The 286,984-nt window shown below is 49.3% G+C and overlaps 2 protein-coding genes and 1 long non-coding RNA gene across 6 annotated transcripts; 2 read left to right on the top strand and 1 right to left on the bottom strand.

The window, feature by feature from the left end:
• Nucleotides 1–58,187: 58,187 nt before the first annotated feature.
• CHST8 (carbohydrate sulfotransferase 8) lies at nucleotides 58,188–200,328 on the top strand. 4 transcript variants are annotated; one of them, XM_003937324.4, is made up of 4 exons: nucleotides 58,188–58,522; nucleotides 124,030–124,245; nucleotides 196,380–196,414; nucleotides 196,928–200,328. In XM_003937324.4, exons 2-4 carry the CDS (start codon nucleotides 124,116–124,118, stop codon nucleotides 198,032–198,034), a joined length of 1,272 nt encoding a protein of 423 aa, XP_003937373.1. In that variant the 5' UTR covers nucleotides 58,188–58,522; nucleotides 124,030–124,115; the 3' UTR covers nucleotides 198,035–200,328. The 4 variants fall into 4 exon arrangements, with proteins under 4 accessions (XP_003937373.1, XP_074242682.1, XP_003937374.1 ...); XM_074386581.1 differs by lacking the exon at nucleotides 58,188–58,522 and adding an exon at nucleotides 110,124–112,807; XM_003937325.3 differs by lacking the exon at nucleotides 58,188–58,522 and adding an exon at nucleotides 118,922–119,985.
• A 39,837-nt stretch (nucleotides 200,329–240,165) lies between these two features.
• On the top strand, nucleotides 240,166–256,866 carry KCTD15 (potassium channel tetramerization domain containing 15). Its single transcript, XM_039466468.2, has 6 exons — nucleotides 240,166–240,255; nucleotides 241,936–242,028; nucleotides 242,655–242,830; nucleotides 248,450–248,594; nucleotides 252,380–252,685; nucleotides 253,889–256,866. Exons 2-6 carry the CDS (start codon nucleotides 241,963–241,965, stop codon nucleotides 254,045–254,047), a joined length of 852 nt encoding a protein of 283 aa, XP_039322402.1. The 5' UTR covers nucleotides 240,166–240,255; nucleotides 241,936–241,962; the 3' UTR covers nucleotides 254,048–256,866.
• Nucleotides 240,252–246,030, bottom strand: LOC141581290 (uncharacterized). Its single transcript, XR_012513877.1, has 3 exons — nucleotides 245,621–246,030; nucleotides 243,563–243,758; nucleotides 240,252–240,883 (listed from the first exon to the last, which is right to left on the bottom strand). It is a non-coding gene; the product is annotated as an uncharacterized LOC141581290 (long non-coding RNA).
• Nucleotides 256,867–286,984: the final 30,118 nt, after the last annotated feature.

The raw sequence follows: 286,984 nt of genomic DNA, 5'->3' as shown, positions 1-286,984 counted from the left end.
GCAGCCTTGAGCAGTTGGAGGGGAGCTGGGTCTGCAGGAACACAGAGTCCTGAGGTCTTGCCTTTGAACCCCTGATCTGGGCTCCTCAGGGGATCTGGGAGAAAGCCCCCTGTCCCATGCTGGTGCTGTGGTACAGATAACTCGGAAACCCCAACAGAAACAGGGAGGGAGCCGGGTGCGGTGGCTCATGTCTGTAATCCCAGCACTTTGGGATCCAAGTCGGGTGGATCACAAGGTCAAGAGATCGAGACCATCCTGGCCAACATGGTGAAACCCCATCTCTACTAAAAATATAAAAATTAGCTGGGCCTGGTGGCATGTGCCTGTAATCCCAGCTACTCGGGAGGCTGAAGCAGGAGAATTGCTTGAACCCGGGAGGCAGAGGTTACAGTGAGCCAAGATTGTGCCATTCCACTCCAGCCTGGGAGACAGAACAAGACTTGGTCTCCAAAAAAAAAAAAAAAAAAAAAAATGAAAAAGAAAAAGAAAAAAAAGGAAACAGGGAGGGAGGGAAGGTTGCTGAGAAGTTGTTGCGCAGACCGGGAGCCAGGGAGGAACGAGGAGAGTCAGGTGGGGGTTGCAGGAGGGACAGACAGACAACAGCAGACTGGGTCACCCCGGGATCCCCTTGTGGGCCCCCCAGGAAATGAATAGGTCCAGCCCAAAAGGGGCTCCGGGAAGACTGCTCCCAGCACCTCTGTGCTGCCAGTCCTTAGGCACCCACCCGACCCCCACACATGCCGAATCTCCATTCTTTGTTTGGAGGAGGAAACTGAGGCCCAGGGGACTGGAGATGTGTCTGCCCCAGGTCATGCTGTGGGCGATGCCGGTCCAGAACCTGTGGACTGCGCCAGACTCCCTTGCTCCAAATCACGGCTCCTCCTCAGCCCTCTAGCGTTCTCAACTGCAAAATGGGGCATGGGGACAGAAGGTCTTCAATGCTCCTTCTGGGTGGGATATCAGAGTTTGGAGACCTCTCTCTCCAGGTCTTCATGAGTACAGCAGGATCTCTGGCAGGTCCAGGGTCCCCTCCTTCCCTCTGCTCCCACTGCTAGCACCCAACCCTTTTTATAATTAGATCTGTGAGTTACAGAACTAATACCTGCTTGCTTGTTAACATGTTTCAAACAGCACAGACGGTTCAAGGTGGAAACTGAACGTAATCCCCAGCCTCCTCCACAATCCCAAGCCCACGTGGTCCCACGTGGCCTTTGGGAAATGTACAACTATTCTAGCAAACACTCCTCTTCCCCTCCTGGCCGTCCCCCATGCTACCATCTCTCTGTCATTTCTCCATGGACTGTCCCCTCTTCCCATAGAAGCCAGGAGGGAAATCTGGAATCAGTGAGCCAGGTGCAGTCCCAAGCTCAGACCCAGAGATCCCAACCCATGCCAACCCATGCCCATACCAGCCCCCTCCCTATGCCAGCCATTGCCCCCCTTCATCTATGCCAGCCCCCTACCACCAAGCCCATCGTTAGGGGCTCATTATTCCATCCTGTCTGCCTGGGATGGGGCAGAGTGACAGCTGTTCCATGTTTAATTACGGATGGGCTGAGGCTATACCAACCCATGAATAAAATTACAGTTGTTCTGCAATGCAAATAATGCAGGCCTCAGTCTGAGGGTGCATGCGGGGCTGATTTTCATTGGCTGGCTTTTTGAATGAAAAAAGTTTTATTACATTTTAAAGAACATTTGTAATGATGAAATTCGCACACCTCAAGATTTATACAGCACTGCAAACACGTGGCTGGAGAAAGGGAGTAATTCATACCTTCAAATAGGCTCCTGCCCTCTGACTGCATGGTTTTAGGGTGCAGAGCATTTTTAGCTGATAATTGCTTTAATGGTAAGTGCGGAAACTTAAAACCAAATATTGGGAGTGTCTAAACAAGGAGAAGCCTCAGTGAAGATCGGGGCAAGTTGACCTCATGGGTAGGGAGGGAGAAAAGGAAGCTTGCTCTCGCCAGTGCTCATGGGATAAGAACACACGGCAGACAATCAGCACAGTCAGAGGTTTGCCATCTGCGGGTGCCCACTGGGCACAGGTTCAGCTTATGGTAAATGAACTTGGAGACGTGACATCCTCCTGTCAGAGCTGCCATCGCAGGGCTATTTCTCCTCCCACGGTCGCGGTGGGATTTCCTTCTGTGTGGTGTATCCATGCTTTATGTGACTGGAAATCTCATCTGAGCACAGCTGGGTGGGTGATAATGCAAACTTGCGATTCCATCATCTAAATCCATACAGATATGAATAGAGAACATCTGACTTGATTTCCCCTTGTACTAAGAAAACGGAGCTTCCCAGGGAAGGCGGGCATTTCCTGATGAATGGGACTGGGGAAGGCATTTCCTTTGCTAAGTCTTCCCTGCAGATCCTTCCCTGTGTGGTTACAGCTGAGCTCAAGAACAGTATAGCTGAGAGAGGCTTCTCCAGCTGGCCCTGGTCCCCATCTCTAAACAGAACAGAACCTCCTTCAACTTAGCAACTTAGCACCGTCGACACATTGATTCATTCATTCATTTTGCCAACATGTGTGTATTGAAGGCTCACTACGAGTTAGGCTCCTGGCACATTCGGATGAGGAGGATATAGTCTTCGGCCTCCAAAAGCAACTGAACAGTCAAGACCTGTTCCCAGAGACAACTGAGCCTCACTAAACATCAGTGTGACAAGGACAGGAATGGAGGTATACATGCCCAGGGACAGGAACAGCAGAGGAGGGGGCCCAGCTGTGTCTGGGGGTGGAGAGTTCAGAGAAGGAGCCATCCAAGCCAGCCTTGAAGGATGCGGAGGAGTTTGGAATGGGCACATGCTTGGCAGGGCCGCAGGGTGACCATCAAAGGCACCCTCCAGCTTGAGGTCTGTGGGAGGAAGAGGAACTTTGAGTGTCTAGAGCATAGGTGGCATCTATGTTGGGTGACATCTATGGTGGAGTGTCAGGTGGAGGAAACTGACCTCCTTCCTGGGGCATCTCTGCTGCTCAGAGCTGGGGTTCAGGGGCTCTGGAGCCTGTGTGGAGCTCCAATAGATGGTGGGGACAGGGAGGGCGTCTGCGATAGGGACTGGGCCAGCTGGCAGGCATGTGAAACAGTTAGAAGGAGAAATCAGTGACTCCTGCTTCTCTTCTCTTCGAGGTCAGCCAAGCCTGGGTGTCTCCTGTTCATTCAACAAGAGACCGCTTCTCAGAACAAGCGAGCAAAAGGAGACAGGGCAGGATTCCAAACCAGCTGCAAGGCTCTCTCTCGGCGTCCTCCCCCACTTCGGCATGCCCGTGCGTGCATGCTAGCTTCTGTGCATATTTTCCAGGTGTGTGTCTCTGTATATGTTTGTGTGTGTACTTGATGTGTGCTTCATGTGTGTGGATGCTTGTGCATGCATGCTGGCTTCTGTGCATGGGTTTACATGCGTGTATGTCTCTGTATATGTTTGTGTGTGTACTTAGTGTGTGTTTTCATGTGTGTGCATGCCCGTACATGTATGTTTGTACTGAGTGTGCATGTGTCTGTGCATGTTTATTTGCAGATATGTGTGGTGTGCTCATGTCTGTGTGAGCGTGTGTATACATGTCCATGTATGTATATCAAGCACAAGGGTGTGTGCTTGTGTGAATGCGCCCTCATGTATGCACTTAAACATTTGTGGATGTTTGTGTTTGTGGATGTCTGTGTGTATGTGAGTGTGCGTGCTCATTAGAGGGTCTGTGCCTAGACTGGACACTGGGTTTTTTTTTGTTTTTTGTTTTGTTTTTAAGATAGTCTCACTATTGTCACCCAGGCTGGAGTTCAGTAGTGCAATCACGGCTCACTGCAGTCTCTAACGCCTGGGCTTAAGCAATCCTCCCACTTCAGCCTCCTGAGTAGTTGAGACTACAAGTGTGAACCACCATACCTGGCTAATTTTGAAACTTTTCATAGAGAAGGGGGTTTCACTAAGTTGCCCAGGCTGGCCTCAGGCAATCCTCCCACCTCGGCCTCCCAAAGTGCTGGAATTATAGGAGTGAGTCACTGCATCCGGCCCAGACACCAGGATTTTTAAAATTACAGTCTGACACTCTGGAACCCACACAGTCCAACACCACCACTGCAGATTCTAAAGTGAATCCTATACAGCCACGCACGCAGCCCATGCCCTTGGGTGGCTTGGGTCCCTGAGGTCTCCTGGGTGAGGGGAAAAAAATAGAAGCCTGAATAACAGTGGCTGCCTTGTGGAGCAGCCCAGGCCAGGGTGGGAGGTGGTGGGGGTAAGAGGATGTCTGAGGACAGCCAGGCTGGTCCTGATCCTGTGCTCACCCAGAGCCAGAAGGGAGGAAGCGCCAGCCAGGACCGGGGCAGCCTCAGGGGCTCTGAAGATGGGAAGGTTGTCCAGATGCCTGTGGTACCTGGGAGAGCACATGGGTGTGTGTACATATATGTGAGTGTGCAGGAGTGCATATCTGTGTCCGTGTGAATAAACACATCTGGGGGTGTATTTGTGTGCAGATAGGTATGTTGGTGCCTGTATATGTGTGCATGTGACCTGTGTTTTCTGACCCAGAAATAACTATCTCTTGACCAAAGTTACCCAAAGACATCCTATTTCTGTCCTTCCCCACATTGGCCCTCTGACCTGCCAGCATCAGAGCTAACAGGAAACAAGGCATCCTACTGGCTCGAGAGAGTGGCTAGCTGGCATCGGGTATATCCCAGGGCACTCTGTGGGACAGGAGTTCATTGTCGGCACCGGAGGCCTGTTTTAGTTTTGCTTTTCTTCTCTTTTTTTTTTTTCTTTTTTTTTTTTTTGAGACAGAGTTTCACTCTTGTTACCCAGGCTGGAGTGCAATGGCGCAATCTCGGCTCACCGCAACCTCTGCCTCCTGGGTTCAGGCAATTCTCCTGCCTCAGCCTCCTGAGTAGTTGGGATTACAGGCATGTGCCACCATGCCCAGGTAATTTTTTGTATTTTTAGTAGAGACAGGGTCTCACTATGTTGACCAGGATGGTCTCGATCTCTTGACCTCGTGATCCACCCGCCTCGGCCTCCCAAAGTGCTGGGATTACAGGCTTGAGCCACCGCGCCTGCCTTCTTCTCTTTTTTTGAAAGTGTCTTGTTATGCTGCCCAAGCTGGGGTGCTGTAGCACAATCATGGCTCACTGCAGTCTTGACCTCCCAGGGCGAAGCAATCTTCCCACCTTAGCCTCTCTGGTAGCTGGGACTATAGGTGCACGTGCCACCATGCCCAAATTTTATTTATTTATTTATTTATTTATTTATTTATTTATTTATTTATTTTAGAGATGGGGTTTTGCCACTGTGGTGGCTCACACCTGTAATCCTAGCACTTGGGGAGGCCAAGGCAGATGGATCACCTGAGGTGAGAAGTTTGAGACCAGCCTGGCCAACATGGTGAAACCCCATCTCTACCAAAAAAAAAAAAAGTGGCCAGGTGTGGTGGCACGTGTCTGCAATCCCAGCTACTTGGGAGGCTGAGGCAGGAGAATCACTTGTACGTGGGAGGTGGAGGTTGCAGTGAGCCCAGAGACAGATGGGGTTTTGCCATTTTGCCCAAGCCCGTCTTGAACTCCTGAGCTCAAGCAATCCAACTGCCTTGGTCTCCCAAAGTGCAGAGATTACAAGTGCAAGCTGCCAAGTCCAGCCCTGTCCCCTTCTTAGTGGCTTACTTGGGGTTCCAATGATGACAGGGTCATTATTGGGTTTCAGGGAACTTCCTTAAGCAGCTGAAAGAATCCGTTGAGTTCTGCTTCATCTTCTTTCTTTTAGGCTGAAGGAGCTGGAAGGGCCTGGGGTCTCCTTGGCGGAGAGCAGGGGGATTTGGTGATTAAGTGAATGGAATCTGCCCATTGTGGTAAAAATAGTGGAGCTGTGGTTGGTGGAGGCGCAGAAGCCTGACCAAATGGACCCAGGGGTGTTCGGGAGGGAGGAAGTCGAGATCTGATGATTTATTAATGTGTACACAGGAGCCTTCAGAACAAAGACCCAAAGATGCACGGAATGTTGTCCATTTTTCTGCTTAGGTTCAACAACATATGGACAGTGTTGGAAATAGATGTTGGAAATAGATGCTTGGTGCCACAAAGAAAAAATTAGCATTGAGACAAAGTATCTTTCAGTAACACAGTTTCTACTTCCTGGACTGTAGGAAGGGTACTCTCACTAGCCATCCTGCCATGGGAGTACAAAGAACAAAAGAATACACATAGATTTATTTCATATGCATTTGGGGTCGTCCTTACTGCTGTGTCTGATCTCCATTGGCTGGAGTCAGACCTCACAATCTAAACTAAAACCTGATTGGCTAACAACTTAAAACTTTTCTAAATAGGTAAAAGCAATGGAGAGCTGGGACATGCCTGTGAGCACGTCCAGCCCAGATACCTTGGTTAAAATACAAGGACATAGAGTGTACTATGTGCCTGTAAGCACAGCATGTCTAACGGCTACGTAAGGTAGGGCTTAACAAAGTTATTAGCACACTTACTCTCTAAAAAGAAAGGAATCTTTAAAAAGGAACTTTTCTACTTCCCACAGACAGCCATGTCAAAATAGGATTGGACAACAAGGGCTGATAGACTGAATAGGAAAACTCAGCCAGGCCTTTCGTCTTGTTCTAAGTAGTGTTCCTTTCTTCTGGGTAGGGGGCAAGGCCCTTTCTGGAATGGGGATCTCATGACCTACAGTCAAACAAGGTAGGTCAGAAAATTTCTTTTTATTTCATTTTACTTTAAATTCCAGGATACATGTGCAGAACGTGCAGGTTTGTTACATAGGTATACATGTGCCATGATGGTTTGCTGCACCTGTCAACCCATCATCTAGGTTTTAAGCCTCACATGCATTAGGTATTTGTCCTAAAGCTCTCCCTCTCCTTCCCCCACAACCCCTGGACAGGCCCCAGTGTGTGGTGTTCTCCTCCCTGCGTCCATGTGTCCTCATTGTTCAACTCCCACTTATGAGTGAGAACATGCAGTGTTTGGTTTTCTGTTCCTGTGTTAGTTTGCTGAGAATGATGGCTTCCAGCTTCATCCATGTCCCTGCAAAGGACATGAACTCATTCTTTTTTATGGCTGCATAGTATTCCATGGTGGATATGTGCCACATTTTCTTTATCCAGTCTACCATTGATGGGCATTTGGATTGGTTACAAGTCTTTGCTATTGTAAATAAGGCTGCAATAAACTTAAGTGTGCATACGTCTTTATAGTAGAAGTATTTATAATCCTTTGGGTATATATCCAGTAATGGGATGGCTGGGTCAAATGGTATTTCTGGTTCTAGATCCCTGAGGAATCGCCACACTGTCTTCCACAATGGTTGAACTACTTTACACTCCCACCAACAGTGTAAAAGCGTTCCTATTTCTCCACATCCTCTCCAGCATCTGTTGTTTCCTGACTTTTGTGTGGAATGGTATCTCATTGCGGTTTGGATTTGCATTTCTCTAATGATTGGGTAACAAACATACAGAAAAAAAGCTCATCATCACTGATCATTAGAGAATTTCTTTATGGCCAGTTTTTACACAGGCAGAGGGAAAGTTAGGGTTATAGTTTTAGGTTTTATAGCTGGCTTTGGGGAAAAGTGCTTGGGATCTAGGACCTGCCTTGGGGAAGAAGGATTCTAGTTTTTATGGTTGGCCTCAGGGGAGAATGGGACTGAGAGACAGGAGGGCAGGAGAAGGTCAGAGAAATACTTGTGGTTTAGAGGCTGTTTCTGAGGCCCTAATTTTGGACTGCAGCAACAGCTGGACCGGAGGGAGAGTGACGGGGCCTCACGGGGCAGGACTCCAGAACTGGCTCGTCCACCCGCAGAGCCCTTCTTCCCACAGACACCCCCTACCTAGGTGGGAGTTGTGAGTCAGTTCCACAGGCCAGGAAACCGAAGCTCACAGAGGCCTGGGCACAGAGGTTGCCCTGGTCACTCAGCAGGCAAAGACAGAGCTGTCACCTGCACCAAGCCACCTAAGCCCATGGGGACACCTCCCCCATGCAGCCCTCCTCTCCTGCCACTCAGCAGGGGACTCCGAGAGTCCAGAGATGGGGACCATCCCTGGGGCAGACACTGGGCAGCCCCGATGCTGGAAAATGCGCACGCTTTTCTATCATCACGGTCCAGGCCACAGTTCCCCGTTTGCCAATTGTGTTCTAAGAAAACAGCAACAGCAAAAAGGCACTAAAGAGGAGGCGGCTGGAGTTCTGGGCTGTGAGGCTGCGCTGGGAAGAAGGGCCTGCCTTGTGGGCTGAAGGCAAATCCTGACTCCTACTGCATGTGGTATAAAGGGTCACAAAATTAGATATAAATGCATCTCTCTAAAGCCACTCCTTTCTGTGTGTATATATTCGTATATTTGTATTTATTTATTATTCCTAAAAAATAATTGTATTTACTGTTGTCTTTATTATTGTATCGTATTTATTATTCCTGAAAGTTTGTGCTTATTATTTATTTATTGTATTTATTATGTATTACTGTATTATATTTATTATTTATTGTATTTATTATTCTTAAAAGAGTTTTTAGGAAACTCTGTATTTATTATTCCTAAGATAATATCTGTTGTATTTATTATTCCTAAATATTTATGTGTTTATATTTATATATTTATGTATTTGTAATATTTATATTATATATTTACATGTTTGTAATATTTATATTATATATTTACATGTTTGTAATATTCATATATTATATATACAATATTGTATATTATATATTTATATATTATATTTAGGCACAATACATTGCACTTATTATTCCTAAAAGTTTGGGGCAAGATTAATTTGATAGCATAAACCCAAGTACTACAATGCTGGGTTTCTTTTGCACCCCAGAACTCGTATGCTGATCCATCAATATTCCTTAGTCAAAGCTCTTAGGACCTTGACCCGGAGGTAAGAGGATAAGCCCAACCTTAACTCTCTTGTATTTTAGAGTTTGCTGGATGTATTGCTGTGAATACACAATGTGACTGAACCATAGCATAGCAATTTAACCAAGGAGGTCGAGTTGTAGCAGGAATAAGAGTCATAACTTTTGGTACAGTAAGTAATACGTAAGCCTCGCTTATCGATCTCCGCCATGGGCCAGGCACCCCGAGGCCCTTACTGGTTTTGGTTGTCTTAATTAATTTAAGCCGCAGAACTCGAGGTTGGCACTGTGATCTTCTCCATCTTTAGAGGAAGAAGCTGAGCTATCTCTCCAAATTCCCTAGAGACATGCCATCACCTTCACATTCATACAAAATATTTTTGTCCTTTATTAACATTTCACTAGGAAAAATGACTCACTACATCCTTAGCCATAGATGTGTATGTAAAATGCATTTGTGGGGTCAGTGGTAACTGACATAGCCTGTAACCAGGCATGAGATGTATAAATGAAGATGGCCATTGTCTGAAGTGAGAAGAATGGGGTTAAAAAAAAAAAAAGGAAACAAAAAATCGGAGAAGTCCTAATGAAACTCTGTGAAAGCGTCAGCTACGTTTCGCAAACTTCAAGGAGTTTCTGTCAGGTGGTAGGCTGCTGAGACCAGAGTGAATTTGTGGCTTGAAGCAGACATACAGCCCTGTCTCTAGGGGAGGCAGTGTAGTGTGGGAAAGAAAGTCAAAGAGATTGTGCCCACTGCACTCTAGCCTGAGCGACTGGATGAGAGTCTGTCTCAAAAAAACAACAGCAGAAAAAAACGTCAAGGAAATGCTGGTGGAAAGTCATGCCCTCCTCTCCAAGGTGGGCTTGCAGGGGTGGTGGCCATGGGGGAAGTGGGCCCAGTGCCTGCCTTGTCTTAAGGGCCTGCAGATCACCCCAGCTCCAGATATGCGGGCATAGCCTTGGCTGTTCCTAGAGGCCCTGGGGAGCTGGAAGGTTTCTCTGATGTGAGCATTTCCTGGGATGGAGGAACTCCTTCTTGACCCCCCTCATACTTGCTGAGGCAGGCTAGACATATGAGTAGGCTGCACGTGAGCACCTTTTGTGCCCGGGAACCAGCAGTCATGAGGATGCTTTGTTGACTGGTGAAAGCCCAGTGTTTCCAGCAGGCAGAATTCTGTGGCCTGGGCTCTTCTCCAATGGCCCCTTCACCACTGTAGTGAGCTCCGTCTGCCCTGAGGGGCTCCCTTCCTGCATAAGAGAGCTGCATGTCACTCACACAGTGGAATGGGGAAATGCCCTCAACTTGACAGGCAGAAGTCTGGGCACGAGAGTGAAATCAGCTATCCAGCCCCCTGAAGAAAAGACAGATGGAGCAGAAAACCATATTGTCATGATATCAAGGGAAGAGAAAAAAACAGAATTCTAAAAATATTTACTCCAGGAAACAGATGTAAGGGCTTTTTTCCAAAATGAAAACATTGAATCTGCAAACCCAGTGAGGAGAAAGGATGAGGACAAACTGTGGTCAAAAGGGAGCTGGCAGTCAGGTAAAGCATCTGGGGACACGAGCATCACAGCAGTGTCGCAGAAGGGTCAGCGACAGGGAGGATCTGCAGGAACCCTGCCGACAGCAGACTCGGTGACGTGGAGCATGGGTTGGAGAGGATTTTTCAGAGTGCACCCCCCCCCCCAAAAAAAAAGGACCAGAGAAGTTAGAAGCAATCATTGGCAGAGCAGCAGCTTTGAAGAAAAGAGACTGGAAATCCTATCAGGATGACAGGTGTTAATGAAGAAAGAACAGGACTAACAGGAAATAAAAAATATTCAAAACTGAAAGAGGAAAACTTGGCTGAACTGAAGACAGATCTAAATCTGTAGGTTGAAAGGGTTTGCTAGAGACCAGGCAAAACTAATAAACATCAAAAGATAGTAGTGACACACTCTAATCTCGTGGATTCATGCCTACAAAGACTTAAACGCCAGGCTGCCTTGTTTCTCTTCCTGCACCCCTTACTGCCTGCCCTCCTTGGAACAGGGCCTTACCCTGCCTTCTCGGCATCTATTTCTTTCTTCCTTTTTTCTTTTCTTTTCTTTTCTTTTCTTTTTAAGATGGAGTCTTGCTCTGTTGCTTAGGCTAGAGTGTAGTGGTGTGGTCTCGGCTCACTGCAACCTGCGCCTCCCGGGTTCAAGCTATGCTCCTGCCTCAGCCTCCTGAGTAGCTGGGAGCCACTGTGCCCAGCCTCTCAGCATCTATTTCTCTGCCTTCTTGATTACCGCTCCCTGCGCCTCAGTCCATCATGACAGAATCCCAGGTGAGATGCCCTTATACTCCCAGTGTTACAGGAAATGGATCCCCATCCAGAACCGTTGGATCTTACCCAAGAAAGAATGCAGGACAAGTCTATAAAGTGAAAGCAAGTTTATTAAGAAAGTAAAAGAAGCTGGGTGCAGTGGCTCACACCTGTAATCCCAGCACTTTGGGAGGCTGAGGCAGGCAGATCACAAAGTCAGGAGTTCAAGACCAGCCCAGCCAATATGATGAAACCTGGTTTCTACTAAAAATACAAAAATTAGCCAGGGGTGGTGGCACGCACCTGTAGTCCCAGCTACTCAGGAGGCTAAGGCAGGAGAATCACTTGAACCAGGGACGTGGAGGTTGCGGTGAGCCAAAATCACACCACTGCACTCCAGAGAGAGGATTCCATCTCAAACAAACAAACAAAAAAGAAAGTAAAGGAATTAAGAATGGCTACTCCATAGATGACAGAGCAGCCCTGAGGGAGGCTGCTTGCCCATTGTTATGATTATTTCTTGATGATATACTAAACAATGGGTGGATTATTCATGTCTTCCCTTTTAAGACTATATAAGGTAACTTCCTGGGGTTGCCATGGCATTTGTAAACTGTCATGGCGCTGGTGAGAGTGCGGCAATGAGGAGGACCAGAGATCACTCTCGTCACCGTCTTGATTTTGGTGGGATTTAGCCAGCTTCTTTACTGCAACCTGTTTTATCAGCAAGGTCTCTACGACCTGTATTTTGTGCCGACCTTCCATCTCATCCTGTGACTTAGAATGCTTTAACTGTTTGGCAATGCAGCCCCGTAGGTTTCAGCCTCATTTTACCCAGCTCCTATTCAACATGGTGTTGTTCTGGTTCACACGCCTCTGACACTAGTAGTCTCACCCCAGAGGTGCTGAGCTGCTTTTGGTACTGGGCGAATCTGCAGGGACCAGAAGCTGGCTGGCAATGCTCACTAGATGCGCCTTGGTTGCTTACACCTTCCCCCAAGAGAATCCCTGTGTGCAGATGAGGTTTGGATAGGCAGACCTCCTTCTGCAAATTCAGGGCAATGATGGGTCAAGCTCTGAACAGCCGAGGCCACATCACTGTTGGACCACATTGTAGACCCAGTGGATGATTCACGCTTCTGGGCCAGCAGGTCCACTGGGGCTCACCCAGGCTAAGCTAGATGCCCCCAGCAAGGTTGCCAACTCCCTGACCTATACCTCTAGCAACCCAGGGAGGGGAATGGCCTACCAGCCCACCCCTCCTGCAGCAACTTTAGTGGGAAGGATGAAAAACGTAATTAAAATCTCAGGCGTCTTTTCCCAAGGGTCATTCTAGCTGAAGAGCCTAAATATCATAAGGGTATGAATGTGCTGCATTTATTATTTTCACCATGGAGACGTCCAAGAAAACTGACCTTTTCAGCTTCAATAAAAACGGATTTTCCTGTATGTCCTTTGACAACAGCTGTGATCATGAGCTGGGCTGAAACTTAATATTAAACACTGAAGACCAGAAAAAAGAGATGCCTACCCAAGGCCTAGGAGAGTCACTGACACCCGTTTGCAATTAGACACTGGGATGTGTGTGGCAGCCTGAACCCTGCTCTGAGATGCTCACTCACTCCTCCTGGATCCAGATGGCTCAGGAACCCACTCAGCATGAAAGCCACCTATTATTTACACATTTGGTTTAAGGCATGTAGTAGCGGACTGCCCTGGAATTCAGCAGAACTGGGTTCCAGTCTGCTTGGATTCAGCATCCCCTCCTGTCATGTGATTAGGAGCCCCAGACATCACACTCTGGCTTGTCTTCCCCTAAACACAGCCCAGGGCTGACCCTCTTGCCATGACTTGGCCATACTAGTTGGCAAAAAGCTTGCCAATTTCCTGCCCTACCATTTCTACTGACCACGGTAGCCAATACTCAGAGGAACAGATGACAGTCAATGGCAGCAGCACTGCCTTACCCTGAAATCAGGTGTCGTACAGCAACAGAACCTGGAGTTCCTGCTGCACACCTGTGCTTGACTCCAGGCATTTTCTCCTCCCCATCCAACCCTGCTGAAACCGCCTTTGCTGAAATTATAACTGAAAAACTATTACAGTAAAAGAGATTCAACCTAACCAACTCCATCTTGCTCCTAACCTCCAAGCTGCCCTTCTTCATTCCTGGGCATGGGTCAAACTAACTTTGGGAGGAACTTGGCATGTAGTTTAACTTTGAAACAAAGATGATAATAGCCCTTTCCCAAAACAAACCCCCTTCTCGTCTGGGGACTAGACTGCCTTTGCAGGACTAACAAATTAGCCGCAAGATTAGAAATTATGGTTTAGAAGTCACTGTTACAAAACCTGAGACTGGTGTTTTTGCAGACCGTGTGTCCTAGTGTACCAGCGATGCCATCCAAATTGATAAACTGGCTCATCTGGTCTTGTGGTTGCCTACCCAGGAGCTAACTCAGTGCAAAAGATCAGCTTTACCTCCCTATGATTTCATCTTCAACCAATCAGCACTCACCACTTTCCGACTCTCTACCCATCAAGTTATCCTTGAAAACCCTGGTCCCGCCGGGTGCCTATAATCCCAGCACTTTGGGAGGCTAAGGCAGTCGAAACACCTGAAGTCAGAAGTTCAAGGCCAGGTTGGCCAACATGGTGAAATCCTGTCTGTACTAAAAATACAAAAAGTAGCCTGGTGTGGTGGTACGTGCCTGCAGTCCTCACTACTTGGGAGGCTAAGGCAGGAGAATCACTTGAACCCAGGAGACAAAAGTTGCAGTGAGCCAAGATTGTGCAAATGCTCTCCAGCCTGGGTGACAGAGTGAGACCTTGTCTCAAAAAAAAAAAAAAAGAAAAAAAAAAAAAGAAAAAGAAAAAACAAACAAAAACAACTCTGGTCCCCCAGTTTCTGGGGAGATTGATTTGAGTAACAACTCTGTCTCCTATATGGCGTGGCTGGCCTCATGTCGATTCAACTCTCTTTACTGCAATGCCGTGGTCTTTATTTGTGCAGTGGGCAGGAAGAATCCATCAGGTGGTTACACTGCCACTGTGAAAGCGAAGCAATGTAAAAAGGTATAAACAATAAGGACAAAGACAGATGACGAGATAGTAGCAAGGAGAGATTTCAATGAATTTTGGAAGGCAGAACTTGGAGGGAGGCAATCTTACTGAGCAGAGGAGAGAAAGTGACACCTAAGATACTTTAGAGGGGACTGGTGAGCATGAGCCTGTCAGAGGCATTTGAACCAGAGTGACTCCATCTTGAATAGGAGCTGATAAAATGGAGCTGAGACCTACTGGGCCATTCCCAGATGGTTATGGCAGTCTAAGTCACAGGATGAGATAGAAGGTTAGCACAAGATACAGGTCATAAAGACCTTGCTGATAAAACAGGTTGCAGTGGTCAGGCGCAGTGGCTCATGCCTGTAATCCCAGCACTTTGGGAGGCCCAGGCGAGCAGATCACCTGAGGTCAGGAGTTCGAGACAAGCCTGACCAACATGGAGAAGCCCCGTCTCTACTAAAAGTACAAAATTAGCTGCACGTGGTGGCGCATGCCTGTAATCCCAGCTACTTGGGAGGCTGAGGCAGGAGAATTGCTTGAACTCGGGAGGCAGAGGTTGCGGTGCACCAAGATGGTGCCATTGCACTTCAGCCTGGAAAACAAGAGTGAAACCCCGTCTCAAAACAAACAAACAAACAAACAACAGGTTGCAGTAAAGAAACCCACCAAAACCAAGATGAGAGGGATATCCGGTCATCCTCACTGCTCTGCTCCCACCAGTGCCATGACAGTTTACAAATGCCATGGCAATGTCAGGAAGTTACCCTATATGGTCTAGAAAGGGGAGGCATGAAAAACCCACTCCTTGTTGAGCATATCATCAAGAAATAACCATAAAAATGGACAACTAGCAGCCCTCGGGGCTGCTCTGTCTATGGAGTAGCCATTATTATTTATTTATTTTTGTTTTTACCTTTTTTAGATGGAGTTTTGTTCTTGTTACCCAGGCTGGAGCACAATCTCAACTCACCACAACCTCTGCCTCCTCAGTTCAAGCGATTCTCCTGCCTCAGCTTCCCGAGTAGCTGGGATTACAGGCATGCACCACCATACCTGGCTAATTTTGAGTAGGCAGAAGAAGGGATTGGCAAACATGAAAATAACAAAATTGAAAGTATCCAGTCTGAGGAACAGAAATAGAAATGAATGCAGGAAAATGAACAGAGCCTGAAGGATTTATGGGATATCATCAAGTATACCTATCCATTATAGGAATTACAGAAGAAAGAAAGAGAAAGAGGCAGAAAAACATATTTAAAGAAATTGTGGCTAAAAGCTTCCCAAATCTGATGAAAGATATTATATAGATATTCAAGAAGCTCTGGCTGGGCATGGTAGCTCATGCCTGTAATCCCAGTACTTTGGGAGGCCGAGGTGGGGGGATCACCTATGGTCAGGAGTTCAAGACCAGTTTGACCTACATGGAGAAACCCATCTCTACTAAAAATACAAAATTAGCCAAGTATGGTGGCCCATGCCTGTAATCCCAGCTACTTAGGAGGTCGAGGCAGGAGAATTGCTTGTACCGGGAAGTGGAGGTTGCAGTGAGCCAAGCTTGCACCATTGCACTCCAGCCTGGGCAACAAGAGCAAAACTCTGTCTCAAACAAACAAACAAACAAACAAACAAAAAAAAAAAAAAAAAAAAAAAACCTCAACAAACTCCAGACAGGATAAACTAAGAGATTCATACTGAGACATATTATACTGAAATTGCCAAAACCCAAAACAGAGAGGGAATTTTGAAAGCAGCAAGGGAGAAATAACTCATCATGTACAAGGTATCATCAAAAAATTAACACCTGATTTCTCATTAGAAATCATGAAGGCCAGAAGGCAATGGAATCATATATTAAAGTCCTGAAAGAAAAAAAAAAAACTCAATCAAAAATTCTATATCTGGCAAAACTATTTTTTAAGAATGAGAGAGAAATTAAGACATTTCCAGATAAACAAAAGCTGAGGGAGATCATTATAAATAGACCTGCCCTGGAAATGCTAACAGGCTGAAAAAAAACTCTAGACAGTAACCTGAAGGTGTTAGAAGAAATAACATTGGTAAAGGCAACTAGACAGATAAGTATAAAAGCCAATATTGTGTTTGCTTTGTTTGTAACTTTCTTTGGTTTGGATTTGTTCGGATTTATACTTTTGGTTTGGTTTGTAACTTCTCCATTTTTCCTAGCTGATTTAAGAAACTAATGCATACAACAATGATTGTAAGTCTATGTAAATGGGCACATAGGTATAAAATGTAAATTGTGACAATAATCATGTAAATAGGAGGGATGAAGATGTATGGGAACAGAATATTTATATTCTATTGAAACTAAGTTGCTATGATCCAGATTGGATTAGTATAAGTTTAAGATGTTATTTGTAATTCCAAGGTAACCACAAGAGAATAACTTAAAAATAGATAGAAAAGGAAAGAAAAATAAAATCAAATGATACGCTACAAAAAAAAATTAACTGAATTTTTTAAAAGGCAGCAATGGGGGAATTAAACAATAAAAGTCATATGAGATATACAGAAAACAGCTAAATGGCAGAAGTAAATCCTTCTTTATCCAGAATTTATAAAAACTCCTTTAAATTGGCAACACAACAACGAAAATCCCCAAACAACTCAATTTCAAAAATGGGCAGAAAGCTTGAATAGAGGTCTCTCCAAAAAAGATATACAAATGGCCAATACAAGATGAAAAGATGCTCAACAGCATTAGTCACTGGAGAAATGCAAATCAAAACCACCGTGAGGTATCACCTCACACCCATTCGAATAGCTGTAATTTACCAAAAACGTTTTTAAAAACCACCGGAAAATGACTAGTGTCAATGAGGACGTAGAGAAATTGAAAACCTTGTTCGTGGCTAGTGGGAATGTAAAATGGTGAAGCCCCAGTGGAAAACAATTCGGTGGCTCTTCAAAAAGTTGAACATAGAATTATCATGTGATCCAGCAATTCTGCTCCTATGTGTATACCCCAAATACTGAAAAACAGGGATGAAAACAGATACTTGTACATCAATGATCAGAGTGTCACTGGTGAAGGGTGTTCAGGTTCTTGGCATTTTGAACAAAGAATTGGACAAAATGCAGAAAAAAGAAAGAATGAAGCAATGAAAGCACAGATTTATTGAAACAAAAGCACACTCCACAGTGGGAGCAGGCTTGAACAAGCAGCTCAACAGTCCCCTTACAGAATTTTCTGGGGTTTAAATACCCTCTAGAGACTTTTTCATTGGTTCCTTGATTTATACTCTATGCAAATAAAGTAGTGGCCTGCAACCAGTCTAATTGGTTGCAGAAGGTAACCAATCAGAGGCTAAAGTGAAGTCACAAAGTTACATATGAAGACTTGGCCCGTGACCAGTCTGATTGCTTGTAAGAGGGGATCAATCAGAGGTACTTTTGTTTTTCATCTGCAATGCAGAAAAGGGATGAGGGGTGCAAAGGGAGTAGCCGCTGGCTGATCCTTTTGTTACTTGGAAGTGAGGTTTTCCTCTTAGTTCAGTTCTAGGAAATCAGCATGGATCAGCCTAAGGATCCCTGCCTCTAGACCCTATTCTCCTGCCTCAATAGCTGCATTTTTCATAACAGCCAAAAAGGAAGGCGTAAACAACCCAAGTGTCCAAGTGTTCATTAATGGATGAATACATAAAATGTGATATATATATATATCTATCTACAATGGAGTGTTATTCATCCACAAGATGTATTGAAATGCTGATTCATGTTATAACATGGAAAAACTTTGAAAACATTATGCTAAATAAAAGAAGCCAGACACAAAAAGGAAAACATTGTATAATTCCACTCGTATGAAGTATCTAGAATGGCCAAATACATACAGACAGAAAGTAGAATACAGGTTCCCAGGGGCTGGAGCAGGAAGGTACGGGGTGTTATTTCTTAATAGGTACAGAGTTTCTGTTTGGGATGCTGAAAAATTTCTGGATGTAGAGAGTGGTAATGGTTACAAAACATTGTGAATGTACATAATGCCACTGAATTGTACACTTAAAAAGGGTTAAAATTGGTACATTTTATGTTACATATATTTTACTAAAAATTTTCAAAACCAGAGGAATTGGTGAAAAAGCTGTAAATCGAGCTTCTGCAACCCCATAGTCTCTCTCCTGATTCTATAGGTGGGAGATGAGAGGCTGGAGTTTCATTTTATTGGGAAATTGAACCAAGGAGTTGAACTTCAGGGCATCAGACATAATAGAGGTCTGGGGAGCAGTGAGGATTGCTAGGCCTCCTTCACTTTCCAGAAGTGAGCATGTGGTGACCACAGAGCTCCTTCCTGGGGACTGGCATTTCCCATGCTGTGTGTGTGTGTGTGTGTGTGTGTGTGTGTGTGTGTGTGTGTGTGCGAGCGCATGCACATGCAATGTGGCCAGGCCACCATGCGTCTTAGCAGAATAGTAAGACGAGTGAATAATGCATTGATCCTTGAGACCCCAAAGAACTTACATGGTAGTCTCCTAGTAACAGGCTTGTGATCAAATGTTTTTGGGTGTCAGGAGTTGTGCCTCACCCACCCAGAATAGCTGAGAGAGGACTTTGGGTTCCTTTACAACCCTGAGGAGGGTCCCTTTCCCAGGAGGGCCAAGGACCCCAGTTTGAAGAAGCTTGCCTGGCTGGCAGCATTATCCTAAACCCTCAGAGAGCAGGTTCTGCCTCCTTCCCCATCTTCCCTACAGCATTTACCACTGCCTGGGGGCAGAGGGTATCCCAAGCCTACTCCCTCTTTATGGGGTGACACTGTTTACACAGATATTCCAGGGAGACACTACCTGATGGTGACCCTCTGACCCTCAAGCTGGTTAGTGTGAGGACGAAGCTGTGGGTCTCACTTCTTCTCTGGGGAGAGCTGGCCAGGCTCCCCTCGATGGGCAGGCTGCAGGGAAAGGGGCTTAGTGCACCTGGCCAGCCCCTTGCCTTTGAGCTGCATATTGAAGATTCGTATTTAAGGTGCATAAACGGCTTGTATTTAAGTAATTCTTTGACTTTGCCCTGGGAATGGGGCCGCAAAGAGAAGGTGGTGGAGAGTGCAAGGGAAATGTCCAGACCTACAGCAATGGCAATGAAGGGCACGTCCTGGATTGGACTACTGTTAAGAACTGTCTGCTCAGTCCATAAAGAGGCTTGGCCCTTCTGCCCCAGCTCTGGTCGGGGGCGTTTCAGGGAAACGGGCTTTCTAGAGATGCTTCGGTATGGTCGTGCCGTATCCTGGCAACCAGATCCCTGGGGGGCTACTCCCTATAACTGCTGGCCGGGCCCCATGGCCTCAGCACCCCAGCCCCAGTGTGAACATATGACTCTTCCTTTAGTACCCCAGAGGACAATACCCAGGATAACAAAAGGGGACAAAAGCCAGAGCATCCCAGATACCTACGACTCCTTCTCTGAGCCTGGTGGGCACGGGCTGCAGCTCCTGGCACCTCTGATGGCTTCATTATTTTGAATCCCATCCTCAGGAGGCCCCCTCTCAAGGCTCTGCCTTCTTCAAAACCTGCCTGACCCTCCTGCCCAGGCACGTGCAACCTTCTCCACCTGTCCCAGCTGCTGATGAGGCCCTGGAAGTCACTAGAAATATTCTTCACTTCCAGCAAGACTTCCCCACCATGCCCCAACTTACTAAGACCCCTTCTAGAAAACACACAGGCCCTGAGAAGGGGAGCCAGGAGTGACTGAGGATGGAAGGCCAAGCCTCACTGCATTGGAATCTCAGACACTCCTCCTGCAGCAAGTCAGCTGGCAGCTGTCATCAGGAACCCGGCCCAGCCAGGTGCAACGGCGCATGCCTGTAATCCCAGCACTTTGGGAGGCTGAGGCGGGAGGACTGCTTGAAGTCAGGAATCCAAGACTATCCTGGCCAACATAATGAAACCCCCATCTCTACAAATAATAATAATAATAGCAATAATAATTATCTATGTGTAATAGTGTGCCCCTGTAGTCCTAGCTACTTGACAGGCTGAGGTGGGAGGACTGCTTAAGCCCAGGAAGTCAAGCCTACGGTGGCGCTGCTGTACTCCAGCCTCAGTGACAGAGTGAGACACTATCTCTAAAAAAAAGTAATCCTAGGTAGGATGCAGTGGCTCACACCTGTAATTCCAGCACTTTGGGAGGCTGAGGCAGGCGGATCACTTGAGGTCAGGAGCTCAAGACCAGCCTGGCCAACATGGAGAGGCCCTGTCTCTCCTAAAAACACAAAAATTAGTCAGGCGTGGTGGTGAGTGCCTGTAATCCCAGCTACTCAGGAGGTTGAGGCAGGAGAATCACTTGAACCCAGGAGTTGGAGGCTGCAGTGAACCAAGATCATGCCATTGCACTCCAGCCTGGGCAACAGAGTGAGACTCTGTCTCAAAAAAAGAAAAAGTAATAATAATAAATTTTAAAATACAAAAGCAGCCAGGGGCATGTGGCTGGTGTCCAGTCTTTCCATGACCGGGCTCTGGGCATGCCCGGGCTAGTTCACTGATTGCTCTCCTGAGCTGCATGCAATGGGCTATCCTCGCCCCCTTCCCAGAAAACCCCCTCCCCTGACTCCCAAGTCCGTGCCCCGCTCTACCTCCTCCTGCTTTGGACCTGAGCTTGAACTCCAAATGCAGCAGCTATGACTGCTTACGCAGGTCCTTCCAAGGAGCAGGGCCACTGGGAGCACACACGCTGTACTGAGGACATGCTCTGCATCCATTGAAACTGTTAGTGCCTGCCAGTCAGGAATCTCTCACCTTCTGTAAGCCAGTCCGGCTCTCCGAGTCACTGCAACCCAGGATCAATACAATTGTAAGCAGAGCTTTGCTGTGAGTTGTTAGTTGTCCTTCCTGGTCTGGGGTGTAATCCATAATGTTGGCTCCTGGCGCCTGGCTTCCCAGGGGTGGGTAAGGGTGCTGGGGAGAGGGGTGTGTGGTCAGGTTGAGAGCACAGAGCCCTGGGGGGCAGTTCTGGGAGAACAGTGGGGGCCTCTCCAACAAGGAGCTGGGACACACACACACCCTTCTCCCTCTGCACAGGGGCCTGGACCCTCCCCAGATCTCCTGTGCACCTGAGTTGCTCACTCATCCCTGTCTGTCCAGCTTGTTGAGGACAATGTGTTAAGAACCATCTGCTCAGGCCAAAAAGAGGCTTGGCCCTTCTGCCCCAGCTCTGGTCGGGGGTGTTTCAGGGAAACAGGCTTTCCAGGGATGCTTTGGCATGGCCGTGCTGTATCCTGGCAACCAGACCCAAAGCCACATCCTCTTGAGAGGACTGGGCAGGGTGGGGAAGTGGCCGCTGCATGGGGCTGTTTCCACTGTCCACTCTGCCCCTGGCTGGCTCTACAACATACTCTGAGCTGTGCAGGAGTCCACGCCCCTCCCTGAGTGCCACACCTTGTCCCGAGATGGCCTGCAGGGCATTCAGTGGCGCTGTTTTCCACCACGGCCTCCCTGGGTTGCTGGGACACTCCTTGCCCATAGCCTCAGTTTTCTAATCTGCAAAGTGGGGTGGACTGGGAGCCACCACTCCCTACCTGCAATCTCAGTGCTTTGAGAAGTGGAGGTGGTTGGATGGCTAGGAGTTCGAGACCAGCCTGGGCAACATAGCCAGACCCTGTCTCAAAAAAAAAAAAAAAATCCCCAAAACAGAACAAAAAATGTAAATGGTGTGGGTGATACTGTCTTCCACAGACTCAGGGCTCTCCAGCTGCCCACATGCACCTCTGCCATTTCTCCCTTCTGGATAATTGATTTCAAAGCAACAACAGGTCAGGTGACTGGAGTGGGGTCTGTGCCATGCAGCTCTCCAGACACAAGCCTCCTACCTTTGAGGCACCTCCTTATCTCCAAGCTCAGACACGTCCAGTTGTTCCTGGGCTCCTCACTCTGTTCCCCTGATCCAGGAGCTGGAAAAACACTCGTGGTATACCCCCAGCCACCCACAGCCTGCTCAGTCCAGAGAGGGACAGATGATCCACCAACATCCACCTCTCCTCTTACAGCAAAACTGTGGGGAGACAGGCCCCATCCAGGCTGGAGTCCGGGGCCTCACCTTTAACCTTTAATGTTCCCCTTGCCAGGTTTCTGCAACATATCTGCAGTGATCTGAATGTGTCTCCCAAAAAGCAAAATGTTGGAAACTTGATCCTCAATGTTGATAGGTAAGGTCCAATGAGAGTTGGTAAGGCCATGATGGCAGAGTCAAAGGGTTAATGGTGTTATTGAGGGAGTGGGTTTGTTACACAGGGGGAGTCTGACCCTCTGTTTCTCTCCCTTTCTCTGCTCTTTAGCCATATTATAAAGACTCAAAAAGGCCCTTATGAGATGCTGACCCTGTTGATCTTGAACTTCCCAGCCTCCAGAACCATGAACCAATAAATTCCTGTTCATCATCAATCACCCAGTCTGCGGTGTTCTGTTATAGCAACACAAAATGGACTAAGACAGTCTTCTCTGCTGTCTGTCCCACAGGCAGTTCTGCCAGATCCCCCAAAGCCATCTCCTCACGCCAGGGCTCCAGAAGAGGTTGTTGTCCTCTTTGGAGGTGAACCCATCCTGATAGCCTTGGATCTGTGGCTCTCTGGGCCTCCCATCAGCCCCTCTTTTTTGGAGAGTCGCTACAGCCAGAAGCCCCAAGAAGGGACTTCTCAATTCCCCCATAGTGGGCTCTGTGGTGCTCCACCCAGATCCCCTCTCCAGGGCTGATGCCACTGTACTGGTCAGGGTTCTCCAAGGAGACAGAACCAATAGGATGGATGGATGGATGGATGGAGAGATAGATAGATACATGTATGAGAGAGAGAGAGCAGAGGTCAGGCAGTGGTTCATACCTGTAATCCCAGCACTTCAGGAGGCCAAAGTGGGAGGATCGCTTGAATCATGATCATGCCACTGTACTCCAGTCTGGATGACAGAGTAAGACCCTGTCTCAAAACAACAAAATTAAACATACATATAAAGCCTTCTATAGGCATGGACAGTTTCTGTAAGGTTTTGTAGAAACTGTTGATAACAGTTGCTTCCTGATAGAGGACCAGGGGTCTGAAGTGGAAAGGAGACCTACTCCTCACTGAGTATTCTTTGATCTATTTGAATTTTTTTGTCATAGTCATTAGCTTTTTAGTAAAATTTAAGTGAATTTTAAAAATATAAGACTCTGTGGGTTGCAAGCAACAAAATACAACCGAAGCTAACTTGAACATAAAGGGACATGTGTTTTAAAGGATGCTGTGATCACCTTGGGGCCCTAAACCAGGAGGGCAGCCAGTGTGGAGATGCCTGGAATGAAGGATGCTAATAGGCTACCCGCTCCTGCCTGTCCAGCTGTTCCCATCCTACATCAGAGGACTTCGCTCCCAGTAGAAAGTGCCTGAAACCCACCTGTTCATGCCCACTCTCACCAGGCAGGGGTTAGGTTTGTCTTCTTAGAGCATACTTCCTTTTTAGAGAAAGCAGGCCACTCCACTCCATCTGTGCCTGCCTTCCGTGGTAGGCTGAATGATAATGAAATCTTCCCCAAAACACCCACACACATTTTCAACATCTCTAATATATAAATGTGAAAGAAAAATACATCTCAGGCCCCCAAAATCACAAGCTAAAGGAAAAAGTCAAGCTGGGAACTTCTCAGGGCAAACCTGCCTCCCCTTCTATTCAATGATCTGAATGTGTCTCCCAAAAATCAAAATGTTGGAAACTTGGTTTCCAATGCAAGTGTTGAGAGGTGGGGCCCAAAGAGAGGTGATATGGTCATGATGACAGAGTCAATGGATTAATGCTGTTATTAATGTGAGCACCCTTCTGCGCACTGAGATTAATGCACATCTGATCGCCTCCTTCAGAGAGGCTAATGAGAAACTCGAAAGAATGCAGCCATTGGTCTCTTGTCTACCTATGACCTGGAAGCCCCTTCCCCATTTTGAGTTGTTCTGCCTTTGCTTCTAGTTGTCCCACCTTTCCAGACCAAACCAATGTTCATCTTACATATGTCGACTGATGTCTCATGTCTCCTTAAAATGTATAGAACTAAACTGTGCTCTGACCACCTTGGACACATGTCAGGACATCTTGAGGCTGTGTCACAGGCACACATCCTCAACCTCAGCAAAATAAACTTTCCAAATTAACTGACACCTGACTCAGATATTTGGGGTTCACATAACCCAGGGGGGATGTTTCTCAGGGTTGCATGGGAAACCTTCACTGTTGGCTTATTTCCTCACTCCCACCTTGTCTCAGTCAGTCTTTGAGGAAGAAACAGTTTACTTACAACCCCATTTCTGGTACCAAAGTTGATTTTTGTTAATATTCTTCTGATTACTTTGTTCAACTAGAATGGGCTTAGATGCAAACTTTTTTTGTTGTTTGTTTGTTTGTTTTTTAATATGCAGAATCTGCGAACAGGAATCCAGCCAGGTTTCAGGAAAATCCGTGACTCAGCCTGGACTCCCATTACCACATGATTGAGAATATGGCTGGCCCCTTTCCTGACTATTTAATTCACTGGTGTAGCCACAGGAAGGACTGAGTTTCCCAGATGTATTCCAAAATTCTGGTCAGGGGAATCTCTGTTGGCCCAGTTTGGGTTAATGACCACTCTTGGTTCAAACTTCATAAGCCAGGATGGAGATCAGGTTAGGGTTGGGGAGCAGGTAGAATGATACTGTACAGAATGGATACCAGTACAATTGTCAAAGTAAGGGGCTGGGATTAGAAACTTGTTTGAACAGAGAAGACACCTCCAAAAGGCAAACAAAAGCCTAAAGATATACAGGCATGCCTCATTTTATTGCATTTCACTTTATTGTGCTTCACATATATTGGATTTTTTACAAATTGAAAATTTGTGACAATCCTGTGTTGATCAAGTATATTGGTACATTTTTCCAGTCACATGTGCTGACTTTGTGTCTCTATGTCACAATTTGGTAATTCTTGCACTATTCCAAACTTTTTCATTATTATTGTATCTGTTATGGTGATCTGTGATTAGTGATTTTTGATGTTACTATGTACATGTACATAGTATGTGCATAGTAACTATGTACATGTTACTATGTAAGTGTATATACATGCCCATATAAGACAGCAAACCTAATTGGTAAATGTTGTGTATTTTCTAACTGTTCCACCAATTGACCATTCTCTCTTCTCTCTTCATCTCCTCAGGCCTCCCTGTTTCCTGAGACACAACAGTATTGAAACTAGGCCAGTTAATAACCCTACAGTGACTTCTAAGTGTCCAAGTAGAAAAAAGAGTTGAAAATCTCTCACTTCAAATCAAGTGCTAGACATGATTAACCTTAGTGAAGAAGGCATGTCAGAAGCCAAGATGAGCCAAAAGCTAGGCCTCTTGTGCCAACCAGATGGCCAAGCTGTGAATGCAAAGGAAAGGTTCTTGAAGAACATTAAAAGTGCTACTCCAGTGAACATATGAATGATTAGAAGGCTAAACAGCCTATTGGTGATACAGAGAAAGTTTGAGTGGTCTGGATAGAAGATCAAACCAGCCACAACATTTTCTTAAGCCAAAGCCTAATCCAGAGCAAGGGCATAACTCTCTTCAATTCTGCGAAGGCTGAGAGAAGTGAAGAAGCTGCAGAAGAAAAGTTGGAAGCTAGCATAGGGTGGTTAATGGGGCTTAAGGAAAGAAGCCATCTCCGTAACAAGGTGAAGCAGAAGGTGCTGATGCAGAAGCTGCAGCAAGCTATCCAGAAGATCTATCTAAGAACATTGATGAAGGTGGTTACACTCAACAACAGATTTTCAGTGTAGACAAAATAGCCATCTATTGGAAGAAGATGCCATCTAGGACTTTCAGAGCTTGGGAGGAGAAGTCCATGCCTGGCTTCAAAGCTTCAAAGGACAGGCTAACTCTCTTGTTAGGGGCTAATGCAGCTGGTGACCTTAAGTTGAAGCTAATACTCATTTTCCATTCTGAAAATCCTAGGGTCCATAGGAACTATTGTAAATCTACTGGGCCTGTGCTCTGTAAATGGAACAACAAAGCCTGGATGACATATGCTTACAGCATGGTTTACTGAATATTTTAAATCCACTGTTGAGACCTACTGCTCAGAAAAGAAGATTTCTTTCAAAATATTCCTTTCAAAATATTACTGCTCATTGACATAAAAACCTGGTCACCCAAGAACTCTGATGCAGATGTACAAGGGATTAATGTTGTTTTCATGCCTGTGTATGGGAGTCAGAGATCACCTTCAACATCTTATGTGGGCTTCAACTCTTATGTGGGCTTTTCAGCTGGATCTTGAAACCAGTGGACACAAGGCAAATTAACAAGAGAAAAGCATATAAATGTTATGAGTTTTACATGTACATGGGGATCTTCACAAGAGAGTGGAGTCTGAAGTGGCCAAAGCAAGATCTTTTCACACTTTTTAGATAAAGAACAATGAATTTGAGAAGAAATGACAGGCCAAAGAAAATTTGGCTGGGGCAGTAAGTTTTCTAGGAGGGCAGTAGATTTTCTAGGAGTAACTAGAAGATACAGGGAGGGAAACTAGTGGAAGACAAGAGTTACTTTGTTAAATCTATTTATTCAGGTCCATTGTAGCCACCAAATCGCAGTCTCTGTTGATCAGGGCTGTTTTCTTGCCCTGGTATAGGTGAGGGCACCAGTACAAGAGGACTCTTTATGGCTTGCTGAAAGCAGAAAGAGACAGATCAACTAGCCCTTTCTGAAACCATAATTTCTCTGATGTTTTCAAAATAATCAATATACCAATAAATGATTGATATAATAATCATTATACCAATCAATAATCAATTTTTCAAGATGGCATGTCCTTTGCTCCTTTATCTATCAACACAACATCCATTCTGCAGATCAAGGAGTAATTTTGTTTTTAAGTCTCATTATTTAAGAACCACATACTGTAAAGATACAGCTGTCATAGGCAGTGGTTCCCCTAATAGATCTGGGCAAAGTGAATTGTAAACCTCTTGGAAAGAATTCACCATTCTAGATGCCAGTAAGAACATTTTTGATTTATGAAAAGGAGGTCAAAATATCAACATTAACAGGAGTTTGAAAAAAGTTTATTCCAATCCTCAAGGATGAATTTGAGGGATTCACGACCTCAGTAGAAAAAATAACTGCTGTTGGGGTGAAAATAGAGAACAAGAATGAGAAGTGGAGCCTGAAGATGTAACTGAATTGCTGCAATCTCGTGATCAAACTTTAATGGATGAGGAGTTGCTGCTTATGTATGAAAGAAGAGAAAGTGTTCACTTAAATCTACTCCTGGCACAGATGCTGTAAACATTGTTGAAACGACATAAAGGATTTAGAATATTACATAAACATAGTTGATAAAAGCAGCGACAGGGTTTGAGAGGATTGACTCCAATTTTGAAAGAAGTTCTACTGTGGGAAAAATGCTATCACACAGTATCGCAGGCTGCAGGGCAATCTTTCATGAAAAGAAGAGTGAATCAATGCATCATATTTCATTGTCTTATTTTAAGAAATTGCCACAGCCACCCCAGTCTTCAGCAACCTTGACCCTGATCAGTCAGCAGCCATCAACATTGACTCAAGACCCTCCACCAGCAAAAAGATTACGGCTAGCTGAAGGCTCAGATGATCGTTAGCATTTTTAAGCAGTAAAGTAGTTTTGAGTTAAGGTATATGCATTTTTTTAGACATAATGCTATTGCACACTCAACAGACTGCAATATCACATAAATATAACTTTTATATGCGCTGGGAAGCAAAAAAAAATCATGTGACTTGCTTCATTGCAATATTTGCTTTATTGAGTTGGTCTGGAAGTGAACCTGCAATATTTCTGAGGTATGCTTGTATAAGGTGTATTTTCTATTCAAGAGAAATATCTGTAAATAACAGAAAAATCAGATTCAAGAAAACAGGAAACACCCTTGATACCACCTATTTAGACAATTACTATTAACACCTTAGATTTGGGGGTGGGTTTTTATTTGTTTTATTTTTTAGAGATGGGGTATCGCTATGTTGCACAGGCTGGACTTGAACCTGTTGCTCAACTCTCCCATTCCCTCCTCCATGTCATCCTTGGGTACGCATCCTAACAGTCGTTCCCCTCCACCCGTTTTTGTAATAAATTTTACATGTATGTGGCAGCCAAATATAAAAGCTTACCTTGCTTTATTAGAGGCTGAAAACGATTTGATCTTTCTTCTCTTTTTTGTTGTGTTAGAGAGACGGAATACAAATATCTTCTCTCTCCTCCTGGGAAGCTTTGCATAATTAAGCCCTTCCTGCCCTGGAGGGAGAAGGGTAACCAGGTTTTTGGTTCTTAAATGATAGGCTGAATGGCTTATCCAATCAGGCGTATTGTGAAAGAACAAGAGAAGATGAGGAGTTTGTTGGCATTTGAGGTCTGCAATAAACAATACTGTTCCTTCCCACCACGTTTGAACTGATTGAAAAATAAAATACAGTAATCAGACAGATGGAGATGAAATTGTCAGCATTGATGAGGCTAACAGGATCTGCAGCCCCTGTTGCCTGTTGGGCTTCCTAAGATACATATTATAAAATAAATATTAAAACATATTTTATTATATATAATAAATATTTACATATCACATATATTCGTTAATTATATATGTCAATTTCATATATATGATAAATATATCTTATACATCAATTATATGAAGTTTTTATATATATTTATATTATATATGAACTTTATTACATATACGTTTATCATATATACATATGAAGCTTATTATTATAGGTAATAAAAATATATATTTTATTATACAGACAAAGTCTTAATCTGTGTCCAAGCTTGAGTGCATGCTATGATCATAGCTCACTGTAGCCTTGATCTCCTGGGCTCAAGCCATCTTCCTATCTCAGGCTCATGAGTAGCTGGTGCTACAGGCATGCAGCACCACACCCAGCTAATTAGAAAAAAATTTTTGTAGACAAAAGATCTCACTATGTTGCCCAAGCTAGTCTCAAACACTTGGTTTCAAGTGATCTCCCTACGTCCCAAAGTGCTGGGATTACAGGCCTGAGCCACTGTACCTGGCCTGGACTTACTAATACTACACCCCACTACCAACTCCCTCCTCACCGGCTATGACAATGGTTAGTGACAACCCCCTGAATATATGTCTACAAAAATGGGTCATACCATATTCACTTTGCTCTGAAACCTGCTTTGCTTTTTTCTTTTTCTTTTTCTTTTTTTTTTTTTTTTTTTGAGACAGGGTTTCACTCTTGTTACCCAGGCTGGAGTGCAATGGCGCGATCTCAGCTCACCGCAACCTCTGCCTCCTGGGTTCAGGCAATTCTCCTGCCTCAGCCTCCTGAGTAGCTGGGATTGCAGGCACATGCCACCATGCCCAGCTGATTTTTTGTATTTTTAGTAGAGACGGGGTTTCACCATGTTGACCAGGATGGTCTCGATCTCTTGACCTCATGATCCACCCGCCTTGGCCTCCCAAAGTGCTGGGATTACAGGCGTGAGCCACCGTGCCCAGCCTGCTTTGTTTCTTATCAATAGCCTTTACTTTATGGATCTCCATTAACTGGCATCTTAGCTGTAATAACTTGGGACTATTATAGAAAGCACTGTAATGAGCATCTTTATTCATATATTATTTTTAATCTATTTGATGATTTACTTATGATAAATTCCAAGAAGTGGATCACATTGCAAGTGTATACATATATTGCCACACTGGTGTCAGGAAGGGTAATAATAATTTAGCTAGCAGCATTTGAAAGTTCTTGTTTTTCCACATGCTAGCATTGGCAATCCTCCTTTTTAACTCTTTGCAAATATGATAGACCAAAACATTGTTTTAACATACGTTTCTTTTGATCACTGAATTTGAATGTCTTTTCATGTTTATTGGCCATTGCATATCCTCTCTTTTGGAATTGATTGCATTTGTCTTTTCCTCTTTTTAAAAAATTGTTTATTAAGAACTCTTTATAAGTTGAGAATGAAACTACCTTTGCAAAAATTACGACACTGAGAAAAATCTGACATAGCTGACTCCATCTAGGTTTTAGCCTAGACAGTGTATCTGTTCAATCCTGGACATAGGCCAAGCTAACTATAGAAAGCACTTGGTTTATAGTTTAACTTTGAAACAAAGACAATAACAGCTCCTTCCTAAAACTAGCCCCTCCTTGCTTTGGGACCAAGATTGCCTTTGTAAAACTAACAGATTAGCCACAAGAAACTGAGTCAACAGAAGTCAACAATCATTCAACCCCATATGATTTCAATCCTGACCCTACCAATCAGCATTCCCCATTCCTCCGGCTCCTTCCCACAAAACTATCCATGAAAAACCCTAGCCTCTGAGTTTCCAGAGAGGCTTATTTGAGTAATAAATTCCCATTCTTCCACTAGGCTGGCCCTGCAATTATTAAACTCTTTTTCTACTGCAATACTGCTGTATCAGTGAATTGGCTTTATCTGTGTCACAGGCATGAATAACCCATCGGATAATTACAAGGATAATGATCTTGTGCTCATCACAATATGAGCAAATATATATGAACATAATATGAGCAAATACAAAAATGTGAGTGTTGCAAATGACTCTCCACATACACTCTTCTGGTAAAATTTTGTTTTCTGGTTTTATGGGTAATATACAGGAATCACCTGGAAACTTTTCAACATACACATGCTGGCTAAATTTACTAAATATTTAATATATTCCACACACTCCTCTAATTGTTTCATATACACTACTTTATCAAATCCTCTAATCCTCATAGCAACAGCTCTGACCTGGGCACTGAGAGGTTAAATAACTGCCCAAGGGCACAGAAACAGTAAATGGAATCTAAGTTCATTTACTGGCCACAGAATCCTTGTTCTATGTCCTAATGCCACATGTATTGACTTGAAACACTGGAGAGTCTGCAAAGTTTCCTTGGGATGAGGCTGTTGCGTGCATGTTAAAAAACTCTCCAGGCAGTTTCACATACCCCCCAGAATGAATACTGCTGACTAGTAGTGTTTTGTTTGTGTTTTGCCTAACAGAAGTTTTAAATTTGTAATTTAGTCAGATTTGTCCTATTTCTGTCATTTTATTCTTTAGTACTGCAATAAGAAAAGCGCCTTCCTCAGTCCAAATGCATCAGTTATCTATTGCTGCACAGAAATCTGCTCTCAAAACATAGTGGCTTAACACAATAACAGTATACTACTTGTTTCAACTGTCTAAATGGTATTTGGGTGGAGCTCAGCTGGATGGTTTTCCTGCTGTTCTTGCCTGGGATCACTTACACAGCTAAAGCTGATAGCTGGTTCTGCCTTTGGGTTGGGGCATAAAGGAGTTCCAGAAATGCCAACCCAAAATATGCCACTTTGGACTTCAAACTGAGGCATTTGGGGAACAGCAAATTCAGGAAGGAGATTCATTTGAGCTTCCCTTATCTGCTCAGACAGAGCCTTCTAAAGGAACTCAGTTGTCGTGAATTGCCTCCCCAGAAATCTCATTAGCCAAGGACATTTAACTCAGATCACAGGAGAGAAAGCTGGAGATCAACAGTATGTCAACACTTTGTCCCAGGCTGTCACCTGTTCTTCCGAAGGGTCATCCGTTATTCCCCCAAAATCACCTACTCCCCGCTAGGCTGCCTACATCCCGTCTCCTCTATAATGAGGGTATATACGATTCTAGATCCCACCGGATTGAAGAAAGTTCACTTTTCTTTCTTTCAATGCTCCCATGCATGTAATACATTGATACAACTTTTCTCCTGTTAATCTGCCCACTGTCAGTTTATTTCATAGACACAATTACTGAATCCTCAGGAAGTAGAGGGATGGTTTTCTCTCCCCTGTAGGCACCTTCGTTCTGTACCACATGGCCTCTTATCCTCTAAGAGGTTAGACTGGCCTCTTTGTGACATGGTGATCTCAGGCCTCTAAAAGGGCCAGGTGGAAGTTGCAACATCTCTTAAGGTAGAGGCTTCGGAGCTGATGTGGTATTGCTTCTCCTGCACTATATTGGTCAAAGCAGGTCATGAGGCCAGGCTACCTTTAAGGGATGACATCTTTGTTGAGTTCACTTCTTGATAGAAAGAACCACCAACAAAACCACATTGCAAAGGGCATGGGGATGGGGAGGTGTGACTCATTGGATGACATTCTTGTAACAATCTATCACATCAACATGTTAAATTCACTCTTCTGTGACATCGTCTTCTAGTACTTTTTTTTTTTTTTTTTTTTTTTGAGAAGGAGTTTTGCTCTTGATGCTCAGGCTGGAGTGCAATGGTGCAATCTTGGCTCACTACAACCTCTGCCTCCTGGGTTCAAGCGATTCTCCTGCCTCAGCCTCCCAAGCAGCTGGGATTACAGGCATGTGCCATCACGTCTAACTATTTTTTTGTATTTTTAGTAGAGACAGGGTTTCACCATGTTGGCCAGGCTGGTTTTGAACTCCTGACCTCAGGTGATCTGCCTGCCTTACAGGTGTGAGCCACCATACCTGGCCCTAGTACCTTTTTTTAAGGTAAAATTTACATCATGTAAAATTAAGCATTAACCACTTCAAAGGGTATAATTTAAAGAGATAATCCACATCATCTCTATCTAGTTTCAAGACAATTTTATCACCCAAAAAAGGAAAACCCATACCCATGAAGCAGTCTTGCTGCCTCAGCCCCTGCCAAACACCAGTCTGTTTTGTTTCTCTATAGATTTATCTATTCTAGAGTTTTCATGCAAATGGAATCATACAGCATGTGGCCTTTTGGGTCTGGCTTCTTTCCCTTGGCATCATGCTTCCAAGATTTACCCATGTTGAAGCAGGATTGGCGCTTTATTCCTTTTTATGGCTGAATACTATTCCACCACATGGGTATAACAGTTGGCTTGGCTATTCATCTGTTGGATATTTGAGTGTCTCCTACCTTTTGGCTATCATGAATAGCACCACTGTGAGCACCCAGTACTCTTTTGATTATTCTTAATGTTGAAATTGTTTCCACATCTGGAATTCAATTTTGTATGTGGTTTGAGGTAGGAAATTTCACTTCATTACTTTCACTTATCCCAATGTATTTTATACGCTATTCTTCTCATACTGACTTCATCTTCCTCCCTTGTTAAATAACAGTGTGTGTCCTTGAGCAGGTTTTTATTTTTTTATTGTTTAGTTTTTGAGATGGAGTCTCACTTTGTCACCCATGCTGGAGAGCAGTGGCACAATCTCAGCTCACTGCAACCTCTGCCTCCCAGGTTCAAGTGATTCTCCTGCCTCAGCTTCCCGAGTAGCTGGGATTACAGGCATGCACCGCCACACTCAGCTAATTTTTGTATTTCAGTAGAGATGGGTTTCGCCATGTTGGTCAGGCTGGTCTTGAACTCCTGACCTCAGGTGATCCACCCGCCTTGGCCTCCCAAAGTGCTGGGTGCGTGTCTGGCCTTGAGCAGGTTTTTAAAAAAATTATTTTAGAGATGGACTCTTGCTCTGTCACCCAGGCTGAAGTGCAGTGACACAGTCTTAGCTTACTGCAGCCTCAATCTCCCAAGTTCAAGTGATCCTCCTGCCTCAGTCTCCTGAGTAGTTGGGATTACAGGCACAAGATATCACCCCTGACTTGGGCAAATTATTTACCTTTTTTGTGCTTTCATTTCCTCATCTATAAACTTGGGATATAATGGTAACCTATACAGGGTTGATGTCAGGATTAAATGAGTTAATACATGTAAAGTGTTTAGAACAGGGTATAGCCCATAGCAAGTGCCCAGTAAGTACCTGCTATTACTGTCAGCAATTCCAAATTTCTACATATGCAAGGGTCTATTTTCTGTTCAGTTGTCTTACTTGTCTATTTCAACTTTTAATCAGCATTCCAAATCTACTTTCATTGTTCTTTTTCATTTTCTAGTTCATCTTAGTCCTTTGGAATTCTTCCAATTGAATTTTATCAAGTTCTTCTCCCTAAATCCTGCTGAGAATTTTATTGGAGTTACATTTACAGATTAATTTAGGATAGATTGAAATATTTTTATTACCAAGTCTTCATATGCCATAATGCATCTCTTCATTTATTAAGCTCTTATTTTATATCCCATGATAGAGTTTTATAGATTTTTAAATATTAAAAAGGTGTTGCAAATTTCTTTTCCTGGATATTCTTTTCTGGGATATTTTATATTTTTGATGTTGTGGTGAATCTTTTTCCTCCATTATATTTATTTTTATGTATTTGTTACTTTTAAAAATGGTTTTTATTATATAGAGACAGGGCCTTGCTATTGCCCAGGCTGGTCTTGAACTCCTTGCCTCAAACCATTCTTCTACCTTGGCCTCTCAAAATGCTGGGATTAAAGGCGTGAGCCACAGAGACCAGTCCTTGTTATATTTAACTGGTTACTATTTTTATTTGGGAAAATTACAGATCTCACACCTTTTTTTGTTGTTGGTGGTGGTAGTGGTGATATTTTAATGGTTTTTTATTTGTTTAATTTTTTGAAATCAAATAATTGCCTTCTTTTCTCTTTTTCCATCATTATACCTATATATTTTTTCTTGACTAATTGCACAGGCTAAGACTCTTGGAGCAATATTGAATAACAGGCAATAGTGACTCTAAGAGGGGGTTTGAGGAATGGCAGTGGGCAGCAGGGGAGCATGCCTCCTGAGCAACATAAATGGGTGTTTCCCAGAGGGAAGGCAGTCACATATCTAGGGATTGCTCCAAAGAAGAGAGGATGGTCTCCAATCCAGAGTGAGGGTTGTGCCTTTGATTTGGTAAGTAGTGAACAGTTATTAGCACTTTCTCAGCATCTTGGCACAGTCAGGTCATATTTTAGAAGCACCCATTAAGTCCTTACAAATCATCAAAGGAGAGGTGCTGAGGATAGGAGTTTAGTGCGGCTGTAATGGAAGGCGCCAGGTCTTCTTTGGAGATTAGCATTGTCTTAAACCCTTGTGGCCCTGCACATGCAGAGAGCAAGTTCATGCTTCTTCCTAAAGAGGTTCAAGTGAGGCAGGGACCGAGCATTTTCCATCTGACATCAGACCCTCCCTGATGGCTGGCACCAAGGGCGACCTCTGTGATCCTTCCTGTCTCACCCTGGAGAAGAATGTCTCACTTTATACTTTCAAGTTGTGCCTGGCTTTGTTTTAGTTTTGTTATTGGTTGTTGGATGTAAAATAAATAGCAATGCATAAAAACTCAAATTTTTTCAGCTGGGCATGGTGGCTCACGCTGTAATCCCAGCACTTAGGGAGGCCGAGACAGGAGGATTGCCTGAGGCCAGGAGTTTGAGACCAGACTGGGCAACATAGTAAGACCCCCTGCATCTCTACAAAAATAAAAAAATTAGCTGAGCTTGGTGGCATGTGCCTACAGTCCCAGGTATTTGGGAGGCTGAAGTGAAAGGATTGCTTGAGCTCAGGAGGTCTATGCTGCAGTGAGCTATGATTGCACCACTGCACTCCAGCCTGGGTAGCAGAGACCCTGCCTCTTAATAAAAACAAAGAAACACCCAAGTTTTCAGGCCAAATGGCTGTGGCCCCAGCTTTCAGTATAACTCATCTCACAAAACAGTGGTGGTAACTCCACTTTGTCCTTCTGCGGTCAAGGTCCCCCCAACTGTCACCATTATCTGACCTTCCTTGGCTCAGCTTCATATGGGGCCGGGAGCACAGTGGTCACCAACAGGTCAATGGAGATGGCCGGACCTCAGCAGCAGAAGAGCAAGAGGAGCTGGAGAACAAACCTCCATCTGGAAACTGGGAAAGGAGAAGTCAACCCAGGCCCATGCAGGAGGGAGCAGCTACTCTTCCCAGCAGGGGCAACAAGGAGGGGCAGCCCTCACAGGGCACAGAGGAGAGTGGGCTGATGGGAGCTGGCAGGGCTTTTGTGATGAGTTTGGGCAGTGGGGTGCATTTTTTCTTTTTTGAGATGGAGTCTCACTCTGTCACCCAGGCTGGGGCACAGTGGTGTGATCTCCGCTCACTGCAACCTCTAACTCCTGGGTTCAAGTGATTCTCCTGCCTTAGCCAACCAAGTATTTGAGATTACAGATATGCACCACTATGCCTCGCTAACTTTAGTATTTTTAGTAGAGTTGGGGTTTCACCATGTTGGCCAGGCTGATCTTGAACTCCTGACCTCAAGTGATCTATTCGCTTTGGCCTCCCAAAGAATTGGGATTACAGGCTTGAGCCACAGCTCCCCACTCTGTGCATGTTTAAAAACAAGAGGTTTGCTGGGAGGTGGAGGTTGCCATAAGTCAAGGTCACGCCACTGTACTTCAGCCTTGGTAACAGAGTGTGACTCTGTCTCAAAGAGCAAAACAAAAACAAAAAAGAGATTTGACCTGAGAAATGGAGACATCTCAAAGTTCTGGAAGGAAACATCCCGGGGGATGACAAGGCCCAGCAGAAAGACCTTTGTTTCTCTGACCCCAGGTCCCACCAAGAAACCCAAGCTCTGGTGGTAGGTGGGCCTACCTAAACCTCACTCTCAAGCCACACTCTGCCTCTGCTGAGCTTCTAACTGACCCTGGCTGCCCCGGTCATCTTTATTTTCGTAAGGATGAAAGCAACCTAAGTGTCCCTTTGGCTTCTGGGACATCAAGGTCCAAGAATGGCGGTAGGCAGTGGATAGACCCCAATTTTCTGCCCAGACCCAGCCTGGGATTCCTGGCTGGGGACTTTGACTTGGCAGTTGGCACCAGGGTGTCTTGTGGGGATGCAGGTGGTGGCTTGAAATAGCCTTTGCAAAAATTGTGACAATGAAAGGAATCTGGCCCAACTGACTCTATCTTGCTTTTAACTTCTAAGCTGCCCTTGGGCATTCATGGGCATATACCAAGCTAACTTATGGAAGGAACTTAGTTCATAGTTTAGTTTTGAAACGAAGATGGTAACAGCCCCTTCATGAAACAAACTCCCTCCTTGCCTGGGGACCAGAATGCCTGTGTAAAACTGACAAATTAGCCACAAGATTAGAAATTACAGCTTAGGAGTCATGCAGCCAGTGGCCACAGGATTCCTAACCTCTTCAGTTGCTCCTATGGATAACACCACTATCATCAAACCTAAGACTGATGTTTGAGATAGTTTTCAGACCCTGCCTTCCAGTGGACCACCTGGTGCCACCCAGACTGGTAACTGGCTCAACTAGTTCCATGATCCCACCTAGTAACAGAAGACAGAAACAAAAACCCACTTCAATCTCCCTGATTTCATCGCCAACCCGACCAATCAGCATTCCCCACTCCCTAGCCTCCTGCCCACCAAATTATCCTTTTAAAACCCTAGTCTCTGAATGTTCAGGGAGAGTGATTTGAGTAATAAAACTCATGTCCTGTTTATCTGGCCATGCATTTACTAAACTCTTTCGCTATTGCAATAATGTTGTCTCAGTAGATTGGCTCTAGCTAAGCAGCAGGCAAGAAGGACCCACTGGGCAGCTGCAGGCTGCTGGTTGGACAAGGCTGCTCTGCCCACACCAGACATTGCCTCAGCCTCAGTTGATGAAGCTCATCACTTCACGTGAGAAGGGCAGAAACCCGTATCTATCTCTTATCTCTGGCAATAGAAGGAGCAGAGTTTTCCAAAGCATCTAAGATGGGCCCAGACCTTGAACAAGGTAGGAGACCACTCACCCTGGCAACTGCTTACTCTGATTACGGTGTAATGAGCCCTGCTTCAAGGGAGCACCCTAAAATTGCAGTTTTCTCTCCCCATGACAGACGTCGGCTCATGGACCACACCTCTGCCCCATCTCTGCTTGACTTGTGGTTCATAATCTGCATGAAGAACCAATCTAAGTCTGGTTTTGGCTCTCTTTCCTTCTTTATTTTTTAATTTTTATTTATTTATTTATTTATTTATTTATTTATTTTGAGACAGAGTTTTGCTCTTGTTACTCAGGCTGGAGTGCAATGGCATGGTCTCGGCTCACCGCAACCTCCACCTCCTGGGTTCAGGCAATTCTCCTGCCTCAGCCTCCTGAGTAGCTGGGATTACAGGCACGCACCACCATGCCCAGCTAATTTTTTGTATTTTTAGTAGAGACGGGGTTTCACCACGTTGACCAGGATGGTCTCGATCTCTTGACCTCGTGATCCACCCGCCTTGGCCTCCCAAAGTGCTGGGATTACAGGCTTGAGCCACCACGCCCAGCCCAAATAAAATTTATTTTCGAGACAGGGTCTTGCTCTGTCACCCAGGCTGAAGTGCAGTGGCACCATCACAGCTCACTGCAACCTTGACCGCCCAGGCTCAAGCAATCCTCCTGCCTCAGCCTCTGGAGTAGCTGGGACTACAGGTATGCACCACCACACTCAGCTAATTTTTAAATTATTTTTTGTAGAATAGGGTCTTGCTATGTTGATTAAGCTGGTTTCAAACTCCTGACCTCAAGCAATCCTCCCACCTCGGCCTCCCAAAAGTATTGGGATTACAGGTGTGAGCCAGTGTGCCTGACCTGGCTTTATTTTCATGTGCTTGCCCTTGCTGGAAAGAGAGCCTACTGGCAATTGATGCAGAGGGAGTGTTTTAATTAACGGAGCTGGCCTGAACATCAGGCTGGTGCAACTTTACTCAACACTAAAGATGATCAGAGTTTAACACTGGGGTGAAGAAAGCAATGAAGGAAATAGATCAGATGAGGCAATATTGGGAGTTTATGAAGTCAGTGCATTTTCCATTGGCTTCACAATGATCGCTCTTAAACCAGCTGTCACCCATGCATGAATTATTGCCCCAACCTGGGAGGATGGGGAGGCCGACAAGACGTACACCCGCATACAGGGCACGGGCTCTTGCCTGGATCATAATTCTTTCTCATGCTGCTAAAACGGAGAGCGCTGTGATAGCAAAGAGATATGTGGCCCTTGTGATATCTTCAGAAAGAAAAAACCCTGGGGGCAGGAGAGGAAAGAGGAAAGCTAAGAAATAAATAACAAAGCAGGATGCTATTTACATACCGAGGGAAGGCCTTTGAGGCTGAGCTCAGCGCCTTAGATGTCAGTAATAACTTGGTGATGGGAATAAAGAGACTCACTGCAAACTCACATCGCCCGAGATGGTATCAGAGATGATTTTCTCTTTGTTTCCAGACAAATTCCAGCGCAGCGATGGGAAGACAAGCCTTATTGAAGGGAACAGCGAGGTGGGGGTGAGGGTGAGTCCGGTGGTCGCCGTGAAGACTCAATTATGTTGGCTGTGAAGAGATTAATTAGAATTGAATTTTCTATTGATGTAAAACCGCCTTTTGCACCTGCTGCTGGCATCCTCATTACTGGTTTTCCATTACAGGGGATTATATGGTACAATGAAATAAACTTTATGCTTCCTGGGGGACGCTCTTAAAATGGGTTTACTGTGCTTAAACTGGTGGTGAAGTGGGTTACCTGAGAGAACTGTGATTTAATCCTTGTCTTTTCTTTTTTTGAACCAGAAAGCCTCTATCCCCTTCTGGAATCACAAGGTGCAGACGAGTTCGGGTCTGCGGGCCAGGCGGAGGCTCTGTGAGGTATAGGCCCAGGTGTGCCTGCTCGCTCTGTCCCCAGACATCACAGGGATGATGAAGTTGAAGGAATCTTTTGGCTCCTTGGGCAACAGAATGAACCACAGGGAGTGAGGCTCTGGAAGAGCTGCCCCAGAGACCCGAGTGAAGGGAATTGGAGCCCGTGGGATTTCTGTAACTCGTTCTTTGGGAAGGAGGTAAATGTGTGGATGGAGGCGTGAGAGGCATCTCTGGCCTTAGAAGATAACGAGCAAGTCAACACCAGGTGAGAGAAAACTGTTTCCTGTGCAGTGAACCACCTCTTCCTCTCTCCCAAAGTTAAGCTGGGGAAGCCCGGGCCCGGAGTGAAACCATCTTTGCCTCGGATGCCCTCAGTACATGCTTGTTTTGTTTGTTTGTTTTAAGTTTTAAGGTACATGCACAGAACGTGCAGGTTTGTTACATAGGTAAATGTGCCACGGTGGTTTGCTGCACCGATCAACCCATCACCTAGGTATTAAGCCCCACATGCATTAGCTATTTATCCTGGTGCTCTCCCTCCCCTGCAAGCCTCCACAGGCCCCAGTCGGTTCCCCTCCCTGAGTCCATGTGATTGTTCTCATAGTTCAGTTTCCACTTATAAGGGCAAACTTGCAGTCTTTGGTTTTCAGTCCTGCATTAGTTTGCTGAGGATAATGGCTTCTAGCTTCATCCATGTCCTTGCAAAGGACATGACATCATTCCTTTTTATAGCTGCATAGCATTCCATGGTGTATATATACCACATTTTTTGTATCTAGTCTATTATTGATGGTTATTTGGGGTGACTCCATGTCTTTGCTGTAAATGTTTGTTAAACAGAAAGCAGAAGCAACACTCTCAAGAGCCCTTACTCATTTCCAACCAGGATAAGTACTGATCTTTTGACCTCTGCTATTCTGTCTGTTAAATGGGCATACAACAGCATGGTGGGGACTATGGGAAGCCATTGTTCTCAGTAGTTTGATGTGGACCTGATTTAATCTAAATCACCTTTATGATGCTACATTCCAAACACAGCCAAAATTGGATCTCCAAGGATGCAGAGGGTATCTTGTGTTTACATGAGGGTGCATTGGAATCCCAGGTTGTGGGGGAGCCCCATGAACTGGAGTGGGGAGCCTGGATGGGAAGCAGAAATGTCAGAGGCTCCCACACACCTGCCTGTGCTTGTCTCTCCCTGAAACGCTGTTCAGGATGAACCCATCTTGAGCCCCAGAACTCACAGATGTCACTACTTCTCCTGAGCAGCGGCCACAGCAAATGCTTTCCTGAAGCAGAGCTGGGGAAACCGCTGGGCATTGCCTCAACTTCTCTGAAGCATCAGTAAATTTGTGTTCAAAGTGAAGATTGAGGGACTGGGCACAGTGGCTCATGGCTGTCATTCCCGCGCTTTGGGAGGCCAAGGTGAGAGGATTGCTTGAGCCCAGGAGTTTGAGGCCCGCCTGGGCAATATAGTGAGACCTCATCTCTACAGTTTTTTTTCTTTTAAATAGCTGTGCATGGTGGCATGTGCCTGTAGTTCTAGCTACTCAGGAGACTGAGACAGGAGGATCACCTGAGCCCAGGAGTTAGAGGCTGCACCGAGGTATGATGGCACCACCATACATACTGCAGCCCAGACAACAGAGCAAGACCTTGTCTATAACAAGTAAAAAAAAAAAAAAAAAGAGAGACAGGGTGCAGTGGCTCACACTTGCAATCCCAGCACTTTGGGAGGCCAAGGCAGGCGGATCATGAGGTCAAGAGATCGAGACCATCTGGCCAACATGGTGAAATCCCATCTCTACTAAAAATACAAGAATTAGCCAGGCATAGTGGCACATGCCTGTAGTCCCAGGTACTCGGGTGGCTGAGGCAGGAGAATTGCTTGAACCTGGGAGGCAAAAGTTGCAATAAGCTGAGATCACACCACTGCACTCCAGCCTGGTGACAAGGCAAGACTCCGTTTCGAAAATAAAATTGGATTAAAATTAAAAGAAAGAAAAATGTTTGTTGTAAAATAAAACAGACAGAAAAAAATAAGTTAAACACCTGCATAGCTTATCGAGTTGTTATTATTACAGCCACCACCTAGATCAAGAAACAGAACTTTGCCAGTGTCCCTGGAAACCCCGCCTGGGTTTCTTTCTAGTCTGAACTGCCACCTTCCCTGCAAAAGTGACTCTCAAATGACTTTGACAGTAACCGCTTTCCTGTCTTTGTTTTTGTCAGAGGTTTTTGTCGGAGGTGTTTGAACCAGAGGGACTCCATTTTGAATTGGGGCTGGGCAAAATGAGGCTGAGACTTACTTGGCTGTGTTCCCAGAAGGTTAAGGCATTCTAAGTCACAGGATGAGACAGGAGGTCAGCACGAGATATGGGTCATAAAGACCTTGCTGATAAAACAAGTTGCAGTAAAGAAGCCAGCTAAAACCCACCAAAACCAAGACGGCCAAGGGAGTGATCTCTGGTCATCCTCACTGCTACACTCCCACCAGCGCCATGACAGTTTACAAATGCCATGGCAATGCCAGGGTGTTACCCTGTATGGTCTAATAAGGGGAGGCATGAATAATCCACCCCTTGTTTAGCATATCATCAAGAATTAACCATAAAAATGGGCAATCAGCAGCCCTCGGGGCCGTTCTGTCTATGGAGTAGCCATTCTTTATTCCTTTACTTTCTTAATAAACGTGCTTTTGCTTTGCAATGTAGACTTGCCCTGAATTCTTTCTTGCATGAGATCCAAGAACCCTCTCTTGGGGTCTGGATCAGGACCCCCTTCTGGTAACATCTGTCATCACCTAAGTGTGCCTTCCAAGACATATTATATAGTCCTGCCATTTTTAAACATGTGATCTGTTGTTTGAGTCTCTTTCAATCCACAGGCTTCCTCCCCTTCTTTTCTTTACAATTTTTCTGTTGAGGAACCAAAGCCTTTTGATCCACAGAGTTCCCGCTGTCGGGATTCTGCTGATTGATACTCTTGATGCAGTTCAAGATGTTCTTCCCTATTCCCTGCAAATTGGCAGCTGGATCCAGAGGTCAGGTCAGACTCGCCTTCTTTGGCAGGACCAGAGGTGCTGCATTCCTTCATTAGGAAGCACATAATATCTGGTTTGTCTCTCTTTGTGTGATGCTAATGGCTGTTGCTGCACAATGCTTAGCTCTGTTAATTCACTAGGGGTTTCAGAATGGTGATATTCTAATTCTGTCCTTCTTCCTCTCATATTAACTTGAGTACTTCTCTAAAGACATGCTTCCAGTCATCCACCATTTGCTTACCCAGTGGTACAGTTCACATATTAAACAGAGGCAGGATAAATGTGCGATTTTTTTCTTCTTTATTTACCTGTTTTTAAGAGAGTGAATTTGTTCCTCATCCTCTGAAGGTGACAGTGTTTTAAGTAGTTTCATAAATTGAAGATTTAAACATATTTGGTGGGCTTTTACCCATCACAATGATCATCTTTGTTGATGCTCAAATGATTCTAGAGTCGGCCAGTGGGAGCCTCTTGCAGGTGGTCCCTGTGTCCTTTTGACATGATCTTTCAGTCTCTGATAGCCTCCTTGCTATGAGAGGAGTATGACAAGATGTTCCAGGCTCATCTTAGACATTTCCTGTTCCAGACCTGGAAGCAGCCATTTTTCCAAGAAGTCCTGGTTTCAATCAGTAGAGAATCTATCTATCTATCTATCTATCTATCTATCTATCTATCTATCTATCTATCCATCCATCCATCCATCATCTATCTATATGTCTATAATCTATCTATCATATATCTATCCATCTGTCTCTCATCTGTCTATCTTTTCAAAAAAGAAAAAATGTCAAAAGAGTAAGAAGTCAAGCCACAGACTGCAAGAAAGTACTTCAAAACCTTTGGGAGGCCAAAGCGGGTGAGTTACCTGAGGTCAGGAGTTTGACACCAGCCTGGCCAACATGGTAAAATCCAGTCTCTACTAAAAATACAAAAATTAGCTGGGCGTGGTGTCACGTGCCTGTAATCCCAGCTACTCGAGAGGCTGAGGCACAAGAATTGCTTGAACCCGGAAGGCAGAGGCTACAGTGAGCCAAGATCCCACCAATGCACTCCAGCCTGAGTGACAGAGTAAAACTCTGTCTCAAAAAAAATTTTTTTCAAAAGATGTATCTAATAAAGAACTGTTAATCAAAATATACAAAGAAATGAGCTATAAAGCCATGAAAAGACATGGAAGAAACTTAAATGCATATTGCTAAGTATAAAGAGCCAATGTGAAAATGCTGCTTACTATATGATTCCAACTCTATGACATTCTAAAGGCAAAAGTATGGAGACAGTAAAAAACTCAGTGGTTGCCAGGGGTTTGTAGGGAGGGAGGAATGAATCAGCAGTACACAGAGGATATTTAGGGCAGTGAAACTGTTCTGTGCAATACCGTAATGATGGATGTATGTCATTATATGTATGTCCAAATTCACAGATAATAAGAGTGAACCATAATGTAAGCTATGAACTTTGGCTGATGTTGGTCAATGTTGGTACATCAATTGCAGCAGATGCACCACACTGATCTGGAGTATTGATGGTGGGGGAGGCTATGTGTGCCTATGGGAAGGGGGTATACGGGAACTCTCTGTACTGTCCACTTAATTTTATTGTGAACTTAAAACTGCTCTAAAAAATAAATTCTGTTAATAAATAAATGTAAAATGTCTCACGTGTATATATTGATTCTTCCAATTCAAATGTAGAATTATTCGGTGTTGGTCAGGCACAGTGGCTCACCCCTGTAATCCCAGTACTTTGGGAGGTTGAGGAGGGAGGATTGCTTGAGCCTTAGAGTTGTATCGTGACCAGCCTGGGCAACAAACACAGCAAGATGTCCATCTCTATGAAGAAAAAATACTAAGAATTATTAGAGGTTGGGTGGAGTGGCTCATGCTTATAATCCCAATACTTTGGAAGGCTTGCTTAAGCCCAAACTTCAAGACCAAACTGGGCCACATAGCAAGACTCCATCTTGACTTAAATAAAAATCTTTTTAAAAAGAATTATTGGGTGCTTACTTATTCTTTATTACACCTGAATTCCTTTTTCTCACCAAAAAATCCTGGTTCTCAAGGGCCCAGGAGTTGACAGAATTGAAATATGCAATAATTACTTATCTCCTTTATCCCATATTACACACACAGTATTCTCGGTATAAAATGCCAATACTACTTCAATCAACATCATTATTGAAAAGTTACAATTTTTTTAGTAGGCTTTTTTCTGCTTGCTTTCCCTATTCTCTTATCCCTCAATTTGTAAATAACTGTACTATATCTATAGTCAGTGAATATAGCCATTATATACTATGATCTGTTCAATTTTCACTTATTCCTAATTCTGTAAATTATATATTTAAAGTTCATCACCTTATGCTGCTGTCTCTATAGACACTTTGGTTCTATGAAGTTCATCCTCTAGTAAATTCCTCAGGAAGAAATAATGAGAACAATATTTCCTGAACTTGCATATTGATAAGTTTGTTTGTACCCTTTATACTTGAAAGTCAGTTTCCCTAAATATAAGATCCTTGGCTCACATTTTATTTTCTTGAGTTCTTTAAATATGTTACTCAATTTTCTTCTGGCACAAATGTTGCAGTAAAAAAGTTGATGATAATCCAATTTCCAATCCCTTACAAATCATAGGCTATTTTTGCTTAGATGCTCAAAAGATTTTTCTTTTCCTTTGAAGTTCCATCATTTCACTAAATTCATGCCTTGGTGTTAGTCGTTCTGGGTCAATATTCTCAGGAACATGGTGTACCTTTTCAATATGTGGTTTGAAAACCTTTCTATTTCTAAAAGGTGTTTTTTTGAACTATAGCTTCTAGTATTTGTTCTGAGCCCTGCTTTGGGTTTTTCTTCAGGGAACCCTATTCTCTGTATGTTGGATCCTCTTTACCTAACTTTGAGATCTGTCACTTTCTCCTGAAGCCTTTATATCCTCGCTTATTTCTTTGATTTTTAAAAATGTCCATTTGTTTCATCCTCCGTTTCTTCTAAGGAATTATCTCTAGTGTTTATTTACTCTTGCATTCTTTCTAGGTTAGTCTTAATTTCTGAAATTTTTTTCTTTTAAACGTATTTTACCCCTTGTTTATTTAATTTCTGAGTTTTTCTATTTCTGATTTATGTTGTTTTGTTGCATCTTATTTTGTTTAAATAATTTCTTCTAGTTTGTTTTAAAAGAGCAGGTTATAGTTTTTTGTTTTGCAGGCATGTCTTTTGGTGTGTTGTCTGTGAAGATGTTATTCCATTTCCTATTCTTCTTTTGAAAAATAACTTTACGTGGAGTAGGACTTTGATCCTTGCCTGCTGCTCATTTTTGTAAAGGTGAAATTAATTTTTCTGAATTTAAAAATGGGGTTGAGTTCAAGGCAGCTTTTATAACTTCACAAGGCTTTCTCTTTTGTTGTTTTCATGCACTGTTAAAAAAATGGCAGCTTATTTATTATTTTTAGATTCTTGATTCTTATAAAAATATCTCCACAGCGGAGGTTGTGGTGAGCCGAGATCGCACCATTGCACTCCAGCCCGGGTAACAAGAGCGAAACTCCATCTAAAAAAAAAAGTCTCCACTTTTATCTGGATCCTCTGCTTCCTTCCCCTCTATTGTTCCTGCTCTATTCAATTTTGATTCCTGTTTCAGCAGTTTCTTCTCGGTGTGTAGCCCTGTCCTGGAAGGACGACCTGGCTGGTTGGATTCAAGAGTTCACAGGGGCTACCCTACTCCATCCTCTTCTCATCTTTTTACATGAGGCCCTTTGTACTTACACACTATTGGAGTGAACAAAACCCTTCCATTTCACCTCCTGTTGTCAAGCTGGATCTCTGTGCTTTCCAGTGAATGAATACCTATTGCCTCTTTGGGGTTACTCCTTGTCTTAGTTCCATTTTGTGTTGCTATAACAGAACACTGAGTAATTTATAAAGAATAGAGGTTTATTTGGCTCATGGTTCTTGGAACTGGAAAGTTCAAGATTGAGCAGCTGCATCTGTGAGGGCCTCCTGCTGCCTCAACTTTTGACTAAAATAGAAGGGAAGGGGGATGTGCACTAAGAGATCAAATGGCAAGGGGGTCAGCAAGAGGGAGAGAAACCAAGAGACACCCTGCTCTCATTGTAACTAATCCATTCCCTCAAGAGCAAGAAGTCACTCCTTTGAAAGGGCATTAATCTACTCATGACTCAAACAGCTTTCAGTGGGTCCCACCTCCTAATGCCACCACACAGAGGATCAGATTTCAACATGAATTATGGTGGGGACAAGCAAATCACATCCAAACTGCAGTCTTCCTGTTCTTAGGGGTGACAAACACCCTGTTTCTTTCCTTTGAGTCCTTCTGCACACATGCTAATACTATACAGGTTTAATAACTGTTAGTTACAAAATGGGCAGTCCCTACCCACCAATATTTTGGTGTTTTAGGGGATGTTTTAGGGGATTGCCCACTAGTTTTATTGTGAATGTTTCCCACAGGTTTTTGGTTTTGCTGTCTAGTTGGTCTGTTTTTATTAGTGGCATCTTCAAAATGATGCCCCTAACACTGTTGCCATCTTCTCAAAACCACCCTAGGGAGAACTTCAATATTGGCAATTTAATATCCTTAAGGAATGCATTGTAACAACCAAACTGGAGGAGAAAAAGTATGTAAATGGTAGTTCGCATAGAGTGTCCTGTGCTGATTATGACACTATCTGGTCCTGCTGATGACTTCCCCTAGCTGGTCAGCCCACCTGAGGTCAGCCAGAGGCAGTTCTATTCTCAAGCACCTACATCTCTCTTCTTCTCCACCAGAGACTTTCCCTCGCACCACCAAAGCTTGCCAGGCTGCCTTGTGCTTCCTGAGATCACTCCCAAACAAGCTGCCTGAATCCAAGTGCTTGTCTCTTGTCTCCTTTTGAGGAAACACGACGCAAGGTGGACATGAAGTTATATTCCAGTAGCCTGGCCTGATTCAAGCATTTCTCATGTAGTGTAATGATACAATTTGTCTCTATGTCCCCACCCAAATCTCCTGTCAAGTTGTAATCCCCAGTGTTGGAGGAGGGGCCTGGTAGGAGGCAACTGGATCATGGGGGTGGTTTCTAATGATTTAGCACCATCCTGCTAGTGCTGTTTTGTGATAGAGTTTTCATGGGATCTGGTTGTTTAAAAATGCATAACACCAAACACTGGGAGCAGTTGGGAGGATAGGGGAGAGACAGAGGGGGGTGAGGAGGGAGGGGAGAGTGGGGAGGAATAACATGGTGAGAAATGCCAGATATGCACCTAAAGTTAAATAAATACTTTTTAAAAATGTGTAACACCTCCTTCTTCTCTCTCTTCCTCCTGCTCCCACCACATAAGATATGCCTGCTTCCTCTTTCACCATAATTGTAAATTTCCTGAGGCCTCCCCAGAAGCAGAAGCCTATACAGCCTGCAGACTTGTGAGCTGATTAAATCTCTTTTCTTTATAAATTACCAAGTCTCAGGTAGTTCTTTATAGCAATGTGAGAACAGATTAACACATGCAATCTGCTTATGATTTTCAAAAATGGAAAACGTTAGCTTTGTGTGTGTGTGTGTGTGTGTGTGTGTGTGTGTGTGTGTGTGTGTATGCATATATATAGTGAGATAGGGTCTTGCTCTGTTATCCAGGATGGAAAGCAGTGATGCGATCATAGCTTGCTGCAGCCTAAAATTCTTGGACCATAGCGATCCTCCCACCTCAGCCTCCCGAGCAGCTCAAACTACTACACCACACCCGACTAATTTTTGTACTTTTTGTGGAGACAGGGTCTCACTATGTTGCCCAAGCTGATCTCAAATTCCTGGCCTCAACTGATCGTCCCATCTTGGCCTCCCAAAGTTCTGGGATTACAGGTACAGGCCACTGTGGCTGGCAGCTTAATATTGTTAATGGCCTTTGGTGAGAAATCTGTTTAGTCTACATAAATTAAATGCTTATCTTTCCTCGTCTATACCCTCTTAGTTCCCTCCAAAGGCCCTGTGATTAGTGGCTTGCCTCAGACATTGTCTTTCCTAAATGCTAGGTTTGTTTTCCAGAATTCAGCAATCTTACCTTCTAATTGAAGGTTCTTTTTTTTTTTTTTTTTCTGAGCATGGAAGCGAGAGTCCTTTATCTGTAGGTGCCAGGGTCTCCTCTGTGTTTAATCAAATACATGTTGAATCATTGTCTCCTTGGTTCTTTGTGACTAAGAGTCTTATTATAAGTGAGGCCATTCCAGGTGAGACAGGTCAGGGCAAATGCCACCTTTGATCCCTGATCCCCCGGGTGGACAACTCAGCCACCCTGCTCATGGCTCCATCCCAGTCTGCCTTGTATTCTAGTTAAAGTCTGTTTGTCTCTGTCTGTCTGTCTTTCTGTCTTCTTGCCTTCTTCCTTGAGGATGAGCTGCCCACCTCCTGCTCCCCACCCTCTCTCTTGTAGTTCCTCAGCAAGGGCTTGGCTGGGCAGTCTGCACCTGAAGGCAGATGACCCAGACACCTGTAAAGGGAGCTGGGCTTTGCCTCTGAGCCTGCCTCCAGCTAGTGCTTGGGCTTGGGAATCATCATAGCACATCTGTAACTGGGGCTGAGCCAGACCCATGCTCTGTCCCCCTGAATCTTAAGACAAGGCACCAATGCAGGAACAGGGGTGAATGGTGCGCTCATCGGAGCCCAAGACATCACTGCAAAGAGAATGTAGACAGGAAGCTCTGTCTGAGGATAGGGACGGGGACAGAGTGTGACAGGTCCCACACTGGGTTATTCATGGCTGCCTTCGTGCCACAGGCCCTCTTGCATGATGTCAAAAGAGGAGACTTGCGTTGTCTTGTTTTTTTCAAGCTAACTTTAAACACAACTGACAGCAAGATGTCTCCGGCACGAAAGCCAACAGGGAGGCGACTGTCTCTCTGTTTCCATGACTACAGACAGGACGCCACTGGGCAGTGCTTTCAACTCCAGGGCATCCCAGGCTCTGCCTGAGGGATGAAGTTTCCTGGGCGCTGGGAGAACCCAGCGACAAAATGGCAGTTGCTTCTCTCAGTTTCTGCTCCATCTGCCTTCTATTTTTAGTGAGAGAGAGTTTCATTTTTTCAGATGTCCAAGGGTGTCCATTCAGAACACCTGCACCTAGGAATCTGGGAACGCTGGAGATGTCTCCATAAGCCTTCTGCAGGCCATGCCATCTGTTGACCTTGGCACCTTCTCTGCACTGGAGGATGGCTTAGCAATGCTGGGAGGGGGGTGTCCCCTGGGAGGCTGGCTGGTTGGCTGTCACTTGCTGAGCAGCGGGCAGAAGGGGTTGGCAGTACATTTTCGCATTACCTGCTTCCAATTTGGAAAAAATGTTGTGCATCTAAGAAACCAAACCCGCTTAGGCTTTTCCAGTTTCTCCTCCACCTCTGCGGACCTGTAAAATAAGGATTTGAGCACATCCCTCCAAAGCTAACTTGTAAATTTCCCTTTGCATTGATATGGCTGGGCTGTTTTCCCACCCCAAATCTCATTTTGAATTGTAATCCCCATAATCCCCACGCGTCAAGGGCAGGACCAGGTGGAGGTAATTGGCTCATGAGGGCAGTTCCCCCCATGCCATTCTCATTATAGTGAGTAAGTCTCATGAGATCTGGTGGTTTTATGAGCGGCTGGCATTTCCTCGGCTTGCACTCACTTGGTCCTGCCTCCCATGAAGAGGTGCCCCTCCACCATGATTGTAAGTTTCCTGAGGCCTCCCTGTTATGTGGAATTGGGAGTTAATTAAGCCTTTTTCCTTTATAAATTACCCAGTCTCGGGTATTTCTTCATAGAGGCATGAGAACGGACTATGCGCATCTTCTCATAGGAGAGTGGATGGCAGAGGCTGCCTTTCAGGTGCCCAGGTTGGGTGCCGGACATGGGGCTGGCATTCTGGGTCTGCCACTCTCAGATGTCCCTCTGAGGGGCACCCTGCCTGATGGGTGGGCTCGATGCATCATCTGTGAGGCTTTTGTTTTCAGTCCCAGTGGAGAGATGCTTACTGCCAGGCACTATGTGGGCTCCTGGCACATTGTGAAAATAACACTTACTCAGGACCGCCTGGGGAAGAAAGGCCATACCTGCTGCTGTTTTTCCATATCTGCTGTGGCTGCCCACATGGTTTACAGCACAACTTGTCTATGTTAAAAGAGACTGAGAAAACCTGGGCACTCACCAACTACGTTTGGCAGATTTTTTTTTTTTTTTTTTTTTAACGAGTGTCTGCCTTGGGCAGGCAAGGATCAGTTCCAAGCTTGGTGACCCTTTTGCTTTCTAGCTCTGGGGGTGCAGACCTGAGGCTCCTCCAGAATGCTGTCCCCCCCAGCCTGGCTATGACACTACCACTGGCATGTCCTTGATGCCATATTTCTAAGCCCATCTGATCATAAACCTCCCTGGGGCAGGGAAGTCCCAGAGTGCACTTCCTTGCCTAATGGCATGCCCCCAGTGGCATTTGATAAATGTTTCTGCAGTGTTCCTGGGGAAATAGTTTTATTCGCTTCAAAGCAATCCTTTCTTTCTTCTCAAAATCTCCAAACCCAATCCTTAATACCAAGCATTAAATTTAGAATAGAATTCAAGTTTGCATTTTAAAAAAATGCTTTTTGTTTTTTCTTTTTTTTTTTTTTTGAGATAGAGTTTCACTCTTGTTGCCCATGCTGGAATGCAATGATGCGAACTCAGCTCACCACAACCTCTGCCTCCCGGGTTCAAGCAATTCTCCTGCCTCAGCATCTGGAGTAGCTGGGATTATAGGCATGCGCCACCACACCTGGCTAATTTTGTATTTTTAGTAAGATGGGGTTTCTTCATGTTGGTCAGGCTGGTCTTGAACTCCCGACCTCAGGTGATCTGCCCGCCTCTGCCTCCCAAACTCCTGGGATTACATGAGTGAGCCACTGTGCCCAGCCAATGAAAAAAAATGCTTTTAGGTACTTCAGGAACTCAGAAGGTACTTAAGCCCAACTTCCTGCCACGTGATGGAAAGACACTTGGAAAGGACAGAGGAGTTTTGAAAATGCACTCTGGGCTCTGATTCTGGAGAGGAGATCCTGCTTTCAGAGGCTCCGCTGCCCCATTTGGACTCCAAAGGGTTGAATGAAGTTGAGCAACCTGCAGCCACTCTGCTCTGGGAAGTCCATAGCAGGTGCTGAGCCTGGACAACTTGGACCAAGCCAGAGAGCTCTCCAAATTAGGGAGCATTTAAATAGAAGGACTGTTTATTTGGGTCATATAGTAATTTCCTCATTTTAATAGCTACTCCAGTTAATGACTAATAACATATAACCAAACAAAAGGGTTAGCCCGGCCAACTTGATTGAATAGAGAGAACTATTTATAATGAGCTCATTCGTATCTGAATGCAGATAGAGGCACAGAAATACTCCAGTGTTAATAGAAGTCAAAATCCATTTACTATAGAAGATGGGGGAGATGTTCCCCCTGCAAGCTTATACCCACTGTCTTTGACTGACAGTGAAAAAGTAAACTTCAGCCTGGCCCTGTACGACATGAGTGCTGAATTAGTTTGGTTCCAATTAAATAGGATTTACTGAATTGTGACATGGAAATATTCTAGAAGTTTAAACTCTTTACCCTGAAAGTAAAAAGAAAAGTCTCTACTTTTTCTGTCAGGAGCATATTAGACCCCCCTCCTGCAGCTCATCATTACCTTAGACAGTGTCCTTCGCCTCACCACAGGCAGGGCTGGAGAAGGAGTCCCTGCCCCGTCACCGGAGGATCATCCGTCTCAAGGATCCTTGGGAACAGAAGGAGTGCCCAGGAGCAGGCAGTCAGTGGAGATTTTTTTTTTTTTTTTTTAAATTAAGAAGCATCAAAATGAACTTGAGTTTGGCAAGACCTCAGCAGAGAAGCCAGGCTGGCTGCGAGCCTGGTTTGCATGGGAGGCTGGACTTGGCTTGGGCATGGCTCTTTCTTGGGCTCTGGGGTCAGCAAAGCCCCCTACAGGCCTTCCCACCTCAGGTTCTGCAAGGCAGGGAGTGGTCTGCAGCTCTAGGGACAGTGATCACCACTAGAGAGCCAAACAGCTGCACCCAGGGTACTCCAAGCTGGTTCCCCGGTTCCTGCCTGCCTCCCTCCTTGGCACTCAGTTCCTCTCTGCTCTGTCGGAGTCTCCAGTGTCCTTTTAAGAAAGTCTGGCAGGGCATGGTGGCTCACTCCTATAATCCCAGCACTTTTGGGGGGCTGAGCAGGAAGATCACTCCAGCCTAAGAATTTGAGACCAGCCTGGGCAGCACAGTGAGAACCTGTCTCTATAGGAAAAAAAAAAAATTAGCTGGATGTGGTGGGGCACACGTGTGGTCCCAGCTGCTCAGGAGGATGAGGTGGGAGTACCCCTTGAGCCCAGGAGTTTGAGGCTGCAGTGAGCTAGGTCATGCCACGGCACTCCAGCCTGGGTGATAGAGTGAGATCCTGTCTCAAAAAAATAAAATCCCCTCTTTTTGTTCAAGTTAGTTATAGTTTCTACTGTGTATTACCTAGAAAACCGTATCTGTTCACCAACTCTCCTCTGTGTTAAGGACTGGTGCCACTTCAATCTGCCTCAGAAACTTCTCTTTAAAGAGAAACCATTCTTTTTTTTTTTTTCTTTTTCTTTTCTTTTCTTTTTTTGAGATGGAGTCTTGCTCTGTTGCCCAGGCTGGAGTGCAGTGGCATGATCTCGGCTCACTGAAACCTCCACCTCCTAGGTTCAAGTGATTCTCTTGCTTCAGCCTCCCCAGTAACTGGGATTACAGGCACGCACCACCATGCCCAGCTAATTTTTGTATTTTTAGTAGAGATGGAGTTTCACCATGTTGGCCAAGCTGGTCTCAAACTTCTGATCTCATGATCCACCCTCCTCAGCCTCCCAAAGTGTTTGGATTACAGGCGTGAGCCACCACGCCTGGCCAAGAGAAACCATTCTTAGGCCCTGAGGAATGATGGTGAAATTTCAGAAACTGTGACAGGTATATGGAGTTTAGGGATGCCTAGAACCCCCAGCAATATTGCTCATGCAGGGGACACCCACCCAGACGTGCCAATGTCAGGAAATTTCAGATGACTCAACTCAGAAGAAAATAAAGCAACCTTCCAGCTCCTTGAAAACACAATAGGTAGGGCCAGGTGCAGTGGCTCACACCTGTAATTCCAGCACTTTGGGAGGTTGAGGCGGGCAGATCATGAGGTCACAGGACCATCCTGGCTAACATGGTGAAACCCTGTCTCTACTAAAAATACAAAAAAATTAGCCAGGCGTGGTGGTGCACACCTGTAGTCCTAGCTACTACTTTAGAGACTGAGGCAGGAGAATCACTTGAACCTGGGAGGCAGAGGTTTCAGTGAGCTCAGATTGCGCCACTGCATTCCAGCCTGGGCGATAGAACGAGACTCTGTCTCAAAAGAAAAGAAAACTCAAACGGTGACAGAAATGGGGAAAGGAGAGAGGGGAGGACTGGGAAAGCACATTTATCCCACAAGGTGGCCAAGGGATGCCATGGTTGGAAATGGATCTGAGCCTCCTTCCCTGGTGAGGAATTTTTAGAAATCATGGAATCACACTGTAGGCCTGGAAACAGGGCTCCATATCCTGGGCTCCCATCCCTCACCATTCGAATGGGGAAGTCCAGGCCGAGGAAGGGGTGGTCCGGAGCCCACACAGGCCCCAGCAGAGCAGCTGGGGAAAGCAGTTCTGTTCCCAGGAGGAATCTCTGGCCTGGACAGGGCTCTGATCAGCACGTGACTGGCCCATCTGTGTGTTGAACTGACTTCAGGAAACCCTGGGGTCACAATAGTGCAGAGGCCATTACAGGGCCAGATGCTGGATGTGGGGGCCAGGCCATACCCGGAGGTGACTGGTCTGTGGGTGGCTCGGGGCAGGCCAGCCACCGGACTCCAATTCCCAAAATGCCATGACACCCTTCACCTTTCCTCTGCAGGGACAGTCTATTGTTCTGCAAACAAAGAACAGGGTCTGAGGGGTTAGGAGACAACTTCAAGACCCCTAGCTGGCGCCTGGGAGAGCTGAAACAGACCCCCTGCCCATCTCATCATTCCCTTCTTTCTCCCATGGGATACAAGGAGACAGAAGAGGTGTTCCCAACTTGCCAGTATAGACGGCTCCCAAACCCTCTGTATTACAAACATGCTTCTTCTTCCACCTTCTCTCCTCCTCCCTGCTCCTTCTTCTTTTGAGATAGAATCTCGCTCTGCCACCCAGGCTGGAGTGCAGTGTCACGATCTCAGCTCCCTGCAATCTCTGCCTCCCAGGTTCTGGTGATTCTTCTGCCTCAGCCTCCAGAGTAGCTGGGACTACAGGTGTGCACCACCACACCCTGATAATTTTTGTATTTTTAGTAGAGATAGGGTTTTGCTCTGTTGGCCAGGCTGGTCTCGAACCCCTAACCTCAAGTAATCCACCCACCTCAGTCTCCCAAAGTGTTGGAATTACAGGCGTGAGCCACCGCGCCCAGCCTGTTCTGGTTTCTCTCATGGCAACAGATGGAAGGTTCAGGACTCAAGACTCACTCAGTCTTGCCAAACACAATGTGAGACTGTCTCAGCTTCCCACTGTGCCACCTTCAGCCCCCAGCCCAAAGGTGGGCAGGAAACTTCACTCGCAGGATTGGCCCGAGGGAGGGGAGCCCAGAGCCAGTGTAGGTGGGAGTTTGCCTGTGTCCCAGAGCCAAGCCCCCTCCTCCTTCCTGCATCCTTGTTGCAGCGAACAGAGTGGCATGTGAACCTCTCTATTAGCCCTTCTGGGGCTTACGCTGTGGGCACATGGGGTCATGTACCAAAAATGTCTTTTCACCTTAGTTGGGATGCAAAGAGACAAGTTTGCCACCAATCTTTCAGTGGAGACACACATATCAAAAACTGCAAGCGAGCACACAGGGCTTCGAGCCGGGGAATTGCAGCCTTCCTGCTCCTCCCTTGCTGCAGAGGCTGAGCCTGACTTTCAGAAAAGGGCACACAGCCCTTGGCAAAGCTCAGAGGAAAACTCACTGTGAGTTGGTGCCAGGGGCCTCAGGCCCCCTTGGGGGATTTCCCCACGGCCTTGAAAAACAAGAAGGAAGTCTGCGTTAAAAATGGAAAATGGAGAGAATATCCAAGGAATGCAGCATTGTTGATTCCTAGTGGTGTCTGCCTGAATATCAGATGCAAATAAGTGCTAACAAGTACAGTTGGGAAAGCTAATGGAAAAACCATCCTTCCCAGGAGGATCGCGGCACACAGATGCACAGGGTTGCTGGGATGGCTCGGCTCGCTCCACTCACTGGTCACAGCAAAGCCTGTGTAGATGCATCCCATTAAAATAAAGCGCGTGTAGACTTGTCCCATGGAAGTACTCACGGTCCAAAGCCCCCTTTCCAGCTTTGAGGCTGGGGTCTGGGAATGGGAGCTCCCATTCTCTCCTCATTGCACAATTAAGTCTGTGTGTGCACGCATGTGTGTGCATGCATTTGCCCTCCTGAGTGTTCGGGGTACTGAAGAGGTACTCTATCATCAGGCCTCTGTGGCCAAAGTTGTGTGTCCTGTTCCAAGCCCAACCGCAGACAGGGAGCTCGTGGACAGCTGCCCAGCCAAGTTATGGCCAGGAGCCTGGGTGGCCAGAGGGGCTGCAAGTGTGGGGCGAGGGGGCCACAGGGACAGGGATGGGGTCACTGCACTGTGAGCTAGTCCAGGAAGTGCCTTTCTGCTCACTTCACCCTCCCCTTTCTTTGTTTCTGCCTTGTCTCCTGCTCTGCTCCGACAGCTTTGGGATGTGGGATGAATAAGGGTTCCACTGCCCTGTTCTTCCTGACACTTGAGTCCCTGGCCTTTGCACTCAGCTCCTCCAATCTGCACCTGACTGAGGTGGAGGAGGGTGGTTTCAGCCACACACACGCGTGCACACACACACACACACACACACACACACACTCCCCTCGCGGGTGCAGGCAGTGCAGCATGCCTGGGTCCCAGCACAGCCCTGGGCTTGGGACATTCCGAACCTACAGTCCTGGAGAGGGAACCCCAACACCAAACCTATTCCAGTTTGGAATCATCACACCTGGGCCATTCTCCAAATGTGTGGAGCCCAGCAACCTGGTGGCATTCTTGCACCTCAATTCCCTGTAACATGAGAGTGATACTGTCTACTTTGTTGCTGCAAGAATTAAAGGAAGACCATGAGCTGTTTGTCATGTTTCTATTTGGCTTCTTAACTGTCCTTGTCTATTTCTGGATGCTCTGAGCTTACCTGGAACGTTAAGGAGGCCTCGGGGCCCTCGAGCTGAGTAGCTCTGCTCTCTGCCTGCTTTCCCCGACTCCAGTCAAGAACCACGGGCCCATCCCCCTTCCCAATTCCAGCCCTCACTCAGGGTCAGCTGGTCTGAATCAGGCTAACTAGACAGCAGGTACCATTAGAGAGGGAAGTGCGAGGGTGTTTCACGTTGTTTTATTAAAGGCTTCTCAGCAGGTGTTTGAAAATACTGGGTGTCTCTTCAGAACTAATAGGAGACTGATGTGCACAGTTTCCTAGAGCTACTGGAAGAAAACAGCCTGCGCTCCTTCCCGAGGCCTGCTTGCCCCTTGCAGGCGGGGGCTGCCTCTTAGGAAGAATAAGGACCCGAAACCAGGGCCCCGTGTTCCTGTCCCTGCGCTGCCCCGGTGCTATGTAGCTGTGGGCCAGTTCCATTTCCCACGCTATGTTCCCGAATGTGTGTGAAGAGGGTCGGTTGGCCCCCACTCTCAGGCTGGTGACCTGACAGAAACTTCCAGGATGAAGCCCTGAAGGGAGCGCCTGGATCGCAGGGCACCTGCAGCAGAATCCAGAGCCTCAGGGATTGGGGATGGATGCAGACACGGGAGCCTGAGGCAGCCCGCGGCCTTGACCGAATTCCACTCGAGCTGAAGCCCGGAGAGCTCCCAGAATCTTCCTCAGGATCAATCTTCCGCCTTTCGCGGGCCCTGCGCCCCCGCAGCGTCGGGTCCTGGGCGCGCGCCCCTGCCAGGCTGTGGTCAAGGCCCGCCCGGGTAACGCCTGGTCTTTTACTCTGGTCGGCGCCGCGTGCGACCCACCAAGGAAGTGGCAGCACTGGCCACGGTCTGGAGCCAAGCGGCAGGCCGGAGTCCGGCTCTCCCGGACCGGGAGACCGGCGCGGCCCCCGCTGCGACCGCTCCCACCCCCGCGGCCGCCGGACCGCGCCCAGCAGCGACTCCTTCTGAGCGCGCGGCCAACAGGGCCGCGGGAGCCGCAGAGCGCGCGTGGGCGCGGCGCCCGCGAGCCCCCGGGAGGGCCGAGCGCATCGCGGGAGCTATCCCCGCCCGGCCCGGCTACTGCCGTTGCCGCCACCACGCGGGGCGGGGCACGGGCCGGGGGCGGGGCGCCGGGCGGGCGCCGCTCTATTTCCAGCCTCGCCGGAGGCTTCGCTCTCACTTCGCTGGGAGCCTTCCTGGCGCGCTAGCCGGCTGCAACAGTGCTGCGGGAAGGAGAGAGGACTAGGCGGCGGCGGCGGCGGCGGGAGGTGGGGGAACCGATCGCGCCGGGGGCCGAAGAAGAACGCCGCACCGCGCCCTCTCGCTCTTCCGCGCGCTCCGGCCGCCGGCCCCACGCCACTCGCCCTCAGATCGCACCGGGTTCCGCTCCGAGCAGGAGGAGGCACCGGGCTCGAGCTGGGGCGGAGGTCCTCCCCGCCGCCTGCGCGCCCCGAGCGGAGGATCCGCCGCGAGGAACCGCGCCCGGACTGGAGACGTCCGCGGCCTCGGGAGCGTCCGCTGCGCCAGGTAAGTGGCTGTGCCCATACTCCACCCCTGTTCCCGCCCTGCTCAGGCTCCTGGCCGGCGGGGACGCCAGGAGGGGTCCGGAGCGGGCCCGGGACTGCACTGCGCGCCATCCCGGCCTCGACACCTGGATGGGAGTCCGAAGCCGCGGGCGGAGGTGGGGTGCGCGGGGCTCGGGTCTGGCTCCACTTTAGGGACCAGTCCGGGTAGTGGGAACTTTAATTAGACTTTCGCTCCTTGGATCTCGCTCGTCGCAGCGCTTCTGTGAACTGCTGCCCCTCTGGGTCCCTGCGGACCCGCGCTCCTCCTCTGGGCCCTGGGTCCTGCGCGCGGGGAGGCGGCGTCGGGCGCCGAGACGCGAGAGCCAAGGGCCGGGCAGGAGCGCTCGGGGCGCAGGGGCTTCCTCGCGCGTTCCCGGTCGGGACTCGGGCGGGTTGCGGCGGGCAGGGGGCGAGGGGGGAAGTTTAAGTGGCCTTGGCTTCCTACCCAGCGGTTCCGTCGCGAGCGTCTCCACCCCGCGACTCTCCAGGGCACTGGCCTGTTAGTGCTGGAGGCGAGTGTGCGTGCGTCAGTGATGGTGTGAAGGTGTGTGCGTGCGTGTGTCCGGGAGTGCAGGAGTCGGAACCTCGGGCGGCTCCAGTGAGCGCTGAAAAGATCCGTTTGGGGCGGGACCGAGCCGAGCTCTGGCGGCGGCTGCAACTCCGGCTACCAACTGCAGCCTCTGCAGACCCGCTCTGGCCTCTCTGGAGGCCGGCCGGGCCAGGAGGGCGATCGCAGGTTTTGGCAATTTTGGGGCTGGGACTTGGGTCTGAGGTGACCCCGATTCCTTCTCCGGTGCGGGACTCCCGCCGTCCTAACTTTGGCGTAAGTCTTGTCTCCACGCCCGCGACCCCGACCCGAAGCTGAAACGGCTGCGGCTCCCTCGGCTGTGGGCGCTGCTGCCTGGCTGATTCTTTCAACCGAGAAGTAGGTGCCGATCCTGGGGCTTTCTGCCCCGCAGTCGTCCCCGGTGTCCCAGGGGACTCCGCGTTCCTGGGTCACCCTCGCTGGCTCCTGAGCCATGATCAGCTCCGTTAAGGGGAGCGGGCGTCCCGGCCCCTCTCCATCTGCTTAGCGCGATCTGGCGCAGCAGCAGAGCACGTGGGAGAGGCGTTGGGTGCAGGGAGGTAGTAGCTGCTCTGGAGTGGATGGTGGGTGGGCCGGGGGACAGGAGTAAGAGGCAGATCAACCCCCTTTTATCCCCTCTGCCCTCCCCAGATGCTGAGGAGCTTCAGTACCAAGCCCACTTTCCGGGGTAACCTTTCTCTTCTGAATTCACCTTGACCCTTGCCTGCCTGTGGGGAAGTCTTGCCCTAGGACAGAGCACCCGCTGCAACAGGCTTGGCAGAGCCTTCTTTAAAATTTTCTGCCAAGACCTTTCCTGCCCTGTCCCAAAGGCAAGGCAGACAGACCACAGGAAGGAGTGACACTCATCCCAGCAGAAGATCCTCTTTTAATTTTAATTAGGACACCCCAAGCGCAGAAGGTGGGCGTAGGGGGTGGAAGTTCATTCAGGAGCGTTCAGTAGACGGGGCCTCTGAAGTGACCTCCGGGAGGAATAACATTGGAACCCTGAAGAGAGGGAACCTCTTAAGGGTGTGAATGTTGGTTCCAGTTGGATCGGCTGATCAATTATCCAATAATAGCATTTGAACACGGAAAACCTCAAAGTTGGAACATGACCCATCACCTGCACCAGTCACCCTGGGACACATAGTGCAGCCCATTTATTTACTTATTTATTTATTAACCTGGAATCAGACTCGGTAAGAGTGAATTATGTTTCCTGGGTATTGATTTTTTAAAAAGACCCCAAATTAAAAAGTCAAGGCTTTCTTGAAGCAAGGTCAAGGATTAATTATTTATTGAGAGGCATCAATCAGGCAGCACGGGGGGTGGGGGGGCTCATTTATAAACTGCCTGAGCAGGCAAAATGCGCGTCTTCTGATTTTCCTTGGCTCTGGCTGGGAGAGGACAGCAGGCTCATGTGACCTCCTAAGCTTGGCAGAACGTCCCCCCGGACTATGACCGACGACAGAGGACGCTTTGTAACTCAGCCTGCTGTTAGAGATGCCTTTTTAATCTTGTAGCCAGAGTATCACTTGGGAAATTTCATGCATATTTGCTGTGTTTCCATAATGAACATTTACTGATTACAGGGTATCCAGGGAATTTTGTTTTTTAAACATTTATTCAAATCTCTGTTGATGTAAGCTAATAAGTCTGAGAAAGTCCAGAAACTACTTTTTTTGCTGTGTGTGTGTTGAGAAACACTGCCTTATGGGCTCCTCTCAGAATTTGCCTTCAATTCTCTTTAAAGGAGAGTCAGATTAGCCTGATTGGAAATGTCCCGCAGGCTGCCCCCCTGCTCTGAGCTCGGAGTTCCTGCCAGAGGCTTTTTGTGGTTTTGCTGATGGAAGAGAGAAAGGGCTCTCTGAGCTTTGATCATTGTTTGCTGATGTGTCTGGCTGGAGAAATTTTCAGTGGGTGTGGCCATACTTGTAGGGGCTGATGGGGAAGGTGTGTCCCTGGCTGACATCCCCATCTTCTGCCTGCTGCCTGGCCTGGAGTCTGAGATCCTTGTCTTGCCCAAATCTGCTGCTTTGCAGCTTGGAAAATCTAACCACCCCAATTTACTGGTGCGTGGCAGCCACAATGGAGAAACGTGGAGTAGCTCTTTAATGAGCAATTAGAGCCAATAAATACCACCTGGAACGAGTGGCCAGCCTTTCAGCTAACCAGAAGGTGATGATTTATAAACAGGAGATTTATAGAGTGCTGACCCAAGGAGATCAGTGTGACCCAGCACTGAGACAGCAAAAAATGAAATAAGTAAATTTTTGAAAAATTGGCTTCGCGCAGTAGCTCACACCTGTAATCCCAGCACTTTAGGAGGCTGAGTCGGGCAGATCACTTGAGGTCAGGAGTTCAAGACCAGCCTGGCCCACATGGTAAAACCCTGTCTGTACTAAAATGACAAAAATTAGCTGTGTGTGGTGGCGGGATTACGTTTTTGTAATTCCAGTTACTTGGGAGGCTGAAGCAGGAGAATCACTTGAACCCAGGAGGCAGAGGTTGCAGTGAGCTGAGATCGCACCACTGCACTCCAGCCTGGGTGACAGGGAGATTGTCTCAAAAAAAAAAAAAAAAAAAAGTTTAAATTGGGGATGGTGCCCAGATGTAGATATGGCATCAGTGTCTTGCAACTTGGGAAAGCAGGCTGGGCGTGAGCAGCGTGCATGGTGACAGGGTGCTGACAGGAGACTGTTTGGTGCTGTCTTTGGTGCCACATTCAGGGATCATCTGACTCCAGAGTGGCTGTATTCCCTCTGGAGGAAGCCCATGAACCCAGACAATCTGGGGACAGAGAGCTGCATTAGCTCAGGTAGCAGAGAATGCAGGAGACACCATCTCATTTCTCATCAGCTGGAGGATGTGTGACCCTGTGGCCAGTAAATCAGTGTGGCAGATGATGAGGCTTACAAATTGGTCATGGAAAAAAGTGACTTTTACCCTGTACAAAACTACCTGTCATTGTGATGTGGCGTTCTAGCCTGCACTGGCCGGGTTCCTTCCTGGGCTCTTAGAAATTCGGCAGTGCAGTCTGGGCCAATGAGAGATTGGGGAAGGTTGCGTGCAGGTGAGTTGACATCCAAGCAGCAGCCCTGGCCCTATGGCCAAAGCCACCTTTCAGGAAGTCAGAGTATCTGGGCAATAGTTTGGATGTTTGTCCCCTCTGAATCTCATGTTGAAATGTGATCCCTGATGTTAGTGGTGGGGTCTAATGGGAGGTGGGTCATGGGGGTGGATCCTTAATGGAGTAATGCTATTTTGGGGCAGTGGGGGAGTTTTTTTTTTTTTTTTTTTTTTGAGACGGAGTTTCGCTCTTGTTACCCAGGCTGGAGTGCAATGGCACGATCTCGGCTCACCACAACCTCCGCCTCCTGGGTTCAGGCAATTCTCCCGCCTCAGCCTCCTGAATAGCTGGGATTACAGGCATGCGCCACCATGCCCAGCTAATGTTTTGTATTTTTAGTAGAGACGGGGTTTCACCATGTTGATCAGGATGGTCTCGATCTCTTGACCTCGTGATCCACCCACCTCGGCCTCCCAAAGTGCTGGGATTACAGGCTTGAGCCACCGCGCCCGGCCAGTGAGGGAGCTTTTGCTCTGTTAGTTCCCACAAGAGCTGGTCGTTGAAAAGAGCCTGGTACCTACCCCCTACCTCTGTGATCTCCGCACACATCGGCTCCTCTTACCCTTCCATTGTGAGTGGAAGAGTGTGAGGCCCTCACTAGATGCAAATGCTCACACCGTGCTTCATGCATGTACAACCTGCAGAACTGTGAGCCAAATCCTTTTTTTTTCTTTCTTTCTTTTTAGAGGCAAGTGTCAAAAAAAAAAAAAAAAAAGGCAAGTGTCTCACTCTGTTGCCCAGGCTGGAGTACAGTGGTGCTGTCACAACTCTCTGTGGCCTTGAACTCCCAGGCTCAAGCAATCCTCCTGCCTCAGCCTCCTGTGTAGCTGGAACTACAGATGCACACCACTATGTCTGCTAATTTAAAAATTTTTTTTTGTAGAGATGGGATCTCCCTATGTTGTCCAAGCTCATCTTGAATTTCTTGCTTCAATTGATCCTTCTGCCTCAGTCTCCTAAAGTGCTGGCTTTTTTTTTTTTTTTTTTTTTTAGAAGGAGTCCCACTCTGTCACCCAGTCTGGAGTGTGCAGTGGTACCATCTCAGCTTATTGCAACATCTGCCTCTTAGGTTCAAAAGATACTCCCACCTCAGCCTCCCAAGTAGCTAGGATTATAGGCATGCACCACCATGCCTGGCTATTTTTTTTTTTTTTTTCGTATTCTTGGTAGAAATGGGGTTTCACCATGTTGGCCTGGCTGGTCTTGAACTCCTAACCTCAAGTGATCTGCCCACCTCAGCCTCCCAAAGTGCTGGGATTATAGGCGTGAGCCAGTGTGCCCGACTTTGTACATTACCTTTGTACATTACCTAGCCTTCAGGATTCCTTTACAGCAAAAGGAATGGACTAAGACAGTCTGTATGCAGGCCTGGGGCTGGGGGCAGCAGACACAGCTGTCTTCCCAGGTTGGTGGCCTGGGTCTCACGTTCCCTCTCCCCACATAGAATACCATACATTTCTGGGAAATGAGTATTTCTTGGTGCTGGTGACCGAGGGCAAGATGCTCTTTCCCTGCCAAGCCATGGCCAGTGTTGGCCCTGGTAAGTGACATTTATTTGAACTAAATTGGAATTATCGACATTGAAACCTGATGCCAAATGATTCTCTCTCCTGCACTAGTGCCAGGCCCGTTGTCACTCACTGTCCCTCACCATACCCTCCCTGAATGTTTATAGAGCAGGTGTTAGGTACAGTACCAGGCCCTGGGGACATGAGGTGAGCAAAGCTAAGAGTGGTCCCTGCCCTTGTGAGTTTATAGAGGGTGGGATGGAGACCCTCATCTAGTCCTCATTCACTAATTCATTTTCTGCCAAAGACATTAATAAAAAGAATGACTAATGTGTGATTCTAGGCTGTGATAAGGATATAAAGAATATAAGGAAATAAACACCCAGGTGCTACGAGACCTACCAAAGAGTGATCTAACCTGGACTGAGAGGTCAGGAGGACTTCTCAGAAGAGGTGGCCCTTCAGCTGAGGTCTGAAGGAGGAGTGGGAACTAAGCAGGGTTGGGGGGCTGTGTGGGAGGAAAGGACGGGGAGAGAGACTCCAGCATGCCAGGCAGGTGCAGGCAAGAGCGTGCCAGGGCTCCCTGTGGAGGGAATGGGTGAGAGGGCAGGAAGAGCGCTGTCCAGGAGCTGCAGGAAGGCCCATGTGAACAGCAGAGTGAAGGATCAGGTGAGATATACCTGGAGACCCAGCTATGTAGCGGCTTCACAATTGGGGAGGGACTTGGGACTTTATCCTGCAGAGTAGGAAGACCAGCGAGGATGGAGCTGCAGTAATCCTGGAGAAAGATCACTGTGGCCTTAAAGAGGGGTGGATGGGTTTCCCCTCAAGGCCTGGTCCATCAGTCTCTGGCTCCTGGAGCCAGGATGGTTGAGCCTAGTGTGCCGTGCAGTCTGTCTACACTGGTTGAAAACACTGTGTGATGTAGATGGTGCATCTATGCTGGTTGAAACCAGTGTGTAATGTAGGTGGTGCATCTACACTGGCTGAAATCTGTATGCAGTGTAGGCCATGTGTCTACACAAGTTGAAACCAGTGTGCGATGTAGACAGTACATCTACACTGGTTGAAACCAGTGTGTGGTATAGGCAGTGAATTTATACTGGTTGAGCTAGTGCGCGAAGCAATCACTCTAACACTGGTTGAGCCCCTAGTTCGTGATGCAGGCCATCTGTTTATACTGGCGGATCTCAGCACACCATTCATGCCATCTGTCTACACTGGTCAAACCAGTGCGTTCTGCAAGTCATTCTGTCTAAACTGGTACCCAGCTGGATTAGGTGTGGGAGGGGACGTGGTGAGGAGTGGTCAGGATGCTTACTCATGTGACGCTACTGGGAGTTGTCCACTCCCAGAGACAGGGCTGCCCCCTGGAGTGCCAAGCACCTGTCCACTCTGGCTGGGTCGCATCCTCCCAGGACTGGGTGGCCAGGCCACTGGTTATGTGCTCTGAGCCCTTGGTTTTTCCACTGTCTTCCTCTCCTGTCTGCTCACCATTCAGCCCCAGCAGGTCTAGGGCACTCGGCAAGTGACAGCCCACTGCCCATGGCTCCGTGTTGCAGATAAGCTGCTCAAAACTCAGATCCTTGGTCCTGGTCCAGCTTTTGCCTCCAGACTCATTCAGGATGGGCCTCCACTGGGGGAATGGAGCTGACCACCTGCTGTGGCCCGGATGCCCACTTCCCTCCAGAGCTGAGTGCTGGCCAATGGTGATCTCTGTCTATGTTTTGTCCACTTAGCTTCCTGGACCCCCAGAGGTCCTTCACCTGCCACCCGCTTGTCCCTGAAAGAATCTTCTCTTATACCCTTTTCTCACTCTCAGCCTTCTCTCCTTTTCCTCCTCCCCAAGGGAGCCAGTCTCTACCTGCTGCACCCTCTGCAAGGGGCTCCGCCCAAGGCTCAGGTTTCTACAGTGCCCTCTGATGTTGGCGAATTTCCCGTGGCCGTCTGCAGCGCAGCTCGGGCCTGGGGTTCCCTGCAGATAACGGCCCCATCTATCAGGCTCTGTCCTCCAGAGCTGGCAACCAGGGAAGCAGGTCTCTGAGTCACCCCATTTCCCGTTGTGCCCACGCTGCTGGCTGCAGGCCCTGAGCTGAGTGGCCGCCGAGCTGCAGGCAACAGCCCAGGTCGCTGTCACCTTGTCCTCACTGCCTGGGTCTGAGCCAGCTCCTCCCTGGCTGGGCCAGACTCAGAGATAAGAGGGAAGAGAGCCAAGCAGAGGATGCTAGGAGCTACACATTACTCCTTGGTCCCTAGGCTCCCTCCCAGAGCTGATTCCTTGCCCAGCGGACACCTCTTCAGGCGAGCCTTCCTGGGCTAGACGGGCCACTCCATTCTGTCTGCTGCCTTCACTACTGTGGATCCTGGATATGCCCAGATGCTCATCAGTCAGAAGCTGACACGGGAGAGCCCCTCTGCCAGCAGCCCCTAGCCTGGACACAAACTGACTTGCACTTGGCAAGCAACTCATCCCCACCTTCAAGGCTGCCTCTTTTTGGGGGCTGACATCTCTTAGGACAATACTTATTCAGACCAGCCTTGTAGCACTGAGAACCTCCTCCAACCCTGAGCTGCAGGAGCTCTGCTTGCTGTGCCACATCCAAGCACCCAGCAGACACTGACCCGGATCTGCCGTGTGCAGAGCCTCATACACCTGGCCCTGAGGAAGTTGAGCAAACACAAGCAGGTCACGGTGTTGGTGCAGATGCTGCTCTTTCCGGCTGTGTTGGCTAGGAGGAGCTTGGCATGGGGAAGGCGCTCAGCGATTGCCTGTGGGCAGGCAGAGTGCGCTAAACTGCAGTCTGTCTACATGAGTGGAGCCAGTGCGTGGGGCAGGCAGTCTGTCTACACTGGCGGGGCCAGTGCGTGGGGCAAGCAGTCTGTCTACACTGGCGGGGCCAGTGCGTGGGGCAGGCAGTCTGTCTACACTGGCGGGGCCAGTGCATGGGGCAGGCAGTCTGTCTACACTGGCGGGGCCAGTGCGTGGGGCAGGCAGTCTGTCTACACTGGCGGGGCCAGTGCGTGGGGCAGGCAGTCTGTCTACACTGGCGGGGCCAGTGCGTGGGGCACGCAGTCTGTCTACACTTGGTTGAGTCTAGGGCATGAGCACTGGAACCTTCCATGTAGTCTGTGCTTGCTCCACTCTCTGTGGGGTCTTTGCAGAAGGTTCAGAGCTCGCAAACTCTCTAGATTGAATGGCTTTTCCTGTGGCTGAGCTCAGCCCAGGCCCTGGCTTCCCTTCAGATGTTGGCTAGGACCATCAGGTTCTGTCCCCCAGAGCTGGGGTGGTTGAACTCAATGTGCAATGCAGTCTGTCTACACTGGTTGAAATTAGTATGTAATGTAGGCAGGCTGTCTACACTGATTGAGCCAGTGCACAAAGCCGGTGCTGTCTACCCTGGTTGGGCTCAGTATGTGATTCAGCAATCTGCCCACGCAGGTTGAGCCAGGGGGAGATGCAGCCAGCCTCTCTCTGACTTGCTGAGGCCAGCGCTCTGGGTTCCTTCTGACACATTCCCCTTTTCGTGTGTGATTCTTTCTTCCAGGAATACTCTTCCCTATTCCTCCTATAGACATCTGGGGCTGATTTGATTCTGACTTCAAAGGACTCAGCTTTCTTGTGTCTGTTTGAATCCCCTTGGCAGAGGTTAGCATGGGCTGGGAGTGGCACTGGGATCGCACCTGGACGTCCCCTCCCTGTCACTGTGCCTGGGGTGGGGCCTGCTGCCCTTGGTCATCGCCACCTTGCCATCCCTCTCGGCAGCCATTCACATGCCTCTTTCTCACAAAAGTCATTTTGTGAGGAGTACCGCCTTGGCGTGCGTGGGAAATTGCATTTCTCCTGGTTGGGGCCATCTTGCTGTTTCTTGCTTAGATTTGGGGCCTCATGAGGTTTGGCCTCATCTGCAAATTTAATTTCATGACCATTCATCCCTGTGAAAGCGCAATCTATGCCTATTATTTCACTCTTCTTGATTCCTTCTTCCACGGGTTAATGTGTCAGTGCACAGCCATGGCAACCACTCCCCACCCTCCCTCCACCCTGGGCAGCCACTTCTACGTTGCGACTGAAGCCAGCACCTGGAGTCAGACTGCCTGGGTTCAATCCTGGCCTTACCATGTGGTCACTGTGTGGGCTAGGGACTCTCCTCATCTATAAAACGGGGATAACAAGAGAACCCACCTTCTAGAGCTGTTGTGTCTAACAGCCCACAATCAGTGCCAGCTACTACTGCTATTATTACTATTATCCCGGTGAATGGTCACTCAGTCCCATTTTATCTTGGATGTCAGGAAGCAAATTGATCAAGGGCCTTGCCTGGTGAGGTGACAGAGGCTTGAGGGGGGGCATGTAGCCCCACTGGCCAGTGTCCCCTCAAGTCCTGCTTTTTCCTTTCTTTCTTTTTTTAAGCAGGTTCACCCTCTGTCACCCAGGCTGGAGTGCAGTGGTGGGATCTCAGCTCACAGTAACCTCCATCCCCTGGCCTCAAATAATCCTCCCATCTCAACCTCCCAAGTAGCTGGAACCACAGGCTCCCACCACCATGTCCAGGTGTTTATTTTTGGTTTGGTTTTTTTTTTTTTTTTTTTTTTTTTTTTTTGTATTTTTAGTAGAGAAAGGGTTCTGTCATGTTGCCTAGGCTGGTCTCGAACTCTTGAGCTCAAGTCATCCACCTACTTTGGCCTCCCAAAATGCTGGGATTATACAGCCAAATCCTGTTTCTTTTTTTTTTTTTCTTTTTTTTTTTTTTTTTGAGACGGAGTTTCGCTCTTGTTACCCAGGCTGGAGTGCAATGGCGCGATCTCGGATCACCGCAACCTCCGCCGGGTTCAGGCAATTCTCCTGCCTCAGCCTCCTGAGTAGCTGGGATTACAGGCACACGCCACCATGCCCAGCTAATTTTTAGTATTTTTAGTAGAGACGGGGTTTCACCATGTTGACCAGGATGGTCTCGATCTCTTGACCTCGTGATCCACCAGCCTCGGCCTCCCAAAGTGTTGGGATTACAGGCTTGAGCCACCGCGCCCGGCAATCCTGTTTTTTTCTAAGCAGTTTGCTAATGATGTCTTCTTGTCCTGCATGTACTACCATACATATTTAAGCCTTTTATTCTAAATGTAGTACACATGCAGAAAAGCAAACAGACCCAACGTATACAATGCAGCAAATGTCTGCAAACTGAGGATGCCTGTGTCCCCAGCACTGGAGAAGGAATCGGAACGTGACCGGGACCCCAGAACCCCCTGTGGCCTCTTCAGTCGTTGACCTCTGCCACAGAAAACTGCTCCCCTTACTTCTAATGACATGGATTGGTTTTCCTTGTGTGTGTGGTTCTTTTCTTTCTTTTCTTGAGACTAGAATCTCACTCTGTCACCTAGGCTGAAGTATAGCGGCATAATTTTGGTTTACTGCACCCTCCACCTCCCAGGTTCAGGTGATCCTCCTGCCTCAGCCTCCTGAGTAGCTGGGATTACAGGCATGCGCCACCACACCTGGCTAATTTTTGTATTTTGAGTAGAGACAGGGTTTCATTGTGTTGGCCATGATGATCTTGAACTCCTGTCCTCAGGTGGTCCACCCACTTCAGCCTCCCAAAGTGCTGCGACTACAGGCGTGAGCCACCACTCGCGGCTCCATGCTGGATGGCTTTCTAAAGTGGTCGTACTGATACTCCCACCTCCTCACCAGTTATGCATGAGCTTTCCATACATAACTCTCCTGCTCCACGTCCTGTCCAACCAACACTTGGCATTGTGGGTCTTTCCCATTTTAGCCATTCTGTGAGTGTGCAGAGGTATCACACCGTGGTTTTAATTTTATTTCTCAGATGACGAATGCAGTTTATTTTTTTACCAAGGATATTTTGGACCTGGAAACGTTATTCAACAAATTTGAAAATTTCCTTTCGTCCCCAAATTGTAGAATTCACTTCCATCCCCACATTGTGGAAACGTCTGGTGGTGTTTCTGATTTCTCCTGCTGGGCGGGTTTGAAACTCCCAGGCTGGAAGCCAAGGGATGGAGTAGACAGGAGTTTCTCTGGATGGATCCGAAGAACTGGCCACCTGCCCCAGAATCGCATGGGTTGCTGGTCAGAGATGCAGATTCTGGGCCCTAGACCAACCGTGGACTCATGAGACAGGCTTTGATCCATTCATCTCTCTAGGGCTTTTTTTTTTCCCTTCTTGTCACAAGACCAAAGGAAAAAAAAAAAAAAGCATGGAGTCTGCCCTGTCTGTCGTGCCCACATTTGTGTCACAGTGCCCAGAACAGTCCTGCACAGGGCAGGCCTGCCGGGGTGAAGGGTCTCCCATTGGTGTCTCTGTCTTCTCCCACCCCAGCTGACTTGATGGGGACTCATCACCTGGGCTGCCATGGTGAGGGCTCTGGAAGTTGGGTTCTTGTTCTGGGAGGTGTCGCACGTCTGAATGACCTCCTCCTCCTCCAAAGCCAACTTCCACCAGAGCTGCCGCAGTGCACCCCACAGCCCTGCTCACCCCCAGTCCTCTAGGCACTGGCCATTTGAGAGCATCCTTGGTCGAACTCCTCTCTGATGGTGCATCTGTCATTGGGTCCCTCTGGAGAAGCCTAAGAACCCCCATTCCCCCCAAAAGAACAGCACTCCATCTCTCCACCGTGCAGTCTCCTGAGCTTTCCCAACACTATTTTGTCCACAGATGATGTGCCCTTGGTCAAACAAAGGCAGGAGGGCCATATCTGTCATCAGCTGCTCCACTCCTGCCCCCTTGGCGTTTTCATGAGGACCGTGGTGAAGCCTCCTTTCTTTGGATGTGGCTTGCCCCTCCTTCCTCAAGTCCAACAGAGCTACTGGAAAAACAGGATGGCCCAGGGGAGGAGAGCTCTGGGTCAGACCCTTTGGGTGGTTTTGAGACCCAGCCATTGCCCCCAGGAGAGGGAGGCAGTTTCGTACACAACCCTGACTTAGCCAGCGGGGAAGGGAGGGCAAGGGATTCTGGCCGGGATTACTCCTATAATGCCAGCTGTTTGGGAGGCCCAGGCAAGAGGATCTCTTGAGCCCAGAAGTTGGAGGCTACAGTGAGTTATGATGGTACCTGCCCCACAGTGGAGGGAGCCCCAGGCTGGGCCTCAAAGATGGGTGTGTAGGGGGATGACAACACCTCATGGACCACTCAGTGTGAGCTCCGTCCTTGAGGGCCAGCAGTGGGAAAAATGTGGGCTTAGTCCCCAGGAGATATTGAGGTCCAGTTCACCCAACACACAAGTGCATAAGGTGATGGTCAGGGTTCACTGGAGAGCTACGGAAGGCTTCCTGGAGGAGGTGAGCTGGGGATTGCCTATCTCAAAGGCCAAGGGTGAGAACTTTTTCCTGGCGCAGTGGAAATTCTCTCCAAGCTTTGGGACCAGGGGCATGGACAGTGTGAGCCAACTATCATTTGCTTTAAAATAGGGTGAAAATGAAACCATGACACACATATTGTTTATGCGACGCGGAGGCAGGCATGCAAAGATGGAAGAGCTAAAAGCAGTTTGGGAAAAACAACACCTTTTTTTTTTTGTGGGAAGACAGATTAGAGAGGTTTATGCTCTTCTGTGATAACTAATATGAAAGGTTTATCAAAGTTTAAAAAAAAAAAACAAACCCTTGACGCTTTCTCCAAAATTGATTTGAAGACTTGGCAGATTTGAGGAATCATTCAGTAACATTTTACGGGTCGATGCTAATTTGATGCAGCAGACCTGTGCATCGCGCCAATTTACTGCCAAACCAACATTAAGCACGGACCTCTCGTGCAAGGTTTATAGGCAGACAGCTCATAAAGATGCATGCTTGACAAGTATTCTGCTTCTCTTAGGATGTGGAATATGAAGTGTTTATCAAAAACCACCTAAATCGCTCTTGCCTTGACTCGTAAACAATCTGGCGACTTCAGGCTTGGGTCCCTTGCGGTATTTCACATCTCACCGCTCCGGGTTCTGGTATGTGCATGAGTGCATCTTTGTCCCCAGAAGGCACAGTTAGAGGTAGAAGTGTTACAGGAAACGGTCCCAATCCAGACCCCAAGAAGAAGGTTCTTGGATCTCACACAAGAAAGAATTTGGGCAAGTATGTAAAGTGAAAGCAAGTTGATTTTATAAAGTAGTTCGGGCGTGGTGGCTCACACCCATAATCCCAGCACTTTGGGAGGCCATGGCGGGTGGATCAAGAGGTCAAGAGATCAAGACCATCCTGGCCAGTATGGTGAGACCCCATCTCTACTAAAAATACAAAAATTCATGGTTGTGCACGCCTATAGTCCCAGTCACTCAAGAGGTTGAGGCAGGAGAATCACTTGAACCCGGGAGGTGGAGGTTGCAGTGAGCTGAGATCATGCCAATGCACTCCAGCCTGGGCAACAAGAACAAAACTCAGTCTCAAAAAAAAAAAAAAAAAAAAAAAAAGGAATAAAATAATTGCTCAATAAGGGGTGGATTATTCGTGCCTCCCCTTTTTAGACCACATAGGGTAACTTCCTGGCATTGCCACTGTATTTGTAAACTCTCATGGTGCTGCTGAGAGTGCAGCAGTGAGGACGACTAGAGGTCACTCTGTCACCATCCTGGTTTTGGTGGGTTTGGGGTGGCTTCTTCACTGCAAACTGTTTTATCAGCGGTATCTTTATGACCCGTGTCTTGTGCCTACCTCCTTCTAATCCTGTGACTTAGAATACCTTAACCATCTGGGAATGCAGGCCAGTAGGTTTCAGCCTCATTTTACCCAGCCCCTCTTCAAGGTGAGGTTGCTCTGGTTCACACGCTGCTAACAGAAGGATCCCTAAAGAAAGGTTAACTTTTATCTGGGCACGGTGGCTCATTCCTGTAATTCCAGCCCTTTGGGTGGCCCAGGTGGGAGGATCGCTTGAGCCCAGAAGTTCGAGGCTGCAGTGAGCTGTGACGGCACCACTGCACTCCAGACTGAGCAAGACCTTGTCTCTTAAAAAAAAAAAAAAAAAAAAAAAAAAAAAAAAGAAACGTCCCAAAGTGTAGGATCCAAAGCATGGAGGATCCAGGAAGCCTCAAACATCCCCTTCCTAACAGACTCTCAAAGGCTCCCTTAAAAGGAAACAAAGGCTGCACCTTAATGAGATCTTTGGCCCTAAGGAGATAGATTTCTTTTCTTTTTCTTTATTTTTTAAGACAGAGTCTCGCCCTGTTGCCAGGCTGGAGTGCAATGGCACCATCTCAGCTCACTGCAACCTCTGCCTTCCGGTTCAAGCGATTCTCCTGTCTCTGCCTCCCGAGTAGCTGGGACTATAGGCAGGCACCACCACGCCCAGCTAATTTTTTTGTATTTTTAGTAGAGACAGGGTTTCACCACATTGGCCAGGATGATCTCCATCTCTTGACCTCGCTATCTGCCCGCCTCGGCCTCCCAAAGTGCTGGGATTACAGCCGTGAGTCACTGCGCCCAGACAGGAGATAGATTTCTTGTTCTCATGTTTGTTTCCTGTGCTACTGCATGATGGATCTTGCCTGCATAGATCTCTCCATCCAAATCTGCTGTCAGAGCCTCACCAATTTCGGGAGCTCACTCGAGCTTTGTTTTGCTGGTCGGAAAGTGTTTACAATAAAAATTATCAAAACTCCTGTCTTTCACCACTGCACACCACTGCTGATGTTTTTCTCAAAGGACAAGTGGACTTGTGCCGTGTTACTTTACGGTCTCAGCCGCTCCAGCCCCTCCTGCCTCCTCCCAGGGCAGCGTTAATTACCCAGGCTTAAACGAGGAAGGTTGCAGGTGGGGGCAAAGCAAGCAGACTGCTGTCAGCACAAAGCCTCGTGGGTTTTCGAAAGGGGAAATTTGATCTTGGGCAAATGTCAAGGCGTTTTTGAAATCTGTGTTATGATATCAGCTCATTGCTGGTGTAGGACTTCATCTGGATTTCATAAATATCGTATGGGACTCCCTCATTGCCACCTTGGCCGGTCAGAATGCACCACTGCCACGCCTTCACACACACACCGGCTCTCCATTACAGTTGCAATCTATCGCTGAGTTGTCATGAAAAGCCAATTGGTGATATTTCAATCACAGTATTCTTGTAACCAGTTCCGTTCAAATTCCGTTGGAAAGGGAGTTAAGGCTTCATCCTGCTGCTGGGAGAATGATATGCTAAATGGAGCTTCCTGGGGCTCTGGCAGCCAGCCAGGGCTTTGTAATTTATAGTTCACCTTTGTGGTTCTCCAAGTGACCTTGGAAACTGCACACTGGTGGATTTTTTTTTTTAGCTTCACACGCTGTCTTCCATCCCCTGGTGAGATTGCTCCCCAAGTGAGCGCTCCCTGGTCGGTCAGGCAAGAGCCTGAGTGAGAGGATGTGGGGTGGAGGCGAGGATCAGAATATTTCTTGTTGCTGCTGACCTTTCTTCTAAAATTACTGTCAGCCAGGAAACAGTCAAATATTGTGCTTAAAGGTGGCTTGCAGGTGACAGGAGCCTCTCTCCAGCCCCAATACACAGCAGGTGATCCTGACAAAAAAAAAAAAAAAAAAAAAAAAAAGAGGAGGTACAATATTCGATTACGTTCATCAGCTATTTCTGGCTGAGGAATAAACAAAATGGCCCAAACTGCTGCTGTTGAAGATTGTAGCAGGGGAGTGGCATGTAGAAAAGATTAATGTACAATTAAAACCCATGTACGGGTAAATTACAGGGTGACAGCTATCTAATGCAAACACTGCAGACGTGTAATTAAGAGGAGTTACAGCACTGGAGTTTGAATTTGCTGAGGGAAGTGCCAGGGTGCTGCTGGAGCCTGGGGGCAGGGGCTGCCGAGATGGTGTGGGGGCTGCAGAGGTGACGAGGAGGAGCCCCTCAACATCGGGGTAGCCTCGTAACCATAACAAATCAATTGCCTGATGCACGCAGCAAGTCAATGTGCTGAGATGCCAGGTTGCGGCAGAGAAAGAGGATCCGTGGTAAGGTCATGGAACGAGGAGATAGGAGGGAACCTCAAATCCCTCTCCTTGGGGAATGTGGAGTTAGGACTTTTAACTTGTGGAGTGGGTGAAGTGTGGAGGTCATTGACGGGTGGAAGAGTGCAGGGTGAGGTCTCGGGACCAGGAGAGACAGAAGCTGTGTTCTCAGGCCGATTCCCATCCTCTATGAGGAGTCCTCAGACTGTTGGCTGCAAGTTGGAGTCTAAAAAACATCTTCTTTTTTTGAGATGGGAGTTTCACTCTTGTTGCCCAGGCTAGAGTGCAATGGCACGATCACTGATCACCGAAACCTCTGTGCCCGCCCCCCCCCCATAACAGGTTCAAGCAATTCTCCTGCATCAGCCTCCCAAGTAGCTGGGATTACAGGCACATGCCACCACGCCTGGCTAATTTAGTATTTTTAGTAGAGACAGAGTTTCACCATGTTGACCAGGCTGGTCTCGAACTCCTGACCTCAGGTGATGCACCCACCTCAGCCTTTCAAAGTGCTGGGGTTACAGGTGTGAGCCACCATGACTGGCCCTTCTGCTACAAGGAAGTGGGCCAGAGTGCAGCCTGATGAATGCTTAATTATAACTATATTTCTGTCCAGAACCCAGCATGCAATTCTTGCCAACCCCATGGGGACGGTTTCAATCTGGTATGTGGTAGAAGCTGCGGCTCCTTTGGGGCTCAGCTTACCTCTCTGGGTCTGCTCATCCCTGTTCCAAGCCTTCAGCCCTTTCTGGGGCCGCCCTGGTCTCTCCGACCTCCCACTCACTTTTGGCTCTGTGGCCTTCAGAGTCCATGGATGCCTTTTGTGTTTTTAATTTCTCCTGCTTTGTCAGCTTTTTAGGAATATGTTACATTATATGGAAGTTGGATGCTAACAAGATTTGTATGAATAAATTAGACTCTTAACTGTTTTATGTTATTACAAAATTGAAATGGACTCCAATGACAGTCAGAATTAATGTTCTGTTGCCAATAAATGCCACTGAATGTGACTGAATCTTCAACGCACTCTCTTCTCTTGGCATTCAGATATTCTGGCCCTCTGGTCTTGCCCAAGAAGGCACTTCCCTCTTCCTTCCAGCAAGGTGGGAGCTCCAGGATGCCTCCCTGCTGGCCCCTGGGTGATGGTTGAGGTGCTGCTCTGCCCAGGCGTGCTCAAGGTCCTTCGGGGGCTGCCAGGAATATCTGCTGTTGATGGTTCCCAGGGGTACCCAGTGATGGGAACTGCCCTGGGCCCCGGGGACTTCCTTGCCCAAAGTCGCACCCCATCCCACCCCCAGGGACTGTTCCTGCTATGGGTTCACCAAGGCCCAGCCCCTTGCCTCCATTTGGGACCGCTCTGAAGGTCCCTCCCAGCCCCAGAGCACCTATAGAGTGGGCTGAGGCCTCAGCTAAGAGGCATTGCTGTTGGCTTGGCTTCTCCATCTGCTGGCTCCTGCCCTCCTCAGCTCCTCGAAGGGGGCTATCCCAAAAGGCCTCCCCTACAAACCTGTATGTACCAACCACCCCAGAGCATCCAGGGAACTCAGTCCAGGATCCTGGCTCTTAGGGACTTACCTGTTCCTAAACCTGTGTTCGGCCAGGTGAGTCGTCTTCTGCCGGGATCAGAGTCCTCAGGGGACAGAATTGCTGTTTTTGCCCTGGGACCCCTTCTTGAGCTCAGGACTGGGGGTAAGGCACTGAGTAGGTTCTCAACTTCAGTTTAGATCTCCACCCGCTACCCCCTGGGCCGGATTCAAGCAGCAGCAGGGTTAAGGGCTCCCCCAGACCTGAGCTGCCAGACAGTGGGCCTGGGTGAGGGGCTTTCTGCTAGGAAACTTTTTTTTTTTTTTTTTTTTGAGACGGAGTCTCATTCTGTCACTGAGGCTGGAGTACAATGGTGTAGTCTCAGCTCATTGCAACCTCCACCTCCTGGGTTCAAGCGATTCTCTAGCCTCAGCCTCCTGAGTAGCTGGGACTACAAGGAGCATACCATTACACCTAAATTTTGTATTTTTAGTAGAGATGGAGTTTCACTCTGTTGGCCAGGATGGTCTTGAACTCCTGACCTCATGATCCTCCCGTCTCAGTCTCCCAAAGTGCTGGGATTACAGGCATGAGCCACCGCGCCCAGCGTCTGCAAGGAACCTTCTGTGTCCCCAAGGAGCAGGGCAGAACATGGGCTGGGGATTGGTGGGGTATTGGAACTGCTTCCCACAGCTGAATGTGGAAGGGAAGAATGGGGCTGGTAAAGTAGGGAGAAGGAGCCTCAGCCAGCCCAGAAATTAGGGGGTTCTGGACAGCCCAGGTGGTAAATTCAGCCACGCATGGGGCCAGGCCTCAGCGCAAGAGGGATGTGGTTTGGGATGCCGGAGGAAACCTGCTGCTTTGGAGGGGGCAGTGGGAGTCCGGCTGTCATCACAGGAAGGGATGGGGGTTTCCAGGGTGGCCAGGTATTCAGATATTCAAGAGCAGAGGTCAATTTTTATGTAAAATCACTTCCCCTCTGAAGTCTGGAGACTAATTCAGAATTTAAGACCAAAGCGCTTCGATGACCAAACCATATGTCTGTATATTACTTTGGCCTCTGGGCCAGAAAAATTTAGAGTCCAGAACTTCACTAGCAAGGTGGATGATTTCTGCCTGGAGGATGAGGGCCTGGAGCTTAGTGTCTTGCCAGAGCCCTGGAAAGGGACAGGAACCACCAAGACCACGGGCCATGGGTGCAGGGCTATGGCGCTTAGCACCCACTGACTGTGGCCTCTGTTCTGGGACATCCTGTCTGCCAGGCAGGGGTCAAAGCTCTTGCCTGTGGGACTGCAGGAGGGTGGGTGATTGGCTGGGCTCTGTGTGCCTCTGGATCCTGGCAGCCCAACCCACTCCCCCAGGCCCCCGTGGATGAGTGGGTAGCAGAGGGACCTATGGAGGACCCCCCACCTTCATGTCCCCTATTTCCAAGGAATCTAGTCTGAGCATTCCAGTGTCCACCTTCACAAGTCTCTCTTTTTTTTTTTTTTTTTTTCTCAGACGGAGTTTTGCTCTTGTTGCCCAAGCTGGAGTGCAATGGTGAGATCTTGGCTCACTACAACTTCTGCCTTTTGGGTTCGGGCAATTCTCCTGCCTCAGCCTCCTGAGTAGCTGGGATTGCAGGCCCACCACTGTGCCCAGCTAATTTTTTTGTATTTTTAGTAGAGATGGGATTTCAGCATGTTGGTCAGGCTGGTCTCGAGCTCCTGATCTTGTGATCTACCTTGTGATCCAATGTGCTGGGATTACAGGTGTGAGCCACTGCACCCGGCCCCTTTTTATTTTGTTTTGGTTTGTTGTTGTTGTTGTTGTTGTTTTTAGACAGGGCCTCTGTCCCCCGGGCTGGAGTGCAGTGGTGTAATTTTGGCTCACTGCAATCTCTGCCTCCGGGGTTCAAGCTATTCCTGTGCCTTAGCCTCCTGAGTAGCTGGGACTACTGACACACACCACCACAATGGGCTGATTTTTGTATTTTTCATCATGTTGGCCAGGCCGGTCTTGAACTCCTGACCTCAAGTGATCTGCCCGTCTCAGCCTCCCAAGGTGCTGGGATTACAGGCGTGAGCCACTGGGTCCCACCAGAAATCTTAGAGATTCCCCGTGGAAATGCCTTTGCAAGAGCAAAAAGATTAAAGTCTTACCGTTCCTTTAATCCTTCTGGATCTGGTGTTGGCATACATGTCCCAGAGAAGGGGTTATCTTACATCTATATTTTATATATGTAAACTCGTAAATCATATTCATTTTCTCAAAATGCAATGATCTTTACGTCTACCGCACCTAACCTGTTTAATCACTTTGTATACAATGAATTCTTTCCTATGGTGATGAATCTGTTTCTGTCTCACTTTTGACACCTGCACAACATTCCTTTCAGTGAATTTCTTGTAATTTGTAGAACCGATTCCCTGTTGGACATTTTGGGGGGTTTTGTTTTTGTTTTTCAATTTTAAAGAATGTTGACGTGAACCTTCTTGTGGTATACCTTTGTGCCATCCCAGCATAAATTCCAGACTTTTAGTACTTCTCAACAAATCACCTTCCAGAAAATCTCAGCGGTGCGTGAGCGGGCCTGTTTTTTCTCATAATCACAACCGTACTGGGAATCTTCTTTTTTTATTTTTTATTTTTTAAATCTGTTTCAATTAGATAGGTTAAAGAGGGGCATACTTATTGCTCTTTTAATGTACATTTTATTTTTTTACCAAAGTTATGTATGTACATAGCTTCCGAAGGCAGAAGTAATGAAAAGGCTTTTCACACTTCCACCAGCTCTCTGCTCCCTCCCTCCCCAGCTCTCCTGAGCTGTGTCCTGGAGGCAGCCACCTATGACTCTTCGAGCCATTTCCCCAGCAGGTGCTGCAGTTCTGCCTCCATATTTCTAAATAACACACGTACACCGCAGGTGCAAAACGGCCAGCCAGTTGTACAGGCATCACTTATCGCACATTCGCTCTTTGCTTGCTGATTTTTAAATGCCAGCTTGACCGTTTGCTTAATTCCTGTATTAACTAGGGCCCCTTCTGGACTCTTCTGTTCTAATTTGACTATTCTAGTCCCAGCACCCATGATTTTAGTTATTGTCGCTTAGGAATGCATTTCTAGTATCTTACTGGGGCAGGTACCCTCTTACTATGATTCTTGTGTGATACTGCATTTTTATTCTTTGGGATATAATAGGGTGCCACATTTCAAATAATATCTAGTGACGATTTTTAATTGGGATAGTGTTTCAGTTACACATAAATTTAGGATAAGTTTACAGATAAATTGACTCTATTTATTTTTTGAGACAGAGTCTCTCTGTGTCACCCAGGCTGGAGTGCAGTGGTACAGTCTCGGCTCACTGCAACCTCTGCCTACCGGGTTCAAGTGATTCTCCTGCTTCAGCGTCCCAAGTAGGTGGGACTACAAACACCTGCCACCACACCCAGCTAATTTTTGCATTTTTAGTAGAAACAAGGTTTCCCCATATGTTGGCCAGGCTAGTCTCAAACTCCTGACCTCAGGTGATCCACCCACCTTAGCCTCCCAAAGTGCTGGGATTGTAGGCATGAGCCACCACACCCGGCTTTACTGTATTTATTATGTATTACCATACTGGGTCTTCTGGTCCATGTACTCAACTATTTATGGAGAACCAAGTGTGTGTGTGTCAGGTACTGTTCTAGGCACTGGGGATACAGTAGGAAGTGAAGCAGAGGTGAATCCCAGCCCCCATGGAACCAACCTTCTAGCAAGGGCAGCAGGCAATGAACACTAGTATATTTAAGTAAATCCTGGCCGGGTGCAGTGGCTCATGCCTGTAATTCCAGCACTTTGGGAAGCCGAGGCAGGAGGATCTCTTGAGGCCAGGAGTTCTAGACCAGTCTGGACAACACAGCAAGACCCCCGTCTCTACAAAAAAAAAAAAAAAAAAAAAAAAAAAAAAAAAAAAAAAATTAATTAGCCAGGCATGGTGGTGTGCAGCTACTTAAGAGGCTGTAGTCCCCGCCTCAGCCTCTTAAGTAGCTGGAAGATCAGTTGAGTCCAAGAGGTGGAGGCTACAGTGAGCCATGATTGTGCCACTGCATTCTAGCCTGAGCAACAGAGCGAGACCCTGTCTCTTAAAATATGTAAAAATGAATTACGTAGTGTTAAAATGTGGCACTTCCTTTGAAAAGCCAAGTAGGCTAAGAGGGATTGGAAGTGTGGCGTGAGGGAGGAAGGGAAGGGTTGGGGTGGGCCTCCCCGAGAAGGCGAGATGAGATTTGAGGATGGGAAGATGTGGGCCTTGCACAGTCTAGGCCAGTGGTTCTCAGCCTGGGTGATTGTATTCCCAGGGGAAATTGGCAACAGCTGGAGACATATTTGACAGTCATGACTTGGGAGGTGCTCCTGGCATCTGGTGGCTACAGTGCAGGGACACCCCTAAATACTCTATAGTGTACCTGAGAGCCCCAAGGACAGAGGAGCATCTGGCCCCACATGACCATAGTGCAGAGGTTGAGAAATCCTGACCTGTGTGAAGATGGATGTGGGCAGAGGGGGAACCCAGCAAAAGGAACAGGGGGAACATTGGGATTTGGGGGACAGGGTGGCTAGGAATGAGCCCATATGGGGGTGGGGGACAGGGGTTGTGGGCCTTGCAGGGCAGAGTACAGAGTGAGAAGTTTGACTTGACTCTGAGTGCTTAGGGAGCAACAGCAGGGTTTTGAACAGAGAAGTGCCACGATTGAAATTATATTTTAGAATCGGTTCCCTGTTGCTGCCATGATAAGGGGCAAAGAGGCCTGGCAGTGGGAGAGGATGATCCATCCAGCAAGATGCTGGCAGTGGCCGTGAGCAGATGGGTTGAATTCCAGACATGTTTGAAGGCAGAGCCAACAAGATTTCCTGATGGGTTAGATCGGGCGTCCCCAAACTACGGCCCGCGCGGCCCCCTCAGGCCATTTATCCGGCCCCCCGCCGCACTTCAGGAAGGGGCACCTCTTTCACTGGTGGTCAGTGAGAGAAGCACAGTATGTGGCGGCCCTCCCAACGGTCTGAGGGACAGTGAACCGGCCCCCTGTGTAAAAAGTTTGGGGACGCCTGGGTTAGATGGAGTGTGAGGAAGAAATAGCTTTTGGTCTGAGTGACTGGAAGGATGGAGTGACCCACAGCTGAGGTGGGAAAGAGTGGGTGGACAGCTGTTGGAGGGTCTTAGGCTAAACATTCAGTGAAGGACAGACAGGATTTGGGATGTCCTGTGCACATCCAGTGGCAGATGTTGAATATTTGGTTGGATATACAAGTCTGGAGTTATGGAGAGAGGTTAGAGCAGGAGAGGTTATAGCCCAGTGCATTCTTCTTGGCCGCTCTGAAAAGCCAATGCAAAGAGAACAGCAGGAGTATTACAGCAGAGAAAGAGTTTAATGAGGGCCAGGTATGGTGACTTGTGCTTTTAATCCCAGCACTTTGGGAGGCTGTGGTGGGTGAATTGTGAGAGACCAGGAGTTCAAGAGCAACCTGGGTAACATGGCAAAACCCCATCTCTACAGAAAATACAAAAGATTAGCTGGGCGTGCTGGTACATGCCTGTGGTCTCAGCTGCTCAGGAGGCTGAGCTCGGAGGATTTGCTTGAGTCCAGGAATTTGAGGCTGTAGTGAACTGAGATGACATCATGGCATTCCTGCCTGGGCGACAGAGCAGTTTAATAATTGCAAGGCCAGCCCGGGAGTAGTTGGGAGATAAATTCTTAAATCTGTCTCCCCAAAAATTTGGAGGCTAGAGTATTTCAAGGATAGTTTGGTGGATGGGGGTTAGGGAATGGGGAATGCTGACCGGCTGGCTTTGGGATGAAATCACAGGGTATCAAAGTTGTCATCCTGTGCTATGTCAGTTTCTGGGTGAGGGTAACAAGACCATTTGAACTGGTTTCTTGGCATGGGTTACTGGTCCGGGTAGCACTAGCTGGTTGATCAGAAAGCAATGTCTGAAAGATGCCTCAAACACTAGTCTTAGGTTTTACAATAGTGATGTTATCTGTAGGAGCCACTGGGGATGGTATAAAATCTTTTGACCTTGTGGCTGATTTGTTAGTTTCACAAAGGTAGCTTTGGTCTCTGAGCAAGGAGAGGGTTAGTTTCAGAAAGGGACTATTGTCATCTTTGTTTTAAAGTTAACTATGGCCAGGCGCAGTGACTCATGCCTGTAATCCCAGCACTATGGGAGGCTGAGGCTGGCAGATCCCTTGAGGTCAGGAGTTTGAGACCAGCCTGTCCAACAGGGTAAAACCCTATCTCCTAAAAATACAAAATTTAGCCAGACAGGCACACGTCTGTAGTCCCAGCCACTTGGGAGCCTGAGGCAGGAGAATTGCTTGAACCTGGGAGGCAGAGTTTTCAGTGAGCTAAGATCACGCCACTGCACTCCAGCCTGGGCGACAGAGTGTCAAAATAAATAAATAGGAAATGAAATAAAGTTAAACTATGAACTAAATTCCTCCCATAGTTAGCTTGACCGATGCCCAGGAATAAACAGACAACTTGTGAGGTTAGAAATGAAATGGAGTCAGCTATCAGATTTCTCTCACAGCAGTAATTTTTGCAAAGGTGGTTTCAGAGATACACATTTGGGAGTCATCAACATATAGATACAGTTTATTTCTTTATTTTTTTTTTGAGATGGAGTCTCACCCTGTTGCCCAGGCTGGAGTGGAATGGTGTGATCTTGGCTCACTGCAACCTTCGTCTCCCAGGTTCAAGCTATTCTCCTGCCTCAGCTTCCCGAGTAGCTGGGACTGCAGGCGTCTGCCACCATGCCTGGCCGATTTTTTTTGTATCTTTAGTAGAGATGGGGTTTCACCATGTTGGCCAGGCTGGTCTTGAATTCCTGATCTCGTAATCCACCCACAGTGGCCTTTAAAGTGTTGAGATTACAGGCGTGAGCCACTGTGCCTGGCCAACATATAGATAATTTCTGAAGCTGAAAGACTGATCGAGGTCAGTGAGGGAGTTAGTGCAGATAGAAAAGCCAAGAGGACCGATAACTGAGAACTGGAATATTCCAACACGAAGACACCAGGGAGGTGAGGAAGACCCAAAACAAGGCAAGAAGTGACCAGTGAGACGGGAAGAAACCAGAAGACTATCATGTCCTGGGAGCCAACTGAGAAAAGCACACCACAAAGGAATGCATGGTCTTTTGTGCCCAATGCTGGTGGCAGGCCAGGTGGGCCGAGGACCAAGGACTGACCAGTGGGTTCTTCAGTGTGCCCCAGGCAAGAACGGCTTTGGTGGAATCAGGGGAACAAAGGTGTGATTTCGGTGAGTCTATGGCAGAACAGGAAGAGAGAGACTGGAGATTGTGAATAGGGGTAACTCAAGGTATTTTGCTGCAAATAGGGCAAAGAAATGGGGAGATAGGCTGGGCATGGTGGCTCATGCCTATAATCCCAGCACTTTGGGAGGCAGAGGCCAGTGGATCACCTAAGGACAGGAGTTCGAGACCAGCCTGGCCAACATGATGAAATCCCATCTCTACTAAAAATACAAAAATTAGCCAGCTGTGGTGGCATCTGTAATCCCAGCTACTTGGGAGGCTGAGGCATGAGAATCGCTTGAAACCCGCAGGTGGAGGTTGCAGTGAGCTGAGATCGCACCACTGCACTCCAGCCTGAGCAACAGAGTGAAACTCCATCTCAAAAAAAAAATAAAAAATAAACGGGGAGATAGATGCTGAGGGTAGCGGGGTTGACATGTTTTTGTTTTTGGGGTTTTTAGTTTTTTTTAGGATTGGAGAAATCACAACATATCTGTATGCTGATGAGACCGATAGAATAGAACGTGAAAAACTGATGTGGCTCAGAGGGGAGAATTGCTTCGGCCCAGTCCTTGAGAAGCCTAAGAGGGTACTGGAGCTGGTGGACGTGGGGGATTGGCCATAGGTAGAAGCACACACAGTTCTCCTAGGCTCAAAGCTGGGAGGGCAGAAAAGTGGGAGTAAATATGGTCACTACGATCTGGAAGTCCTTGCGTGCGCGCGCGTTCTCTCTCTCCTTTCTCTCTCTGTTAACAGCTTTATTGAGACGTAATCGCATACTTTACCATTCCCCCACTGAAACTGCAACTCCCTGGTTTTCAGTATGTTCCCAGTGTTAACACACCCATGACCACAGTCAATTCCACAACATTTTCATCACTCCAGAAAGCAAGCCTGTGCTATTCAGTCACTCCCCATTCCTTCCTGCCCAGTCCTAGGCAAGCACTAATCTGTTTTCTGTCTCTATACATTTGCCTATTCTGGACATTTTATGTCAATTGAATCCTACAATGTGTGGTCTTTCTTTTCCCCTTAGCATAATAATGGTTTCAGGGTTGAGCCAGGTTATATTAATGGTACTTCATTTCTTTTTATGCCTGAATAATATTGCATTGTACAGATATATGTACACATTTATTGTTATATTTCATCCATTCATCTATGGATGGATATTTAGGTTGTTTCTACGTTTTGGTGATTATTAATAAAGCTGCTGTGTACATATTCGTGCACAAGGTCTTTGGGGACACATTTTCATTTCTCTTAAGTATACACCCAGGAGTGGAATTGCTGGGACATTTGGTAAATCTATGCTTAATAACTCTTGAGGAATTGCCAGACCATTTTCCAAAGTGACTGCACCGTTTTACATTCTCACCAGCAATGTGCAAACATTCTAATTTCTTCAACTTCTTGGTAATAGTTGTTACTATCTATTTTTTTTTAGATGAAGTGTCACTCTGTCGCCCAGGCTGGAGGGCAGTGGCCTGATCTTGGCTCACTGCAACCTCTGCCTCCTGGGTTCAAGCGATTCTCCTGCCATCATGCCTGGCTAATTTTTGTGTTTTTAGTAGAGATGGGGTTTCACCCTGTCGGCCAGGCTGGTCTCAAACTCCTGAGCTCCAGCGATCCGCCTGCCTCAGCCTCCCAAAGTGCTGGGATTACAGGCATGAGCCACTGCGCCTGTCCTGTCTGTCCTGATCACAGCCATACTAGTGTTTGTGTGCTAGTATCTCACTGTGGTTTGGGTTTGTATTTCCCTAATGAATAACGATGTTGAGCATCTTTTCATGTGCTTTTTTGCTTCTTAGATGTCTTTGGAGATGTCAGCTGAAAAAAAAAACGTAATTTATAGATTTAGAAAGAAGAACTTTATTTCTTAAGAGGGGGTTCACAACTTGCACGGGGGAAGTGCTACCTCCACCTGGAAACTGAAAGCAAGCACTTAGAGGGAGGGCAGGTGGAACCAGACTTTGTGCTGAATGGGCTGGCCAAGTATACATATTCAGCAAGTTACAGGAAGAGTATGAATATTCATGAGGGGGCATCTGGACGCATTCAGACTGAACAAACATGCATGTTACATGCATCCCGTGTTTACCTTGGCTTGCAGACTTTGCATTTAAATGCATTGCAATTAGACCCTATATGTCAAAAGGTGAAGTGGGGACATGAAGGTACTCAGTGCACAGCCTCTGTAAACTGGCCAGAACCAGGCCATAGTGGGTAGTCTCTTATCAGGAGAAAGTTACTGAAATCTTGTCCAATCAAAGTTGTCTTGTCCAATCAAAGTAGTCTCTTGTCTAAAGTTGCAATTACGGCTGGTAAATCAGAGGGGTGGAGGGTCAGTTAGTGCCCCGCCGTGGGTGAGCTGCAATTGTTTTATTTATTGTTTATCTCCAAACCAGGGCCTATTTAGCTGCTAGACAAAAAGAAACCCCTGTGGCAGTTAGAGAATAGTCTATTTTTTTTTTTTTTCTTGGAGATGGAGTCTCATTCTGTAGCCCAGGCTGGCATGCAGCGGCACGATCTTGGCTCACTGCAACCTTCGCCTCCCAGTCCTGGTTCAAGCAATTCTCCTTCCTCAGCTTCCTGAGCAGCTGGAATTACAGGCACGTTCCACCATGCCCAGCTAATTTCTTCTGTATTTTTAGTAGAGATGGGGTTTCACTATGTTGGCCAGGCTGAACTTGAACTCCTGACCTCGTGATCTGCCCACCTCAGCCTCCCAAAGTGCTGGGATTACAGGCACGAGCCACCATGCCCAGCTGAGTAGTCTATTTTTTAAGTGTAGAGATGTATGACTTTATCCTTGCCTGGCATGGCCTTAGGTAGTGTTCATAATTGGATGTCTTTTTTTTTTTAATTTTTTATTGCATTTTAGGTTTTGGGGTACATGTGAAGAACATGCAAGATTGTTGCTTAGGTACACACATGGCAGTGTGGTTTGCTGCCTTCCGTCCCCTCACCTGTATCTGTCATTTCTCCCCATGCCATCTCTTCCCACCCCCCCACCCCCCCATCCCTCCCCCATTTCCCCCCAGCGGACCCCAGTGTGTAGTGCTCCCCTCCCTGTGTCCATGTGTTCTCATTGTTCAACACCCGCCTATGAGTGAGAACATGCGGTGTTTGATTTTCTGCTCTTGTGTCAGTTTGCTGAGAATGATGGTTTCCAGGTTCATCCATGTCCCTACAAAGGACGTGAACTCATCGTTTTTGATGGCTGCATAATTGGATGTCTTACTGCCACAAAGAGTCTGTTCTGTGATTCTTACGATCTCTATGTTAACATTTATGCTGGTTAGTTGTGTCTAAACCACAAAAGGGATGGGAGTCCCGCTGTAGTAACTCTCAGGAGAGGAAGGCTAATGGTGGTTAGCAAGGCAGAGGTGTGTGTCCGACCTCCCGTCCGTCCTGGCCTGGAGCTCAGTTTTTGAGGTTTCTCTGGGGTCCTCTTGGCCTAGGAGTTTCTTTTTCATTCTCAGAGATGATCTATTCAGTTCCTTTGCCCATAAATTAATTGGGTTGTTAAATTTTTTAAACTATGTTGAAAGGGTTTTTTAAATGTATTCCGGGTATAAGTTTCTTTTTTTTTATTTTGACAGAGTCTTACTCTTTCGCCCATGCTGGAGTGCAGTAGCATGACCTTGGCTCACTGCTACCTCCTCCTCCCAGGTTGAAAGGATTCTAGTGCCTCAGCCTCCCAAGTAGCTGGGATTATTTAGAAGAGCCCGCCACCACACCCATCTAACTTGGTTTTGTTTTGTTTTGTCTGAGACAGAGTCTTACTCTGTTACCCAGTCTAGAATGCGGTGATGTGATTTCAGTTCACTACAACCTTCTCCTCCCAGGTTCAAAAAATTCTGCCTCAGCCTCCCAAATAGATGGGACTATAGGCATGTGCTACCATGCCCGGCTAATTTTTGTAGTTTTAGTAGAGATGGGGGTTTCACCAGGCTGATTTTGAACTCCTGACCTCAGGTGAGCTGCCCACTTCAGCCTCCCAAAGTGCTGGGATTACAGACGTGAGCCACCACACCCAGCCACAGGTTTCAGATTAGATACATGATTTCCAAATATTTTAGCCTTTTCTGTTGGTTCCTTTATTTTCTTGATGGTATTTGCAGTTCAAAAGTTTTCAATTTTGATAAAATCTAGTTTATTTTATTTTTGTTTCTATTGCTTATGCTTTGGGGATTGTGTCTAAGAAAGTCTAGAGCAGGTGTCCCCAAACTTTTTACACAGGTGGCCAGTTCACTGTCCCTCAGACCGTTGGAGGGCCACCACATACTGTGCTCCTCTCACTGACCACCAATGAAAGAGGTGCCCCTTCCTGAAGTGCGATGGGGGGGCTGGATAAATGGCCTCGTAGTTTGGGGACGCCTGGTCTAGACCCACCTAAGGTTATGAAGATTTACTCCTTTCTGTTTTTTACTTATTTGTGCTTTCTATTTAATGTTCATTTCTAGGTGAATTGGCAGGTGTTTTCCAGGCAATGTTAAATAACAGTGGGCTTCCTTTGCTCTATTTCTGAGTTTACTATTTCACCATTAATCACGATTGTATCTATGGGATGAGATCTTTTAAAATTAAAAAAAAAAAAATCCTATATCACTAGTGTTTGTAAATAATGGAGGACTCTTTTTACCCCCAAATGTATTAAATCTATAGACATAAACATGTTTTTTTCTCTTTTGATCTATTTATGCAGCAGACTATATTAATATTTATAATACGGCTAATAGTGAGCCATTCTGTAATGCAATTCTGAATTAAATCTTAATTTGTTGGTGTACATATTATATTGCTTGTTCAATAGCCAATAGGTTTTATCATTTCCTTGTGATTCTTTGACTCATGAATTATTTGGATGCAAACACTTCAAGAGCATTTTTATCTTTTCTGTTTTTGAAGAATGAGTTTCTAATTTTATTGCATTGTGGTGCAATGCAATAAAATTGCAGAGATTGTGATGTGCATACTATTGATTATTTAATTTTAGTAGAGAATTCCTTTGTGTCCTGGTTAGTATATGATCATTTTTTTTGTGTCCCATTATGTTTGAAATAATGCTCTTCTAATGGCTGGGTTTAGAATTCTATATATATATCTGTACCTGTATACATTCTTTAGCTCAGTTTTGTATACTGCTTGTATCTCCTGTATTCTTATTTATTTATTTATTTTGGCTGCTTAATTTATCAACATCAGAGTAAGATGTGTTAAGATCTCTGAATATGGTTATGAATTTGTTCATTTTCTTTGGAATTTTATTCGACTATTTGTTTTGTAAAGCAATGTTACTAGGTGCATATAGGTTCAAGATGATAATGCCTTCCTAGTGAATTATTTCCTTTTTCTTTGTGTAATAACTCTTTTAAATCCCATCAATGCTTTTTTTTTTTGTCTTACATTCTATTTTACCATATATTAATACTACAAAAAACTCTGTCTTTGTTATTTTGTCTTGTTTATCTTTGGTATCTCGCTTCACTTTCAACATTTCTGTGTCATGTTTTGAAAGTGTCTCTCTAGCAAGTTTAATTGGTTTCCTTTTTTTTCATGGTTATTGGTGTATTTATACTTTTTCTTTTCTTTTCTTTTGAGATGAATTCTTGCTCTGTCACCCAGGCTGGAGTGCAGTGGCACGATCTTGCCTCACTGCAACTTTTGCCTCCCAAGTTTAAGCAATTCTGCTTCAGCTTCCCAAGAAGCTAGGACTACAGGCACCCACCACCATGCCTGGCTAATTTTTGTATTTTTAGTCTAGATGGGGTTTCATCATGTTGGCCAGGCTGGTCTCGAACTTCCAACTTCAGTTAATTCACCCACCTCAGCTTGCCAAAGTGCTGACCTATATTTTATCTTTTTTCTGTTTTATTTTGTATTTCCTACTTAACTTGCTTTTTCATTGTTTCTTTTTAAAATCTATCCAGCTTTCTAAAGGATTGATTGTATATACTTTATTCTTTTTTTAGTCCCTCTACTGGTTTGAAATTACACATTCTATTTTTTATTCTCCCAGTGATTTACCTTAATGTTGGTGATATACACACTTGGTTTAACACAGTATGATTTAAGTAAAAATGTCTACCTTCTTCCAAAACAATATAATGATCTTGGAACACTTTAATTCTGAGCATAATCTGATCTTATGTCTTTTGCTGTCCAATTATAGTGCCATATTATTTATAAAGTCCCCACTTTTACATTATTACTGTTGATTATTTCAACTTATAGCTGTTTGCCAATTTCTTTTCTTACTCTTGCTTATTGCATTCTACTGTGTGAGTTCCATCTTCAACTGCCTCATGAAACCCCTTAGTAGTTCTTTCAAGGGAGGCCTATGTAAATGCTCTTGAACTTTGTTCACTTAAATATGTTTTTCCCTTTATAGTTGAGCTGGGTATAGAATTCTGGGATGATAATTATTTTCCTCTAGCTCTCTGAAGGCTTATTCATTATTTTCTGATCCCCCCTGTTCCTCAAAGAAGATGAGAGTTAGTGTGTCAGTTCTTTGTGGATAATGTCTTTCTGGTTATTTTTGTGACTTCTCTGTTTCATATTCTTCAGCTTCACTGAGTTATATATAGATGTATAGTTTTATTTTTCCTACTTGAAAGTTGAGGCACTTATTCATTCTTAGGACTCATGGCTTTCTTAAGTTCTGCTAATTTTTTAGTCTTCATCTCTTCAAATAGTTCCTTTACCCTGTTCTCAATATTAGCCTTTGAAATGTAAGTCACATGTATGAAGGACAATATAGCATAGTGGTTAAGAACACGGACTCTGGAGATGGTTGCTTGGATTTGACTTCTACTCCAACACTTAATAGCTGGGGAAAATTACTTAAACTCTGTTCCTCAGTTTACTCATCTATATCTTGGGGATAATAATATGTTACCAAACTCTTAGATTGTTGTGAGAATTAAACAAGTTAATGTATGTAAGGTGCTTAAAATGGATCATGCATGACACATGGTTAGCTCTATATAAGCCTTGGTGATTAATGTTCTCTTGAGTGCCTTAAAGACTCTGTGCTGACACTGACACAGTTGCCTAAAGGTCATTAGAATGAGTTACCCGGAAGGACCCTGCCTTTGTTTTAGTCCCTGGGAATGCATTTTGACCAGAGTCTATGATTATCAGTTTTATTTTGGACCTTCTCATTCTATTCTCTTCTTTGGAAATCAATGTCATGTTTTTCCATGTTTGCATTCTGGGTGATTGTTAGATTCACCACCTGGATCACTGTGTCTCCCAGTTCACTGATCTGTTCTAAAATTCTAGCAATGAGTTTTTAATTTCAGTCACTGTATTTCTCATCTCTCAGAATTCTATGGAGAGCGTTGAAGTCTACATGCTTGTTTCCTGTAGTTTCTAGTTCTTTCATGCCTGTTTTATTGTTTTACGCATTTCATAATTTAAAATATAAATGTTAACATGAACAATAGATAAATTAACATGAATCTCGGGGTCTAGTCTTTCTGCCTGTTTTTCAGCTTGTTTTTCCTCATGGTGAATCATTTCCTTTGGTAAATTATAATTTTTGTGCAATATTCTAGGGAAGCAAAAATTATCCAAACTAATTTAAGATTGTTGATATTTTAAAAAATGGTAGCCCTATGCTTCCTGGGTTGTGGAAGTACTGCTTCAGAACTTTTCAAAAATTGTTTATGCTGGGAGCTCCCATGGGTGCATCAATTTGGGACCTGTTTTTCCTACTATTTCTAGCTCAAGACTGGTCGTGTAAATTTGAACTCCACAGCCACAGTTCAGGCTTGGGATTCTTTTCATTCTGGGAGATTTCTTCCTGCCCCAGGACTTTTTATGTTTTCTCTTAGACGGGGGTTGAGTTTTCTAGGCTTCTATTTCACTGAGGTGTGAGTCCTTCTAGAGCCCTAGCTGTGTGCAATAACTGACTTCCAGTTCCTCATCTTATGAGGGCCCTGACTGAACCTCCTGTGGGCACCAAGGCCCCAGGCCCTCTAGGTTCTGCCATCTGTGTTCGGGACACTTGCTGACAGTTCATTGTTTCAGTTCATGCATCTGAGGGTTTTCTTTTCTTTCTTTAAGCTTAGCTATGTATCTAATGATTTTTATCCAGCCAGACATGGTGACTTACGCCTGTAATCCCAGTGCTTTGTGAGGCTAAGGCAGGAGGATTGCTTGAGCCCAGGAGTTTGAGACCAGCCTGGACAATACAGCAAAACCCCTGTCACTGAAAAAATGTAAAAACTAGCCAGGCATGGTAGTGTCCACCTATAGTCCAAGCTACTGGGAAGGCTGAGACAGGAGGATTCCTTCAGTCCAAGAGTTCTAGGCTGCAGTGAGCTATGAGTGCACCACTGCACTCTAGCCTGGGCAACAGAGCAAGACCCTATCTCTAAAAAAGAAAAAAGATTTTATCTTATATCTTATTCAGCATTGCTATATATTTGGAGTTGAGGATGGTGATGGTAGGGGCTCTATGAGTCTTCCATGTGTTTTATTTATTTATTTATTGAGACAAGATCTGGTTCTGTTGCCCAGGCTAGAGTGCAGTGGTGTGATCTCGGCTCACTGCAGCCTCTGCCTCCTCGGTACAAGCAATTCTCATGCCTCAGCCTCCTGAGTAGCTGGGGTTACAGGTGCTGTGACCATTCTTGGCTATTTTTTGTAGAGATGGGATTTCACCATGTTGTCCAGGCTGGTCTCAAAGTCCTGATCTCAAGAGATCCACCTGTCTCGGCCTCCCAAAGTGCTAGGATTACGGGTATGAGCCACCACGCCTGGCCTTCCATGTCCTTTTATTTAGGATTTTTGCATCTATAGTGACAAGCAAGATTTAGTCTTTGATTTTATTTTTGTTTCATCTTTGACAGGTTTTGGCACCAGGGTTATGCGTTATTCATAAAATTAATTAGGAAATTTTTCTCTTTTCTTTATCCTCTGGAATATTTTAAATAGCATAGAAAACGTCTGTTCCTTGAAGGTTTGAAACTGTCTAAGGACGGTGCCTTTGGGGGCCGGGAGGACTGTTTCCACACATATTTTCCATTCAGCTTCTCTACTTCTTAAATCAGTTTGGATCGCTTTGCTTCCCTAGACTATCATACATTTAATCCAGATTTTAAAATTTATTAGTAGAGAATTCTATGTGGTATTCTTGTATTTTAAGATATATTTTTTGCATTTCTACTTATCTGTCTCTCATTAATGTTGTTTTCCTCTTTTCTTGGTTAGTCTTTACCAGAGATTTGTTTATTTCATTGGCCTTTTCTAAGAAACAGCTGTTGAATTTATTTATTCATCCTGCCATTAAGCTTTTTTTTTTTTGAGGGGGAGGGGGAGGGACGGAGTCTCACTTTGTTGCCTAAGCTGGAGTGCAGTGGGGCAACCTCGGCTCACTGCAACCTCTGCCTCCCATTTTCAAGCGATTCTCCTGCCTCAGCCTCCTGAGTAGCTGGGATTACAGGCACGAGCCACCACACCCAGCTAATTTTTTTGTAGTTTTAGTAGAGACAGGGTTTCACCATGTTGGTCAGGCTGATCTCGAACTTCTGACTATGTGATCCATCCACCTCAGGCTCCCAAAATGCTGGGCTTACAGGCATGAACCACCGTGCCCAGCCTGTTAAACAACTTTAAAAATCAGGACTTGCTGCTGTTATCTTTAATGTCTTATTAAGGCTTATTTTCTTGTTCTTTTTCCAGTTTTTTAAGTTGAATGTCTGTCCAGGTCATGTATTATCTGTCTTCTTTACGAATGAAACATTTAAACTGATGACGCTTCCTCGGAGTATAGTTCTGGCCACATTTCATAAGTTTTGGTATGCATAAATTGTCATTAGCATAATTTTTCATAGCCTAAAATTGCTAATTTTATTTCCTCCTTAATACAAGAGAGGTATTCAGGAGGGTACTTTAAAGCTTTTTCTTTTTTCTTTTGTTATTGATTTCTAGTTAGATAGTAATGTATCCCGTACTTTTTAAAAAACGACCATATTTTCATAAAATCTGAAATGCTATTGATGGTAATGCACTCCATTATTTTTTATACCACTAAGGAAGGAAAAAAAAATTGCTCATTAAACTGTAACATCCCATCACTTATAAGAAGCATTCTGGTTTCAGAGATGATGTCAAAAAATAAAGTACGTCTTAGAATGTGTGAAGTGGGGAGTTTATTTTCCGTCAGTGTGAGAGCATTGTGGTCCAAGAATGTGACCTGTATTGTATTCGTTCCCTGAAATATATTGTAACCTGGTATTTGACATGTGGTCAGTTTTGTTTTTTGGGGTTTTGTTTTGTTTTTTGAGATAGGGCTTCCCTCTGTCACCTAGGCTGGAGTGCAGTGGCCCAGTCATGGCTCATTGTAGCCTTGAAATCCAGGGCTCAAGAGATCCTCCCACCTCAGCCTCCCAAATAGCTGGGACCACAGGTGCACACCACCACACCCGGCTAATTTTACAAATTTTTCTGTAGTGACAGCATCTCCCTCTGTTGCTCAGGCTGGTCTCGAACTCCTGGGCTCAAATGACCCTCCTGCCTTGGCCTCCCAAACTGCTGGGATTACAGACGTGTTGGTCAGTTTTTATAAATGTTTTACAGGTGCTTGAAAAAACATTTATAATGTATCATTATTTATAATTTATAATGTACTTCTGTATTTTCTAGTTACAAGAATATATGTATTTCTTTGCATTCTATACATTATATATGCATATATCACACACAGGCCTATATAAAATCAATGTTGAAATTGTGCTTTTTAAGTCTTCTAAGTCTTACTATTTTTTGTTTATTGCTTGGTTTTCCATTACTGCATTGAGATCTGTTGAAACCTTCCATTCTGCTGGTGGATTTGTTAATTTTCCTCGTGATTGCCGCCTTTTGCTTTATTACACACACATGCACGAACAGAAATACGCGAACATATATATACACATACATACACACATACATGGTTTTTTTTGTTTTGTTTTGTTTTGTTTTGTTTTGTTTTGAGATGGAATCTTGCTCTGTCACCCAGGCTGGAGTGCAATGGTGTGATCTTGGCTCACTGCAACCTCTGCCTCCTGGGTTCAAGCAATTCTCCTGCCTCAACCTCCCAAGTAGCTGGGATTACAGGTGTGTGCTAGCACATCTGGCTAGTTTTTGTAGTTTTAGTAAAGATGGGGTTTCACCATGTTGACCATGCTGGTCTTGAACTCCTGACCTTAAGCAATCCCCCTGTCTCGGCCTCCCAAAGTGCTGGGATTATAGGCATCAACCACCCCACCTGGCCATACACATATTTTTAAGGGACAAAGCTTTGCTCTGTTGTCCAGGGTAGAATGCAGTGGTACAATCATAGCTCACTGCATCCTCATCCTCTTAGCTCAAGGGATCCTCCCACAGCAGTCTCCCAAATAGCTGGGACTACAGGCACATACTACCATACTTGACTAATATTTTAAAGTTTTTTGTTGTTGTTGTTGTTTTTTGTTTTTTGAGACGGAGTTTCGCTCTTGTTACTCAGGCTGGAGTGCAATGGCGCGATCTTGGCTCACCGCAACCTCTGCCTCCTGGGTTCAAGCAATTCTCCTGCCTCAGCCTCCTGAGTAGCTGGGATTACAGGCACGTGCCACCATGCCCAGCTAATTTTTTGTATCTTTAGTAGAGACGGGGTTTCACCATGTTGACCAGGATGGTCTCGATCTCTTGAACTCGTGATCCACCCGCCTCAGCCTCCCAAAGTGCTGGGATTACAGGCTTGAGCCACCACGCCCGGCCTATTTTAAAGTTTTTTGCAGAGACATAGTCAGTCTCACTATGTTGCCCAGGTTGGTCTCAAACTCCTAGGCTCAAGTGATCTTCCCACCTTTGCCTCCCAAAGCACTGGGATTACAGATGTGGGCTACTGTGCCCAGCCAACATACATATTTAACTATAAACTTTTTAGCAAGTCTAAAGTTATTATCTCTGACATCCTCCAAAACAAGCAAGGACCTTTGCACACCAGAACTGTACACTGAGCATTCTCTCTTGTCTTCCTTATTGTTATAATTGAGAATTTTTCCCACCTTAGTACAAGAAAGTATCATTAATAGTTACAACAGGGCTGGGTGCTGTGGCTTACATCTGTAATCCCAGCACTTTGGGAGGCTGAGGCAGGCAGAGGTGGGCAGATCCCCTGAGGTCAGGAGTTCGAGACCAGCCTGGCCAACGTGGTAAAACCCTGTCTCTACCACAGATAGAAAAATTAGCCAAGTATGGTGGTGTGCACCTGTGATCCCAGCTACTTGGGAGGCTGAGACAGGAGAATCACTTGAACTCAGGAGGCGGAGGTTGTAGTGAGGCAAGATCGTGCCACTGCACTCCAGCCTAGGTGACAGAGTGAGACTCCATCCCCCACACCTCTCCCCAAAAATGTACGGTAGATAGTATAAATTTAATTAACTAATGTTCATGTATTTTAAATCTCACTCATTTTCTGTGCGTTCATTTTTCTTCTTCCCAAAATATATCCTTTAGAAATTCAATTTCAGGGCAAGCCTCTTACTTTTGGATGTCTGAAAATGGCTTTATTTTGCCCTCATTTCTGAATAATTGAGTAGGATGACCTTTACTTTTCTGTAGCACTTTATTACTACATTGTCTCCTGGGCATCTCTTGATGCCCAAATGTTTACTGTTGGTAGGTCTCTCTTTTCTTCCTTTAAACTTTGAAGTTTTACTCTTTATTCTGACATTCTGGAGTTTTACCAAGATTATGAATTTATTAATTTATTTTGAGATTGAGTCTCACTCCCATCTCACAGACTGGAGTGCAGTGGTGTGATCTTGGCTCACTGCCACCTCCACCTCCCGGGTTCAAGCAATTCTCCTTCCTCAGCCTCCCAAGTAGCTGCAGTTAGAGGCATGCACTACCACGCTGGGCTAATTTTGTGTTTCTAGTAGAGACAGTTTTCACCATGTTGGCTAGGCTGATCTCAGACTCCTAACCTCAGGTGACCCACCCACCTTAGCCTCCCAAAGTGCTGGGATTACAGGTGTGAGCCACTGCACCCGGCCTGAAAGGACAGTTTTATACATCATCCTCCCAGCTACATCCTTGCCTGGAAGTGCCCTCCCCTACCCATTGCCTTTCTGCTTTAGGTCTCACCTTGCTTGTCCTAGCACGGGGGCCTTCCATGGTCCCTGGCTCAGGGACCATCTTTGCCCCACTGATAATGCCATGAGGAGGAGCCTGGAGTCCCAGTACCACCTACACATGGACCAGTGCACAGTGGATGCTCAGTGAGGGTTTCTGGAACAAACAGATGAGGTAAAGGTAGAGGGGCTGGAGGGAGGAGGTGGCAAAGGCAGGAGGGGAAGAGGAGGAGAAGAAAAGGTTGGGGGGAGGATTGTTCCCAAGCCCAGCTCTGGGTTCTGCCTGTTCCCGAACGCCAACCTTTGCTGCACTGCTCCCAGCGGGTGCCAACTCAGAATGCCTGTTTAAGTCACTCCACAAAACTCAGCTTCTCAATCTGTTTTATATTTGCAAGGGCCAGATCCACATTCCTTTTTTAAAAGTCAAGCTTCTGAGACAGTCGTTTATATTCACAGTGATTCTCCTTTCAAAAAGTTTTTTGCATGAGGTATGGGGAGTCATGGATCTTAGGGACTCTGCCAGGAAAGGCTCAGGGTCACACAAAGACCCCGTGATGGTATCTGTGTTGTAGAGGAAGAGGCCAAGGGACTCCCAGATATTCCAGGGCAGAGGTATCTTCAAATGGATGGGATGCATGGCTGGAGCCTGCAGTCCATCCACTGAAAAGTCACTTTCTGAAGTGACCTGTGGACAAAGGATGCTCCTTCCTGAGAAGGACAGCTGGTTACAGATGCTTCAGATATTTGTGTGCATGGAGACTGGACTTTGCAAAACCCACACTTTGGAATATTCTGGACAGTTAAAAAGCATCAAGTGGCTGGACACGGTGGCTCACACCTGTAATCCCAGCACTTTGGGAGGCCAAGGGGGGCGGATCACCTGAGGTTGGGAGTTTGAGACCAGCGTGACCAACATGGAAACCCTGTCTCTACTAAAAATATAAAATTAGCCAGGCGTGGTGGTGCACACCTGTAATCCCAGCTACTCCAGAGGCTGAGGCAGGATAATTGCTTCAGCCCAGGAGGCGGAGGTTGCGGTGAGCCAGGATTGTGCCACTGTACTCCAGCCTGGACAAGAGCAAAACTCCATCGCCAAAAAAATAAAAAATAAAAAATAAAGCATCAGGTGACTCACACCTATAATCCCAGCACTTTGGTAGGCTGAGGCAGGATTCAAGATGAGCCTGGGCAACATAGCAAGACTCTGTCTCTACAAAAAAAAAAAAAAAAAAAAAAAACCACTTAAAAATTATCTGGGCCTGGTGGCTCGTGCCTGTAGTCCCAGCTACTCAGGGGGCTGAGGTGGGAGAATCACCTGAGCCCAGGAAGTCAAGGCTGCAGTGAGCTGTGATGGTACCACTGCTTCCAGCTGGGGGGACAGAGTGAGACCTTGTCCCCCCAAAATGTTTAAAAAGCATGAGGGGCCAAGTGGGGTGGCTCACGCCTGTATTCCCAGCACTCTGGGAAGCAGAGACAGGCAGATCACTTGAGGCCAGGAGTTCGAGACCAACCTGGCCAACATAGTGAAACCCCGTCACTACGAAAAATACAAAAATTAGCAGGGCATCATGGCAGGCACCTGTAATCCCAGCTACATGGGAGGCTGAGGCAGGAGAATCACTTGAACTCAGGAGGTGAAGGTTGCAGTGAGCCGAGATCCTGCCCCTGCATTCCAGCCTGGGGAAGAGTGAGATACCATCTCGAAAAATTAATCAAAATAAAAAGCATGAGGTTGGTTCATGTACACTTCTGGGAAAGATGTCTAAACAGCGTTAAGTGGGGAAAAAAAGCAAACCGTAGCACAATATGGACATATATAAACCATGTATGGCTAAAACACACCACAAAGCCACACTGTAGGTGAAAGTACATATCTTGAAAGTACATATCTAGACGTCTGAACGGAATTATGTCAATTATCATAGTTCAGAGTGGATGGGATTGGGATGGTTTTCAAAGGAGTCTTCCTTTCCACCGTATTCTTTGGAGGTTTTTTCCTGTGAGAATGCATACCTGTGTATTTGTGTGATTTAAAGAGATATATGGATTTAGAATTGGGAACTTAAATGGTTTACCCTGAGCTTCTGGGATTTTCATTATTTATTTCTTTGAAGGATTGTGTTAAGTGGCTTACCCAAAAAGTTCACTGGACATCTCAAAAGGTTATTTGACAGATAATTTAAAAAAAAAAATTATACTGCTATTTTTATGCATGTACTTAAATATCTCAAATTGTTTTCTAAAATTGGTTGGGAATATATTTGCTTTTTTCCACCTTTATCTTGCCCCCTCCCTGCCCAGCCTCCGGTAACCACCAATCGTGTCTCTGTCTTCATGACAGAGATCCAGTTTTTTGGTTCTCACATAGGAGTGAGAACATACGATATTTATCTTTCTGTGCTTGGCTTATTTCACTGGACATAATGGTCTCCAGTTTCATCCATGTTGCTGCAAATATCAAGATTTCATTCTTTTTAATGGCTGAATACTATTCCATTGTGTATGTGAACCGCATTTCCTTTATCCATTTATCCACTGATGGGCACTTAGGTTGATTTCACATCTTGGCTATTGTGACTAGTGCCGCAATAAACGTGGGAGCGCAGATAGCTTGTGATACGCTGGTTTCCTTTCTTTTGGATATATACCCGGGAGTGGATCATATGGTAGCTCTATTTTTAGTTTTTTTGTGGAATCTCCATACTGTTCTTCATAGTGGCTATACTAATTTACATCCCCACCAACAGCGTACAAGAATTCCCCTTTCTCCGTATCCTTACTAGCATCTGTTATGCCAGACAGACTATTTATAAGGGAATTATATTTGTAGTTTAGACCAGAGGTCAGCAGACTTTTTCGTAAATGACCACAGAGTAAATATTCTAGGCTTCATGGACCAAAAGGTGTCTGCGGAAATCACTCAATTGCCATCGTAAAGTGAAAGCGCCCACAGATGATTCAGAACGGGCATGGCTGTGTTCCAATAAAACTTTATTTCCAGGAACAGGTGGCTGGCAGGTTTGGTCCATGGGCTACAGTTTGCCCAACACTGTTTTGATGGATTAAGTCACAAACGAGTATGGAAATGGAGGAAGATGGCAAATGAAATGTGTTCGGTGTTTAATCAGGACTAGCATGTTGAAAGGATTGAGTCTCTGCAAAACTGGAAAAAAAAAAAAAAAAAAAAAAAAAGAAAAGAAAAAAACTTTTCTCAAATACAAACATGTAGCCTCTTCCCACTGGACCAGGGTGAGGCTGGGGCTGCAGAGCCCGGGAGCTGCATCCCCCGAGAACACTTCCTCTGTGAGTCCTGTTGGCTTGGGAGTACAGGGTACGGGCAGGCCTTCTGCAAGCCTGAGCTTGCCCGTGGTTTATACTCAGTAGGCATCTGGGAAAGTGATCAGGGCCCCAGTGGCCCACCCAGCCCTGGGCAGGCAGCAGACAGGGTCAGATGGATGGACAAATGACAAAATCATGTTCTTAGTTTGGGAGGGAACAAGCGGTGTCCCTGCAGCTGGAGGCAGAAAGTCAGGCCTCTGGCTCCGGGACAGGGTGTTGGAAACGGCTGTGCCCTGCACAGCTTTCTCATGGACCCCATCTGCGCAAGTGCCGTGGGGGCTGAGAGAGAAGCAATGTTGGCGGCACAACAGGAAGGGCCCATTAGGACCCGTCAGTGTAGCCCATGCTCATTAGTCACGTGGCTGGAGACGAAGCACTTGTATCTGGAACTGAGTCCTTCATGCCCCACGGGACTGGGAAAGTCAGGGTACCCTTAGGGAGGATGCATTTTCTCCTCCCCTCCATGCCTGTGGAAGCCCTCCAGGCTGTGTGAGCACATGTGTGTGTGCGTGTGTACACGTGTGTGGACCCTGCAAATAGGTGTGGCAGAGAAACAGTCACTAGCAGACTAGGACTCTGTTGTCTCCTCCTCCCAGCCTCATGGCAACAATTCTGTCTGCCTGGTATTTCCAGAGTCAGGTTGAGGGGAAAAAAGAAGGAAGTTCACACGGGTCCAGGAAGAGGGGATGGGGTGACGTGGAGACGGGCAGAGTTCAACCACAGAGAAGAGAAGGACTGGAAGGTGGGAGGGTCTGGGAAAGTGGCCCACGGAGCCCAGAGGCTGGGCATCAGGGAAGGGGATGCGAGGGGAGATTAGAGAGTAGGAGGACAGGAAATTTCTGCCTTGGAAATTTCAAGGCAGAGGTGGAGACACCTGGCATGACCAGTGGAACCCCTGTTGTATCTTAGATTTGAAGACAGACGCTTAATTAGAGAGTGGTTGTTTTGAGATAGTCTTGCTTTGTCACCCAGGCTGGAGTGCACTGGCACAATATCAGCTCACTGTAGCCTCCATCTCCCGGGTTCAGACAATTATCCCATATTAGCCTCCCGTATAGCTTGGAAAACAGCTGTGTATCACCAGGCCTGGCTATATTTTGTATTTTTGGTAGAGATGGGTTTCATTACATTGCCCAGGCTGGTCTTGAACTCCTGGCCTTAATTTACCCGCCCATCTCAGCCTCCCAAAGCGCTGGGATTACAGTTAGGTGGTATTTTTCTGAAAGGGACCCCAGGGATGCCAAAGCCAGCCTCGGGGCCAGCCCGTGTGATCACAGGTGTGTGTGTGCATAAGAGTGCTCATGAGAAGGCACCTAGGTTTGCACATAGTGAGGCTGCAGCCAGCATTGCCCTACCTTGAAGAACTGGGTTTACAGATGGAAGCTGAAGGGCACATGCATCCCCTTTGCATATGTCCTGGCCAACAGTGGTCAGCCACAAGTGGATGTTGCCCAGAGACCCTTTGCTTGGGTCTAGGTCTGGCTGTGGGAAGAGAAGTGGGAGAAATAACGTAGGAGAAAACCTTCATGCAGCCCCAAACGGAATTTCCTCCCCTGCTTGAAGTCAGATCCAATTCACACCCGCGCGCAGCCCGATGGCTGGCGCTGGCTCTGTTTGGTAACATCGCAGCAAACGGCCACCTTGTCTCTATTTTGGTTCTTGCTTTGCCGCTTCGCTCCGCACCTTTCAAGAAGTGTTCCTTCCTTCTGGAAGGCTGGGGCGGCAAAGCTCCCCCAGCTCCCTCCCATTTTGGTAAATTAAGGAACAAACGGTGCCAAATTGTTCTTGTCTCTTTTGCCAGATGATTCGTAACCAGCTTGTTTTCTTTTCCTCCATTGAGCGAATGCATTAAAACTAAAATTAAATCATTACCCGCAGCACAGACAACGTTCCCCCTCATAATTACATCCTCTTAATAGGCATCTGAGAGCCCAGCTCATTTTAATGCTTGCTAGAAAACGTCTCAGACACATTTATTTATTTATTTATAGTGTAAAGGTCAACAAGAATATCTTACCTTAATTTGACAAGTGCGCAAGAAATAATGCAAGACTCGTTTATGTTCAGGTAATGCACAAAGAAATCTATAAATCAAGCTGAGGGAATATTAGATGATGCCATATCGGAACCATCTGCCTTCATTCTCAGAACAATCGATACCACAGAGAAAGCGCCGAAGACGTAGTGATTTATGCTCTTGTGTCGGGGGAAAAATATTGGCCGTTTTTAGAGTCACTTCATATCCTAAAACAACAGGGCCTGAGGAAAAGAATGAGAGTGGGCCTAACCCCGAATGAATGCATCAGATAGCACGTCTGACACTCGGTGTTTGATCCTCTCTGCTGGAGAAAGGATGATCCCAGGGTCTTTTCATCCCTATGACTCTGCCCCTTCTGCTATTGTATTTGAGAGGCTGCCAGGAATGTTGAGATGGTGTGGAAGGGGAATTAACTAAATTGCATCTATGTGATTGTTGCCAGGAGGTGGAGGCCATGGCACGGAAAACCTAAGACCCTGGGTTTTCCATGCCATGCACACTGCATAACACCCTGCCCTCCTTGGGAGAGCCTTCACTTGCCTTCATCATGGATTTGGGAGAATGTACAACCTCCAGCATATTGGAGGATGTTAGGCTTGTCCAAGATGTGTCAAATGGGAAGAGGTGCCTGGGCTTTGTGAGGGGGAAAAGATAGCCTCTGAGCAGTTAGGGTTTGGAAAAATAGGGGAATCATCTTGCCACCTACCCCAGAAGTGGTCATGGGGAGCAGCAATTCTCCAGGGAGGAGAGGGGAGGGGAGGAAGAACAGATCAGGTGACTGTCTAGCAAATGTATGAGAATCTGGGGAGGGAGATTTGTAAGACTTGAATATTGAATAATTGGAGAGGCTTTTTTGTGGGGGCTTCAAAATATAAAATTACACACACACACACACACACACACACACACGCCCCTATATACACACACGCATATATTTGTTGTTGTTGTTGAGATGGCGTTTCGCTCTTGTTACCCAGGCCAGAGTGCCATAGTGCGATCTCGGCTCACCATAACCTCCGCCTCCCAGGTTCAAGCAATTCTCCTGCCTCAGCCTCCTGAGTAGCTGAGACTACAGGCACATGCCACCATGCCTGGCTAATTTTTTTGTATTTTTAGTAGAGATTAGGTTTTACTGTGTTAGCCAGGATGGTCTCAATCTCCTGACCTCGTGATCCGCCTGCCTCGGCCTCCCAAAGGGTTGGGATTACAGGTGTGAGCCACCACGCCTGACCAAAATATAAAGTTATATTTTTGTAATCAAATTATAGAAATTAAGGCCTTTCATCTTTTTCCTGGTGGGTAGAGCTCTGCAGAATTTTGAAGGAGAGAGATGTGGAGATTCTGAGATTTTGCTCCATGACACTTGTGTTAGGACGTTACGGACTGTCATGCGTGTATGTTGCTGTTTATACCGTGGTTCCCATCGCAAATCAAAAACAAGCATTTTTTGTTTGAATGTGAGGATATGCTTAGAGGAAGAAAGTTTGGTGTTTGTATTTATAAGAGATTAGCACAAAAATGGTACTGTGAGCCTCGGGAAACCTGTTTGTATTGCATCTTTAGTTTTATCCTTTCCAAGAGTTGAAGTTGGAGAGAAATCAATGGGCCCCACTAAGTAGAATCATTCCCATCAGCCACAGGCACCAGTGCACCATGCTCATGACCTTTTGTGCTAAACAAACCTACAGACACACAGATGCATTCTTGCTTCTTAGAGCCCAGGTGTGGATGGATACCTGACCTGCCCCGGAGAGTTTTGGGTGCTGACCACAGAGTTCACATTGTTACAGAGTTCACATTGCCATCCGCAAACCAAGCATGAGCATTAGAACTCTCTTTTTTGTTTTCTTTGCCGTTCCTGTTTGGGGGTGGCTGACGATGATACTGGCAGCTCATCTCAAAGATGGATTTATGTCTGTTGCAAAGATAGCGGCGTGCACCTTCGTGGAGGTGCTGGCAAATTCCAGGCGGTGATGCCAAACCACTCTCGTGCCTTAAATAATGTTGGACTGAGATCATGTGAAATTTATTCTAAAACCTGTGGTTTTTATTTCTTCCTGCAAAGCTCCATTCTCTGCTTCACATGAGAGAAATTAGCAATGAAACACCTCGTCAGGATCCAAAACGCCTGCCGCCCATCTGTGCAAAACCCTGGCTTTCCTCGGGGAGACAAATTCTCACCTTCTTGGAGAACTTCCATGAAACCTACAGTGAGGGCAGCCAGACCTTGACTTGGCAAAGAAACCGTGAAGGCAGCCTGGAGTGCCAAACTATGAACTTAGGGTGGCAGGCTTTGAGTTTTGCAAGAGCCCAAATCTATTGTTTGACTATTAGTTGTGATGAATGGACAATGAAGGGAACCAACATAGAATGCATGAGGCATGGCCAAAGATACTATCATTGAGGAAAGACTGATTTCTTAAGTCTTGGTAACTAACTATACAATTGATTATGTCTTTGAACTGGAGTCAAATTTCCTCTAAGTGGGCTGATTTGGAAAATAATATTAAACTTCCATTAGGGGGTTCCAGAAATGCTGAATTCAAGACAAGGATTATGTGCATTTCTGTGTGTGTGACTATGAGGGGAAACCTTACAGATATTTGTGGAATATACTCCATTTCCTGCCAAGTGTCAGCTTCTAGTATTTCACCAAGTTTTTTTTAGAAAACTTCAACCTTGTTAGCAAAGTAATTAAGCAGAAAGAAAACAAAAAAAAAACAAAACCCACAAAAACGAAAACGAAACCCCACTGCATTGAATGCCTTGCTGTTTTCCTGATTCTGTGAAGTCAAATATTGGTGAATTCACATTGCACACTGGCTGCTTCTGAACTGAATTGAAATTGTCAAAGATGCTGGGCAAGTCTATGGGCCGAAGGTTACCATACTTTTAATCATCTGAGAAAAGACCAACTGCACCAAACTTTTAAAATTGATGGTTTTGAATGGTGTTTGGCATACTCAGCAGACATGATTGAAGCAGGTTTGCAGACACAGAGTGTAAACATAAAATACCAACCCCGTCACTTGTCCTGACACATGCCAGCAGTGGTAGCCCAGGGCCAGTGCTGGCTGCAGAGACATGGTGCCAAGGTTGGCAGCTTACTTTCCTTTCTTGATGAAGTGCTTACAGGCCAGTTTCTGGAAGCCCTTTCCAGGAGCGTCACATTTTTCTGTGAGTCTGCCTACAGCCTGAGCTTCCAAGACATTTCCTGGAGACCTCTGTTAGAAGCTTCTGTTCCTATTACATACATGCATTCAGCCTTTGCCAACTGCAAGTTCATGGGATTGTCTGAGGGAGAGCACTTCAGGGGGCTCTGTTCATCTCCCCCAAAGTAGTCACTGATATGAGCGACATTCCCCATATGCCAGGTCCTGCTCCTTTATTGCCCATTTTGTCCTCATAATAACCTTGCAAGGTAGCCACAAGAGATTATTACTCCCATTTTGCAGATGAGGAACTGAGGCATGAAGAGGTTAAGTAGCTTACATGGCTGGTAAGTGGCAGAGCCAGAGTCTGGACCCAGGCATCCTGGCAGCTCCAGCCTCCTCCACCCAGTCATCATATGTGTTCCGTCGTTCCGTTTCCGTTTCACTCACATATACAGAGCAGCTAGGTTTCCGGAGCTTCTGGATATGACAACGAGCAGGGGGTGCCCAGCTTGCCGAAGAGTGAATTACGTTTTTTTCCAAGAGCCAAAATAGCCACCTCAGAAAAGCTTATGGCCGGCAAGCATGATAGCAACACACATTGGTATCACAGCATCAAAGTAAAAACTATGTAATTTTCAACAGCCAAATAAAGCTCTCTTTGAAAAGGACCAGTTTTCACACGGGAATGCTGGACAGAGTTCCACGTCCTGGCCCGAGATTTCTCACTGACTCTGTTGGTGCTGTCTCTTCCCAAGCGCCCTGTTTCTGCCTGGCCTTTTCCTCCAAGGCCAAGAAGGGTCCTGTCTCTGCTTCTCATTCAGAGTCAAAGCCAAAATCACTGGAGTGGCCCACATCACTGCCCCCATTACTTCTCTGACTGTATCTTCTTTTGTGCTTCTTCATGTCTCTCTCCAGACACACTGGGTATCAAGAGTGCTGTCACCCCAGGGCCTTTGCACAGCCCACTCCCTCTGTAACCAGTAGTTCACATGTTACCTTCTCAGTCAGTATTCCTCCCACATACTCACCTTTGGCCTCAAGCCCTCCCAGTTCTCCTCCCCCTACTCTGTTTTTCTTCTGTCCTTAGCATTTCTCACCCTCTAAGATTTATATATAATCTGTCTCTCTCCGAGTTGGAGCAGAATTCTATGAGAGCAAGATCTTTGTTTTGTTCATGGGTGGATCCCAATTGCCTAGAATAGTGCCAGGCATGTAGTAGGTGCTCATTAAATAATCACCACGTGTGTGATTTACCTCCAGAGGGGAGAAAGGGTGCAAAGGGAACTCTGAGTATTGTTAATTGTTTTATTATTTAAGCTTCAGTGACGAATGTGCTGGTTCTTCTTTATATTATTTACCTCTGTGTGTGTGTGGGGGGGGGGGTGTGTATTCTGTATATCTGAAATGTTTTATATTGAATTAAAAAATTAAACAGGGTCAAAAACTAAAAGCAATGTATGGTTTATGTAAGTGGTGGGATCCTCTTCACCACTGAAAGTATTTATTTTGAGGGGCTGGGTGGGTAGAGTCTCTGTTGCCTAGGCAGGAGTGCAGTGGCATGATCTCAGCTCACAGCAACCTCTGCCTCCTGGGTTCAAGTAATCCTCCTGCTTCAGTCTTCCCAGGAGCTGGGATTACAGGTGCCCACTACCCCATGGGGCTAATTTTTATATTTTTTGTAGAGATGGGGTTTCACCATGTTGGCCAGGCTAGTCTCAGTTGAACTCCTGACCTCAAAGTGATCCACTTGCCTCTGCCTGCGAAAGTGCTGGGATTACAGACGTGTGCCACTGCACCTGGGCCCCATCACAAGTATTTCTTCATCTTTGTATACCGTCTCATGTCAGCAATGGAAAGTGCAAGTTCTTAAGCAGATGTGTTTGCAATGAGGAAGATGCAGTGAAACAGGAAGAGAAGCTGGGCTGGGGCTCTGACTGGCCGGGCAGTCGGGGCCCGCACTGACCGGAGGAGCTGCCTGTCAAAGCAAGAGTGTTGGGGAACAATGAGGTAGAGAGTCAGCCGGGATGAGACGGCCCTGGGCCAGCTTCTGAGAGCAGGACGCTTGTTAGGGATATCTGACCACCTTGGCAGGGGAGCCTGCATCCCTCTGTTTGACAGAGGCGAGGGAGAAAGAGAAGTGACATTTTCTAAGCCACCAGGAAGGAAGAGGCCTGAGTGGGGAAGGGCTGAGTTCAGAGATCAGAATGAAGACATCACGTGAAGTGACGAACCCAAGCAGGATGCGCCCAGCTCCAACACTCCCTGTGACCCCATGAGATCCCCCAAATCCTCAGAAGGGGAGCCACTTCCTGGATTTGCAGTTACCTCCAGTTTATGTATATAACCAGAAGGAGTAGGCGTCCAGGCCATGCAGAACTGGCCCAGCCCAGGGCCATGTGGTCCGCGGGCGAGGTGAGCTGGCTAATGTCTGGGTGCTGTGGCTGGGAGGACACAGCTGGTCCCCGCACACCTGAGCAGCTTCCCGGACATCGATCAATGCCTCTGGTGAGCATGACTCCTTCTGAGGAGTTCCATTGATCAGGCCAGATGGAAAACTAGTAGCTGTGATTGGGACGAGTGAATATTCATTTGGAAATGTCAGTGAGTAACTGGAGATGATGCTTGCAGTGGCTTGTCTGGCAGGATCGATTCCAGACATGAGGTGAACCGGACGCTGGCGGGGACAGAAGGCGAAAGCCAGGGATCCTGGGTGGGTTGGGGGCCAGAGAATGTATAGAACAGTGAGGTCAGACACAGTTCCCTGCCTCCCCACCCCCACCCCCACCCCCACTTTTAAGGTGCTCCTGACTGAGGCTTTTATCTTCCAATGGGACATTCCCTGCACCGGGCCTGGGGACATCTGTGTGCGTGGAAGAGACTGAAGGGCCTCAAGACATGCACTTGCTGAGAGAGTGAATGGGTCTGCTGAACCTGCCTTCCTCCTGGGCGTGCCAGGAGGAGGGCCTTGCAAGAGTGTCGAGCTGGAGGGGTCTCAGCTCTAGCTCAGACCCTTCTCCCATCCTTTTTTTTTTTTTTTTTTGAGACAGTCTCCCTCTGCTGCCCAGGCTGGAGTACAGTGACATGATCTTGGCTCACTGCAACCTCCACCTCCCAGGTTCAAGCAATTCTCCTGCCTCAGCCTCCCGAGTAGCTGGGGTTACAGGTACACGCCACCATGCCAGGCTAATTTTTGTATTTGTAGTAGATGTGGGGTTTTGCCACGTTGGCCAGGCTGGTCTTAGACTCCTGACCTCACGTGATCTGTCCATCTCGGCCTCCCAAAGTGCTGGGATTACAGGAGTGAGCCACTGCACCTGGCCCCTTCTCCCCACTTCTGTCAGTCGGTCCCAGCTGTGCCCAAGTCAGGGCTGGGGCCAAGGGAGGCTGGGAGGTTTGATCAGGGTCTCCTTGCACTAGGATGGAGGGATGGAGGGATTCAGCCCCTTCACCCCAGGAGCTCTGGCCCTGGCTAGAGGCCTGCTGGACAGAGGCGGGAAGTCATCACTGCTGGCCTGGGATGCCAGGAGCCCTGTCAGCTTATTGCCAGGTGCACTGTTGCCTAGGTGTGGCCCGCCACTTCTCCCAGCCCCAATTAGCCATCTGCAGGAGCTGCCCTCAGCATGGAGGAGGGGCTGGGTCCCGCTTCTCTGTGCAGACTGCTCAGCTAATGAGGGGGTCTGTGAAATTTTTAATTACGGCTCCCATGCCTGGCTTAATTATTTGCATATGGCTTTTACAAGTGGGAAGAGGACGATTGCATGCAGCGTAGCACTTCTCCTCAGCTTCACGTTTGACTTTAATTAAAGGCAGAACCTGAGGTCTTTCCATCACTAATGATCGTGGAAAATTAGCTTCCAATTCCCAAGGGGTCTCCAGAGTGATGCACCCTGAGGCGGAGAGCGGGTGGAGAGGGGATGGAGCAGGGAGAGGAGCGGCAGGCACAGATGGCAGATGGTCCTGCTGGGCTGCCACTCCGCAGCCTCCCCAATGCTAGGCCACCCTCCCACCGCCTTCCCTCCAGGCTGCGTGGACAAGGGAGCCTTGCTTTCCTCTGCCAGGGAGCAGACCTGACTTTAGGCAGCAGCTCGGAGGAAGCCCTGATGAGGTGAAGGTTGCCACAGTCATTCTCCTGGTGGCCAGGAGCTGGGTGTGTCCTGGCTGCAGCTGGACTCCTTCCAGCTGGTGGCCACAGGCAGAGGAGTGGGAGGTTCTGAAATGAGTATACGTATGTGCACATATGTCTATAGCATGTGCTCACCCAGGCACACAGATACACAGGATAGAGCCATAGAGTCACATCTGCATGCTCACACGTGCATGTGCACACATGTCCCCTCAGGAGCAAAGGAGTGAATGTGTAGTGGGCACTGTGGCCACCCCTGGGTCTCCATCCCTCTTGTCTCCTACTCACTGAGCTGGGAGGGGCTGACCCCAGGGCAGTTTCATCCCACTGTTTCCAGTACCCAGGCCTGTGCCCTCACAGCACAGAGCATCCCCTCAGCCCCTGGCACACTGGGTCAGGAGGTTCTATGGGCTTTGGATCCAGGGGTTTGTTCCCTGGTTGCGGATGGGGCTCCCTCCCTTCTACTAGACGTAGTGAGGATGCCTGTAGCTTGGACTATGGCTGTTGCCATTGAACCACGAAGGGAGCTCTCTGAGGATAAAACCTGTCCCAAGCACAGAGTAGCAGAGCCTGGGTCCCCAGTGACACTGTGGAGCCTCAGTTTTCCTGATGAGCTGGTTTTTTTGTTTCTCGCCTCCAAAATCATCCTGGTCTAGGCAGGGTTTGTGTCCAGTGCGTGGTCTGACACTGCACGTGGTTGATGGCAATCACTGAACCACGCAAGAGCTGGTTTCCTGGCAACACCCCAGCCTCCTTCCTGTCCCACTGAGGAGGCTGCCCTGTAGGTCAGAGCTGAGCCTTGCTGGCACAGGGGCTGAAGTCATCAGCCAAGGCTGCCGTAACAATGCAGATTGGGTGGCTTGAACAGCTGTGTTCAAGTGCCATCTGGTCACAGAGCTCTAGAAACCAGCCTCTGACCCCTGAAGCTGCAGCAGCCTCTCTTCCCATGGGCTTTTTCTCCCCTCTGGTGATTTTGCACAAAATTCCTTGAACTGAGAAGCATCGTTCTTATCCAAGGGTCACATGCCTTACCCCAGTCTAGGCTCCTGGGTTGTGGGGGTTCCAGAGTGGCAGCCCAGCAGGACCATCTGCCTTTCCCAAATCCAGTCTCCTCCTTGAGCTTTATGTCCATGCTGGATTTGGCCTGATGCCCACCCATTGCCCCCTCTTTCATCACAGGAGGCTGAGGCAGGAGGATCACTTGAGTCTTCTTCCATCATAGAAGGGGTGACAGGTGGTGGACCTCAGGCCAAATCCAGCATGGACATGAGGCTGAAGTAGGTTTTTTAAAACGTGCATTGCTCGCCAATTTCAGAATCGGGAAATTTCAAGTTAAAAATTCAGGTTTCCAAGTTGGAAGGTCTAAAGGTCTGCATCTGCTACAAGGGTCATCAGATGTGTCATTTAAAAAAGAATTTTTGGCCCAGTGAGGTGGCTCACACCTGTAATCCCAGCACTTTGTGGAGCTGAGGCAGGTGGATCACTTGAGGCAAGGAGTTCAAGACCAGCTTGGCCAACACAGCAAAACTTCGTCTCGACTAAAAATACAAAAATTAGCTGGGTGTGGTGGTACACACCTATAGTCCCAGGTACTAGGAAGGCTGAGGCAGGAAAATCATTTGAACCCAGGAGGCAGAGTTTGCGCTGAGCCAAGGTCATGCCACTGCACTCCAGCCTGGGCAACAGATATTCTATCTCAATATAATAATAATGATTGTTGCCCCAGTGTGATGGCTTATCCCTATAATTCCACTGCTTTGCGAGGCTGAGATAGAAGGAGTGCATGAGACCAGCCTGAGGACTACCGTGTGACCCCATCTCTACAAAATATTTATTAAATTAGCTGGGTGTTATAACATGTACCTGTGGTCCCATCTACTTAGGAGGCTGAGGCAGGAGAATCACTTGAGCTCAGGAGTTTGAGGCTGCAGTGAGCTATGATCACACCACTGCACTCCAGCCTGGGTGACAGAGCAAGACCCAGCCTCTTAAAAAAGAAGGAAAAAAAAATCCAGGTTTCCAAATGGGGAGATCTGAAGGTCTCAATCTACTACCAAGGGTCATTGGATGTGTCACTTGAAACATAATTTTTATTATGAAAGGGTCATGTGGTTGTTACAGGAAATGAGCTGCTTCACTAAAGACCGATGACTGACATTTTGGGTCCCACTATAAAAATGCCTGTCTTCATTCCTCTTTAGAGCAAACACGTAAGAAGTCAAGGCTTGAGCCAACCCCTCATGTGATCAGCAGGCAGGGAGTCCCTGGGGCATGAGTGTGGGGTCTGCGTGGATGCTCTTTTGCTTTGAGATGTTCCCAGTTAGCCAAGTGCTGCCCACATCCCTGCCCCACCTGCCCCTGCCTGGCAGACCGATGCCACGGAGCACCATGTACAGGGATCGTAATGGTTTACAACTCTTCTGCCTGTGTCCTTGAGGCTGAACGATGAGGGCATCTGAAACCCAGGATGGTAGAAAAGAGGCTGCAGGCTTAGGGAGAGAAACCAGAGAAACCAGACTCCCTTGGATGTTGTTCAAGATAAGCAAATAATTAAGCAGAGCCATTTGGAAAGAAGGTGAGACCAACTATAGGGGAACAGGCACCCTGCAGAGAAGACTGGGACCCAGCAGCCCATTCCACCTGACTCAAATTTCTTCCTCCACCCCAGGGCAGCATCCTACCATACCTCAGGAATCTTCCCAAATAGCTCTATGGTACCAGTCCACCAGGGACCTACTTACTGGCTGGAAAAACAGAAGCTCAGAGATATAGCATGAAGATGCCCCAAATCTCCCAGTGACAACACTGAATGCTGAGTGCTGTCTCCTCTGTGCTACCCTCCCACAGTTCCCTCTGCCAGAGAAAAGCTATTAGTCTCCAGGAAAACACAGGAGGGTGCCTCATTTCGCCTGAGGGCCATCAAGGAATGGTGAGAGATGAGACTAGGCATGAGAGGTCAGCAGAAACAGGATATTCACAGACCTGGTGGATCATGCTGAGATATTTTAACTTGGGCCACTGGGCACCTGTGGGACTCGGGAGTGACCCCAGATGTATTGCAGGAGAGGTGTCGAGATAGGGAGCTGTCCAGGCCACAGGTTCTGAAGCAGAGCCGCACTGTGGGACTGGGAGAGAGACACAGGACACATGTTCAAAAGGCCAGATCTGCACTCGGGTGTCAGGAGAGAGGAAGGAAGTGTTAGTCTGGACCGACATTTCTGGCTTTTTAACATCCCATGGGGAAAAAGAAGGGCACCAAGGGATCACTGGGGTGGAAGAGACTTGGAACACAGGATGCTAGCTGGAAGCAGACCTGGGGCAGAGACTAATGGAGAAGGCAGGTTCCTGTCTCATGCACAGTCAGTCACTCATTAGTGCTTCCAGGTCATTCAAAGCCTTGGTCCCTTCCTGATGGCCTGAACAAGACTCTTTTTTCCACAGGACAACCAGAATAGGGCCAAGAGACTTGATTGTTCTGCCATATTCTTAGTCTTGAGCCTTCGCTTCACATTGGAAGAGACCAGCCTATTTTGAGGTGAGATCCAGGGACAATCACGCTGGTCTGGTGGAGGTCAAGTCTATGGGGGTCCACCTGTAATTCCAGTGCTTTGGGAGGCCAAGGTGGGAGGATTACTGGAGGCCAGGAGTTTGAGACCAGCCTGGGTAACATAGCGAGACCCCACTTAGGCCAAAAATTAAAAATTTAATCAGGCATTGTTAAATCGAGTAGTCCCGGCTACTCAAGAGGCTGAGGTGGGAGGATTGCTTGAACCCAGAAAGTTCAAGACTGTAGTGAGCTGTGATTGCACCACTGCACTCCAGCATGGGTGATGGAGTGAGACCATGTCTCTAAACTAAAAATAAAAAATGATCTTGGAGGTTATCCTTTGGAAGCCAGCCTGCTTCCAAAGGATATGGCCATGCGTATGTGCTGAGCGGCCCCACAAAGCACAATCACTGGACTCCATGCGACCCCAGCCTGAAGGACCTAGCTGGCCCCAGTTCAGGAGCTTTCTTTTGCCTTCATAATCTTACTAGCTTCTCTTTGCTTACCATACATTGCCCAAGCACCTGCTCTGTGCCAGGCACTGTTGGCAGCTGGAAACACAAAGACAAGTCCTCTGGGGCCTCCTTGTGCCAGCCACAGGGAGAAGGATTCCTTGGAAGGCAGCCAAGCCTTCTTGCCATTCTCTCCGCCTTGGGATTCTATGGACTGCTGTGTGTCTCTGCATCCTGCCAGGGGCCGGGGTATTCCGGGTTTACTCATACATTCCTCTCTGTCCATATGATACTCCAACTTTCAATTTTGAGAAGTAAATATGCAATTTTTTCCTCCCTGTAATTTTCCCTGCTGTGGCTGTGGATCTCAGAGCCACTGGAAAATGTGAACAGCTCAGTGCTTTCTAAAAGTGAAAGGAGGCTGGCCACGCTGCATCGTACATCCCCTGGTGCTCTTGGCAGGATCCGGCAGCTCGGCCGGGGAGAGATGCTCTTCAGGCTGTACTGTCAAGGGAACTTTTAACTCAAATAATTCATGTTCCCACCTTCTTCCATTAGCAATAATTGCCAAGAAGTAAGTGTGTATCTGTGTGAGCATGCACACGCATGCATGTCTGTTGCTGAAACATTAACAGAGGAGGTGAGGTGAGTGTATTTGCTTACACAGCCAAACTTTGTGTGTTCCTCTGGAGAAGCTCGGACCTTCATGTCTCAGCAACTGAAGGTCAGAATGGTCTGATCTAAGCTTTTGTTTTGGAAAAGTGTGGTTGGGCTGGAGAGAGGGAGGATTTGATTCAGATCTGGGGTGGCGCTTATTTCCTGCATGTAACCTTGGTCATGTTTAGTCTCTGTGGGTCTTCATTTCATCATCTGCAAAACAGAGTGATGAACTTGGAGATCTGCTGCCCAGATCTTCCTTCCAAGAAGGATTTACTGACCACGGGGCGGGGGGCGGAATGTGTGGTCAGCAGCTTGCCTCCAGTCCTCAGGTCCATGAGGGGCTGCCTCATCTGCAGCAAACCGCCTCATCTGAGATTACGCCTTTCTCTGGGCAGCCCACATCCAGCTACTGAGTAAGGGGGTGGTGTAAAGGGCCAGCCGTATCTTCCTGCTACGGGACACTCTGATAGGCTGAATCCATTTCGGAGCCCACCATCGAGGCCCTCATCCCTGTTCCACTTCTCCTTCCCACTCTGGCTTCCTCCCTTTTCCCTTCATGGGTATTGATCCTCAATAAACATCTTACACCCCAAACACCATCTCAGCATCTCCTTACAGAGAACCAAACCTGTGGCAAATAAGGATAACAATTTTTACTTCAAAAGGTTATTGTGTGAAAGCTAAATGGGATGTTCGTGTAATATCCAGCATTGTGCCCGGAACATTAGCAAATCATAAATGCCTGTTCCTTTTTCTTTTCTTCCCCTAAAAACTATGACTCAAAATCCCATTCTGGGCCTTGAGCAGGTGTTCCTAACCCATGGTTCTGTAATACTGGTTTGGAAAAAGTCCAGCAAGGCAAGTGGCCCTGAAAATCCATGCTACGGCTAAATCTGAGATTCTGGCTCACAGCTTCAGAGCCATTCTTGTCCCCGTGAAGTTCATTATCCATGGATCACGTCAGCCCTCTTCAAGGTTCCTCACTGAAAAGAAATTGAGCATGCAAATGCTCTTTTATCACAATCACCACGTATCCACAGGGCAATTCATAAAAGAGCAGGAAATATATTGAAATTCAATATTGTTTTAGTCCAAATCAATATTAATAATTGTTTGCATTTTTAAAGTGCAATTTGCAATTGAAAAGTGCACAAAGATCAGCCAGTAGTTGCTAACACATCAAATTTTCCTATTAAAGGCATAGTCCCTTAACTTTAAAACATTTCTTATGCAACAGGGGCTGGAGCTGATCCGTGGAAATGGCTGTCTATTATTTATGTGCACAACATTAGAATGTGCTTCCACTCTGCATGAGTGGAAGGCCAGTCACTTTTATTTTTAAGTTTTTGATTTCTTTAATTAAATTTTTAATTTAGAGGTAATTATATATTCATATACAGTTGTAAGAACTAATGCAGAGAAATCCCATATATCCTTTACACCCCTCCCCCAATTGTAATGTCTTGCAAAACTGTAAAACAGTGTTACAACCAGGATATTGATGTTGATATAGTCAAGATAGAGAACACTTACTTCCCCACAAGGATCCCCATGTTGCTTTCTTCAGATCTTTAAAAATTAAAGATTTTTGCATGAAAAAGAACCTTGTTAGATTTCTGCCTTGAAACAATAGCTGTCACTAAATGAGGCACTGTCCCAGCTGGGCTCAGTGGAGTTCACACAGAGGAATGGTCCCCTAGGTAAGGAGTAGCCCAGGTGAAACTCGCCTCAGCCTGGCAGGCCTCATGGGAGCACAGCTTTGCATACCAGAAAGAACCCGAGAACACAGTTTTCAGTTTGACACTTGCAGTGTTACCTTTAATCCCTCAAACAAGGACAGGATTGTCAAGAAGGGAAACCGCTTGACTGGGCTCATGTGGGCCACAGGAGCCCAGTTATCCCTGGAATAGCCCTTCCCAGAATGTAGAACTCTGGGGCACAGCCCTGACAGCCTCCCTGAGGCCATGCCATGGGAGTGATCCAGATCCCTAGTGAGAGGGACAGGTGACAGGTGTGGGTGCGGGGCATCCTTGACTGAAGCCCACCTGGCATGTGATTGAAAGTGACCCAGGGCAAATTAAATTCACAAGGTGCCTCCCTGTTCCAAGGCATTTGTCTCACAACGGAAGTGCGAGAAACTTGGGAACTCATCTACAGCAGATATTTTGGATGAGGGCTGATTCTGAGATAGAGAAATTCAAGTCCTGAAGATCCGACTTGAGTAGAGGGGAAGTCAGGCCAGAGAACCTGGGTGCCCTGCTCTAAGTCTAGTGGCCGTCCCATGACATCCAGATGCCTTATTCAAGTAGCTTCCACTGAGAGTTTGTTTTTTTCAAGATGGAGTTTAGCTCTTGTCACCCAGGCTAGAGTATAGTGGTGCAATCCTGGCTCACTGCAAACTCCACCTCCCAGTTCAAGTGATTCTTTTGCCTCAGCCTCCCAAGTAGCTGGGATTACAGGTGGCTGCAGTTAATTTTTGTGTTTTTAGTAGAGATGGGGTTTCACCATGTTAGCCAGGCTGGTCTCGAACTCCTGACCTTGGGTGATCCGCTCACCTCAGCCTCCTAAAGTGCTGAGATTACAGGTGTGAGCCACTGTGCCTGGCCTTTGTGTGTGTGTGTGTGTGTGTGTGTGTGTGTGTGTGTGAGAGAGAGAGAGAGAGACTCATTCTGTTACCTTGGATGGAGTGCAGTGGCACAATCTCTGCTCACTGTAACCTCTGCCTTCCGGGTTCAAGCAATTCTTCTGCTTCAGCCTCCCAAGTGGCTGGGATCACAGGTGCACACCACCACACTTGGCTAATTTTTGTAATTTTAGTAGAGATGGGGTTTTACCATGTTGGCCAGACTGTTCTCAAAACTCCTGACCTCTAGTGATCCACCTACTTTGTAATCTTTTTTTTTTTTTTTTGGGGGGGGGATGGAGTCTCACATTGTCCCCTGGGTTGGAGTGCAAGGGCACAATCTCGGCTTACTGCAACCTCTGCTTCCAGGGTTCAGGTGATTCTCCTGCCTCAGCCTCCTGAGTAGCTGGGATTCCAGGCACCTGGCACCATGCCCAGCTGATTTTTTATATTTTTAGTAGAGATGGGGTTTCACTATGTTGGCCAGGCTGTTCTTGAACTCCTGACCTCATGATCCCCTGCCTCAGCCTCTCAAAGTGCTGGGATTACAGGCATCTGCCACCGCACATAGCCTTATAATCATTTTTAAGTGTACAGTCCGGTGGCATTAAATACATTCACATTGTTGAGCAGCCATCACCACTATCCAGCTCCAGAACCTTTCATCATCCCAGACACTGTACCCATTAAACAACTCCCTGGTCCTCCTTCCAGTCCCTGGTAACTTCCATTCTACTTTCCGTCTCTATGAATTGAACTACTCCTGGTACTCCACACAAGTGGAATTACACAGTATTTGTCCTTTTGTGTCTGGCTTGTTTCACTTAACACGATGTCTTCATGCGTCACTGATGTTGTAGCACGTGTTTCTATCATTGACCTTTCGATCAACACATGCAAGCTGTAATTTAGGGAGTTTCCTCACATCGCACTATATTTTAAGTTTGGGGATGCATTAGTCCATTTTGTGTTGCTATAAAGAAATATCCGAGGTTGAGTAATTTATGAGGAAAAGAGATTTAATTCACTCGTGGTTCTACAGGCTGTACAGGAAGCATCGTGTTGGCATCTGCTTGGCGTCTTGGGAGGGATTCAGGAAGCTTACAATCAGGGTAGAAGGCAAAGTGAGAGGAGGCAGGTCACATGGCAAGAGAAACAGCAAGAGAGAGATGATGGAGAGCATCCTGGACTCTTGTAAAGAGTGAACTAACTGAGAACAATTTCACGTGAACTAACTGAGAACAAACTCACCACCCAAAGGGATGGCATCGTGCTGTTCGTGAGGGATCCCCTCCCATGATTCAGTCCCCTCCCACCAGCCCCACCTCCAACACATTTGGATATGTGTCCCCTCCAAATCTCATGGTGAAATGTGATCCCCAGTCACATTTTACCATGAGATTTGGAGGGGACACATATCCAAACCATGTCAGGGGACAATTGATCAACTTCATGGCATTTCAATGGCTTGTGTCTGTTGTGTAAAAACTGCACCTGTTAATAGACATGTATATGTAGAGATAGAATCAACATTTATCTTGAAAAATGTATTTGTCTTCAAGCTCTGTGATCTGAAATCTGTTGTACTGACACTAAGAGGCAAAATCGAGGTCCTGGTGGCGATCGTGCCTCGGGTATTTCAAGCTTTGCTGCTTCATCGGGCTCCCTGGGGACCTTTTCTTCCTTGTCTCTTGTCATAGGATTGGGTCACTCTTTGGACCCGATTCCAACCCAGCCCTGATGAAAACAAACCCTCAGCTCCCTGAAACATAAATGACCTTTTTAAAATTCCAGGTTCATGGAGTGCCTCTCTCCGGATGGCCCCAAACACTTCCCTCTATTAACTCGTGCTCAACATACAGCAGAAGCTATTGATCACCTTCCCTGTGCCGGGGACGGTACTAGGTGTGGCAAATACAAAGACGGGGAGAGGCCTCCATGTGATTCCTGATTCCCGAGGTGCCGAGTCAGAGGCAGGCGGCAAACGTTCTTCCCACAGCGGGGGAAAAGCTGTCACCTTGATGGTGCTCTCAGGGGACCAAGTTTCACACATTCAGGGAATTCAGGGCCCTGAGTCGGCATTCCGGACTCTGCCAGGATGAGGATGAGGAGGAGGAGGGGACTCAGTTTTTCTTCATGCAGAATGACTGTCCCCTGCTCTGCCCCACTGGCATAAAATATCCTTAACATGTAAGAAGCCCTGGGCAGAGATAGTGTCCATGGTGAGGTCACTTAACAACCATGGTGCAGTCACTTAACGTGGCCTGTCATGTCACTCTTTGGCCATGCTCTCAGGCCCCCCTCGCTGCTGCTGTGTGTTTGCAGGCGCCCTTCAGCCTCCATCTAGCAATGTGTCTGCGCTGGTGGGGGCCTGGGCTGTGGTGCTCCTAGTAGGCCTATGGGGGCAAGCTTTAGGACCATGTGAGCCTGATTCACATGGTAACCTCCACCCCAAAATGCTCTTTCTCCCCACTGCAGAGCATGGGGATGAGGGGAGTGGAGAACACCCTCCCTTGCAACAGGGGAGCGGACAATAGGTGAATTGAATTTCCTCCCCCCTGAGTAGCGTGGCGCCATGCTGGGGCCTGCGTGTGCCAAGACCAGGGTCTGGGGATTTCAGGACCCAGGCCAGCGCTCCCCTGCAGCAGGGCAGGAGCCAGTCTGAGTCTGCAGCCCCGCCTTGGAGTCTGAGCACTCGCGCCCATCCGTCATCCTTGCAGAGCATTGCAACTTTATGCCTACGCATAAAAACTAGAGGGAATTGTCCCAGAGTTTGCTGCTGCCGCCGCCGCTGCCATTAGAGCGGTTTTAATTAGCTGCAGGATTTTTAATGAGCTGAAATCAAGAAGAGCCCCATTTCAGAAGTAAGCGAGAGCCGCGCGCAGGGAACTAGTGTCTGGCAAAACAGAAGGAGGTGGTGCTCTCGGGGGACGGGGCTGTGGGCTCCCACCGACCGATGGACCGGCGAGGAGCAGATGAGTTCCCGAGGCCAGGAGGCTGAGGAGAGAAGCTGGGGCTCCGGGGCCAGCGCCCGGTGCAGAGTCCCCGCTGCTGCCACCGCGGCAGAAGGCACGGTGCCGGATTCAAGGTGACGGCAGTGCCTGGCTTCATTCTCCTCAAGTTGCCATAGCAGCCTCTCTCCCAACAAGCAGCTTCTCCGGGAGCCCTCAGCCGGGAGGGACGTCATTGTTCTCTCCTGCCCGTGTGGTGCAAGGAGACCCACCGGACAGAGAACTTTCCCGAGCCCGGGGTCCACTGACCACGTGGGTGCACCCATGCTGCCTGGAGCCAGGTACAGGGACCGGTCCTCACGGCCACAGGGGGTCCTCTGGGCACCTGGGGGAAGCGTCCAGGCCTGGAAGCAGCCGCAGCCAAGCGTGTCCTTGGAGCCGTCCGTGCGTCTGTCCGCCTGCTGCCGGTCGCCACTGGAGGTGCGTGTGTTTTGGCTGAATTCCCAAGTCCTTGCTTGTGCCCTGAAGTGAATTTCTCCAAAGAGACACATTTTTAAATCAAATAAGGAAATGGGAGGAATCCTTGGCCCTGCCCTGTGTCCCAGGAGGTGTTTATAAGATTAATTGGATTTTTTTTTTTTTCCTTAAAGTAAAAATTGGTGACGCCATTCAGGCTTCGGGGAGTGAAGCCACTAGGAGGACTGGGAATTGTGAGGCCGGACAGGAACTGCTAGAAACTCACAGGGGCTGTTTGTTTTTCTTGCCTGAACCCTCCCTCTTCTCTGACCCTGGCAGGCTGGATTTTCTTATTGTCTGTTGGTCTTGGGATAGGTGTAGGGAGGAGAAGACAGGTTTTGCCCTTGTCATCGGAGCTGAGGGTGATGTAGTTTGTGGTGAGGATGGGACAGTCCCAGGTGGGAGCTGAGGCCTGTGACTGTGTTTATGCCCCTCCCCCAGCCCTCCAGGCCCCAGCCTGTGACAGATGGTGTTGTCCACTCCCCAGGCAGCAGCTGGACTCCCAGGAGAGGGAGACAACAGCTCTTAGACCAGCAGTTCCTGTTGCCTTGAAAATAACATGTGACTTTGAAGCCTGGGGCTCTGTGAGGAACAATGGAGGATTCCACACCCACTGTAATGCCCAGGGGTCCGTTGGTGACCACCTTTCCTTCCCATACCTTTGGGGAAAGGAGGGTTCTATAGAGTCTAGTTGTCATCCTTGTGGAGCATCAAAGACCCAGTCATACTGCTGGCCAGTTACCTAGGAGGGGAGGCACGCTGACCTTTTGATTTGTTTGCATGGAGTAGGGAGTTAGCTGGTCAGATGGTCCCCAGTGAGAACAAACACAGAGAATGAGGGTCCCAGAGGGAAAATCTGGAGTCTGGGTCTTAGGGGCTGGACCTTGAAGCCACAGGCAACTCCAACACTGGCTTCCCTGGGTGTAGGGAGGGTGTTTGTGTTCTCTTGGGGTCCAGCAAAGGGGAGAGTCTTTGAAAGGGGAGACGTGAACAGATGAAGCCCCACTATGGAGGCGTGGTTCTGGGTCTGTCCCCTTTCCCTTCCTGGATTTGGGGCCAGGGATGTGGTCCTTGCCCCAGCTCCCAGGCACGTGTGTGGCTGGAGCCGGGCTCCATGGGGTGGGTTTGGTTTGGGCAGGTTTAGAAACAAGTGAGGACAGGTCGTGGCTGCAGGATCCATTTAGTCTTTGACAATGGATATCTGTACTGGCTCGAATGGAGACAGACTGGGGAGAAGAGGGGACCGCCCAGCTCTCCTGTAACCATTCTGCAGCGCCAGCTACTGAACAAATGTGATGATGATCACACATGCTCTCAAGTCCCATTTGTTCATCAGGTCGAGCCTGATACTGAGGGACCCTTTATTAGCTCTTTTACCCGGCAGCTCTGGGTGCAAGCCATGAACTTGTTCTCCTTCTTTCCCTTCCTGCAAAATGTCTTGATGTTGGAGGCCACCCTAGGTCAATCTGGCTTCCTGGTGTCTGACTCAGGAGGCTGCAGGAAGTGCGCCCACACCATGGCCAGCTTACTCAGGGGTTCGTGATGGTTGCCTTCCAGCTGGGGCCTTGCTGGGGACCTTCAATGGTGTGTGTGTGTGTGTGTGTGTGTGTGTGTGTGTGTGTGTGGTGTATGTATGTGTGCATGCACGTGCAGGCACTCACCAGCATGCACCTGGGCATGTGTGCATATGCATGTTAGCGAAACTGCACCTGCTTAGGTCCTTGGGGGCGGTGCATGTGTGAACGCAATCCCCGTGACCATGAAGTAGCAGTTGCTCCCAAGAGACCTTGCACATTCTTTGTGGTTTCCCTCTGAGAGCCTTGGCTCCCCTGTATTGGTGTGTGACATCTTTTCCATTCTTCTGACTCCTTCCTATAACTGCCTATGGCACTCCTGAGTCAGGCTGGAGAGAATGGCTCTGCCTTCCTCATCAGCTGCTCACTCTCTCCTAAGGTTTTGGGGGTGGTCCCGGTGGGCCTGGGACTCTGCAGTGCTGCACTGTCCTCATGGAGGGAAGGGCTTGGGGAACAGTAGGGCATCAGGGACAGTAGGGCATCATAGCCTGCTTCGGGGCTTGCACTGCTGCATCTGTGTCTTTGCAAGGCAGTGGCCCCAGAATCCCACAACGGCCTCATCCAGGACAGCCATGGAGAGAAAGGCCCCAGCCCCACACAAGGGGCTTTGAGTGTGAGCCCTTGGAGACATGTGACTGTCCATGTCTACCGTCTGCAAGCAGGGCAGGGGTGGCCTCGGTGGATGACCAGAAGCAGCAATTTGTCTTTGGGGCAGAGGCCATGACAGTGAGGTCGGGGCCGGGCGGACACCCTGGAGCAAGCTCCAGAGACAAAATGGGCCCAACGCAGTGCTTCTGTAAAAAGCTTGGAAGGCTGTGGGAACCACCTGCTTGGCACAGTCCAGAGAGCCCAGCATCAGCTGCCTTCCTGGTGTGGAGAGGCCTGGGGCTGGTTAATTAAAGTTAACTGAGTGAAAAAATAATTACAGAGACTGCAGAGGGGAGAAACCCAAATCTACAGTTTACCCTCCTCAGCCCTTGAGCCTTTCAGAAAAACAATCTGGTCGTGGGGAGTTGTTTTCTGAGCAGGGGAGCAGGGAGAGGGCATCTTCTCATTCCTCGTGCTCCGTGGGCTAGGTGTGGGGCTTTGTCCCCCAGCACTTGGGTCTGGGTTGGAGAAGAGTCGCCTGGCCGACATATTGTCCCTGGGCAGGGGAACGTCCTGGCCCCAAGTAGCACATCTAGCCTGGGGCTTGACCAGCCACCCAGCTGTGGCCTCAGAGGCTGCTGGGAGCTGCCCACCCAACCCTACCCTGTGCCAGGGTGGGGAAGTTCCCCTCAGGGCTCCTTGGGTAGGAAGAGGGTGAAATCCCAGGCCTGGCCAGCAGGGTCCACTGGAAAGTAAGGGGATGGAGTGACCTTCAAAGCGGGGATCCCTGGGGTGTCTGCTGCCTGTGCCTCCCTACCCCTGCACACTGCCCATGCCCTCCCTACCCCCACTATGGGAACTGACATTCTTCCTTTGGCCAAATGGCCTTGGGGTGCCCCCATCTCAAGGCACAGCCTGGCCCTGTTGGTGTGACTTGCTGGTATGTGGGAGATGGGGAATTTCTCTCCCTGTCTTCTAGTAGGAAGTGGAGTAAGAGGCAAGTCACATGGATAATACTGTGGGTCTGCAGTGGCGAGAGCAGCTAGTGCCCACCCCCAGGAACAGGAGGGGGTGTTGGCACCCAGCCTCTGCGCCTCTGAGCTTGGAGTCTGTTGGACACAGGTTTAGCTGCCCCACATCGACTCCAGGCCAAAGGCCTCGAGGGCAGGGACCCGTGTGGTCTGGCCAGAGCCTCAGCTCCCGCTGGTGTGACTGTCCAGAGGGACCGCCATCCACCAGCCCCATCTGTCAGTCCATCAGTAAGGACAGCCCTGGCTGGCAAGGGGGCGTCCATCTGTGCCTGAATGTCCTTTGAGCCTAGCAGGCTCCTTCTCAGAGCTGCCTGCTCTGTGGAGACCTTGTCCCTAACGCCCCATAGAGAGGAGCAGGGCGGAGGCACAATCAAGAGCTTCTCTGCCCACTGGGCTGGGGGCCGGAGATAAAGACCCAGCTTCCTGCCTGTCTCTAGGCCCCAACCCTGGAAGCATGCATGCTTATTTGGAGGCCGGAACAGTGTAGGGGGTGGCTGCTGGTTACTGACTGGGGGCCTGGGGGTTCCCACCTGGGCTCCCACAGGCAGGGCCAGAAGGTGTCTTATTCCATGTTTTTTCTGGAGGCGCAGATATGGGAGACCCTGGTGGGAAGCTAGTATTCCAGCCAGAGGTGGCAACAGGTGGCAACAGGCTTTCCTGAAACTCCTGGGCTGAGAGGGTGGAAGGGACACCCCTGAGTAACTTGCAGAGGGCAGAGGCATCCGGGAGTTGCACTTGAGTTGCTGCAGTGAGCAGGGCCTCCACCTGCCCAGGTGCCTCGAGCCTCGGTGATGACTCTCTCCTCTGCCCTGTAGACCTTGGCCTGATGGATGCCTGGTGTGGACGATGAGGGAAGAACATGCCTCCCACACCCGAGAGGTGACCCCGGAGCGAGCCCCGGATGACCCAGCGACCCGCAATGATGCGGCTGGCCTGCATGTTCTCATCTGTCCTGCTGTTCGGAGCTGCAGGCCTCCTCCTCTTCATCAGCCTGCAGGACCCCACGGAGCTCACCTCGCAGCAGGCACCAGGTGAGTCCTTGCGCTGGGTCCTGCCATCATAGCCCCCAGCTTTCCAGCCAGAAGCTCAGGCCTCCACAGCTGCCCTGGTGTGCTGGCCCTGGAGGAAAAGGGCAAGTCTGTGCCAAGACCCCTGGCAGGCAGAGTAGGGTCCTGGCTTCCCAGGGCAGGCATCAGTCTCAATGTGGGAGTGCTGTGTCTGATGCAACACCTCCAGCCAGCACCTAGCAGCAGGGTGTCCTCTCTTGGAGGCTGCTGTCTATTCAGCCAGTTGTCACCTTTGATGAAACTCAGATTTAAACAGGATTCTGCCACCTCTTGGGCTTCTTCCATATTGTGGGGGACATCAGAAAGTGGACAACTTCTCCCTGAGCCCATGCCCCACAAGTAAGACTCAGTTTCCCTGCCCAGCCTTGGGGAATCTAGCCCCTCTGGTCTGGATAAACGGGGTCATGGTACCTCTGGCTTTGTGAGGCCAGGACCCCCTTCGAGGGTCCCCAACTGCTACTTCCATTCCACCCCTGCCTGGTGGCCCAGTGGAGTCACAGAGGGCTGCTAGGGACAGGTGGGATAGCAGGGAGGCCAGAGTAGGAAGGGTGATTCTGACATCTCAAGGCAGACGGGATATGGAGAGGGGAGTTCAAGCAAGGTCTCCGCTGCTGGGACACAGTCCCCATCCCCAGAGATAAAGCAGGGCAGGACATCAGCTGGCAGGGGGCCAAGGCCTGGAAGCTCTTAGCTTTGGAGCCACAGGAGGGCAGGGTCTCAGCAGTGGTCCCCAATAGGGGCGGTTCCATGAAGCCACCATGCTCTAGGGTATGGACAGGCTGGTGCAGCCCCAGAGACACCACTCCTCCCCAGGGACACCCACTCACTGTCTTCTTGCTTGTTCAGTGCTGGTGAGCCAGAAACAGGGTGAAAAAGAAGGGGGCCAGAAGTATAGGCAGAGGGCTTCCTGCACACCCCCTGCCAGAAGCCCAGAGCACAAGAAGGGGTCTCAACTCTGCAACTCCTCCCCCGTTATGGTGAACGAGCAGCCATGATGTGTGGCCCTTCGTGCAGATTGAGGGCCCATGGGAAGAAAGATCAAAAGAACACAAGGAGGCCAGAGCTGGGGCCCTGGGTCTGAGCTGCCGGAGGCCCCCCATGGGCAGGTGGATGAGTTGAGAGTCAGAGGGAGGCAGCCAAGGCAGTGGCCTCCAGGAGACAGTGGGTGAGTCATCGGTGCTGACTCAGGCCTGGGCCGGACCCCCACAGGTGGTGGCTCTCGGAAGTGGGTCTGGCCATTCCCAGGCTTCTGGAGCAGCGGATGCACAGAAGCTCCTGTGGGAGCTTTGCAGCCTCACACAAGCCCCAGAACAGCTTCATGACACTGTGTTGGCAGAACGTGGCCCCTTGGGACAGCGCCGTCAGGGTAGACTGTGAGCTGGTACCTGTTTTCTGCACAGAAACAAACTCAGAAAGCCGAGCAAACGTTGCTTGGGTGTGTCCCTGGTGTGTGTGTGTCGGGGGAGGGGGGTTGGGGTTGCATGTGGGCAGAGGGTCCAGGCGGCCAGTGCCCGCATTCTGCAGGAGGAGCCTGGGAGAGGAGGATCGAGTGTGCCTGTGGCACCCACCTGGGACCAGGGCCTAGACCCATGTGTGGGACACTCCTGGATGGGACTGTAATTTGGTGGCTACAGCTCGTGCCCTACCCTGCAGCTGCCAGAGTTTTTGCTGTGCAGGTCTTATTGCTCTGCCCAGCTGCCCAAGTGCACGCACATATGGATTATATGTGGGCTGGGGACCCATGGGATGGCTGGGATTTCTGGGAAGCTCGAAGCCTCGGGCTTGTGGGGGGTGTCAGATGGCATGGAGCCAAGCACATCATCCCCCCGCAGCCAGCAGACCTGGGCAAGGAGCACACGTGGGTCTTCGATGGTCCATGCAGCTGGACCACCCTAACCACGTGCCAGGTGATGGGCAAAATTGACGGTCTGGGTAAATCACACCAAACACAGTCATAAAACTTTAAGTAATGCTTAGGTTACTTTCCCTGAGCAAAGTGTCTCTGACATAGGCTGTTTGTGTTGATTTGTTACTATTCATTTATTCCTTCCCTGTACTTCTCATGGCAGTCTAATTGTGATTCGGTACCAAGAAAGCAATATCAAAGTAATTTTCCACAACATTAGTTACAATTTTCTTCTGATCTTTCAAGTGAAACAATCCCATCCTGTTGGCTTCTCTGAGCATATAAACCTTGATTACATTTATCTGTTGGAAACCAGTGCTTACAAAGTGTGTGTGTCCAGTTGCATGGCTGGGTGGCCCCAAGGGCCCCTGACAAACCTTCCGCCTGTGGATTTCTGTTGGTGGGAGGTACAGACTCTGGGAACTGCTCTGCCATCCCAGTCAGGCAAACAGGCAGGTGTTGGGGCGGCGGGTAGGGAGGGCAGATGGGTGGGTCTACGGAGGAAATTCTACACTGTGGCGTGAACTGTTTGGGGACGAAGATCTCTGGAAGTTGGAGTTTGTGACACCGTAAGTGTGGAAGGGGGCAGGGGGACAGGGAGTTGGCAGGAGTTCTGAGTGGCTTGAGGTCCCTTGGGGTCTGGCCTCATTCATGTCTCTCCCATGCAGCCACCAGGTGTTAACGGCACCTGAACTTCCCGTGGATCAGCCAGCCTGGCTCAGCTGGCTCAGGCAGGAGATGGAATTGTAGGGGGGTTGTCAAACTTTTGTAAATCAAACTACGGTTTAAATATTTTTTTGCTATCATCCAAATCAAATCTTTGGAAACAGAAATAGCTACCCAGTAAGGTACCCACCCTCAAAGATGAAGTTTTGTGTGTCAGAGAATTCACCTCTCCAGTCTTCAGCATTGCCAGGCCCTGAGGCCAGAGCTTCTGCTTTTGGGAAATTTACTTTTTGATCCAGTAGAAAAGATTCACCTCTCCTCCAAGAAAGACTTGGAGACCAGGCCGGAACCAGGAATAACAAATACCAACAGTCAGGTGTGGTGGTGCGTGCCTGTAATCTCAGCGCTTTGGGAGGCCTGGGTGGGAGAACCACTTGACCCTCGGAGTTCTAGACCAGCCTGGGCAACATACTGAGACCCTGTCATTACAAAAAATAAATAAACATAATTAGTTGGGTGCAGCGGTACACACCTGTAGTCCCAGCTACTCAGGAGGCTGAGGCAGGAGGAGGCTTTGAGTCTAGGTGGTCAAGGCAGCAATGAGCTGAGATTGTGCCACTGCATTCCAGCCTGGGTGTCAGGACCAGACTTTGTCTCAAACAACAAAAAACTGCCAATGTACTGGCTCCGGGGGCTGCAGAAGGCTGACTCCACATTTGGTTGAGCAAATGGAATTCTATGAGCTGCTTTTTTAATAAATGTTTCATCATAGAGAGTTTGGAACACGTAGTAGTGGAGTAGGATAGTGCCATGAACACCATGTTCCTGGCACCCAGCACCCCCCACCCACACCAAGCTGGCCTCATCCACAGCACCATCCACTTCCCTCCTTCCGTGTGATCTTTGAAGCCTGTACCAGATATCCTATCAATTCAGCCATAAATATTTCAATACATTTCTCAGTTTAAAAGAAAAGAACTATTTTGTTGACATTACCACTAAACTCCTTCCTTAGTAACATCAAATTTAACAATTTCTCAGTAGCATCTAATAGCCAGTCAATGTGCAAATGTCTAGCTGTCTCACGAATATAAATACCTTTATTTCCAATTGTTCCATCCAGTATCCAGAAAAGGCCCATATATTGCAGTGGGTGCATGAGTCTTTTAAGTCTCCTTTCATCTGTAGGTTTCCTTCTCCACGTGTATTTTTCTCCCGATATTTATTTGAGGAAACCGGTTCCTATAGAACTTTCCGTCAGTTGGGATTTGGCCGATTGGGCCTGTCTGATATGGATGAACACTGTTCTCTGTTCTTTGTCGTCCCAGTAAATTAGGTGAATCTTGAAGCTTGATCATATACAGGTTTGGATTGGTTTTTGTTTTGTTCTGGGCGAGTTATAGGGGCAGGAATTCGCGGATGGTTCTGTATTCCTACATCAGGAGATCCCTGTTTGCCTGGCTGTCTTGTGTTACCAACCGCCAGTGGTCAAGCCTAGATCCAGCCATTCATTAGAGGTTACACAGCAGCAATGTTCTGATTTTACCATTCCTTCTTCATTCTTTTAAGTGGAATGGATTTTGTTTTAATGGGGTAAGGTGAGTCATTGTCAGTGACCCGTGAAGCCAAAGTGAATGGTATGGATTGATTGGTTTATTCATAGAAGTGCATCTAAAACTACAATGTTACCATATAGATTCTGTTGCAGTTTATTCATAGATATGTACATAAAGCTACAATGTTACCATACTGTTTCTCTGGTGGTTTATTCATAGATATGTACATAAAGCTACAATGTTGCCATACTGTTTCTCTGGTGGTTTATTCATAGATATGTACATAAAACTACAATGTTACCATACAGATTCTGTTGCTCCCACACTATAAATAGTTCTTTCTTTTAATGTTTGGCTTTTCCAGAGTGAGTTTTCTTTAGGTGGGGCCACCCCATGTCTCAGAGCCCTTTGCCTTTTTCTGGAGTCAAGGAGTTGTGGGTGGTGGTTCTGGGGTGTGCCCAGCGGGGAGGCAGCTGTGGTGGACTACAAAAATCTCCCTGAGGGACTTCTGGCACAGACCATGGGACTGGATAGCCCCCAGGACACCTAGGTCTGTGGCTTGTCTTGGGGCACTCCTGCAGGGCACAGGGAAAATTAAGGTTCAAGATAGTAATGAACATTGATTGAACATTTACTGTGGGCCAGGTTTTATAATGAGCACTTGACTTTTTTTTTTTTTTTTTTTTTTTTTTTGAGACAGTCTCGCTCTGACACCCAGGCTGAAGTGCAGTGGCATGATCTCGGCTCACTACAACCTCTGCCTCCTGGGTTCAAGCGATTCTCATGTCTCAACCTCCTGAGTACCTGGGATTACAGCCATCTGCCACCACACCCAGCTAATTTTTATATTTTTAGTAGAGACAGGGTTTCACCATGTTGGCCAGGCTGGTCTCCAACTCCTGAGCTCAGGTGATCTGCCCACCTTGGCCTTTCAGAGTGCTGGAATTACAGGACTGAGCCACCATGCCCGGCTTTACATGTTTTAATGCATATAATTTTTCTTCTTTCTTTCCTTCGTCCCTTCCCTCGTCCCTTCCCTTCGTCCCTTCTCTTCCCTTCTTCTGTCTCCCCCTTCTTCCCCTCCCCCTTCCCCTCCCCCTCCACTCCTCCTCCCCCCTCTCCCCCATTTCCCTCCCCCTCCCCTCCTCTTCTCTTCCCTTCTTTTCTCTCCCCTCCCCTTTCCCCTCCCCTCTCCCCTCCCCTCCCCTCCCCTCTCCCCTCCCCTCCCCTCCCCTCTCCCCCCTCTCTTCTCTCCCTTCTCCCCTCCCCTCTCCCCCCTCCCCCTCCCCTCCCCTCCTCTCCCCTCCCTATTCTCAGAGGCAGGGTCTTGCTCTATTGCCTGGGCTTGTGTGTACTAGTGCCATGATAGCTCACTGCTGGGCTCGAGTGATCCTCCCACCTGAGCCTGCTGAGTAGCTGAGATCATAGGCAGATGCCACTACACCCAGCTATTTATTTTATTTTAAGTACAGATGGGATCTCACTATGTTCCCGAAACTGGTCTCAAACTCCTGGACTCAAATGATCTCCTGCCTCAGCCTCCCAAAGTGCTGAGATTACAGGTGTGAGCCACTACAACTGGCTAGGTATAATTCTTACAAATAGATGATTTTTAGTTTGAGACAATATGCCAACACTCACTGGGGCAGATACAGAAGCAGCAGCAATACTAATACTAGTTAATGCTCTCAGGCCCTTGAGATGAGCCAGGCGCCATCACAAGCACTTTACATGTATTTAATACTCATTTAATACTTTTTTAACTTTCAATACTTTTGGGAGTGCAGGTGGTTTTAGGTTACATGGATAAGTTCTTTGGTGGTAAATTAGCAGATGTTGGTGCACCTGTCACCCGAGCAGTGTACTCTGTGCCAAATGTGTAGTCTTTTATCCTCACCCCCCTCCCAGCCTTCTCCCAGAGTCCCATAGCCTACTGTATCCCTCTATGCCTTTACGTCCCCACAGCTTAGCTCTCGCTTATCAGTGAGAACATGAGGTATTTGGTTTTCCATTCCTGAGTTACTTCACTTAGAATAACAGCCTCCAGCTCCATCCAAGTTGCTGCAACAGACATTATTTTGTTCCTTTTTATGGCTGAGTAGTATTCCATGGTGTATATATACACCACATTTTTTTTTCTTTTCTTTCTTTTTTTTTTTTTTTTGAGTTGGAGTTTTGCTTTTTTCAGGCTTTTCTGGCCAAACCTCATATTGTCCTGGGATGGGGCTTCCACGCCTGGGCCCCTGGGCTTGCCAGCCAGGAGGAGAGACCCGTATGTGCCCATCTGTGTGAGGCCCCTGCGAGCCTGTCCGCTCAGTGGTACTGAGGCAGGGAGAGGTGCACGGTGAGATGGAGACAGGGGAGAAGGAAGCTCGGTCTCTGCTCTCGGGAGCTCACAATCTGTGGGGTCAAGGAAGGAGGTTATCCAGGTGCTTCCCTAGAGGGCTCCAATCTAGGGGCGGGGGAGGGGAGACCAAGCCCTGGCTCAGTGGGGCCTGGGGACACTTAAGGCAGGTTATAAACCCTTCTTGAGAGATGAGAGCTGGAGAGTCAGGAGGACTTCCTGGAGGAGGGGAACTGTAGGCTGCTTGCTTGTCCTCTCTAGAGCACAGGAGGTGCTGACCTCCATTGGGAGCAGTGAAGTGAGCTTGGGTGAGATTCCAGCGGAGCCGGGAGTCTCCCCCTGGAGCACGTGCTGCTATGCGTCATGCCCAATGTCTCACAGCTAGAAATGGACGGAGCCAGCAGTCCAGTGCTCATGGATCTGACCCCGGGGCTCTTGTTTTGATCTCCTGGAGGCAGTGCTTTGTTGACTGGAGAAAGTATGGCCCTCGCTCTGGGTCCCAGCGTTACCAGGGACACAGTACCCTACTCATGCTTGTGCGGGGGGCAAAACTGCGATGTCAGAAAATCTGTGCAGCTCCGAGAGCAACTGTCATGTTCTGGGCGTGACCCCTGGAGCTCTGAGACTGCACCAGCAGGACAAATGCCCTCTGTGGGCCAGGACCACAGGGGACCTGCTAAGAGGCTCTCAACAGCTCACCCAAAGGAGGGTGACAGAGGCAACAGGAGCACTGTGGCTGCTCCTGTCTGCCCTCTCTGAGCATCTGGGCCAGGTTGGCTACAGGGGAAAGAAGCCTGCTGGCCCTCTCAGAGTGAGTCCAGTCCTCCTGCAGCTGGGCGTCTGAGCCCACACTCCTTCCTGGGCTGGTACCCGCTCCTCCAGTTTCCATAGAGCCGGCTGCTCTCCCCGGGCAGGTGGGTTTTATTGGAACCCTCTTGAGTCTGTTTCCTGAAATCATTTTCTAACGGCATTGCGGAACATCATATATATCTCCTACAAACCTTGTGAGGCTGACACATCCTTGTTGTGACTGTGAATATCAGAAGTGACATGTAATTGCAGTGATCCATCCTGTTAAGTAGCTGGCAATACATTATCTCAAAATCAGCAGGGCTGGGACTCTCAGAGCCCAGTGTTTCTAAACAATGCACCTGCAGCTTCAAACCCTCCTCCCAAATGCTGCCCTAGGCTGCCGAGGGCCACCTTGCTCTCCTGTGCCTTGATTTTCCTGGGCCACAGCGAAGACAATTTCACCCCAGGGAATGCCACACACTGGGTTTTCAGTTCTCCTGGAGTGCCCTCTCCTTGTCACCTACTGCACCAGGTTCTCTACATCAGGGTTGTGAGTGGAGTGCTTGTGACAGTGTTCCTTCCAAGGGTGGCCCTGGGAGTCCTGCCCTCCTTTTTTCTCAAAAATGGCAGAATGGCTTCATGGGGGTTCCTTCTAGGCCAGGCAAGCCATCACTGTGCACAATTGTAGGTAGGGAGGGGTGGACAGGGTAGCCAGAGCCCAGGGGCCCAGAAAGCCAAGCCCCAATTACTACTTCACACCTGGCAGGAGTACCACCCACGCTGTGCTTTATGCTAATTCTGGGGTATGGTTCACATAGATTGCAGTGTGAAGGGTGCCCCTGGAGTTGTGCAAAGACCAGTACTAATGAAGGGGTAGACAAGGAGCTCCCCCTGCATGGCGATTGCCCAAGTGCCAGAAAAAGGCAGGGTCAGAACATGGAGCCTTCGGGTCTGGATACACTGAGCTCAGTGGGTTTCATGAGTCTGAGTAGTGCTGGCTTTGGGACCATCATTGGATTCTGCTCTTCAGGGGTGGGAATTAGGAAGGACCCTCGCTGCTATACTCCCTGGGAGGCCCTGATTTGGAGGGACACCCACTGTGGTCCCCATCTCTGCAGGGAAAGTTTATCAGTCTCAAACCTCTCTCGTCTGAGCGTGGGTTGTTCCCCGTAGTGGTGCCATCCTGTGGCTTCCCAGTCTTCTACGTGGCCAGGATTTCCTGGGTTCCTCCAGCCCCTGCAATTGGAGTGAATATGAGATTCTTCCTGCAGAAGACACCCTCGGGGCCTCTAGCTAGAGCCTCACTTTCCTTTGGTGCATTGAAATATGCTAAATGAAAAATAATGAGCATGTAGGAACTAATAACAGGAATCACCTAATTAAATTAGGAAACAGACATCACATCGCTGTAATCTGAAAATTGATATGAATAGAAACGGTCCCAGAATTGTTATGCTAAAGGTTCCTAGGGGTGGGAAAATTAAAACGGAGAGCAGAACAGAAAATTGGGACGATCATGTCCAATAAGAGTGAGACTTACATTTTGAAAGAACTACAGTAACATGCTAAAAATAGAGGAGATCTAATGAAGTAATGGACAAAAGGGGCTTTGAATACTGCAGAGCTCCACGCACGTGTATCATGGTAATTTATTAAAATGAGACAATGTAATCAAGCTTCCGTGTGCATGAAACGTAGTCAGGGTTATTGTTTACTGGGTGCCTGGCACATGGTACTCATTCTGTCTTCCCTCGACCTCCTCGGCTGGCATCTTTATTCTTAATTGAAACTTAGTGGGATCCATCATTTACCCAAAGTCCTGAAGCCTATATGGCTAAGCCAGAATCTGAGACCAGATCTGTCTGATTCCAAAGCCTGTGACTCCCAACTCCGTCCTCCTTTCCTGTTGCTACTAGTTAATGTCACAGTCTACATGTTGGTTTGTTTGTTGTTTTTTGAAATGGAGTCTCGCTCTGTCACCCAGGCTAGAGTGCAGTGGCCTGATCTCAACTTACTGCAACCTCCACCTCTGGGTTGAAGTGATTCCCCTACCTCGGCCTCCCTAGTAGCTGAGATTACAGGCATCTGCCACTATGCCCGATTAATTTTGTATTTTTAGTAGAGATGGGGTTTCACCAAGTTGGCCGGGCTGGTCTCGAACTGCTGACTTCAGTGACCCACCTGCCTCGGCCTCCCAAAGTGCTGGGATTACAGGCGTGAGCCACCATGTTTGGCCTATATCTTTGTTTTAAGAGACGGGGTCTTGCTCTGTCACCCAGGCTGCAGTGCAGTGGCGCAATCATAGCTCTCTTCAGCCTCAAACTCCTGAATATTTTTTTTACTGTCTGATGTTATTCTACCATTTTTCTTGAAGGATATTTCTTGCATATCTTTGTTTTAAGAGACGGGGTCTTGCTCTGTCACCCAGGCTGCAGTGCAGTGGCGCAATCATAGCTCTCTTCAGCCTCAAACTCCTGAATATTTTTTTTACTGTCTGATGTTATTCTACCATTTTTCTTGAAGGATATTTCTTGCCAACACCCAGCAGATTATCAACTCCCTGAACCGAAGCCCCAAGGCTCTTCCACTGGTTGGGTTAATAAAACCCACACCAAAGACACCTTCTGAAATTTCAGTCCAGCTGGAAAACTGGATCTCCCATTATGTGGGAGCCTGGGCAGGGTCCAGGAGGGGCAGGCGGTTCCGATGCTTGATCCGCGTCCCCAGGTAGCCCCGGTGTTGGGTTGTGTCTCCATAGTGGCCAATTGTTCCCCGGATGACCCCCGCGGGGAGTGAATCCAGCTGTGTTCACCTGTGGTGTGAGTCATAGCCCAGAGGCCCAGAGCAGGTCTCGGGTGTGGGGTGACCCTGTTCCCACTGTGCCTGGCCCAGAATGCATTGGAGGGATGGAAGAAGTAGAGGTCAAGATCTGTGTATGAGATGCTGGAGGATTACATCAGGTCTGGAGTGCTGGGACTGCACCTAGGGCCGGGCATTGAGCCCAAGGAGGGACTGAAGGCTGGGTGCTGGGGAGGAATGCCACATGGCTGGACTTCTTTTCCCTCCACCTGTGCTACACCTCCCCCACCTCTGTCCCTATGCACTGGTTGAGTGTCTTCAATGAGAGTCATCCAGTATCAGAGCCAAGCCTCCCACTCAGCCCAGGGCAGCTGCTGTGGAGAGGCTGAGGGCAGGGGAGACTCCACTCCCCAAGGGGCACCAGGCTCCACAGGGGCCCGAGGAGGGAGGCTGTCTGCCTGGATCTGTCCCCTTCCTCCAGCCTCACTTGGCCTGGAGTCTCAGGGTCAAGTGGGAGGGCCTGGGGACATCCAGTGAGTTGAAACAGGACGCACCCACTGCCAGCATGAAGAAGAGCCCAGGGGTGTCCCACCGTGTACCAACCACCCTGACATCCTGGGGCCCCTGTTCCTAACACAGCAGGGAAGTGGTGAGGAGTCCACCCACGCTCCAAGGACAGGGCTGTTGCTATGATTGCTGTCCTTCTCCATGGTCACTGCATGGGTCTTGGATTTTAAAACCCTGAAAAGGTGATGGTGGTAGTTACAATGGCAGGAGCTTGGAGGTCCAGTTCTGGAGGCCGAAGGGGTGGGTCTGTAGGGATGGGCGAGGGCTCATTCACCTTCCACTGGGCTCCAACTGCCTGCCCATGGGGTAATCCTGCTCTTGCATTGTGGTCAACACCATTTGTGGTGCCTTTTGGGTCCCTGCAGGTCCCCCTCTCCTTCTCACAATATTTGCAGAAGTTGGGAGCCGCTGGACAGATCTCATTTAAGCCAAAAAAGCTTCACCATTATATGCCTGCTGATGTTTTCATTATGAAGCTTATTTTCCAGGATTTGTGGCTCTGCAGTTTTGACTTGAATCATAGTGGAAGTCAGTGAAAGATTCGCTCATTTTGAAATTTTATTTTATGTGGGGAAAATAGCTGTGCTTAAATCGGTTCAGTTGTCCCCTCTGACAGCTGCCACTGGGGAGTCCCTGCACAGCTCTGGCTCCTGGTGGGGGAAAGAGGAGCTCCTGAGGGCTTCTCATGTTCGCATCTGGGGTCTCAGAGGGGAGTCGGGGGCTGCCTGTCATTTTGCCCTGAGGCCTGGTTGAGGCATTTTTCAGCACCCCCAGAAGGCCTGAAGACCCCTGAGAGGGTGATCTGGCCTCATCCAAGCTCCCCACCAAGCTCTGAGCCTGGTCACTGTTCTCCACCGGGGCGGGACTGCAGGGATGGTGATCCATGAGTCTCTTGCTACATTCTGGTTGTGTCCAAAGGGGCTTCACCATGGGAAGTGCCCGCGGCATTCCTCGGGTCCTGGATGGAGTCCCAAGACCCCATCACACCTCCTGCAAAGGCTGTAGCCATTTCTAAATGCATCTGACCTTTGTCCTCAGGGTCTGGATCTGCCCTGGAGGGAGGGAGATGAGGGTATGTCCGTGGAAACTGTGCAGGGTCACTGGGACCCATCAGACAACAGATCTGACAGAGCCACATGGAGGGAGAGACCATAGGATGGGAGGGGTGGGGATAGGGTGAGGGGAAAGTGGACAGACAGACCCCAGGGCCAGGTGCCACTGCTGCTCTGCTCTAGCCCAGAGCTCTGTGCAGGAGTGTATGTCTAGAGTGGCCAGATCCTTTTCGTGTTTGTTTTGTTTTTTTAAAAAGCTAAGAATCTGGCCAGGTGCAGTGGCTCATGTCTGTAATCCAAGCACTTTGGGAAGCTGAGGCAGACTGATCACTTGGGGTCAGGAGTTCAAGACCGGCCTGGCCAACGTGGTCAAACCCCGTCTCTACTAAAAATACAAAATTAGCCGGGTATGGTAGTGGGCGCCTGTAATCCCAGCTACTGGGGAGGCTGAGGCAGGAGAATTGCTTGAACCCGGGAGGCAGAGGTTGCAATGAGCCAAAATCATGCACTGCACTTCAGCCTGGACAACAGAGCGATAACCTGTCTTAAGAAAAGCTAAGAATCTGTAACATACATTGATGTGGATTATCCCGATGTTAGGGGCAGCTCTAATTTGGAATGTGTTCTTCAAAGTTAAGTAATAGGTGATGGTTGGTACCTCCTGCTGGTTGGAATAGCTGGGAGGACTGGATCTTTCCCGTACCCTAAACCCCCGAGAGGCTGAGACCTGCCCCCAAGGCCCTATTTGGCTCCATTCCTGCTCTCCCTGTGCCCCATGGGAGGACACAGAGGTGGTGGGTCTCTGGGTGGGAAGGGGACTCCGAATTACTTTCAGCCCCATAGGAGCTCCATGAAGCCAGACCCCATGCGGGCCATGAGCAGAGCGTCTCCCCGGCCCCACTGACCAACAGGGGCCGCACAGAGCCCATCGGTGGTGCTGTCTGGTTCAGCGGCCAGGAGCCCTGGCAGATACCCTGTCCACCATTCAGGTCTGGCAGAGGATCTGGGGGTCCGGGAGGTGACTGGTCAGCAGAGATACAGGGGAGGCAAGGGCCAGGGAATGGGGTTCTGGGGAGCACGCCTAATTAAAACTTTCTTTCATTTACGCAGTTACTCACGTACAAATATTTGTACCCACTGGCAAGCTTCTGTTGCTGTAGCAAAGGAAGAATCATTTCCAGAAAAGCCTTGCTGGGGATGGGCACTCCCTCCAGTATCCACCTGGGGATAGAGGCGTTGGTGCCTGTAGGTGTGAATGGAGGAGGATTTCTGACTTGGTGGCCTGCTTCCTGCAGTGATGGGGTGTGGCAGGCATGACCATCCTGGTTCCCTTTCTTCCAGCCTAGGGCACCGTGGCAGCCATGCCCAAGGGTCCCTTTGGAGAGGGGCTTGGCACGGCCCAGCAGGGGGTGCTTTGCAGATTCGCCTTCCCTACTGCCTGTGTGCCATGGAGATGTCCCGGGAGCTGGGAGAGGGACCTGAGAGTCCTGAGGGCATTTAGGGAAGTGGCATCTGGGAGTGTGGTGTGAGCTCTCAGCGCCTACTGTGTACCAGGCTCTGTGTGTTCCGTGCTTTACCAATATCCTCGTGCTGGAGCCTCACTGGACCCATCTCTATTTTACAGATGGGAAAACTGAAGCACAGAGAGGCAAAGTCACTTGGCTAAGGTCACACAGCCAGGGAGTGTCAGTGCTTGAACTAAAAGCCAGGTCTTCAGATCCCAAAGGTCTGAAGTCTTCTTGGTGACCTGACAACCACTCAGGGCTGGGAGCAAGCACTATGCTACGAGACGCACAGCATTGGAGGGCTGGCCTGGGGTGGGGATCGGGGGCTGCACGGCACTGCCCCACAGACTGTTGGGGTGTGCTTCATTCCTGCTTTTGGCAGATGGGTTCTGGTTCTTGTGCACACGTGTGTGTGTCCTGGTGAAGGGTAAGGTTCCCCTGTGTGTGCATCTGGCCATCGCCCATAATCCTGGGTGTGTACGAGTATGTGTGTTCACCTCAGTATTACTGTCCACCCAGGGGTAAACGGGTGCCTTACGGCTCATGTGGAAAGCTCTTCACCCTGAAGTCTGGAGTGGCTGCTGTGAGCATACCCTGACAATGTCACCTGGCAGGTCACGGGGCAGGCAGGGGCAAATGACTTGGGCCCAACAGGAGTTGTCTGTCAGTTGTCAGCCACAGAATTGGGTGACAAATTGCCATTCCAGCAGGCACTCGGCAAAGCCAATTATTGTAGCCCCTTGCCCACGACCTGCACAGACCAAATAATGAAATTACATTCATAATATTTCAGGTCGAGTGATCGCTGCTTGAATTAGTTCCTTCCCAGAACCCAGCCAGAAGTAGCGGCAGTAATTAAAGGATTTTCTGGGCTTAAATCAACGGCGTACATCAAGCGTGTACAACACACAGGGCTTGCAAAATGTGTGTGGGCCTCGTCCCTTCACTGGGGAGTAAGGAGGACACTCCGTGATTGTGGGAGGACTGCAGGCCGGGAGGAGGCGGGTTCTTCCTGCTGGAGAAATTTTCCACTTCCACTAATTTATTTTAGACACATTTACTGAAAGATCCCTGTTCCGATGGGGCCTCACAGTGAGTAAGGTGATGGGGACTTTCTGGGGTCCAGCCCGACTCCTCCCAAGCAGACACTTCAGCAGCGTTGCAGGGGTGGGGTACTCTGTTGCCCAGACTAGAGTGCAGGTCTGAGTTCACTGCAACTTTGAACTCCTGGGCTCAAGCAATCCTCCCATCTCAGCCTCCCCTGTAGCTGGGACCATAGGCATGCACCACTATGCCCAGATAACTTTTTAATTGTTTTGTAGAGATAGGGTCTTGCTTTGTTGCCCAGGCTAGTCTCGAACTCCTGTTCTCCTGAACAAGTGATTCTCCTGCCTTGGCCTGCCTAAGTGCTGAGTTACAGGCATGAGCCACCGTGTCTGGCCCGATTTTAGAATATTTCCATTGCCCCCACCACCAAATCTTTTGTGCCCATTTCAGTCACTCCCCATTTCAACCGTCAGCCCCAGGGAACCCTGAATCTCCTTTTTATCACTATAGCACTGCCCTCTCTGAACATTTCATATCAATGTAATCATACACTGCGTGGTCTATTATATCTGGTTTCCTTCAGTCAGCATAATGTTTTTGAGAGTCATAATTTTTATATTTACTCATATCAGTTTGTTTCTTTTTATTGCCAAATAATAATATTCTATTACATGGAATTGTGGTTGATCTGTTCACCAGCTGATGGATATTGGATTGTTTATACTTTCTGGCTATTATGACTAATGTAGCTATGAACACTGATGTGAAAGTTTTTGTGCAAACATGTGTTTTCATTTTTCTTCAGTAGATATTTAGAAGTCGAATGGCTAGGTTGTAATAGTAAATTTATATTACATTTAAAGGATACTGACAAACCGTTGGCTAAAATTGCTGCACCGTTTTACATTCTCATCAGCCGGGTATGAGGGTTCCAATTGCTCCACATTCTCATCAAGACTTATTATTATCCGTCTTTTTAATTACAGCTATCTAGTGAGTGTGAAGTGGTGTCTCATTGTAGTTTTAATTTGTATCTCTTCAATGATGAATAATATTGAGCATATATTCATGTGCTTATTAGCCCCTTGGATATACTCTTCAGTGAAATATCTATTCAAGGTTTGGCCCATTTTAAAAATTGGGTTATTTGTCTTGTTACTGTGTTGTATTTCCTAGATGTAAGTGTTATTTGATTTGCAAATAACTTGCCCCATCCATGGCTTGGCTTGTCTTTTTTTTTTTTTTTTTTTTTTTTTTTTTTTGAGACTGAGTTTCTCTCTCGTTACCCAGGCTGGAGTGCAATGGCACAATCTCGGCTCACCGCAACCTCCGCCTCCTGGGTTCAGGCAATTCTCCTGCCTCAGCCTCCTGAGTAGCTGGGATTACAGGCACGTGCCACCATGCCCAGCTAATTTTTTGTATTTTTAGAAGAGACGAGGTTTCACCATGTTGACCAGGATGGTCTCGATCTCTTGACCTTGTGATCCACCCGTCTCGGCCTCCCAAAGTGCTGGGATTACAGGCTTGAGCCACCGCGCCCGGCTCTTTTCATTTTCTTAATGGTGTCTTTTGGAATGGAAAAGTTTTTAAATTTAAAAAAGTGCAATTCATCATTTTTTTTCTTTGATGGGTCATGCTTTTTGTGTTGTATCTAAGAAAACTTTTTCTAATCTTAGATCATAAGGATTTTCTCTTAATGTTTTCTTCTAAAGTTTTTTTAATTTTGGCTGTTACTGGTTCATTTTGAGCCATATTTTGTGTATTACCTGAGGTCTAACTTCTTCTCTTTGCATGTGAATATCCAATTACCGCAGTTCCCAGCACGTGTTAAAGACTATCTTTTCCCTATCGAATTGCCTTCACACCTTGGTCAAAAATAAATTGACTAGCAATGTAAGAGTTTATTTCAGGAATCTCAATTTACTTCTTTGATCTGTATGTCTGTCTATCCTTTTTGCCAACAGTTCAATGAGTGTAAATCCTTCAGCTTTGTTGCTTTTCAAAATCGTTTTGGGTATTCCGAGTCTTTTGCATTTCCATGAAAATTTTAGGATCAGTTTGTCAATTTCTGCCAAAAAGAACAACGCCTACTGGGACTTGATAAGAATTAGCACTGACTCTAATAATAAACTTGAGAGAATTGTCTTCTTGACAGTGTTGAGTCTTCCAATCCATGAACATGGAGTATCTCTCCACTTAGTTCAATCATCTTTAATTCCTCATAGCAGTATATTGTAGCTTTCAGTATACAAGTCTATCTTTCTTTAGTTAAACGTATTCCTAAGTATTTTACTTTGTTTGATGCTGTAGTGAATGGAATTGTTTTTATAATTTCATTTTGGGATCATTCATTGCTAATATATAGAAATACAGTTGATTTTTGTATATTTATCTTGGACCCTGTAACTTGTTAGTTAATTCTAATAGTTCTTTATGTAAATTCCCTAGGATTTTCTACATTCAGGACTATACTATCTGTAAATAAAGAGATGTTTACATCTTCACTTCCAACCTGAATGCCTTTTATTTCTTTTTCCTGCCTGATTGAACTGACTAGAACCACTAGTATGGTAGGAATTGAAGTGGTGAGAGTAGACATCCATGTTTTGTTCTGGTCTTAGGGGAAGAACATTCCGTCTTTCACCAATAAGTATAATGGTTGCTGCAGGATTTTCGTAGATGACTTTTATGACTTTGAGAAAATTCCCTTCTATTACTTGTTTATTGGAAAAAAAATTTTTTTAACCATAAATGAGTGTTGGATTTTGTCAAATACTTGTTCTACATCTATTGAGATGATTATATAGTTTCATCCTTTATTCTGTTAAAGTAGTATTTTCTATGATACATTAACCTCACATTCCTGGGATAAATATCACTTGGTCATGATGTATAATTCTTTTTATATGTTTCTGAATTAAGTTTGCTCAAATTATGTTTTTTGTTTTGTTTTTGAGGGCTAGTCGTAGTTTTCTTGTGATGTCTGTCTGGCTTTGCTATCAGATTAATACAGGTTTTAAAATCAGTTGGGAAGTGTTTTTTTCCTCCTCCTACCCTATTTCTCTGGGAGGATTGAATTTATTTCTTTTTAAATGTTTGTTAGAATTTATCAGTGAAGATATCTGAAACTAGACTTTTGTGATACATTAATGTTTTTAAAGATGAAGTTTTGTTGTGTTTCCCAGGCTGGACTCTAACTCCTGGGCTCAAGCAAATCTGCCTCCTGCCTCAGCCTCCTAAGTAGCTGGGACTACAGGTACATGCCACTACACCTGGCTCCAGACATTAAAATTTTATTTTCTAGTTCGATGTCTCCACCATAGATCTACTCAGGTTTTCTGTTTCTTCTTGAGTCAGCTTCAGTAATTTATGTCTTTCAAGAGCTTTGTTCATTTCATTCAAGTTGTCTCATTTGTTTAGCCTAACAGCATTCATAGTATTCTCTAATAATCACTAGTGATGTCCTCATTTTCATTTCTGATTTTAGTAATTTGTGTCATCTCTCTGGTTTCTTTCAAAGTCTACTTAAAGTCTTGTCGGTTTTGTTGTTTGGTTCAGGTGTAGTTTCTTCTTTTTTCATTTCTTAAGGTGGAGGACTAGGCTATTGATTTGAGATCCTTCTTTTCTAATATAGACATCACTGCTGTAAGTTTTCCTCTAAGCGCTGTGTTAGCTTTAGTCAACTTTAATTTTTTCATTTCTAGATCTCCTTATTAAATTTCTGTCTGATCTGCTGATCTATTGGTTCTCCCAACTTTATCACAACCTTGGGCTAGCTGAGACTTTTGAATTATTTTCAACAACACTCTTGGTCATAGAATATTCCAATCAATGTTCATGCCTGATTCCCCTTGGTAGAATGCATGCCTCCAGGGAACTGGGCAAGCTGATGAAAGCAGCCCCAGGCTACAATGCCATAACCTCCACTGGTCAGTAGATTTTCTTGAGTAAATGCTTCCTGATATATTGCATGTTTTTGGTCAATTTCCAGAGTTTTCTTTTTTTTAAGGGATAGGGTCTCAGCCTGCAGTGCAGAGGTGTGATCATAGCTCACTGTCACTGCAACCTCAAGCTCCTGAGCTCAGTGATCCTCCGTCAGCCCCCCAAGTAGCTGGGACTACAGGCATATACTACCATGTCAGCTAATTTATTTTTGTTGTTGTTGAGATGGATCTCACAGTATTATCCAGGCTGGTCTTGAGTTCCTGATCTCAAGCAATCCTCCTGCCTTGGCCTTTCAAAGTCCTGGGATTCCAAGTGTGAGCCACCGTGCCTGGCCCAGGGTTTTAAAATGGTGGTGGTGGTTTTCTCACAGTGCTGGAGGCCAGAACTGTGAGATCAAGGCATTGGGCAGGATTGGTTTCTTCTGGGACCTTTCTCCTGGGTTTGTAGATGGCCATCTTCTTCCTGTGTCCTCCCATGGTTTTCCCTCTGCCGCTGTCTGCATCAGAATTTCCTTTTTATAAGGACACCAGTTAGAGTGATCATTAGGGTTCACCCTAGTGATTCCATTTTTGATACCAGTGGACTGAAGGAGATCCCCAAATGCCAGTGGGACCTCTACTGCAACCAGTGTCTAGGCTCTTGACACCCTTGCAAGAAGTAATTCAGAAAATAGTGCAAGTATGGAGATTTATTGCAAAGTGAAAAGTACACACTTTGGCTGGGCGAGGTGGCTCATGCCTGTAATCCCAGCACTTTGGGAGGCTGAGGCGGGGAGATCACCTGACGTCAGGAATTCAAGACCAGCCTGACCAATATGGTGAAATCCTGTCTCTACTAAAAATACAAAAATTAGCTGGGCATGATGGTGTGTGCCTATAGTCCTAACTACTCGGGAGGCCGAGACAGGAGAATTGCTTGAACCCAGGAGGCTGGGGTTGCAGTGAGCTGAGATCACACCACTGGACTCCAGCCTGGGCAACAGAACAAGACTCCATCTCCAAAAAAAAAAAAAAAAAAAAGTGCATACTCGAGAAAGGAGTGCCCGCAGACTGAAGAGTCTCACAGTAGGGTGTGGGGCTGCTACCTTTATGTGGTTCTTTAACCCAGGGTTGGAATAGTCATGAAAATTCCCCGGGGGAAAAGTGGAAATTTCTTAGAATGGAAGTGCCATGGATTTTTACAGCAAACACGGGTGGTCTCTCGGAACTGTCACAGCGCTGGTTGGTGTGTGAGTTAGGATGCTAATGAGCACACGGTGAGGTCCTGGGAGAAACCGAGTTCAAATCTAGTGCCATGTTGGCCCAGTTGGTCTTAGCCAGCTTGGTCTACACCCTGTTTTTCAGGGTCTTGTCAGCTCATAGCCTCGAGTCATGTGAAACTACTGCCTGGAATTTTTATTCTCCTGTGGCCACGCTGTATTATTCCTGTCTCATTTTAACTTAATTACCTCTGCAAAGACTCTATCTGCAGTCACATTCAGAGGTATTGGGGGTTAGGACTTCAAGGTGGATTTGGAGGGGAATGCAACTCATTCTATTACAGATGGACTTGCAGTCTCCATCCGGGCAGAAGACACCTAGTGTGTGCAGGCTGGGAAGGGAGCCGGGGCTCTGATCATTCAGTCTGAAGCATCCTAGTTGGCCCTCCTATTTCAGTGTTGCCTGCTCCTCCTCCCAGTTTGGAGTCTGTGGCTTCTTTGCAGTTTCCTCAGCAGGTCACTAGGGGTGCAGTAGGAGGGGATAGTTGCCTAGTCACTGGATTTTCTCCCCCGTCCTTTCCCCTCCCCTCCCCTCCCCTCCCCTTCCCTCCTCCTTCCCCTCCCCTCCCCCCTCCTCTCCCCCTCCTCCCACTCCCCTCCCCCTCCCCTCCCCCTCCCCTCTCCCTCCCCTCTCCCTCCCCTCTCCTCCCACTCTCCCTCCCACTCCCCTCCAACTCCCCTCCCCCTCCCCTCCCACTCCCCTCCCCTTCCCTCCCCCTTCCCCTCCCCTCCCCCTCCTCTCCCCTCCCCTCTCCTCCCCCTCTCTCTCCCACTCCCTTCCAACTCCCCTCCCCCTCCCCTCCCCCTCCCCTCCCACTCCCCTCCCCCTCCCCTCTCCTCCCACTCTCCCTCCCACTCCCTCTCCCCCTCCCACTCCCTCTCCCCCTCCCACTCCCTCTCCCCCTACTCCTCCCTCCTCCCCCTACTCCTCCCTCCTCCCCCTACTCCCTCCTCCCCCTCCCCTCCCCTCTTTCTCTTTGTTTTCTTTTCTTTTTTAACACAGACTCTTCCTCTGTTGCCCAGGCTGGAGTACAGTGGCCCAATCATAGCTCACTGCTGCTTTGAACTCTTGGCCTCAAATGATCCCCTCCCATCTTGGCCTCCTGAAGTGCTGGGATTACAAATGTGAGCCACTGTGCCCGGCTGCCGCTAGACTTTTAAGCCCACATTTCACCCCTGCCATCAGCCTATCCAGGTACTTCCAAGTCTCACATTGTGCTGCATTCTGTGGGTCAGTGAGTCTTCCCTGCACTCCTCTGCAGGCTCAGCTAGCAGGTCTCCTTCACCCTGTAGAATCTGCTCCCACCCTCTGTCCTCTTTCCATCTTCCAAAATCGTGTTGCAATCTGGCATCTGCTGCGATTCCTCTCTAGTTCTCTTTGTTACCGTGGGCCCCTCTGTTTCATTCCTTCGCTGTGATTATGCTGGGATCTTGGGAGGAAGATGAGCTCAATGTACACATTCTGTCCCTGTGTTTACCCAGAAGCCTTCTGGCTTCTCCCCAAGAAGAAGTCAGAGCCACAGCCTGCAGAGAAGGACGTTGAGGCAGCTCCATCAGCATGAGACTGGCACTGCTGGATCCAGTAGGGAGAGGCCACAGTCCCCTAGGGCTGAGGAGGGAGGGAGACAGAGCTGTGGGCGGGGCCTGTGCATCTGTCCTTGGAGTCCTGGAGTCCTGGAGTCCTGAATCTCTGTTGCTACTGAGAGAGAGGGCAGGAGACCTCCAGGCCTTGCTCTTCACTAGGGGTACTCTGGACTTGGTGGAGAGGTGTCTGTTTACTTCAGGGCTTCCATCCCAGGCCCGGGCTCCCAGGACTGCACCTGCTCGGCCTTCTCCCCTCCACCCTCCCCACCAATGATGTCATAGGTGTGACACTCTGCAGCCAAAGACCAGGCGAGCCCAGGCGGGCGTCTACCGCCTCCAAAGTAAAACGTGTTTTCCAAACTGTTGCTGAAGCTGCTAAAATGTTTTTTAAAACGTTTACACTTCCCTTGATATAAGGCAAATACCTTCTGTCAGCGGGGGTGGGCCGGGTGGGGGAGCCCTGGGCTGGGAGGCACGATCCGGCAGCTTCGGTGTCATTGGTGACAGCCATGTGTGTTCCCTCCCGGTGGAATTTCTCCTCCCAAGGTCTCTCTGTCCTTGTCGGGGAGGTGGGAACTGGGTCCTTGGATGCTTCTGTTTTGGGAAGCCTGAGCTCACTGAGGAATTGTTCTAGGGGAAGTGTCTTTGAAGGAGGTGAGGCAGACACAAAGTTCAAAGCCGAGGGGATGGGAAGTTCCCCAAGATGAGTGTTTCCTCAGGAGCGGCAACCGTCCCAGGAGGTGGCAGGTGCTGAGAGACAGGACTGGGGTGGAGGGACCCCTGCGGAGACGGACTGCAGCCCCAGGGCTGCCTTCCCAGCCACCTGACCAAAGGGGATGGAAGGCAGAGGTCCCCAGATACCCCAGGCTGTCTGGGCCTGGGGAGCTTCACAGGGCCCTAGAGAAGGGGATGGGGACCTGGAATAATTTACTGTAAGTTACAAAAAAAAAAAAAAAAAAAAATCACATGCGGTCAGACCCAAACCATGCACAGCTGCCTGACTTTCCACTCCAGCATGACCCGTGACACCCACTGTCTCCTCCAGCCACGCTCTCGAAGGCCAGGGAAGCCAGCCCGCCCCGGCCTCCGTGACAGACCCACTGCTGCAGCCACACACAGTGTGTCAGGCACTAGTTGGAATGGCTTCTGGCCACACATGAGGCCCTGGGGCTCCGGCTTCCTCTCTGGGGAAGCGCCGTGTGTTGTCTCCCAGGCAGGGCTGCAGTGGTGACACACCAGCCTGGAGTCACCCTCTATGCCCAGAAACTCCCCCAGGAGAAGGGCATGGTGAGGGACAGGAGGGACTGTGTGAGCCCGGTGGTCACATGCACACTTGACATACACCCATACGTGTACACACATACACCCCCATACCCTATACACACACCACGCATGTGCCACACACACGCATTCCCACATACACACCACACATACACTGCACACATACCACACATACAAACACATCACACATGCATGCCCACATACCCCACATACACCACACCTGCACACATGTGCCACACACATGCACCACACAGATAAACACACAGCATACATGCATTACACAGGTGTACACACACAGCACACCATGCACCACACATGCATACTGCACACACATGCCACACACATACACACAGCACACACGTACCACACACATATACACACACAGCACACGTGTACCACACACACATACACACAGCACACATGTACCACACACATACACACACACCACCCATACACACACGACACACATGCACCACACATATACACCCACGCCACACACACACATCACACATGCGCACCACCCATGCACAGATGCCGCATATATCTATACACACCACAGGTATGCACCACACATGTCCGCACTGCACACACACACACACCACACACACACCACACACACCGCGTACGCTTACCCCCCACACACGGAATGCACGCAGTACACACACTGTGCCCGTTGGCCTCTGTCCACCAGCCAAAGCTCCTCTGCCAGCCCTGGCATCTGTTTACAGTGGAGGAGAGGCAGCCCTTCCTGGTCTCCCACAGTAAGCTGAGCAGAGCACCCTGCTGAGAGCTGGAACTTCTGCCCTCAGGGCCATGGGGACACAGAAGGCAGGAAGCTGGGCAGGCTATGGTTTGCAGTGTCGGGAGCCTACAGGGCAGGCCCCCACTCCCCTATCCTTCTGCCACCATGCAGTTCCTTCCCCCCTGCAGTGGTCAGCCTAGACTTGGAGCTGGGGCCAGTTCAGGGGGCTCCACATCAGTGAGAGCCGTGCCTATCGTTGTTGAAAGCGGAGCAGTCACCAGCACTGGCCCGGTCTGGATGCAGGGAAGAATGGTGCTCAGACTTGGCCCAAGCCAGGGTGGCTACAGCTTGGTCTGAACAGAGATGCCTTGTCTGTCCTCAGCTTGCACCTCTGGCCATCCCAGGTTCAGGGCCACTCTGCTCTGTCTGGTCTGTGGAAACCGGAAACCCAAAGTCCATGTAATCACAAGGGAATGATTTGTGGGAGGCAACCATTCCCAACCGGGAACCTGGTGCTCTCTGGGGAAGCCCTATTTCAGGGTCTTTGGAGCCAGCATTGGCTCCAGCAGCATACGTTTGCCTTGACGCCAGCAGATGGAGCCCTGAGCCAGCTCACAACCCTCCAGTCCCCATACATCCTTCTCCATCTTCTGTCCTTTGTGACTGGGCATCCTCCAGGACAGAGCCCAGGGATCTTCCTATCTCTGAACACCCACAATCACCTTCCCACACTGCATTGCCACAGTGTGTGCAGGGCCTAGCTCTGCTATGCTAGGTTCTTAACACACATCTGTTGTGTGGTTGGAAGAATGGATAGATGGGTGGGTGGGTGGATGGATGGATGGATAGATGGATGGACAGATTGATGGCAAGATGGATGGGTGCGTAGGTAAGTGGTCACATGGATGAATGATGGAGAGATGAATGGGTAAGTAGGCAGATAGATGGATGGTGGGGATGGTTAGGTAAATGGATGGAGGGATGGATAGGTGGATGAATGAATGAATGGATGGAGGGAAGGGTGGGTGGGTAGATGAATGGAAAGATGGACAAATGGAAAGTTGGACAGATGGGTAGGTGCTTGGGCAAATAGATGAATGTATGTGTTGGCAGGTAGGTGGTTGGAGGGATAGATGTTTGGATAGAGGTATGGTTGGATGGATGGATAGATGAATGAATGGATGGGTGGGTGAGTGGGCAGATGGATGGATGGATGGACAGACTGACAGATGAGACAAATGGAGGGATGGGTGGATGGATGGATAGATGAATGGATGGATGGATGTACAGATGGGAAGATGGACAGATAGGTGGGTGAGTGGGCAGATGGATGGATAGAATGATGGATGAGATTAATGGATGGATGGATAAATAGATGAACAGACAGATAGATGGATAGAAAGACAGATGGGTGGGTAGACAGACTGGATGTGATGAATGAATGGGTGGGTGGAGGATGGGAGGGAGGGAGGGAGGGATGAATGGGTGGACAGACTGATGGATGAGAGGGATGGATGGATGCATGGATATATGGACGAATGGATGGACAGACAGATGGACAACGGGTAGGTGTATGTAGTAAAAGAAGGAAATACATGAGGGGAGGCAAAGACTTCTTGGTAGACCGAAGCCATAGCCCCTGCTGTGGACTAAATTCTCTCAGGAAATGGGTTGAAAGCTTAACATTATCTCCGGAAGCTATTTTTTTTGCAGTTCTCATACCCAGCATTCCTTGTCATCAGTCATGTCATCAGGCGGCCTCTGGCACTGCCTTTCTTACGTCTTTGTTCCTTGGTTGCACCCCTTCTCTTCCCTGGGGCTGGGCATTCTCAATTGGTAACATGAACCTGGAGCGGATGTGAATGGAGATGAGGTTTCTGGGGAGAAACAGCTGTTTCCACCCTGGGCATAACTCCTGGCCCATCATGGGCTTTGGTAAGCTGGAGTAGCCTGGCAGCTGCCCCCAGACCCCCCACCCCGCTCCCCACACCGCCTCTCTTTCCTCCCTGCTTTGATGTTCTCGAGTTAGTTCTGGCTCAGCCTCTGAGGCTGCTGATATGAATACACTAAGTGGATCAATAACATGTCAGTCCTTTGCCAGGAGCAAGGGGAGGGGGGGGGTCTGCATCTATCAAGTGCTGAGTGACAGCTAATCATTTTTCACCTGGCATTCACCCTTCCAAAGATAAGTGCGGCTCTGCTGGGAACAAGAAGGCAACGTCAGAGGCTCCCCTGCCCCACTTCCTGCAGAGCCCAGGGCACCAGCCTGGCTCACACTGCCACTCCCTACGCGTGACCCCGTGTTGAGTGTGGGACTCAGTGGGAGTGTGTGCACGCCCTGGGTTCATGAGCACATGTGTCTGTGGGTGGGACTGGATCTGTGTGTGTGCGCATGCCTGGAGGGTGAATGCCTGTGAGTGTGTACATATCCGAGTATTTGTTTGAGAATGTGCATGACTATATGTGTGTAGATGTCTGTGTGCACATCCATGCAAATCTCAGTATCCATGTGAATGTGTGCATGCACGGGAACCTAGGAGCATGTGTCTGACCATTTGTGTGCATGTGTGTGTCTACACAAAGGTGTGTGTGGGGCCTGTGTTCATCATCAGGGTGCTGCTGTGTATGCCAGCATCTGCATACGATTGAGTCCTCTCTCCAGGAGACGTGATTCTAGGGAAGGCTGTCCTTCCCTGGGCCATCTCACTGTCACTCCCTGCTTAGCTGGTGCCTAGAAGAGAGGAGTAGTGGCTGGAACCCTATTCTCACCTGCCATCCCCCTTCCTGCTAAAGAAGGCAGGTACCTGTGGGAGGAAGGCAGTCTGAGGGAGAAGGATCCTGGGTTGGACAGGAGCATTTCAATTGCAAGAGACAGCATCAGGTAGGGCTGTATCTAGGTGCTGCCTCGATGTAGTCAGAACTCAGCTTCTCCATTCCTTGCCTCTGCATTTCCTCTTGTGGGTTTCAGTCCCAGACAGCCTTTTGCCAAGGGGTGGCATCTCTGGGCCTCCATTGTCACCCCATTGTGTCACCTGACATTGGGCATCCTTGAGCCAACTTCTGTGGCAGGGGGATCCCATGCTCCTCATCCTGTGGGTGGTATCACCTCATTCAGACCACAGGGGCTGAGAGTGGGGAGGAGTGGCTTCCTGTGGTGAAGCCGATTGTGGTTGGGAAGGGGGAGATCAGGTGGGTGGAAGCTGAGTGTGGGTGCTTTCCTCCTGGGGTGAGGTCTTGTGTCCCAGGCACTAAGGGGTTCCGTCTGCAGGCACTGGGCTGGCTCCTCAGTGCCCATGCCCCCACATGTGGGTGCTGTGCAGTCACTTGCATGCGGCCAAAGGCAGCTGCTCTGACCTCAAGCTTTAGATGAGCCCCGCCTCCTGACCAGGCTACAAGGGTTACCCCACACCCAGGCCCAGTCCCCTCCCCACACACCCTGTCCCACAGGCGGCATCCATGCCCTGGGTGTGGGGCCTGGGACCTTCACTGTCCTCTCACTGTGCAGAAGGGGAAGGTGCTGGGTGAGCCCCCACCTGGGGTTCAGATGCAGCACTGGGGGCCTCACCTTCCCCAGTGCTCTCTCTACTCCTAGATAAGGACATCCCTGGCCCCTATCCAGGCACAGCCCAGGAGTCATAAGCATTTCTCCTGTAAAGTGTGTCTGCGGGGCTGCCGGCAGCAGGCGGGCTGCTCTTCCCGGGCTCCATGAATAATTGAAGATCCCTTAAAATGTGTGTCTGCAGCCTGGAGGACACCCCCTTCCTCACTATGTGCAGGCGGAAGCCTAGACAGTACTGCCCGGGGCCGTTTCTGCCTGGGAAGGCCCTGGAGGGGCATGGAGGCCAGGTCCAGACCTGCCACTCCTGGGCCCTGCCCTGCCCCCTCTCCTTCCCTGCCTTTCCTCTTCTCCCCATCCCAGCAGGTAGCAGGCATGAGACCTGGCCCTGGGGCTCCCCAGCCAGGTGGCACAGAGAGGCCCGCTCTGGGTGGGTCAGTGTTGGGCCTGGGGAGGTCCCCAGTCGCTCCGCCTCTCCTTGAGCACTGACAGAGACTGCTTCAAGGGTGGGCTTGGCCTACAGGGAGGGCCACACCTGGGCACATCCCAGCCAGGGGCCAGGCTGCAGCTGCTCACCAGCAGATCCCTGGAGGAGCCACCCAGCAGATGCTGGGGAGCGGGGAGGGAAGGAGGGCACAGAGCTCCCAGGAGCCATTGGCAGCGCACAGCTGCCATCAGGAGACCAGCCCCACTGTGTGTGTGCGCGTGAAAGCATGTGTACGGGGCGGGGGGGGGGGGTGTGAGGTGCTGTTATAAGGGACGTGAGTGTGTGCACAGAACGTGGGAACATGGGAGTGACCCCAGAGCTGTGTGGCTGTGTGTGATTGTGGGGATACAACCAAGTCTCTCTGTACATGGCTCTGCACATTACAAACCCTTGATCAGGGAAGAGGTCCTAGTGGGGAAGGGCATTTCCTTTTGGCTCCAGGCTGATGCCCCTCCTCACATACTCACCCCCAAGGGGCATCCTGTACCCGCTGTTACGAGCTCCTCCTCGATTCATTCTGAGAGCTGAGCCTTAAATCCTAATCCTTCAGTCCTGAAATTCCTGGTAATGAAATCTGTGAAAGGTGAAAATTAAAAACGCATGACCACAATCTCCTGGTCCCTGCAGTGGCCCGGGGTCCCTGCTGGGCCCCGCATGGGGCCTCGATGCAGCAGTACCTGCCATGAGCCCAGCGAGCCTTGGCTCCCTCATTAGCAAGGAGGGTGCTTCTCCTGGCTTCGCCTTCCTGTGCTCTAAATGCGATGCAAGTGGAAGAGACTGTTTCTCCCTCGGCTCTCCTGCCCACTCTGGCCTCCCTGGTCCTCACCACTGGGACTCTGGGATCTTGACACAGAGGTGTGAGGAGAGAAGGGTTGGGGGCTGCCAGGGTGAGCCCAGAGAACAGGGCTGGAGGCCTCAGCTTTGGTCGGCCCCTTATCTCTGGCCCCATCTTCTGTGTTCCTCGTCTGGTTGTGGTGGGTGCTTTGGGGAGGCTCAGGGCAGAGCGACCTGGGCTGGGGCCTGGCCACAGGGTCTGGGTGGCTGGTATCTTGGGCTGAGCTGGACTTGCCCACTGGGGACACTGGGGATGGGGCCAGTTGGGGTTCTCGCCTGGAAGTAGTCCTGTTCCCCTTGGCCCAGGGAGAAGCTTTCAGGATGGGGCGTGAAGGTCATTGCACGCTGCACCAGGGACTTCTTGCACTCTCCCACTTCCTCAAGAGAGAGCCAGGGTCTGAGTTGACCCAGTTCTATCCTGAGGCCTTCAGGCCACTGACTTCTTGAGATGATTGTGCTTTGTGGCCAACAGTGGAAGGTGTAGTGGTGGGTGGGCAAGGGACAGGGCCAGCCAGTCACATATGAAGTCCTAAAGGCCTAGCCATGCTGGGACCTGGTATTGATGTCTTTAAAGATGAGTATCAGCCAGGCACATTGGCTCATGCCTATAATTCCAGCACTGTGGGAGGGTGAGGCGGGAGGATCACTTGAGCTCAGGAGTTTGAGACCAGCCTGGGCAATATAGCTAGACACTGTTTCTACCAAAAATACCAAAATTAGCATGGTGGCACATGCCTGTAGTCCTAGCTACTCGGGGCCTGAGGTGGGAAGATGGCTTGAGCTCAGGAGGTGGAGGCTGCTGTAAGTCCTGGTGGCACCACTGCCCTCCAGCCTGGGTGACAGATCAAGACCCTGTCTCGAAAATAATAATAACAATAAAAGTGTGGCATCAGCTGGGAGGTGGGGAATGAAGACCGTGGACACTAGAGCTCCCTCTGGGTGGCTCTCGGGATGGAGCTGAATCAGTGTCCTGGGAGCAGGGAAAGCCACCCAAATATCCCGCCTCTTGACAACAGTGCTCCAGACTTGGCAAGAACAGGTTTGGATTTGATTCTTCATCCTGACCACCATGAAGAGGGGGGACCCCTGGCAAGGGGCTAGGAGACATGGGCCGGGGCTGCAAGCAAAGGGGCTGAGGGAATGGGACAATGCATGCTGGCAACCCGGCCCTCAGGACCATCCCGAGTGCTCAGCCTCCATGCGGCTGCTCCTGCACCTGCACCCCGACCTTCACCCCTGCCGGCAGTGCTTCCCTCCCAGCTCCGCACCTTCCCCTCTTCTGCTTGTATCTCAGTCCCACCCGCTGTTCCAAGACCAGCCCCTCAGTGCCGCTTTCCCTGATCCCTCTCCTCCCCTTCCCAAGCCCTTTCTGTGCCAAAGATGCACTTCGTCCAGAGTCACCCGGGAGCCACTTCTGGCCACGCATCCCGCTCCCCAGGTGTGTCTTATGGTTGAAATCCTCTCCCACCACCTCCCTTTCTTCAAATGAGGGTACCTGGCTGATCCTGTGTTCCTGCCAGAGAAAAAACTTGCTACCTGGGGCATCCCCTTCTGGAAATCTGCATCTGTTGGGCTTAGGATGGACAGGCAGGGCAGGACCACAATGGTGCTGACCCAGGAGGCTGGACCAGCCTCCCGTGGTGGCTGCAGCACTGGGCAAGGAGTCCCCATGTGTGTGAACCTCTGTCTGCATGTGTAGAGTGTGTGTTCCTGGCCCCTGAGAGCCTGTGGCCACGTGCATCCATGCACATGAGTGTCCATCCACTTGTGTGTGTGCCCCGACGTCCCAGGGTGGGCTGTAGCGGAGCCCAGAGTCTGCCGTGGTCATGCCATGCTTGGGGCTGGGACCCGGTGTCTTGTCATGCCTGGCTTCTTTATTAATCCGTTTGTGAATAGACTTGGGAGTTCATGTTGGGAATCTGGCCATTTGCTCCCATTTCCTCCAGGCCCCACGGGAGGAGGAACACATGTTAAATATTTGCGGTTTTGCTGCGTTAGGTTTTAAAGTTCAGCGGTAATTACCGTGACCAGGTGCCACGTGGATCTGCTCCCTGGAGAAGGCTCCTGCCGTAGCGGGCTGGTGGCTGCATTCCTGTATGCCGTTCGCACAAACCTGTGTGCCTTGCCTTCCAGCATCTCCCTTTTGCGGACCCCTCTGGTTGCTGGGCCCTGCACTCATCTGGGCTGTGCTCTCTGTGGGTGGGTGTTCTCCTCTGGCCCAGCCCCGGCCCACACCCCCGAAGAGCAGGCTGTGGGCAGCTGGGGCACCAACATGAGACTGCAGTAAGCAGAGCCTGGGGGCTCCAGGAAGTGCCTTTGCTCCCACGGCAGGCTCAGAGCCATACCTGTGGCTGTCCAGATACATGCTGTCGGAGGAGACAGAACTCCATTTCCAGAGCACATGTTAGTTTTTAAGTCCCCCACCCTAGCCTGCCCCATGTCAGACTAGTCAGCTACTCTTTCTTGTAAATTTCATCCAATCATGTTTTCTTGCACAAATTCAGCATCATTCACACATCCCCATTGAGTTCACAGTTCTCTCCAGGCTCTGGCCTGGGCGAGTGGTGGCATCCGTGTCCTTGATGTGGTTGTATGCAGACGTTGCTTTTTGGGGTGGCTCCCATGGCCGGGGTGGTGCCCTCTGCTTCCTGGGTAGCAGCTGCATCTCCACTAGGCTTGACCTGGACCTACACGTCACGCCCCTCAACAGTGATGCCTTTCAGGGTTGCTTCCAGACCAGCAATGCCAGGCAAAGGAAAAGGGGCACATTCAGCTGAGCCTCACGTAACTGTGCCCTGCAGTCCTGGGAGAGAACTCCTGGCATGGCCCCTGATACTTGGGTTTGGTTTGATGAACATTCCTGAGACAGCCACAGGCACCCAGACATGTACCTACCCTCAACAGACTCCCAGCCTACTGGGAAGACAGCCACACGTGCTCAGGGTACAGGTACTTAGGAGGGAGAGGTGCAGGGGAGCCCAGACCAGGGAAGGGAGGGAGGGAGGCAGACCACTTATTTGAGCTCCCTGGGAGGCCTGTGAGCCCAGGGCAGGAGGGGCTGGGCTCATGTGGGGAGAGATTGCAACACAAGGCAAGCTTGCCCAGTGAGGGAGACTCAGTCATGAGGACAGAGGTGAGCTCCCATTCCACAGGGTGCTGCTGTGTTAGTCTAACTTCTGGCCCCGCCCTCTGTGGACCACATCTCAGTCCTGTGGGATGGACTTGGAATAAACAAGAAGAGCATCAAGGGCATGTTGAGAAAGACCCCGGCACAGGGAGCTGGTCTGCTGGCTTCTAGCAGGCATGGGCAGAGAGGAGCTGGGCACTCCCCCACTGTGTAACAGCATACCCTGTAATTTAGTAATCCCAAGGCCCTCAGGCCTCAGTTTCCAGTAGAACTTAGAGGGAAATCCAGGCAAAGCTCACCAGCAAACAGGCTGTCATTAAAGTGTAGGTGGGGCTGCAGTCTCATCCGAGGGCTCAACAACTGAGGGAGAATCTGTTTCCAAGCTCACGCACGTGGCTGCTGGGAGGAGTGAGTCCCCCTTGGGCTGTTGGCCAGAGAACTCCCTCAGTTCCTTGCCACGTGGGCCTCTCCATAGCACAGTTCACAGCATAGAAGCTGGCTTCTTGCAGGGTAAGCAAGCCAGAGAGGGAAATGAGACAGAAGTTGCAGCGTGTGTGTAACTTAACCTCAGAAGTGACAGCCCATTATTGTAGCTGTAGTGTACGTGTTAGAGGCCAGTCTCCAAGCCCAGTGCATGTGGGGAGGGATTTCAAGAGCATGTTGCCAGGTGGTGGGGATTGCTGGCACCGTTTTAGAGGCTGCCTGCCACAGGTGAGGTACAGCTGAGGTGCTTTCACAGGGAAATCATAACCATCATAGGTCCACTGGCCAATGCACATAGCAAGTCAATACACCCAAACCTGCTTGCCACAGAGAAGGATTTAATTGTAGGGTCACTGAAGAAGGAAATGAGAGCAAACCTCAAGTCAAGCTCCGCAAGCAGTTTGGGGCTGGGGTTTTTAAGGGTTTTTGAGTGGACTGAAGGGTAGAGATTGCTGATTGGTGAAGAAATGCAGGGTGAAGTGCCAGGGGCAGGGAGGGGAAGAACCCGTCTTCTCAGGCTGATCCCATCCTTTATGGGGTCTTCAAACTAGTTTTCTTGCAATTCACAACCTGAAAGAAAAACATCTTATGTGATCCTTAAACAAAAGCCTATGATTCTAAGGTCGGAGATCCTGTCTATAGGAGCAATGGGACGCCAATCAATTATCAAACACTCTTAGGACCCTCATGTCAGAAATCCTACACATAAGAGCGATGGGGGTACGCATCATCAAGACCTAGGACCACGTGACTTTACAAGGAAGTAGGTTAAAGTGCAGCCTGACTGATGCTTAATTACATCTATATTTCTGTCGAGAACCTGGCATGCAATTCTTGCCAACCTCGTGGGGACGGTTTCAAAATGACATGCTCTGCCTCACGCTGTAAAAGGGTAACTCTGGATGCTATGAAGAAACGGGGGAGGGAAGGATGAAGCAGGGAGGTCTCTTGGGAGAAACAATACTTCATGAAAACTCTCTGTACGGCGGGCATAAGGTTAACCATAGACAGTATATCAAGCAACACAGAATTAAATGAGATAATACAGGGGCCGAGCTAAGCTCGTGCTTTGGTCTTTTCTCCTAAGATGCACATACCCCTCTGCCTTTTCGAGAGTCTGGCGTGTGCTGCTGCCCACTTGAGTTCATTGGATGTGTTACTGGAAAGGAGTCCCAATCCAGACCCCAAGAGATGGTTCTGAGATCTCACGCAAGAAAGAATTCAAGGCAAATCCATAAAGTGAAAGCAAGTGTATTAGTCAGGATTTTCTAAAGGGACAGAAAGTGCCAAGTGGATCTAATAAGAGCTAACAAGATAGATGTATATATGAAGGGGAGTGTATTAAGAAGTGTGGACTCGCACAATCACAAGGGGAAGTCCCGCAATAGGCTGTCCACAAGTGAGGAGTAAGAAAGCGAGTCTGAGGCCCAAAACCTCAAAGGCAGGGAAGCCGACAGTGCAGCAGCGAGTCTGTGGCTGAGGCCCGAGAGCCCCAGGCAAGCCACTGGTGTAGGTCCAAGAGTCCAAAAGCTGGAGAACTTGGAGTCTGATGTGGGAGGGCAGGAAGCATCCAGCACGGGAGAAAGATGGAGGCCAGAAGACTCAGCCAGTTGACTCAGCTGGTCAAGTCCTTTCACCTTCTTTTGCCTGCTTTATTCCGGCTGTGCTGGCAACTGAGTAGACGGTGCCCACCCACATCGAGGGTGGGTCTGCCCCTCCCAGCCCACTGACTCAAATGTTAATCTGCTTTGGCAGCGCCCTCACAGACACACCCAGGAATAATACTTTGCGTCCTTCAGCCCAATCAAGTTGACACTCATATTAATTATTCCAAGTTTATTAAGAAAGTAAAGGAATAAGAGAGGCTACTCCATAGGCAGAGCAGCAGCTTGGGCTGCTGGACTAAGGACACTTTTTTTTTTTTTTTTTTTTGAGACAGAGTCTTGATCTGTTGCCCAGGCTGGGGTGCAGTGGTGCAATCTCCGCTCACTGCAACCTCTGCCTCCTGGGTTCAAGCAATTCTCCTGCCTCGGCCTCCTGCGCAGCTGGGACTACAGGCGCATGCCACCACACCTAGCTAATTTTTTGTATTTTTGTATTTTTGTATTTCTGGTATTTATTTTAGGTTTCACCATATTGGCCAGGCTGGTCTCAAACTCCTAACCTCATGTTCCACCTGGCTCGGCCTCCCAAAGTGCTGGGATTATAGGCGTGAGTCACCGCGCCTGGCTGGACTAAGGATACTTTTTGATTATGTGCTAAACAAGGGGTGGATTAATCATGAATTTTCTGAAAAAGGTGTGGGCAATTCCTGGAACTTAGGGTTTCTCCCCTTTTTAGATCATATAGGGTAACTTCCAGGTGTTGCCATGGCATCTGTAAACTGTCATGGCGCTGATGGGAGTGTATCTTAGTGTGCTAATGCATCATCATTAGTGTATAATGAACAATGGGGATGACCAGGGGTCACTTTCATCACCATCTTGGATTTGGTGGGTTTTGGCTTCTTTACCGCAGTCTGCTTTATCAGCAAGGTCCTTGTGACCTGTATCTTGTACCGAACTCCTGTCTCATTCTGTGATGTAGAATGCCCTAATCTCCTGGGAATACAGCCCAGTAGGTCTCAGCCTCATTCTCCCCAGTGTCTATAAAAGATGGAGTCACTCTGGTTCAAACACCTTTGACAGATGTGTCTTCGTGTGTGCAAACAATGATTGAGACAAGGTTTGGGTTCTTCACAGGGGGCCCAGAGCCTGTGCCTGAGGCTGTGGCCAGATCCTCTGGTTTGCCCAGAGAAGATCCAGGGCAGAGAAAAGGTGTGAGGATGCACTGTTCTCCCTGCTGGCTGCCTGTGACCTCTTTTCCATCTGAAGCAGCTCGTGAACTCAGAGAAACGAGAGCCTGTCTCAATGGCTCAGTCCACACAGGCAGAGATTGAGGTGCAAGGGGAGGGAGTCCCTTAATCCACACGCTGCACACACTGGCACAGCTGAGCCTCCACTTCAACCCAGCCAGCTCTGCCCTGCGTGAGCTTGGCCATGTGAGTTCAGCTTCGTGCCGACTGTGCTCTGTTGCAATGCTGCCTCTTTCTCTTGGGCTCTGAAAAGCCGCCCCCTGAGGCTCATCATTGCCCTTACTTTAAAGAAGAGGTCAAGCACATTTGGCCGTCACTCAGGAGATCCTCTTGTCTAGTCCTTGTACCAGGAATCATTGTTGTGCACCAGCTGTTGCAAGGCTCATGCCTAATAAATAAGCCCATGTTCTGTTCTGCCCCCAGCTAGGCTGTACTACATATTGTCCTGATACTGACCACCTGGAGTTAGCATCAGACTCCACAAGTAAAGGACAGAGCCCTCCACAACACCGACCTTACTTCAGACACCGGCCTCAAGTAGGGTCCCCAGGCCACCTGCACCACTGGCCAACTGGCTCCGGAGTCAGGTGTTCCCGTGGATTTGTAGCCAGTTGGCCGGCAGTGCAGGTGCTGGTCCCCACTCCAGTTTGAAAATTTGTTACAAAGATGCAGAATGTAGGCAAGTACTATCCTTACAATTGCATTTTTATTAGAAAGGATACTCACAGATGGAACCGGGTCTGGGAGGGTCCCAAACACAGAGCTTTCGCAGGCTCTGGGCTCCTTGTCAAGAACCCAAACCTCATCTAAAACGTTGTTTGCTCACATGAAGACACATCCAATGAACTAAAGTGGGCAGCTGGGCACACCAGACCCTTGGAAAGGCAGTGGGGTATGTGCATCTTAGAGGAAGAGACCAAAGCATGAGCTTAGCTTGGTCGTCATATTATCTCATTTAATTCGCACGAGGTCGCCTCAGGTAAGTTCCATGGTACCTCCCTCATGGGGTCAGGGCATGTCACCCTCCCAGCAGATCAGTGTGTTCAGCTGGGAGCTCCGCTGAGCCTCAGTGTCTAGAGTTTTTATTGGGATTGCATTACGAATTGGGGTTTGATTGTGAGTAAACAATAATTGATGATTGATTGGCTGCATGACAGAACTCGACCCCCAACCACCCTCCCCCACTTTCTTCAAGTGGTTGGTCTTTCTGGTGACCAGCCCCTATCCAGAAGCTCTCTAGGGGCCCACCAGGACCCATTTCATTGGCCTAACAAGATATGCATATCACTCTGGAAATTCCATGGGTTTTTGAAACACTGTATCTGGAACCAAGGGACAGAGACCAGATATATATTTTTTTTCTTTTCTTTCTTTTTTTGAGATGGAGTCTCACTTTGTTGCCCAGGCTCGAGTGCAGTGACACAATCTTGGCTCACTGCAACCTCCACCTCCCAGGTCAAGCAATTCTCCTGCCTCAGCCTCCCAAATAGCTGGGACTACAGGCGCCCGCCACCACACCTGGCTAATTTTTTGTACTTTGAGTAGAGATGGGGTTTCATCGTGTTGGCCAGGCTGGTCTTGAACTCCTGACCTCAGGTCATCTACCCGCTGTGACCTCCCAAAGTGCTGGGATTACAGGTGTGAGCCACCATGTCCAGCCCAGATATATTCTTGATTATACCATGGCCCATTACCAAGTGAATATAGCCTTGTGAAGTACAACTTTCAAACTTTTCCATTTCATTCTCTCCTTACTAGTTTTCCTTGCATCTGTCAGTTCCATTCTAATTTACATCCTTATTTCTTGTATGCCATCCTAAACCCCCTCTCTGCATAAGACAGGGCATAACAGATAAATTATTGCAGGCTCTTGCTTCAGTTCCAAAAGAACATGCAACATAAGAGTCAGAACTTCCTACACAGGAGCCACAGCTAGCCTCTAGGAGGCACAGCCAGCCTTTAGGAATACATTCTCAAGGGCCCGCATGCCGTAACTGCAGCCTGCTGCAGAGACCTCCACAAAGTTCTGTCGTCGATCCGTGATCTATGCGCTCTCTGAGCAGACAGCAGTGTCAGAGGCATGTGAACTCCATGTTGAGTAGGAGCTGGGTAAAATGAGGCTGAGACCTACTGGGCTGCATTCCTAGACGGTTAAGGTATTCTAAGTCACAGGATGAGATAGGTTTGCACAAGATACAGGTCATTAAGGCCTTGCTGGTAAAACAGGAGTGGGGACTCACACCATGTGACACAGGAGTGCTGTCCCTCACGTGGGGTAAATATGAAGGGATGGGGTGGCAGCTCACTGGGCCAACCCCCAAGAGAACACCCTGCCATCATCGCCCCAACTTCAGGAGCTCAGGGAGAGGAGAGGAAGGAGGGAGAGTACTTCCTCAGTGCCCAGGCCAGGAGGGGCACCACGAGTGAGGTCTTTTGGGAGTGGGGACCCACCTTCCTGATCCCAGAGCTGCCTGCTCCCACCCGGCCCAGCATACCACCCTGTGAGCGCCGACTTCCCCCAGGGACCTTCCTGACATGGGAACAGGGAAGACACTGAAGGTGAGCTGGGGGTAAGGTTCTGCCGACAACCAAGTCTCCTGCCCAGCTTGGTCCCTGAAACATCACCTGACCCCAGGATCAAGCCGAACAGAGGGTACATGGGGTCTCTGTGTGAGGCTCCTCTGTGCCATGGCCTGGGCAGCAAGGCCAGAGGCTGCATCAAATGTCAGATAAGGAAGTCCCAGTCCAGGGAAGAAGGCTCTAAAAAAGGTTTGTGTTTGTTGGCAAGCAGCAGTACCAGGCCTGGCTTTTGATCAAAACATCCTAGCTGTTGGCAGAGACAAAGACAATCCCTGGAAACAGCCTGGCTGGGGAGAGATGGGAGAGAGAAGGGGTGGGGAGGGGGTCAGCTCTGGCCCCTCCCTAGCTGGCTCACAGCCTCCCACCCCCTCAGGGCCGACCTTGCTTCTCCACGGGGAGGGAGGGGGCATTTGGAGACAAGGCTTAAAATGCCTCACAGGCAGAGTTAGCAATCAGGTTTCAGGAGGAAACTCACAGATTGATAGGCAAAGGCACCAAACGTACCCTTGGCAGCAGGAAAGTGTGAATGGGATGGGGAACAGTATGTGCCTCCAGTCAGACTGCCCCTTCTCCTGACTGCAAGGACAGCCAGAGGGTCTTATGTTCTCACGCATACACACACACACACACACACACACACACACACTCACTCTCTCTCTCTCTCTCTCTCTCCCCCCCTCTCTCTCTCCCTCCCTCCCTCTCTCTCCCTGCCTCTCTCCCCCCTCCCCCTCCCCCTCCGTCTCCCTCTCCCTCTCCCTCCCTCCCTTCTCTCTCCTCTCTCTCTCTCACTCTGACTCTTTACTGCAGCCCGTACAAAATCACATTCTTGGCTGGGCGTGGTGGTTCACACCTATAATCCCAGCACTTTGGGAGCCCAAGGAAGGATCACCTGAGGTCAGGAGATGGAGACCAGCCCGACCAACATGGTGAAACCCCGTGTCTACTAAAAATACAAAAATTAGCAGGGCGTGATGCGGCACACCTGTAATTCCAGCTACTTGAGAGGCTGAGGCAGGAGAATCATTTGAACCCAGAGGGCAGAGTTTGTAGTGAGCTGAGATAATGCCACTGCACTCCAGCCTGGGGAACAGAGCAAGACTCCATCTTAAAAAAAAAAAAAAAAAGACGAAAAGACAAAAATCACATTCTCCACCTTCTACCAGAAGGCCTGCTCACATCTGTAAATGTGTGTGCATCCTCTCCACCTGTTTCTAATTAAGGATGTGCGTTTTGTAAGGCACCATCCCTCCACCTGGCAAGGTCCTTATGGAAGAAACTGCTCCCTGCTGCAGGCCCAGGGGCAGCCTCAGCCCAAAGATGCTAAGAATCTGTGGTGACAGACGGACACGGGGCATGAATCCCAGCTCCAACCTGCCCTTGGAAAGACCTCTTGCCTCACTGTGATGTCATAGAGCCTCAGCCTGGGGACAGTCTCAGGAGGCTGTTGAACTGAGACTTGGGTCGAGAAAGGAAGCCAGGAGATAGACTGGAGGGTGCTTCCAAGTCAAGGTGTTGTTCTGGAGGTCAACAGTGGGGGACTAGCCAGGAACTGATCACGCCAGACTCTGTACCAGCCTGGAACCCACCTGGGCTCTCCTGGATGCTCCTAATCAGGATGGAGGGTAGAAGTCCTTGCTGTAGGCATTTAGAAGGCTCCACCATTAACCGCTCCCAGGCCTGCCTCCCTGCGGATGATTTGCGCCGGGCTGTTTTGTTAGCTTAGCTCTGGCATCCTCGGGAACAGTGAACTCACTTTTGCAGAGCAGGGATGACTCCGAGGCGTTCTACGATGTCTGCTTGAGCTCAGGCCAGATGCATCGCCTGGTGCCTACCAGGGCAACTGGGATGGATGACTGCTTACCCAGCAGATGAGTGTGTGTGAGCAGCTCTGGGGACACGGGGCACTGAGAGAGGTCTCATGTTGGGGGCAGCCAGGAAATGTCCTGTCCAGATGCCCTTCCTGTTCAGGAGATTTTCTAGCACCAGCACACACCCTGGCCACCACCCCTCCCTCCCTGCCCCATACTGTAGACGTTGGGAGTCTGTGGCCATGTAGGATGCAGCCCACAGCTCTGTCCCCCGCATGCATGAAGGATTGTGTGGTGTGTCATCATCATTCTGAGACAGGAGTTCAGCAGGACTAGTTTCCCAATACCCCAATGATAAAATAGGCTGCTGCAGAGAAGCTGGCCCAAACCCACCAACACCAAAGGTGGTGGTGGAAGCAACCTCCAGTTACCCTTAAGGTGCTAATTATACATTAGCATGCTAAAAGACATGCCCACCAGTGCCATGACCACTTACAGATGCCATGGCAACTCCCAAAAGTTACCATATATGGTCTAAAAAGGGGAGGGACCCTCAGTTCCAGGAACTCACCACTCTTTTCTGGGAAAACTCATGAATCATCCCTTATTTAGCATATGATCAAAAAGTAACCATTAAAATAGTTAACCAGTAGTCCTAAGGGCCACTCTGCCTATGGAATAGCCACTTTTTATTCCTTTACTTTCTTAATGAACTTGTTTTCACTTTACTGTCAGCTCACTCTTGGATTCTTTCCTGCACAAAGCCAAGAACCCACTTGGCCTTCTGAGCTGAGCCCCAGTTTTGGGGTTTGCCCAGGGATAATTCCATACCCAGGTGCAGGGCCACTGAGACATGCAGAACTGTCCCTAGCAGTGAATATGGGCTGCCTGTGAATATGGGTTCACTGTGGCCATAATCACAGCTGGGACAAATGGCTATTAGGTCCTAATTGTCAGCTTTTCCAAATCTGGAAAAAAGCCATAGGACAGAATTCCCAGAAGGGAATTGTCCCCAAGGACTACTGAGGACCTTTCTCAAGGCTGTGGGTATCTGTTTACAGAACAGTGTCATGGAAACCACATGTCAGTTTGATGTCTGAGCCAGGCTCTCCTCTAAAGTATGGCTGACCTCCTAGGATGGGTGTCCTGGCCACCACTTCCTTTGAGCTCCCCCTGAAGGAGGAACGGCCACAAGACAAGCCTCTCGAACACCGAACTGAGAAGGAAAGGGTGACATACTTGGCCAGGAGCAGCAGCGACTTAGTTGCCTGAGAACCGAGTTCCTCTAACAAAGGAAGTCTCTGCCCTTTTAAAGGCTTACAACTCTAGAAATTACAGGTGAAAGGGTCTTGAGCTTACAACAACTCTGGACAGTACGGTAAATGGGTTTTGATCCTTAAAGTAGGCATGGGTTACGTGACTTAGGTGGGGGTTTGATCCTGTTTAAGTAAGGGCAATGCCTTTGGAGAGATTCCTCCATACCATATCTGTGATCTATAGATGGGTTTGCAGTTAGCAGTAGGGGTCTTATCCTTGACTGGGCTGGCAGTGCCACGGTTCCTCCTCTGGCTAACTTCTGACTTCTGCTTTTGAGATGCAATGTAGAAGGCCGAAGGTGATTAAGGGTCTCCTTCTTCTCCCTCAGGCTTCTCCAGTGTGTTTTCTCTCCAGCTAATGCCCCTCACCTAACACTGAACTTCTCACTCTCCTCCAGCCCCGCTGCCTCTGCATTTAATAGCCACTTACGTGGCCCCCAGCTGTGACTCAGTGATATCTCCAAGTCAGAGAATTTTCTCCTGTCATCTTCAGCAACAAGTGGTTGCAGTTTTCATTGCAGTTTTCATTATCATAAGACCAAAAAAAAAAAACTAGCTGAAAAAATAGATATGTGCTTTCCACCCTACGCTGAGAACATCTTGACATTTAAATCCAATTACCCTTTTCCCATTCTTGATGAGAATATGACATGCAGCTAGAACATTCTGCTAGATAAATATATCATATTCTCTGTCTGCTCAAAACCTCCCAGGGGCAGATTTGGGAATCCTGTGACCCCTGTTCACTATCAGCCTCTGGAAGAGGGACAGGGTCATGGACCGGCCAAGCTAAAAGGCCCTGAAAATGTTTGCCTGGATAATTTTTGCAGCATTTGACCTCTGCCTTTCACTGAGTCATTAATTGGGAGAACGGAACAATTGCAGAAACAGGGGGACTTTTGTCCTTTGTATCAAATCTGTACACATTCAGAGCCCCCATCCCTAGGCTTTCGGCAAAATGCCACAAACCAGTGGGCCCTGGGCAGAGAGGGATTAATTAAGCACATCCCCATATGACTTCAAAACGTCCATCCTCTCAGAAGCAAAGAGTCATCAACTCTATATGAAGTAGAAAGCCAGAAAGGAACCCTTACCGCTATTAATATTAGTTCTGTAAATATTAGAACTCTTTTGACATCTGGAGAGATGGAGTGCAAGGTTTTTTTAGCCTATGCGCAGACTGTTCTCTGGCTAGAGGAGGAGATGGTGGGCGGGGAGGATATTGCCAGGATTAAAGCTGGAAGGACCCTACATCCTTTGCCTTCCAGTAGAGTCCCCTGGTGTGGGCTGTGTCCATGGGGATTGGGCAGAACTCCCCCGCCCTCTTTGTGACACCCATTTACCTTTTAAAGTAACATGGTTTGACTTTTGACTCTCTTAGATCCGTTTCCACCTGCAGAGAAAAAGGAAAGTGAAAGTTCATGGAGATTTAGAATCTCATTTTTTCTTTTTTTTTTTTTTTTTGAGACAGTCTCTCTGTGTTGCCGAGGCTGGAATGCAGTGGCTCACTGCAACCTCCACCTTCTGGTTCAAGTGATTCTCCTGCCTCAGCCTCCCAAGTAGCTGGGGCTAAGGTGCCCACCACTACGCCCAGCTAATATTTGTATTTTTAGTAGAGATGAGGTTTCACCATATTAGCCAGGCTGGTCTTGAACTCCTGACCTTGTGATCTGCCTACTTCGGCCTTCCAAAGTGCTGGGATTACAGGCGTGAGCCACTGCACCTGGCCAGACATACCATTTTCAACCAAAGACAGGGCTATACAAAGACTTTAGGCGAGGATATTTCCGGCTTAGGTATTCCAAGACTAAAATGTATTCTTTACCTTGACTAGAACATTCTGCTAGATAAATACATCATATTCTCTTGACTTTGTACTTCAGCCCAGTCCACTGTGCCTGGCCTAGAATCTCATTTTAACTGTTAATTCCAACCAGGATGGCATCCCTTTTCTATCCTTGCCCCAGCCATGACTGTTACTGAGACATGGGTTACCGCTGCGGAAGTCTGACCTGCAGACCCTGACTCAATGACAGATGAATGAATGCACTGTCACACCGTTACAGTGTTTCAAGTGGGCTAGGGATGGCCTTTGGCTACTTTCAGAGGGCGAAATGCAACCAATCGACCCAGACTCTGTCCATCACACATTTACTCCTTCAAGATGTTACAACAGGGTTTCTAAGTTAACACACTTGTGGATAATCAACAAGGTTAAGAGAATGGTTTATCCCTGACAAAAGCTTTAGGTTGAATTGGGGTGGGGGTGCCAGAGTAAATGCTATTAACAGGTAATTCCCCTTTGATCTTCCTCAGAGAGACCACCCAGCACGAAATTAACAAGAGTAAACAGTGGAGACAGGGGTGTGGGATAAGGCTTTTGATCAGTCTCTATCTCCTTCCTATCTTAATGAACTGGCCGCTGCCTTTGGCCTGCCCCAGTAAAACCTTTCGGCCTTCCAAAAGGTTTAAGACTAATCTATAACTTTCCCTATAACATTTTCTGTAATATTTTGTAAACCACGCTGAGTGAATCTCAGCATACATATTACCATCCTCTGTTGGCCCCTCCCCCACCCATCCACAAGATGAAGTGTTAGCAAGCAGAGGAAGGCTAGTTCCACTCTCCCCAGCACAACTCCACCCTTCCCGCAGAAGTCATGGAAGCCAGAAGTCACCCCTCCCTGCCTTTCTCCCCTTTCATCTGGGCTAAGTGGCCAGTTGTGTCCCTCCCCTGACGATCTCATCATCCTCAGATACCCCAGAGAGTGTTTGCAGTTGTTCGTCTCAAATTACCCTGTTGTTTTAGCCTGTTGTGTGCTCAGAGCTGATTAATAAACAGAAATTAAGTTATTCATTTACTTTTTGCTTCAAATCACAGCATGAGAGTGGAGTGGCTGATAGTTCACTGGTATTTGTGAATGCATGGATGAGTGACTGTGGCTCTGCTTGTGTGTTGAATGGAGTTCAAGCCTCCTTTCATCAGCCCCAAAATATCTTTCCCAAGAGCTCACATGTACTTGTCTATTTTTCACAAAAACACCTTTTGTCTCTTCTAATAGTCCCCACATGGTTAAGTAGGAGTTGAGAAGGACAGCTTGCTTCTCCAACATCCAGGCTCTGGGCATCTCTCAAAAAGAAATGGTTGAAGAATCTGATGAGGTTTTGGGAAAAGCAAGGGTGCCACAGAGAACCAGACCAGCACCCATCCTGGTGAGTGGTGCCTCCTCACACAAAAAGCTAATGGTTCAGGCTGGTCTGGTCAGAGGAGAGCAGCGCTCAGAGACAGAGGTGAGGATGGAGACTTTTGTTTTCTTTGTGAGTCTTTCCACGTTACTTTTTAAAAGAAAGTCAGCACTTTAAAATATTTTTGGCTGGCCACGGTGGCTCACACATGTAATCCCAGCACTTTGGGAGGCCGAGGTGGGAGGATCACCTGAGGTCAGGAGTTCGAGACCAGCCTGACTAACATGGAGAAACCCCCATCTCTACTAAAAATACAAAATTAGCTGGGCATGGTGGCACATGCCTGTAATCCCAGCAGTAGCCCAGGAGTTTCAGAGGCTGAGGCAGGAGAATCACTTGAACCTGGGGGGTGAGGTTGCAGTGAGCCGAGATTATGCCATTACCATTGCACTCTAGCCTGAGCAACAAGAGCAGAATTCCATATCTCCCTCCCTCCCTCTCTCTCTCTCCCTCCCCCTACTCCGTGTGTGTGTGTGTGTGTGTGTGTGTGTGTGTGTGTGTGTGTGTTTCCCCTAAGTCAATTTGTCAGGGATGTTAGCAACTTGTCCTGGAATTTGATGCAAATACAAGGGTGTGCCAGAGCCAGTCATTTAGCAAGCTGTAGGAGCCCTAAGTGGAGAAACTGGTTCATAGGACCAAACTTCATGAAGCTTCCTCCAAGAGTACCTCACTTGTGGGTTGTGGCATTCCTTTGTGGAAATCCCCAGTCTCTTAGGATGAGAGAGCTCTTCAGTGACGCCCAGGGACCTTTCTCAAGGCTATTGGCATTGGTTTGCAGAACTGAGTCATGGAAACCACATGCCGTACTAAATTTGAAGTACGTACTAAATCTGAGCAACTGCTGGGCTGAGAAGATCTTCAGGTTTCCCTGTGGCCATGCAGCCTGTGTGGTGTCTGCCATGGGAGGTTGGGTCTGGGACAAAGCTTGCTGGACTGGGCCACTTCAGGGAATTTGTGGAAACAGCTTTCCCAGGGAAAGGAGAATCACCCTGAAACAGACCCAGACTGGCAGTGTAAGTCAGACATGCAGACCACGGTGTTGAAATTGCAGCATGGAGTTTCTCTGCCTCCTCTCTCTCTGTTTCAGCTCTCCATTTCAGGAAGTTCAGGTAGCCCTGAAGGTCATTACATGGCCACCTGGCCACCTATCCATCTTCCCCACTGGAGAGTGAACCTCTCTAGAGATAAGTTATTTTTTTACATCAGCCCCCAGAACTGGCATCATGTGAGACAGTGCATACACAAGTCTTGGTTTCTGAACCTATCAGGATCTTGGGGGACTGTCCATGCTGTTGAGAACCCATTGTAGTCATTTCATTTAATCATATAAATGGCCACAGAACCTCACAGGTTATCCATGGTGTTGATAGACTTTACGTTTCCGGGGACCCCCTATTCCAAAGAACAGGACCTGGGGCTAAACCCTTAGAGGAGAGAACATTGGGAGCTGTCCGTGGTTCTGAAAACAGCACTCCCTTTCCCTTCAGTTGCCTGTGCTACTGTGGCAGGGTCAGAGCTGTCTGTCGTGTCAGCCTCATTTTGATCAACTAATTGCCAATTTTCTGCTTCTCGGTCCAGCTTAGACCCCACCGAGAATCTGGCCTGCTGCTGTCAATCATACTCTGAGGTACCTGCATGGTTCTGCTTGTATTGACTCTGCCTGTAACCTCCATCCTGCCAGGCCCTGATCGAGGGCTCGCCTGTGACTGCAAGGCTGTATTTTATTCCAGTCTGGTGTATGTCAGGTTCCCTGGAAAGCAGACTAGGCAGTGATTTGCGCTCAGGAAGCTTTTTGGGTCTATATTACACCAGAGAAGAGTTAAAATAACTTTGGAGAAAAGTATAAGTGTCTACTGTCCACTGCAAGTCCACATGAACTGTTTCTGATAGTCCTTTTTGGCAGAGATGGAAAATAACCTATTTTTCAAACCAGTGGTCACACACCATGTACCTGAGGCCATGTAAATCTTCTCTAGCAAACATCATCATCCCACCAACATGGTGGCTGCAATAGCGGCTACAACTTGATAGAGTTTATGGGACTCTGGTGGGACTTCCATGTCTTTTGTGGGACTAGACTGGTGAAATTCCATGGCAATTTGATGGTGATGACTACTCCTGCATCCTTGAGGTCTTTTATCAAGCACAGTCCTATGGATTTAAAAAAAAATTGTGCTTATCTCTGTGATACCCCCAGGAAGTAATATTATTGCCTTTGACTTAATATCTAGATTCATGGGAGAGGGTCATCGTCAAAGGCTAGCTTTCCCTGTGATGATCGTTCTTATCCTGCAGATCAAGGATATGTGGGTTTTGCCAGCTGTCACATACAGATTATACATCTGGGAACTGGGGAGAAATGCTCCAGACTCCAATTGGGAGTCTGTGAACGCAGCATGAGCCAGACTTGGTCCATTTATCACCTTGTATTCCATGTGCCCTCACAGTATCAGGAGTGCTGTGGCAACACTTCCAGTTCCCAGGGGCTAAGTCCCCAGATGTAAATGTCAAAAAAAAATCTAGAAATGTCTGAGTGTTCTCCTTCCCCGAGTGTACACCTGTTCAAATAAATGGCTGTAGGTCGTGTTGGGGAAGGATTGAAAACATTCCTGTGTGCACTTGCCGTGATGTCATGCGTTTCTTCTTGGGGACGTGGTCTCTCCTTTGGTCACTGAGTTCTGGATCTGAAAACTGGGTGTATTAGTCCGTTTTGTGTTGGCTATAAAGGAATACCTGAGACTGGGTAATTTAAAAGGAAAGAGGCTTATTTGGCTCACAGTTCTCATGGTTCTGGTTGGTGGCTGTACAAGGATGACACCAACATCTGCTTGCTCTCAGGAAGCTTTTACTCTTGGCAGAAGGCAAAGGGGGAGGAAGCGTGTCACATAGCAAGAGAGGGCGCAAGAGACAGGCCACCAGCTCTCATGTGAGCTAACAGAACAAGAACTTACTCATTACCATGGAGAGGGCAACATGTCATTCGTGATGGCTCTGCCCCCATGACCCAAATGCCCCACCAGACCCCACCTTTACATTGGAGATTTCATTTCAACATGAGATTTGGAGGGGACAAGACATCCAAACCATATCGGTGGGCAAAGAACTGTGCCATTTTCTTGGGACAGATGATCACCCCTCCTTGATTGCTTTTTATTGCATCAATTGGCTTGTTGACTGACTGACTTTCTTGTTTTTTGGGATGCCATGTTCTGGTGACCACCTCCATAGCTCTCTGCAGAGCAGCCCCTCTTGGCTGTTACACTGACGTTACTCCTCACTAGGACAAATACACACACTTTGGTTATGATGGCTAAGTACCACCATGTGGTTTCTGTTATTTTACAATCCTGTTGTCCCCCGTCAGTCTCAGGGTGTCCAGGTCTGTAGTGGCACTGCCCACATTCAGCCCTGTCCTGCAGAGGAGAGGCACTGCTGGGCTTCTCTCTCATGCTGGTGCTTCCTGAACTCTCTGGGCTGCAGAGGCATTCTGTCCTCTGCAATAATAAGCTGATGGTCTTCTGTTCATTGAAGACCCTGCAGAGAACTCTGTCCTACAACACAACACATGCCCTCTAATCCTCCTGCCCCTCTCACCAGTATGTTCTGTATTGTTTTAGAAAGGGGGAGGGGGTTATCTTCCAGGCAGTGGTGGATTTTTTAGCTTTCCCTCGCATGTCCACTGTAGCATAACCACTTTGGGAGTCTTTTGATCTCTTCCTGCACTATCTACCACAGCAGTTCCATCATCCCTGCTTCACTGAGTGTGGGCATTGCTTTCTGCACATTTCTGAGAGCCATCTAGCAGCATGGCAGGAAGTGTATTGCAGTGTCTCCTGGGGTCCTTGCTGTACTGTCAGATTCTCATTCCCTAGAGAATCCTCCCCTATCAATTACTCTTCTGTCCAGCTTTGTGTTCTTCTTGAGATGGAGTCTCACTCTGCCACCCAGGCTGGAGTGCAGTGGTGAGGTCTTGGCTCATTGCAACCTCTGCCTCCCAGGCTCAAGCAATTCTCCTGCCTCAGCCTCCCGAGTAGGTGGGATTACAGGTGCCTGCCATCCGGCCTGGCTGATTTTTGTATTTTAGTAGAAATGGTGTTTCACCACATTGACCAGGCTGGTCTCGAGCTCCTGACCTCTGATAATCCACCCTTCTCGGCCTCCCAAAGTGCTGGGATTACAGGATTGAGCCCCCGCGCCCCACCTCTCTGCTCTCATGTCTACCCTGCATGCCCTGCCCCAACATCAAGGTCTGTGTATACTCTCCTGGTTCCTGCCAATACCTGATTTCTGGATCCTCCTTTTCTCTTGGGGTGTGGTCCCTTTCTTCCCTTAGCAAATCTAGCACTTCCCCAGTGGGGATAGGCTGTGATTTAACTATAGTTATTGGTCTAGTGGAGAAAAGGTGGGGGCATATTCTGAGGAAGGCGTGTGTTGTGTTGCAGGACAGAGACCCCTGTGGTGTCTTCAATTAATAGAAGACCACCAGCCTGTATTGCAGCGGGTGGCAGGCTTCTGCATCCCAGAGGATTAGGGAAATCCTGGGAATTCAAGACTTTCACATGCTTCAAGCTATAGTCCCCATCCCATTTCTCAGGGTCGTGTTCCTTCTCAGTCAAGCACCTGCTAAAAGTCGGCCTTCAGAAGCTGGATACTCTTTCTTTTTTCCCTTCATTTTCTTTTCTTTTTTTAAGAGACAGTTTCGTTCTGTCACCCAGGCTGTAGTGCAGTGATGCAATCATAGCTCACTGCAGCCTCAAGAGAACTGTTGGGCTCAAGCAGTCCTTCCACCTCAGCCTCCTGGGTAGCTGAGACCATGGGTGTGTACCACCACACCCACCTAATTTGTTTTTATTTGGTGCAGCTATGGGGTCTGTCTGTGTTGCCCAGTCTGACCTTGAGTTCCAGCCTTAAAGACCTTCCTGTCTTGGTCTCCCAAAGTGTTGGGATTCCAGGCATGAGCCACCATGCCCAGCCTCTGCTACCCTTAAGTCCTGAGAGACCCGTCCTCTTGCTGGAGGCAAGAGTCTCTGTATAGGCTGCCACAGAGACAACTGACACCAATGCCATTGTTTCCAAGTTACTATTTGCCCCATATTTCGTAGCCTTCAGATACATTTATTTACATACCAGGGCATTTTCTTCCACCAGTGAGCCATCCTAGTTTACCATCAGTAAATATTTTAACGGTGGCATTACTGCCTCTGGCCTTGAGCCAGGGCTGCCTGTGCTGCCCCTACCACCAATGGTGGGGACCTCCTTGCTGGCTGGTTGGCAGGTGATTCAACCCTAACATTTCATCTTAGCATCTGCTCTCTGCCCCTCTGGCACTGAGTATCTGGTTCCTGGGAAAGAGACTCTGAAGAAGTGCAGGAAGTGTCTCACATGGGGCCGGGGGTAGGGGAAGGTGCCCTCTGATCAACACCTGTGGGGTAAGTAGGGAAGCAGCAGTGAGTGCACTGGGTGGGGATTTAGTCTGCCAGTCCCACAGGGAGCTCTGGAGCTGGGATATTCCCACAGAATTGTCCTGATTTGATGCAAGGGGGCTGTGCCTTTATATGACACATCAACCAGTGGCTGGATGCAGGCAGCCCCAGGGGAGAAGGTGAAACCTTGGGTGAGGGGACATTGTTTAGCTCAGACTACTCTCTGGAGAGAGACCCAGCCAAGCTGCAGGGCTGTGATTTCACAATCTCACCTGACCCCAGCCTCCCTGCACCCTTCACCTGTGACTCCCAGCCTCCCACTGTCCTGGCCCCTCCATCCCCCATGGGACAAAGAGAGAATGAGGCTTGCTTACTTGATGCAGGCAAGACAGTTTTTTCCAAATTCCTTTGCTTATTCGAGGATCATTAAAAATTAACTGTAGCTGGTGTTATTGAACTCACAGCAGCTTTCAGTTTTATGAAAGCCTTTTCCTTCCAAATATTGCCATTTGGTGTTACTGAGATACAAGCAAGAGCTCTACAAAACTAAAATAGCGTATTTTTTTAAATGACACTTTAGAGTTCTAAAATATGTTCACACAGTTTTTTTTATCAATTTAATTGAGGTGTAATTTATAAACAAGAAAACACATGCATTGTTTTGGCAAATATATCCCATCACCCCAATCAGAGATGCAAAACATTTCCCCCACCCCAGAACATCCCCTCCTGTTCCTGCACCGCCCCGGCAACCACTGCTCTTATTTCATCTCTAGAGACTCTTTTTGCCTGTTCTAGAATTTTATATAAGTGAGATCCTATGGTGTGTGTTCTTTTATGTCTGGCTTATTTTGTGCAGTGTAATGTTTGTGAAATTCATCCATGATCGTCATGTGTATTACTAGTTGGTTTTTTCTTATGGATTAGCCGTATGCCATAGACTGGATGTGCCGCATTTATTTATCAGTTCACCTGTTGATGGGCATGTTCTTTGAGTCTCCTGGACACATCGTACCTGGACACAGGCCATGGTGTCTTTAGTGACACTTGGGCAGGAGGTGTGACCTCATCACAGCCACACAGCCAGGAGTTAGCAGGAGGTTAGTTCTGCGCACTCGGGGCACTGATTTCACTCCAAACAAAAGACCCCCAGAAAACAAGGATCTGGTCAAATAACTGGAACATTTTGTTCTTTCTTTTCAAGGCATTAGTTTTTCCATAAGATGCTCTGGTCATTTTCTTTGGACGCTACTTGAGCTAGCATCCTGCCAAGCAATAGGAATTCTCCTTTTTAATTCAGAGCGACAGTAATTGAGGGGCAACCTGCAGAGCAATCGGTTTGGGCACATGCATGTCAAACGGACTATATATCATGACATTGGACATTTTGAGAAAATTGCTTTTCCTCCCTGAATGCCAAGTCATAAATAATTTCAGGTTGGGGAGAGCTCTGGTAAGCATATGTTTGACTCCAGGGAATGGCCTGTAAATACAATGGGCCAGAGAATAAAAAATGAGGGGGCAGATTTGTGGGGTCACTTCTAGTCGGGACCTTGCTATAACTCGTTGTAGTGGAAGGCATAGGTGCCCCACTCTGACGTACTTCAGCAGACTGATGTGCCCTTCCCCTGCTGTGGTGAGTGGGGACAGCTAATGGCTCGCAGCTGCACCCATCCTCAGAGATCTGACCTCAGCTGATAGGAGTCTCCTCTCCTGGAAGGTGACACCTTCCCCCTGGAGTTGACCTGCAATCCATTCACATGCTGGTAAACCCCTTCTCCAGGGAGGAGGAAAACAGAGCCCCAATGTGTAGCACTTGAAAATTTCTATGGTGTAAATACTCCCACTGCATCCAGCTCTAAGCTACTATGTGAAAATAAACAATACGTTGCTTAGGGGGATATAGACATATGACACACACACACACACACACACACACACACACACACACACTCTCTCTCTCTCTCTCTCTCTCTCTCTCTCTCTCTCTCTCTCTCTCTCTTTTCTACTAAGAAGAGAAAGGAATGATAAACACAGAATTCTGTAAAGTGGTTACCCTGGCAGGAGGATACAGGAGAGGGCTGTTGGACAGGAGGGGCGCAGAGGGAGCTTCAATGATGTTGACAGAATTCTGTTTCTGAAACTGGGTGGTGAATACCTGGCGGTTTGTTTTCTTCGTCTTTACAGTGTTGTATATTTTCTTTTGCATGAATGAAATGCTTCATGACAAAAACAAATCTAAGGAAGCCTTTTAAGCTTTGAGATTTTTTTTTTCTTTCACTGACCCACACAGGGTGGTGCAGAGCTCTTTGAGGAGGCCGAGGAGGCGGCTCAGAGGGTCTCCTGACTCCCCTGCACTTGCCCTCTGGGTACGACTGCAAAGTCCACACTTCTGATGAGTTCTGGTGCCAGAGGAACATGGCCTAGGGAAGGAGATTTTCCTGTCCCTCAGGACAGGTAGGAAGAGGAGGTGGATGTGGGGCTGTCCACAGAGCTGTCCCATCCAGCACTCCCTCCTGCCAAGCACACAGGAGAATGCTGCCCACCACTCATCCAAAGTCAGGCCTTTCCACTGTCTGACCCCTGGCATCGAGGGCCTTAATCAGTAGTCATGTAACTATGCCCCAGGCACTCGCCAGGCCCCAGCACTCTGCGTCCACTGGAGTGGGGTGAGCTCAGGGAGCTCCACATTCCAAGCGAGAAAGTGCAGGACCTGACCGAGGCCTCGCACCTGGTGAGAAGTGGTGACACAGCTTCTGCCAGGACACCTGGGACCTGCAGCCCATGCTCTGGCCATCACACAGTGCCACCCGCTCGTTGGTGCCAGCGCCACTGGGCAGGCTCATGGCCGTCGCCTCAGGTTCCTTTCCCTGAGCCTTCCTGGCTTGAGTTCCACTTCTGCTCACAGCTTCTGCCGGGGTCCCAGCTGGGGTCAGGGAGATGAAGGGTCTGGCCCAGACCTGGGACCCAGGGTCTCTTACTTTCTCAATATGGTGGGGGTGGTGGGCTCTGGCAGGCTCCTTCAGCAAGCTCACAGCTGGGCTCCTCACCTCGTCCTCTATTACAGGAGGCACACACAGCCTTGGATAGTAGGCCCTGATTTCCCATTATACAGAGAGTGAAACTGAGGCTGCAGGCAGGTGAATTGCTGCCAGTCCTGGGCCCTCCGGAGGCTCTCGCAGCTCAGATCCTCAGTGTCCAGGCCACCTTGCCTCATGCAGAAACCAGTGCAGTAAGGAAGGAGAGGCCACACCACCGGTAAAGGTGTGACAGGCCTTGGAAGGGTGGGGGGTGCAGGCATCAGGACTGAAGGCTCATGCACAGGAGAGCCTCAAGGAGTGAGGCTGGGAATCTCCCATCACAGGTACACACCCCTGAGGGCATCAGAGGAGTTCAGCACTCCATGTGAGTTGAGGACTGGGCAGTGCCAGAGGGAGAGCAGCGGAGGCGGGGAGGGTGCCAGGAGAGGCCCTGGCAGGCAGGAGGGGTGTGCATGCCCCAGGGATGGCAGCAAGAGCAGCTGTGTCTGGGGCTCCCCCAGCTCACCGTAGGTCCCGCCTCTCGGTCAGGCTCTGCCTCTCAGTCCCCGGGTGGTCACTGGGATCAGTAACTTGGGTGGGTCCTGCAGTCCTTGGTCTTCCTGCTACTACCCACCTCCCTCCCAGGCACTGTAGGTGCTACAGGCGGGTGGGTGTGCCTCCCCAAGGCCCCAGGCTGCTGAGCCAGGAGACCCAAGGTCAGGCTCCAAAGAGGGGAAGGATGTGTGCCCCAGCTGTGGGCGGGTTGTATGCCACGTGCTTGGCGATGTCTAGCTGGTGCACCGAGTGCCCAGCTCACAAAGGATTTGGGTCGCGGCCTGCATCGTTCAGCAGCTGTTGGCAGGCGCTTTGCGCCTTGCTTCCTGCCTTCCTCCTGTCCACAGGCTGCGCTGTCTGGGTCCTCTGTGAGGCCCGGCATCCTGGCTAGGTGTGGCCCATGAAGCTGGCATGCCTGGGAGACCAAAACGCCCAGAGATGGGTCGGAGGCTCAGGGCTGAAAGGACCCTGAGGAGGTGGAGCCCTTCGCCAAGGAGTGTAGCAAGGGGGTCTGGAGCCCAAGAGAGGAGGGCGGCCTGAGGGGGGCGGTGACAGCATGAGGTCACAGTGGTCACCAAGGGCTACTTAATCAGGGTCAGTGGGATTGAGAGGATGCACTTTTGGGCAGGGTCCTGTTACTTGAGTAGGGTCCTGGCTGAGTTCAGTTGCTCCAACCGCTCATAACTAGCTGTCCCCTGTAGGGGCTGTGGTCACCAGTGTAGGCACACGCTGGGACAGACCTCAGGGTTTCCTGCTCAGTCCCCTCTGGGGTGACCCTAGGACCTGGATCTGAGAGCCATCCATCCAGGAATAGAAGCCACCAGAGTGAGCACCTCCCTGTGCCCTGGGCCACCCTGCCTCTGCATGCCACACCCACCACCCCTGCATCTTCCACCCCTAAGCCTCAGGCTCCACCATCCCTGAAGGCTGCCAGAGGCAAGAGCCACTCCCTGGCGTCCACCAGCCACCAAGCACCTGCGGCCCACTTTCCCATCAGGATCCAGAAGTATTGATCCTCTTAATTGGTTGCCCATAGGGAACCAAAGAATAAAACCAAGCAAAGCAAAATAAAGCATTCTTTTTTGTTTTCCAGAAGTGTGAGCAGCAGAGCCTCATGGTTCTCCTATGAGACCCCAGGCACCAGCAAGGGAGGGAGGAGGCAGTGGTCGGCCCTGAGCCAAGCCTCTCAGCTGGGGCATCCGATACCCCCTCAGACCGAGCCTCTCCTCTAGGACCCCGCTGGTGCCCCTCAGCAGCAGGCAGAGGTGCTGCCCCCACCCCACACTGCCTGGCAACCCTCCCAGCCAAGCCGGGGAGGGCCTGAGGATTTCATTATGAGCTCAGATTATCATCAAGGACAAGGAGGAGTGATGGGGGAAGTTACAAGCTCTCCTTTTAATAATGAATCCCATTTCCTCTTGCAGTTGGTTTTCTTGCAACAGATGCTGTTGCAGAAAATGGAACAAAATGTAAAAGCTAAAAAGGCAAGTGATTAACTTGGCCAAAAAGCCTTCCCAGCAGATGTCAGGGATGGTGGGGCAGGGTGCCCACAGCCTGCCCACCGCACCCTCGCCTGGCTCGTCTGCCCAGCTGCCACGGCAGGGACCCATATGTTTGCAGGATTCACGGCTTGGCTCGGTGTTGGGAAGCTCAGAGCCGCCCTCCCGCTGTTCAATAACTGATGACCATTTTTCTCCAATTAAACTGAAATTGAAGGATCCTCAGACGTAGACATCCAAGGGAAATAATTAGTGCTTAAAATGTTAATTGTGCTCAGATATGCCTGTGCTTTGGCGGCAGCTTGCCAGTGAGCAGGCATAGGTAGGTCACTTTCTGCCTCGAGTGGCCTCTACCATTCAGGCTGGTCTCCCCAAGGACCCCAGTGTGGGCAGCCCAAGGCCAAGACCCTGGACATCTTTTCTGATTCTGGACACTGGCTTAATGGCAGTGAGATGTGCTGTGAGCCTCCCACCCCACTGCCTGGCCCACCCACCATCCCCAGGCACTGGCAGGCAGCAGCAGTGAGTGGTTACAGCAAGGACATGGAATCAGACAGCTCGGGCCTGGACCTCCACGCTGCCAGCCCACCTGCGCAGCAGTGTAGATGAGGATGACCCACTTAACCTCTCAGAGACTCAGTGAGTGCCCTTATGCCACACAGGGATAGTTTTACCACCTGTCCTGCTGAAGCCCCAACAGGAGCAGAATCATTTCTCTCTCCACCCTGTTGCGGCCCCTCAGCCCAGGGCCTGCAGCACCAGCTCCCAAAGGAACAGTGACAGAATGAGCGTTCCCTCTCCACCAGTGCCAGGAGGGGTTAGGGATCGGGGTAGCGTCGTGGTGTTTCCCCTTCTGGGCAGCGGTGGGCTCTGCTTGGCCAGCCATTCTGTGCCCACCAACCCTGCACCCAGGATCAGATGAGATTTTCTGCCCAGGGATTGGAGTGAGATTTGCTGCCTCAGCTGCCTAAACCCCAGGACAAAAGGGAGGTTCCGTCTGGGAGCTATTGGGCGCCCCAGCTGCCAGAGCCCGGGAGACTTGGGATGAAGCGGGGGCTGCCCATGCTGACCGCAGTCCCCCCAACCTGCCCACTGCCTGGTAGGAAGCACCACGCCGCCTCTTCCCCGGGGAAAGGAATTTGCTCCCATGGGGATTCTCCTGCTCATTACTCGGCGCACGAATGAGCCCGGGCTTCACTCGCTGCTGAGATGACACGTTTAAGAGGCTTAGTCTCCTTTGTGCTGTGGGTCCAGAGGAAATCCACTTAGATATTTTGTGTTCCCTGATCCGCCACATAATAAGATTCCTTTATCTTTTGTTGTCATGGGAAGTATATATTAACTGATTAATATTAATGTGTTGGCCGATTAATATTAATATCTGAACCAATTCGTAATTCACAGGCAATGATACTAAGGAGCATGGCAGAGCCCAGGCAGCCGTCCGTTTTAGGCCGTTCCCTGGGGGAGTCTCAGAAGTCGAATCTGACCCTTCCTGCTGCCTGTCTTTACGGACACCCTGTCATTAGCAGCATCTGTCAGAGCTGTCATGCAAGTGTGTTTGGACTCTGATTGTGGCAATTAAAATCCTTGCCGTCCAAGACAATATATTTTATCATTGAAATAGCATTTTACATTCTCCTATTTCCCCAGTAATGTTGTTAAATTAGGTGATAAAAGGTTATTTTTGCTTCTGAAGTTGAAATACGTTACCATTATTCCTTATCTGCCTAAAATTAGAAAGGTTTCAGAATTGGTGTTCTAAAGATTTCATTATCAAAATTTGCCAGACTTTATAAAACAAACAACATTTTTTTTTTTTGTCCTCGTGTTCAACAATGATGAGCAAAGGCTTTGTCTTCTGACGCTGGAGATTGCTTTCAGCGTTCAGTGGAGAAAGAAGCCACAGCCTTTCCTGCAGCCAGGGGGGTGCACTGGAGGCTGTAAGGAATCTGGCTTGCATTTGAATTGGAGCCGCCACCGTCACATGTGCTACTGCCTGGGCATCAGAGGCCACACAGGTCAGGGAGGTTACTCTTTCCCAGGGGGATGGCACAGCCAGAGGCTGCACCTTCACCAGCGGGGGGGGCAGGAGCCTGCCCGTGTAGCCTGCATGTAGATTCTCCATCTCTGCTCCTGTCCCCTCCAGCATCCCTTTCCAGCCCCAGCCCTTCAATCCTTTCCTCAGGACCTCAAACACCACCACCTGTCCACCATCTACCTGTTATCCTTCCACTGTCTTAACCACCATCCACCCACCTTCCTCTCACCAACCACCCACCATTCTCCTACCATCCCCCCACCATCCCCCATCAACCACCTACCATCCCCCACCAAACACCCACTATCTCCCCATCAAACACTCATCTTACCCCTACCAACCACCCACCATCTCCCACCAACCACCCACCATCACCCCACCAACCACCCATCATTCTTCCATTAACCACCTACCACCTACCCACCATCCCCCCACCATCCACGTACCATCCCTCCACCATCCCCCCACCATCCACGTACCATCCCCCTACCATGTGCCATCCCCACACCATCCCCCCACCATCCGCACACCATCCCCACACCATCCACGTACCATCCCCACACTATCTCCCCACCATCCATCCATGTACCATCCCCGCACCATCCCCCCACTGCACTCTATGTACCATCCTACCTGCCATCAGTGTGCCCCTCAAATGCTTCTCCCCATCATCAGTGCATCACATCTGACATGGAAGACACCCTTGGGTGGCACAGGCCCCCTCCTCACTCATACCTGCCAGTCAAGTGTGCCATGAGCAAGGCTGAGGCCACATACCTGCTAATGGACTGCTTTGTACCTGGCATGACAAAGCAAGTCACCCTGGCCCATGACCTCTTATGAGCAAACCATCCTTGCTGTAGCACCCTAGGCTGCAGGGCTCTTCCGAGGACATATTTCTCTCTGGAAGAAGCACACCAGGCAGGATGAGGGACTGTTCTGCTGGGATCAGTAGACCTTGCAGTGCGTCTTAACCCCATGCCTGCTGTCATCCCTTTTCCCTCTGTTTTTGGTTTGATCCAAGGACGGGATCGACTTTACCAAAGAGGAGGCTCATCCTCTCCCAGACTTCCAACCAGGACAGAGCTTTAGCTGGACTGCTGGGAACAGTCCAGGGTGCTATGTTTGCCCACCCACATGCCAGCTCTAGCCTCTGCCATGTCTCACAGGGACAACTGTCCCAGATGTTGGAGGCAGGGGTGACAGCCTCTCAGACCAGCTAAGAACAGAGCTGGGAGAGCAAAGCTACCAGTTTCCTCCTGAGCCCAGGCTGGGATCTACACAAATCTGCTGTGGATGTGAACCTCTGAGATCCTGCTCTGCAGGGCAGGGTCTTGGTGGAAAAGGATCCCTTTATGTTGAGCATCTGAGTGAGAGATGCCGGCCCAGGGGCACCTGTTTGCAGCCGGATCCTCCTCCTTCTGAGGCGCTCAGCCCTGCAGAACCATCCTAGCCTGGCTCATCCTCATGTCTCTCACTTGTGGACACAGCAGGGTTAAAGGCTGGACATGACATTCTTAGGATGCCCACCACCCACACACACCCCAGGGGCTCAGGATGATGCCTTCCTGCGGACTTCCAGATTTCCGAAATCCTGCTGTCTGCAACCACAGATTTTCACAGAAGCCTCTGGCAAGGAAACCTTCTGATGCCTCTGTCAAAGCTCCCACTGCCTGACACACCTGTGCTGTGCGCACCCTGCCCCATGCTCCCTGCTACACAGCAGCCCCTCATTCTGTAATCAACTCCCAGGCAAAAAACATGCTAGCAGCCGTTGTAAGCATCCCCCATGTGATTTATTGCCATCATCACAATATTTTGTTTGGAGCTGTAATCCTTCGGACATAAATCAAGTCATTAGAAGGAATGACGTTTAATCCTGCAGAAGATGCCGTGGTGGGCTGAGCAGCAGTGAATCACTGCTCACCCTGCTAGTGAATCATTCATTCTAGAAAGAACGGCCCTCTCCACACCTACCTGGCCCACTCCTCAACCCCAACATGCACAGGCGTGAAAGTCAGAAGGCACAAGCCAGGCTGCTTTGTTTCCTGGAATAGCACATTTCACAACTGCAAAAAGGTGCCCAACACACACCCAGTGCTCCAGACTGAAGCCTTGATGCCTCCAGAAATGCACACAGCCTGGAGGGGCTGCCTCTGTGCCCACGGTGGGCTCTCTTCGTCCTAAGAGCAGCTGCGCTGTTTGGACTTCAAAGGAAGCAGGGAAATAGCTTAGATGTTGTCTTTAGCTCTCCTTTCACGGTGACCCCAACTGCCGTACAAGCAGCCGTTACGCGGGAGCACATTCCGTTTGCAAAGCCGGCGGGTCTAATTGCAGGGGCTTTGGTGGAGATGTGTGGGCAGAAGCTAAGCAGAGACTATGAGGCCTTGAGAGGGGAATTCAGGGACCTGAGGCACTGTCTTCCAGGAACCCAGTAAGCTCCTCCATCCCCACCCAGGCAAACACTGGCTTCGAGTTCCCTATAAATGGTGCCTCTCTTGGAGCGAGGAGACACCCCCAAAATGCTGGAGAGCGAAGAACAGGAAGAGGGCTGGGTCTTGGCTGAGGGATTGCCTTAGAAGACTTCATGTTATTGAATAACGTGAATACCATGATGATGGCATATTCTAAGTACGCATGAAGATCATGAACATTCCAGCTATTTCCAGTGTTTACATCTACTTAATATTCTTGTGCTCAGAGCTAATGAGGCTGGCATTAGGCAGCGATGTGGGCCTGTTTCAAGGATGCTGGAAGTCGCAGGGCTGGGTTGGTGTGTGTCGGCCTCCAAAACCGAGGTCCGTGGCCCAGATCTGGCTAATGGACCGTTTCACCCAAGCTCTGTTTCACCTGTTTCCAGCTGAGAGCTGCTACCTGCAGGCACCACCCGAGTCTGTCTCTGGGTCGCCATAAGCCAGGGTCAGGTATTCTCTCCAAAGTCTTCTCCATTCCTGACCTACCTGTCTGGGGGTCCTGGTAGCATGCTATCGGGAGAGCCCCGCCAGACATTTCCCTCACCCTCACTCCTCATACCCCTGACTCACCGAACCCTCCAGCCCTCTGGCTTGGTGGTTCTGCAAAATCCAGCGTCCCCTTTTCCTACTCCTGCCCAACCTGCCTGAGTTCAGATGTCCCCACTCCTCACCTCCGTCATAAGGTAAGAATCCAAATTTGTTTTCCCACTTCCTTTTGGGCCTCACTCTTCTCCCAGTTCCCCAGTCACCTCCAGAATGACTTCCCAACATCCAGCCCTCGGAGGTCTCTCCACCCTCCCCGCTTTCCCCCACCCTGCAGTCAGCACCCCAGGGCTTGGAGACTATGCAGGTGATGAGGTTGCAAAGGGCCTGTGGTTTAGGTATGGGTGTGGTATGGGGGTGTGGAGCCAGCCCTACCTGGCATGGCTGTGAGGGGGCAGTGGAGGGCAGGCTGTGCTCCCTTGATGGCCTGGGGCCCCCCTGGCCAGCCCACATGGCCCTGTGGGGGCTGCTGCTACAGGGTGCCGGACTGGGCAAAACAAGAGCTGGCCATTCAGGATGGGCGCAGTGGTTCACGCCTGTAATTCATGTACTTTGGGAAGCCAAGGTGAGTGAGCCCAGGAGTTCAAGACCAGTCACGGTGAAGCCCTATCTCTACTGAAAACACAAAAATTAATCAGGTGAGGTGGTGCGCACCTGCAATCCTAGCTACTCAGGAGGCTGAGGTATGAGAATCGCTTGAACCTGGGAGGTAGAGGTTGCAGTGAGCCAAGACTGCAACACTGCACTCCAGCCTGGGCAACAGAGTGAGATTCAGTCTCCAAAAAGGCCATTCAGAAGGGAGCAGAAAGGGGCTCTTGGACAGATACTCAGGGGAGGTGATGTCCCCACAGCCAGCCACTGACAAGCCCAAGATTGGCATCCATACTCGAATTTGGTGTCTTTTTTTAAGAGACGGGATCTCACTGTGTTGCCCAGGCTCAGCATAGGAGCTCAAACTCCTGGGCTCAAGCAGTCCTCCTGCCCCAGCCTCCTGAGTAGCTGGGGCTTCCATGTGTGCACCACCACACCAGTATTATGCTCAACTCGGACCCCTCAAAGAAGCCGGCATAATCCTCAGGCCAGAGCCTTCCAGAGCTGCTTTTGCCCCAGGCCTTGGCTGGACCTGACTCCAGGTTCAAGGCACTGCTCTGGGAGATTGGCCCCGGCTCTCAAATGTAGACTGCAACTCTCCAGACCCTCAGTAGGGAAGAGCTGACTCTCACCTGGAGCCTCTGAGTGTTCCAGGCAGTCCCTGGCCTTGCCCTTGTAATCTGTGAATCACGAGTCTCTATTCTGTTCTTGAGGGGTGAACAGAGGAGGACCCCTCAGGTACAGCTGCCCCTCAGTGTTCCCTAAGATGCCAGAGAGAAGACACTGGAGATATCGGGGGGTTGAGGGGGGCCTGGAACTGTCGCTGCCCATTTACTGCTTGAGTTGGGGCCGCCGCCCAGACTCCAGGACCCCTGTGAGTACAGTCAGTGACCATCTGTGCGCAGCCATCTGAGAGCTTTTCCAAGGATCACAGCACCCATCCCTGAGCCCCTGGGCAGCCCTTTTCAGTCCAGAGCCCCACTCTCCCAGGGGATCTGGAGTGCCCCCCTCAGGCCAGAGCAGCCTGCAGTGGAGGGCACTTCAAAGAAGCATCACTTAAGACAGATTCACTTTTGTGGCTCTTTAGGGTATCACAGCAACAGCTGTGACAGGCCTGACAGCTCCAGGCCAGCTCAGTAATTGACGTGGCAGCCAGAACAATGCATCCCAAGGCCGGCTGGAGCTGGACCGATCATTATCTTGCGGTTGGGCCACCGTGGTAATGAGGCTGCCTCACTGGCTGCCTGACTCCATTCCAGGTAAGAAGGATGCGCTGCCTGCATCTGCCCTGCAGGGCCTGTCTCAGGCCTGGGCCAGTGGGTAGGGGGCACTATTCCTGCAAACAGGCATGTGTTTGCATTCTTGCACTGCTATAAATAGATACCTGAGACTGGGCAATTTATAAAGAAAAGAGGTTTCATTGGCTCATGCCTCTGCAGGCTGGACAGGAAGCGTGGCCCTGGCATCCACTTGGTTTCCGGGGGGGATCTCAAAGAGCTTTTACTCACGGCAGTGGGCAAGTGGGAGGGTGTGTGTCACCTGGTGAAAGAAGGAACAAAGAGAGTTGGGGGCAGGCGGTGCTACACTTTGCAACTAGATCTCGTGAGAATTCATTCACTAGTACAAGGTCGGCACCAAATGGTGAAGGATGCTCACATGACCCAAACACCTCCCACCAGGCCCCACCTTCAACACTGGGATCACATTTCACCATGAGATTTGGGCAGGGGCAAATGTCCAGACTACATCAAGACAGCCCCTCTGTGGGGCCACCCCAGACTGAGGCTCCAGCCTGACTCACTCGCTTCTATTTGCTGGTAACCCCACACTGGAAATTCACCATTATTTAGACCAAATGAGGCACTTTCTTGCAGAGCTGGCTGGGGAGTGGTCACCATGTACCCTGTCAGCCAGGCAAGAGAAGGCGTTAACATCCATCCCATCTGACCCACCAGACATGGTGCTGTGAGCTCACTGGAGCCTCTAATGCCTGAGCTCCGCTGATCCTCCTGCCTCAGCCTTCTGAGTAGCTAGAACTACAGGTGCCCATCACTATGCCCAGCTAATTTTTTTCATTTTAAGAGATGAGGTCTCACCATTTTGCCCAGGCTGGTCTCAAACTCTTGGCTTCAAGTAATCCTTCTGCCTTGGCCTTCCAAGCACTGGGATTACAGATGCGAGCCACTGCACCTGGCCCTGCCTTTTCTTGACATGCTTCTCTCTAGACCCATCCCTTCATCCCAGGAGCCTTGCTGTCATGGTGCAAGGTCACCAAGCTCGGCCAGAAATGTCCTCGTTACGCTCAGGTGCCGATTTATCGTCATGATATTCAGGAGATGTAATCTGTAACCCTGACTGAGTGGCTAACATGTCACCTGTCCCACATGGCCTGCAATGCCCTCCAAGGCTGCCATCGCACACGGAATTACTGGCCAGTGCCTCACCTCCTTGCTATACTGGAAGCTCCACGAGGGCAGGGGCCACACTGTCCCATTCCCAGTTAAGACACTGTCATCAGCAAGTAAGATGCTGCTGACACATACAGGTGCTCCATCAGTGTGGAGTGAATGGACTCATGGTGGCAGGTGTGGGACTGTTGTGTGTGGTGTGCTGCAGGGTGGAGGTCAACCAGTTGGTCTTGCTGTCAACATCCCACATGGGAAGCAGACAGGGCAAGCCAGGGGGCAACACGAAGTTGCGGGCTAGGGTCACACAGTTCTTTCTCATTTGCAGCAACATCCACTAGTTCGGGCTTGTTCTTCCAGGCCCACATGTGTTGAAGGAAGACGTGCGGCCAGGCGCGGTGGCTCATGCCTGTAATCCCAGCACTTTGGGAGGCTAATGCAGGAGGGTCACTTGAGGCCAGGAGTTGCTGGGCAACATAGTGAGACCTTGCTTCTATGAATTTTTTTTTTTTTTTGACACAGAGTCTCACTCTGTCACCCAGGTTGGAGTACAGTGGCATAGTCTTGGCTCACTGCAACCTCCACCTCCCAGGCTCAATCGATTCTCATGCTTGAGAATCCCAGCCTCCCGAGTAGCTGGGATTACAGGCATCCGCCACCACACTGGCTAATTTTTATATTTACTTAGTAGAGGCAGGGTTTTGTCATGTTGGCTAGGCTGGTCTTGAACACCTGACCTCAGGTGATCCACCTGCCTCAGCCTCCCAAAGTGCTGGGTTTACAGGCATAAGACACTGTGCCTGGCCATATATATAATGTTTAAATTAGCTGGGCTTGGTGATGCACACCTGTAGTCCCAGCTACTTGGGAGGCTGAAGTGGGAGGATCACTTGAGCCCAGGAGTTCAAGGTTATAGTGAGCTGTGATCATCCCACTGTACTCCAGCCTGGGCAACAGAGTGAGATCTGGTCTCAAAAAGGAAGGAAGGAAGGAGGGAGGGAGACAGGGAAAGAATACATAAAGGAAGGAAAAGCCTGACCTGTTGTCAGCCATGTGCCGTGGACTCCTAGAAACCACACAGGGATGTGCACACACACACCCTGGGTACACTACATTGCACACAGGGGAAGCATGCTCCTGTGTAGCACAAAGGTGTGCTGTGGTGCGTTTCCTCGCCATGCCTGGTGTAACAGATCATAGGACATGCACACCTGATATTACACAACATGCACACGTGTGAGGGGTAGTGCAGTGGGTGGCAGAGGTGTGCTGGGGTCACATGCACCCTGAACACTGTAGGTGTTACTGCAGGCTCTGACTGAGGAGCGCTATGAAGCAGGAGCTGAGGACCCCTCCCTGTAGACGGGGTGGGGGGGTGGGCACCAGCTCAAGACTCCCCTGCCCCACCTACCCAGTGATGGGCAGGTGGGTGGATGAGTCGCAGGCTGGACTGCTGTTGGGTTCGCAGACTGGCTAACTGGCTGACTGGCTGGCTGACAGGCAGCTCTGACGCTCGATTCTGACAGCTCCGAGGGAATTCACAGCCAAGGCTGAGCTGACAGGAACCACCCAGTTGAATCCTGGATCCTAATGATGAAGGCGAAGGAACAGAATCACTAAACAAAACAAGTGCGGTCAGAGCCGTCAGGCGCTCATCGGCCCAAGACAGGAAGATGCTGGTTCCCCTCCTCTGCAGATGTGCCCCGGCGTCACTGTGCTGGGTGCAGGAGCTGGACTGCGGGGAAATTCAGCCGCTGCAAAGGGAACCAGGTGATGGGCAAGCCAGGAGCAGCTGGCTTCCAACCAGTGAGCTGTGGTTCTGCCCGGCACCGTGGCCTGCCTCGTGTGCACATTTGTGGATTTGCAAGAGGCATATGTGTAGCACATTTTACCAATGAAACAGGTTCAGCAAGGTCAAGGGACTTGTCCAAGGTCACAGGAGTGAGTGTGCTCTTTTTTTTTTTTTTTTGAGATGGGAGCCTTGCCCTGTGGTCCAGGCTGGAGTGCAGTGGCATGATCTCAGCTCACTGCAACTTCCAACCTCTCCACCTCCCAGGTTGAAGCGATTCTCCTGCCTCAGTCTCCCGAGTAGCTGGGATTATAGGTGCCCACCACCATGCCCAGCTGATTTTTGTATTTTTAGTAGAGACAGGGTTTCACCATGTTGGCCAGGCTCCTGACTTCAGGTGATCTGCCTGCCTCGGCCTCCTAAAGTGCTGGAATTACTGGCGTGAGCCACCATGCCTGGCCTGTTTTCTCATTTTTGATGTGCTGAGCCTGCATTAACAACTGCGACTCCACATGGACCCTCCAGGGTGGTCTTCCACGTGGTCCACAGAGGGAGGGAGGAAGCTCTTGCTCTGGTCTGAGCCAAGGGTCACTGTGACTGAGTTTGGTTATCTCAGAGCCTAGGGGAAGAAGCCCCCACCCACCCGGAGGCCAAAGCTGGAGGAGAGAGGCTGGTGCATGACCAGTCCGATGCAGCCCCCTGGCACGTCTGGCCTGACTGCCACCTCCCCTCCAGGTCCACACTTTGACCACAGAGCTGCTGTAAGGGCCCGGGAGCAGCTGACACGTGTGCGCAGGGCAGCCTTGCCACCTGGAACCCCACATACCTGTCCCGGGTCCTAGGGCAGCAGGTGACTGTGACAGAGGCTGGTGTCCAGGCTGTGCCCTGGGGATCCAGCAGAGAATGTAAAAAGCTGGATTTTCTCATGAACACAGGTGAGAATCGACGGCCCTGGGGTGAGGCTTTTTCCTGGTGAATTCTGTGCCTGGGAGTCCAGGCTTCTCGCTCATTGCTGCCGGTGTTGAAATTTGCATATGAATAGCCTGCCGTCCACAGTTCACAATGAGACAGTCAGGCACCGGGAAGACACTGTGCCCCTCAGCCCTGGGCCAGCGGAGACCTCACAAGGGCAGAGCCTGAGCCGGTGAGAAAGGAGCCAGAGAAGGTGTGACCCAGTCCCAGAGCAGACCCCAGCTTGGCGTACTGTGGATGGCCAAAGAAGGTGGGGATCGCCGGGCTTCACGGCCGTCCAGCGAGGGCTACAGGTGGACAGACTCCTCCAGTGGGATTGCCCCCGCCCAGCTAGCCAGGGGACTGGCACCTGCCCCCCGATGCACAGGCCCTTCCCAGCTGGGAGGCTCCAGCCAGAACCCCGGGCCCAGCTTCTGTTAAGCTCCATACCCCTTCTCATGTCCAAGGCCAGCTCTCGGTCCAGGAAGTACCAGCCTTTGCACTGGCGTTTGTGGGCATTGTGCCAGAATGACAGAGATGGACAAGACATGGGCCCAGCCCCAAGAACATCGAGGGCTAATGCAACCCTTCAATACTGATCAGCGTGCGACCCAAACCAGCAGACGAGCTATTTCTTCACTTCCTTCAGGCTATCCTGCCCTGTCTTCAGAACACCCAGCTTGGCATGGTGGCTCCTGGCTATAACCCCAGCACTTTGAGGCCGAAGCAGGAGGAGCATTTGAGTGCAGGAGTTCAACACTACAGTGAGCCAGGATTACGCCACTGCACTCCAGCCTGGGAGTTTAATATGACTGAGCAAGACCTGGTCTCTTAAAATACAAAACACTTTTTTTGTTGTTTGTTTAAGATGGGGTTTCACCATGTTGGTCAGGCTGGTCTTGAACTCCTGACCTCAGGTGATCCGCCCGCCTTGGCCTCCAAAGTGCCTGGATTACAGGCGTGAGCCACCATGCCCAGCCCACAAAACACTCTTAAAGCCCCAAGAGATCACGTTAGTCGCTGTCTATACTGGCTCCAATTGGGTGCCCACCTCATCCTCAAAAAATGCTTAAGTCCCAACTCCCTGTGCTTGTAAACTGTGACCTTATACGGTCTTTGCAGATGTAAGCCAGTTGAGGCTACTAAGAGTGGGCCCTATCTTAATTTTTTATTTCCATAGGTTATTGGGGAACAGGTGGTGTTTGGTTACATAAGCAAGTTCATTAGTGGTGATTGGTGAGATTTTTGGTGCACCTATCACTGGAGCAGTATACACTGTACACAATTTGTAATCTCTTATCCCTCGTCCCCAAAATCCATTGTACCATTCCTATGCCTTTGCAGCCTCATAGCTCAGCTCCCACTTATGAGTTAGAGTACTAGTCTCCAATCTCATCCAGGTGGCTGCGAATGCCATTGATTCCTTTTATAGCTGAGTAGTATTCCATCATATATATACACCACAGTTTCTGTATCTACTCTATTGATGGGCATTTGGACCGGTTGAGTGGGCCCTATTTTAATATGACTGGTGTCCTTGTAAGAAGAGGAGGAGAGGCCGGGTGTGTTAGCTCACACCTGTAATCCCAGCACTTTGGGAGGCCACGGTGGGCAGATCACCTGAGGCTGGGAGTTTGAGACCAGCCTGACCAAAATAGAGAAACTCCATCTCTACTAAAAATACAAAAAATTTGCCAGGTATGATAGCACATGCCTATAATTTCAGCTACTCAGGAGGCTGAGGCAGGAGGATTGCTTGAACCCGAGAGGTGAAGGTGGCAGGGAGCTGAGATCGTGCCATTGAACTCCAGCCTGGGCAACAAGAACAAAACGCCATCTCAAAAAAAAAAGAGAAAAGACATACATGCGTAACAGCTGTGTGAAGACAGAGCAGAGATTAATCTTCTGTTGCTGCAAGCCAGGGAATGCCTGGGGCTGTTGAGAGGCAGCGGAGGGAGCTTGGTCTGGCTGGCACCTTCATTTTGGACATCTAGCCTTTGGAACTGGGAGAAAACACATTTTTGTTATTTTAAGCCTCCCCGTTTGGGATACTTTGTTACAGCAGCTGCACAAACAAGTCAAGGCACCTCCCATGATGGTCAATTACACACATCACTTTGCCTAGGCCATGGTGCCCCAGGGTTTAGACAAGTGCGAGTCTAGATGTTTCTGGGAAGGCATTTTTTAGATGTGATTTGCTGGAAAGTCCGTAGCCTTTGAGTAGAGGAGGTGACCTTCCACAGTGTGGGTGGGCTTCATCCAGTCAGTTGAAGGCCTAAAGAGAAGAGTGAAGTTCCTGGAGGAAAAGGGAGTTTCGGACTGCCTTCCCCTGTAAACTGCAGCACCTCCCCTGGGTCTCCAGCCTGCTGGCAGATTTTAGATTGACAGCTCCCAGAATTGCATGAGCCAATTTCTTAATCCCTCTCTCCCTCTCCTCCTCCTCCTCCTCCCCCTTTGCCTCTCCCTTCTCTCTCTCTCCCTCCTCCGTATATATCGCCCGTGGTCTCTGTCTCTCTGAGAACCCTAACTAGCACACTGCCCCCTATTCAGAACCCTCCATACTTCCCATGGAGTGGAGCCTGGCATTTCTCTGGGGCTTCTCTCCCCTGGCCTGCCTACCTCTCCTATTAGCACCCTGCACTCAGGGCAGGCCATCTGCAGCTCAGCACTGCACCATGAAGTCAGGTTCATGACCAGCAGTGGGGCTGCCCCAGGGCTCAGAGGCCTTTTTTGTGCATACCTGAAGTGTGGGAGCAGCAGGGCAGAGGCCAACAGCCCGGACTCTTCAGGACAACAGTGCTCATCCCACCAATGCCACTGTAATGGGAGTCCAGGTGGGGCCAAAGCTCATACTCAGGGTCCTGCACTTGCTGGGGCCAAGATGCAGTCGGAGCCTCCCCACCCCTAGCTGGGCCAGCCTGAGCCAAGAGGAGCAGTCAAAAGCCCTGGAGGCTCCCTGGCCTGTTGGGTAGTGGAAGTGGATGTGGAGTGGACCCCGCCAATGGGTGTGGGGTGGCCTGCCACACAGACTCAGCTGCCAGAAGCCCTGGGCACGTGAAAATTCGGCCACACAAATGGCTCCATCAGGAAACTCCAAAAGACCAAGAAGCACAAGTCAAACCACCACAGGCAGTGACTTGGGACTGGCATGGCCTCTCCTGCCCTCCTCCCCCCAGTTCTCTCCCACCCCTGTCCCTCTGCAGATTTGACTCCTTAAGGATAGTTGCAGTGATTGGTGGGAGTGGCAGGATCCTCCCACCATCACCCATCAGGGTTTGGGGCTGGGACATGAGTGGCCAGTGCAGCCATCTCTCCCCCAAGCAGGAGCCACCTGGGGCTGGGGGAGGCCACAGGCTCATTCAAGGCACTTGGGTCTTGTCCTCACCTGTCAGTGCTGCTGGCTACAGGGCCTGACGGAAAGGTTGCTCCCCAGTTACCACCCACCGTGGGTCCTGGGCAGTAGGGACTGGGGCTTTTGTGGTGCATCCTGCAGGTCTTCCTCCCGTGAGCCTGGAGAGGAGCAAGCAAGAGACCCTTCTCCTTGGACACACTGGTGCAGCCCCTCCCCAGCTCTGCCCCAGCCCCAGGCCTGATGACTAAAACTAGCCGCACACACTCACCAGCCTCTGCCTCTCCTCAATCAGGAGGCTTTTCAGCCAAACGCTGAGAGCTTCAGCCAATGAAGAGTTCACATTGTGGAACACATTTGGCAGTGCACATAACTCACGCCTTGTTTATTCTCACCGATGCTCTTATCGTAGCGCATGTGTTCCAGCCACTCCACGCATGTCATCTGTCCAGAAAGAGAAAGTGCTTGTTTATTTCTTACCGTGCAGGGGGATGGAGCTCCCTTCCAGACTGTGAACGTTGTAATGAGAGGAGAGGTAACTCAAGATGCTGAAAGTGAGATATGTGTGGTTGGCCTTGGATTCTGTCACGGGTGGAGATGGGGAGGCACGTGGCAGCATTGGTGGTGGTGGATGGAAGAGGACGTGGGTTGTGGCTGGAGTGGTTCTGCAAGGCCACTGATGTTATCTAGATTGTACATTTAGTTAGGGGCTTCAGAGGGGGCTGGAGGTGGTTACGGTAAGGCCAAAATTCCTTCCCACCCATAAGTCCCCCCAGGCCACTAGTACCACTGACTCCTGGTGGTAAACCTTCCTCATCCTCATGAGCCCTCAGCGGCCCTTCCCTGGATACACATGGAGCTGTCCAGGGTCCTGACGTGCAGCCTACTTGGGGATGTGCAGACCTCTGCCCCAGGATACTAAGGTTCCTCCTGGCTTTCACTTACCCAGAGCCTGCAGTGGTCTTTGCTTCAGCCTTTATCTGAGTGGTGCATGGAAGAGCAGCTTTCTCCATGGAAAAAGGGGGGACGCTTGGCTCATGGCAAGGAGGTGATCTCTTTATCTTTCCTTCATTATGTTTGTCTTTATTAGAAAGTGAACTTGTGGCCAGGTATGGTGGCTCATGCCTGTAATTCCAGGGCTTCGGGAGGCTGAGGAAGGAGGATTGCTTGAGGCCAGGCATTTGAGACCAGCTTGGGCAACATAGCAAGACCCCATTTCTATTTATAAAATATATTGAAAGCATTTATTTTTTGAGACAGAGTCTCACTCTATTGCCCAGACTGGATTGCAGTGGTGTGATCTCAGCTAGCTGCAACCTCTGCCTCCTGGGTCCAAGTAATTTTCATATCTCAGCTTACCGAGTAGCTGGGATCACAGGCATGCACCAGCACATGCAGCTAAATTTCTTTTGTATTTTCAGTAGAGATGGAGTTTCCGCTTTGTTGGCCAGGCTGATCTCAGACTCCTTCACTCAAGTGATCGGCCCATCTCCGCCTCCCAGAGTGCTGGGATTACAGGCATGAGCCACTGTACCTGGTGATAAACTTTAAAAAATGTTAAAGTGAGCTTATGGGAATAGGGCTAATCTTTACCCGATAAGCTGTCATGAATTTAAGGGTTGGGAACAGTTTATGGCAAATTCAGGCTCTACTTAAGAGGTTTCTATTCTCTCATTGTCCACAAGACAAATTTTCCTTTCAAACAAGGAAGTTGCAGGCAGGTATGCTTTACGGGCACATGTAAACAGGAAGTCAGGAGCCACCCAGCCCCAGGCTTTGTCTGGCAGGAACGTCTCTAGGTCACGCCCAGGGCTCTAGCTCAACCAGCGTTAGAGTGGGACAGGTAGGCTCAGAGTCCAGAGGTCCGGGAGAGTGTGCCACATCCAGTCTGCACAGGTAAAATAGAACAACAGGACCACAGCCCACCACCCTCCGAGGTTCTGGGGACAGTGCCAGTGGGCGGTCACGGCCTTAGGGACTGCAGCCTCAACAAGACCAGGGTTTCTATCTCCCCCTACACACAACCCCCACTGGCAGGATCCCTTTTGGAAGTGGCTCCTCAGCCCCCCTCTTGGCCAAATTTGGTATGACTCATGTGCTCCAGAAAAGGAATATATAAGCACCGTCACACCTTGACAAGATGACAGGAGTGACAAGCAGAATGATTTTCTGCATCTGAGACTCTGAGGAGGAGAGGTGATTTAGCAGAGCCAGCTGCCATCAGCCGAAGAAAATAAGGAGATCTGGCAGAAGGGAGAAAAACCGAGTGGTGTGACAGGTCCCTTCTGGTGAAGGGATCTGTCATCATCAGCTGTGGGAGAGAAAGGAGTGCTGGAGGTTCATGCTGGGACCGCCGCAGTAAAGATGGGATGGGGAGGAGGGGGTGGCTGGCAAGGAAGGAAATCGACTCTGGGGATGGCTGCGGGGTGGCAATGAGCAGCTTGCTCCTAAAGTTCTCTGCTCACAGGCCAGGCATCTGCTGCTTACAGCCCGTACCCTGAGAGGTGCCGCCAGGTCTACTTGGAGCTTCTCCTCAGCCTCCAAGGAAAAGTCTAGAATGACTGTTTCAAAGATCCCCCACATGCCTGGGCACATACGCTTGGGAATGCCCAGGAAGATAGAGATGCTCTGCCCTTTTTCCAGGGGAGAGCATCCCCTTGTTTCCAGCCCAAAGTGACAAGCAGAAAATGAACTGTGCCCCACTTCTGCCTGAATTTCTGCCTCTCAGGACCTGAGGAAGGTTCAGGCAAGCTCAGGGAATTCAGGCTGTCCAGTCTGGGGCTAGCCTTGCATCCTCTTCCTGGCTTGCTAAAGAATGAAGGAGATGTGCAGACACAGCCTCAGAGGGTCTGGGGCCTGACACTTCCTGAGTCTGTACCAGGGGATCCCATAGAGAACCCCACAGAATCTCTGGCTCAGGGAAGACATGGATGTCCCTTCACCAGCAGGGCTCCTGCCCCTGGACCTCTGCCCCGGCCATGGAGACAGCCAGGAAAGTGCTGGACACTGGAAGCCCCCACCCGCAGGCAGTAGCCAGGACTTGCTCAGGTGTGGTCGGGCACAGTGCCCCGGTCTGCCAGTCGGAAGGTCCAGCTCTTTGCTTAAGGGGTAGCTGGTTCTGATGGTGATCGTGGCTTTTGGCAAAGCCTCAGGAAGAAAATATTCACCCACATGGCACCAGAACAGAAAGAGCCCTTCATGCCTCCAGGGCCAGCCAGATCCTGAGGGAGGAGGCTCCAGCTTCTAAACAGATTCCCCCCAAAGGGAATCTTGTCCTCCCAGGACCTTCCCCCAAAACAGACCAAACAGGGTATGGACAGATTCTCCTGCTCTGGCCAAAGGTTGGCTTCCCAGAGATTGTTTCTTGGGGGAGCCTAGCCCAAGGCATAGGCCTCCTTGGCGGGCAGAGGGGATGTTCTAGAGCATGGCCAATGATGCACTGGTCTGTCTGCCTGAGGTCATCAGTAAGTGAACTCTGGGCAATCTATGCGGCCTTGCTCAGGGCTTTGGAGGCGGCCAGGGTGGGCAAGATCTGGTCAGCTAACCCCAGAACTCCAGAGCCAGCCAAGATCACAAAGCAAATACCCAGGTTAGGGAACTTCCTGGAGGAAGGGGAGGAGTGTGTGTGAATATGTCACATTCCAAGCACAGAACTCCATAGTGGCCACAACTCAGGCAGAGCTGATGGGGTGTGGAAAGAGGGTGGATCGAGCTTTCTGGAGTGTCCTTTCCCTGTGACTTAATGATACAGTGGGGTGCAGGAGGAGATAGCCTGCGGGAGTCCCAGCTGCTCCAAAGGGGAGGGGTGTGGGTACATGGGGGCAGGGTGCCTTTCCAGGCCTGGTCACCTTGGGAGGCAGGCATGATGCCAAGAAGAGCACCTCGGGTACCAGACAGTGGGCCCACATGTTTGCTGTGTCCCCATTTTCTGCATGGGTAGGGGATGGAGGGGCTCCAGCACTGAGCCCTGCTCTCTCCCTGTGCCCTAAAGCTGCCTTTCCCCACAGCCTACCCCAAGATCCCTCCACCTGGATGTCCACAGCCAGGAGCCCAAAAGCAGTTCCCTGGGAGCGACGGAGCACATCCACTGCTCATACTGTCCTCTCTTCTGTTTGCTTTTCAGGAATAAAGTTCAGCAGGCCACGGCAGCCCCACCCTGTAAGTTCTGAGAGTCAGATAAATCTCCGTGCACCGTGCACACAGCCCTGGGGACACTGGGGAGGGCTGGGAAGAAAATTAGGGGCTCACGTTGAATCCATTCTTGGAAAGAAAAATGCGTCCAGCGTTTGCCAGCAGCATTGGGAACAAAGCCCAGGGCTCTGGCCCCATGGATTTCCCTTCGTCGTTAGAGGGCTGCTTTGCACGGAGCTCAGACAGACAGTAAATCTGAGCCCGGCTGCAGGCCACCTGCTCCCGCCAGTCTCTCCCTTCCCGGGTTCCTGTGAGGACTGCGCCACCTTGTGGTGGAAATGACACTTGCACCTCAGGGGGAGGGAGGCCTTTGGGTGCTGGGCCAGGGCTCAGTCCGGAGGGGTCTCCCTAGCAGGGTCCGCCTGTCTCCCTCACCTGAGAGGAACGGGAACCCCAACCCTGGCGAGAGTTGGACCTGTGTGGGACTTAAGTGTCCAGCCGTCCCCTCCACCCAGCTAACCACTTCTCTTCTTGACCCAGGACCTCCCACCAGGTGGCTCCAAGGATGGTGACTTGGAGGTACCCACAGAGAGGGTCTCTCGAGACTTGTCCAGCCGGGCCCCCAGGGGCCTCACCCTGCCGGTGCCTGACCAGCCTCAACCCCTGCTGCAGAGGAGAACCCGTCTGCGGGTCCGCCAGCGCCGCCGCCGTCTGCTCATCAAGAAAATGCCAGCTGTGGCGACCATCCCAGCCAACAGCTCGGACACGCCCTTCATCCGGCCGGGACCCAGGACCCTGGACGGCCGCTGGATCAGCCTGCACCGGAGCCAGCAGGAGCGCAAGCGGGTGATGCAGGAGGCCTGTGCCAAGTACCGGGCGAGCAGCAACCGCCGGGCCATCACCCCCCGCCACGTGTCCCGTATCTTCGTGGAGGACCGCCACCGTGTGCTCTACTGCGAGGTGCCCAAGGCCGGCTGCTCTAACTGGAAGCGGGTGCTCATGGTGCTGGCCGGACTGGCCTCGTCCACCGCCGACATCCAGCACAACACCGTCCACTATGGCAGCGCCCTCAAGCGCCTGGACACCTTCGACCGCCAGGGCATCTTGCATCGCCTCAGCACCTACACCAAGATGCTCTTTGTCCGTGAGCCCTTCGAGAGGCTGGTGTCCGCCTTCCGCGACAAGTTCGAGCACCCCAACAGCTACTACCACCCGGTCTTCGGCAAGGCCATCTTGGCGCGATACCGGGCCAATGCCTCCCGAGAAGCCCTGCGGACGGGCTCCGGGGTGCGCTTTCCCGAGTTCGTCCAGTACCTGCTGGACGTGCACCGGCCTGTGGGTATGGACATTCACTGGGACCACGTCAGCCGGCTCTGCAGCCCCTGCCTCATCGACTACGACTTCGTGGGCAAGTTCGAGAGCATGGAGGACGACGCCAACTTCTTCCTGAGCCTCATCCACGCGCCGCGGAACCTGACCTTCCCCCAGTTCAAGGACCGGCACTCGCAGGAGGCAAGGACCACGGCCAGAATCGCCCGCCAGTACTTCGCCCAGCTCTCAGCCCTGCAACGGCAGCGCACCTATGACTTCTACTACATGGATTACCTGATGTTCAACTACTCCAAGCCCTTTGCAGATCTGTACTAAGGGGCAGCGCAGCTGGCCAGGGCCACCCTGTCCCTGGTTCCTCATCCTGGGAGCTGAGAGGTTCCCTGGGCAACGGGGCTCTGAGGAACCATGGCTGGGGGGTGCAGGAGGGAGCGTGTGGGGGACCCGTGCCCAGACTTGGATGGGGGCCCCTGGCCTGGGCTTGTTTCCTCACTCCTTAGCTGAGGGAGACGCTGAGGACGAGGACAGATACCCACAAAGCTCAGGCAGCAGTTGCAATGAGCAGGGGAGTCTGAGGCCCAGAGGATGGGGCCCCAGCAGTAAGGGATGTCCTGCACTCCCTTAGCCATTGCCTTGGACCAAACCACGTGGTTTGCAGCTTTTCTACGAGCCAGGGGGGAGGTTTCCATGGATTTAGGTTCCAAATAAAGCACATGGTTTCCAGAGCAGAGGTGTGTACTCTGTGGTGGCATGTGAACACGTGGGCCCTGGACTGGGCTTTCTGGAGCTCTTTCTGCCTTCCTGGGGCAGCCTAAGCCAGGTGCCCACAGACTCCCCTGCAGAGAAGCCCAGTTCAGGAGCAGCCTCCATTGGAGGCAAGCACAGAGGATCCAGCGACTCTGAGTCAGGGCCTGCAGGAAACTGAGGCTAGAGCCCAGTCAACTGGGTGCTCCTGTCTCAGTCCTGGGACATTCATCTTGAAAGGAGAAGACAGGCCTGTTCCCATGGGGGCTTCCTGGGTTGTTTTCTTAACAGTGCACCTTGCTGGGGCCACTGGGGACTGTCAGAGCAGTGGCCAGCTGTCCATCAGGGCTGAGGCTGGGGCCAGCGGGGCATGGTACATGCATCTCAGCAGGTGTGGGGCTCCTGGTAGGGAGCGAGGCTGTCCCTGGCTTTCAGCACCTCTGGGCCAAGCAGGACTCTGGCCCGAAGCTGTCATCTGTGGACACTCACCCTGACCCCTGGCCCCACTCACCTGACAAAACTGCCTCAGGGCTGCCAGGATGCACCTGCTCTGGAAGGGAGGAGAAGCTGTGGGGGAAGCTTCTCCAAAAGCATGTATATTCACACCAGAGAGGGCTCCAGAAGTGTCCGCAGCCAAAGTAGTTCTGGGAAGGTCTGAGGGGAGGTGCTTGTTGGAGTGTTGAGTGTGGGCGTGAGTGCGACTGCATTTGGGTTTGGTTTGTAATGGGAAGGGCTGCCTGCCTCTGCAGTCTCTGCCCTCTGCAGGCGCTCCTGGGTCGTTCTGTGGGTTGCTCTGTTGGCCCTCCCAGGAGGCTGCCGCCCTCAGTCTGTCCCAACTTGCCAGGGGAGATGCCACTGGATCCCTAAGTGGAGGCCCTGATCCCCAGGTGGAGGTGCTCCTGGAATCTCCCCAGGCTCACACCAGCTTGAGCTGCTCCACCTCCTTTTCTGCCTCCACCTTGGACCCTGGAACAAGGAGAACAAGGCACTGAGCCTTCCTCCGGCCTCTTTGGGATAATGTCCATCCAGGAGACCTGAGAAGCAGGGAGACCTCCCTTGGGTTCCAGCTGGAAGCTGCCTGGACCATTCAACAGAAATGACCCAGAGGGGCACGGAAGAGGTTCCAGCCAGGGCCTGGGAAACTTGGAACCCGCAGAGCTGGGACAGCAGATGCCGAGGGGCCCAGAAAGCCAGAGTGGCTGCCCTGCACCTTGGCCAGGACCAGGGTCTATGTGAGAGGCGGCAGGGAAGTGCCCAGCTGAGGACGACCTAGAAAGAGATGCCCTGGGCCCTGGCACTCACATCATGAGACCATATCCACGTGCAGGAAGGTGTTCCTGGTCATGGGTGCATTTGGTGAAGCCAGAGGCAGCACCCCATGGCATCTGCTCAGCAGGGAACACCTCGACGCCCCCCTGAGGCAGCATCTGGGAGCTGCCTGGAGACAGTGAGGATGGCCCTCCCCTCCCATGTGCGCGTGTGCATGTGTGTATTGGGGGAGAAGGTGCGTTCACTTGTGTCATCTCTCAGACACCCTGGCCTGAGCTAGACAGACATGCACACACAACACATCCATCCGTGGGGGCTTTTGTTGCAGGTGGCGATGACAGAAGACAGGTAAGTGCAGGCAGTGACCATGATCACCATTTGATGGCCCTGAGACTGACCTCCAACTAAAGGCCAGAGGCCCAGCCTGGAGACCACCCCAGCTCCAGCCCCCAACCCCAGCCCCAAACTTCACAGGGCTCAGGAAGAGCGGACTCAGCGCTGTGGTAAGGAAGTGTGTGTGTGTGTGTGTGTGTGTGTGTGTGTGTACGCGTGCATGCGTGTGTATCTCACCTGTGCTGTGCAGTTGGGTGGGTGTATGTGTGTGTCTGTGGGGCGTGTGTCTGGCCTGTGCTGTAGGGTGGGTGTGAGTGGGTGTGGGAGTCTGGGTATTGGGCCTGTACTGTGGGGGGGGGGTGTGTGTGTGTGTGTCTGGCCTGTGCTGTGCGGTGGGGGGGGGGGGTGTCTGGCTTGTGCTGTGGGGTGGATGCATTTAATAGTGTGTGTGTGTGTGTGTGTGTGTGTGTGTGTGTGTGTGTGTCTGGCCTGTGCTGTGGGGTGGATGGGTATGAGCATGTGTGTGGGGAGGGGGTTTCTAGCCTGTGCTGGGGGGTGGGTGTGAGCATGTGTGCGTGTATGTGTGCGTGTGTGTGTCTGGCCTGTGCTGTGGGGTGGGTGGGTGTCTGTGTGTGTGTGGCCTATGCTGTGCGGGAGGTGTGATCATGTGTGCATGTATATGTGTGTGCATGTGTCTGGTCTGTGCTGTGGGGTAGGTGGGTGGGTGCGTGTGTTTCTGGAGTGATGAGTGTGTATTGCGTGTGAACTCGAGTTCGTGTGGGAGGTGGGCTGTGTGCAGTCCGAGTCCTGCCTGTCTCCAGGAGCATCTTGTTCACCCCCTCCCCATCTCTCCCTGCCCATCTACTGGCCATTTTGTGGATGTCACCTGGAGGGGCCATCGATGAGACCCCAGAAAGGGAAGCCAGCAGCTGCCAGGGGTGGAGGAGGCCCATTGAGTTGGGAGAATAACAGCCCAAGCCCCATGCCCTCCCCATTTTGGCCTCCTGTGGGCCCCTCAGGGCAGCCCCAGGGAAGTCCCCGCCAGGCCTCTGCCCTTGAATGGCAGAGACCTCGAGGATGGGAGCCCTACTCTGATCAGTGACAAGAACCAATGTCCCAAAGCCTAGGGTCCCTCCTGGGGCCGGTGAGCACCAAAGGCCTTCAGTCTCCTGGGGAGATGAGATTCAGGGTCCACATAGACAGTCAGGTGGAAAACCCAGGCAGCTCTGGCCTCTGAGACGTGGCCAAAGCCCCTCCTCCCCATTGTCTCCACGGAGCTCGGTGGCCCATTCGGGGCCTGTCCAAAGGGCCCGGGATGGAGTCGGGCAGGCAGTGGAGAAAGGGTCCCCCATGACCTCCCCCACTCTCAGCCAGGGTTTGCCAGTTTTATCCTCAGGACTGAGCCCCTTGGTGAGGGACAGGAGCTGGTGGAACCCATGGTTCTGAGTCCTGGAGGTGGCCTCACCTCACTGCCCCATCTCCTCTCGACCATTTCCTCTTCAAGGAGCACCCATGGCCAACCCAGGGAATGTCCCTCACTCCTCTACTCTCTCCACAAACCCAGGGGACACAGAGCTGGGCACAAGAGGCTTCGTTTGACCCATGGGATCCAGAACTGGGCAAGGGTGGGAGTTGGGAGGGGGTAGTCTAGGTTCAAGTAACACTGGCCCTACCTCCAGGAATCCCCAGCTGATGGGTACCCTGACTCCTGGATGAGGGATTGGCAGGTGCCCTGAGGAGCCACCCCTGGGTGTGGGGAGAGGACTGTGTGTCAGCCCTGGCTGCCCCGCCTAGGCTCAGGGAGGGGCCTTGGGAGCCCTGAGCTGGGTTCCTCCCACCTCGCTGGCCTAGCTGCTCCTTGGCCCTTCTCACTGTCCAGGGCTTGCTTTGCACAAGAGGCTGTGCTGGGAGATGGCAGCAGAAGGGCACCCGGGTCTGGGCCAGGCAGGGACTGCTAGGGGATGATCTTCCTGCCCCTCCTTCACCCTGGGCCGGCCTCAGGAAGGGAGGGGCAGAGGAGCAGCTACGGGGTGCCAGGAGCTCTGGAAGCTAGGAAAGGGGGCAGGGGGTGGGAGCAGAAGGCAGAGAGAGCCACTTCCTACCACGGGCCTGGGGGACCCTGCAGTGCCACAGGGTGCTGAGCATGGAGAAGAGCAGGTGCGCATGCCAGCTGTTTAAAGTGGGGATAAGGCCGGGTGCAGTGGTTCACGCCTGTTATTTCAGCACTTTGGGAGGTTGAGGCGGGCGGATGATCACAAGGTCAGGAGATCAAGACCAACCTGTCTAACATGGTGAAACCCCATCTCTACTAAAAATGCAAAAAATTAACTGGGCCCGGTAGCTCGCACCTGTAGTCCCAGCTACTTAGAAGGCTGAGGCAGGAGAATTGCTTGAACCCGGGAAGTGGAGGTTGCGGCGAGCCAAGATCGTTTCGTTGCACTCCAGCCTGGGAAACAAGAGCCAAACTCCGTCCCACCCACCCCCACCTCCAAAAAAAGGAGGTGACCGAGGGACTGGGAGCCCGAGTATGTCAGGGGTCACTCGTGCTGGGTGCTATGCTGTGCGCATTGCCCAATGCCCCTCTCCCAGCGGCCCCAGTCACTCCTGCCTCGCTCTACTGTGTAGGCGGGAAGACTGAGGCACAGCGCAGCGTGGCCAGAGCTGGGCGGCGCGGGAGTTGGAGCCGGGATTGCGCCCTAGCAGCCGGCGGGGTCCCCTCGCCTTTGCGCTCAGAGGCGCAGAGCCGTCCTCTGCCGCCAGGTGGGGCTAAGTCCCCGCTCCCGAGCAGCGGCCTGGGGATCCCCGGAGGGGCCGCCAGGTGGCAGCAGCGCTCCGGCCGCGCGGCTCCAGGTCAGGTGCACCCCGTGTCCCCAGCCTCCCCACCGTGCAGTCCGCTCCTCTGTCCTCCTCCCAACCATGGGGTCACGGGGCTCCCGCCCCGCCATTATCTTCGGGCGACCTCCAGAAGTTACTCTCAAACCCACCAGCCCCAGGGGACGGGCCTGTGTTAACACCAATCCCCCAAACACCTGCAGCACCCCTAAAGCTGTGACATCCACAGCCTCCCCGGGGGGTTGTCCTGCGCGCTCCATCAGGGTGAGGTCAGGCTTTTTCCAACCTCGACCACAACTCGAACGCACACACAACCACACGCAGACACCCATCCTCACAAACGCACCCAGATATGCAGACACATGCGTGCACACAGACACCCATCCTTAGGCAGACACACACGGAAACACAGAAACAGGCATGGCTCAGGACAGGGCCTCTTGCTGCATTGACACAAATGGGACGAACCAGAAAGTCCCTCACTGTCTTAGCCAAGTGCACATCTTCCCATGCTGAGCTCTGCTCCACCTCCCCTCCTGCACTGGCCAGAGGTACCCTCAACACACACACACACACACTCAAACACTCGCGTGCATGTGCACACACACACGCGTGCGCGCGCACACATGCTGGATCCCAGTCCCTTAGCCTACTCCTTAAGCACCTCTTGCGTGCACCTGCGTCCTCTCTGCACACACAGCAGGCTTTCCCATCAGCAGAAAACAAGCTGTCACCGCCCCATTTAAAAAACGGGGAAGCCGTAGCCCTACGGCCCCTGCAGCGCCTGCCCGTTTCTCTCCTCTCCTTCCCAGCAGAACACACCATGGATTCATCTCCTTTTCACTCTGGACCCCACCCTGGCCTGCCTTTCAATCTTGCCACCCACAGAGGCCGCTGACAAGGTACCTTCCCCTGCCCCATGTTGGCAATTCCAGGCGCTCCTCTGCCTCCCCACTCCCTGGGCGAGCTCCACATCACCCCTGTGCTGGACTCCGGATTTGCCCCTGCAGCTCTGATCGGAAGACCCCCGTGGCCAGCTGCATCGCCCCCACCTGTCCGCACGTCCAGCGGGTGCCTCCACTTGAACGTCTCATCTGAGCCGCACAGCTTTCATACCTCAAGCCCCTCATCTCCTGAGCTTCCCGGCTCAGCCTTCCATATATGGTTCCTTCTGCCCTGCCTCCCGAGAGCATCCTGAATCCATGCCGGTCCTCCCTCTCCAGGGCTGTCATTTAACCCATGCCGCTATCACATAGCATCTCCTGCCTTGGATCCTGAAGTAATAAGTAACTGGAAGTTACTGGTTTACCAGGTATACTGCTTTAAGCATTTCATACATTTTTTTTTGTAACCCCACCCCCAGCCCTCCACCCCCAACCGGAGATCTTGGCTCAATGCAAACCTCACCTCCTAGATTCAAGCAATTTTCCTGCCTCTGCCTCCCAAGTAGCTGGGATTACAGGGGCCTGCCACCACACCAGGATAATTTTCTATTTTTAGTAGAGACGGAGTTTTACCATGTTGGACAGGGTGGTCTCGAACTCCCAACCTCCAGTGATCCACCCGTCTCAGCCTCCCAAAGTGCTGGGATTATAGGTGTGAGCCACCGTACCTGGCTAGCATTTCATATATATGAGGTTATATAATCCTCACCACAACCCTGTAAGATAGTTATCATCCTCTCCATTTTTTGCTGCTGAAGAAATTGAGACACAGAGAGGTTAAGTAATCTGCCCAGAGCCACACAGCTATTATAGGGATGTTCCAGAATTGAGAGCCTGGTGGTTTGGCCCCCCGCTCTGTGTACCCACAAGTGCACAATTCTTACTGCCTCTCTGTGCTCCAATGGGGTAGGAGGTTTTGTGGCAGCAGAGAAGGAATTGAATGGTCACTAGGGCAAGGGAAATACAAGCTCTCTGGGGAGATGGAGCATCCCGGGCATTGCTTGTGCCTGTTTGCAGTTTTGATGGACAGCAGAAAACCATTCTGACATACCTTCCTGCTGCAGTACAAGCAAGGTCACAGCGGAGCTCCTCCTAGGTATGTGTGACAGCAAAGGGAAGGGGACAGAGAATACTTACCCGAGCAGGGCCAGGCTGGATGAGAAAGGGCATCAGGACAGGAAGGGCTGATGGGCAGAGAGAAGGCGCTGGAGTCTGCGCATAAAGTGAGGTGGGAGTTGGGGACCTATGACCTGGAGATGGTGTGGTTTCCTGTGGTGATAGGCAAACTGTGGCCAGGAGTGGCGGTGGCCAGGATCGTGATGACCTTCACCCCTGCCCATCACGGTGATCTCCTGGATGGAGATGACCTCAGTTCTAGAGCTTGTGAACAAGTCACGTTCCACAGAGGGATTCTCTTCAGCCTCCACTGGGGTCTGGCAACACTGTCGTCCTGTCCCTGTGCCTGCATCTGGCTCCATCAGTTAACACTTGCTACCTGCCTACCCACCTGCCTGCTGTCACCTGTGCCAGCCTCACCTGTCAACACTTGCTACCTGCCCACTCACCTGCCTGCTGTCACCTGTGCCAGCCTATATCCACCTGCCTGTGACTACTTGAGTTAGCCTGGCATCACCTGTACCCATCTCTACTGCCTGGGTGGGTGGTAGCTGCCGGGGTTACAAGTCAGACCCTTCCTCAGGATACAGGGCCTGAGAGCGGGGGCGTAGCAGACAGAGTCTGCCAAACTGGCCGCACCAGCTGGAGACGAGCCCAGGACCTGCCAATGCCAAAGACTCGAGCCTGCCCCTAGGGAGACCACACTTTGTGGATGGCAGTCCCCAAAGACCCAAAAGAGAGCCCTGTCTGGGAGGATGGGATGCGGCCGGCAAATCTGGGCTAGGAGAGAAGGCTGCATTCCTGCTCCGCAAACCAATGTGCTGAATTTTACTTTTCCTTTTAGTTATTTCTTCTTCTTAAATCCTGTTTCTCTCCCTGAGGCAGCTAATCTATTATTTAACATCGGATTGTGCGATTGAAACTCCAAGGCAAATTGAAAATTATTTGTGTTTGAGGTTTCAGGCGTGAAGCTGAGGAAACCATTTCTGGGAGATCCTGGGAACCTGGGCAAAGGTAGTGAACCCGCAGCACTGCTCCTGGAAGGGGCTGGGAGGATCAGGCTGCAGAAGGCGGTCTCCAGGCCCAGCAGGCCCAGGGGCCGGGCTACACTCCAGTCTTGCCCACCCAGAGCCCACAGCTCTGGGGTCATTAATCTCCACATGGCATTTCACTTGGGAAACGCTGTCAACGCCTCCCACTGGCCAAAGTCCTCGAGAGGCCGGGCAGGTGCCATCAGTCACCCTGGGCCCGCGCCCACCCTGGGGGAAAGGCCTCAGTCACAGGAGGATTAATGACGTGAGAAGAAGGACTCATCATCATTTGTCAGGGTTCAGCTCTCTCTGGAACTGCAAGCGGCGTTGCTGGCCTAACAAGAGTCAGTGGAGAGTGACCCACGGCTCTGGAGAGTGACCAAGGGACACGGCTCGGGGTAGGGAGCCTTGACCCTGGACCCTGGCTGAGCACCTAAAGACTGACAGAGCATGCGACCTCCTGGCACTGGCTCTCAGGACCACGAGGAGGGCAGGGCCTGAGCCCAGGGGAGCATGCGCAAACACTGTGTGAGCCCAGCATAGACACCTGCGGCTCATGGAAGTGGGGGACCGTGAGACGCCAGGTCAGGGAGAACGTCAGATTTTGGATAAGGGATAAAGAGATTGGATTTTGTGCTGGAAACATCGGAAACCTTGAAGGGCTTCGAGGAGGGGGGTACTACGGTCAAGTTCCAAGTCCAGAAGGATCCAGAATGAGGCTGGAGGCTGTCTCAGTCCATCTTAGTCTGTCTGGGCTGCTACAATAAAAATCCCACAGACTGGGTGGGTCACACAACAATTTCTCACAGTTCCGAAGGCTGAGATCAGGGTGCCAGCAGACGTGGTGTCTGGGGAGGGCTGGTTTCCTGGTTCATAGAGGGCCCTCTTTCTGCTGTGAACCCACATAGTGGAAGTGGTGAGGGAACTCCCCAGGAGCCTCATTTATCAGGACACTAATCCCATCCACAATGGCTCCAGCCTCAGGACCTAATCGACGCCAGAAGGCCCCACCTGCTCACATCATCACGTTGGGATTGAGGATTTCTACATAAGACACAACCTGGAGGTGGGGGAGCACAGTCAGTCAGTGCATAGCAGAGGCCACCAGCACACCTCCATCCGACACGTTGAATGGTCATACACATCAGGCCTTGTGCTAGGCCTGGGTGACGGCACCCTTGTGCCCCAAGCTTGGAACAGGGTGAACATTAAGCATCCGGGACCAGACAAGTGGAGGGCTCCCCTGCGAGGTGCTCTGCCATCCAGGCAGTCACCAGAGCTTCCATGCCCCTGCGGGAACTCCAGCCTGCGGCCAGCCTCAGCGACAAACCCTGGAAGCTGCACCAAGGAGTGAGGGAAGCCTCTAGTTGAAAAATGCAAGGAGGCTGGGAGCGGTGGCTCATGCCTGTAATCCCAGTACTTTGGGAGACCGAGGTAGGTGGATTGCTTGAGGCCAGGAGTTCAACACCAGCCTGGGCAATGTGGTAAAACCCTGTCTCTACTAAAAATACAAAAATTAGCCTGGCTTGGTGGCAGGCAACTGTGATCCCAGTTACTCAGGAGGCTGAGGAAGGAGAATTGCTTGAGCCCAGAAGGCAGAGGTCACAGTAAGCCGGGATTATGCTATCTGCACTCCAGCCTGGGTGACTGAGACCCTGTCTTTAAGAAGGAAAGAAAAAGGCAAGGAAACAGCCTTCCCTGGAGCCTCCAGAAGCAGCACAGACTTGCTGACCCATGTTAGGCCCTGGATTCTAGAACCGTGTGATAGTACATCTGTGTTGTTCTAAGCTGATTTATCACTGCAGTAAGAGGAAACTAATCCAGGCTCAGAGCCCAGCCTTTCCCTCTGCCTAATCCTGCTGCCCAGACCCCCTCCATCCTGCAGATGCCGATTCTGGGAGCCCCCACTCAACCTTCCACATGCCAATATCTATCAAGTTGCACTCCTGGGGAACCCTACCTGACCAGTCTGAGAAGGTAGAGGCTACACTGAGATCTTGGAGCTTGGTCACCATCCTCTGCCTGGCAACAGCTGTGGGTGGAGCCCAGGCAGCCCCGTCATTAGATGAAAGTGCAATCAATGAAACTCATCACTGCTGAGTTGAGGTGGTTTACCCCTGGAAGGAAGTGCAAAGTCGGGGAATGTATCAGGGGTTTGAAAACTCTCTGGGAAAAGGAAAGTCAGTGGAATGAGGTGGCTACTCACGCTTTGAAGAAAGATAGCAAAGTGCTGAGACCAATTAACAGCTGAGTATGAGCCAGGCTTGGGTCTCACACCTGTAACGTCAGCACTTAGGGAGGCTCAGGCAGCAAAATCGCTTGAGCCCAAGAGTTCAAGACCAGCCTGGGCAACATAACAAGACTCTGTCTCTACAAAAAAAAAAAAAAAAAAAAGTTTTACAATTAGTTGGGCATAGTGCCTCATGCCTGTAATCCCAGCTACTCAGGAGGATCACCTTAGCCCAGGAGTTCAAAACAGCAGTGAGCCGTGATTGTGCCACTGCACTCCAGCCTAAGCGACAGAGACTCAGTCTCTGAAAACAAACAGCTAAGTGTGAAGCCAGAAAGCATCCTTGGTAGCATCTAAGGGGGCTCTCATCTGCAGTTGAAAGACAGAAAAAGCAGAGGACCTCACAACAACCAGGTTCCAAAGATTAAACTCTCAACCTAAGCAGGTCTGCTATGCCAAGGCCAGCCGCTGGTTGGGAAAGAATGAGATCCTGACATTGGAGATGGGACAACTCATCAGAGCCAATATGTCCCCTAATCCTAAATGTCTCAATTGCCTCGAGCCCTCTGAGCCCGCAGAAGTGGTCCCTTGTCACTTTCTGCGTTTTTTTTTTTTTTCCCCCTGAGATGGAGTTTCACTCTGTCCCCCAGGCTGGAGTACAATGGTGCAATCTGGCGATGCTTGTAGGCCTTTTTTGGGATTTGGAGGCATTGTCCACACATAGAAATGCTCCCCAGACCACATCTTAGAACACAGGAAAAGCTGCCAGATTTGAGTCAGCCCTGAGCAGGACTGGAGTGCAAGAGGTACTAACTCCTGGACCCTATGACCCAGAGGACCCCGTGGCGGGAGAGGCATCAGTACTGGGGAAAGATACCATGGAAGGTTTCTGGCACACCTCAGAGGAAGAATTACAATCCAAACTCTTCATGTTCTGGCACAAAGCCATCCCATGCAGAGAATCACAAGCCTTTGGAAAAGCAGCTCCTGCCACCCTCCAGGCCCTGGTACAGAGTTTCTGCCTATGTGTATTTGTCTGTTTTCACACTGCTGTGAAGAACTGAGATGAGGAGCTTTATAAATGACAGAGGTTTAAGTGACTCAGTTCCACAGGGCTGGAGGGGCCTCAGGAAACTTACAATCATGGTGGAAGGGGAGGGAAACATGTCTTGCTTCACATGGAGGTACGAGAGAAGTGGTGAGCAAAGAAGAAAACACCCCTTGTGAAACCATCAGGTCTTCTGAGAACTCAGCATTGCGAGAACAGCATGGAGGTAACCACCCCATGATTCAATCACCCACATCTGGTCCCTCCCATGACATGTGGAGATTAAGAAAACTGCAATTCACGGTGAAACTTCTGGTGGGAATACAGACACACACATCATCCTGCCCCTGGCCCCTCCCAAATCTCATGTCCTCACATTTCAAATCATAATCATGCCTTTCCAACAGTCACCCAGAGTCTTAACTCATTCCAGCATGAACCCAAAAGTCCAAATCCAAAGCCTCATCTGAGACAAGGCAAGTCCCTTCTGCCTATAAGCCTGTAAAATCAAAAGCAAATTCGTTACTCCGAGATACAACGAAGGTACAAGCATTGGGTAAAAACTGTCATTGCAAAGGAGACACACTGGCCAAAACAAAGGGGCTGCAGGTCTTATGCAAGTCCCAAGTCCAACAGGGCATTCATTAAACCTTCAAGTGCCACCATGGTCTCCTCTAACTCCATGTCCCACATCCAGGTCACGCTGATGTGACAGGTGGGCTGCCATGGCCTCGCACAGCTCCACCCTTATGGCTTTGCAGGATACAGCCTGGTACCAACGTACTGTATTAGTTCATTTTCATGCTGCTATACAGAAATACCTGAGACTGGGTAATTTATAAAGGAAAGAGGGTTAATTGACTCACGGTTCCACATGGCTGGGGGTACTTCAGGAAACTTACAATCATGGCAGAAGGAGAAGCAAACTTGTCTTTTTCTTTTTTTCATTTTGAAACCTATTTTCACTCTTCTCGCCCAGGCTGGAGTGCAATGGCGCCATCTGGACTCTGCAACCTCCGCCTCCCGGGTTCAAGCTATTCTCCTGCCTCAAACCTCCTGAGTAGCTGGGATTACAGGCACCTGCCACCACACCCAGCTCGTTTTGTATTTTTAGTAGAGAAGGGGTTTCTCCACATTGGTGAGGCTGCTCTTGAACTCCTGACCTCAGATGATCCGCCCACCTCGGCCTCCCAAAGTGCTGGGATTATAGGTGGGAGCCGCCACACCCAGCTGCAAACACATCTTTCTTCACACAGCAGCGGTAAAGAGAAGCGCTGAGCAAAGAGGGAAAAGCCTCTTCTAAAACATTCAGATCTCGTGAGAACTCACTCACTTACAACAACAGCTTAAGGTAAACACCCTCATAATTCAATTACCTCCCAGTGGGTCCCTCCCATGGCACGGTGGGGGGGTGAGGGGGGGGCTCATGGGAACTATAATTCAAGATAAGATTTAGGTGTGGACACAGCCAAACCATGTCACCGCAGGATCTCAGTGAAACTGCAGCCACAGCTGCCAGTCGTGAGCTGGGTCCTGTCAGAACCACCAAGTCAATGCCAAGTGGACTCAGCAGCCTCCTATCAAAGGTAGAAGCCGGCTGGATGCAGTGGCCACATCTGTAGTCCCAACATTTTGGGAGGCCGAGGCAAGGTGATCGTTTAAGCCCAAGAGTTTGAGACCAGCCTGAGCAACATAGTGAGACCCTATTTCTACAAATAAAACGTCAAAAATCAGCCATGTGTGGTGGTGCACACCTACAGTCCCAGCTACTCAGGAAACTGAGGCAGGACGATGACTTGAGCCCAGTAGTTGGAGGCTGCAGTGAGCTGTGATTGCACCACAGTGCTCTAGCCTGGGTGACAGAGTGAGACCTTGTCTCTACACAATAATAAGATCGACAGAAACAGAGGCCGGTGGATCACGAGGTCAAGAGATCCAGACCATCCTGGCCAACATGCTGAAACCCTGTCTCTACTAAAAATACAAATATTAGCCGGGTGTTTGGCACATACCTGTAGTCCCAGCTACTCGGGAGGCTGAGGCAGAATAATCGCTTGAACCCGGGAGGTAGAGGTTGCAATGAGTCAATAATGCACCACTGTACTCCATCCTGGTGACAGAGCAAGACTCTGTCTAAGAAAGAAGGAAAGAAGGAAAGAAAAAGAGAGAAAGAGAAAAGAAAGAGAAAGAAAGAAAGAAGAAAAGAAAAGAAAGAAAGAAAGAAAAAAGAGAAATGGCACATCCAAGATCAAGTGTGAGCAGGTGGGAGGCCATAAGTGAGCTATGTGAGCAGGGAGCCTGGCCCCCTTGAGATCCCCACTGCTGCAATGAGACCTCTTCCTTAGTATACCTCTGTGGCCTTACGTGAGGGGCATGATCAGCTAATCAAAGAGGTAACGGCTAGAGGCCACTTCACAGATGTATTGGCTTGTTGTGCAGAAGCAGGTAAAAAGTGGATGGTGGCCGGGCACATCAGCTCACGTGTGTAATCCCAGAACTTTGGGAGGCTGAGGCAGGTGGATGCCTGAGCTTAGGATTTTGAAACTACCCTGAGCAACACAGTGAAACCCCATCTGTACTAAAATACAAAAAAAAAAAAAAAAAGATTAGCCAGGCATCGTGGCACGTGCCTATAGGCCCAGCTCCATGGGAGGCTGAGGCAGAAGAACCGCTTGAACCCAGAAGGCAGAGGTTGTGGTGAGCTGAGATCGCACCATTGCACTCCAGCCTGGGCAACAAGAGCAAGACTCCGTTTCGAAAAACAGTAATTCAAAATAAAAACATGGTGTCTGCCCTGCAGCCATGGATGGTGTGGGCACTACAGCTCCACTCAAAAGTGGCCTGGAAAGATGGTGGAAAAGTGAAATCCTCCCAATGGGTAGAACTTTAGGTCACCCACTTTGGTGGAAAGGGAAATGGCCTGGGTTCAGAATATACATGGGCTCATGGACAGTGGCCAGTGGCTTGGCCAGGTAGTCAGGGACCAAAAGGGTCTGGGCAATCAGCCACACTGTTTCAAAAAAATAAAAGGTTTATGTAAATCTCTCACACACACACAAACCCTTCAGTGAATTTCCAAGAAGGGAATCTGAAAGCCATGTCCTTAATCAACAATCCTAACAACTGGAACTTGCTATACCTAGTGTCCTTTGGTAGTAAATATTTTAAAAATCCCTTGACACCAATGTCAGGTGAAGGAGGACCTTACTGAGGGGTCCAGTAAGATGGGACATCCAAAGCAGGGTAGCAGGAACCAGGGCCTGGAACCTTGCATGCCACCAAGGCGGTGTCTACCAGCCTCACCTCTGCACCTTCTGCTTCCTGCCTCTCTGATCCCATTCAGGGTCCATTTCCTCTACCCTTTCTGGACCATGGCAGAAACACAGACGGGGACACGCTATAGGCCCTGCTGCCATCCCTAGTCCCAGCCCCAGCCCAAGGGAGACTCATGGGTCCAGGAGTTCCGTCTCTAGAAATCTGTCCTACAGAAACTCCAGGCAGGGGGACAGGAACAGGGGTGGGAAATGATCATTGCAGTATCATGCAGGTGAACTATCAGAGGACTGGAAACAGCCTCAACACCAAGAAGGAAATGAATGAACAAATTAGGATCCACCCAGGCTACCAAATACCATGTATCCTCTTAAAGAGAAAGCAGCAGGGTCTTTCATTCCTCTGTTCAGCAAAGACTTTGAGCACCTATTATATGAGAGACACTGTGCCCAGTGAAGGGCATAAAAACACCAAACAAAGATAATCCTAGCACTTTGGGAGGCTGAGGGGGGCAGATCACTTGAGGCAGGAGTTCAAGACCAGCTTGGTCAACATGGCAAAACTCTGTCTCTGCTAAAAATACAAAAATTGGCTGGGCATGGTGGCTGGTGCCTGTAATCCCATGACTCGGGAGGCTGAGGCACAAGAACTGCTTGAACCTGGGAGGCAGAGGTTGCAATGAGCCAAGATTGTGCCTCTGCACTCCAGCCTGGGGGTGACAGAGCAAGACTCCATCTAAAAAAAAAAAAAAAAAACAGCCACTGAGCAAAAACAAACCCCATCTGTGCCTTGTAGAACTCAGTCCACTGGGAGAGTCTGACTCTAATGAACATGAATAGTAAGACGTGGCTGTCACAAGGGCTGTGATGGAGATGACCTTGTCAGAGAAGTCAGGGAAGGCTTCCTGCAGGAAATGGTAATGGAGCAGAGATCAGAAGGACCAAGTGCGAAAGGGAGGAACATGTGCAAATGCCCTGGGGTGATAGCCTGAGGGTCCAGGCAAGGCACTGGAGAAGGTGCTAGAGCTGGAACACCAGGGTTGTGTGGGTGTCATTGAGGAGCCACCCAGACCCCCAGTGGGAATGAAGGATTTCCCCCAAGAGGCCCCTGAGTGCTGCAGTCAGCCCTCTTAGTGGATTGCTGAACTGAAGACAGCTGCTTGCCTGTGGTGACACCTATACCCAATGGCTCACTGCCATGGAAGTATTCTCCCCCTACAGGGGCGTCCCAGCCCTGAGCCTGCATGTGTAGTCAGCTGAAGGCTTTGCTGAGATTCCACCTATGGGGACAGACCCATGGCCCCCCAAAGATGTCCACATCCAAATCCCTAGAATCCGGGAATGCACTACCTGTTTTGGGCAAAGGGACTTTTCATTTTTTCATTTTCTCTTTTTTAAGACAGAGATTCACTTCGTCACCCAGGCTGGAATGCAGTGGCCTGATCTCAGCTCACTGTAGTCTTGAGCTCCCAGGCTCAAGCGATCCTCTGATCTCAGCCTCCTAAGTAGCTGGGACTACAGTTGCACATAACCACACTTGGCTACTTTTTGTGTTTTTAGTAGAGACAGGGTTTCACCATGTTGCCCAGGCTAGCCTTGGACTGCTGAGCTCAAGTGATCTTCCTGCCTCGGCCTCCCAACGTGCTGGAATTGCAGTCCTGAGCCTGGCCTAAAGGGACTTTTCAGAGGTGATTAAGGACATAGGGATGAGGGCGCTGCTGTGGCATATCCAGGCAGACACCATGTGATCACGGGGGTCCTTGTTACAGGGTGGGAGGAGGGGCTGAGTCAGGGAAGGAGGTGGAGTGACAGAAGTAGAGCTCTGAGTGATGGATAATTAGGAAGGAAGGGGCTAAGAACCAAGGAGTGAGGGAAGCCTCTAGCTGAAATATGCAAGGAGGCAGGGAGCGGTGGCTCATGCCTGTAATCCCAGTACTTTGGGAGACCGAGGTAGGTGGATTGCTTGAGGCCAGGAGTTCAACACCAGCCTGGGCAATGTGGTGAAACCCTGTCTCTACCAAAAATACAAAAATTAGCCTGGCTTGGTGGCAGGCAACTGTGATCCCAACTACTCAGGAGGCTGAGGAAGTAGAATTGCTCGAGCCCAGAAGGCAGAGGTCACAGTAAGCCGAGATTATGCTATCTGCACTCCAGCCTGGGTGACTGAGACCCTGTCTTTAAGAAGGAAAGAAAAAGGCAAGGAAACAGCCTTCCCTGGAGCCTCCAGAAGCAGCACAGACTTGCTGACCCATGTTAGGCCCTGGATTCTAGAACTGTGTGATAGTACATCTGTGTTGTTCTAAGCCACTACATTTGTGCTGATTTGTCACTGCAGTAAGAGGAAACTAATCCAGGCTCAGAGCCCAGCCTTTCCCTCTGCCTAATCCTGCTGCCCAGACCCCCTCCATCCTGCAGATGCTGATTCTGGGATCCCCCACTCATAACCTTCCACATGCCAATATATCAAATTGCACTCCTGGGGAACCCTACCTGACCAGTCTGAGAAGTACACTGAAATCTTGGAGCTTGGTCACCATCCTCTGCCTGGCAACAGCTGTGGGTGGAGCCCAGGCAGCCCCGTCATTAGATGAACGTGCAATCAGTGAAACTCACCACTGCTGAGTTGAGGTGGTTTACCCCTGGAAGGAAGTGCAATGTAGGGGAATGTATCAGGTGTCTGAAAACTCTCCGGGAAAAGCAAAGTCAGTGGAATGAGGTGGCTACTCAGGCTTGACAAAGATAGCAAAGTGCTGAGAGCAATTAACAGCTGAGTATGGGCCAGTCTTGTGGCTCACACCTGTAACCTCAGCACTTAAGGAGGCTGAGGCAGCACGGGGCCTGCCCCCACTGCCTACATCTTTTCTCTTTCCCATCGTGCCTTTGAGGTCCCCCAAAATGATTAGTTTCTGGCAAAGGGGGTACCCAGTTCTTTCCCTGTTGACTTTGCTGTTTCCCAGGCTCCTTTTTGTGTTTTTATAACTGGCACCAGTTAGCGACTGTTTAAATTGTATATATTGTTCTGAGGCGTCTGGCCTGTCCCTTCAGTGAGCCATGCCCACCCTTGTGTTGTAGTGAGAAGCTGTTGTCACAACTAACCTGTCTCTGAAATTGTTTCAAATCAAGAGTTAACATTGTATAAAAAATAAAAAAATAATAAAAAAAAAAGCCTAGGAGTTCAAGACCAGCCTTGGCAACAAAATGAGACCCTGTCTCTACAAAAAAAAAAAAAAAGAAAGAAAAAGTTTAACAATTCCTTGGGCATAGTGGCTCATGCCTGTAATCCCAGCTACTCAGGAGGCTGAAGCAGGAGGATCACCTTAGCCCAGGAGTTCAAAGCAGCAGTGAGCCGTAATTGTGCCACTGCACTCCAGCTTGGGTGACAGAGAGAGACTCAGTCTTTGGAAACAGCTAAGTGTGAAGCCAGAAAGCATCCTTGGTAGCATCTAAGGGGGCTCTCATCTGCAGTTGAAAGACAGAAAGCAGAGGACCTCGCAACAACCAAGTTCCAAAGATTAAACTCTCAACCTAAGCAGGTCTGCTATGCCAAGGCCAGCCGCTGGTTGGGAAAGAATGAGATCCTGACATTGGAGATGGGACAACTCATCAGAGCCAATATGTCCCCTAATCCTAAATGTCTCAATTGCCTTCAGCCCTCTGAGCCCACAGAAGTGGCCCCTTGTCACTTTTTTTTTTTTTTCCCCCTGAGATGGAGTTTCACTCTGTTCCCCAGGCTGGAGTGCAATGGTGCAATCTTGTGATGCTTCTAGGCCTTTTTGGGATTTGGAGGCATTGTCCACACATAGAAATGCTCCCCAAACCACATCTTAGAACACAGGAAAAGCTGCCAGATTTGAGTCAGCCCTGAGCAGGACTGGAGTGCAAGAGGCACTAACTCCTGGACCCTATGACCCAGAGGACCCCGTGGCGGGAGAGGCATCAGTACCGGGGAAAGACACCATGGAAGGTTTCTGGCACGCCTCAGAGGAAGAATTACAATGCAAACTCTTCATGTTCTGGCACAAAGCCATCCCACACAGAGAATCACAAACCTTTGGAAAAGCAGCTCTTGCCACCCTCCAGGCCCTGGTACAGACAGTTTCTGCCTACGTGTATTCGTCTGTTTTCACACTGCTGTGAAGAACTATCTGAGATCAGGAGCTTTATAAATGAAAGTGGTTTAAGTGACTCACAGTTCCACATGGCTGGAGGGGCCTCAGGAAACTTACAATCATGGTGGAAGGGGAGGGAAACGCTTCACAAGGAGGTACAAGAGAAGTGGCGAGCAAAGAAAAAAACGCCCCTTATAAAACCATCAGGTCTTCTCAGAACGCAGCATCGCGAGAACAGCATGGAGGTAACCAGCCTCATGATTCAATTACCCACATCGGGTCCCTCCCATGACACGTGGGGATTATGAAAACTGCAATTCACGGTGAAACTTCTGGTGGGAATACAGACACACCACATCATCCTGCCCCTGGCCCCTCCCAAATCTCATGTCCTCACATTTCAAATCATAATCATGCCTTTCCAACAGTCACCCAGAGTCTTAACTCATTCCAGCATGAACCCAAAAGTCCAAATCCAAAGCCTCATCTGAGACAAGGCAAGTCCCTTCTGCCTATAAGCCTGTAAAATCAAAAGCAAATTTGTTACTCCGAGATACAACGAAGGTACAAGCATTGGGTAAATACGGCCATTGCAAAGGAGACACACTGGCCAAAACAAAGGGGCTGCAGGTCTTATGCAAGTCCCAAGTTCAACAGGGCATTCATTAAACCTTCAAGTGCCACCATAGTCTCCTCTAACTCCATGTCCCACATCCAGGTCACGCTGATGTGACAGGTGGGCTGCCACGGCCTCGCACAGCTCCACCCTTATGGCTTTGCAGGATACAGCCTGGTACCAACGTACTGTATTAGTTCATTTTCATGCTGCTATACAGAAATACCTGAGACTGGGTAATTTATAAAGGAAAGAGGGTTAATTGACTCACGGTTCCACATGGCTGGGGGTACTTCAGGAAACTTACAATCATGGCAGAAGGAGAAGCAAACTTGTCTTTTTCTTTTTTTCATTTTGAAACCTATTTTCACTCTTCTCACCCAGGCTGGAGTGCAATGGCGCCATCTGGACTCTGCAACCTCCGCCTCCCGGGTTCAAGCTATTCTCCTGCCTCAAACCTCCTGAGTAGCTGGGATTACAGGCACCTGCCACCACACCCAGCTCATTTTGTATTTTTAGTAGAGATGGGGTTTCTCCACGTTGGTGAGGCTGCTCTTGAACTCCTGACCTCAGATGATCCGCCCACCTCGGCCTCCCAAAGTGCTGGGATTACAGGTGGGAGCCACTACGCCCAGCCGCAAACCCATCTTTCTTCACACAGCAGCAGGAGAGAGAAGCGCTGAGCAAAGAGGGAAAAGCCTCTTCTAAAACATTCAGATCTCGTGAGAACTCACTCACTGTTACAAGAACAGCTTAAGGTAAACACCCTCATAATTCAATTACCTCCCAGTGGGTCCCTCCCATGGCACGCGGGGCTCACGGGAACTGTTAATTCAAGATATGATTTAGGTGTGGACACAGCCAAACCATATTACCACAGGATCTCAGTGAAACTGCAGCCACAGCTGCCAGTCGTGAGCTGGGTCCTGTCAGAACCACCAAGTCAATGCCAAGTGGACTCAGCAGCCTCCTATCAAAGGTAGAAGCCGGCTGGATGCAGTGGCCACATCTGTAGTCCCAACATTTTGGGAGGCCGAGGCAAGGTGATCGTTTAAGCCCAAGAGTTTGAGACCAGCCTGAGCAACATAGTGAGACCCTATTTCTACAAATAAAACGTCAAAAATCAGCCATGTGTGGTGGTGCACACCTACAGTCCCAGCTACTCAGGAAACTGAGGCAGGACGATGACTTGAGCCCAGTAGTTGGAGGCTGCAGTGAGCTGTGATTGCACCACAGTGCTCTAGCCTGGGTGACAGAGTGAGACCTTGTATCGATGGAAGCCGAGGCGGGTGGATCACGAGGTCAAGAGATCCAGACCATCCGGGCCAACATGCTCAAACCCTGTCTCTACTAAAAATACAAAAATTAGCCGGGTGTTTGGCACACACCTATAGTCCCAGCTACTCGGGAGGCTGAGGCGGAAGAATTGCTTGAACCCGGGAGGAAGAGGTTGCAGTGAGTCAAGATTGCGCCACTGCACTCCAGCCTGGTGACAGAGCAAGACTCTGTCAAGAAAGAAAGAAAAGAACGAAAAGAAAAGAGAAGGAGAGAAACAGAGAAACAAAGAAAGAAAAGAAAGATAAAGAAAAGATAGAAATGATACATCCATGATCAAGTGTGAGCAGGGTGGGAGGCCACAAGTGAGCTATGTGAGCAGGGAGCCTGGCACCCTTGAGATCCCCACTGCTGCATTGAGACCTCTTCCTCAGTATACCTCTGTGGCCTTACGTGAGGGGCATGATCAGCTAATCAAAGAGGTAACGGCTAGAGGCCGCTTCACAGATATATTGGCTTGTTGTGCAGAAGCAGGTAAAAAGTGGATGGTGGCCGGGCACAGCGGCTCACGTCTGTAATCCCAGCACTTTGGGAGGTTGAGGCAGGTGGATGCCTGCGTTCAGGAGTTTGAAACTACCCTGGGCAACACAGTGAAACCTCATCTCTACTAAAATACAAAAAAAAAATTAGCCAGGCATGGTGGCACGTGCCTATAGGCCCACCTATTTGGGAGGCTGAGGCAGGAGAATCACTTGAACCCAGAAAACAGAGGTTGTGGTGAGCTGAGATCGTGCCATTGCACTCCAGCCTGGGCAGGAAGAGCAAGACTCTGTCTCCAAAAATAGTAATTCAAAATAAAAACATGGTGTCTGCCCTGCAGCCATGGATGGTCTGTGCACTACAGCTCCACTCAGAAGTGGCCTGGAAAGATGGTGGAAAAGTGAAATCCTCCCAATGGGTAGAACTTTAGGTCACCCACTTTGGTGGAAAGGGAAATGGCCTGGGTTCAGAATATACATGGGCTCATGGACAGTGGCCAATGGCTTGGCCAGGTAGTCAGGGACCTAGAAGGGTCTGGGCAATCAGCCACACTGTTTAAAAAAAATAAAAGGTTTATGTAAATCTCTCTCTCTCACACACACACACACACACACACACGCCTCAGTGAATTTCCAAGAAGGGAATCTGAAAGCCATGTCCTTAATCAACAATCCTAACAACTGGAACTTGCTATACCTAGTGTCCTTTGGTAGTAAATATTTTAAAAATCCCTTGACACCAATGTCAGGTGAAGGAGGACCTTACTGAGGGGTCCAGTAAGATGGGACATCCACAGCAGGGCAGAAGGAACCAGGGCCTGGAACCTTGCATGCCACCAAGGCTTTGTCTACCAGCCTCACCTCTGCACCTTCTGCTTCCTGCCTCTCTGATCCCATTCAGGGTCCATTTCCTCTGCCCTTTCTGGACCATGGCAGAAACACTGACGAGGACACGCTATAGGCCCTGCTGCCATCCCTAGTCCCAGCCCCAGCCCAAGGGAGACTCATGGGTCCAGGAGTTCTGTCTCTAGAAATCTGTCCTACAGAAACTCCAGGCAGGGGGACAGGAGCAGGGGTGGGAAATGATCATTGCAGTATCATGCAGGTGAACTATCAGAGGACTGGAAACAGCCTGAATATTCACCAAGAAGGAAATGAATGAACAAATTAGGATCCACCCAGGCTACCAAATACCATGTATCCTCTTAAAGAGAAAGCAGCAGGGTCTTTCATTCCTCTGTTCAGCACAGACTTTCTGAGCATCTATTGTATGAGAGACACTGTGCCCAGTGAAGGGCATAAAAACACCAAGCAAAGGTAATCCTAGCACTTTGGGAGGCTGAGGGGGGCAGATCACTTGAGGCAGGAGTTCAAGACCAGCTTGGTCAACATGGCAAAACTCTGTCTCTGCTAAAAAATACAAAAATTGGCTGGGCATGGGGGCTGGTGCCTGTAATCCCATGACTCGGGAGGCTGAGGCACAAGAACTGCTTGAACCTGGGAGGCAGAGGTTGCAATGAGCCAAGATTGTGCCTCTGCACTCCAGCCTGGGGGTGACAGAGCAAGACTCCATCTAAAAAAAAAAAAAAAAAACAGCCACTGAGCAAAAACAAACCCCATCTGTGCCTTGTAGAACTCAGTCCACTGGGAGAGTCTGACTCTAATGAACATGAATAGTAAGACGTGGCTGTCACAAGGGCTGTGATGGAGATGACCTTGTCAGAGAAGTCAGGGAAGGCTTCCTGCAGGAAATGGTAATGGAGCAGAGATCAGAAGGACCAAGTGCGAAAGGGAGGAACATGTGCAAATGCCCTGGGGTGATAGCCTGAGGGTCCAGGCAAGGCACTGGAGAAGGTGCTAGAGCTGGAACACCAGGGTTGTGTGGGTGTCATTGAGGAGCCACCCAGACCCCCAGTGGGAATGAAGGATTTCCCCCAAGAGGCCCCTGAGTGCTGCAGTCAGCCCTCTTAGTGGATTGCTGAACTGAAGACAGCTGCTTGCCTGTGGTGACACCTATACCCAATGGCTCACTGCCATGGAAGTATTCTCCCCCTACAGGGGCGTCCCAGCCCTGAGCCTGCATGTGTAGTCAGCTGAAGGCTTTGCTGAGATTCCACCTATGGGGACAGACCCATGGCCCCCCAAAGATGTCCACATCCAAATCCCTAGAATCCGGGAATGCACTACCTGTTTTGGGCAAAGGGACTTTTCATTTTTTCATTTTCTCTTTTTTAAGACAGAGACTCACTTCGTCACCCAGGCTGGAATGCAGTGGCCTGATCTCAGCTCACTGTAGTCTTGAGCTCCCAGGCTCAAGCGATCCTCTGATCTCAGCCTCCTAAGTAGCTGGGACTACAGTTGCACATAACCACACTTGGCTACTTTTTGTGTTTTTAGTAGAGACAGGGTTTCACCATGTTGCCCAGGCTAGCCTTGGACTGCTGAGCTCAAGTGATCTTCCTGCCTCGGCCTCCCAACGTGCTGGAATTGCAGGCCTGAGCCTGGCCTAAAGGGACTTTTCAGAGGTGATTGAGGATGTAGGGATGAGGACGCTGCTGTGGCATATCCAGGCAGACACCATGTGATCACGGGGGTCCTTGTTACTGGGTGGGAGGAGGGGCAGACTCAGGGAAGGAGGACAGAAGCAGAGCTCTGAGTGATGGATAATTAGGAAGGAAGGGGCTAGGAACCAAGGAATGAGGGAAGCCTCTAGTTGAAAAATGCAAGGAGGCAGGGAGCGGTGGCTCATGCCTGTAATCCCAGTACTTTGGGAGACCGAGGTAGGTGGATTGCTTGAGGCCAGGAGTTCAACACCAGCCTGGGCAATGTGGTGAAACCCTGTCTCTACCAAAAATACAAAATTTAGCCTGGCTTGGTGGCAGGCAACTCTGATCCCAGCTACTCAGGAGGCTGAGGAAGGAGAATTGCTTGAGCCCAGGAGGCAGAGCTCGAAGTGAGCCGAGATTATGCTATCTGCACTCCAGCCTGGGTGACTGAGACCCTGTCTTTAAGAAGGAAAGAAAAAGGCAAGGAAACAGCCTTCCCTGGAGCCTCCAGAAGCAGCACAGACTTGCTGACCCATGTTAGGCCCTGGATTCTAGAACTGTGTGATAATACATCTGTGCTGTTCTAAGCCACTACATTTGTGCTGATTTGTCACTGCAGTAAGAGGAAACTAATCCAGGCTCAGAGCCCAGCCTTTCCCTCTGCCTAATCCTGCTGCCCAGACCCCCTCCATCCTGCAGATGCTGATTCTGGGAGCCCCTACTCATAACCTTCCACATGCCAATATATCAAATTGCACTCCTGGGGAACCCTACCTGACCAGTCTGAGAAGGTAGAGGCTTCACTGAGATATTGGAGCTTGGTCACCATCCTCTGCCTGGCAACAGCTGTGGGTGGAGCCCAGGCAGCCCCGTCATTAGATGAACGTGCAATCAGTGAAACTCACCACTGCTGAGTTGAGGTGGTTTACCCCTGGAAGGAAGTGCAATGTAGGGGAATGTATCAGGTGTCTGAAAACTCTCCGGGAAAAGCAAAGTCAGTGGAATGAGGTGGCTACTCAGGCTTGACAAAGATAGCAAAGTGCTGAGAGCAATTAACAGCTGAGTATGGGCCAGTCTTGTGGCTCACACCTGTAACCTCAGCACTTAAGGAGGCTGAGGCAGCACGGGGCCTGCCCCCACTGCCTACATCTTTTCTCTTTCCCATCGTGCCTTTGAGGTCCCCCAAAATGATTAGTTTCTGGCAAAGGGGGTACCCAGTTCTTTCCCTGTTGACTTTGCTGTTTCCCAGGCTCCTTTTTGTGTTTTTATAACTGGCACCAGTTAGCGACTGTTTAAATTGTATATATTGTTCTGAGGCGTCTGGCCTGTCCCTTCAGTGAGCCATGCCCACCCTTGTGTTGTAGTGAGAAGCTGTTGTCACAACTAACCTGTCTCTGAAATTGTTTCAAATCAAGAGTTAACATTGTATAAAAAATAAAAAAAAAATAAAAAAATTAAAAAAAAAAAAGCCTAGGAGTTCAAGACCAGCCTTGGCAACAAAATGAGACCCTGTCTCTACAAAAAAAAAAAAAAAAGAAAAAGTTTAACAATTCCTTGGGCATAGTGGCTCATGCCTGTAATCCCAGCTACTCAGGAGGCTGAAGCAGGAGGATCACCTTAGCCCAGGAGTTCAAAGCAGCAGTGAGCCGTAATTGTGCCACTGCACTCCAGCTTGGGTGACAGAGACTCAGTCTCTGAAAACAAACAGCTAAGTGTGAAGCCAGAAAGCCTCCTTCGTAGGATCTAAGGAGGCTCTCATCTGCAGTTGAAAGACAGAGAAAGCAAAGGACCTCACAACAACCAAGTTCCAAAGATTAAACTCTCAACCTAAGCAGATCTGCTATGCCAAGGCCAGCCGCTGGTTGGGAAAGAATGGCATCCTGACACTTGAGATGGGACAACTCATCAGAGCCAATATGTCCCCTAATCCTAAATGTCTCAATTGCCTTCAGCCCTCTGAGCCCACAGAAGTGGCCCCTTGTCACTTTCTGGGTTTTTTTTTCCTGAGATGGGAGTTTCACTCTGTTCCCCAGGCTGGAGTGCAATGGTGCAATCTGGCGATGCTTGTAGGCCTTTTTTGGGATTTGGAGGCATTGTCCACACATAGAAATGCTCCCCAGACCACATCTTAGAACACAGGAACAGCTCCCAGATTTGAGTCAGCCCTGAGCAGGACTGGAGTGCAAGAGGCACTAACTCCTGGACCCTATGACCCAGAGGACCCCGTGGCGGGAGAGGCATCAGTACTGGGGAAAGACACCATGGAAGGTTTCTGGCACGCCTCAGAGGAAGAATTACAATGCAAACTCTTCATGTTCTGGCACAAAGCCATCCCATGCAGAGAATCACAAACCTTTGGAAAAGCAGCTCCTGCCACCCTCCAGGCCCTGGTACAGATAGAGTTTCTGCCTATGTGTATTCATCTGTTTTCACACTGCTGTGAAGAACTATCTGAGATCAGGAGCTTTATAAATGACAGAGGTTTAAGTGACTCACAGTTCTACACCGCTGGAGGGGTCTCAGGAAACTTACAATCATGGTGGAAGAGGAGGGAAACATGTCTTGCTTCACATGGAGGTACAAGAGAAGTGGTGAGCAAAGAAAACGCCCCTTATAAAACCATCAGGTCTTCTGAGAACTCAGCATGGCGAGAACAGCATGGAGGTAACCACCCCCATGATTCAATTACCCACATCGGGTCCCTCCCATGACACGTGGGGATTATGAAAACTGCAATTCACGGTGAAACTTCTGGTGGGAATACAGACACACCACATCATCCTGCCCCTGGCCCCTCCCAAATCTCATGTCCTCACATTTCAAATCATAATCATGCCTTTCCAACAGTCACCCAGAGTCTTAACTCATTCCAGCATGAACCCAAAAGTCCAAATCCAAAGCCTCATCTGAGACAAGGCAAGTCCCTTCTGCCTATAAGCCTGTAAAATCAAAAGCAAATTCGTTACTCCGAGATACAACGAAGGTACAAGCATTGGGTAAAAACGGCCATTGCAAAGGAGACACACTGGCCAAAACAAAGGGGCTGCAGGTCTTATGCAAGTCCCAAGTCCAACAGGGCATTCATTAAACCTTCAAGTGCCACCATGGTCTCCTCTAACTCCACGTCCCACATCCAGGTCACGCTGATGTGACAGGTGGGCTGCCATGGCCTCGCACAGCTCCACCCTTATGGCTTTGCAGGATACAGCCTGGTACCAACGTACTGTATTAGTTCATTTTCATGCTGCTATACAGAAATACCTGAGACTGGGTAATTTATAAAGGAAAGAGGGTTAATTGACTCACGGTTCCACATGGCTGGGGGTACTTCAGGAAACTTACAATCATGGCAGAAGGAGAAGCAAACTTGTCTTTTTCTTTTTTTCATTTTGAAACCTATTTTCACTCTTCTCGCCCAGGCTGGAGTGCAATGGCGCCATCTGGACTCTGCAACCTCCACCTCCCGGGTTCAAGCTATTCTCCTGCCTCAAACCTCCTGAGTAGCTGGGATTACAGGCACCTGCCACCACACCCAGCTCATTTTGTATTTTTAGTAGAGATGGGGTTTCTCCACGTTGGTGAGGCTGCTCTTGAACTCCTGACCTCAGATGATCCGCCCACCTCGGCCTCCAAAAGTGCTGGGATTACAGGTGGGAGCCACCACACCCAGCCGCAAACACATCTTTCTTCACACAGCAGCGGGAGAGAGAAGTGCTGAACAAAGGGGAAAAATTCTCTTCTAAAACATTCAGATCTCGTGAGAACTCACTCACTGTCACAAGAACACCTTGGGGGTAACCACCCTCATAATTCAATTACCTCCCAGTGGGTCCCTCCCCTGGCACGCGGGGCTCACGGGAACTGTTAATTCAAGATAAGATTTAGGTGTGGACACAGCCAAACCATATTACCACAGGATCTCAGTGAAACTGCAGCCACAGCTGCCAGTCGTGAGCTGGGTCTTGTCAGAACCACCAAGTCAATGCCAAATGGACTCAGCAGCCTCCTATCAAAGGTAGAAGCCGGCTGGATGCAGTGGCCACATCTGTAGTCCCAGCATTTTGGGAGGCCGAGGCAAGACGATCATTTAAGCCCAAGAGTTTGAGACTAGCCTGAGCAACATAATGAGACCCTGTTTCTACAAATAAAAAGTCAAAAATCAGCCACATGTGGTGGTACACACCTACAGTCCCAGCTACTCAGGAAACTGAGGCAGGATGATGACTTGAGCCCAGTAGTTGGAGGCTGCAATGAGCTGTGATTGCACCACAGTGCTCTAGCCTGGGTGACAGAGTGAGACCTTGTATCGATGGAAGCCGAGGCGGGTGGATCACGAGGTCAAGAGATCCAGACCATCCTGGCCAACATGCTGAATCCCTGTCTCTACTAAAAATACAAAAATTAGCCGGGTGTTTGGCACACACCTATAGTCCCAGCTACTCGGGAGGCTGAGGCAGAAGAATCGCTTGAACCTGGGAGGTGGAGGTTGCAGTGAGTCAAGATTGTGCCACTGCACTCTAGCCTGGTGACAGAGCAAGACTCCATCTCAAAAAAAAAAAAAAAGAAAAAGAAAAAGAAAGAAGGAATAATAAGATAAATGGCACATCCAAGATCAAGTGTGAGCAGGGTGGGAGGGCACAAGTGAGCTGTGTGAGCAGGGAGCCTTGATCCCTTGAGATCCCCACTGCTGCATTGAGGCCTCTTCCTCAGTATACCTCTGTGGCCTTACGTGAGGGGCATGATCAGCTAATCAAACAGGTAACGCCTAGAGGCCGCTTCACAGATATATTGGCTTGTTGTGCAGAAGCAGGTAAAAAGTGGATGGTGGCCGGGCACAGCGGCTCACGTCTGTAATCCCAGCACTTTGGGAGGCTGAGGCAGGCGGATGCCTGAGCTTAGGAGTTTGAAACTGCCCTGGGCAACCCAGTGAAACCCCTTCTCTACTAAAATACAGAAAAAAGATTAGCCAGACATGGTGGCACGTGCTTATAGTCCCAGCTACTTGGGAGGCTGAGGCAGGAGAATCACTTGAATCCGGAAGGCCAAAGTTGTGGTGAGCTGAGATCGCACCATTGCACTCCAGCCTGGGCAACAAAAGCAAGACTCTGTCTCGAAAAATAGTAATTCAAAATAAAAACATGGTGTCTGCCCTGCAGCCATGGATGGTGTGTGCACTACAGCTCCACTCAGAAGTGGCCTGGAAAGATGGTGGTAAAGTGAAATCCTCCCAATGGGTAGAACTTTAGGTCACCCACTTTAGTGGAAAGGGAAATGGCCTGGGTTCAGAATATACATGGGCTCATGGACAGTGGCCAATGGCTTGGCCAAGCAGTCATGGACCTAGAAGGAGAAGATGAGAAGGTGGGAGACAAGCAGAAGTCATGTGAATGGGACTTGGCACACACCTGAAATCCCAGCACTTTGGGAGGCCAAGATGGGCAGAGTGTGAGGTCAGGAGATCGAGAGCAGCCTGGCCAACATTGTGAAACCCCATCTCTATTAAAAATCCACAAATTAGCCAGGTGTGTTGGCAGGTGCCTATAGTGCCAGCTTTCAAGAGGCTGAGGCAGGAGAATCACTTGAACCCAGGAGGTGGAGATTGCAGTGAGCCAAGATCATGCCATTGCACTCCACCCTCCACCCTGGTGACAAAGAGAGACTCCATCTCAAAAAAAAAAAAAAAAAAAAAAAAACCCACACAAGAGGACCTAGTGACAAGGACGGAGGCTATGCATGGGGTCCAGCAACAGGGGCTCCCACTCACCATGGCTGATGTAGCTGCTGCCAAATCTCTAATTCACCAGTGACAGAGACTGACGCAGAGTCCCAAATGCAGCACCATTCCATGAGGACACCAACCAGTCACTTGGTGGCAAGCCCACCACCCTGGATCCCTTTCATCCTGGAAGAAGCAGTGATTCATTTTGTCAGGAATAAACACATAGTCTTAGGATGGGTTTACCTTTCCTGCCTGCAGGGCCTGCACCAAACCACAAGCCCAAAGGCTTACAGAATGTTTGATTCACAGTGCAACATTCCACATGCCATTGCATCAGATAAAGGGACACACTTTACAGCAAAGGAGGTGCAAGGATGGGCTGGTCATATCACCTACTGTATCCTTCACATCTGCCAATCTGATAGCAATGGAAAAACCTGTTAAAAGCACAGCTGGCCAGGCACGGTGGCTTATGCCTGTAATCCCAACACTTTGGTAGGCTGAGACGGGCAGATCACCTGAGGTCAGGAGTGCAAAACCAGCCTGGCCAACATGGTGAATACCCGTCTCTACTAAAAATACAAAAGTTAGCCAGGTGTGGTAGCAGATGCTTGTAATCCCACCTACTTGGGAGGCTGAGGCAGGAGGATTGCTTGAACCCGGGAGGCGGAGGTTACAGTGAGCCGAGATCGCACCACTGCACTCCAGCCTGGGGGACAAGGGCAAGACCAAGTCTTAAAAAAAAAAAAAAAAAAAGGTAAGAGAGGGTTCAGCTTGGTCAGGTGGATAGCCTGCTTGAATTGGAGCTGGTTGGCTGGAACTTTGTGGTCACTTAGGTCTAGAAAAGCAGATCGTGGGGCTAGACACCAGGTTTTAAGGACATCATTAAATAGCTCACAAGGCAGACCCTGCTGCATGTCTTCTAACATGTGATGGCCTCAGCTCCATAAGCCCTAAGAAATAATTAGCTCTCCTTAAGTCATTCCTAGAGTTCTTCAGTAGCAGCCAAATTATACACATGATCCAACACTTCCAAACAGCATGGCTCTGCAGCAGGTCAAAAGAGAAAGGCATGTAGGACTCACCGTTAGGCTCTGGGGGAACCGCTTCACCTCCCTGGGCCTCAGTTTCCCCATGTGTGGAAAGGGCCAGTGATATGGTCTGGGCTATGACCCCACCAGATCTCACGGTGAACTGTAATCCCCAACGTTGGGGATGAGGCACTTTCTCATGAATGGTTTAGCACCATTTCTCGGTGCTGCTCTCATGCTAGTGAGTGAGTTCTCCCAAGATCTGGTTGTTTAAAAGTGCGTGGCACTTTCCCCCTCACTCTGTCACTCCCACTCCAGCCGTGTGATGTGCCGGCTTCCCCTTCACCTTCCGCCATGATTGTAAGTTTCCTGAGGCCTCCCCAGCCTGCAGAACTGTGGGCCGATGAATACTCTTTCATTGGTTTCATTGGCCCAATGAAATTTCATAAATTACCCAGCCTCAGGTATTTCTTTATAGCAATGCGAGAATGGACTAACAGAACCAGCTCTTCCAAGCCAGCACATTCCAGCACCCCACTCCAAGGAATCCAAGAATTCCAGACCAAACCTGGTCCTCCAGGTCATTACGAAGGTATATTTGTCAAGGTGGGAGAATATACTGTATGTGATTAAATAGTTGCTAGCTTGATTTATACCTTTTAGGTATTTAGACATTATGATATGTATACCTCTATTTATCCTCTTATTCTCAGTCCTGAAAATGTTAGGGGTGGACCAAGATATGTAATACACACACGCATAATTTTATATAATACCTATAGTATATATAACATGATTATATATGTTATATAATTATAAATAATAGAGTAACATGTATATCATCCCAGTCTAATTTGTGTTTGGATGTGTATACACACACACACACACACACACACACACACATATAGATATAGTTTATATTAGTCAGCTAAGCATACAATCATAAACACGAATTTCTCCTGCATCTGCGGGAGGCTCAGGCAACCCCACCCTGTGTATCTCACTCTGTGGCTCCAGTCTGCAGCCGCCTGAAGCTTATTCTTATGGCCACAGCAGAAACTCAAGAGGAAAGCCCAGCACTGGAAGCATACTTTAAGGCTCTGCGTAAAGCCACTACCTGCTAACTCCCCCTTGGTGAAGCCCAATATCAATATGGAGAAGTTATTTCTGCCAACCACAAAGCCATGGCAAGGGTGTAGATGTCTCTAGATACTACAGAGCAGAGAAAAATTGGAATCAATAATTTAACCTATCACACATACCAAACAGAGGTTCCCTAGGAAGAGGAAAATGAGATTGCCAGGGTGTGGGGGGATTAATTTGTAATTAGTTCTAATTACTAAAAGAATCGATGTTTTAATTTTTTACAACGTATCTGTATTCCCATATTCTTTCTGTAATAAAGCAAAAATCAGAAGCCCTCAATTCTCACCAATTCCAGTTAAAATCCTAATAAAAACAATTATCAGTTGATTCATTTGGAAGACTGCCTAGCCATTTTGAAAAATAAATTCTTTTTTAGATGCAGACCTCAAACCATAGGCAGAAGTTAATTTCAAAAGGATGAGAGAACTAGATGTAAAAAAAAGAACTGTAAAAATTCAGAGAGCGATAATATTATGAAATATATCAAGATGCTTTTTCTTTTTTGCACTTCCTTGGGTGACCTTCTAGCTTTTCAGCCAGAGGCTTGCATTGCCTAGAGGTGGAGGGGGATGGAGGGAGGGAGGCGAGGAGGAGGGAGGGACGCAGGAAGCAGCGGGAGGAGGGAGGAAAAGAAGAGAGGACACGGAAGGGAGGAGAGGGAGAAGGGGGAGAGGAAGCTGGTTGAGGGAGGAGACACAGAGCAGGAGACAGAGGCCTCCTGTGGATCAAAGGAGTGATAAGGGAGGGGGCCTTCCATGCTGCCTGAGAACAGCAAGAGGCAACAAACAAGATACCAAAGGATACACACTCATATCCCATTCATGTACAAGTTTACAACCTACACAAACGTTACATTGTTTATGAACACATTCCAATGTTGCAAAAAGTATAAAAGGGTATACAGGAGGGATACAACTGGCTGGGGAAGAAAGGAGTGGTTTAACTCATCTCTGTCATTTTGTGTTGTTCTTTAAAGAGAAATCTAAAGCAAATATTCCAAACTGGTATGTTACATCTGGGTGTCTGTTACATTGTTTTGTACATTTTGAAATACATGCATGATAGGGGAAAGGCAGGCTGTGAATCAGTAAGAATAGTCTGATCCCATATTTTAAAAGCACATGTGGGCACAAGTGTGCATTTGAGTGCTCAGGTTTGTGTGTAGGTGTCTTTTTGCCTATGGTCTTTTTGCCTGTGCATGTCTGTGTCTGCAGACTGTGTGTGTGGGTGTGGTGTGGGTATGTGTGTGTCCCTTTGTGTCTGTCACCTGTGTGTGTGTGCATGTGTCTGCGTATCTGTGCAACTGTATGTCTGTGTCTCTGCACATTTCTGTTAGTATGTGTGTCCACATCTGTGTCTGTGCAACTGTGTCCACAGTTGTGTTTCTGTATATGTGTCTTTGCATGTGTATATCTTTTTTTGTTTTTTTTTTTTTGAGACAGAGTCTTGTTTTGTGGCCCAGACTGGAGTGCAGTGGTATGACCTCAGCTCACTGCACCGTTCACCTCCCAGGTTCAAGTGATTCTCCTGACTCAGCCTCCTGAGTAGCCAGGATTACAGGCACCTGCCACCACGCCCGCTAATTTTGTATTTTTAGTAGAGACAGGGTTTCACTATGTTGACCAGGCTGGTCTCGAACTCCTGACCTCAAGTAATCCGCCCGCCTCAGCCTTCCAAAGTGCTGGGATTACAGGCATCAGCCACCGTACCCGGCCATTGCATGCGTGTATCTGTGTGAGTCTGTGTAGTTGTGTGTCTGTGTGTGCCTGTACACCTGTGTGTACATAAATAGAAAAAAAAACTAGATGGACAAACAAATCACTGACATAGGTCCTTCTGGGAAGGCAAAACAGAGGAGTTTTGTTTCCCTTTTGTACCTTTTATGGTGATTTATTATTTTTTGATGATGATGATGATATCTTCTTTATTTACAGTTTTAAATACTTTTTTAAAAGACAGTACATGGAGACTGGGTGCAGTGGCTCGCGCCTGAAATCCCAGCATTTTGGGAGGCCGAAGCAATCGGATCACTTGAGCTCAGAAGTTTGAGACCAGCCTGGCCAACATAGTGAAAACCCATCTTACTAAAAATACAAAAATTAGTCGGGTGTGGTAATCCCAGCTACTCAGGAGGCTGCAGCAGGAGAAATGCTTGAACCCCGGAAGCAGAGCTTGCACTGAGCTGAGATTGTGCCACTGCAATCCAGCCTGGGGGAAAGTGAGACTCCGTCTCAAAAAAAAAATAAATAAAGTAAAACACAGTACAGAGTTTCACAGCTTGAAAAATAAAAAGATTTTTTTACCAGCCAACTCTGCACTCTGATTCAGGCTCCGCCCTTGAGCTGTGCTTTGCTTTGCCTCGAGGGCCTGAATCATCCATCCCACCCACCCTCAAGGGCCCTGGAGACAGAGGGGCCTGGGGGCACTTCCAGGCCCAACCCTAGGGGCAGAGCCCAAAGCAAGCATGAAATTTCTCTGGAGTCTCGAATTTTATCTTTTAATGTTAGGCAGAGTTTACATTCTTCCCTGTAATGTATACGAGTTTGTCTTGCTGACTTGTCAATTCTGGAGTCAAGGGGCCACTGAGCACGTGTCTATAAACCCAGCACTTTGGGAGGATGAGGCAGGGGGAATCACTTGAGGTCAGGGGTTTGAAACCAGCTTGCGCAACATTGCAAGACTCCATCTCTACTAAAGTTTTTTGGTTTTTGTTTTGTTTTGTTTTGTTTTGTTTTGAGATAGAGTTTTGCTCTTGTTGCCCAGACTGGAGTCCAATGGTGTGATCTTGGTGGCTCACTGCAGCCTCTGTTTCTAGGGTTCAGACAATTCTCCTGCCTCAGCCTCCCGAAGAGCTGGGATTACAGGTGCCTGCCACCATGCCCAGCTAATTTTTTGTATGTTTAGTAGAGATGGAGTTTCGCCATTTTGGCCAGGCTAGTCTCGAACTCTTTGGTCTCAGGTGATCTGCCCGCCTCAGCCTCCCAATATGGTGGGATTACAGGTGTGAGCCACTGTGTCCTGCCTACTGAAGATTGTTAAATTGGCTCCTGATGTGGTGGTCCATGCTTCTAGTTCCAGCTACTCAGGGGGCTGAAGAGGGAAGATTGCTTGAGCCCAGGAGTTTGAGGCTTCAGGGAGCTATGAATATGCTGCTGCACTCCAACTTGGGCAATGGAGTCAGTCCCTTCCCCTTAAAAAAAAAAAAAAAAGTGAAAGGGGATTCTGCAGTACTCACCTTCCTATGCTCCTGTGCACCTCTTGTGGGTGAGCTTTAGGCAACAGTACCTGAGTAGGCATGGGGTTGTAACCGTGGCTTGACCAGAGCCACGGTGGAAGAGGAAACCAGGCATCAGCTCGAAACAACAGCTCTAGTTACTAAGCATTTGCACTGGCTGGGCCAAGTCCTTTGCTTTGCTGTGTTCTCCCATTTAATTCTTCCAGCAACCCCACCCTCTAGGTCCTATCTCTGTTCCCACACTACACAGGAAGACATTGAGACTGGAGAGGTGAAGCTCAAGGTCACCCAGCTGTATTCAGATGCCCAAGTTCATGCCCTGTACAGACTGTCTACTACAGGGCAGGCCCAAGGAGAAGAAATTGCCTGTGACATGCAAGGGGCTCTATGTACTGGCCTTGGGTCCAAGGAAGGAGAGCCCTGGGGCAGGGTTTCTGATTGAACAAAGGTAACTCTCCTCATTGTCTAAACTTTTTTTCATGGGAAAAACTCCCCTGATCCTTGTAAATGCATCTGCAGAGCCTCAGATGGTCACTTGGAGCCAGAGTGGCAGCCACACACAGTCACTTGGGACAGGACTCTGTGGAAAGCCATTCTCCCAGATATCCAGTCTGGGCTTATATTAAGTGAAGGGCTCCCCCTGCCCCTTCCCCCCCAGAGGGCCTCCCTGGCACCCCTTGACTGTAACAGCCAATCTGTTCCAACAATATTTTCAGCACTATTGCACAAGAAGGGTTATGGGTCCCTGGGAAAGCTCTTGAACTCTCCCCAATGTCAGGCCAGCTCAGGGTTCTGTGCTAAAACATTTGGGGGCCCAGCCCCAACACGACATCCATCCTCTCGTCCCTGCCCCAGGGAAAGCCTGACTTTGCCCAGTACCCACTTCCCTCTCAGGGGTTCAGGGCAGCAGCCCCCCTGGCTTGCAACTTGGCATGTGACCAAGTTTTGACCAATAGGATGTGACAAGGTGGGCTGTGGGAGCCACTGTGTTCTCTGTGGGTGTCCAGGCAGGTGTGAAGCTTTGAGCTTTGTTCATCCTGAGACCAGAGAAGCGCTGGTATGAAATCAGGCCAAGGTGCTGAGGATGGCAGAGGCAAGCTGGGGAGACCTGGTCCTTGAATAGTATTCCAATCCACTGATTCACATCTAGGCGCATTCTGTGAATCAGGTGCTATTTGCGTCAACCTTTGCTACTTGCACCCAAATCCACATAGCGTTTGAGAATTTAATGGAAAAGGCTCAAATGCAGTTTTGAGCAGTTTAGGGGGCTGCTGGTTCCTGTACAGGCTGCAAAAATGTTAAAATTCACGGCCAGGAGGTCTTGGGCTTGTCTCGTTTTCACTCTAGTGCTGGCTTCTGGGGCTGGCAGGGTTGGTTTGGCTCTGAATGGCACACCTGGGCTTTTGGCAGAGGGTAGAAAGGCAGCCCCTGCCTTCCTGCCCACTAGGAGTTCTGAGTGCCCACTGAGCATGGTGCCAGGGACTGGGCAGGGGAAATTTGGGTGTGGGGGACAGGTGAGGGGACTAACAGTCCCATGTTTCATCACTCCCTTTAGTCTCCAGATTCTCTGGGATCCTAACCAGGAGGGAAGATTGGGAGGATTTCCAGGGTAGAGATGGAGGCCAGGTGGATGTGAAACTGTGCACCTGGCCCAGGCTGGTTTATTCCTATCCTGTACAGGAGCCATCTCTGAGCTTGAGATGAGCATACATCTTGAGGGTCTGACCTGTACCCAGGAAGCCTGGGGGTGGGGAAGAGACTAAAACCCGAGCCTCCCTCCCGGAGATAGCAGCAGGCAGGTCTCTCAGTCTGTTCATCTGCTTGTCTGATTATAGCCTTGCTGAGAAGGTTGAGTTCAGTAGGGTTTGTGATTTTATTTTGGGTTCATTTCCCCTTCCTTATTAAGATCCTAATTTTTAAACATAGCCCGCAAACAGTAATAGCAACAAAGTACAACATCGCACTGGAAGCCACCCTGAAACATCTGGAAACCTGAGGTCTTGCCATTGGTTTTACATCCTGCAAATACCCTGCTGTGTGAGAGCACAGGTTTGAACCTGCTATTTATTGACTTATTTATTGAGATGGAGTTTTGCTTTTGTCGCCAAGGCTGGAGTGCGATGGCTCAATCTCGGCTCACCACAATCTCTGCCTATCGTGTTCAAGCGATTCTCCTGCCTCAGCCTCCTGAGTAGCTGGGATTACAGGCATGCGCTACCACGCCCAGCTAATTTTATATTTTTAGTAGAGACGGAGTTTCTCCACGTTGGTCAGTCTAATCTCTAACTCCTGACCTCAGGCGATCCGCTCGCCTCAGCCTCCCAAAGTGCTGGGATTACAGGCAAGAGCAACTGCACCCGGCCAGAATCTGCTTTTAAACTCTGAACTGTAATGGCTTAAGTGCCAGCTCTTAATGATAGAGCAAGCTCTGATTGGACTCACATCCAACCTCACCTCTTGAACCACAGTAATGAAACAGGTGTATTCCACGAGATGTTTCAGCATGGTAACAGTCCAAATTCTACATCTTTCAATTTAAAAATACATCACCATTGCATTATATACCACAGACCGTCAAATGTCTATCACTGTCCATATCCAAGTCTCCCAAAGGAAGATATGGTTGACATTCAGCTAGGAACTTTTAAAACATTTGAGAATAAATTATGACCCAAACTTACTCTTCTTAATGACACGTATAAAGTTCAACCCTTAAATAAAAGGATTAGAATCCAGAAACAAAGTCCCCATTAATGAAATAAAAGTCGTTCAAAACGGCCAGTTCTTGTTTCGACTAACTTGTACATTTTTTATTATAATTGGTATAAAGTGAGACTCTTAAAAAAACACGTAGGAATTTAAAATAAAGTAGAACATCCTATTTTCAGGGTCATCAGTACCATGGTGAGATTTGTCTCTTAAACAATGACACTTAGTATCTCTGTAGTTCCATGAATACTTTTGAAGTGTCATATTAAAACCAATCTCATGGCCTTGAGGCAAAGAGAAGCAATTAGTCTTGGAGTTGTGAATAAATAAAAATCCATTTATACACCCGTCCTTGACATGTACCTTGCAAATCTTAGAAACTTCATCTAGTGGGAAAAGAAATGTTAAATCATGAATACCAATACTAATCACATTGCCATGTGGCTTCCTAAAACAGTTTCATTTCTACCAATCTTTCAAGTATTAATTTATATGTATATATTCACCCATATTGAACACAAAACAAAGGCGTTCCCGCAGCCACCTAGGATGAGGGACAAAAGAGGTGTGAGGGGTGCTGGGTCCATAGGGGCCATGACAAGGGGATTTTCAGTGGGTCGCCGATCCTCCAACAGAGGCCCGCTGGCATTTCCCCTCATTCCACCGGGAGGACATTTCTGTCCATGAAGTTGGGGGCACCCACACCCACAATTTCCTCCGACTGTAATTCTAGCCAGCATTTAAGGGTGGACTCGGGAGATCAAAATACTTGAATACTTGCTTCGCTTTCTCTTTGGGTCTGGTCCCTCAATGCTGAGTGGGATGTGCGTTGATGGAGGGCTTTGCTGTTCGGTGCTTGGGGCAGTCGACCACAGAGCCAGGCCGACCTCTCGGGCCTGGCCTGGCCTGGCCAGGGTGCGGAGCTCGCAGAAAGAGCACTGTTGAACCGAAGCTGGGAGCTGGGAGCCTGGAGGTACCGGGGCGTGTGGAGCAGAGTGGGCAGCCCTTGGGCCTCGCGGGAGCCCCCCACCCCACCCCTGCACAGATCCCTGACCTACTTCCAGGCCTTTTCTGTTCCAGGAGCAGCTCAAAATCCATAAATTAAGGAAATTAACTGATAGGGCCTGCGGCATCTTTGTAAGCTATTTAAATCTATAAATTTACAACATCTTCTGCATATATCAAGTAATTGAACTAACTGCAGGGATGTAACTTTAATGAGAAAATTTCCCCCTTTCTCCTGTAGTTCGAGCTCGAAAGTAAATAAATAAATAAAACCTTCCCTTAGGAGGAAAGTTTCGGCTAATTCCCGCGTGGAGAAGTTACGGAAGCGCGGTCTGGACGCTCTTCTCCACGCGCGAGGTCCTCTAGTTGAGGGAGAAAGGCCTCCCACTTCACCCTCCCCCTACTGGCACCCCCAATCCCCCGCACCCTGGCTCCAGGCCGACCCGAGTGTCCCCCAACCCCAGCGTGCGGCCGCTAGGGGGCGCTCAGGCAAGGCCGGAGCTCCGGGTCTGGGCCCAGGAGCGGTTCCCGGCCCGAGCGCACCCGCCCCGCCGCCCCGGCCGAGCTCTGGCCCCGGCGTCCCAAGAGCCAGGCGGGGGCGCAGTGCCGGCCGGGCGCCCGTTCCGTTTCCTACGAGCGGGGACATGGTCGCGGAGGAGGAGGAGGAGGCGGCGGCAGCACGGGCGGGGCGCAAATGAAAGAGGAGGAAGAGGAAGGGGAGGAGGAAAGGGAGTGGGAGAGGAGGAGGAAGGGGCAGCCAAAGCGGAGAACGGGGAGGGGCGCTCAGGGCGCGGACCTCGGCCGCCGGGAGTCTTGGCCGCCGCCGTCTCCATCGCGCCGCGCGCGTAAAGGAAATGGCGCGTCTGGCCGCAAGCGGTCGGCCCCGTGCCCCCGCGCGTCCCTCCCCCGCGGTGGCCGACCGTGTGTCCGCAGACGTCACTGAAGAGGGGCAGCGGGGCAGGGACCCCGGGAGAGCGGCCGGGGAGAGGGAGGAGGGGCGGCCTGGCCCCCGGCTCCGCTCCAGCCCCGGCGGACTCGCAGCCCAGTTTCTTCCCAAGTCCCGCCCCCAGCCCCGGGCGCCGCGGCGGCGGCTGCTCTCCTCTTTGTAACCGAGGAGTCAAGAAATGTGAGAAACGTGCCCTGTGTTACTTATTTGGGAGCCGAAAATTTATGCCCAGCTGAAAACGCCCGGGGAAATATTACATCAGATGAAATGACAATGATTAAAATCAGCCTCTCCCCCGCCCCCTCCCCGAGCCCGGAGGAGGCCGGGGCGCCGCGTGGCCGGCCGGCGGGGGGCGGGGGGCTGGGCCGCGGAGGGCGCTGGGGCCTGGGCGCACCGCTCCCGGGAGGGTCCTGGCCGCGGCCCCGGCGGGAAGGCGCGGGCTCCGGGAGAGGCGGGTGCGGATCGCCGGCAAAAAGAGGGGAAACGGCGCGTTTTTGTCGCCGAGCGCGGCAGGCGCGGGCGCGCGGAGCTAATTGCGACTCTAATCCTCTGCCCCGCGGCGCAGCCGAGCCCCGAGCCAGGAGTCACAGCGCGCGCCCGCTCGCGCTGGGTAATTGGGGACCGGATCGCTGCCCTTTGCGTCCCGGCTGGGCCGCGGCGAGGCGCCGGCTACGGGCTGGAGTGGGGGGCTGGTTTTCTCTCCGGCAATCGAGGGAGGCCGCCGGAGAGAGAGGAGGGAGGAGAGGAGGTGGGAGCGGCAGGAGGGCAGCCGGAGAGCGGCGCGAAGAGGAGGCGGCGGAGGCGGCGGCGGCGGCGGCGGCGGCCGCGAGGAGGGGAGGAGGCGAGGGGAGGGTGGGGAGGGGAGGCCCCGGCGCGCCGCGCCGCGAGGGGCCGCGCGAAGCGGGGGCCGGGGCGGGAGGGGTGGGTGGGGGGAGGGTTGGGGGCGAGAGAGAAAGTAACTCCAGGACGAGACCGGAGCGACCCGCGCAGCGAGCAAAGGCGGTGAAGCTGCGCCCGGCGCCCAAGACCGGCGGCTGCGGGGGGCGGGGGCTGCGCCCGAGCCCGATCCGCCGCTCCGGCTCCGAGGTAAGCCCTGCGCAGGCGGCCACCGTTCAGCGCCGCGCACCCCTGTCCCCGAAGTGGCTGCGATACCGAGAAAGTCGCCCGGCGAGGGTCCGGACCTGGGCGGGGGCGGCCGCTTTGTCCCTCTGCTGGACGGCGGGGGCTTGCGGCGCGGGGGCGCCCAGCACAAAGGCCTGGTGCGAGAGGGGGGCTGCCCACGTGGGCTGGTCCTGGCCGCGGGTGGACCCACCCCACGCGGGCCGGCTGGGAGCTTCCTGCCGCGCGGTGTGTGTATATTCGCGCGTGTGTGTGTATGCGCTCGAGTGTGCCGGTTCCCGCACTCTGACCCCTGTACTGGGCCGAGCACCCTGCAGAACTGGCGAGTTTCCGAGGTTAGAAACGGGCTCACGCAAGTGGGGCTTCGGGATGCACAAGGCCCGGCTTGGCGCCCAAAATCAGAGAAAGAAAGTCTGCAGCGGGACAGATGTGCTACCTCTGACGCCCACTCCACGAGTCCAAAACCTAGCAGGAGGGGCTGTCGCTCTGGTGGTGGTCCAGGGCGAGCAGGGTTTGGGGCTGGAAGTGGGCCGCGATGAGACGGGATCGCCGCCTGCAGATCCGGTTCCCCGCTGCCCGCCCTCACCCCATGACCTGGACGCGCGCACCGGGCACACTCCCGCAAACACACCCCGGGTGGACCCCTGCCGCTGCAGCGCCTTTCTGTCTTCCGGCGGCCCCCACCCCCGACTGCAGAAAGATAAGCTTCAAGTTTTCGCTGGCTCGGTATCTCAAATGTGCATGGAGGAATTTAACTGCACGAGTGAATAACAGCATTAGTTTCAATTATTTTTTTTTTTAATCCCAGCAACAATAAACTTTGAGAACAAAAGCGCTTTTACGTCCTTAATTAGGCAAGCTTCCCATCTGTGGTCTCCAAGTGTCTGCTTCTTGATTTAACTTTGTCCCCGCCCCACCTCCGCCGCACACCCCTCCCCACCCAGCAGGGCTCAGGCGCTTCGGGTGCCGCGGCCACCCCGCCCTGCGGCTCCTCCAGTCTGGGCCCAGCCGGCTCCCGTCGCCCCTAAGTTCACACCGGCCAGTTGGCTCCGCGGCTAGGACTGGCGCACACCAGGTGGCCCGCCTGCCTCTCTGGGGCCACCCCTGGGGAAGATTCTGCAGGTCCCCGGGACTTTTCGCCCCTGGCCAGCGCCCCGAGTGTGGAGCCGAAGGGAGCTCGAGTGGCGCCTTCTGTTTACCTTTTATGGTTAAAATAACAGCTTAGCAAAGAAGCGACTTCACGAAGAAGCGATTTAGTAAAATCGTCTCAAGCTGCCGCAGCTCAGCCAGTTTAATCACCCCCAGAGAGCCGAACAACTGCGAGCGCAATGGGACACAAAATCATTTTGTGTGTAAATGAGCGTGGCATTCTGCTCACTTCTCTCTGCTCTGGTGGGCGGGGCTCGGCGGCGGGCGGGCAGGGACCCGGGTCTCCCGCCGCAGCTGGAGAAGCGGGTCACTACCGGACCAGTTCGGAAACCCGTGGGCCCTCCTGCCCGCTAGCGCTGAGGCCCTTGCAACAGGCGGCCCGGGACGTACTGAGGCTGGGTGGTGGGTTTTTATGCTGGTGTTGGTGTAATGAACTTGTATCTCTCACTGCACCCACTTCTGTGCTTCTGACTTCAGCAGTGGTCTCCAGAAGAAGGTTGTGGTCCCGCACGGATGCGCTTGTTGGGGAAAACCTTGGAGATTCACAGAAAGGCGTAAAGCCTGGGGCTTCCAACGGTAAGTTTTTGGTTTACCATGAACATCAGGTTGTGCTTGGGAGGAAAAAGGGGCCGAGAACAGGGTGGAGCAGCTTCTGCGATGGGGGATTGGTGTTCGTGTCACTCTGGAAGAGTGACCTAGTACTGGAGGAAAACCTCTTGCAGTCCGCTTTGATAGAATTGCAGCAGGAATTCCTTCCTGTTCAATTTATCCTCAGCGCGTCTTCCCTTCTGACTCCTCCCCCAGCAGAGCTTCCTAGGGCAGGATCATCCATTCCTGAGGTCTGTTTTGGTTCTCAGAACTTCCTTGAGCAAAGTGACCTGGTTTGGTTTGGTTTGAGCTTTCTGGAACTCGGGAATCCCAAAAGCAGTGGACCCTGAGCCCCAGTGAGGGTATACATTAAACATCATTGTCTGCTCATTGCAGCCTCCCACCCTAGTTTTATGTCAGGAAACTTGCCCCAGCACTCAGGGCAGAACAAGTCACAGGAGAGCAACCTTACTTACATTTGCAGGATTCGATTTTCATTTGATCAAAATTGGATGTTGAATTTCAAGGCACAAATTGTGATCTCAGAGTTTTCATGGGAAGAAGCAGTCTCATGGGTCCCAAGAATTTCATGTGGTTGTCCTCTTAAAGGTGAAACCTGCAAGAGATGTCCAGGATAGGTCTGTGGAAGCAAGTGTCTGTGGATGTGTGTGAAGGGGGGTGACTATTCACTGCAAATCTCCTACCTCCGCTTGGAGACAGCTGTAAGTTCAGTGAAAGGAGCTGTAGAATTCTGTAGAATTCTGCCCCTCCTGCATGGGGACTGCAAAGTGCACCCCACCCCCACCCCCCGTGGCCTCCAGGGACTGAGGGACAATCTTATTTCAGGTGGCTATGGCACAGAGGAAAGTCACTGAGTGCCCCCAGGGGAAGCAGTAGAAAGAGTCCACTGGCTGATCTGCTTGCTCTCTGCTTCCTCCTGGCCAGCTCCCGATGCCTCGGGGGTGTGTGATCCTGAGGGGCCTGGAATGCATTAGACATAGACAATGCCACTCTGGCAGTCTGGGGAGAAACTGTGAGCTGCAGACTAGGCAAACAAAGACAGGTTTTCTCTGCTATTGGGAGCCACAGAGGAGAGGTGGCTTCCCAAGTGACTTGCTGTCATCCATGTGCCTGGACTTCTGCCGAAACGCTTCTTGTGTCTGGCGAGATGCAAGTTGTATCTTATCACCATGGGGATGGTAGTAAGAGAGGCCCTAGGTTTCCCAGCCCATGGAGGGCGAGGGGTGCATCCTGAGCCATGGTCCACAAGGCCATTGCAAGAGGAGACACGCTTGGTAACATGGCTTGAAACCAAAATACCAGGAAAATCCGATTTGTTCTGAAACATTTTGGGGCAATAATGGTGAGCATATGTTTCAATGCTGTCATTAGCTGAATTAGCAGACATGGAGCTGCCCAGAAAACACATGTGACAGTGCGACGTGTGTGTGCATGTGTGTACGTGTCCTCTGCTAGGGCCTGGAGGCCTGCTTTGGGGTGTGGAGACAGGATAGAGAGATAGTGGCGGTGGAATCAATTAGGGAGGGCTGCACGGACCTCACCAGGTCTCAGAGGGCATGCAGAAAGGACAATTCTAAGTGTCTTTGACTCCTCGGGAGATGACTCCGAGGAATAAGCCTTCTCTGGTTCTGTCAATCCCTCCCACAGATACTCTGGGCAGAGATGGAAGCCTAGATGCCTCACCGCAAGGAGCGGCCGAGCGGGTCTTCGCTTCACACGCACGGCAGCGCCGGCACCGCGGTGAGCCTGCAGGGTGGGCTGGGTCCCCGCTGGGGGTCCCCTCTTTCCCTTCTTCCCCAGCACCTGTTCACTGGCTGTCCTTCTTTAGGGCCACCACATTCAAGGTGGCTGTTGACTGGCTGTAGGATTATGTATTTTTGAAACAAAACGCTCTTAATTTGATGTGAAATTTACTACATGTATAAAACTCAACGCCTTAGGTGCTGAGGAAGTCACTAATTTAGAGGTGTCTCGTTACTGAGACAAACTTGCAAAAAACCCCTGAATCCCAATTCACAAATTGGTGATTCGTTTGTCAGGGGATATTTCACATCTAACACATAAGCCCTCGACCTTTAATTAGAATTTTGCAGTTTGTTTTATGCCCCTGGAGGCTGACACCTTGAAATTTTTTTTTTCTTGATTTCTTATTGCTAATAAGCATCTTTCTTTTTTTCCCTGTGGTACTTTGAAGAAAATGATGCAAATACACTTAATTACAGTGGTGGCCATAATTTGTCAGCTGAATATGTGATCAGGCAGTGGCAGAAGTGATCTGATTAGATCTGTGATCACACTCGCCATAAAGGGAGTGCGTGGCCATGTCGTGGAGAAACTCTTGTGTTCTGCTTTGTTTCCATCTCTAGGAGGGAGGAAACATGTCCCGGCTGTCTCTCACCCGGTCGCCTGTGTCTCCTCTGGCTGCACAGGGCATTCCCCTGCCAGCCCAGCTCACCAAGTCCAATGCACCTGTGCACATCGATGTGGGCGGCCACATGTACACCAGCAGCCTGGCTACGCTCACCAAGTACCCCGACTCCAGGTAAGAGTGAGCTGCTTGAAACACCAGGTATGTGGCGGGGGCTCAGGGCAGCATCTGAAACCTGCTGCCTGGGGGATCTGTCCCCCCCTGTCACTCCATCCACCAGGCTCTCCAGAGTGCACAAGCTGACACAGACCAAGGGAGCTAGGGTTGGGGAGTCTGAGTCTGCCTGTTGAAAGCTGCTATGCACAGAGGCTTGTGACCTGACTTGGCGGCATTGGTAGTGCACGATGGGGCTCCTGACCCACCTGCGGTGGCCTCAGGCTTATTCAGAGCCAGTCCCGCCTCACCCTGGGGAGTCTCATACCTTCAAGGTTCCTCTAGAGAGAGACTTAGGCCTGGCCTCTGCAGGGGGTCATTTGTGAGTGATACTAAGTAGGTAAGTCTTGGGGTTATGGGAGTGGGTGTTAGTCCTATTTCCTAGTCCACCGCTGAGAAATTCACAAGGGGAGGGAGGAGGAGCTGTGGTGAGCTGCAGTGTGCCATCTTTGTCATATTCAGTGGTCACTGCTGGGCCTTTGAGACTAGCAGCTGGGTTCCCTTGGAGCTGGTATTGCAGCGACTAGCTAGGAATGAGCCACATGCCCCCATCGGTGGATAAAGGGTCTCTGGCCAGGACCCTGGCTGGGGGTTTGCAGGTACCCCCCATACTGCTTAACTTACAGGCTGCCCAGGCTGTTGGGCCTGCGAGAGGTGCGGAGTGCTGGATGATGCCCACTCTCCTGCTCTTACCTGCAGGGCATTTCTCTCCTGGGTGAGGGACCTGCTTTCCTCGTTGGCACGGCAGCAGGGCTGGCCTGAGGTGGGCTGGGTCTCTGAGCAGCTTGTTCAGCTGAGGATGTTTGCTCCTGGCACAGAGAGGCGTCCATCGCTCCCCTGGGGCTGCCGAAGGCTGAACGTGGGAGGGCCAAGGCTGTGGGCATCACCCCTGTGTTATGCATTTAAAATAACAGGAGGAGCTAATTAATCCCCCAGACACTGAGGGATCGTCTCTGGGGAGCGTATGTGGCAGGCTGCATTGTCACCGGTGTGGTTGCTCAGAGCAGGGAGAATGGTGGTGCATGGAGGTGGCTTTCCGACCCTGTTGGGGCTACCGTGGAGCACTTGCAGGGGCAGGCATGCTCCCTCGAGGAGGAGAAACTGGAAATGCTTGCAGTGTCTGGCTCCAAATTTGGCGAGTCTAGGGTACAGTTGGTAACTGGCATTTCAGCCCCCCAAGTGGATAGAGACTCTGCCTGGGGCCCTGTGGCCTTGGGGCTCATGGGGTGGGGATAGAGCCATGGGGCCAGGTCAGCAGTTTGGGTCTGTGTGCTCACTCGCAAAGCCCTGTCTAGGATGGGAGATGGATTCTGCTTATTTAATTTCAATTTTGCCTTCTGCGGCATTCCAGAGTTGTTTGAGATAGATCATCCCTTAATCGGTTGCCGACGTTTGTGAGTGAAATTCATAAAACCTTAGCCCACAACCCTGAAGAGTGTTTCCTGAAATCAGACAGTTGCCTTTCTGATTTGGAGTAATCACAGCCCAGGCCCTGGGGGAGGTAGGTGGGAGGCCCTCCTCGTTCTCGGCTCCTGGCTGCTGCCTGGGAGCAGGAAGGCAGAGGGCCATCTCTCCCCACCAGGCCCTGCTCACCTGTCGCTCTGTTCTGCAGTGTAGGGCGTGCTCTCATGAAGAGTTAAGGCCCCTGTGGTCTGGCACATGGAACCCTCCTGATGTCCCCGAGGGGTGGCAGTCTACAATGGTTCTCCCCCAGGGCTGGGGCTCGAGATGGATCTGTTGTTCTGCCTGGATGGCCTCTGGCTGCCATGGGGGTGCTATGCAGGCCTGAAGCTTTGGACTAGAGGCCAGGGATGGTGTGACCTGTAGGACAATCGGGACAGGGAGTCGGGGGTGGGGGTGGTGCTGAGAAGTGGGCCGAGCAGCTGTGCTGGCAAGAGCCCTTCAGATTTCTCCTGTCCTTCTTGTAGTGGATAATTAAAATGGAAGAACTGTTTTCCACCAGTTCTGGAAAAAATCCCTCTCACCCAGTGTCACTGATCTATGAGACACCTAGAGATGGAGGATTAAGTGCTAAGGTCCTCAGGGGGTTTCTGGATGGTGGTGATGACCTGCCTGAGGCAGCACTGTAAAAGCTGGGGACCTCCACCCTCGGCTCCCCCCCCCCGGGAACTCTGCCTGGGCTTCTGGGTCTCGGCGGAAGGGGTAGCCTGGGTGAGAGAGACAGCTGAAAATCCTCGTGCTGGGTGCCTCCTCTGGTTTGCCCAGGAGCAGTCACTGGTCCTCACCTGAGACAGCCGAGTGCAGACAGGGCTGAGAGTGCACTCCCTGAGCCAGCTCCCTTGCTGGTGTCCTGCCTGCTTGACCTCCCTTAGCTGCCGCCATCACAGCCACACTCTGATATCCACCCCAACTGTGGGAAGCATCTAATGAAGATGCCCAGGAGCTTCAAAACTCATAAATCCTGGTGCCTGAAACAGCCAGGAAATTGAAGCCACAGCTTTTTTTAAAAAAGGAAATAAGACGAAGGCCGTCTTGATGCTGCGCCATTGTGCACACAGGGCAGGTGGTCAAATGCATCTTTTCTGCCTCTGAGGGTCCCAGCTGCTGCAGCATGAACTGGCCACCTAATTCCATGGAGGACTTCGGAAGCCGTTCCCTCAAACCCTGCAACCTCTCGCAGAGGGAGGCATGGGCCATCTTCCACAGGGAATATGTGGAGCCACTGATGGAGCTGGAAACTCACACCTGCAGCCCTGATGGCTGGGGCACCTCCGTGGGGATTGTCCTCACCTTTCTTCAACCTGCTCATGTCCTTGGCAGCCTCTGACGCTGACGGCATGAAAGGCCTCTGTCCTGGGAGAGGCTGTGCAGCTGCCAGTTGATCCAAGAGCCGATATTGAATGATGGAAAGATCTAGAATCAGCCAGTTCTGAAATAAGGCAGATGGAGAACCTTCTAAGCTTGCACTAATGAGACAACCTAGAACCCATCCAGCCCTGGAATTGTGGGTACATCAAGAGTCTTCTAGACCAACAGGACCGGCTAGAGCCTCAGCCAGACCTGACGTCAGAATGGTCGGGAACTCAGCCAGGCTTAGAACGCTTCCTGCTTGCATGGACTTTGGAGCTCCACCAGGAAGGGTGGGGAGAGTTCCCAGGGAAGCTGAGGGTTTGAATTTGCTGACTCACCTGTGGATTTGGCTCTTACTTCCCACTGGTGCCACATGTGGATGCTCAGCTACCTGCCAACCACTGCCCATGGTATCTGGCAGCCTTGGCCAGACCTATCTGTCTACAGGAATGCTGGGTGACCCTCACTGACATCTGGATACCCACACTCTGCTAGGCCAGGTCCTAGGGCCTTTGGAACTGGAGCCAGCTGTGGAACCCCCAAGCCTTTCCAGCAGGGGCTGTGACCTGCAGTGCCACTGTCACCAGGCCTAGGAGGGTGACAGGGCTCATCGGTCTTTTGAACTCTTGAAATAAGGTGTATCTGGGTGGCTGTAGCTCTGGTTCCACAGGCTAAGGCTTACAGCAGGCTCTGACCTCCCCACGCCCATCCACGAGGCAGCCTTGCCTCTTTCTCCCTTTCTTTTCTTTTCTTTCCTTCCTCCCTCCCTCCCTCCCTCCCTCCCTCCCTCCCTCCCTCCCTTCCTCTTTCTTTCTGTTTCTTTTTTTCTTTTTCTTTCTTTCCTTTCTTGTGACAACATTTGGCTTTCTTGGCCAGGCTGGAGTACAGTGGTGTAATCTCAGCTCATTGCAACCCCAAACTCTTGGACTCAAGTGATCCTCCCACCTCAGCCTCCCAAGTAGCTTGGACTACAAGTGCATGCCACCACACCCAGCTAATTTTTAAATCTTTTGTAGAGATGGGGTCTTACTGTGTTGCCTCAACTGGTCTCGACCCCCTTGTCTCAAGTGATCCTCTACCTTATGCCGGGATTACAGGTGTGAGCCACGATGCCCAGCTAAGCCTTGCTCTTTATAGTGCCCTGTGCCAGGACAGAGACCTGCACCATGTTCGCAGAAACTCCATACCTGGGCAGACCATCATGGCCAATGCCTTGAGTGTGCCAGGCCATCAGAGCACAGGATGGTGTGGATGGGAGGCCCTGAGGGCAGACTTGGGGGTGCTAACCCCCTCAGCTCCTGCCCAGCTAGTGTGTCGTGGGTACAGGTGGCAGTGGGGCAGGGCCCTGGAGGTGGCTGACTTGGAGTAGACAGAGGAGTGGGCTGCTGTGGGGACAGGGGCGTCCCTGCTGGTGCAGGCAGAGAGTGAGGGGCTTAGGCACCGGCTTGTGTGCAGGCCAGGCTGGGAAGCCTAGGTCCCAGGTTGGAGCTACTGTTCTCCCAGCTGTGCAGAGAAGCTGCCGCCTTGGCGGGGTCCAGCTGGGCAGGAGTGTGGCCCTGCCTGCTGAAGGATGTCTGGTGGTGCTGCCTTTGTGGAAATGATGCCAACCTCCCTCCTATTCCCAAGCCAAGCCCTTGGCTACCCCCACCCTTCTTTGGGGTTCCTAGTTATCCAAAGCTTGACCTGGGGTCTACCAGGGCAGTTACCAAGCCAGAGGCAGCTTCCCTGGGCACTGGGGAGGTGGGATCAGTCGTGACTCTGAGGCCTGGCTCCTTCTCCCCGGAGTGCACAGGGACAGGCATCAAGGGCTCCCCAAGACCCTTTTCCTGGTCCTGCATTTGTTAGAACCACTGCCCTTCAGAGGACAGAGTACCAGCTTCTGCCTTCTCTCAAATCCCGCTCCACCCGCTCCCCAGGGATGATGTGCATACGCTCTGGCCTGTCTGCATACATGCATGTGCTGTGCTGCGTAAGTGTGCATGGCTTCTGTGTGTGTACACAGTGGCATGTGTGTATGCTTGTGTGTGTGCGAGGGCCATGTTGCATGTGTGTACTGTGGCACACTTGCCATCCCTCCTGCCTGCCTCTGTTTCCTCCCATGGGCTCCCTGAGTGAGCAGCAGTCAGGGGTTTGTGCCATCATGTCTGTGGGCGCCTGGTATTGACAGGTGTGTGTCCTTTCCTGGATATGTCTGGATCTGCGGGGTATGTGTGTGGGGGGAAGGAAGGGACTGCGTGGCCCTGTGCCTGTTGCACAGGCGTGTTGTATCTCACACTGGTTTACATGGGTTGTGTGGGGAGGATGTGTGTCCTCATGGACCATCCTGGCTGGTTTACTGGGTGTGTGGCTGTTGGCGACGGTGTTGGGTGGTTCATGTACGTTTTCTGGGTGGGTCTGTCTGGCAAGGGTGTGTGCACCAGGCCTGTGACCAGCTGGTTTGTGTGTAGGGCGTAAGGTATTTGTATCTCGCTACAGCTTTCCAGGCCTGTAACATAACATGTGTTGGCGGGCTGGTGTGTACAGCTGGGTGTGTCCCTCTCTGGCTGTGACTTGTGAGTGTAGGCAGGATGTGTGATATGGCCTGATAACTGTAGCCTGGCCGCCCCAGGTGTGTGCAGATGTTGTCAGGCCTGGAACAGCCCCAGAGCCACCCATGTCAGGTCCCTTGCCCCTCCAGCCGTGTGCGCCCTAAGGAGTGGGGGCGGGGCATGGGGAGACAGGCCGACCTACCCCATCCTTCAGACATCCCACCTCACCCGTCTCTCCCAGAATAAGCCGCCTCTTCAATGGCACCGAACCCATCGTCCTGGACAGTTTGAAGCAACATTACTTCATCGACCGGGATGGGGAGATTTTCCGGTACGTCCTGAGCTTCCTGCGGACATCCAAGCTGCTGCTCCCTGATGACTTCAAGGTAAGTCTGAGGCTGACGCCCCACCCACCCCCACCACCCCCTGCGCTGCCTGTGGGATGGCATTACTCAGGGGACGCTGTGACTTAATAAATGGACCCCTGGTTGTCATGGCAACCATAAAAAGTTAAACGATGAAGCCGAGGGCTAAATCAGTTTTTCTAAACTAATTTTGTTTTCTCACATTTTTAGCTTATTTATCAGGGTATACAAAAACAGTTAAACTGCGCAACATACCCCTGCTGAACGTTTGTCATATTTAAGGATGGGTGCGTGCCAGCATTATAGTGGTTAGAGGTTCATAAATCTGTTCTATTGGTTGGGCGCAGTGGCTCACGCCTGTGATCCCAGCACTCTTTGGGAGGCCAAGGTAGGTGGATCACTTGAGGTCAGGAGTGCAAGATCAGCCTGGCCAACTTGGTGAAACTCCATCTCTACTAAAAATACAAAAATTAGCTGGGTGTGGTGGCTGGCATCTGTAATCCCAGCTATTTGGGAGGCTGAGGCAGAAGATTCCCTTGAACTGGGAGGTGGAGACAGAGGTTGCAGTAAGCTGAGATCACACCACTGCGCTCCAGCCTAGATGACAAGGCGAGACTCTCAAAAAAAAAAAAAAAAATTCTGTTCCGTGTTGGGCAATTTGCAGGGAGAAAAGCCCTGATGACCCAAACAGATACCCTTTATATGCTTTAAACAAAAGTTAACCCCCAGGTCTCAGGGTGAGCCTGTCCGGGCAGGTGACGTGGTTCCGTGGATCCTGCCTCATTAGTAGCCCCTCCGAGGTGTCAGGGACCCTAGGAGGAAGGAAACTCAGGCCTGGGCTACTGTGGTATGTATTAATACTAGCAAATGTCTGTCCTTCCTTCGTTCCTTCCTCTATCTAGAAGACCAGTAGCCCTGGGGCCTTGTGTTTCATCCAGCTCAGTTACTAGGTGCCAGCCACTGAATTGAGGCTGAAAACACAGTGAAACACACACTAGGAATTGCTCCCAGAAACTTAGAGTCTCGTGGGCAGACAGATGTTGAACTTGAATTCCATGCGACCTGGGCTGGGTGGGTTTGCAAGAAACAATGTTCATCTGGGTGGTGAAGGCAGAACAGGGGCAAACACAGGTATGAGGGCCTTGGTGCAGGGGGCGGGGGCGGCAGATGGCTTGATGCATTCCAGAACTGGAAAAAAGGTATCAAACCTGGAGCCTTATGGACTGGGAGGGGAAGGGCAGGAAGGGAAGCTGCTGTTTGATGTCAGGACCTTGGCGGGCAGCGCAGTGCCTGGCATTTAACTCTGAATGCAGTGGAAGGGATATGTGCAGGGGAAGGACAGTCAGATCTGCAAATTGGGAAGATCTCTTCAGCTGTTGTGTGAAAAAGGAGGCAGGGCGGGGTGGGGGTGATTACAGTGGATGAGGCCCCTTCCCCAGGCCAAGGGAGGCTGGGTGGAGGCTTTGGACAAGGATGGAGATAGGGAAGATGGAGCAAAGTGGACTTCTGTTTAGGACAGGCACAGTGGCTCACTCTGTTCATCCCAGCACTCAGGAGGCCAAGCAGAGAGGATCTTTTGAAGCCTGGAGTTCAAGACCAACCTGGGCAACAGCAAGATGGTATCTACACAGAAAAAAAAATTTTTTTAATTAAGAAAAGGCCAAGTGCAGTGGCTCATATCTGTAATCCCAGCACTTTGGGAGACCGAGGCAGGTGGATCACCTGAGGTCAGGAGTTCAAGACCAACCTGATCAATATGGTAAAACCCCGTCTCTACTAAAAATACAAAAATTAGCACCTGCAGTCCAATTGCTTGAACCCATGAGGCGGAGGTTGCAGTGGGCCAAGATCGCACCACTGCACTCCAGCCTGGGTGACAGAGCGAGATTTTGTCTCAAAAAAAAAAAATACATAAATAAAAATTAAAGAAACAAATAAATGTGAAGCTGCAAAAGCACATGGGTGAGCACTGGCAGTATAAGGGGCCTCTTGCAGGTGCCTTGGGGCTTGGGACTTGAATTCTGAGTTTGGCGAGTGGAGGCCCGGGGTGGACCAGGCTGTTGGAGTGTGGTTTCTGCCCCTGCATGGGAGAGCTGGTAGGGCATTGGATGGAGAAATCCTGAGCCATGAGAAAAGCTGAGGTTGTCTGGCATGCAGTTGTCATTTAAAATCTCAGGAGAATGGCCAGGAGTGGTAGCTTACACCTGCAACCCCTAGTGCTTTAGGAGGCAAAGGCAGGAAGATCACTTGTTCCCAGGAATTTCAGACCAGCCTGGGCAACAGAGAGAGACCAGGAGACCCTGTGTCTACAAAAAAAAAAAAAAAAATCATAGAAATGATCCTGGCATGATGGCTCATGCCTATAGTCTCAGCTATTCTGGAGGCTGAGGCAGGAAGATCCCTTGAGCCTCGGAATTCAAGGCTGCAGTGAGCTATGATCACATCACTGCACTCCTGCCTGGGCTACAGAATGAGACCCTGTCTAAAAAAAAGAAAATTTTAAAATCTCAGGAGCAAGTGCGAGTGGAGAGAGCAGAGGCCCAGGATCGAGCCCTGAGGAAACCTTGTGCTGGGCAGGAGAGGACTGACCGATGACAGGCCCAGAGGACAGGGTTAGAATCTAGGCCTCCCTCCAGGTGGTTCCAAAAGCCAGGGCCAGCAGGTAGAAGGGACTTAGGGCCTGTAGGACAGGGGGCTGGGCTTCTTACCTCTTCATCAGGCATGAGTCATGGTACCTATGGGACCTTGGCCATTCCCAGTGGGATGGGTATGGGTGAGCGTGTATGGTGTACCTACGTGGCCCAGGGCATGGGGCCACTTTCAGCATCTGAGGGACAGTCTGTGTGAGCCTGCCCAGCCCAGAAGGTGGCTGCCTGGCAGAGGGTGGGCTTCCCTTCCATGGATACTCTGCCTGCTTGGGCAGGGGTTGGGCTAGGCATTTGGCACATCTTGCGTCCTTTGACTCTCACTTTCATTCTCAGAACTGGGTGTTAACATCCATTCTATACGTAAGGGAACTGAGGTCGGGCGCAGTGGCTCACACCTGTAATCCCAGCCCTTTGGGAGGCCGAAGCGGGTGGATCACATGAGACCAGAGGTTCGAGACCAGCCTGGCCAACATGGCAAAACCTCATCTCTACTAAAAATACAAAAATTAGCCAGGTGTGGTGGCAGGGGTTTGTAATCCCAGCTACTCCCGAGACGGAGGTTACTGTGAGCGGAGATCAAGCCACTGCACTCTAGCCTGGGCAACAGAGTGAGACTCCCATCTTAAAAAAAAAAAAGGAACTGAGATGCTCAGTAAGTGAGGTTTAGAGGTCTCAGGGCTGGTTGATGATGAAGCTGAAAATCCGACCCAGGCAGGCCTGGCTAAAGATGAACTTTTTTTGCCTCTGGGTGGGCACAGGCCGGTTGCCCTGTGCCCAGCAAGATCTCTTCTCCTGGTGGGATTCTAAGACAACAGCAGGTCCCCAGGCATGGGCACAGCCTCATCCTCTAGTGGAGCTTCCGGGTCTTTCCATGGGGAGGCTTCTCTGTCCAGCACCTGGGGCCAGATGGAAGGGCTCAGGGGTGCTGGCACAGATGCACATCAGCGGCTGCCCTTGGGGTAAGGCTAGATTCTTTATACTTGCAGACACTCAGTTGCCCCATCTGTACAATAGATGCAACCTGCCCAGTCCATCTGATACCCTGGGGGTGGCAGTTCTTGCAGAATTGGTTGGAACTGGCAGGCCGCCTCCCCACTCCCCGACTTTCCCCACCCCTGAGCCAACACATACAGCAACACTGTGTACGCACGTCCCCAGGACTTCAGCCTGCTGTACGAGGAGGCACGCTACTATCAGCTGCAGCCCATGGTGCGCGAGCTGGAGCGCTGGCAGCAGGAGCAGGAGCAGCGCCGCCGCAGCCGAGCCTGTGACTGCCTGGTGGTGCGCGTCACGCCTGACCTGGGTGAACGGATCGCGCTCAGCGGCGAGAAGGCCCTCATCGAGGAGGTCTTCCCTGAGACCGGAGACGTCATGTGCAACTCCGTCAACGCTGGCTGGAACCAGGACCCCACGCACGTCATCCGCTTCCCGCTCAACGGCTACTGCCGGCTCAATTCGGTGCAGGTGAGGGCAACGCGCTGCCGCCTCCCTGCTGCCCACCCCCGGCCTTCGCGGAGCCCTCCAGGGGCAGAGCAAGCTGGAGGGAGGCGCGATCCCTGAAATGGTGAAGCCCTCCGTTCCATCCTGCAAAAAAGGCAACAATGTGTCGATGCATAATTTATGTCTCTCTCATAATTAAATGATGGCGCCTGGGGGATGGACTTAAAAAAATCGATCTGTACTTTTTTTTTTTTTCCCCCGAAAGGATGTACTATAAAAATGGCCCAGAGTATTTTCAACAAAGTGTGCTTCATTTGACACCCAGAGTCTGACTTTGGATTCAAATTAAACCCAGGCAACAGGCAGGGCAGGACAGAGGCTGAGTGCAGAGGTGGCCCGGAGCCCCTTCCCTCTCTCCCTGCTGATCTGAGAGCTGCTAGCACCCACCAGCTGCCAGAGAATCCCTGGACAGGCTCTTCCTGGGTGGGTCTGAGAATTGGAGAGCTCAGATGGAGAGAGGGTCCATTTTCTAACAGCACTTCGCAGACCCAAGAGCCTGGCACGTTTCTGGGTTGGGGCAGAATGGGCTTTGCAGAGAAGAGGTCCCCCCCCATGCACACATTCTACAACCTGTCAGTCAGAACGCGCCAGTTGCAAGAGACAGTAATCAGGCCCCACCCTCACAGAGGCACAAGCGCACATAGTTGTGTAGGCCTGCAGAGACTCACGTATTGAGAGGACCTCTCCTCCTCTCCCTCCAGAGCTCACATGAGCTGATTTGCCCTGGGCCTCCAACCACCTGGAATGCACAGCTCAGGGAAGCTGGTGGATGCCAAGAGGCTGGGGGACAGGGAACTCTCCATTATTGGGGCAGGACTCAAGGAGGACGCTTGAGGCCATGTGTCTGGAGAGAGGGCATAGGTTATACCCTAGAGAAGAAAGAAGGGACCCAAGGGCTCTTTTTGCCTCCCTGAATCAAGGCCCTGAGGGCAGCAGGATGGTGGCCTGAATAGGGTCGCTCACCTGGGTTTAGTAACCTGAGGGGGTCACTGGGCCTGGCCATTCCCATCCCTCTGGTGGTGGAACCCAGCACCTGGTTCTGTAGGGACCTTTGTCAGTGAGTGAGACTGAGATGGTCACATCAGAAGGTGCTCTGGCTGCCTGCCAGGCCAAACCTGGTGACCTCTTGCAGCTGGGCCTTGATGACCTCTGTTTCTTCCTGGGCAGGTCCTGGAGCGGCTGTTCCAGAGGGGTTTCAGCGTGGCTGCATCCTGTGGGGGCGGCGTGGACTCCTCCCAGTTCAGTGAGTACGTGCTTTGCCGGGAGGAGCGGCGACCACAGCCCACCCCCACTGCTGTTCGGATCAAGCAGGAACCCCTGGACTAGATCCTGCTTCAGTGCCCACCTGGGCCCCCCCAGGGACCTGGAAACAGTGCTGGGGAGTTCTGCCTGTGCGTGCTTGGCTGTGGGCATGAGACCGAGGGTGAGGCTGGAGGGTCTGAAGCTGGCCCAGGGAGCACCAGGGCCCCAGGTGTCATGGCAACAGAACGTGGGATGCTGGAGGCATGCCTGCCAAAGGATTGTTGATGTGACCCAAAGATGCAGCAGTGGGAACTCCGCTGCCAGTTATCCCAGCCCCTCGGCTCCCGATCCTGGCGCAGCATCCTTTGAGGACCGGGGGCCTGCTGGGGCAGGGTTGGAAGAGGCATCTGCAGCTACTCCAGAGGAGCAGTTTATCCTTCTCCACATGGGGCAGACTCTGGTGGTGGGTCTCCTAGCGTCTGAGATGGCTTATTTTTCTACAGTATTTAAAATGGAAGCAACCATAACTGCAAAAGTCAGAGAGGCCGACAAGGACCAACGCTTCTTTATCTGGTGCTCAGTTCTCAGTCGGACGCGCATCACGGCCGCAGGGTGGAGGAGCTGCCTGGCGTTCAGGCCCAAATGCCTGCAGGGCTGGGGCTCTTGGGACAGATGCAGGGATGTGTGCTGCAGGGCTGCTGGGAGGAAAGTGGTGGGGGCCTGGGGGCTGAGTGGCTCTGTAACCGTCTGAGACCCTCACCTTTGCTGCCGTCTGGGGATCAGGCTCCACCCCTGGGTCACGTGACCTCCTATGCCTCGGGGGCTTCCAGTTCTGTCTGCGTGGACTGGCACCTGGGCTGCTGGAGAAGCCTCCTCCCGTTCCGACCAGCCTCAGGGCTGCACCTTACCTCAGGAATGGGCCCCACCCTGAAGGGGCCCATCTGTCAGCAGCGTCTTCTGGGTCCCCAGCTCAGGGAGCCATCCCCAGCTCCAAATTTCTCACTCAAATATGCACAGAGTTTTAATTAAACTTGTTACGCTAGCCTGCCAAGGAGACCCGGACACGGGCAGACCTGGCGCTCTTGACCCCGGATTCCACTAAGGACTGGCCCCGAGGAGTCCTTGCAGACCTGCTGCCTCCCTAACGACAGGCCCAAAGATGGACCCCTCCCCCCGGCCTTGTGACAGCTCCCCATGTGTTCTCCAGTGGAGAAACTGCAGAGGACTAGTGGGTGGGGCTTCCCGGCCATCACCATCCTGTGTACAATGGCTGTAGGCTTGTATGTGGCTCCTTTAATATTGTAAAGATGCTGATGTACAATTGTCGTGCGTTTGTGTGAACACATTGCGTTCCTAGTCCATGCCATAAATGATGCTCTCATGAAAAGACTGGAGGCTCTGTCCTGTGCAGAAGCAGCAGCTGGACTCCCGCATTCGATGTTGTGCAGGGAGGTTTGCGGGTGGAACGGAGTCCTCTCCCTCAGATCCTTCAGTTCACATCGAGGAATAACCCGAGGTGGTGGGTGGGGGGAGGGTCAGTGGCTGGGTCCTGAGCTTGGAGTTATTTATTGCATTTGGGTGCCTGTCCCCTCCAGGCAGCACAGATTCTGAATTCTGATTCACAGCCCCTAGCCAGATGGGAACTGGGAAAGAGACAGAAGGTGTCTGGGTGCTCTTGAACCCTGTCTTAAATGTTTGGGATTGTCTCTTTCACTGTTCCTTGGTTGGGGCTGATGTCCTCTTTAGGGCCCCACGTAGTGCTATGAGAAGATGGTAGGTGGTGGCTCAGGCTAGCCAGGAAAGACCGTGTCTCGAAGCCAGGTGAGACCTGCAGTTCACCTAAGCACAAAATGAGATCTCAGTATGCCTCTATGTAAACAGATTCACATAGGCCTCCAATTTTAATAAGCCTTTTTGCATTTTTTTTCTCAAAGCTCTTATGTTCTAACCCATGAGAACCGTTTTACCTGCCTCTAAGGGCCACCAGCTTCGACCTGCCTCAGAGGACGGGCACAGACCAGCTGATCCCTGTCTGAGGCCACAGAGCAGACGCCATCCCCCTGTACAATCAAATTTGCTGGACAAACTTGATAGGTTTCTCTGCTTAGCAACGAGCCTGTAGTTGGCACATCTGTGTTTTGGCATCTGAGGCTCCCATCTGAGTGGAGGAGAAAGTGTTGTGTTTATTAGCAAGGAAGTCTTGTGAAAACAGCTTGATGCTGTGTGTGTTTATGGATTTTTCTGATATAACAGCCAGCATGGTTACCGATTGGTAGAGATTCTTGAACATTCCCAAACTCTCGTTTTGAGTAAATCATTGTGCTAAAAATAAAATTTAATAAAGAAGGGGGAAAAGGAGTAACTCTACCTGACTAAATGTTACTCTAATTTATTTATTTCTTTACTAACTAAGTAAAATCAGGAAGTATGATTTTTACATCAACCAGAGAATTTCTGAATTTGTAGGGAAACACCGTGTTCCCATAATGATGCTATAATTCTAATATACCTAGTCCCCATAAGCAGTAAGTACAAATTATTATTCCTTTAAAGCATTTTTACACTTCCTGGAATGAATATATCATAAGCAATCTTTTATCAAATGCCAGCAGTATAAATGTTACTTCTGCTCTTTGCAAACCTCAAAACTCATTTCTCTTGATTATAAGCAACGGGACAGAACCGCGCCAAAGCTTCCCAGTTTCCCACCAGACCCCTGCCAGTGAGTTCAGAGAACTCGCAAAGCCACAGCAGGTGGCCCCAGCCACTGCCCCGCTCACATGGGGCCCAATGCCAGGTCACAACACTAATAATATTTTTCAAAAAATGTCTCTTTTTTTTTTTTTTTTAAGCTACTGCTTGACTGTTCCTTAGAATAAATAAAGGATATTTTATAAATTACAGCTCTAGCCCTTGGTTTGTAATTCATGAAAGCAGCCACAAACAAGTACTCTGGCATGTGTCCTCAGGAGCCACCACTCCTCACACTTGGGACCTGGTATGGCTACTGAGTAAGACCTTAACATCCAAAGTCCCAAATCCCAAAGCTTCCCAATCTGAAGACCGACCAGAGAGCAGCAGTGTGGTCTCTAGGTACTCAGTGCACATGCTATTGGCAGATCTGGTCAGGAGGGTGGTACAGGCATGGCCTCCCTTCACCTCTCCAGACCCCCAAGCTTGGACTCGAGTGTTTAGGGTGTGATGAGCATGTTGTGCTGTGTTGGTTTTGCATATGTATATATCTGTGAATGAAACCACTAACATTTAAAAAAAGGAAAGTGGGCCAGTCACAGTGATTCATGCCTGTAATTCCAACACTTTAGGAGGCTGAGGCAGGAGGATTGCTCGACCCCAGGAGTTCAAAACAACCTGGGCAATTTGGTGAGACCCTGTCTCTACAAAAAACTTTTTAAATGAGTCAGGCATGGTGGTGTGCGCCTATAGTCCCAGCTGCTCAGGAGGCTGAGGTGGTGAAAGGATCAGAAGTCCAGGAGGTTGAAACTGCAGTCATCCATGTTTGTACCACTGCACTCCAGACTAGGTGACAGAGCAAGCCTCTGTCTCAAAATAAATAAAATTAAAAAGAGAAAGCACAGCCAGCTGTGATGGCTCACGCCTGTAATCCCAGTACTTTGGGAGGGTGAGGTGGGTAGATCCCCTGAGATCATGAGTTCAAGACCAGCCTGGCCAACATGGCGAAAACTTGTCTCTACTAAACACACACACACACACACACACACACACAATTAGCCAGCGTGGTGGTGTACACCTGTAGTCCCAGCTACTCGGGAGACTGAGGCAGGAGAATCACTTGAACCCAGGAGGCAGAAGTTGCAGTGAGCTGAGATCGTGAGACTCCATCTCAAAAAAAAAAAAAAAAATTGGAAAGCACAGATGTGAGAAATGGGGAAACTGTCTCCAGTGAGCCACTGACCAAAAGAAGATTTAAGTTGACTAAGCCCAGCAGAGCCTGCCCACTTCCCCTGCCTGGAGGTCAACCCACATTCTCTGGGAAATGCTGTCTGCCAAGATGGCCCCATCCCGTGAAGCCCTGCCTTCCCTCCCGATTCTCCAGAGACAGGAAAATGGCTGCATTGGGACTGGGGGATATTCAGTTTCTCCTAAGTAGATGCCCAGGTAGAAAATACAAAAATGGGAACTGCCAGGGGATGTTCAGTTGGAAGCAGGAAAACTGCCTCAGTTCTAAACGTTAGGGAGCTCTAGACACAGCTAGAGGGACAACTAATGGCTGGAGAAGGCAGCCGCTGGCCTGAATGTAGTCTGACATCTGGGCTGATGTGGCTGTTGTAGGAAGTAGGATGTCATAGTTTGATGGCCATCTCAAGGGGCGTACACAAATGTGTTTGCCACGAGGCTCAAGGCCGCCAGGTAATATTGGTCTTGTCACATGTGTGATGAGAATGTGGGTGGCTCTCTTTGCTCACCCCAACCCCACCCAAAGGAGGTGATTCTTTGTAGAGAGAGGGCTTGCCCTCACTTGGAGATCAGGGGCTGGCAGCTGTTTTATCTCTGATGGGAGCTTTGATGTGGAGTTACCCAAACCAAAAGGTCTGGGTCACTGTATAGGGTAAAAGCCCACATCGTTAATTGCCATAAGTTTTAAAATTATCTACAAATGGATATGCTTAGAATGAATGTTAAGAATAGGGTCAGGCATGGTGGCTTACACCTGTAATCCCAACACTTTGGGAGGTTGAGGCGGGTGGATCATTTGAGGTCAGGAGTTTGAGACCAGTCTGGCCAACATGGTGAAACCCTGTCTCTACTAAAAACACAAAAATTAGCCAGGCATGGTGGTGCATGCCTGTAGTTCCAGCTAGTCAGGAGCCTGAGGAAAGAGAATTGCTTGAACCTGGGAGGTGGAGGTTGTAGTGAGCCGAGATCTCACCACTGCACTCCAGCCTGGGTGACAGAGTGAGGCTTCTTTTCAAAGAAAAAAAAAAAAAAAAAAAAAGGAAAGAAAGAGAAGAGAGTAAGGAAGGAAGGAAGGAAGGAAGGAAGGAAAGAATAGAAGGATGATGTTAATGCATAAATGTCAAAAGCGGCTCCTGCCTTTATTAGTGAAAGATCTCTCATTAGATCAAATGAAGTTTCTTGTCAGTATCCACAGAAACCTACAAAGGCATCACAAAGATAACGCTCTAATGTCCAACATAAAGCCCAAGACAAAAGATGGTCTAGGGCACCTGCTTGGAGGAAAGTCTATCCAGGAACTACTGTATTTAGGTCAAACTGCTAAATTCAGTGTTGGTGACAGCTAAGGACAACTTCCTGCCAGAACCAAGACTAGCCCTGTTTTCTTAGAAGCACCAGAGTTGTCTAAGGTGACCCAAATCGAACACGACTCCAGGGAAGTTTGAAGTTCAGAAAAGAAGAGTGTGTCCCTGCTCTTCCTGGATCCCACAACCAGTGAGTCCTCATTGCCACAGCCTCTGTAAGCCCAGGGACCTTTCTCTGTGAGCTTTCAGGAAGGGAAACCCCAGCCCCAGAGAAGCCTACCCTGCCACATCCTAGACTAATCCCTGGATCTGGTTCAAGAGCTTTTTTCCTGCAAGCCCCAAAGCTAAACAAGCAAAGCCCTGCTGGGCCCAGGGTGCAGACCTCGGCGCTGAAGACAGAGTTGGGGGCTCACTCCTGGGGAGGGGGCCCACCCCTGAGGTTGTGCATCCAGGCATGGCTGCCTGTTGGTAGCTGTTTACTCACAGGGAATGAGAACCTTCCGTGTTTTTATCTCACTCCCAGTGGAAGGAAATGTTGGGTAGTTTTTGCTTTTTGAGGATAAGTCATGATTTGGAAAGGGGTGCTGGTGTGTCTGTTGAGGCTTTGGATTTTGATTATCAAAGGGTCCCTGCTTCCCTGCAAAGATCCTTATCTTCTCTTCCCAACCATCCAAGAGCACCATTTATTGGTGACCAGCAGGTCCCAAGCATTGCAGGTGCTTGGAGGGCAAGATAGCTCATGAGGCTTGGAGCAGACTTTTTTCTTTTCCTTTTTTTTTTTTTTTTTTTTGAGACAGGGCCATGCTCTGTTGCCCAGGCTGGAGTGCAGTGGCGCAATCTTGGCTCATTGCAACCCGCATCTCCTGGGTTCAAGCGATTCTTGTACCTCAGCCTCCTGAGGAGCTGGGATTACAGGTGTGCACCACCACACTCAACTAATATTATACGATACAATATATTATACGATATATTATACAATACAATATATTGTATAAAATATATTGGGCCAGGCTTGTCTCGAACTCCTGGCCTCAAGTGATCCTCCTGCCTTGGCCTCCCAGTGTGCTGGGATCACAGGTGTGAGCCATCGAACCCGGCCAGGAATTGTTTACTTTCAATTGTGTACTTGAGGCTCTGTAAATTCATCAGGAAGAGAGACCACAGTGCAGTTATGACACCGAACATGTATTACCCCAAATTCACTGATTCGCATGTAGAGAGAACCACCTCTCAGGCCTCAAGACTAGCATCTCCATAGCAAGGGAAGCTTCTCTGAAATTCTAATGAGAGACCCAGAGAAAGAGGCAGGCACACTCCCTGGGACACACAATGGAGAGGGGTTAGGGGTCAGCTGCATTTGGGGTTTTGTCTTTGTTTCTATCACACAGAACAGCCAGTCCCAATAGCGCCCAGGCCTCATAGGACAATGCTGTTCCTGGACCTGGAGCCACGGCCCTGGAATAAGAGCTAGGTCATTAGGGCATGCTCCTAGGATCATTCTCAACACAGAAATTACAAACCAGGCCAAAGTCTTAAAGAGCTGGGGTAGAGCCTGGGAAGCGAAGGGACGCCCAAGCCTCGCTGGGGCCCGGGAGGACGCCCGCCCTGCCCTCAAGAGAACCCAGGCCGCGCATCCCTGGCTAGACTGGGCCCGAGGTGCGCCACCAGCCGTAGCTGGGCCAAGCCTGCTCCTCGAAGCTCGTGTGTAGGATGTCACCAGAGCTTCCTTTTCTGTGTCCTGGACCCGGTCCAGGGCCCCCGAGGAAGCTGCGGTTTGGGGCGAGCCGATTGCACAGGCAGGGCCGGGCTGCTGCTCCCGGGGCTGACGCGGGCCACGCCCTCCTGGACGCGGACACACCCCCATTTCCCACCCCCCACCCCGGCCCAGAGCCACGCCTGGCCCTGCAGCCAAACAGCGGGAAGGCAGATTGGTACGAGTAGGTACAAGGTCCTGGAATTCTCGCCTGGTTGCCACACACTGCCCGGAGCATAATTGGGGAAGGTTGTGCAACTGCCCGGGACGCCGGGGCGCGCAGCGAGGGCTCTCTTCAAGTCCCCATCACAGGCGTCCGCGGAGCCTCGGGACAGAGCCTGACGCCACCTTCGGATGGCACCGATGGCCTCGCTCTAGCAGAGGAATAGTGTGGCTCTGCCGAGAATTGGGGAGCCCGGGTCCCTCCAGGGCCAAGAAGAGGGAGGGCTGGCGGAAGGGACCACGCCCACAGCCCCAGGTGGCAGCAGTGGCGGTGGCGGCCCGACTGGCAGAGCCTAACAAGAAAAGGGCCTATCCCCAAGGGCCCTGGGCTGGACTCAGACCAGATCCCATGGGGGTGGGCTGGGAGGAGCCCGCAGGAGGCCGGAGCTGACAGCCCCTTCCTTATCCTGTGGGTCTATTGTGGGCCCAAGGAGCCCCCATGGGTGGGTCCATCCCGGGGCCTAGTGAGTCACTTCCCCAGGCCCCGGAGGCCTTGGTGGAAGGTGCCTCCCTCTCCGGCAAAGCGTCCTTTGTTCTCCTGCTGGCTTTGCTTTCCAACCCTCTCCTCCACTCTGAGTTGCCACCCTGTAGGTTTTAGGGGCACCAAGCTCTGAGGTGCACAGAGGTGGGCATGGGTGCCGCCTGGAGAGTGGGTTGGCCCCGCAGAAGCCTGCGGCTACTTTCTTGCTCCCTCAGTCCCCTGCCCTCTCAAGGCCCAGGCTCTCCCACCTCCCTAGACGTCTGGGGAAACCCCCAGTGCCCTGCATAGATTGTGGTGGCAGCTTCTGGACTGCAGATCCTGGAGGTGCATCAGGAGGGAGGGAGGTTTGAATGCTCTTGCCCTGGCCAGCACCGCCCTGAGCTGCTGAACTGGCCTCAAGGCTTCTCTTTCATCAGGGAGAGGCTTCCAGCACCACCACTGGCACTCCTCCTTCCCTCTCCCTTTGGCTTCCCTCAGTTCCCATGGCCAGGTGGAGGAATCCTTGTAGAAGCCCAGCCCAGGAAGGAATTCATCAAAGCACCTTCCCACACAGCCTCTAGTTTGCCTCCTCTCCATTCCCACCTTTCAGCCCCAGCCTGGCTGGCCATGTGGGGGGCTCCCATGCCAGGCAGTGCCCAGCTGCTGGGTGAGTGAGCAGCCCTGCACAGAAGGCAGCTGACTACCATACACATTGCATGTGTGGATAGCACCAGCCTTGCAGCCCGGTGACGCTGTGCTTTGAAGAAATAGAAGACTTTTTTTTTTTTTTTTTTTTTTTTTTAGGACAGAGTCTGTCTCTACCACCCAGGCTGGAGTGCAGTGGTGCATTCTCAGCTCACTGCAACCTCTGACTCCTGGTTCAAGTGATTCTCCTGCCTCAGCCTTCCAAGTAGCTGGGAATACAGGTGCCTGCCACCATGCCCAGCTAATTTTTGGGTTTTTAGTATATGTGCTACCAAAATGAGCACAAATTTTTGTGCTTTTAGTACAGATGGGGTTTCGCCATCTTGGCCAGGCTGGTCTTGAATTCCTGACCCCAAGTGAGCCACCGTTCTTGGCCTCCCAAAGGGCTGGGATTACAGGTGTGAACCACTGCACCCAGCCAGAAGACTAATTTCAAAACAAAAATACCCCTGTATGCACAGATTCTCAAATCGTACTTACAGTAGTCAAAGAAAGGAAGGGGGTCCCTTAGTGTCCTAAAACCAGGAGAGATGAAGTTGATTATGGACATCACTTGATGAAATGCATTTGTCCTTCCACAGATACCTACTGAATTCTACAATCAGCCAGGTTCCTGGAGGCCAGGCTCTGAGTTGTGAGGGCTCCAAGCATCACCAGCTCCCCAAACCCAGACGACTACCACCCCCTACTTCTTACCTCCCCCAGGAAGAAACAATATTTAATAGTTTCATTTACACAGAAAAGGAACGTACAAGCTTTCTCCTTAAGGAGGGGTCAAAAAAGCAGCCTCAACTGGCTCCAGAGCCTGTGCTCCTGGACTAAAAACAGAGATTAGGGAGAGATCCAAGATGGCTGATCACTAGCAGCTCGGGATTGTAGCTCCCAGTGAAAGCGCAAAGAACAAGAGGGCACCACACCTTCACATGAATTCTTGTTGCTCACGCACCAGGAGATTCCCAGCGGAGGAGCCCCACGGGTCCCCAGAGCAACTCTTGTGACCGGCGAGGTGGTTTTGCCGGCTCCTCGGAACGTCGGTTCTTGGTGCAGAGTCAGAAAAGCACCATCAATCTTAACGCCGCTGATTTAGTCGGCACAGTGGGTTGCTCAGATTTCGGTGCTGAGAATCAATAAGTTGGACGACCACTCAGAAACTCAATTACAAAGACGGTAAATACAAAGACCACAGATGGATAAATTTATAACGAAGAGAAGAAAACAGCCAAAAAAAGCTGAGAATACCCAAGATCAGAACGCCTCTCCCTTAGCAGGGGATCACAGTTCCTCATCAGCAACGGAACAAGGCTTGATGGAGAACGATGTGTTCCAATTACAGAAGCAGGCTTCAAAATGTGGATAATGAGAAACTTCTGTGAATTAAAAGAACTTGTTTTAACCCAATCCCAAGAAACTAAGAACTTTGAAGAAAGATTTGACGAAATGTTAACAAGAATACACAATTTAGAGAGGAATATAAGTGAATTGATGGAGCTGAAAAACACAATAGGAGAACTACGTGAAGTATGCACAAGTTTTAACAGCCAAATTGATCAAGCAGAAGAAAGGATATCAGAGGTCGAAGACCAACTCAATGAAATAAAACAAGAAGACAAGATTAGAGAAAAAAGGATAAAAAGGAACAAGCAAAGTCTCCAAGAAATATGGGACTATGTGAAAAGACCTAATCTACGTTTGATAGGTGTACCTGAATGTGACGAAGAGAATGAATCCAAGCTGGAAAATACGCTTCAGGACATTATTCGGGAAAATTTTCCCAACCTAGTAAGGCAGGATAATATTCAACTCCAGGTAATACAGAGAACACCACAGAGATATTCCTCAAGAAGAGCAACTCCAAGGCACATAATCGTCAGATTCACCAGTGTTGAAATGAAGGAGAAAATACTAAGGGCAGCCAGAGAGAAAGGTCAGGTTACCCACAAAGGGAAGCCTATCAGACTTACAGCAGATCTCTCAGCAGAAACCCTACAAGCCAGAAGAGAGTGGGGACCAATATTCAACATCCTTAAAGAAAAGAACTTTCAACCCAGAATTTCACATCCAGCCAAACTAAGCTTCACAAGTGAAGGAAAAATAAAGTTTTTTGTGAACAAGCAAGCACTCAGAGATTTCATCACCACCAGGCCTGCTTTACAAGAGCTTCTGAAAGAACCACTACACATAGACAGGAACAAACAGTATCAGCCTTTCTAAAAAAACACCAAAAAGAGCATCAATATAATGAAGAATTTACATCAACTAATGGGCAAAATAGCCAGCTAATATTAAATGGCAGTATTAAACTCACATATATTATTATTAATTCTAAATTTAAATTGACTAAATCCCCCAATCCAAAGACAGACAGGCAATTTGAATAAAAACTAAAACCCATCAGTATGCTGCATCCAGACCCATCTCACATTCAAGGATACACAAAGACTCAAAACAAGGGATGGAGAAGGATTTACCAACCAAACAGAGAGCTAAAATAAATAAATAAAAAGCAGAAGTTACAATTAAGCAACAAAGATCAAAAGAAGCAAAGAAGGACATTATATAATGATAAAAGGATCAGTGTAACAACAAGAAAAGCTAAAGATCCTAAATATATACGCACCCAATACAGGAATACACAGACATATAAGACTTATAAAGAGACTTAGACTCCCACATAATAATAATCGGAGACTTCAACATTAATATTGGACAAATCAGTGAGACAGAAAATTAACAACGATATCCAGGACTTGAACTCAGATCTGGAACAAGTAAATGTAATTAACATTTATAGAACTCTCCACTTTAAATATACAAAATATACACTCTTATCAGTACCACATCATATCAATTTAGAAGTTTAAATGAAATCTTGGTTGGCTCCTTGTTTGTTATTCTATTCCCTCATTTTCTTTTGTATCTCCATTATTAAGGACAATTATAGGCATACCCATATTTAGATTGCATTCTAGCCTGAGCAATAAAGCAATACCCCCATCCTCTCTCCCTCTTCCTCTTTCTCTTTCTTCCTCTTCTTTATTCTTTTTCTTATTAAAAAAAAAAAAAAAAAAGGATCACAGAAACAAGAAGTCACTTTTGAACAGCAATTTTGCATTATAAGAGTTAATTCTGGATTATTTGCTGTTTTGAATAATTTATGCCTTTGTCCTTTTTCGATTGTCTAAGATTTTGTCTATGATCCTTAGGTGAACAAACACTTAAGGAAATCTTTACCACATTCCCTAATTTTATAGTGTCTTACATCCAGTTAGCTAAAAAGATCTCACAAGTAAAAAAAGAAAAAAGAAAAAAAAAAAAAAAAGAGAGTGTCTAGTGAAGGGAAGGAAGGGAAGGTAAAGATGATAACTACATTCCTAAAGAAATAAATAGGAAGTGAGGAATGGGGGAAAGGAGGGGGAAAAATAAAACAGAGATTAGTATATTGGTTTCCTCTCGTGGCTATAAGTTACCACAAATGTGGCTTAGAACAACACTAATGTTTTTTCTTTTTCTTTTTGTAGAAACAGGGGCTCCCTATGTTGCCCAGGCTGGTCTTGAACTCCTGGATTCAAGCAATCCTCCCACCTTGGCCTCCCAAAGTGCTGGGATAGCAGGTATGAGCCACCATGCCTAGCCCAACACTGATTTTAAGATGATCCATTTTCATCTTACAATTCTACATGTCAGAAGTCTGACATGAGTCACACTAGGCTTAAATGAAGGTGTCCTTTCTGGAGGTGTTCCTTTCTGGAGCTCTAGGGGAGAATCTGTTTCCTTGTCCTTTCCAGCTTCTAGAGGCCACCTGCATTCCATGGCTTGTGGTCCCTTCCTTCATCCCCAAAACCAGCAGTGTAGCATCTTTAGATTCCCTGATCCTTGTTTTTCTGGACTCTAGTGATTCCACTGCTCACCCTCCACCCCTCAGATAATATCCTTCCTCTGCTAATTCATCTTAATTCCCTTTTGCCATATAACCTAAGACACTCACAGATCCCCAGATTTAAAATGTGGACATACTTGGTGGCATTATTCTGCCTGCCATATTTAGGTAGCAACTTTACTCAAAAAATTGTTATTAAACACATTCTCTCTTTCAGGCACTAGGATATAGTAGTGAATGAATTTAAAAAAAAAAAAAAAAAAGCCTCAATCTTATGAAGCTTACACTCCAGTGGAGAAAGATGGACAAGAAACAAAATTAAGGCCAGGTGTGGTGGCTCAGGCCTGTAATCCTAGCACTTTGGGAGGCCCAGGTGGGAGGATCACTTGAGCGCAGGAGTTTGAGACCAGCTTGGGCAACATAGAGAAACCTCAACTCTCAAAAAAAAAAAAAAAATTAGCCAGGTGTAATGGCATGCACCTGTGGTCCCAGCTATTCCAGAGGCTGAGATAAGAGAACTCCTTGAGCCTGCAAGGTTGAAGCTGCAGTGAGCTATAATCATGCCACTGCACTCCAGCCTGGGTGACAGAGCAAGACCCTGTCTCAAAAAAGAAGAAAATAATAAACAACAAAAACCCAATAACAAAAATAAGTAAAATGTATCATAGGTTAGACAGTGCTAAAAATAAAGCAAGGAAGGGGAATAGGAGTGTGTGTGTTGTTATTTTGGAGAGTGTGCTGAACATCTTCGGTGTGCCCTGCCCCCTGCCCTGGGCCTGATATTGTGAACAGTGTGAAGGGGTTCTCTTACCCTCTGACTTCCTGTTAGGTATGACTGATGGGAAGCATCTTCAGGAGACTGGAGGGCAGAAGGCAAGCCAGCCTCTCTGATCATGCCTCTAAAGATCTTAGCCCTGGGCCAGGCCCAGTGGCTTATTGCCTGTAATCCCAGCACCTTGAGAGGCCAAGGTGGGAGGATTGCTTGAGCCCAGAAGCTGAAGACCATCATGGGCAACATAGCAAGAGCCTATCTCTGTAAAAAAAAAATAAAGAAATTAGCTGGGTTTGGTGACATATACCTGTGGTCCCAGCTACCCAGGAGGCTGAGGCAGGAGGATGCCTTGAGCCCAGGAGTTCGATGCTACTGTAAGCTATGATCCTGCCACTGAGCTCCAGCCTGGGCAACAGAACAAGATCTTAGTTCTTAAAAAATAGTTCTTAAAAAAATAACAAAGCCTTCAGCCCCTGCCAGGGGCTTTTCCCACACAGCCCACCTGAATCTGAGACTACTCCATTCTCCCCTTCCAGCCTAGTAACTTCAGTTAGCTATACTGCCCCTAGGAAGACTCATTACTCTTCCTGATTTTCTATACCCTGTCCTCACCTTTGTAAATATAGGTTAGTATCCCTCATCTGGAAGTGCTTGGGACCAGAAGTGTTTTGAATTTTGCATATTTAAAAATTCTGGACTCACGCCTATAACCCCAGCACTTTGGGAGGCCGAGGTGGGTGGATCACGAGGTCAGGAGATCGAGACCATCCTGGTCAACATGGTGAAACCCCGTCTCTACTAAAAATACAAAAAATTAGCTGGGCATGGTGGCACACACCTGTAATCCCAGCTACTCAGGAGGCTGAGGCAGGAGAATTGCCTGAACCCAGGAGGCGGAGGTTGTGGTGAGCCGAGATCATGCCATTGCACTCCAGCCTGGGTAACAAGAGCAAAACTCCATCTCAAAAATAAATAAATAAATAAATAAATAAATAAATAAATAAATAAATAAATTCGGAATATTTGCATCTATGTAATGAGATTGCTTGAGGATAGGAGCCAAGTCTAAACTCAAAATGTATTTGTTTTATATACATCTTATATACAAAGCTGAAATGCAACTGTTTGTTTTGACACAGAGTCTAGCTTTGTCGCCCAGGCTGGAATGCAGTGGCATGATCTCGGCTCACTGCTACCTTCACCTCCTGGGTTCAAGTGATTCTTCTGCCTCAGCTTCCCGAATAGCTGGGATTACAGGCACACATCACCAAGCCTGGCTAATTACTGTATTTTTAGTAGGGATGCGGTTTCACCATGTTGGCCAGGCTAGTCTCAAACTCCTGACCTCGTGATCTACCCGCCTCAGCCTCCCAAAGTGCTGGGATTACAAGCATGAGCCACCATGCCCGGCCAATTCTGCATTTGGATTCAAAGGTTACTATATTTGCATTCAGCAGGAATGAGGTTAAGAAAAAAAAGATGAAATATAAATTGATTATAAAAAAGTAAATTTTAAAAAGTTACTATACACTGTATTTTAAAATTATTATTATTTGAGACTGAGTTTCGCTTTTGTTGTCCAAGCTAGAGTGCAATAGCGTGATCTCGGCTCACTGCAACCTCCACCTCCCAGGTTCAAGTGATTCTTCTGCCTCAGCCTCCTGAGCAGCTGGGATTACAGGCACCTGCCACCATGCCCAGCTGATTATTGTATTTTTAGTAGGGGGATTTCACCATGTTGGCCAGGTTGGTCACGAACTGCTGACCTCAGGTGATCCACCCACCTCAGCCTCCCAAAGTGCTGGGATTACAGGCATGAGCCACCGTGTATTTTTTGGTTGGTTTTTTAGGCAAAAAGCAACTGTACATGGTGGTCATTCCAACACCACATTCTTCTGTAAGATGTTTCACACTTGGATCTCTCTCCACTTTCTCCGACAGCTTGGCTTTCTGTTCTACAGATACACATAAATGCTCCTTTTTTTCTTATCGCTGTTACCCTGAGGGGTATCTGCAGGGCTTTTTGACATTTTTAACCACATCTTTATGCTACAGAGCAGAGTATGAGCAAAAGAACACAGTGAGTAATGCACGTAGGTCTTGGCCCCGTGTGGGACATTATGGGGAACCTGCCATTGGTGCATCCAGCCTGAACATGTGCCATTTTATTACGCTCTGTGGGCGTCATTGTGCGGGGATCTGGGCAAGCATAGAAAAGATATCTTGCCACAGATGGGAGCTGGGAAGTCTTTTATTCCTTGGAGACACCGAATCAACTGTGTGTTGTATGCTTGTGTTTTGGCTTCAAACCATTATATGAAGTCAACTATGGAATTTTCTACTTGTGACAGCAGGGTGGCACCCAAAGTTTCAGGTTTTGAAGCATTTTGGATTTCAGATTTTCAGTTTAGGGTTGCTCAGCCGATGGTACTTTATTAATTGGAGAGTGCTGTCTGTTTTTACCAGGAAGGCCTCACAGAGCTATACATAAGATTTAAATAAGAAGGTAGTACCACTTACCAAAGAAGGTAAGGTGGGAGGCTGGGAGTGGTAGATCACACCTGTAATCCCAGCTCTGTGGGAGGCTGAGGCAGGTGGATCACCTGAGGTCAGGAGTTCAAGACCAGCCTGGTGAAAACCCATCTCAACTAAAAACACAAAAATTAGCTGGGTGTGGTGGCCTGCGCCTGTAGTCCCAGCTACTTGGGAGGCTGAGTGAAAAGAATTGCTTGAACCCAGGAGGCGGAGATTGCAATGAGCTGAGATGGCACCACTGCACTCCAGCCTGGGCAACAGAGCAAGACTCCACCTCAAAATAAAATAAAAATGCAAAAATTAGCCAGGCATGGTGGCTCGCACCTGTAGTCCCAGCTGCTTGGGAGGCTGAGGCAGGAGAATCATTTGAGCCCTAGAGGCAGAGGCTGCAGTGACCAAGATGGCACCACTGCACTCCAGCCTGGGTGGCTGAACCAGACTCCATCCTTGTCCCTGGCAAGAAAAAAGAAGGTGGGGCAGGAGACATGCAAATTCCCAGCGGAAGATCATTTGGGTGAGAAGGGCTTCAAGTGCAAAGCCTCTGCAGTAGGAGTGTGCCTGATGCATCTGAGAAACAGCAAGAAGGAGGTTCTATGGCTGGGGTGTGTGAGGGGCTGGGGAGCTGTAGAAGGTGAGGTCACAGGGGTGCCTGGGGTAGGAGGGAAATCAGATCATATAAGATCTTTGAAAAAGTTGGTGTGGCTGGGCTCAGTGGCTCACACCTGTAATACCAGCACTTTGGGAGGCCAAGGTGGGCAGATCACAAGGTCAGGAGATCAAGACCATCCTGGCTAACATGGTGAAACTCCGTCTCTACTAAAAATACAAAAAATTAGCTGAGTGTGGTGGCAGGTACCTGTTGTTCTAGCTACTTGGGAGGCTGAGGCAGGAGAATCACTTGAACCTGGGAGGCAGAGGTTGCAATGAGCTGAGACTATGCCACTGTACTCCAGCAGCCTGGATGACAGAGAGAGAGACTCCTCTCAAAAAAAAAAAAAAAAAAAAAAAAAAAGATAAAAAGATAAAGAAAAAGGTTCTGCCAGTGCTCCACCCATTTCCCCTCAGCACTTGCCTTTGGGTGCACATAGACCCTAAGGCTTCCTACTGCTCCTGTAGTTCTCTGCCTGAGGGTCTTTGTTGGCTAGGAGTCCAACAGTTCCTCATGCATGGGGCAGGCCAGGAAGTTAATTAGGCCCCCCATAGCTCTATACAATTGTGGAGATGTCAAATAAACACCCAAGTGTCTTGCCTCTTGCATCTGACAATGGGGAGGTCTGCACTAGGCTCTCTCAGAGGCCTCCAATGGGGCTGGAGTGCAATGGCGTGATCTCGGCTCCCTGCAACTCCTGCATACAGGTATAAACAATTCTCCTGCCTTAGCCTCCTGAGTAGCTGGGATTACAGGCATGTGTCACCATGTGTGGCTAATTTTTGTATTTTTGGCAAAGATGGGTTTCACCAAGTTGGCCGGGCTGGTCTTGAACTCCTGACCTCAGGTGATCCATGGCCTCCCAAAGTGCTGGGATTACAGGTGTGAGCCACCATGCCCGGCCTCACTTGTTATTTTTTAAGAGTCAGAGTTTTGCTCTGTTGCCCAGGCTGGGGTGCAGTGGTACAATCATAGCACACTGTAAAGTTGCCCAGCCTGGACAAGGTGAAACACCGTTTCTACTTAAAAAAAAAAAAAAAAAATCAGCTGGGCATGGTGGTGTGTGCCTGTAGTCCCAGCTACTCAGGAAGCTGAAGCAGGAGAATTGCTTGAGTCCAGGAGGTGGTGGTTGCAGTGAGCCAAGATTGCACCACTGTACTCCTGCCTAGGCAACAGAGTGAAACTCTGTCTCAAAAACAAGAAAAAGAAAAAAGAAACTCAGGGAACTAACTGCATTATTTTTCCTGAGGCCCATAGCTAGCCCACCTTTCTCTTTGCAGGTTTAAGTCATTTTTATCACTGTTAAATAATTCCCAGGATATTTAGTTCTATTTAGAGGGGAGTGTTTTAATTGCCTCCTCTTGACCCCCTTGGCTGGGGAGGAATTCCTGCCCTGGGGTTGTGGTGATGGTCAAATACACAAGTGGTGAGACTGGACAGATGACATAGACAGTTAACAGTCACATATGCTCATGGCCTGGGGGCGGAGAGCACCACACACCACATAGGGTCACATGGGTGTTGGGGACAGAAGGAGCAACCAGGGGCTGTGGGAGGCAGACTTTGCAGTATCAAGAGAGTGGGGTGCTCCCTGGTTTCGAAGGGAGGTTGTGACTTGTCCTTTTGGAAAATTCCATGGGCTAATGGGGACCAAAATCCAATACTCAGGGACAAACAGGAACTGTTCCTGGTCTCCCTGAAGAGGAGGGCCGATTGACTAGAGGACTCTTATCAGTGAGAGCAGAGTGAGGAGGGAAAGTTGCAGTTAGGCCACTCGAGGCCCTCCCTACTCGAGGTAGTACATGGTAGTGAGCCTTTATACCAAAGGGAGGAGCAAGGAAAAGTATCATCTTCTAGAACCAGAACTCAAGTTTTAGTGTTTTTTTTTTTTTTTTTTGAGACGGAGTTTCACTCTTGTTACCCAGGCTGGAGTGCAATGGCGCGATCTCGGCTCACTGCAACCTCCGCCTCCTGGGCTCAGGCAATTCTCCTGCCTCAGCCTCCTAAGTAGCTGAGATTACAGGCACGCACCACCACGCCCAGCTAGTTTTTTGTATTTTTAGTAGAGACGGGGTTTCACCATGTTGACCAGGATGGTCTCGATCTCTCGACCTCTTGATCCACCCGCCTCGGCCTCCCAAAGTGCTGGGATTACAGGCTTGAGCCACCGCGCCCGGCCCCTCAAGTTTTAGTTTTAAAATTCAGAAGAACGTTGTATTCTGATAACCAGGCGTATTTATTTATTTATTTTTGAGAGGGAGTTTTGCTCTTGTCACCCAGGCTGGAGTCTAGTGGCCAGATCTTGGCTCACTGCAACCTCTGCCTCCCAGGTTCAAGCAATTGTCCTACCTCGACCTCCAGAGGAGCTGAGATTGCAGGCGCCCACCACCACGCCCAGCTCACTTTTTTTTTTTTTTTTTAAGTAGAAATGGTGTTTCACCTTGTTGTCCAGGCTGGTCTTGAACTCCTGACCTTAATGATCCGCCCACCTTGGCCTCCCAAAATGCTGGGATTAGAGGTGTGAGCCACCACTCTTGGCGGAGTCTTTTTTTTTTTTTTTTTTAATCTTCCACATAACCTAGACCAGGTGCTGAAGATTCCCATAGCCTAGAACTTCCATCTAGCACTTTTAAAAAAACCAGAGCCCGGACAAGATGGCTTACACCTGTAATCCCAGCACTTTGAGAGGCTGAGGTGATAAGTTTGGGACCAGCCTGGCCAACATGGGGAAACACCATCTCTACTAAAAATACACAAGTTTGCCGGGAGTGGTGGCGAGTGCCTGTAATCCCAGCTACGCAAGAGGCTGAGGCAGGAGAATTGCTTGAACCCAGGGAGGGTGGGGGCGGAGGCTGCAGAGAGCTGAGATCATGCCACTGCATGCCAGCCTGGGAGACAGAGTGAGACTCCATCTCAAAATACAAAACAAACCCAAAGCTAAGAAAATCTTGCTTTCTCTGGACAAATGAACAAAGAACAACTTAAGGAAAACCCAAAAGACACCTAGTGGTGAGTCCCCATGCCCCCTCCACAACAGAAGCACTGTCAGACAGCCTCAACCACCTGCAATGACAGCCTGCAGGGGCAGCATCAGCTTAGCTCTGTGTCTATCTGCCCTCCATGCAGTGGCATAAGACCCAGGTCCTCTGACCATTTAGCAGAAGAATGTAGCCCACAAACACCAAGCAGCTCAGGGAATTGCCTTCTGCCTTAACCAATGACATCAACAGAGATGGAGCAGGGCTAAAAGTAGCCCTAGCAGTGCTAGAAGAATGAAGCAGTTCCAAATCACATTGAAAGTGTTCTGATGGGCCGGGCACGGTGGCTCAAATCTGCAATCCCAGCACTTTGGGAGGCCAAGGCGGATGGATCACCTGAGGTCAGGAATTTGAGACCAGCCTGACCAACATGGAAAAACCCCTTCTCTACTAAAATACAAAATTATCTGGGCGTGGTGGCACATGCCTGTAATCCCAGCTACTTGGGAGGCTGAGGTAGGAGAATCTCTTGAACCTGGGAGGCAGAGCTTGCAGTAAGCCAAGATCGTGCCATTGCACTCCAGCCTAGTCAACAAGAACGAAACTCTGTCTCAAAAAAAAAAAAAAAAAAAGAACAAACGAACAAACGAATGGAAGAAAGAAAGAGAGAAGAAAGAAAGAAAGAAAGGTGTTATGATGACCAGTCTGTCCCTGAAACTAATGCCTACAAATATATGTCAGAACCTATATACTAAAACTAAATAGAGTGACTGCTTGCTAAAAAAAAATTTTTTTTTTTAATAAGGCAGACTTTTCTTCTGTCACCAGGCTGCAGTGCAGTGGTACAATCACAGCTCACTGCAGCCTCAACCCCCTGGGTTCAAGTAATCCTCCTGCCTCAGCCTCCCGAGTAGCTGAGACCACAGGTGCACACTACCATTCTTGGCTAATTTTTGTCATATTATCATTTGCAGAGACAGGGTCTTGCTATGTTGCCCAGGCTGGTCTCAAACGCCTGGGCTCTAGCAGTCCTCCCACCTCAGCCTCCCAAAGTGCTGGGATTATAGGTGTGAGACACCATGGGCAGCCCTAAAACAGATTTAAATGGGATCAAGAGTGTGCAAAATAATATCCAGGGTCCAGAATACAATTGCAAAATACTCATCATACCAAAGAACCACCATTTGAATGAGAAAAGACAAAACTGTCTCCAAAACCTAGATCAATCAGATGTTGGAATTACCTGATAAGAATTTTAAAGTAGTCTTGCCAGGCACAGTGGCTCACGCCTGTAATCCCAGCACTTTAGGAGGCGGAGGCGGGCGGATCACGAGGTCAAGAGATCAAGACCATCCTAGCCAACATGGTGAAACCCTGTCTCTACTAAAAATTCAAAAATTAGCTGGGTGTGGTGGTGCACACCAGTAGTCCCAGCTACTAGGGAGGCTGAGGCAGGAATATTGCTTGAACCCAGGAGGCGGAGGCTGCAGTGAGCCGAGATCGTGCCACTGCACTCCAGCCTGGCGCCTAACGATGGAGCGAGACTCTGTCTAAAAACAAAACAATACAAAACAAAAAAAAGCAATCTCATAAAAATGCCTCAACAAACACTTCTACACTCTCTTGAAACAAAAGAAAAAAGGTTAAAACTCTCAGCAAAGAAAGAGCAGCAGTTTAAACAAAGAACCAAATGAAAATGAATATTATAAGGCCGGGCACGGTGGCTCAAGCCTGTAATCCCAGCACTTTGGGAGGCCGAGGCGGGTGGATCACGAGGTCAAGAGATCAAGACCATCCTGGTCAACATGGTGAAACCCCGTCTCTACTAAAAATACAAAAAATTAGCTGGGCATGGTGGCGCGTGCCTGTAATCCCAGCTACTCAGGAGGCTGAGGCAGGAGAATTGCCTGAACCCGGGAGGTGGAGGTTGCGGCGAGCCGAGATCGCGCCATTGCACTCCAGCCTGGGTAACAAGAGCAAAACTCCATCTCAAAAAAAAAAAAATGAATATTATAAAACTGAAAAATCCAATAATTGAAAAGTTTTTAAAAGTACTAGATGGACTCAGTAGTATAAAGGAGTTGACAAAAGACAGAAATGATGAACTTGCAACAGAGCAATAGTATATACTCCATCTAAACAACAGAAAGAACAGAGACTGAAAAAAGGAAAAAGAGCTTCAGTGTTCTGTGGGACAGAAACAAAAGACATAGTGCTCTTATATATCATCAGAACCCCAGAATGAGAAAAGAGAGTGTGGACTAAAAAAGTATTTAAAGAAATACGAAAAGAAACCTACCCCAAGATATATCATAATCAAACTTCTGAAAACTAAAAACAAAGACAAAATCTTAAAAATAGCCAGGGAAACGATGTGTTCCCTATGAAGGAATGCCAATTCAAATGATACTGAATTTCCCACTGGAAACTATCGAGGCCAGAAGGAAGTGACCCAACTTTTTTTTTTTTTTAGACAGGGTCTCTTTGTCACCCAGGCTGGAGTGCAGTTGTGCGATCTTGCTTACTGCGACCTCTGCCTTCTGGGGTCAAGTGATCCTCCTACCTCAGCCTCCCAAGTAGCTGGGACTACAGGCGCATGCCACCAGGCTTTGCTAATTTTTAAAGGTTTTTATAGAGACAGGGTCTCACTATTTTGTCCAGGCTGGCCTCAAACTCCTGGGCTCGGGTGACCCTCCTGCTTTTGCCTCCCAAAGTGCTGGGATTACAGGCATGAGCCACTGGATGTGGCCAGCCCAACATTTTTTAAGTGCTGAAAGAAAAGAACGTCCCACTGCAAATCCTTTATCCATGAAACCATCCTTTGGGAATGAAGGGAAAATAAAGTCACTTGCACACAAAGGAAAACTAAGGGAATTGTTGCTAGTGGATCTATCCTTGGAGGAAGCCCCCCAGACAGAAAGAAAATGGTAACAGAAGGAAGTTGGGACATGTAAGTATTATGTTAGAAAAAGGGAAAAATCTCAAATCAATCACTTAAGCTTCCTTTTCAAGAATCTAGAAAAAGAAGAGCAAATTAATCCCAAAGCAAGTAGAAGGAAGAAAACAATAAACTCAAGAGGAGAAATCAACAAAATTTTAAAAGGAAAACGATAGAGAAAATTAACCCAAAATCTGGTTCTTCATAATGATCAGCAAAATATATAAAGCTCTGGCAAGACTGACAAAGAGAAAAAGGGAGAAGACACAAATCATCAGTATCAGGAATGAAATGGATGATATTGCAATAGATCCTGGTGCCATTAAATGAATACTAAGGGTATATTACAAATAACTTTACACTCATAAATTCAACAACTTATAAGAAATAAACCTATTCCTCAAAAACCATGAAACTGAGCCAAGATGGAATAGATTACCTGAATTATTCTGTAACTATTAAAGAAATTGAATATGTAATTATAAAACTTCTGAAAAAGGAATCTCTATGGGCAGAATGTTTCATTAGAGACTTGTGCCAAAAATCAAAAATGAATGTTTCGATTCATAAACATCAATTTTGCGCAATGTTTTTCAGAAAGCAGAAGAGGAGTGAACACTTCCAAACTCATTTGATTGAGTCTAGTATTATCCTGATAACAAATTCTGACAAAAAAGAAAACTGTGAGGCTGGGCACCATGGCTCACACCTGTAATCCCAGCACTTTGGGAGGCTGAGGCAGGTAGATCTCCTGAAGTCAGGAGTTTGAGACCAACCTGGCCAACATGGTGAAACCCCCAGCTACTCAGGAGGCTGAGGCAAGAGAATCGCTTGAGCCCAGGAGGCAGAGGTTGCAGTGAGCCGAGATCATGCCACTGCACTCTAGCCTGGGCAACAGAGCGGGACTCCATCTGAAAAAGAAAAAAAAAATACAAACTAATATGTCTTATGAACTTAGACAGAGACATTCTCAACAAAATTTTAGCAACTGAATTCAACAATCTATAAAAAGAATAATACACAACAACCAAGTGGAATTTCTTACAGGTATGCAAGGTTGGTTCACTATTCAAAAATCAGTCAATGTCACCCACCGAATTAAGAGGCTAAAGAAGAAAAAATTATATGATTATGTCAATTGATGCATTTGACAAAGCATTTTAAAAACTCAACAGCCATTCATGCTAACAACTTTTTTTTTTTTTTTTTTTTGAAATGGAGATTCAATCTTGTTGCCCAGGCTGGAGTGTGATGGCACAATCTCAGCTCACCAAAACCTCTGCCTCCTGGGTTCAAGTGAGTCTCCTGCCTCAGTCTCCCTAATAGCTGGGATTACAGGCATGCACCACCATGCCTGGCTAATTGTTTTGTATTTTTAGTAGAGACGGGGTTTCTCCATGTTGGTCAGGCTGGTCTCGAACACCCAACCTCAGGTGATCCGCCGGCCTCGGCCTCCCAAAGTGCTAGGATTACAGGCATGAGCCACCACACTCAGCTGGTAACAACTCTTAGTATGGTAGAAATTGAAGAGGACTTCTTCAACCTCATAAAGAGGATCTTCAAAAACCCTAAAGCTTACATAATACTTAATAGCAAAAGACTGCACGGTTTCCTCTATGGTCAGAAACAAGATAAGAATGTTCACTCTTACCATACTTATTGAACATAACATTGGAAATCCTAGTCACTGCAGTAAGACAAGGAAAAGAAAGACGAAGCATACAAATCAGAAAGGAAAAAAAAAATAAAACTGTCTCTATTTGCAGATGACATGTTGTCTACAAGAAAAATCCCAAGGAATCTACAAAAAACTTGTAGAACTAATTAAGAAGTTCAGTGAGTTCAGTAAGGTTGCAGGATATAAGATTAACATGCAAAATCAATTGCATTTTTATATACTGACAACAGATAAGTGAAAATAAAAATGAAAAACACAGGCCGGGCGCGGTGGCTCAAGCCTGTAATCCCAGCACTTTGGGAGGCCGAGGCGGGTGGATCACGAGGTCAAGAGATTGAGACCATCCTGGTCAACATGGTGAAACCCCGTCTCTACCAAAAATACAAAAAATTAGCTGGGCATGGTAGCGCATGCCTGTAATCCCAGCTGCTCAGGAGGCTGAGGCAGGAGAATTGCCTGAACCCAGGAGGCAGAGGTTGCAGTGAGCCGAGATCGCGCGATTGCACTCCAGCCTGGGTAACAAGAGCGAAACTCCCTCTCATAAAAAAAAAAAAAAAAAAGAAAAAAAAAAAAAGAAAAACACAATACCACTTAAAACTGCTCCAAAGAAAAATACTTAGCTATAAATCTAACAAAAAATGTACAGAATCTGTATGATGAAAATTACAAAATAATAATGAAAAAAATCCAAGAAAACCTAAATACTTGGAGAGACATACTAAGTTCATGGATTGAAAGAGTTAACATAGTAAAGATGTCAAGTCTCTCTAAATGATCTGTAAGTTTAATGCAATTCTTACCAAATTCTGCAAGATTTTTTGTAGACATAACCAGCTTCTGCTAAAATTTAGGCTGGGCACAGTGGCTCACACCTGTAATCCCAGCACTTTGGGAGGCTGAGACAGGTGGATCGCTTGAGGTCAGGTGTTCGAGACCAAACTGGCCAACATGGCAAAAACTCGTCTCAACTAAAAATACAAAAATTAGCCAGATGCGGTGGTGCATGCCTATAGTCCCAGCTACTCAGGAGGCTGAGGCAGGAGAATTGCTTGAACCCAGGAAGTGGAGGTTGCAGTAAGCCAAGATTGCACCATTGAACTCCAGCCTAGATGTTGCAGCAAGACTTTTAAATAAATAAATAAATAAATAAATAAATAAATAAAATGTATAGGAAAAGACAGAAGACTTAGCTTGGCCAAAACAATTTTGAAAATATATGGTGGGAGGAAACATTCTACCTGGTGTTAAGATTTTAAGATTTTACTACATAGCTACAGTAAGTAAGAGAATGTGGTCCTAAGGATAGATGTATGGATCAATGGAACAGAAGAGGGAATACAGAGGTAGATTCACATAAAGATGCCTGACTAACAGTTGACAAAGGAGCAAAAGGAATTTAATGGAGGAGAAACAGACTTTCCACTAAATGTGCTGGAGCACTTGGACGTTCATAGGCAGAAAAATGAACCTCAACATGTCTCACATCTTATACAAACATTAACTAAAAATGCATCATGGACTGAAATGTAAAATTTAAACTTACCAAATATCTAGGAAAAAATATAAGAGGAGACCAGACACAGTGGCTTATGCCTGTACTCCCAGTACTTTGGGAGGCTGAGGCAGGTGGATCACTTGAGGTCAGGAGTTCAAGACCAGCCTGGCTAACATGGCAAAACCCCATCTCTACTAAAAATACCAAAAAATTAGCTGGGCATGGTGGCAGATGCCTGTAATCTCAGCTATTTGGGAGGCTGAGGCAGGAGAATTGCCTGGACCTGGGAGGCAGAGGTTGAAGTGAGCCGAGATCGTGCCACTGCACTCCAGCCTGAGCAACAGACAGAGACTCTGTCTGTCTCTTTCTTTCTCTCTCTCTCTCTCTCTCTCTCTCTCTCTCTCTCTCTCTCTCTCTCTATATATATATATATATATATATATATATATATATATAAATGTTCAGTATCTAAGACTGAATATTATCCACAAAAGGAAACTTTTGATAAACCAGAAAGAAAACCTTTTACTTCGCATAAGATTCAGGATGAAGAGGCAAAATAGAGACTAGGAGATACTATTTGCAAATCACATATATGACTAAGGACTAGTATCTAGACTAAAAAAAAAAAAAAACCCCTCAGAATTCAATAGTAAAAAATGAAACAAAACAAAACTCTCAAACAATCCAAATTAGAAAATAGGCATAAAATCTGCACAGACATTTCTCTGAAGAGAATACACAGAGGGCAAATAAAGATGCTCAACGTCATTAGCTGGTAGAGAAATGCAAATTGAAACTTACTGAGACACTTCTGCACACCTATCAGAATGGCTAAAATAAAAAAGTAGCAATAACACCAAATGCTGGAGGGCACGTAGAAAAACTGGATCACTTATACATTGCCGAACGGAGCACGTAAAATGGTTCCGCCACTCTGGAAAATAGTTTGGCAGTTCCTTTGATAACTAAAAGTGAACTTACCATATGACCCAGCAATTATACTCTTGGGCATTTTTTTCCAGATAAATGAAAACTTATTTTTATGTAGAAGCATATATATAAATGTTCATAGATGCTTTATTCATAATAGCTCCAACTTGAAAACTACCCAAATATCCTTCAGTGGGTGATGGTTAAACAAACTGTGATAGATTCATACCATGGAGTGCTACTGGCAATATAAAGGAACGATCTATTGGTACACACAACAACATGAATGAACCTGTAGAAAATTATGTTGAAAAAAGCCCAGTCTCAAAAGAATAATACTGTGTGAATCTGCCTGTATAACATTTGTAAAATAATATAATTATAGAGATTAAGAATAGATTCGTTGTTGCCAGGGGTTAGGGTTGAAAAAGGGATGGGGAAAAAGGGATGGGTATTTGTATAAAAAGGCAGTACTAGGAGTCTTGTGATGGCACAGTTAAGTTTGTTTGTTTGTTTGTTTGTTTGTTTTTGAGACAGAGTCTTGCTCTGTTGCCCAGGCTGGAGTGTAGTGATGCAATCCCGGCTCACTGCCACCTCTGCCTCCCAGATTCAAGCGATTCTCCTGCCTCAGCCTCCTGAGTGGCTGGGATTACAGGCACCTACCAGCACGCTCAACTAGTTTTTGTATTTTGGTAGAGACAGGGTTTCACCACGTTGGCCAGGCTAGTCTCGAACTCCTGACCTCAAGGAATCCACAGGTGTAAGCCAGCTTATCCAGCCCAGTTAAGTATCTTGATTGGAGGCCACGTGTGGTGACTCATGCCTGTAATCCCAGCACTTTAGGAGGCCAAGGCAGGTGGATCACCTGAGGTCAGGAGTTCCAGACCAGCCTAACCAACATGGAGAAACCCCACCTCTACTAAAAATACAAAATTAGCTGGGTGTTGGGCACATGCCTGTAATACCAGCTACTTGGGAGGCTGAGGCAGGAGAATTGCTTGAACCCAGGAGGCGGAGGTTGCAGCGAGCTGAGATCATGCAATTGCACTCTAGCCTGGGTAACAAGAGCAAAACTCCATCTCAAAAAAAAAAAAAGTATCTTGATTGGGGATGATGGCTACACAAAGCTACACATGTGGCAAAACTGCATAGAGGTACCTGAAGGCACACATGCATACACACACACAAAGGCATGGATAATCGGTAAAATCTGAATAAGCTGTGCATGGCACCAATGTCCATTTCCCAGTGTCGACACTGTACTATAGTTACATAAGATGTTACCATATCGGGGAATTGGGCGAACTGTACACAGGACATCCCTATACATTTATTTGCAATTCCCACGAATCTATAACTATTTCAAAATAAACAGTTTTTAAAAATAAAGCTTGAGACTTTGAACCCATGGAAGACTTCACTTTGGACTCTGGGAGGCCCCATCTCTACTGAAATACAAAAACTAGCCAGGTGGTGGCAGGTGCCTGTAATCACAGGCACTGGAGAGGTTGAGGCAGGAGAATCGTTTGAACCCAGAAGTTTGCAGTGAGGGGGAATCATGTCTCTGTGCTCTGCTGCCCCTCTGGAAGAGGCTGTCAGTTTTATTCTATGTCCTCACACAGTGCCTGACTCCTACGGGGTGCTCAGTGAATATTTGCCCAACAAGAATGATAAGGAATAAGGACACTGGGGATTCTCAGGGAGAAGAGGGAGCCCAGGATGCCCAGCTCCCAGCCTGTGTTGGTCTTAATGTGTTTCTATACCGGGGTCACCTAAATAACTTCAAAGTGTGGAAGAGAGCTGGCATTATTCCAGCAATGGGTACATAAAATGACACCAAGCTGGAGTTTGTTTATTCCTTCAGCAACTTCAGTAAAGGCAGGAGGTGAAAGAACCATCCAGCTAAGGTGCTAGGGATGTGGAGGGGCTGTTCCCTATCTTTCTACAGGGCACACTGATTAAAGGTTGTTTTGGTTGTTGAAGTGTATTAGAAGCCAGGCAAGGGCAAAAACACAAGTGTGCCAGGAAGTGTGGGTAAGAGAGGGGTATTCAGAGTTAGGTGGGTAGGAGAGGAGGCAGGGAGGTAAGGATGGTGGGGTCTGTCCGAGCATAGGAGGTGGAGTTTGTTTGTTTGTTTGTTTTTGAGACAGAGTCTTGCTCTGTCGCCCAGGCTGGAGTGTAGTGACTCCATCCCTGCTCACTGCAACCTCTGCCTCCTGGATTCAAGCGATTCTCCTGCCTCAGCCCCCATGAGAGAAGCCACAGCCCTGGCAGGTGGGGCTGTTCACATCTTTGAGCCACAGGCACAGCCTAGCAGGTGGGGCAGCCTTTGTGCCTCCAGTCCCCATTACCTAAGCCTCAGAGCATACGCCCAGTCTGTGGGCTGCCAAGGAAGTATTTTCTGCATTCTATTTTCCTTCTTTCTCATGATGGCATCACCTCCTGTTCTCTCTTCTCCCACTTACGTAACACAAGCTCCATTATGTTCCAGTAGATGTGAGTAGATATATGAGGAGGTGGGAGTAGAGGGTCTTAAGGTAGGAGGCAGGATTCAGCTCCAGAGGCGGGGCTCAGACACTGGACCAGATTGAGGACTAGCTAAAACAGGGATGAGATGGAAGCAGCTTTCCATAAGACATGCCCACTAGTGTGCCATGTCAGTCCACCATTGCCATGGCAACACCTGGGAGATACCTGCCTTTTTCATAGCAATGACCCAGTGACCCAAAAGTTACTACCTCTTTCCTACAAATTTCAGCATAAACTGCCCCTTAATCTGCATGCAGATGAGTGGGTATAAATCTGACTGCAAAACTGCCCTGAGCTGCTGCTACTCTCTGCCTATGGGGTTGCCCTGCTCTGCAGGAGCAGTGACAGAGCTGCATCGGGGCTGGAGCTGCAACACTGCCACTTCAGGAAAGCTGTTTCTTCTCCCTCTGGCTTACCTTTTGTTTTGTTTTGTTTTGTTTCTATTGAGCCAGAGTCTCGCTCTGCTGTGCAGGCTGGAGTACAATGGCACGATCTCAGTTCACTTGCAACCTCTTCCTCCCAGGTTCAAGTGATTCTCCTGCCTCAGCCTCTCAAGTAGCTGGGATTACAGGCAGGCACCACCACGCCTGACTAATTTTTTGTATTTTTAGTAGAGACGGGGTTTCACCATGTTGGCCAGGCTGGTCTCAAACTCCTGACCTCATGATCAACCCACCTCATCCCTGTTTTAGCTAGTCCTTAATCTGGTCCAGTGTCTGAGCCCTGCCCCTGGAGTTGAATCCCACCTCCTCCCTCAAGACCCTACTCCCACCTCCTCAATATCTACTCACACCTGTTGCGACATAATGGAGCTCATGTGGATCATGAGGTCAAGAGATTGAGACCATCCTGGTCAACATAGTGAAACCCGATCTCTACTAAAAATACAAAAAATTAGCTGAGTGTGGTGGCATGTGCCTGTAATCCCAGTTACTTGGGAGGCTGAGGCAGGAGAATCTCTTGAACCAGGAGGCAGAGGTTGCAGAGAGGTGAGATCATGCCATTGCATGCCAGCCTGGGTGACAGAGAATCTCAAAAAAAAAAAAAAAAAAAAAAAAAAAAAAGTCAAAGACAAAGAGAAAATTCTAAAAACAGCAAGAGAGTCTCTAGTCACCTAGAAAGGAACCCTCCTCAGACGTACAGCAGATTTCTTAGGGGAAAACTTACAGGCCAGGAGAGAATGGAATGATATAGTTAAAGTAATGGAAAAACAAACAAACCTGCCAGCCCAGGATACTCTACCCAGCAAAATTTTCCTTCATAAATGAAGGAGAAAGAAAATATTTCCCAGACAAGCAAAAACTGGGGAATTCATCACTATTAGACCAGTCCTACAAGAAATGTTTAAGGGAGTCCCACACCTGGAAGTAAAAAATCAATACTAGCATCATGAAAATACAAGAAAATATAAAAACCACTGAAAGAGCAAACACAAAAACAAGAAAGAGAAAAAAATCAAATGTTATGACTATAGAATACCACAAAACCGTAGTGATAAACAAAGAGAGAGGAAGAAAGAAACAAAGGGTCTAGAAAACAACCAGAAATCAAGTAATAGAATGACAAAAATAAGCCCTCACATATCAATAATAACCTTGAATATAAATGAATTAAATTTTGGCCAGGTGAGGTGGCTCACGCCTGTAATCCCAGCACTTTGGGAGGCTGACGCGGGTGGATCACCTGAGGTCAAGAGTTCAAGACCAGCCTGGCCAACATGGTGAAACCCTGTCTCTACTAAAAATACAAAAAAATTAGTCAGGTGTGGTGGCTGACTCCTGTAATCCCAGCTATTCTGGAGGCTGAGGCAGAAGAATCGCTTGAACCTGGGAGGTGGAGGTTGCAGTGAGCCAAGATCATGCCATTGCAGTCCAGCCTGGGCAACAGAGTGAGACTCCATCTCCAATAAATAAATAAATAAATAAAATAAATAAAACTAAATAATAAAGATGGCTTAAATTTCCACTTATACAGACTGGCTGAATAGATAAAAGAGAACTTGACCTAACTATATGCTGCCTACAAGACTGAAACAAAGGAATGGAAGAAAATATTTTATGCAAATGGAAACTAAAAGTGAGCAGGAGTATCTCTATTTATATAAGACACACTTTATGTCGGAAATAGTATAAAAGAGACAAAAAAGGTCACCATATAGTGAAAAACAGGATTCGATTCAGCAAGAGGGTATAACAATTCTAAACATATACACACCCAACACTGGAGCACCTAGATGTATAAAGCAAATATTATTAGATCCAAAGGGCGAGATAGACTCCAACACAGAAATAGTTGGGGACTTCAACACCCTATTCTCAGCATTAGACTGACCATCTAGACAGAAAATTAAGAAGAAACATTGGATTTAAACTGCACATTAGACCAAATGGACCTAACAGAAATTTATAGAACATTTTATCCAACAGCTGCAAAATACATTCTTCTTATCAGCACATAAAACATTCACCAGGATAGACCATATGTTAGAACATAAAACAAGTTTCAAAATTTTTTTTTAATTAAAACCACATCAAGTATCTTCTCAGACCACAATGAAATAAAACTAGAAATTAATAACAAGAGGAACTTTGAAAACTGTACAAATACATGGAAATTAAATGACATATTCTTTAATGACCATTGTGTCAAGAAACAAATAAAGGGGAGATTTTAAAAATATTGAAATAAATGAAATTCAAAACACAACATACCAAAACCTATGAGTACAGGCAGTCTTAAGAGGGAAGTTTATAGCAATAAATGCCTACATCAAAAAGTAGAAAAATTTTAAATAAGTAATTTGATGAGGTGCTTCAAGGAACTAGAAAATTAAGAACAAACCAAACCCAAAATTAGTAGAAGAAAATAAACAATAAAGATCAGAGAAGAACTAAATGAAATAGAGACTTCAGAAATACAAAAGGATAAATAAATGAAATTTGATTTTTTGAAAAGATAAACAAAATTAATAAACCCCTTGCTAGACTAATAAGGAAAAAAAGAGAGAAGTCTCAAGTAAACAAAAGAAAAAAGGAGAGATTACAACTGATACCACAGAAATAGAAAAGATCATGACAGACTGTGATGAACATCAATACACTAGCAAACTGGAAAACCTAGAGTAAATGGATAAACCCAGGACACATACAACCTACCAAGATGGAATCAGGAAGCAATAGAAAACCTGACAGGCCAATAATGAGTAATGAGATTGAATCAATAATTAAAAGTCTCCCAAACAAAGAAAAGTCCAGGACAGAATGGCTTCACTGCCAAATTCTACCAAGGTTCCAAAGAATAACTAATATCAATTCTCCTCAACCTAATTTAAAAAAATTGAAGAGTAAAGAGTTCTCCTTACTCATTCTGAGACCAGAATTACCTTGATAACAAAACCAGACAAAGACACAACAACAAAAGAAAACTACAGGCCAGTATTCCTGATGAACATGATTGCAAATATTCTGAACAAAATACTAGCAAACCAAATCTAGCAGCACATTAAAAATGAACAAAAAATAGGGTCAGGTGTGGTGGCTCACGCTTGTAATCTCAGCACTTTGGGAGGCCGAGGCAAGTGGATCACTTGAGGTCAGGAATTGAAGACCAGCCTGGACAAGATGGTAAAACCTTGTCTTTACTGAAAATACAAAAATAAGCTGGGCGTGGTGGCATGTGCCTGTAATCCCAGCTACTCTGGAGGCTGAGGCAGGAGAATCGCTTGAACCCAGGAGGCGGAGGTTGCAGTGAGCTGAGATCACGCCACTGCACTCCAGTCTGGGTGACAGAGCAAGACTTCATCTTAAAAAAAAAAAATACACCATCATCAAGTGGAACTTTGAAAACTGTACAAATAAATTAAAATTAATTCCAGGAATGCAAGGATTATTCAACATACACGAACCAATAAATGTGATATATTATATCAACAGAATGAGGGACAAAAAAATGATATGATCATCTCAATAGATACAGAAAAAGCATCTGATGAAAACACTCAACTAGGCATAGAAGGAATCTAGCTCAATATAAAAAAGATTATATATGACAAAACCACAGCTAACATCATAATGAATGAGGAAAAGGTAAAAAGCCTTTCTCCTAAGAACTGAAACAACACAAGGATCCCTACTTTCACCACTCCTATTTGACATAGTACTGGAAGTCTTAGCCAGAGTAATCAGAAAAGAGAAAGACACAAAAGGCATCCAAACTGGACAATAAGAAGTCAGATTGTTGCTCTTTATATAAAGAATT

Source organism: Saimiri boliviensis, chromosome 14, assembly GCF_048565385.1.
Source record: "Saimiri boliviensis isolate mSaiBol1 chromosome 14, mSaiBol1.pri, whole genome shotgun sequence".
Classification (NCBI taxonomy): domain Eukaryota; kingdom Metazoa; phylum Chordata; class Mammalia; order Primates; family Cebidae; genus Saimiri; species Saimiri boliviensis.
The sequence above is the reverse complement of the archived record's forward strand: the minus strand, read 5'-3'. Positions and strand labels throughout refer to the sequence as shown.

Coding starts and splice junctions, on each gene's coding strand:
- KCTD15 (XM_039466468.2), top strand. CDS start 241,963: ATGCCTCACCGCAAGGAGCGGCCGAGCGGGTCTTCGCTTCACACGCAC. Junction 248,595..252,379: donor TGCTCCCTGATGACTTCAAG/GTAAGTCTGAGG, acceptor GCACGTCCCCAG/GACTTCAGCCTGCTGTACGA. Junction 252,686..253,888: donor GCCGGCTCAATTCGGTGCAG/GTGAGGGCAACG, acceptor CTTCCTGGGCAG/GTCCTGGAGCGGCTGTTCCA.
- CHST8 (XM_003937324.4), top strand. CDS start 124,116: ATGACCCAGCGACCCGCAATGATGCGGCTGGCCTGCATGTTCTCATCT. Junction 124,246..196,379: donor CACCTCGCAGCAGGCACCAG/GTGAGTCCTTGC, acceptor TTTGCTTTTCAG/GAATAAAGTTCAGCAGGCCA. Junction 196,415..196,927: donor GGCCACGGCAGCCCCACCCT/GTAAGTTCTGAG, acceptor TTCTTGACCCAG/GACCTCCCACCAGGTGGCTC.